Genomic DNA, 288358 nt, shown 5'->3' with positions numbered 1-288358 from the left:
CTGTGTCCTGCACTGCGCTGCGATCCCTACCCGCCTTGTGAGGAACACATGGTTCATACTGACTAACAATCATGATCTTCATAGTGATCCTACGTAGCCTTGTAGATAAAACTAGTAAGCGAAGGGTTGCAGGTTCAAAACCGGGTGTTCACACTATAAATAGGAAGTTTTCAATATTGTGATATTTTACGATCATATTCACTAATATCAATCTTCAAAACTTGTTCAAGTAAATAATTCAAAGTCAATGGCTATTCGTCAGGAAAGCCCTGGGCAGTCTGTAGAAAATCCCTGGGATTTCTTGGAGAATGCCTTCGTTAACTGGCAGTAGAGGTATTGATATAATGACCTCTATTTCTGATGCGTGTACATCCACAACAACACATCCACTCTATGTTGGACAGTGTTTCTTTTCTGATTTTGTCGATCAACTTAATTTGAATAGTCATTCATTTTCTTATTTCTGCTCCCCACCACTTTCTGTCTGTTGATGACTTACCACAGCAACTGGAAGACTATTTCACAAGGCAAGTGAACTGCTCAAACCACAACTAACAAAACAAGATACTATTTGGGTGAGGGTTTTATTGGTTCATGGTCAATATAAATTTGGCACCATGTGCTCATAAATTGGAAAATTAGCTTTCATAACATTGTTGGATAAAACATTGCAAAATGTAATCTCAGTGCGCTCTGAAATAATATACTTAAACAGCATGCAAACGCAATGCCATTTAGAAATGACTATAAAGAAATTATTAGATTTTATTCTCTGATTTTTTGTCATAAGGTTATGCTGTCATTAGAATGAAATTGAAAACATTTTAAACACTTCATTAAAATTTCTTTGCTCTGACTATAAATCAGTAAATACAGAAACATGTAATAGTAGCGCCATCTTGTTTCAGACTGAACAAAAACATCACCAGACATACTTGGTATGTAAATACAGTCATCCCTCACCATAACGCAGGTCTTGGCGTCCATGGACGACCAGATGTGTTGAGACACACGCAATTTTACATAGCACAGAATGTCAAGTAAAATTTCCATGGACATAGCAGAACTGCTATTTCATGTATTGTGCCCAGTCAAAACTATGTCGTATCATCGGAGGTGAAAAAACAAAGCCAGAAATAGCGATCAGCTGTGTACACATTTTGCTCCAATCTACCGGTGATTCAGTTAAAAATGATCCAAACATATAACATCAAAGTATTTCTATTCCATTATCAGAAGAATTTATATCTAAGCAGTTATTTTAACAGGGATAATATTTATTGCTATCGTATTAGTATTATGCAAGTTTTCTACATACATATTAAACATAATAATTAACTTAGACTCAGCACTCTGTATGAGAGTCTGACAAGACACCATTGACTTCCTGCGGTACATGCCACTTTGATCATAAAAACAAAATGTTGGCAATTAATTGTCAAACATGACTTCAATGAGTCAATAACGGGGGTCTAGGGGGCCATGGATGACGAGGCGGTAATCAGTTCGTTAATGCGAGGGATGACTGTACTTGCAAATATAACACATTCATTTTAACGCCCATCTAAATACTAGTAAGCATTTCTTGGTGCAGGCACTGGCACAATGCTAACCCAAAGTAACCGCACTAGTCCCACTGTAAATAGGAATAAGTAATATCAACAAGTTTGTTCAATGCTCAGCATCATTGTAAAGTGGGATATCTAAAGCACATGACTGCAATTCATTCATCAATCAAACATCTACTGGTTAAATCTTCAATGGCAGTACTACTTCAAGCTACACAGGTAAAGAATGGATCAAGGTACTTGATGCCACTTTAGTCTGTCACAGGTAATTTGTGCTGAAAATATTTTGATTAAATGTTAGAAGCTGGCTTATTATGCTCGTAAAAAATATAACCATTTGTAAATTTGAGTAATGCTTTTTCATACATACACCTGAAAAAAAAACAGGCAAAAAGTGACAGAAATGTGCTGGTTGTATCCACCCACAGGACTGCTTGACACTGCTATCTGTGTAACTTGGCCATTTTTGCCCAGGTACAACTGCCATATTAGTCAGGACTCCGATGATCCAAATGGCTTGACTTCTATATATACTAGCTGCAGTGGTACATGCTGTAAGTCTGGAAGTTCATTCATCGTGACAATTTCACCTGACACAGTAGTTCATATCAAGGTTTTACATTTTTACAGGTAAATTACCATGGGGAGGGGGAATATTTGTGTGCACTCAAACACAGCTATAAGCTACAAGCTACATTCACACTATACAGGCACCTCTGAACGGACAGTACCATGTTATTGACTATAGATGTTAAATCTAACGAGACATACCGGTATCAGATAGGCAGAGCACGCTGCATGATGTAATATAATAGACTTTTAATATTGCACTGAATGTCTTTACCCATGCCACTTACGACGTAAGACCTGGGCCCTTATTCTCGAAACGTTCGTAGACCTAAGAATTCTTAACTTTGATCATAGCCAATGTGTTAAGAATGGGCTTAAGAAGTTCGTAGGACTTAAGAAGTTTCGAGAATAGCTAGCCAGGATACTAGGTTCACAGCTCTAGATATCCATGCTGATGAAGCAACAGTCATTATCTAAGTAAAGAAAAATATTGTTCATAACAATATCCACACATGGCTATTTAAAGAGGTATCTGGATTGAGCCAACATATATAAATTCAGCAGTTAACCATTACACAGATTTTATTTGCAAGATGTATAGTTGGGCTTCATATCTGAGATAACCCCTTAAAACCTCCATGTGTTTCATTACAGATATGACTTCTATCGTCACTTAGAGCAACATGGAATCCAGTGACGATTGCCATTTTATGCGTAAAATTGATCAGAATCTGTATGCAGAGAAAAACAACAATAAAGATGTGAATGTGAATCTGACTGAAGGGTAAATAACACTGTTTGGAAACATGAGCACCATGTAATGTTCACACCCAAGATATCTAGTTGCATCCCAGATATATGCGGAGCCAACCTGTTATTGTGCATCTCCACACATCATGTCTAAATACAAAATGCAAAATACAGCTGACTTTTAATTCATATTTGACGGTGAAAACATGTCATTTACGTCCTTAAAAACAATTAATTTCACCGTCTAATAATGGGTCTGCAAATATTTTCTTTGGTATGGTTAAATTTCCTGTCCAGAACAATCTGCCACAACCTTCCATCAAAGAACAAAAATGCCCTAATCTAATCACACATTGATTATCTCCCTTTGGTTTATCCTAGTGAATACAACTGACCAAATATGATTGAAGGCAGTGTATGAAATAAGCCAAATTTCCAGCCAGACATCAGGGCTGGTAACTTTAAAAAGGTTACCAGCCCAAAATGGATTTAACCAGACCAAATATGGTGAATATACTCAGATGTAAGGAACATCTAAAAAATTTACCAGACCATCGGGCTGGCTTGCTGTAAATTTAGACTGTCCGTCAGAAATCTAGACCGTCTCGGTCGGTCGGACGGGCTTTATGTCATACACTGTTAAAGGCTATCTGTTAATTCTTACAAAAATGCATCAAATTGTGCACTTGTCAAATACATCAATTATAAATCCATGTGCATTAAAAGGAATTTTCTTTACTGGGTCCAGATATCAAATGTGAAAGTTTAAACTGCAAATGTTGAAGTGCTACCAGGAGTAATCTAGCATGAACAAAATGTTTATCTGTGAGTCTAACTTCACAAGAATACACAAGATCATTATTATTATAGCAACTTTGACATTATAATGAAAGAGCTCTTGGCAATGCTGTTACATCTCAGCTTTCTTTATGACTAGTTCTCGCCAATCTTCATCGTGTAAAGATAGAGAAGACTGTAAGTCTTAATTTCTCTCCATGCACCCACATCCTACTCATTATCCACTAAAAGACTTTTATAAAACCACATGCTTAACATTCCTCTTCAGAAGATTTCTTCATTACTGAAATCAGCTCGGTGGGAAGAATAAATACTGTTCTCACTTCAAAACAATAACAAAATAAGAGCATACAGCACACATTTAGCTAAAGAAAAACGGTCTCGCTCTTGGATGTTGATATTACTCAAAGTAAAGGTTTCTATTTTTGCATTCAGAGCAAAAAAATGTGGACAAGAAACTTCTGCAACATTCCCGCACTTTAAGACACTTTACAGGATCTGCATTCAAGCCTATATATTCAATATTCTATTTATCATTGGCCTTGTAAACGGATGAACAACAGTGCATCCAAAACAAATATACTTCATAAATAAATACAGTCTCTAGACACACTGGGTTGTCATGACACAGATGGCAAGCAGTCATAAGGTACCTGTACTTTTTCAGGTCAGTCTCATCAATTATGCAATAAGAAAAATGACAATAATGTAATCGAATATATGCATTCAACAACAACCACTTGAATTTCGATTGTTCACTGGTATAAAACAGATGTCGTTATTACACATTGGCACTTGTACAAACAAACCATCTGAGTAGTAGGAAAATAACAAAATGCAAATAAAAACATCAGTGACTGTGATATAAAAGTGCATAAAAAAGTCAAAAAGACATCTGAGTGTAATATCATAAGGGAAAAAACTGTAAAATAGAATTCTAATAATTTGTACTATATTGTAATGCACACAACCTTTAACAAAGAAAATAACAACCATTAGCTACTCATGCCCACCCGTGATCTGACGCTGCTAGCGATGGCCACCCTGAGTGACGTCTGCTGACTAGAGGTAGCACTTTGATTACATATTTCACTGGAATACCAAGAATGACCACAGCTAGTAGCAACAGTCACACATGCTCCTCAACACATTTATATACTGAAGTCACAAATGGTGCAACTAGAACTTATCTAAACCTAACCATGACCACTTTTGGCATTTGATGACAAATTATTCTTAACCATAACCTTGACCTTCTCTCATCGTTTTGATTCTAACCTTTTTCTAGCCTTGGTTAATATGAAATGGGACACACATAAGAGTGGTCTCCCCTTGTTGATTGTCCTGAGTTTTGTGTAACAAACAGAAATTAAAACACAGATTAACAAATCTAAATACTTGATAAAATGGTACATGTCCAACTATCTTCACATAACCTGGGATATATGTTTCAACAGATCCCCCTAGGATGTCATGTATATTGGTATATGAAATTACTGAAGTTGACATATACTGGGATATACCGTGAAAAGTTCCCCAACCATACAGGAAAAGCAGTGTAACCATGCTAACAACTCACAACTCAATTATGTGCAAACAAAATAAAATATAACCACCAATATGTTTGGAATGGTAGAACACAACATATTAGATTGGAGTTGGTGAGTAATGGTTGTATAGTTAATAGTTATTGCTGAAAACATGCACACTGTTGACAAGCTTTCATGTAGAATCTCTCTCTGTGGATGACAATGTCAACTCAGGGAAAACAATATTTTTAACTTAGTTAAGGCTTGACAGTTCTAAGACACAGCATCCTGCAAAGTCATAACTAAATGAATGCATAATTAAGAGCAGCTATTATGTCCAGCAGAATTATTGCAATGATTACACAATAATTATAACAGCAAATACATTAAACCAGCTTAATAATCACCATTAAAACATGAACTCTGAAATTATCTGTACCATTAATCTCATTGCATTGATGGGCTATTTTCATGAAAATATGAAAGTGCAGATGGGGATATTTACAATAAATTAACATACAGAATTGAATGATGAGTGTCTAATATCAATGATAACTGCACCAAGGCTCATGTCATTTCAAGGACAATGTGTAGTGTTCTCCCCAAACCACATCGACTTGTCCACATCATTGACTCGTGCAATACATGGACTCAAAATTGGCTGGTGTCGCAACATCCCATAATGTACCAATATTCCCTTACCTCTGTGTGTGCGTGTGCGCGAGAGAGTGTGGGTGAGATGTGTATGCATGATGTGTGTGTGTGACTCCATGCTCATGTGTGTGTCAGTGTGTGTCATATGCGTATGATATACAGCTGCATCTACCTGTATATACCACTGAGTGTACATAATACACATCCATTAATGTATATAATGAGAGATGTGTGAAATATACATATCATCTACCCACCAATTTCCATGTACATAGCAACGGGTGTATGTAATATACATTCATATACCCACCAATTTCCATGTACATAGCAACGGGTGTATGTAATATACATTCATACACCCACCAATTTCCATGCACATAGCAACGGCTGTATGTAATATACATTCATATACCCATGAATTTCCATGCACATAGCAACGGGTGTATGTAATATACATTCATATACCCACCAATTTCCATGCACATAGCAACGGCGTGTATGTAATATACATTCATATACCCACCAATTTCCATGTACATAGCAACGGGTGTATGTAATATACATTCATACACCCACCAATTTCCATGTACATAGCAACGGGTGTATGTAATATACATTCATACACCCACCATTTTCCATGCACATAGCAATGGCTGTATGTAATATACATTCATATACCCACCAATTTCCATGCACATAGTAACGGGTGTATGTAATATACATTCATATACCCACCAATTTCCATGTACATAGCAACGGGTGTATGTAATATACATTCATACACCCACCAATTTCCATGCACATAGCAACGGGTGTATGTAATTTACATATCATCTTCCATGGACATTTCACCAGGCTTGTGCAACAAACATATCACTACACCTTTCTCCTTGGACTAATGAATGACAGGCCACACGTATATTCCCTCTGCAGACTGTACTGGCATATTTCATTGGAAGGTGAGCAATGAACACAAGTGAAACCCTAAAAACTATCCCTGCAGTAGAATAATTCTACAATGTGAAGGCAGTGGATTCACTGATAACACTGGTATGCTGAAAGTATGTCTCAGTCTGTGTGAGATCCCTTGGCAGAGGAGGAAGTAATATTGAGCCATGACTGCATGTGACATAAGTACATTATGTGATATAGGTGAGCTTGGTAGGGGCCCTGATGACAAGTTTAGCAGCCCTGAACAGTGATGTACAATGAATGTTGTAAGCACTATCGGCAGGATGATTGTCAGTTGACATGAGTGTCAGTTAGTTATATCTGATATTCAGTTACACAAACATCACTAACAACTACTCTGGCCCTTCATCATTCAATCCGCTTCCGCAGACTGCCATTTGTCACTCCGCTTTGGACGGTGCCGTTAATGATGCCATTCTTTGCTTGGCCTTGGCGCTACCGTTCTCCAGAGAGGTGGGACGCTGGGACTTATTGATGTAGGTCTGGTAGTAGAAGTTGGAGAAGAGGACGATGTGTGAGATCATGTAGGTGAGGAAGCCGATGTTGTAGCCGAGGGGGTAGCCACAGTCGAGGTAAATGGAGTAGGTGGTGTGGCCGAGGATGGCCCAGAACTGCATCTGTGGGAAGAGGAAGAGGAGTGATAATTTGTCACGTCAAAGTGCATCAGGCACAGAAAATATTTCAGCAGTACTCAGCCGAATAACTCATTTTTCTTAGAACTCACTCAAATATTAAGTTGGGTTAGCAAAATCCTGACAATGTTTTTCCAGAACAGATAAAAGTGTTCAAAGAGATTCCAGCTCGTCAAGGAGGGTGTACATGGCCAGGGACTCCCACCAGCATGGACGTGAATGTGAGTACTCACCAGCTGCATTGTGGTCATGTACTTCTTCCACCACAGGTACTTCTTCATGCTGGGCCCCATGGCAGACAGGAGGTAGTACAGGTACATGATCACATGAATCAAACAGTTGATGCTGGCCGAGAAGTAACCTGCAACATTCACGGTCTCATTACACGCACCATAAAATCCAAACAAATAATGACATTGATGACAACTAGAGAACAGTGACTGCTAACAGACAACTTAGTTCAAGAGACTGACAAGCAGCTAGCTGTCACATGGGATGCTGGCACTGAGGCAGGGAGAGGCCCATTTGGGGTGAGCTATTTTTGACTGTTCATTAGGGAACAACAGGACAGAGGTTTCCACTGTACCTCGAAAGGAAAGGGAGATAAAGCAATAACGTATGAGTCAGGACAAAGACAACTTAAAACAACTGATTTTTTTAATGTTGTTGTTGTGGCATAACAGTTTGACACTGACCTTCACCTCCTGGGACGAACCTGGCCCCTGCCCACCAGAGAATGGGCATAGTAGAGTGATGGTACAGATGGAGGAATGAGATCTGGTTACCTTTCTTCCGTAGAACGAAAAACACCTGCAGAAAAGACAGTCAGTCAGGTGCTCCCACTTATATTACTAAACTGATAACACAATACTTGGACATGGTCACAGAAACCACACTCTCTTTCTCAACACAAGAAAGAAATTGATTAGAGTTTACAAATGTTTCACCTCAAACTAAAGTTATTTTAGTCAAACTAGCTGATGTCTTCTATTAGGGACCGTTCATAATTTATGGCTAGGGGGGTTGGGGGTGATGATGATTTCTATGGAGTAGCATGTACAATGTGAATGGCTCCCCTAAAATTTATGTGCAAAATAAGTGACCCCCTTGCATGTCATGTACAAAATCAATGACCCCCCCTCCCCTTCCCATAATTTCCAAGCATAATTTTAAACATATTTTTATGTACAAAATTGCTGACCCCCCTAGCTCCCCAGAACAAAACGGGTGACCCCCCCTTAAAATAATAATCATCATCACCCCTCTAGCCATAAATTATGAACGGTCCCTTAGATGATGATCCACTGTCAAAGTATTTTTCATAGTGTGTTGTGTGAAATGGAAATAACCATTTTGAATCTTGTGCCATAAGGGACCGTTCATAATTTATGGCTAGGGAGGGTGATGATGATTTTAATGGAGAAGCATGTACAATGTGAATGCCCCCCCCTAAAATTTATGTACAAAGTAAGTGACCCCCACATGTCATGTACAAAATCAATGCCCCCTCCCCTTCCCATATTTTTAAAGCATAACTTGAAAGTATTTTTATGTACAAAATTGCTGACCCCCTAGAACATGTGTACAAATTTGATAACCCCCTACCTCCCAAGAACAAAATGGATGACCCCCTTAAAATCATCATCACATCCCCCCACCCCTCATAAATTATGAACGGTCCCTAAGGCTCAAAAAACCTACTTAGTGATTGGCTAATGTAGATTCCCCCTGAAGTCATTTCATTGGTTTGTCAAAGTGTTAATGAAATCTATTTCTCTCATGTCCTCTGAAAGGATATCTGTGAACATTAGAGAAAGGCACAGATTAGCCATGAAAGGTTACCTTCCATACAAACCAGTGTCATCTAATGTTATTAGTCATAAACTAGGCATGTCTCCTAAATACCTACAGTAAGTACTTACGGTATCTAGCAGCTCTATAAGCTTGGAGAAGTAAAACCACCAACACACATGTGCCAGCTGAAACACAACACATACTCCAGTCAGTGATAAAACAGCAGAAATGCAGCATTCAGGGTACAAAGATGAATTAAATATCATCCCTCTATCTTGTTCCATAAGAAGAGTGTACAGTATAACAGTTTTACTGATAGCACCAGTTTGGGATGTTTTATGATACCATGGAAGGAAATACACAGGGAAGTCGAGCGTACCAATCACAAGGCTTTTACCATAACTCAATTCCACTTCCTTTATCTAACCAATTAAACTTTGCAACACAATCGTTGAGGTACCTGGAAAGTGGTAGAAGGAGTTCCTGCATATATTTTTTGAAGGTTTCAAACCTGTCAATTTGTCTGTATTATTTTTTCCCTAAAACTGAGTCCCACAGCGAACAAACCTTCGTGGCTGTGGCCGCAATCTTAGTTGACACTGGCAAGCTCAGTTATAACAACTTATCTGATTGGCTACAGTGAGAAGTTGGAGCCAGCAAAGGAAGGTAATCTAATTATCGGGCTGAGCCGTAGATGCATCCAGGGTACTAAGATGAGATTTATCGGAACATATACCCCGGAGATTATCGAGGATGTATCCCTTTCCAATTTCGACAATTGTTCCCCATCTGCAGAATAACTGTTGGCTACTCACCCGCACCGCCATAGGATCATTGGAGTAGTCTACAGGTTGACAGGTTAGACTGAACCCCGGCTGCAGCCAGGCAGAGATGACAAACTGAAGTGTAGAGGTGTACCAATAAGCACCACAGGGGGCAACGCAGTAACATTTGAGTCCAGAAACACATATGGCAGTCCAATAACTCTACATTCTCACATAATAACTCTACATTCTCACATAATAACCCTACATTCTCACATAATAACTCTACATCCTCACATAATAACTCTACATCCTCACATAATAACTCTACATTCTCACATAATAACCCATCATAAACATTGTTCAAGGTATCATGGAAATCAAAATGTTCTGCTCACATTTTAGATAAGAAATTGTTTTCTCTTAAAATCCTGATCACATTGAAGGAGTTTAGTATGTTAGCCCCGGCCTATTACTGAATGATACACAATTGTCACTGAAGATCGTTACCAAGCATACCCAAGATTGTGGTTTAGCAGAGAAACCTTTCCTTTGCTTGTTGCTGCCCCTCTACTGTGGAATTATCTTCCACATTCTCTCCCTTTGGCCATAGGATCAGCAGCTGACTTTACACTATTCAAGCACTTGCTGAAGACCCACCTGTTTTCCTCTCATTACAACTAACTATATTTCCCTCCCTGTACATTTGCATATAATTGTAACATGTCAGCGCTTTGAGCATATGCCTTGTATATGGAAAAGGCGCATTACAAATGCACATTTATTATGATTATAAACCTTGAACTGTGCTTGAACTGTTGACTAAGTATTGTGATCGTCACGGCACCAACGTCTTTGTGAAAAAGGTGCTGCCAAAGTTGAGAATATAAGAGTCGGGCTAACTGGTATCAGGGAGGCTGGAATTATTTTTGTTTACTCATAATGATGCTCTGAACGATTTGAATGTCAGTTAAATCACCACTTTAACCCATCAGCACCAGCTTAATCCCACCAACAATATAAGTGAATCTGCGATTCTGACACCGCTAATGGAGGCAACTCTGTGCCTGTCTAAAATGTGCCTCCTTAGATAACTTGGTGAACAAGATCCTGACACCGCTAATGGAGGCAACTCACTGCCTGTCTAAAATGTGCCTCCTTAGATAACTTGGTTAACAAGATCCTGACACCGCTAATGCAGGCAACTCTGTGCCTGTCTAAAATGTGCCTCCTTAGATGACTTGGTTAACAAGATCCTGACACCGCTAATGGAGGCAACTCTGTGCCTGTCTAAAATGTGCCTCCTTAGATAACTTGGTTAACAAGATCCTGACACCGCTAATGGAGGCAACTCACTGCCTGTCTAAAATGTGCCTCCTTAGATAACTTGGTTAACAAGATCCTGACACCGCTAATGGAGGCAACTCTGTGCCTGTCTAAAATGTGCCTCCTTAGATAACTTGGTTAACAAGATCCTGACACCGCTAATGGAGGCAACTCTGTGCCTGTCTAAAATGTGCCTCCTTAGATAACTTGGTTAACAAGATCCTGACACGCTAATGCAGGCAACTCTGTGCCTGTCTAAAATGTGCCTCCTTAGATGACTTGGTTAACAAGATCCTGACACGCTAATGGAGGCAACTCTGTGCCTGTCTAAAATGTGCCTCCTTAGATAACTTGGTTAACAAGATCCTGACACACGCTAATGGAGGCAACTCACTGCCTGTCTAAAATGTGCCTCCTTAGATAACTTGGTTAACAAGATCCTGACACCGCTAATGGAGGCAACTCTGTGCCTGTCTAAAATGTGCCTCCTTAGATGACTTGGTTAACAAGATCCTGACACACTTAATGCAGGCAACTCTGTGCCTGTCTAAAATGTGCCTCCTTAGATAACTTGGTTAACAAGATCCTGACACAGCTAATGGAGGCAACTCTGTGCCTGTCTAAAATGTGCCTCCTTAGATGACTTGGTTAACAAGATCCTGACACAGCTAATGGAGGCAACTCTGTGCCTGTCTAAAATGTGCCTCCTTAGATAACTTGGTTAACAAGATCCTGACACAGCTAATGGAGGCAACTCTGTGCCTGTCTAAAATGTGCCTCCTTAGATGACTTGGTTAACAAGATCCTGACACACGCTAATGGAGGCAACTCTGTGCCTGTCTAAAATGTGCCTCCTTAGATAACTTGGTTAACAAGATCCTGACACCGCTAATGGAGGCAACTCACTGCCTGTCTAAAATGTGCCTCCTTAGATAACTTGGTTAACAAGATCCTGACACACGCTAATGGAGGCAACTCTGTGCCTGTCTAAAATGTGCCTCCTTAGATGACTTGGTTAACAAGATCCTGACATCAGCTAATGCAGGCAACTCTGTGCCTGTCTAAAATGTGCCTCCTTAGATAACTTGGTTAACAAGATCCTGACACCGCTAATGGAGGCAACTCTGTGCCTGTCTAAAATGTGCCTCCTTAGATGACTTGGTTAACAAGATCCTGACACGCTAATGGAGGCAACTCTGTGCCTGTCTAAAATGTGCCTCCTTAGATAACTTGGTTAACAAGATCCTGACACGCTAATGGAGGCAACTCTGTGCCTGTCTAAAATGTGCCTCCTTAGATGACTTGGTTAACAAGATCCTGACACCGCTAATGGAGGCAACTCTGTGCCTGTCTAAAATGTGCCTCCTTAGATAACTTGGTTAACAAGATCCTGACACCGCTAATGGAGGCAACTCACTGCCTGTCTAAAATGTGCCTCCTTAGATAACTTGGTTAACAAGATCCTGACACAGCTAATGCAGGCAACTCTGTGCCTGTCTAAAATGTGCCTCCTTAGATGACTTGGTTAACAAGATCCTGACACCACTAATGGAGGCAACTCACTGCCTGTCTAAAATGTGCCTCCTTAGATAACTTGGTTAACAAGATCCTGACACGCTAATGCAGGCAACTCTGTGCCTGTCTAAAATGTGCCTCCTTAGATGACTTGGTTAACAAGATCCTGACACCGCTAATGGAGGCAACTCACTGCCTGTCTAAAATGTGCCTCCTTAGATAACTTGGTTAACAAGATCCTGACACCGCTAATGGAGGCAACTCTGTGCCTGTCTAAAATGTGCCTCCTTAGATGACTTGGTTAACAAGATCCTGACACCGCTAATGGAGGCAACTCTGTGCCTGTCTAAAATGTGCCTCCTTAGATGACTTGGTTAACAAGATCCTGACACCGCTAATGGAGGCAACTCTGTGCCTGTCTAAAATGTGCCTCCTTAGATGACTTGGTTAACAAGATCCTGACACCGCTAATGGAGGCAACTCTGTGCCTGTCTAAAATGTGCCTCCTTAGATGACTTGGTTAACAAGATCCTGACACCGCTAATGGAGGCAACTCACTGCCTGTCTAAAATGTGCCTCCTTAGATAACTTGGTTAACAAGATCCTGACACCGCTAATGGAGGCAACTCTGTGCCTGTCTAAAATGTGCCTCCTTAGATGACTTGGTTAACAAGATCCTGACACCGCTAATGGAGGCAACTCTGTGCCTGTCTAAAATGTGCCTCCTTAGATAACTTGGTTAACAAGATCCTGACACCGCTAATGGAGGCAACTCTGTGCCTGTCTAAAATGTGCCTCCTTAGATGACTTGGTTAACAAGATCCTGACACCGCTAATGGAGGCAACTCTGTGCCTGTCTAAAATGTGCCTCCTTAGATGACTTGGTTAACAAGATCCTGACACCGCTAGTGGAGGCAACTCACTGCCTGTCTAAAATGTGCCTCCTTAGATGACTTGGTTAACAAGATCCTGACACCGCTAATGGAGGCAACTCTGTGCCTGTCTAAAATGTGCCTCCTTAGATGACTTGGTTAACAAGATCCTGACACCGCTAATGGAGGCAACTCTGTGCCTGTCTAAAATGTGCCTCCTTAGATGACTTGGTTAACAAGATCCTGACACCGCTAATGGAGGCAACTCTCTGTCTAAACCAACTCTGTGCCTGTCTAAAATGTGCCTCCTTAGATGACTTGGTTACAAGGCTAACAAAACAAGTGGTGGATTACCTCAACAAACAGGTACATACACAGCAGCATGAGGAAGAAGTTGTACGTCACGAGGAGGTTGTTGACCTTGAAGGCTGGGCGATTGGACATCAGCCTGCTACCCCAGGCAACAACAACAAGATACACCAACACTGCAGCCACCGTCGGCCACACAGATTCCATCATAAACCATCCATCCGTCCGAGGGTCTACAAAAACACCGATATCAGATATCACAGTTACTTACAGTATATATGCTATGAACAGTTACCATGGTGATCTTCTACTGTCATGTAACATACATTTTATTGGCTAGTTATTTTGTTTTTAATCAAAGATATGCTTGCTAGTTCAGAAATTGTCACAGAACAATGTTTCAGTAGTAGCTCACTGTTAATTGGTTTTGCATAAACGTTTGCTTTAGGAAAATAGTATTTTAGGTAAGAGAGTGACGTGAGGTAGAAAGAAAAATGGCAGCGTTCTAAAGGAAAGAAGCTCACGTAACACTACTACAGCAGGAATATTAGTCACCTGATTAACATCTACAACAACACAGATACCATAAACAGTTACCACGGTTATTTTCTAAAACAGCATAGATATCAGTTACTATTGTGTTGTAATACAAAAACGTAAACATCACAAACAGTTACCATGGTTATTTACTACAGTTGAGATATTAGTTACCATCTCCATATCTCCACTACAAGAGATTCAGCATCACAGGTAACACAGATCAGAGGTTAACAATGTGTGTTAACAATAACTCTTCAATGAATAGACAATCCCATTTTAGGAAAGTGGTCAAATGTAACATATGATATATTTGGGATTACACTTTGTCAGTAAAGTACAGATTCTAGTACTTCTGTTGGAAGCATCGGTGGCTGAGCGGGTTAGATGGCTGACTTTGTGTGCTGGCGATTAGGTGCCTGACTCTGAGGGTGTGAGTTTGAATCCTGTATGGGACTTAACCTAACGAAAGTACTAGAATCTGTACTTTATTGAGAAAGTGTAATCCCTAATATAACATATGTAACTCTCCAGTGGACTCGTACTCAGTCTGTCAATCAGCTGTCAGTAAACACATTAACACGGTAAACAACTCAAGAATGTATTACTACATAAAAACAATATATTAAACAATTGCTGCTTTGTATATGTTACAGAGAGAATAAAAGAAGCAAAACACCCAGTCACATAATTTGAGACATCATTCATTTTCATCTTATTAATGAATTAAGAATGAAGAACACTGGTATATAGCTCTTGCTAGCATTATTATAACCATGGTTTAGTGTTAGGAGTGAATGCTTTTAGCACCAGGCTATCAACCACCTCATGTCATAAATCACATAAGGTTATCTACAAGTGGGTTTGCTAAACAATACTGAAACTCCTGCCTGAAGAACATTGAACATATTTTTTACACACCTTCAGATATCCTCTACATTTTTAAAACATGATGTCCTTACCTCTCAACTCGGTCATGACCCATGTATATTTGTCCATTAGCGCTGTAAGGGCTGCCATGGTTAGATCAAGGTCAAGGTCACCACTTTAGGACGGCTGTAAAATACAAACAAGAGTCATCAGAAGATGATAAATCCCCCCGGCCCCCACAAATTTGAAAGAACAAATCATCTGAGAGTTACTTAAAGTCCTTTAGACTAAGTCCAAATCGTTTCCATGGAAATCATGAAAGAAAAATATAAACGCAAAAAATCTGCAAATAGCAGAAGGCACCACTTCAAGATCTGTTTGATATATCTGCCAAGTCTTGTAGTTGTAGAAAGATACTGAACGGCTTTCAAGTTGTGCTCCAGAAACGAAGCCCATCCCTCCCTTTTGAGACTAAGTCTGATTCGTTTCAATGGAAAACAAGAAAAATAAAAATGCCAAAAATCCGCAAATAGCAAAAGGCACTACTTTGGGATCTGTCTCATATGTCTGCCAAGTTTTATTGATAGATATTGAGCAATTTTTGAGTTAGCTCAAAAGGCACCACTTCAGGTTCTGTTTGATACATATACAAATTTTTGTTCTTTTCAGTTACGCTCCGCGGAAATGAAATTATTTAGGACGGACGGACACACACTTCATAGGCGTTGACTATATCCCCACACATTATATGTCATGGTAAAGAATCAAATTACAAGTGGCTGATGTTGTTGAGGAACATACTAAAAAAGTAGTGAGTGAATGAGTTTGATTTTATGCCGCGTTTAGCAATATTCCAGCAATGTCACGGCAAGGGGACACCAGAAATGGGTTTCAAACATTGTACCCATGTCGGGAATCAAACCCAGGTCTTCCGTGTGATGAGCGAACCCTTTAATCACTAGGCTACCCCACCGCCCAGATTAATTAGTGCCCTTCTTGAAGAACGACTCTGTTTCCCTGACATGACCACACTGACCAGTACTTGACCAGTAGTGGCTGTAATGTGTACCCGGGACGGTCACCCCATTACAAGTGGGAACACCATGCAGCACAACGACCTTGTTCCAAGATGGAGGCATAACCAACATTTCTTTTCTCAATTATGAACTGGACAAAGGTATAGTATGGCTTGGGCCAGTAAACTGAAGGGACGTCCAATTGTGGCAAATGTAAGTGTACATATACTGTTTGACATACAATCATTGTATGATCCCTACAGAATACATTCTGTCAACAAGCAGTGACAAGATAACACTTTATCATCACCACGGAAACATGGGTTACATCAGCACAAGGAAATAAGGAGGTCACACATATAATATAGATTAAATGAGTCACCAACAAAAGGATGATCAACAATTTATGATCACAAAAACTTTGTACTAGCATTCATGAATACAACCCAGGCCCTGTTTGTTCTCAGCATCAGCAAATCAGTGAACAGATAACAGTGTTTTAAAAAACATGACATGAAGGTAGAGTCAATCTGAAAATGTCTTAAACAACATAGAAAACAACCACTTTTGAGTGAGTGAGTGAGTATGGTTTTACACCGCTGTTAGCAATGTTCCAGCAATATCATGGTGGGGACACCAGAAATAGGCTTCTTACATTGTACCCATATCAGGAATCGAACCGAGGTCTTCAGCGTGGTGGGCGGACCCGCTTTAACCATTAGGCTACCCCACTGCCTCAAACCTCTGTTGACCCTTACATACCTGTTTGCATCCCATGTGAGTTATGAGTCAATGATGCTGCCCAGATATTAACACTGGTCTGTTCTGCTATCATTATCAAAAATAACGGATTTAAACATGTAATATCTTTCCTAACATCTATGATATTTTTTTTTTTCGTGACATTTTCATACAAATAATTATCCTTTCTTACATCAAAATACAAAATTAGAAATTTCACTTCATTTCTCTAAAATAGTTCTGCAAAATCTGCACCATTATTTTTATACAGTAAAAGAATTAACAAAAGTGTTAACAGCTAACGTTAAAGAACCATGGTCTGTTAACATTTGGTAACATTTAGGTTAATGTTTTTTACAAGTAAGTGTGACTGTATTGAAAACATATTATAAACGGATAAGTCATAATAAGTGACAGGATTCACTGACAACCGTCCATCAGACAGTTTTAACAACCTTTGTTACCCTGTCACTTGTCAAAGTCAAGTCAACACAATGTCAAAGTGTCATTTTAAATACTGGGCTACAGAGACACAACCAGGAATTTACACAAAATCTGGCATTCCATACTCCCAGAAATAAAATATATAAAAAATATATGCAGATGCAAAAGAAATACAGAGTACCGGTATATCATTGCATCCAAAAGCTTCCTGCAGTTTCAGTTGGGTAATTCCATATCTTATTTTTAACTAATGGCCTCTTTGCATGCATAATAATACTTCACAATATTCACATATAACTATATTGCAGGATTATTTATTCATGTGCATCATTCCCTGTTCTTCAGGAAAAGATCTTTGAAAATGAAAATGAATCATTTTAATCAAAGCTGCAGTTGAACGAGTTCACCATGTTCACAACTGAACTGTTCATGAAAATTACGCAAAATTCTTTGTCATGCTATGCCTACTTCATGTATTCTTACACACAGCAACACTTAAAATCCTGATCCAATATGACGATAATAATAATAATCTGTTTTTGCATGAAATGCTCCATGTTCTATTGTCCCAGCTAACAAGAGGCTGTTGCCATAGGAGGTTATGTATAAGTCACATGGCCAGTTAATGCGGCCCTGATCTGACTGTCTAATCATGGTGACTTTATAATGCAGGCTGCCCAGGAATAAGACTGGGATATTAAGAATACTTTTGGAAAACTTATATGGAATTAAACTAATTCTATGCATGACTAGTCACATCACATGTATCTTCAGAGATATAGAATCATCATGCTCGGATAGTAACGGATGTACGGGTAAATCATGGCACCATATCTGATCCATTATACCTAATGTTAAGCATTTCCTCTGTCAGCCATCATGCCAATGTTTCCTGAATGGGGCTAGTGAATACTGTACTTCAATTCCCGACCAGTAAATTAATGATTATAAATAACCAATGACCATAAGGAATTATGGATAATCTGTCCGCAGTGAATTAAGTGAACGATCCAAGCCATCAACCGAAATAAAATGCACATACTTAGTATATCGAAAACTTATTATGCATGTTCTCTGTACCTAATAACTATTTATACATGTTATTAGGTGGGTTAATATATAACTCTTTATAATACAATGCTTTACAAATTTTAATGGCAGGATCGATATTCTAACAATGAATGTTTGTTTCATTAGTATTTTGTGATATTTCATCAGATCATAGAAAATTTATAAAGTATGATTTTGCATGGATAATCAGTTAACGTCAATTGTCTCTTCTCCCAAATTAATGATCCTTAATAATTACATTTTTGACTGCTCAACACACTCTGGGACTCCAGACGATGTTTTCAGCTCCTTTGGTTCCAGTCTGCTGGAGGCAGTAGGGTAGCCTAGTGGTTAAAGTGTTGGCTCGTCACACCGAAGATGCAGGTTTGATTCCCCACATGATACAATGTGTGAGGCCCTTTTGTGTTGTCCGCCCCAACTGTGATACTGCTGGTATATAGCTAAAAACGGTGTGAAACCATACTCACTCACTCCAGTCAGTTGTGTAGTTTGTAAGCCGACTGAGACCTGCTCAAAGCTATCTCCTATATAAATCTACAGTAAATACTGAAATGAATAATTCACCAGGGGAATCTCACCTATTCAAACTCAGACAGGTATTGCTTGTTAATGTTTTGTAACATGTGACATACATACATGATCAGATGCAAATTAAAAGTCACCTCACACATGCCAGACAGCTTTTTAAGCGGAATATTTTTAAGAAACGATTTCATCTGGTCTAAAAAGTATCAAATAGACTGGGCTTTAGGACAAATGAAGTTTCAAACATGTTGAATAACCAAAGAAACTATCACTACCAAATTTGGGTTTTTACTTAGTTGCCATCTATTAGCGACAAGTAGACAATAAACAAACACCTGGAAAGGCGTATGTGTGAAATGTAATTTGTTCTTTATTTTGGTTACACAGTTTTGCTGTTATTTTCTTTTTGAAACATTCCATGCATATATGTATACCAACAAACCAAAATTAATTCAGTTTGTGGTGTTTTTGGTTGCAGATTTGATAAAATACACAGGTTATCATGGAATCAAAGCAGGCATAAACAGTTAATCCTTGTTCCTGAGATAAGCATAAAAGCTTGTGTGACGAGACTGGTTGTCGTCAGAAGTGCTGTGGGGCACCTGATAACCCCTGCTGACACCTGCTGCATAAATTGTATGTAGCAGTATCTGGGCATGGTCAAAGTACTGATATTTTCCTCTGGTATAAATCATAAGTAATCAGAAGGAAGACAATCTATAGTCCTGACTTGTATTTTTAACAAGACCAGTTATATTCAACACTAATTTGCCTTGTTGCCATGGCTGACCAGAAAAGTGTTGAAACTTCTAACTACACTTGTCATGCTTAAGTTATACCACAGCATGTCAGTTTATTAAGGGTAAAAAGCCTGGTGTGAAATATACTGGAGCTATCCCATGATTACACTCATGCTCATGTATAGATATGGTGATGAAATAGCCAACAAAGTTGAGGTGAGTGCAGATCCTGGCTTGACTATGTAAAAGTTAGGATGTATTCTTTACGCCAAAGCATGAGTGAGTGAGTTTAGTTGTATGCCGCTTTAGGAGGATTCTAGCAATATCACAGCATGATACACCTGAAATGGTTTCACACATTGTACCCATGTGGGGAATAGAACCCGGGTTTTCGGTGTGACAAGCTAACGCTTTAACCACTAGGCTACCCCACCACCCCTTTATGCCATAGACTGACTGACTGAGTTTGGTTTTATGCCACTTTTAGCAATATTCCAGCAACATCACGGCGGGGGACACCAGAAATGCTTTATGCCATATAAGTACATGAATGCTGACAGAAACTTCATTAAATTGGGTATTATTCAGACTTTCCATGTTTAAATATTCAACACTAGATTGTGTGTGAGTGTGTAAACGACTTCATCAGGACAGTATTTCACTTATTAACAGTGATACAGGGTTTTCATGTTCACCAGATTGGTGAAAGTCATGAGCACAGACATGGCATCGACAAACTTATAAACATAATCAGGGAGCATCTCTGATTCAGATCGAGGATCATATGTTAATGAAACAACAACTTACAGTGTCTTTAGATGCCTCCGTTTATAATGTGCCAATGCCAATGTAAACTTGCTCTTGAATAGCTCTCATCTCCCCAGGCTTGAAGCTATGTGTTAAATGCTTTTAATTTGAGGTTGTCCTTAGCAGTTGTATACCCAGAATCACAAGATCATTTGAATATGTTGATATACGATATGCAGTAATCATGGAGCCGCATAACAGCAGACTAATATCCCAATAAATATACTTTTATATGGTTTATAACTAATAAGAATGTAATTGCATTTGTCTCTTTCTTATGCACATCATATCATTATGTATGAAATGTTACCAGCTGAGAGCTTTATTTCCAATAGTATATACTCACTTTTATTTTACAGTTTCATACATATTTATACTTTTAAGCAATGTAACAACTTTCCATATAATTTGCGATCTTTTTCAAATTATCTTCCCTTCGCTAACCCACTAGGTGCGCTGATCTGGACGGTCCAACCTAAACTGACAGCACACGTATGCGTGATGTGAGCTAAACTTGTTACTATTACACTTACAGACAGTTAAGAGTAGCCTTCACTTTTATTGGTAACGTTCACGCTGGTGTGAAAACAGGATATCTTTTCCCTTAAACAATGATATATCTAGTGTTGTGTCCTCAAACAGCAATCGAAATACCTGACTGCCCGACCGCCCTGGACGGGTTATTTTCAACACGGACTGCCAGATTCTTAAATTCACCTTCCCGTCGGTCAGGTTAAAATTTAGAAATGTATATGAAGATATTCATCATATTTCAGGATAATAAATCATTAATAATTCATTCGTAAAGTAAATGATGAATTCCAATAATGGATGATAAGCTAAATTGGATGTCAAACCTAAATTATTTGCAGGCAGGTAAGTTTTGGTCAGGGCTGGCAAGTTTTACATCTAAACAGCCCTGTGGTCTGGCTGAAATTTTTGGTAGTTTCATACCCTGCCTGAAATATTTGTTCTGTCATTTCATGAAACATCAGGGATGCCTATATTGCAATAATCACCACCTGATTCGTCCAAAGCGAAGTGGTAGAGCAGCTGATTGTTCATTTGAGAGTGTGTTTTGTCAGTTTGTTTTGAAATTGATAGTTGAAGTCTTACACCAGAGGTTTCATTATCAAAATGTTAACTTTGATGCATATTTTTATTGTACTTGCACTCAAATGTATTATCACTGATTAGGTTGTATGCATTCAATTCAGTAAGACAGGAAGCTGATACAGTATGCGAAATGGAATGTCTTGTATGCAAAGTGTGAATTTCATCATACCCATTTGGATTTGACAAACAATGTTCAAGAAATTGTAAACTAAACAGTTACGGACAAATCATCACCTACATATTATGACACAATGTTCAGATACAATTTGAAAATAGAGTGGAAATTAGTGAAATCTGTTTCAGTATCTGCAAGGGTTTATGGTGTATGGTGTATAAAATGATTGTATGGATGAATGGTGCATATTTGTTGCAAATTTCTACAATGATTGCATTTCAGTTACAAATTAAGGATATATATAATAATGGCATTTTTACTTTTTGCTTTAGACAAAAATTACATTTTTTTCAGACACAGAAGAGTCCATACTAGTTTAAATACACATTCAAGGGTACTTACAAACTACACCTTTTCAACATATAAATACAAATTAATATATTCATGCAAAATTTCAATCTCTATAATGACACTGTTAAGTGTTATAAACATAAAATGGTTGACATTTTGCTGACTTGCAGTGTCTACAGATAGTTTGCCCTCACAATGATCAGATGAGTATAATAGTTATGACAATGTTTATGCTGCATGTCAGTCAGGCTCTGCTTGTAAGCTGGTCACTCAACATTAATGTTGTCAAACAGGATATCTTTGTTTGAAATGTTTGTGTCAAGGTTTGGTTTGCATGTATGTTTGATAAACTCAAATTCAAAATACCAGTTCTGTTTAATATGTTTATAATTGAGTGAGTTTGGTTTTACACCACTTTTAGCAAGATTCCCTTTAACAACTAGGCTACCTCACCGCTACAATCTGTCTATAACCATGGCAAGTTGTCCATAACCATGGCAACATTAAAATCTAAGCTGTGTTGACCCTTATAGCTCATTAATTACTTATTGTCAAATCTGGGCTGGTGTGAACCTTAAATTCATCACCATAAACACTGGACCTAAACCATCGGTATCGGTATCGGTGTCTGTAAGCATGGTTCTGTCATTACTCAGAATGGAGGCTGTGGTGCAGACTTCATGTGACTGAAACCAGTCATTACAGTCATTTCATTGTAAATAATTCTCAGGTTTGGATACACTATGTATATGTACCTCCATCGCCTACGTATAAAGGGTGGAACTGCAGTGTAGTAAACACTAGTGTATAAGTCAAGCTATGAGACCCTGTTTTACTGGAAGTCAAATAAGACCCACACTGAGCTGGACTTTCTGCAATCCTAACTGTTCTGTGATACTAAGCAGTGTGGAGAGTGGCAGGGGTTGACTAACGCTCAGTCCCTGAATATATACAGTTCTGATTGCATCAAATAAACCCATTTAAATTGAAAAGGAACCCTAGGGAGACCAGAGATTTAGAACATGAGGAAATTAGATTGCTTCATTTAGGGCTTTAGCATTGCAGGGAGGGCTAGGCTGTAGGGAAAATAATATGTTTCTGGGACTGTGAGACAGACTAGCTTAGGGCTTGAGGTACTGTATACAAATCCTTGAAATATTGATGAGATTTATCCTGTCAGCATATATATACACTTTAGATCCTTTAAATACAGGCGGAAGTTTCTGTACTTCCAAGATGTATGCAAACATGTCACACATTGATTTGATCAAACCTGTAAATACTAAACAGATTTTCCTGTTTCCATCATTAAATGCTCTCTTGTGACATACTGTATAACTGAAACAGGGACAACAAAACAGCTCGTTAACTCAGGTAATTAACTGATGATCCAGGTGACATTAACAATACCCACACTAATCACTTCTATCTTGTACAATTGCCTAATTAGCATTGATTAGTTGCCATTGTTATTCTAATAAATCTAATTGTTTTGTTGGCATTTAAAGACAAATGTTTTCATAACTAGCTGTAAACCAACATAAGTCACTGACAATAACAAAAATTAGAAAGTTCTTCAAAAAGAATTAGGCATTGAATGAATACTTTTTGATGTCAGTTCAACACTGATGTCAATTATGTGCTGATATATTTTTCTGACATTATCAGACATAAAGAGAACCTGTTTTAACTGTTTGCATTGGCAAAAACACAGATTTTATGAAACCAGTGATAAACATTCCCAGTATCATAAGCTGATGACCAGGTTGAAATAATAATGGCATAAGAATTAGTGCTGCAAGAGTACTGATACTTAGAAACCTCAGTTTCAATCAAAATGCCCTGTTGTGGTGTTTATTATAAGAAACAAGTCATTACTCTATACTTATATACATTTTCTGGACAGATAAATGGAAAATACTGAACATGTGGACAGGCTTAAGAGTATTTTTTTTAAATATATGCATCAATGCTAACTGAAAACCATACAAAAACATATCCTCTGTGCTGAAACATAAAAAGACCCAAAACACTCTTACATTAAGACTGTATAAAGTACATATGCTATTTTTTTATAACTCAGTTACTATTTACTTACTCTTAATTTCACTCATCCCATACTTTACCATAGATGTTATAGATATTTGTTCATATGTACATAATGTCTATACCTGGATCAGTCAAAATGGGTAATGGAACAGAACGAAACTACAATAGAGGCAAACATGTAACAGATGACTGTATTGGGTATTAAAATAATATTTAAGATGTAACTTTCATTTCAAAAACACTATTAAGATATTTTAACAAAAAAGCTCAATCACTTGCAGATACTTCAACCACAATGCGCATAGTAAAGCAAACCTAAAATTCAAAGGTAGAACATGCCCTTACCAATATCACTTTTTCTTGATGATCACTTCACTTGAGTATTTCTTTACACTTAGGGTATTGGGGGTATTTAAATGAGGTGCCTGTCATCCGATCAAAGATTGCGATCACTCTGCAATTCGCCGAGAATGCACAACGCAAATATCAATTAAAGTTCACGTATAACAGCTATCATGCTCTGGACTTTAGACTCGTAGTCGTACCACGATCTTGGCCTAGTCGGGTGAGTGTGGTTTTCCCCTATATTGGCAGAGGGTTGATCCTTGTAGCGATCCTGATAACGTAGATCACTTGATCTGTTAAAGGACAGCGTGAAGTGGCGTATAGCATATGTTGAGAACTACATTGACACTACTGAAAAACAGTTATATAGTAATCGCCTAATCATTAGATTGTCCAATTAATAGGGTGGAACCGTAAATCGATCATCATGCATTAAAGTCATGTGCAAAATGACCTTTGCAGATACAGCGCCTGGAGTTTTCAATGAACAATTTTCGATAAAGTAAAAACCACATATGGCAATATTCGTGTTTGGAGACAATTATCATGCACAAAGAGTACTTACAGCAATGATGAACAGTCAGGGTTGATGCGGTGCCTGGATACTGAAATGTGTTGATTTACACGAGGTTAGGGGTCACTTCTCCAGACTGGGATTCACCGGACACTTCCTCCGGTAAGAGCCAATCACATTTAACTTAAGAAAATATCTCCAATGATGGATTCATTTACAGCGATGCTCATTGGCTAATGATAAATGGAATTCCTCCAAACGTGCTGTCCCAGCATGAGCCAATGAAAATGAACGTTAGATACACAAGCGGTGCGTTATCGTGTAACATCCATTGTCATTGGTTATTTGACCGGTGCCATAGTTGTTTGTAGGTGCGTGAAGTTTGTATTAGTTGTTGTTGGTAGCAACCTCAATGGCATTTGCCTTGTCTGTACACGCATTACGGCCAATTGAGATCAGCATCAGTTGGTAGAAAAGACCTAAGATACTTCAATTTCAACAGAACAGAAATTTCATTCGCTCCAGCAACAGAGGTGAGTCCCCACATACTCCGATCACCGATCTCGAGTACCTCGCGAACCAGCATGGACGCTTCGGTTCAGTTTGTTTATTTAGACCATGCACACTCTTAGATACGTCGCGATCTGCCATGCATATCAGTTAGCGCTTTCAGTCATAATGAAACATACGTTTATTATCCAATGTGATGCACTTGATTTCCGTTTCCAACCTATTTTATTCCTAAAAAACGCATTCCTGATTTGTGGGCGTGCCCCCATTCTGTGTTAGATTCAATTTCAACATATGTGTTTCACAATGGCATTACTTATGCGTGACACCATTCCATATCCTGATACACGTTGTGCAGAACTCTGGTGAATTATTAAATTAACCTAAGTTTTGGTATGTTGTATAGTTAAAGCAGACTTGTAGTCCATTTCAACCTTTTATTCATGTGTATATGCACACATTCATTAATGATAATATAAGCAGATTACATACTAATGACATACATTGGAAAATTTGCAAAATCAAATGAATACAACTTACAAGAAAATCATTTAGCTTGGTATATATACACATGTTTCTGACAGTTCAATCCATTGATGGTGATGATGAAAGACATTGAAGTTATATGTTTGAATAATCTACCAAGTGTAGAGATATTTTATGACAAAGTTAATATCATATTAGTAATTGTCCTAAATGTCATAGATGGCTGACCCATAAGTGTTAAACCATGTTAATAGTAACATGTAGATTACTACAATAAGAGATCTGGGAAGAGATCTATTGAGGAAGTAAAGTACCTGGCTGTACAGCATTAATCTGCACAGTAGTGAATGTGAATTTCACAATGTTTTCTGATAATCTTGATGAGTTATCTGTATGCTATTGAAACAAAATGAAGTGTTTTGAGTTTTTGTTGACCAACGACTCTTGTGTGTGAATTGTATCAAATAGGATAATTGTTATGGGCAAGCAGTTAACAACTGAAATGGAATGCAGAGTATCAGAAAAGATGATATTGAATATAACAAAACATGGTTGGATGATGTAACACATTTAAGTGAAGCAGTGAATATGCAGGTGAAAAGCAAGTAGGGCTGGGACGATACACTGTGTCACGATACCATACATATCGCGATATTTTACCTGCGATACGATACGTATCACGATACATACACTTTGAAAGAATGAAACGGTATCAAGATTTAAAATGATTTATTTCAAGGTATTTGTGTTTAACAATAACACTATTGTAATAATCAAACAAGTAACTCTATCATACTTGCATATGTTTCTCTAAATAAGTACTGTAACATGTTTAAGATAATACTGTTTTGAAAAAAAAACTTGTGTATCATTTTGTATCGATACACCAGTCGACGATACGATAGCTGTATCAAACTTAAATGTATCACGATGCATTGGTGAATCGTCCCAGCCCTATCTGAGAGTTACATTTTAATAATATCTGTGCCTTGTTTCTTGTACTGTTCTTGTTTAGAAGCTGTACCCATCAAAATGTCCATATAAACCCAGCCTTCAATACCACACAATCATTGTGTTTGGGCCATAGATTCAAAGCCTTTTGAGTAAAATAATAAATTTCCCATCATAGTTTGCAAGAACAATTAGAACCAGTATATGGCCCGCTATCAAAATAGGTTATAGTAATTGATAATTATGACCTAAATATTGATTGATGATTGATAAAGACGTATAAGAGAAAGCAAAAAGGTTCCAATTTACAAAATCAAAATATTTTACCTAGCTGGTGAATGGTGACACATATATGCATCGGTTCTGACAAAACAGCATTCTGTACACACTTTAGAAGTGGCATATGAATAAAGAGATATCTGTTAGTTTTGTTTGTGTAAATTGAAGTTTATTTCATAATGACACAATTTTCATGTAAATATTTGTTACTAATTCTTAATAATTACAATTATCAGTCATTTTAACCAGCCTCAAACCAGTATGATGCAAACTGTTTTTGTTCCTTACATGTCACTGCCACGATACATATGTTTTAATCACAAGAGTACAGATTCTTGCAGTCACAATCTGTTGGGGCTTCCCCTACTCTTCACCTGGGCCATGTGATTCTAGGACAGTTTAGTAGTGATATGAGAAATTGTACATAATACATTTGTTTGATTCAAAGCCGTAAGAGCAGAGGTATCTGGCATACATTATAAATTATTTAATTACCAGTGCTATAATAGGCCACTGGAATAAATATAGACAGTTCAATACCGAATATTGATGGATCACTGAATATTGATGGATCACTGTGTTCTGTTATGTCCAGGTGAGAACAGAATGCTTGTTGGTTTTACACATAGCCTGAAGAAGAGAAGGTTCTAAAACAATACTGTACTAGTGTATGTCCTGCTGTTGAGAGGAATTGAAGATTTAACTATGTATGTCATGTTTAACTATGCAGTGGTCATATTTCAGACATTCTATGTATTAAAGGACAAATAAGATATTATTTGCCAGTGTTGTCCTCTCTGTCAGAAAAATGGTCTTTATTGTTCTCTAACCTTAGGATATTTCTTAAAGGGACTCTGAATGTTTGGCAGTCAGAGTACGTTTGAGTCTTTCAAAGACTGCTTTGTCTGAAATGTTGTCATGTAAATCAATTTAGCAGTTAAAAATGGCAATGATTACATAATTACACAGAAACAAAGTGTCCCACACAGTATGTATAACAATGTCTGAAACTCAGCGGAGAAATGACATTGGAAAGATAGTATAGATATGTGTCACTCAATGGTATAAACCTATTTATGAAAGTATCAAATTCTGTTCTCATATCAGTAATCTTATAAGTTGCTTCTAATCACTCGTTTCTTTGTAAACAATTTAATATTAGGTGGCAAAGGTTTGAAGGGAGCAAGAGCTACTCAAATATTGATATATATGTAAACCACTCAATCAGTGTGTATTGTGTGGATGTTAGGGCAACAAGGAGAGAGTATTCGCTACCTTGTGTTATTGACCACTCAACCGTGCATTCCTTCTCTGATCTGTATGGTACCTAAAACCCTGTTGCCCCTGGCAACATGGCAGTCATTCATCCTCTGGTGTAAACATGCATGCCTGGCCATGCCATGTTTTCAAGCCCGAACAAGATCTGGAACCGTGACCTCTTTTCTTTGATGTCGAGTGTCATGCCTGTTGCTAAAATACTACCCCAAAACACAGCTTAAAACAGTTCAAAGGTTGAACGTGAGCAAGGACTTGGCAGGCCAGGACATGTGGTTTGGTAGTGAGGCACATGGTTTAAGAAAGGTGGTTTATTTGATCAATATTGTACGCTACGAGGGAGGGAATGCTGACATAAAACAGTTTTACATTGTCAAGTAGGGAATTTATTTACGAATGAATTACATTGTAATCTAATTCACATTTTAGGTTTATTCTTTTAAACAGCAGTTGGATTTATGTTATTTTTATTGATATGAGTTGCTGTGTGCTGCAAAAAATATGTGAGCTTCTTTCTATGATAATAACATTTATAAAAGATTTGTGGACTTTTGTTATGAATTATTATCTATGGAATGTGTGTGGAGTCTCATTAAATGTTTACTCATGGTGTTGTGTTTTGGTTACAGGTTGATCAAGATGGAGCTGATTACAGATAAAGTTGAACATTTTCAGAAGTTCTATGCATGGGCACTAACACGAACAGGTTGGTGTTGTGTGTCTGTAACACCATTATTGAGACATATTGTGTTCCCATTTCACAATGTGCACTTACTGAACATCCTGACAAGAAATAGCGTGTTTGTATACGGGCAGATTTATTCACTTGGGGACGATTCATAATTTATGGCTAGGGGATGAGAGTGATTTTAAGGGGTGGTTGGGGGAGGGTGGGGTGAGGAGAAGGAAGGGGATCACCCATTTTGTTCTGGGGAGGTGGGGGCTCAGCAATTCTGTACACATGTACTAGGGGGTCTGCAATTTTGTACATAATTATATTAATTATATTAAAAAATAATGCTTTAAAATTATGGGAAAGGGGCGAGGGGTAATTGATTTTGTACATGACATGAGGGAAGGGGGGAGGGCACTTACTTTGAAATTGAATCAATTTTCTGATCCATAAATAAAAGAAGTATTATTCCCCACTGTGTTTGGAGTACAGGTTTCTGGTGTTACTTCACGTTATCATAAACTAATGCTCATTGTACTAATTAATTTATTGACATGTGCCACTAACGGAACAAATCTTTTCAGGGTACATTTGTTATTTTCTCTTGGATAGATTAAAATCCTAATTATTGGCGTTTAATTGAATGGTTGTAGACTTTTTAATTGACGAGTCCATTTGTTTTAAAATTGTTTGGTTTATGTAAAAACGTAAGGGTCACATACCCTAAATTAGTGAAAAGAGTGTACAAAGGCTGCACATTTTTAAGCCTCCTTTGTTATTCAGTACATGGGCTGAAAAGTAGAAAGCTTTTGAGCCCATTGGATTGAAAAATTTATTGATCTCTTTAACTGGATGTTCTTCAAATACAGTTGACGCCTGCCTCTGTATGGCCACTGTACACCATTATTGCAGCTGAAATGCTGTTTGATCTTTCCACACTTATGAAACACACGTTATGTCTAACACACTAAAGCAGAATCCATTAGTAAGACATGGGCTTAAAAATGTGCATTGCTATCAAGTATTTTATTTGGGTTATCAGCGGTAATATTTATTGTGTGTGTGATGTGTGTTTTTCTGCTCTTTTCCAGATGACCGAGTCAAGGACTGGTTTTTAATGCAAAGCTACACACCCACACTAGCCATCACAGCATTGTACTTGTTTGCAGTATGGGTTGGGCCAAAAATAATGAAAGACAGAGAGCCGTTTAAATTCAAATGGACGTTATTTTTCTACAATTTTGGTTTAATTGTGATGAACTTTCATATATGCTCACAGGTAAGTTTGTGTCAATAATTTGTGGATTTTAGAGACTTGAAGAAGTCTGTCATTGCTCACACATAAAGCTAATATTACATGAGCAATGTAGTGGAAATATAGTCATTAAATCATCTCTTATTTCTATAGTAATGCATGTTTCAGTATTGGCATGTGTTAAGAAGACAACAGTCCTAGTCTTAGATCAGAACAACATTATAGTTTCACTTTGTACCAATGTGAAGAAAATTGTATGCACTGTTTATAGAAATGAAATTGTTTGTGCAGTAATGTTGAGATATTGTTTTTTTTATTATATTTATGACTGCAAAGTAATTTCTTTCCTGTTTCAGCTTCTATGGTATTCAACAAAGTTAAATTATAGTTATTCTTGTCAGCCGGTCAACTACACCAACGACCATGGTGAAATGAAGGTAAGACAGTAGTGGTAGTAGTAGTTGTAGTAGTAGTGGTGGTGGTAGTAGTAATAGTAGTAGTAGTAGTAGTAGTAGTAGTATTTAGTAGTAGTATTTAGTAGTAGTAGTAGTAGTATTTAGTAGTGGTAGTATTTAGTAGTAGTAGTATTTAGTAGTAGTATTTAGTAGTGGTGGTCAAAGTAGTAGTAGTTAGTAGTTTATGCATGTCAGTGTGTTACTTTTAGTTGGTTGAGCAGGTGAAATTTAAGGGTGCAGCTATATTGTCAATTATAAATTGTTAGAACTGGCACATGTCTACTATTGCCCTGTATTGTCTGCGAGTGTCTGTGTAGCATAGTGTCTGTTATCAGCCTGTATTGTCCAGGTGCAGCTGAGTGCCTGTGCGTGTCTGTTTTTGGCCTGTATTGCGTGTCTGTTATCAGCCTGTATTGTCTGTGAGTGCCTGTGTAACGTGTCTGTTATCAGCCTGTATTGTCTGCGAGTGCCTGTGTAACGTGTCTGTGAGTGCCTGTGTAACGTGTCTGTTATCAGCCTGTATTGTCTGTGAGTGCCTGTGTAACGTGTCTGTTATCAGCCTGTATTGTCTGTGAGTGCCTGTGTAACGTGTCTGTTATCAGCCTGTATTGTCTGCGAGTGCCTGTGTAACGTGTCTGTGAGTGCCTGTGTAACGTGTCTGTTATCAGCCTGTATTGTCTGTGAGTGCCTGTGTAACGTGTCTGTTATCAGCCTGTATTGTCTGCAGTGCCTGTGTAGCGTGTCTGTGAGTGCCTGTGTGTAATGTGTCTGTTATCAGCCTGTATTGTCTGCGAGTGCCTGCCTGTGTAGCGTGTCTGTTATCAGCCTGTATTGTCTGCGAGAGCCTGTGTAACGTGTCTGTGAGTGCCTGTGTAACGCGGTCTGTTATCAGCCTGTACTTGTCTGCGAGTGCCTGTGTAACGTGTCTGTTATCAGCCTGTATTGTCTGCGAGTGCCTGTGTAACGGGTCTGTGAGTGCCTGTGTAACGTGTCAGCGAGTGCCTGTGTAACGTGTGTCTGTTATCAGCCTGTGTAACGTGTCTGTTATCAGCCTGTACTGTCTGTCCTGTGTAACATGTCTGTTATCAGCCTGTATTGTCTGCGAAAGTGCCTGTGTAACGGGTCTGTGAGTGCCTGTGTAACGTGTCTCGAAAGTGCCTGTGTAACGTCTGTTATGCCTGTGTAACGTGTCTGTTATCAGCCTGTATTGTCTGCGAGTGCCTGTACAATGTGTCTGTTATCAGCCTGTATTGTCTGCGAGTGCCTGTACAATGTGTCTGTTATCAGCCTGTATTGTCTGTGAGTGCCTGTATAATGTGTCTGTTATCAGCCTGTATTGTCTGTGAGTGCCTGTGTAACGTGTCTGTGAGTGCCTGTGTAACGTGTCTGTTATCAGCCTGTATTGTCTGTGAGTGCCTGTGTAACGTGTCTGTTATCAGCCTGTATTGTCTGCGAGTGCATGTGTAACGTGTATTGTCTGTGAGTGCCTGTACAATGTGTCTGTTATCAGCCTGTATTGTCTGTGAGAGCCTGTGTAACGTGTCTGTGTTTGGCCTCCAGATAGCCAGTGCTCTGTGGTGGTTTTACTTCTCCAAGTGTGTGGAGATGTTGGACACTATATTCTTCATCATGCGGAAGAAGGACAACCAAGTGAGTTTCCTGCACGTGTACCACCACGCCTCCATGTTTCCCATCTGGTGGATCGGCATCAAGTGGGTGGCCGGCGGACAGTGTGAGTATACCAGAACATATTGAACCAACTCTATTCTTTTACTGAATACACACAGGGTACAAGATATTTTCGTTCAAGATCTTTTATTGGACTGATGTTTTTGTGTGTGGATGATTTCATTAAAAACAAAATTTTGAAATACATGCTCAATTTAGGGTCACGCATTCAAGTTTGAAAACAAGACGAGAACAAAGATATGTTTAAAAAAAAAGAATAATGATTTTGAGAGGGGCAACCTAAAATTAAGAAGTGGAGGATCTTTGTTTTTGTAATATTAGTTAACACCATGATAGAAATCTCAATCCTACACTAGTAATAAATGAACAAAATCTTAATGACAAAGAAGAGTGTATTTGAGGAGAAGGTCTTTTTAAGCCTATGGCTTATGCATTATAATCTTTGATAATTGTCCAATAAATTGATTTGACCTTCCTGTAAATGTTGACTTTCCAGCCTTCTTCGGTGCCATGATCAACTCATTCATCCATGTTGTGATGTACACATACTACGGCGTGTCGGCTCTTGGACCAGAGTACCAAAAATACCTTTGGTGGAAGCGCTACCTGACCAAACTCCAACTGGTGAGTCCTTGTTTGACTGTTACTGCATGCTGTTGACCGGTGTAGGGCTGAGATAGCTGACACATGAGTGGCAGGATTGTGCACCATCACACATCATTATTTGATGGAATAATGTATCAGATTTTCTGGCACCAACTGAAATTGGGTCACCCAATCCTGCTGGACATGCGAGTGTGGGCAGCTGTCTTGAGTGTACCACAAGGGCATGCATGTGTCAGCATTCTCAGTCCATTGGTTTCCCCATAACACAAAGTGCAGTGTGTTTCTCGCTCACTCCATACTGGAATGTAGATAAAGGTCAAGGCCACTTGTTATAGTTCAAGGACACCTTGCTATCAGCAGAAAGCACTGATTACAACTTCATGGCAGGGATAAGAGCCATTGGTTTTGATAATTTTACATATTACTATTCTAAAAAAGCCCAAGGGATCCTGAAGTTTGTGGGCAAGATGAGTGATACACCTGTATGTCCATGCATTCTGGGTAGACCACTGTCTGAAAAATGTTAGGTCCATTTCGTTGGAATTGACCCAGATGAACTTCTGCATTAACTTTGATAGTTATTAACTTGGTAGATAGTGTAGATTGTAAATGTGGTTAGAATTAATTCTTCCTACATTAGCTATTTGACCACTTATTTGGTGTTTAGTGCTGTTTGTTTTCAATAATTCATGATCAGATTTTGAAGCTCTTTCTTTTTGTGTCATCGCTACGTTTACCGTTTAGAGTATTCTGTTGTTAGTTGATGCCACATCTTTGCATAGTTTTGTTCATATGCAGGTTACACTGTTGAAGGGAAATTTCATATTAATCAGATCTTAGTTCTTGCTTCTGCAAAGCAATAAGTCTTAGGACATAACATTACATGTCACGTCAGAGACGTCTTCTGCAAACTTCAACCAGCCGAATGAAATAACTGACAGGAAGTCAACATTTGTATATCCAAAAGCAAATGCTTAAACTGCATTCTTAAATTTACCAGCACTAGTTTGAAAATGGGGGTGATTCAGAATATGAAATATGAAAAAAGGAAATTCTGGAATCGCCAATAAATGGCTAAAATTGTACTTAATTACATCCCATAGGCTCTGAAAATCTCTTCCTTTCAAATGTTTATCCCATTTAAGTGAGATGTAGACAATGTCCAGCATTTGGAATCGGTCAGAGTAAAGGTCATTCTGAAGTGACAGGTGATGGAATGTTTTAATTCTTTGTGTCGGGATAGTGACCACCCGATCCCGTTAGTTGCCTCTTACGATAAGCATGGGTTACTGAAGACCAATTCTAACCCGGATCTTGACGGACTTCCATGATCCATGATTCACAGTGACAAAGATGCTTCTAGTTGAGTTGCCATAGAGTGTTTTTGCCTGTAGAGCATATACTTGAATGTTTGGTTTGTTTTCTTTCTTTATTGTTTAATGCCACACTCAGCAATATTCCAGCTATATGGTGGTGGTCTAAAAATAATCGAATTTGGACCAGACAATAGAATTATCAACAGTATGAGCATGGATCTATGCAACTGGGAGTCAGTGAGCCTGACCACCCGATCCTGTTAGTTGCTTCTTACGACAAGCATGGGTTACTAATTCTAATCTTGATCGTACTTAGTGAGATATTTTGCAAATGATATAAATGTTTTGCTTGTTTTTCCCATCTCTTCCTTCCTGACCTATTTTGTAATATTTTCAATTCATAATTTAACCTTGTTTTAATCCATTTTATCCCATTTTGTAACATTTAGTTTTTATTCATTTACTTTTTAGTACACTTCATTTTCTTGTTTTGAGAAATAGTCCAGCCCATAGGCGGATCCTGGAATTTCGAGGGTGGGGGGGTTGGTGGGTTTTTTTTCGAACACCCTGAACCCCCCCCAAAAATCTTCAATGTGGTCTTAAGTCATTTTCGGGGGTGGGGGTGGGAACCTGAACCCCCCCTCTGGATCCACCAATGCAGCCTAGTTTTGTATTCTGATATATAACATTTGTTCATTAATCAGGGTGATGGTATGTCATGACAACAGGTTACCTCCACATTCTGTCAGTTATGAATCCTGTGTGGAGTGAAGATTAATCTGCATTTTCATATGTCACATTTGTGAAGATGATATACCATCACAGAGTGGTTTCTCCTTAGTTTCCTTGTAAGAATGGAGCTAGCAATGGATATTGAAGTACGCATGCAAACCTAGTGTTGTTAGCAGACAAGCTTGCCTAGCATCAAGTTTTACATAGAAACCATGTTTGTAGATACATCTTTACTGTGTTATTGGGTTTATTATCCCTCGTATATTGTTTACTTTCCCTAGTGACATATTATCCATTACTTTCCTCCATATATCCCTTAGTTTCCTTTTACGTGCATTTATCGTGTCGTGTATTTCCACCACCACCTTCTGTAGCCCATCCTTCGTCCTTCATGGTCCTGTTGCACAAAATGATCTTAGCACCAGGACTGTTGTAAGCCTATGCTACAGTATCCGAGTTATGTCCACCTTAGCTCTATGACAGCCTTGTGCTTTGGGTACCTGCTTCTGTAGCCCCATCCTGCACTAGACTCGTCCGGGCATCACTATCCACTTTGATCCACTTAGACAAGATGGATAGTGATTCTACCCTACCATGCACTACCCACTTGAGGTAAATATGGCCCAGTGGTGGTAGCTTTAATTCATTAAACAGAGTTGTCTCCCTTTGCTGTGCCAGGATCTAATGAAATTATCCCACATTTGCACTAATCATAATCCTTGGTTTGTTTGCACCATACCTGTGCTTATTGGCTACCTGAGAACACAAGCCACATCACAATGGCTATATATCCCACACTAGGTACCGTTGTACAAAGCAACATCAATGTTAAAACTGTTGTGAGTCTATGTTACTGACTGACTGAGTTTAGTTTTACGCCGCTTTTAGCAATATTCCAGCAATATCACGGCGGGGGACACAAGAAATGGGCTTAACACATTGTGCCCATGTGGGGAATCGAACCCGGGCCTTCGGCGTGACGAGTCAACGCTTTAACCACTAGGCTATCCCACCGCCGAGTCTATGTTAAGCCATAGGAGTTATGATCACCTTAATGCTAAGATCACTTTGTACAATGGCACCTGAGATAAGAAGCCATCATAGAACTAATTGTTCAGAGGCATTAAATGCGATTCAGGCACCCAGTCACCACTGTAAATGAGTGGTAGTCATTGTGACCAATGGCTGGTCTGTTTTCTTCTTGTGAATTTAACTGTGGTCTAGAGTTAGGTGCAATGTCTTAATAAACATTGACTGGTAGGTCATCAGGATATCAAGTGTTTAGCCCAAAGGTTGGCTAACCAAGCTGTGCTCTATGGTGACTGACAGACCATGCCCAGATCATGAGTAATATCCCTATGAGGTCTCATGAAAACATCAACAAGAATACGTCTATTTAGAAAATGTGAAACTAAAACAACTTTTAAAATCGAAATGAGAACTTGTGCATCATCATCAATTTGATGGATCAGGCTGTTTTGGGGCATCATTTACTGTTATGATTATCAGTTTAACCAGAAACAACATGGCCACGTAGGTTTCATGCAATGATATCCTCTCTTACCCTTGCTTTCTTCTTGCTTCTCTCCTCTTTCAATCAGCAATGGCTAGTGCTAGGCTGGTGCTTCTGCTTCTTATAAACTAATGCTTGATCTAACAGATCCTGAAGCTTGATGTAATGCACCTCATACTAATACATTTATGCGCTGTTCAACAAAAGTCAAATGCTTCTCAGAAAAATACCCTGACCTACCATCCTCGTTAAAACCAGAGAGTTTGAAAGTTGGTAAATTAAATGAAACAAAGTGTGTTTCAAAGTGTGCTCTCCTTTGAAATGTGTCTGTCTGAATGAGTTGAAATCTGTGTGGGAATGTTTTCTAAAATAGTTTCTTTTGAAAACTTTCCATGTTTTTGCACCCACACTTGTGCTCTGCTTGAAAACTTTGTGTGTCCAATAAATACATTCGCGAATTTTTATGGCTAGTTCAGAAGATATGTTAATATGGTAGCAACATCTGGTTTCATACTCCCTTCGATTATCTTGTGTAGGCATGCCAGGAATTCCATTTCCTATCTGTCACTTCCAGTCATACATTCCTGCGTCAACCTTATGATATGACAATGGCAGTTTACCGTATGTATAAGATACAAATTGTAATTACTGAAATCAAAATGAAGTCCAAAAATCAACACAAAATTATGTATTTTGAAAATGGAATTAAGAATGCTCCTCTTTCTCATGTACATACATTGTAAAAAGGTTATTTCCTTGTCCTTGTCATATCGCAATATCTTCCAACCTGACTTTCATTGGTTTACATGAAACTAACATAGTGTACAATATTGACAGGCATGGTTCAATGTTCACGTTCTTCCATGTAACAGTAAATAATGGTGAATGAATCCTCACTGATTGCTAGACCTAAAGCAAGCTTGGTGCTGCGGCACATCCTTTATGCATGCGTATTTCTCTTCTGCTTGTAGCTCCAATTCTTTATCGGAATGGTGTACGGAATCCAAGGATTGTTAATAGAGTGCGACTTTCCCAATTGGATGCAGTATGCGGGCCTAGTCTATGGAATAACAATTATCACCCTATTTATCAACTTTTACATCCAAGCATACCTCAAGAAAAAGCCCACGTCTAAATCAAAGGTAAATTTGTTTTTTACGCTTTTTGTTTTTTGTGCCATTTTAGATTCAGTTTGTGACCGGAATCGTGCATGCTGTTCAGTCGCTGGGTAAAGGTTGCGACTTCCCGGAAGCTCTACACTGGGCGTTGATATTTTACGCATTCACCATTCTTCTTCTGTTTCTCAACTTCTACTTCCACACCTACTTGAAATCTCGATCAGCCAAGACCAAGGTAAATCCATGACCCCAAACTTTGCTTCCTCTGAGGACAGCTTGGTGTCCTCACCACGGTTCAGTATTGATGGCAAAACATGATTTTCCATACTTAAAGAACAGTGACTCTGGGGATGGAGGTTGGTTACCTCATCAGGACAGTTATCTCATGGTTCTCATGATAGTGCTGGAAATGGTTGTGGGTTGGTTACTTACAGTTCAGAAATACTTGGATAGTAGTGTCTTTATTGCTGGGTCTTATGCATTTTTAAGGTGGGCATTAGGCTTGATAATGGTTGAGACATTAGGCTTTATTATGGGTGGGTATTATGCTTTATTATGCTTTATTATGGTTAGGTATTAGGCTTTAGTATGGGTGAGTATTATGCTGGATAATGGGTTGGTACTATGCTCCATTTGAGATGGGTAATATACTTCACAATGGGTGGTTATATGCTTTAGTTATGGGTAGGTATTATGTGATACAGTGGGTGAGAGTTATGCTATGTGGTACTATGCTGTGTTAAGGGTAGGTACGATATTAGGTTATACAATGGGTGAGGGTTATGCTATTGGTGGTACCATGCTGTATTATGGGCAGGTATTAGGTTATACAGTGGGTGAGGGTTATGCTATTGGTGGTACCATGCTGTATTATGGGCAGGTATTAGGTTATACAATGGGTGAGGGTTATGCTATTGGTGGTACCATGCTGTATTATGGGCAGGTATTAGGTTATACAGTGGGTGAGGGTTATGCTATTGGTGGTACCATGCTGTATTATGGGCAGGTATTAGGTTATACAATGGGTGAGGGTTATGCTATTGGTGGTACCATGCTGTATTATGGGTAGGTATTAGGTTATACAATGGGTGAGGGTTATGCTATTGGTGGTACTATGCTGTATTATGTGTAGGTATTAGGTTATACAGTGGGTGAGGGTTATGCTATTGGTGGTACCATGCTGTATTATGGGTAGGTATTAGGTTATACAATGGGTGAGGGTTATGCTATTGGTGGTACCATGCTGTATTATGGGTAGGTATTAGGTTATACAATGGGTGAGGGTTATGCTATCTGTGGTACCATGCTGTATTATGGGTAGGTATTAGGTTATACAATGGGTGAGGGTTATGCTATCTGTGGTACTATGCTGTATTATGGGTAGGTATTAGGTTATACAATGGGTGTGAGGGTTATGCTATTGGTGGTACTATGCTGTATTATGGGTAGGTATTAGGTTATACAATGGGTGAGGGTTATGCTATCTGTGGTACTATGCTGTATTATGGGTAGGTATTAGGTTATACAATGGGTGAGGGTTATGCTATCTGTGGTACTATGCTGTATTATGGGTAGGTATTAGGTTATACAATGGGTGAGGGTTATGCTATCTGTGGTACTATGCTGTATTATGGGTAGGTATTAGGTTATACAATGGGTGAGGGTTATGCTATCTGTGGTACTATGCTGTATTATGGGTAGGTATTAGGTTATACAATGGGTGAGGGTTATGCTATCTGTGGTACTATGCTGTATTATGGGTAGGTATTAGGTTATACAATGGGTGAGGGTTATGCTATCTGTGGTACTATGCTGTATTATGGGTAGGTATTAGGTTATACAATGGGTGAGGGTTATGCTATCTGTGGTACTATGCTGTATTATGGGTAGGTATTAGGTTATACAATGGGTGAGGGTTATGCTATCTGTGGTACTATGCTGTATTATGGGTAGGTATTAGTAGGTATTAGGTTATACAATGGGTGAGGGGTTATGCTATCTGTGGTACTATGCTGTATTATGGGTAGGTATTAGGTTATACAATGGGTGAGGGTTATGCTATCTGTGGTACTATGTTGTATTATGGGTAGGTATTAGGTTATACAATGGGTGAGGGCTATGCTATCTGTGGTACTATGCTGTATTATGGGTAGGTATTAGGTTATACAATGGGTGAGGGTTATGCTATCTGTGGTACTATGCTGTATTATGGGTAGGTATTAGGTTATACAATGGGTGAGGGTTACTATGCTGTATTATGGGTAGGTATTAGGTTATACAATGGGTAAGGGTTACTATGCTGTATTATGGGTAGGTGTATATAGGAGTCCAAAGATCATGTTTATAGCCATTCACAGTGGACCTGTCAGTAAGTACAAGGGATTGGGGAACTTGACCCATATAGTCACACAGTTTTCATGGGTGTAAAAACATCAAGCTCATTTTCAATTTAAACTTGTTGGAGCTTGAAGGATGAAAAGTATTTCTTCTTAAAACCTGCTTAAATTAATCAAGACAGTATGTCCTGATACAGCTTTTTCACAATAAAAATACAGCATTTCTTCAAAGATCATTTTTGTCTTAATCAGATCAAACCATTGCCTGCTAAACCATCTTATTACAAGTCGTGTCCATCAGTTACTGATTCACATGTCTACATCACAAATTGCTTGTGCTGCAGGGAGGAGAGTCAAAGGCCCAGGTCGCCAATGGAAAAGTTGCAAATGGTACTACACGGGGCCACAAGAGGAACGGTAGCGTCGTAACGGCTAATGGTGTTATTGAAGCCAAGAAGGACAAATAGACTAGTCATTGGTCAAGAATCTGCAGGTCACTTGTGTGGCTAGCCAGATCTCTCATAGAGTGCCACCCAACTCGGAACAACCATACACCACATTGTGCTATGAAAGAAAAGATTCCTCCAGCAAATTGTACATCTGAATTGGGTATTGATTCAACAACTTTCATGAATCATATATCTGCATTAGGTATCCATTCAACTTCTTCTCATAACCTCACTTGTCTTATGTGAGACACAATACAAACTTCAGTCTGCTGTAGTTTCAACTGTTCTTACTCACTGTGTCATCGCCGACAGAATGTCCGCACTTTCATGTTAACAGAAAGAATAGTTTGGAAGCATGCAGTTGGTAGTATCTTGAACAAATTAGTATCTATTTTTAATATATTTCTTGTCCATAGGGCATTATTTCAATACTGCATGCGATCGAGGCACAGTTGTGACCTCCATGGGGTCTCAGCCTAATCTAATTACATCTTCTGGATTAAAATAGTTCAAATTTCTTAACTTGAAAAAACCCACAAGTGTTACATACTGTTTTTTATACAGAGTGAACAAAATGTTTGATTCTGTAACTATTTTATTAGTGTCTTTTGAAGAAGCTGTAGCTGTTGCCAACTTATCTCCATGACAATGACTCTGGTTATGTGGTTCTGAAGCACTTGTGATGTTTGCTTACATTACATATACCTCGAAATCCATCGTCCCAAATCACATGATGCTCTTTTCCGGGGAAGTCATATCTGAGGAAACTGTGTACATGTATGGGATCAACCACATTTATCTCCGATACATTACCTTTCTCTGTGGAAATATGTTCGAGTCAGAGCAGTATAGAAGTGAAGTCAAATCATTCTAGAAAGCTGTCAAATATCTGATCTCAATGAAATTGTTTATGGGTTGGATTGAAATCAACTGTTGTGAATAAGTGATATCTGTATTATATCTGTCTCCAAGACCAAAGTTCACTGCTATATGGAGCAGACGCATGACAAGTCACATACTGTGATATCTCACTGTATAGTTACACAATAGTGAAAGTACCTTTCATCAACTAGCCTCAATGTGAATGCCTTCAGTTTACAGGACAAAGTTGCCAAAACATTCTACTCACATACTAAATCAGATCAAAATATTTGGATGGTTATTTTGTTTAATGTGTGCCATTATTTTATTATTGCACCTTCATTCTGATGTTTTAAAAGAACAAATGTATGTAGGTTTGCAAACTTAAGTGGAATATATATCCTAGCTCTCTGGCTGCAGCAGTGAGACTATCCAACATGGCTGTCTTGGTATGTTGTGTTCTCAAAGATCTCAGGGGCTTCGCCTACATCTTGGCTGTTGAGCAGCCATACAAAATATCATGCTGTTAGTGTCTTTGACAAATTAAAGTGTATCTTTATGACACAGCTTTTCATAATCGTATTAAAAGTGTTGTTTTAACACATATTTTCATCTCTAAACATACCTCATCTACTTTGGATGACTTTGAGTACATTTACACCTAGTGCCATCCTCACCTAGTTCTGTAGCTGGTACCCAGGTAGGTGGACCACACCTGGACCATCAGGTGGACCTGTTGTAAGACTCCAGCACATTTCCTCACACATGCAGGGCATGCCCTGGTAGACACATGTCACTGTATCCCACTTTCATAGATCAATCATTGGATTGTCTGGTCCAAACTTGGGGTTTATTTACAGCCTGCCACCATATAGCTGTAATATTGCTCAGTCCAGTGTTAAACAACAAACTTGGCTTGACTACCTGATGTTCATCACTGACATACTCTTATGAAAATCTCATGTTTAAATAAGGCACTACTTAACTCAAAGAATTTTCAAATATTGCATTTAACAGGCAGGAATTTCCTTTCATTCATGTTTGTTACCTGAAGAAGGTAATGTTCAGATAGCGAGAATTTTCCTTTTGATGTCATCCTGTGATATAGTCTCCTTGAACAGTTACTATGGAGATGACTGACTTAACGATCACCATGTTGTTATATTGCTCAACTTGGTTCTCAACTTAACCATTTGGATGACCATTACATGTTTGTATCGTCTCTACACAAGGTCGTTGTTTTACACTGTCAGATCCCCATCTCCATCTTTAGAGACTTTTACCCTTTATTTATTACCTTGTTGTTTTACTTCATGAAGTAGTAGTTTTGATCAACTCTTGTCTATGCATATCACAGCTGCGATGAAATAAAGCCAAAATGCAATAGAATGATCCGTTCTTGATCATGAACAAACAGTATTTGGTATCAAATTGATTACTGTTTATTTGATTGTATTAGATCCTCTGATAGACGTATCAGTCACCAGTGTGGATACATTATGTGTACTATCAGTATACTGTATGTACATATGTGTTGAAGATTTGAGGAAGTCAGTACCTGTCATTGTATATACCATATGCCTATTTAATCTCTCTTGTATGCATAACATAAACAAAATGTTCAAACAACTTTGAAGTGAACTTGTTTTTGTCAGTTATTTTATATAATAAATCTAGTAAATATCACACCCTTTAGTTTGTTATTACCTTTCAAAGTTTGTCGACACGAGTTTGTTACAATCAATTGAGCTTTAAAAGGTTTTACAGTAAGTTGACTACCCTAAACATATCTTCACTAGATTGTCTATACACACATAAATACATGAAAATTTACAATCTTAAATTCTCAATAATTTCTGGTTGTACTGTATATCTGCTATCTTTACCCAAAGGCTAATATGTATACAAATATTCAGATGTACTGTCAAATTGCGTTATATTTAAAGAACATCTAAATTGGTATAATTAGCAAAAAGTGTATGGAAGGAGGACCAGAAAGCATAGAATTTTGCTGGGTTTGCATTAGAGAATGCTGTATATTTGGTACCCACACTACTATTGATGACCCCCACCACTATTGTCGACACTCACCTCATCCATACATCAGTCTACCCTTGGTTTACCAACACTACTATTGATAAACACACAGAGTATAATCACTTCACAATATGTGTCTTTTAATCAGAACATAACTCACACACATCTTTACACTATATACTGTATAATGAGCTGTAGTGGAGAAACATCCCCACTGACCAGGTTACACTGACACGAGACATAGACTCACACACATCTTTACACTATATACTGTATAATGAGCTGTAGTGGAGAAACATCCACACTGACCAGGTTTCACTGACACGAGACATAGACTCACACACATCTTTACACTATATACTGTATAATGAGCTGTAGTGGAGAAACATCCACACTGACCAGGTTACACTGACACTGAGACATAGACTCACACACATCTTTACACTATATACTGTATAATGAGCTGTAGTGGAGAAACATCCACACTGACCAGGTTACACTGACACGAGACATAGACTCACACACATCTTTACACTATATACTGTATAATGAGCTGTAGTGGAGAAACATCCACACTGACCAGGTTACACTGACCGCGAGACATAGACTCACACACATCTTTACACTATATACTGTATAATGAGCTGTAGTGGAGAAACATCCACACTGACCAGGTTTCACTGACACGAGACATAGACTCACACACATCTTTACACTATATACTGTATAATGAGCTGTAGTGGAGAAACATCCACACTGACCAGGTTACACTGACACTAGACATAGACTCACACACATCTTTACACTATATACTGTATAATGAGCTGTAGTGGAGAAACATCCACACTGACCAGGTTACACTGACACGAGACATAGACTCACACACATCTTTACACTATATACTGTATAATGAGCTGTAGTGGAGAAACATCCACACTGACCAGGTTTCACTGACGACGAGACATAGACTCACACACATCTTTACACTATATACTGTATAATGAGCTGTAGTGGAGAAACATCCACACTGACCAGGTTTCACTGACACGGACATAGACTCACACACATCTTTACACTATATACTGTATAATGAGCTGTAGTGGAGAAACATCCACACTGACCAGGTTTCACTGACACGAGACATAGACTCACACACATCTTTACACTATATACTGTATAATGAGCTGTAGTTGAGAAACATCCCCACTGGCCAGGTTTCACTGACCACTGAGACATAGACTCACACACATTTTACACTATATACTGTATAATGAGCTGTAGTGGAGAAACATCCACACTGACCAGGTTTCACTGACACGAGACATAGACTCACACACATCTTTACACTATATACTGTATAATGAGCTGTAGTGGAGAAACATCCACACTGACCAGGTTACACTGACACGAGACATAGACTCACACATCTTTACACTATATACTGTATAATGAGCTGTAGTGGAGAAACATCCCCACTGACCAATTTACACTGACACGAGACATAGACTCACACACATCTTTACACTATATACTGTATAATGAGCTGTAGTGGAGAAACATCCACACTGACCAGGTTTCACTGACACGAGACATAGACTCACACACATCTTTACACTATATACTGTATAATGAGCTGTAGTGGAGAAACATCCACACTGACCAGGTTACACTGACACTAGACATAGACTCACACACATCTTTACACTATATACTGTATAATGAGCTGTAGTGGAGAAACATCCACACTGACCAGGTTACACTGACATGAGACATAGAGGCTGAATCCTCTTATGACCATGTTCACAAATGTTCAACAATGTTTCTAAACACATGTAAGTAACAAGACAAGTTTCATGTTTGTCAACAACAAACATACGCCACATGATCTAAAATGGAGAACAAACCATCAGGTTCACAAAGTGCACATGCAATGTGTTTATTTGTCCACTTCCCAAGTGTTGAGTGAAGATCATGTTCCTGTCTGTGTTGGCAAGCACCTGCTATGACTTTCCTGGCTGTGCTGGCAAGCACCTGCTTCAACTTGCTGGGAGTGAACATCATGTTCTGGTCTGTGTTGGCAAGCATCTGCTATGACTTGCTGGGAGTGAAGATCATGTTCTGGTCTGTGGGGAAGGCTCCTATAATGTGACCACTGGCCGGCACAAACACAGGTTTCAAACTGGTGCTGGTGGTGACCAGTCCTGAAACATAAGATGGTGTTTTGTCTTACTTCATTGGATTGTATTAAAGTTGCATTAAAGTCTTAAAAGTATGAAAAGATTAAACAGAATACCTCTGTACATTATGCCAGATAACCATGACAACGAAACCTCGGAACTATAGATGTTACACTGCAAAGAAAACAACAGAATGTGAGCCTCATAAACACCTGGGGAGCACATCCTTTACACTGCAATACATCTAGAACACCTGGGTAGAACATCCTTTACACTGCAATACATCTAGACCACCTGGGGAGCACATCCTTTACACTGCAATACATATAGAACACCTGGGGTGCACATCCTTTACACGGCAATACATCTAGAACACCTGGGTAGAACATCCTTTACACTGCAATACATCTAGAACACCTGGGTAGAACATCCTTTACACTGCAATACATATAGAACACCTGGGTAGCACATCCTTTACACTGCAATACATATATAACACCTGGGGTGCACATCCTTTACACTGCAATACATACACCTGCAATCCTTTACATACATATAGACCACCTGGGGTGCACATCCTTTACACTGCAATACATATAGACCACCTGGGGTGCACATCCTTTACACTGCAATACATCTATAACACCTGGGGTGCACATCCTTTACACTGCAATACATATATAACACCTGGGGAGCACATCCTTTACACTGCAATACATCTATAACACCTGGGGTACATCCTTTACACTGCAATACATCTATAACACCTGGGGTGCACATCCTTTACACTGCAATACATCTAGAACACCTGGGGAGCACATCCTTTACACTGCAATACATCTATAACACCTGGGGTGCACATCCTTTACACTGCAATACATCTATAACACCTGGGGAGCACATCCTTTACACTGCAATACATCTATAACACCTGGGGAGCACATCCTTTACACTGCAATACATCTATAACACCTGGGGAGCACATTCTTTACACGGCAATACATCTATAACACCTGGGGTGCACATCCTTTACACTGCAATACATATAGACCACCTGGGGTTCACATCCTTTACACTGCAATACATATAGACCACCTGGGGAGCACATCCTTTACACTGCAATACATCTATAACACCTGGGGAGCACATCCTTTACACTGCAATACATCTATAACACCTGGGAGCACATCCTTTACACTGCAATACATCTATAACACCTGGGGTGCACATCCTTTACACTGCAATACATCTATAACACCTGGGGGCACATTCTTTACACTGCAATACATCTATAACACCTGGGGTACATCCTTTACACTGCAATACATCTATATAACACCTGGGAGCACATCCTTTACACTGCAATTACATCTAATACCACCTGGGGTGCACATCCTTTACACTGCAATACATCTATAACACCTGGGGAGCACATCCTTTACACTGCAATACATCTATAACACCTGGCAGCACATCCTTTACACTGCAATACATATAGACCACCTGGGGAGCACATCCTTTACACTGCAATACATCTATAACACCTGGGGAGCACATCCTTTACACTGCAATACATCTATAACACCTGGCAGCACATCCTTTACACTGCAATACACCTGGCAGCACATCCTTTACACTGCAATACATATATAACACCTGGGAAGCACATCCTTTACACTGCAATACATCTATAACACCTGGCAGCACATCCTTTACACTGCAATACATCTATAACACCTGGGGAGCACATCCTTTACACTGCAATACATCTAGACCACCTGGGGAGCACATCCTTTACACTGCAATACATCTATAACACCTGGGGAGCACATCCTTTACACTGCAATACATCTATAACACCTGGGCAGCACATCCTTTACACTGCAATACATCTAGACCACCTGGTGAGCACATCCTTTACACTGCAATATATCTATAACACCTGGGCAGCACATCCTTTACACTGCAATACATCTATAACACCTGGCAGCACATCCTTTACACTGCAATACATATAGACCACCTGGGAGCACATCCTTTACACTGCAATACATCTATAACACCTGGTGAGCACATCCTTTACACTGCAATACATCTATAACACCTGGGGTGCACATCCTTTACACTGCAATACATCTATAACACCTGGGAGCACATTCTTTACACAGTCATCTATAACACCTGGGGTGCACACTGCAATACATCTATAACACCTGGGGAGCACATCCTTTACACTTCAATACATCTATAACACCTGGGGAGCACATCCTTTACACTGCAATATATCTATAACACCTGGGCAGCACATCCTTTACACTGCAATACATCTAGAACACCTGGCAGCACATCCTTTACACTGCAATACATCTAGACCACCTGGGGAGCACATCCTTTACACTGCAATACATCTATAACACCTGGTGAGCACATCCTTTACACTGCAATACATCTAGAACACCTGGGGAGCACATCCTTTACACTGCAATATATCTAGACCACCTGGGGTGCACATCCTTTACACGGCAATACATCTAGAACACCTGGGGTGCACATCCTTTACACTGCAATACATCTAGAACACCTGGGGAGCACATCCTTTACACCATATATCTAGACCACCTGGGGTACATCCTTTACACTGCAATACATCTAGAACCACCTGGGGTGCACATCCTTTACACTGCAATACATCTATAACACCTGGGGAGCACATCCTTTACACTGCAATACATCTAGACCACCTGGGGAGCACATCCTTTACACTGCAATACATCTATAACACCTGGGAGCACATCCTTTACACTGCAATACATCTATAACACCTGGGGTGCACATCCTTTACACTGCAATACATCTATAACACCTGGCAGCACATCCTTTACACTGCAATACACCTGGCAGCACATCCTTTACACTGCAATACATCTATAACACCTGGGGAGCACATCCTTTACACTGCAATACATCTATAACACCTGGGGAGCACATCCTTTACACTGCAATATATCTAGACCACCTGGGGTGCATATCCTTTACACGGAGAACACCTGGAGAGCACATCCTTTACACGCAATACATATATAACACCTGGGGGAGCAATTTACACTGCAATACATATAGAACACCTGGGGGAGCACATCCTTTACACTGCGGCAATACATCTAGAACACCTGGGGAGCACATCTTTACAGGGCAATACATCTATAACACCTGGGGCACATCCTTTACACTGCAATACATATATAACACCTGGGGTGCACATCCTTTACACAGTAATACATCTATAATCACCTGCAATACATCTATAACACCTGGGGAGCACATCCTTTACACTGCAATACATATATAACACCTGGGGTGCACATCCTTTACACAGTAATACATCTATAACACCTAGGGAGCACATCCTTTACACTGCAATACATATATAACACCTGGGGTGCACATCCTTTACACAGTAATACATCTATAACACCTAGGGAGCACATCCTTTACACAGTAATACATCTATAACACCTGGGGTGCACATCCTTTACACTGCAATATATCTATAACACCTAGGGAGCACATCCTTTACACTGCAATATTATACAAACAGCTACTCTGCAGAAGGTCAGTATGTGTAAACAAGGACCTGTGTACCTGAAACAGGAGGTGGTCAGATAGGATCAAGTTCACAGTCGACCTCACCAAGACTAATCATTTGTTCTCTCTAAAGTTTATGAAGCCTTCAAGTTGTTACAGTAACCTTGCTGTAAACAATGAGATATAATAGTACCAGACGCCATCTTGTTTTCCAGTACCAGATGCCATCTTGTTTTCTATCAGAGGAGTCAAAATACACCACGACACTTCAATGCTCATCATGCGATGGGTCATATTCAAATTCAGTGACTTAATTAAAGGTGTTTGCTGAAATGGTTTAGTTTGTACAGATGAACCATTGCAATTGCAAGATTACTAGATGTATAACAGATTTATTACAGGGTCTGAAAAACAAATCCCTTAAATGACAATACATTTATAATGAGATCTGGCAAGCATCTGTCCTAGTAGTCGTAAGCACAAAAAAATGAATTCAACCGTTTCTTTACACTCTAAGAAAACTGGGTAGCACATCTCTTGTACACATTGTGTACAAAAGATTCACTTTGTTTCCGAAAGAGCATCCTACATATATAAATGTTATGAATTTAACCATTCTCAAAGATTGCATATATGAATGAATGACTCCTACCGTTACAGTGTTGATGTATCCTCTCTGCCAGCGCGAGTCCGCTGACCGCTGCTCCCTGGATACAAGGGCTGACCAGCCAGTCCCCACAGACACCCACATTGTTGAAGCTGTCAAACACACACTCTTCATCTGTTGCCAGCACATTCATGGGCACAGCGGCCCCCCACAACTGTACCCGGGAATACACCACTTCCGGGAGCTGGCCCTTCCCTGTTGCCTGACTGAATGCAGCTAGAAGCTTGTTTGTTACACCTTGAGCCTTCCCCGGGAGGAATGTTTTCCTGGGGAACCTTGTTTGCTGTACCAAACTCTCTTGTACTAAATACAGTCCAACATTCAATTTTACTTGCGGGAAACTTCTGACCCAGCTTGGCAGTGTTGTTTGCAATCCATGATATATCTTGATGTTCAACATGAGCTCCCTGGAAGGAGAGTTTAAGTGGCTCCCTGAAGGCAACAAGTAGGACCCACAATGAACAGAGCTGCATCCGGTGATCCCGGACAACAAGCTCATCCCCAAACCTCACTCTCAGCAGTCGGTGAACGTCAGGTACTCCAGCGCTGGACATCAGCTTGTCGGCACACTTACCATTATGAGCCACAACCAAATAGTCAAAGAAGCCATACTTGTCTACCTGCCATTTCCTGGACACGCTGTCGAAGCTGACATTCCCAACCCAACATGGCCGCTGTACTTTACTGAGTGATGCCAGACACTCCACCACGGACCTCATCCCCTCACTGCCAATAAAAGCCTGTGTGATACCAGCATCTGTGGAGAATCTGCCCTTCTTCAGATGTCCAATCTTCCCTGGCCACACTTTCACTGCCCCTTTTGAATGCAGAAAACTCACAATTTTTGCAAACCGTTTGTCAGAGACCGTAAAGTACTGGGCGGAGTGATCAAATATGTATGTCTTCCCCTCAATCTGTACATGGCGGGTTGAACAGCGCCCTCCCACTGCGTTTTGACCTGCAGGGTGAAGCAATGAGAACATAAATATCTCTAATCTTGTAAAAGCAGGCACTGCTTTATGTACTTTATTCAAAAAGATTTCCTTGAATTATTACAACTAAGAACCACAATACCAATGGAGTGTTAGAATGTTGACCTTCACCTCTGGTTCCACCTGCCACGCCTCTGTGTATATCATATACAGTCTGCCAGTGGTTGATACTGCTTCAAATACTGTTCAAGCACAAAGTGTTTTCAGGTTAATTTACCATTGGTCTGGTTCAATGTTTTCAATATTTGTACCTCCTTCCTCAGGTCAGAAACATAGAAACAGGTGGTGGCAGCCATCATATGACCGGGAGTGCTACATTACCTGTATCAAACACGGTGACATCATGGATGTTCAGCTGCCCTAGTCTGGCAGCACACACCAGGCCAGAGATACCTCCACCTACAATGGCCAGTATGTTACTCTTTCAGATGAATATACCTGGGTCTCATGAGACCTGAGACCCAGGTACCTACAGGACGACCCTGACCCATGGGTACCAGGTACCCACAAGAAAACCCAGACCCATGGGTACCTGAGTGGAACCCAGGTACCCACAGGACGACCCTGACCCATGGGTACCTGAGTGAGACCCAGGTACCCACAGGACGGCCCTGACCCATGGGTACCTGAGTGAGACCCAGGTACCCACAGGACAGCCCTGACCCATGGGTACCTGAGTGAGACCCCGGTACCTACAGGACGACCCTGACCCATGGGTATCTGAGTGGAACCCAGGTACCCACAGGACGGCCCTGACCCATGGGTACCTGAGTGAGACCCAGGTACACACAGGACAACCCTCACCCAATGGGTACCTGAGTGAGACCCAGGTACCCACAGGACGGCCCTGACCCATGGGTACCTGAGTGAGACCCAGGTACCCACAGGACGACCCTGACCCATGGGTACCTGAGTGGGACCCAGGTACCCACAGGACGACCCTGACCCATGGGTAGTGATGTTATATGTGTTAATGAAATACCAACATAACTACTTGGTTTCACTACGAGCTGTCAATATTCACATTACTTTCTAACAATGCCGACATGCCTTCTGACATCCACACATTTTACTACAGACAAAACTCAGCTTCTTTGATAACCTTCAATGATTAGATCATTGTATCATATATCAAACAATAGAACTCTATGGCTGCACTATAAATAGCTGATTTACATAATCCCTCGGACATGAATATGTTTGAGAAAAATTAAAACTGCAATCAGTTTTGGTGCATGTGTGATTAGATTCTTTTTTACTATATGTTTCAGATATTTTTTTCAGCCACCGGACTCTTGTAAGACAATTTCCAATGAGACATTGTATACCCAACTCTTGAGACCTACAGTGGGTATCCAGGTAGATATTATGGGATCAAGTAACAAGGCCATAAATTAAGACTCATATCAGCCCTGGAATTTCTAAATAATTCCAATATTTGCACATTTGCATGTTAACAATCCTAAAGATGATTGGTCTCAGAAATATGAAGCACCACAGCATCACACAGCTGCATTGTTCAGAATGGTTATCATAATCTATAGATCATAGCCTCACAAATATATCAAATTACATCATCAGAGCATGCCCACAAGTTTGCTTCAGGTGAATTTCTTTGTTGCGTGACACTTCAAACAGGTTTGTCAAAAGTGTATTGCCATTGTTTTAAAAATGATAACTGGTGGCTTGTAATTTCACTTGTATATGTTTCAGTTGGGTAAAACATCTTGAGAGGTGATGAATCCACTTTGTAAATGTTAGCAACTATACCTAGTGAACAGCATTTCAAGCACGTTTGGAATATCTAGGTCTTATCATTAACTGGACAAAAACTGCCTGTACTCAACACAGCTTACATTTCTTGGTGAGTTATTAGACATGGTTTCTTATACCCTGTCCTCGACTGTTGGTGCTGTAGGACTATTCAGTGCCAGTAACCACAAACTCTCGATACTGGCAGGAAGCTCAGTTGGTTAAGCCAGGTGGCTAGAGGTGGTAGACGGTTCTTGAGATGAACACTATTGCTAAAGAACAGCTATGGTACATAGAAACCACCGAGTATGGCTGTCAATTGACTTTAAAGCCGACATACACCGCTGGATTGGTTCCCTTGATGTTCCCTGGTACTGAGAGGAGACAGGACAAGCACCCTATCACAAGTCTCCATCATGATGCTTGTTCAGATGGGTGTGGTGGGGTGTATGGAGATCACATAAGCCCTGAGTGTGACTTCCCTGGTTTACAGGCTTGGCATATTAACTATATTCAGCTTTCGCCATCAATTCAGCAGCTGTAAACAGAATCACTCATGAGCGAGTGTCTGTACTGATAATAGGACTGTACGAAGCTTGATAAAATGACTCAACTCACAGTAAAGACATGATAAATGTACATGCATAGTCTGCTCTGGATCAGCGATACCTATAACTTTACTCTCAGTGCCGTAATCCTCCCAGGCAAGGGATAACAAAGTAGCAGATACTAGATGAAGAGTTGGTTCATAGTTTTCCTTGTCAAATGTATATGCCATGATACTGAATCTGTGTCTTACTCCTTCCTCAGAGACTGAATTAGCATTCTTCTACACATGGAAACCTTCGAACATCTTGATTTGAGCTTCTGGACTACTTATGTAATGGCATTTTTGACTGGTTAAGAGAACTTAAGACCTAACAACATTCTTGTAACTACTGTTACTTGTAAGTACTGCAGTAGTTGTGTGTTAAAGGTAGATGTTACGAGAATAACAGGAGGGTACCTAACTACACAACAGTGCAGTTTGGATAGTGCGTTGTTGAGGTCTGCGCCGTTTTCTCTGGGACATTTGCGGAGTTCTGCAGAAATATTTGATGGCTACTGAGGATGCTGAGCCAGTGACGCCATTGTTTTCTGTTCCTGCAATCAGCATATGACTTATGCAGTTGTAACAGTGTGTAAATAAGTGTGCCATTTTAATGTGTTAAACTTCATTATTTTAAACTTAGACATAAACATTATCATTACCAAACTGGCCTGTGTTAACACTAACATGTGCACTGTTTAACTAACTCACTGGTAAGCTAGCTTGGGGTCTATTGTTACTTGGTTAAGTGATCTGTGTCAGGTTCAAACTCCACATTGGCCTGTTGTCAAGGTTCCTATTGTTTTATAGATTTCAGCTTCTTGTCATATTTAAAGCTTTCCACTGCCTTTCACTTGTAGCAGTCTACATTTTTCTCCTTAGCACTATCACAGCACAACACCAGCACATTATGGGGTAAGTTAAGTTAGATCTTTTAGTATTATATGTATAGTAGGGCTATTAGGATCTAGTGTGTTAGATTACATGGGTTTAAGGAATTGTGTTTTATCATATTTAGTGTATCGGTATGTTAGGTGTTTGTCAATAAATATATGCATACCTAGTAACCTAGTATTTTAGACAAATGTATGATGTATTGTATTCCAGTACATTAGTATGCTGGTATGAGTTTGTTTGTAGGGTATTTTATACCACCATGATACTGCAATTTGTGTCATGTGTACGTAGCATGTATATGTATTAGCTATTTTATGATTGACATGATACAGTAATGTGTACCATGCATGTTTATAATAAGGTTTAGTTTCTATATGCATATTTATGTGTATACTAGGGTCAGTCAGGTTACCATTTGCGTGTACGCTAATGCCGTTTATGATGTATATCTGTATATACTAGAAGTATACTTAGGCAATGTTTTGTTTATTTAGTTTCACTGAGAATGAGATGTTCATATTAGCTGTTGGACTATTCTGCCTGCATCCCTGAGACGAGGTGAGGTATTGTTTTCAGAATGTGATTGTAAATATTAGTAATAATAGTTGTCATATATGTGAGTGATAATTAGAGCACATGTCTTTGTTTAAATCTGGGTATTATAAATAGAACTATACTGAATGTATAACATGATATGTATTACATATATGAGAGACATGTATTAATTGATGTATATTTTATCATTCAGGGCGTTTTGTTAGTCCAGTTTTATGGACTGAGAGCCAACTGGGGATCTCCATATCCCACGTTACCAGTCTGGAATAGATCCCTGAAAACCTCCACAAGTATTCGATCCTCATTAAACTATCATCTAAGAATACCTCTGTTACACAGTATTCTTGACCTAACTTTGTGTTGAGCACAAGAAATTGGGAATCACTTTTGAAAAGAGTAATGCTAGATGGGTGTTCAAGTGTGGCCCAGCAATAAAGTTATCCAGAAACAAGATTCCTGGTCAGATGTTACTTTTGGCTGGAAAATATTATTTCTTCAGTCTGGATCCTTTGAAAAAGGTTTTGTTATCCCACAAACTTATTTTTACTGCAAATTAGGTCTAGGGGTGATACTGGGATATAACAACTCGTACTGCCTACCTCATATTCAGATTAACGTTCTGAAGCACAGATTCTTGGTTCTGATTCTTTGTTGGATTGTAAGTATAGGACATTCAGTAAATTGTGTGTTCGTGTAAAGAGAGACCACATTTATTGATTTAACGACACTCTATATGCCTGGTGGTAGTTCAGAACTTAAAGAAAGATATCTGATCGCATTTTCATGTGGTACATGTACTAGTAAACATCTGACCGTTCGTTTAGCAGACAGGCATGTGTAAGCGGAAAATGAGTATGTTATGCTGAAGTACAATGTTCGGGATCTTTATTGGCCTACTTGGCGCCGGCTTCACGTCAACAGGAGGGAAAACATCACTGAGTTTTTTAACATTCAAGCTTTCAATGTTCGTTCGCCTACTGATCAAAGTCCATGGATGTACGCTAGTTGGATTACAATGAGAAATATTAAAACAAACCTCAAGGGTACTATCCACGACGTGTGTTGTTGCAGCTGGTGACGGGCTTACATAAGCTGGCTGTGTGGTGCAAGGGAGGTAATTCGACAGAATTATCTCCCTTTGACCATGAGTCGTAGATGGAAACATTCCATTGATTTCACAACATGCACAAACATAATTCTTTAGGGTTTTCATAATTTATGCTTTATTTACAGATGACACACCATGTATCTGTACATGTTAGAGTTTTGAATTATTAAAGTTGATAAAGTTCAGATTCTGTTACAATATATTTCACATACATAATACTCTTTGTGCAGTATAAGGTACACTGGACCAAAACAATTCCACTCCGATTCAGATGATTTGTTCAAGGTTCAAATCTCAATTATTTTCTTATTTACTGAAAGTCACTTGAGACATATGTTTTGGTTTTGTAATTTTCTGGTTTCCCAAACAAGTGGAAATGTTTCACACAGCATGTGTTTTACACTGGTCAAATAGACTGAAAAAAACTACCATGTCCAAGTGATGTATTGTTTGTTTACTATGCACATACCAAATTTTATTAGATATTCATGTACTGGTACCTACTTTCCGTTTACCTCACGACAATGAGACACTTGTTCATAAGGATGTATCCCCAGGATTCCATTCTTGTCACCACTGTATCAGGACGTCACACTGAGGGACGTTGACTGATCATTACTTCTGGATTTTTACTCACACTATCAATCACTGTTTTGCTTGGCCAATACTTGATTATTTGCAGACCAGTAAGAAATATACTGAACAGCAAAAGAAACGCAAGTTTCGAAAAAATGAAATTTCATGAAGGTAAGCGTTCATGTTTATGGAACGTTCATGGTAAAGTGACGTCATGATCCCCGATGAGATGTCATGCAATTTGACGTCCATACGAAACACTGGCACAAACACACCAACAGTGAGTGCAACAAAACAATAATTTTAGCACGTGCATTGACAGTTCTGGATGGAAAACATGCATTTCACTCTGAGGTATCCTTTATAAAGGTTTGTGTCAAAAGAGTTCAGCATTGACGCTAGGAGGTGTACACGCCACACAAACGATGCCTAGACTAACGACTGAGCAGAGGGGAATGGCCATTGGAAAGTTGCACGGAGGTAGCTAGACAATTGGGCTGTCATTTTACCACCATTACACGACTTGCTCAACGTCATCAGCAAACAGGGGTTGCTGCTGATAGTCCCTGTACCGGACGGCAACGAGTAACAACTCATACGCAAGATCGGTTCATCCGGGTCACTCATCTAAGGAACCGAACTCAAGCAGCAACAGTAACAGCAGCCTTAGTTCTTGGGTCAAGGGGAGCAGTGTCCAGCGATACGATTAGGCGTCGTCTTCCGGCTGCTGGAATCCACTGCTGAAGGCCATATGTGGGGCCAATTTTGGCACGTCAACAACGCCAATGACGTTTGCAGCCCTCACACAGCAAGGGTGTCGATGGATTGTCTGGCTCAGAACAACATTAACATTTTGCTATGGCCATCTCGTTACCGGATATGGCTCCCATTGAACATTCTGGGACGAAATTGGACGGAGGATTGGGGCAGGTAGACAGCCACTCACACTTGCACATTTGGAATAGAGATTGGTGTTTGGGCGGAACCAATTGCCTCAGGCATCCTTTCAGACTCTAGTGAACTCAATGAGGCCACATTGCACGGCCTGTGTGCAAGCTCAAGGTGGCTATACGTGCTACTAAAGAGTCTGTCACTTTTCGCGTTCTCCATTTGACGGACTGTGATCAATTTGAACATTTTTCTATAGAATAAATGACTAGACATGATTTTGGTTGTCTTCTATTCAAAAACTTGACAAAAAGCCAGACTTGTGTTTCGTTTGCTGTTCAGTATAGTATGCTTTTTGCTGACTTTCACATACCATTCATTCTCACTGTAATTGATGAGACCAGAGACACAGAGAATGTCAACCAAAACAAACCAAATTCCTACACTTGACCATGTTGACAGTTATACTTACCAACAAAGCACAAAAAGCAACATAGCACAACATGTTTATTTCCTGTCCCAGACAATACGACAATCATAATAATTAGTCTTTCCTGATGTTGTCCGTTACCATGGCAACAGATGGCATCGCGAAACAAATGTCTATGTGTTGAACAGGGCCTCAGATTGTAATGTACAGTCTGCCTTCACAATTGAGAAACTACACTGCTTCTCAACTTTTCAATGATATATAACTTGAGAACTTCTGATGGTTAGTGTTTATGGCAATGGAAACCTTCACTTTATCTATTATGTGCATGGGATGTGAATATATATGCTTAATAAGTCATTACTGACAACAACCTTTGTTATGGTTAACTTATGGGCTATTTGATGTTTACACATTTCTAATGGCATTTCACTTCAAGAAACTGTCTATTTTTCATTACATGGCCACTGCAGCACTCTGAATGTGGTAACTTGTATCAATGTTGGTGAAACATGAATAGCGAAACAAATGACCAATGACACTTTATGATACATATACCGGTAATGCAATTGTGAAAGCTGTCAGTATCTGTACTTGGTAGAGTAGTCTTTTGGTGACACAACCAAACCTCGCCCTTTCCTCGGGCCCCGGTACACTGTCTCCACAATGTCAATAAACTCCTGAACATCCTCCATACACCAGTTGATCTTGTTGTTGTTGCCAGTACCCAAATCAATCATGATGTGCTTGTTTCTGTAGAAAAACATGGAGGTGCAGGGGTCATACAACTCGTACATTTTGTTGAAATCTGGAACTGCAGAAATGTCCACCAAGTATATCACAGCAAAGTTCTTCACTTTCTCGGCACACTTGTACAAAGTTTCATCCATGACCATGCAGCTGGGGTCCCAGTCGTGGCCGAAGCGGATGATGACCACCCGATCCTCCTCCGACAATATGGCCTGGTCCACCTGCCAGCCATTGTGGAGATGCTGCAACATGTACGACATCTTGGCTGATGAAGACCCCACTCAATACCTGTCTGAAAAGTAATGAACAGGTAACCAATACAACACAGGCAACTACAGGAACTTCATCACATTTACATTGACAAGATGGTTTTGTGAGCTGAAGAAGGTACCACTGTATTCTGAAACTTCAAGAGACCCATATAACTCTTTAGATGTATGAAAGTCAAAAGGTTTTAGCTGCTAAATGCCACACTCTGTTATTTCATCTGTGAGAAGGTTACCTGTAAATAGTTGATATTGGACTTGATAATCCTATGCTAGTAACCAATTTATATAGTCTGAGCACAGGATTCCTTTTTCAGTCAACCATCTCTTTCAACATGATTGACACACTAATAATATGTCAAGTACCTCAGTTTCTAGATTTTTTTTTCTAACAGTGTCTCATTCAAGATATTTGACAGTGACATTCTAGGCATTTGTTTGTGTCATATCAGGTTTGACCATATCATGCAGGATCTTGTAAATTACAATGCGGGATAAATGTGAGAAATGGCTAGTGACCACTCATTAGAGCCTGCGACACCATCATAACCATGGCTAATCGGATTTTAATAGCCCATTAGGCTACCACTTTTTCAGTTATGTAACCCTTCAGCAAGACTAGCTACATATTCATTGTTTAACAGTACAGAGTTTAGTCACCCTATCGAGCTAACAAACTCAAGGATTCTCACAAAAACTGATTGCTTGTCTTTATGAAATTTATATACCACAATGTAAATATTGTGTACTTTAATTTATGTATTTTAAACTTGAGTAGATAACAGCTCTCTCAACGAACCTAAACACACTGAACAAATAAATAGGAAAAGTAGTTTTGTTAGTTAGTATAGGGTTCCCTTTGTCTTCAGCTACCTCATCCAGCAATGACTTGGTCAGTGACTGTTACTTCTATTGTTTCTGTAGCATGTGAACAGATCATATTATATACTTCAACGTCTCTTCTCTTCACCAATGCATCTAAACTTTGCATGATTATTACAGCACCTAATGGGGTAAATTCAGCTAAATTTATTTGGTATTAATATTTACACTCGCGTAACCTTGATTCATGGATATAAGGGAAGTGTGGCGAAATTCATATTTTAAATGCATGATTATATTTTGTATCGCACTGATTATTTTATTCATTGTATCAGCAAATTGAAATAATATGAAAATGCCTAATATTCCTTGATTTGTGGATTATGTAGTCGGTTACTTTATACCACTATGTACAACATCCCAATTCAGAAGTACTGACACCAAGGAAAACAGACAACGAGAAGTGAGAAGGTTGGAGCTAGCAACCTTGACATTTTACTTGACATTTTGTAAAAATAAAATTTGGTAATGGTGGTATTAGTGATATGGGGCAATTTATCTCAATGCTGGACAATTATATTTAGTGTACTTGCGTGTAGTGCAGAAATTCAAAACTTTTTTGTCAGCGAGGCTTACGAGCTAGCATGATAATTTCCGCGATCCATGAATCAAGGTTATTCACGAATTTAGGTTACGGTTCTGTATCATGTGGGGTTTAGGATCTGGTATTTCAGTCAATAGTTAACTTGAAGGAGTTTCTCATTTTAGTTGCATATATCTATACAGAACATTTTGTAAAATCATCCACATGATATGCTATCTTGTACATTCATTGTGTACCTAACATTTATTAGCAGGTATTGAATAACTGTAATGGTAAAAATTCTTAAAACCAGTTAAACATAAATTAGTGTGTTATGTACATTTTATAGCTATATAAATCGATCGTATTGGATAATGAGTACTGATACACTTATACAAGATAAGAGACACATACAGATATTTGGCTTATCGGTGGTATCACTGTGGAGTGCCTTGAAAATTCAGTACCGACATGTGGGTAAATAAAGAAATGAACGAACGCCAAAGCCGTCGTTCTGAGCCACACAAACGTAAATCAAACGCTCCCACCACGAAATAATAAGCACATTAACTTGTTTGGGTGATCACAATCTTAACTCCCGTTAGAATGAATTATGATGTATCGAAATGTTAGAATGTTATATAATGGTGAAATAAAACACTTACCAAATTCTTTTCGATTTTCTTTTAAAAAATTGTTAAATGATCGTGGTTGGTGGCTGCAACTTGTGAAGACTGTGGTTTTCACAAACAAACTTTAAAACGGAGAATGAATTTTGAAAAAGGAAGGGAAGGCTGATGTCATACAAAAGTAACGGTTCATTATGTACATTTCAAATTAAAAACCGAATTAAATGTCAAGAATTTAATGAAATGCTGCACAAATTCGAATGTTCTTTTGATTTTCATCATTCCCATTCCGGTTTGGGCCGTACGTAAATATTTTGCATGTGTCCGTAATTTTGGTCCGATATCGCATGCATGTAATTTATATACGTGTATAATAAAGGTTTATTTATAAATTCGGATTCAATGTTTATTTGCTAATACGTATTGCGCTACACATTAAAATTCACTTCATATGAAATAAGATTCTCCCATAGTGCAATGTGAGTCGGCAATATGGCGGCGATTGCCACTGTTTCCAAAACTGTCGTCCAAGTTGGGCGTAAGTTTCCAAGCTTTTGCATTGTCAGTCGCAATTATTAATATCTGTCGAAATGCTCATAAGTATAACACCAATCACATTTACTCTTTATTTTGATAGCCATCTACACAGTAACAATAATAACCTGTACCGTCCCTTTGACCTCCAACATTGCAGTGCACCGGTTGAAACTTTATTTTTTTGTGAACAGTTATTGTTATGATGTTTTCTGATCATGGTGCTACTGTATTGTATCGGTAAACCTGCAATTTATGAATTTCCATCATTGCACTGGTTCTGAATTATTGGACTAGTTTCACTTCCTAAGACTGCTACAGTATGGAATTAACCGGAAGGTTTTGGCGTTATGACAGTTGTGTCAGATTGAAAGGGCCTACCAGGTTATTTATCGTGTCGTTAGGTAGCTCACATTACTGATCAGTTGGGTAGAAAGCAGTTTATCGTAGCCAACATTAACATCTATATATGTATGGAACAGTTACTCTACTAGATCATTGTACCTTAGCGCAGCAGAAGTTGGAATAAGCTTCACATTTTCTGTTACCTTGCCACTAGTAATGATCATGTATAGAACTAGAAGCATTGATATATTCTTTATGGTGTTGGTTGTTTTTAAATGTTATTTAGTCATTTTTTATTGCATTGTTTACTTTTGATATGTCTGTCAACATGTTGTTTGTGTAGGACATGGAAAGGCAACAGTACCTCGCTTGGTTAGTGCTGTTTATATCAGCAAGAGAGATGAAAGCACCAACCTTGCCGCCTACAAGAGGGGTCGTGGCGGAAGATCATCATTCAGTGGAATTGTAGCTACTGTGTTCGGTGCAACTGGGTTTGTTGGCCGCTATGTTGTAAACAGATTAGGTAATAATATTCAATTAAAACCACAGCAGTTTTGGAATATTTATTCAGCTAACAATCTTAAAATTTAGAATTAGAACAGAAATAACATAGATATAAAAAATAGCTAATTTGATTGACATTTTTATCATCTTTATTAATGATATCATCAGCTCAATGTATATGTGTAAGTAGATCAATATCAACACATCTATATTGTTAAATGACAACATCATTCACAGGGATGTGTAAGGAGTATCATCAAAATTATAATTGCATTTTTCAGGGAAAGTAGGGTCGCAGGTGATTATCCCCTACCGCAGCGAACCACTTGACATTCAGAGACTCAAGTTGTCTGGGGATTTGGGACAGATCTTGTTCTTTGTAAGTTCTGTTTTGTCGGGTCAGTGGTTTCATTTTAAGATTCATCATTCACATTATTAATAACTTTATAAATTTAAGAGTCAAGGATTTCTGTCCTGTTTTGTTTGAAAGTAGCCAATGTGCTATACGGATGCAGTGAGTGACTCTTGTGTTGTATTCCAGCCATACTCCATTCGGTGATGACGACTCTGTGAGGAAGGTTTTGCAGCACTCCAATGTTGTCATCAATCTGATTGGACGAGACTGGGAAACAAGGTAACACTATCTGCCCAAATATAAATAACTTATTGGATTTAATGTGTCCTAAGCATTAAACAAATCTGGAGCCAAAGGAGTCACTACAAGAATAACATCTTGGAGGGGGATGGCAATTAATCTATGTTACCATCTATAATGGTTTTTTTGGTTCCAAGAAAGAAGGTTTATGAAAGGAGGTCCAACTATACATAGAGTAGAATTGCTTACAATCTATTTCAGGTTCCACTGAATTTGAAGGCCAGTTCAGTTCTAATGTTTGTCAGTGCAACTTTGTATTTGTCCAAAATAGCAATTAACTAATATTTTGTTTTAATGGTTTCTGCAGGGATTTCCCATTATAAGTGTGGTTGCTTTATAGATGACAGTGTGCTGTACAGTGTAGGTATTATGTTGTTCCAATGCTTTCTTCACTCTTGAAAGCAATGGTGCTCAAGTGATTGATACAAGTAGCAGCCAGTATTTCAATCTGAATTATAGGAGTAGTAGGACTCTTATCCACCAGCCTCACTGATATGAAACAAATATTTACATGATTTGGGAAATTGAAAATATTGGACTGACCAGGTGAGGTGAAATTGGGTTTATCGTCATGCTTGAGAATATTTCGCTCATATGACGACGTGCATGCATTTTTATGTGTATGTGCGTCTGCTTGTACTAGCCAAGACTGAAGCTGGTTTTATAGTGCTAGCCCACTGAGATACCATGCCGCAGTGAAGCATGAACACCCCACTCAGACACATTATACTGACTCCGAGCTGACCAGTCCTTGTTGTACCCATTAATGCCGAGCGCCAGGCAGGGACCAACAAGTACCATATTTTAACGTCTTTTGGTATGACGCGGTCGGGGATCGAACCTGCGACCTTCCGCTCTCCGGGCGGACGCTCTAACCACTACACCATTGAGGCGGTTGGACTGACCAGGAGGTTGTGGGGTCGTTTAGGTTCGCAACCACTGTATTTGTTTTGAGGAACCCCTTATCAATCATAGCCATTAACCACTGGCATCCAGACAAGGAGCATTTAAGCTTTGTGATCTATTTCAAACAGTCTTGGTTGGGTTTGAATTGTGACTACCATGATTATGATAATCAAAACATTTCTTGTGTCCCCAAGCATGACATTGTAGGAATATTTCTAAAAGCTGTGTGAAACAATACTCAATTTGATGTAATTGAAAGATGATTGTAATTGGACAATGATACTCCTCCAGCGGCAGATGTTGGTCCTGAGCCCCACCTTGCTGCTTGCATCAGGCAGCTTATCAGGTGTCCAGGTTCTACTTCTCAGCTGATAACATGTTATTGTCAGTCATAAGTTTGACCCGGTTTGGGTACATCATTTAGGATGTCAGTTTGTTTTCTCATCTTGCTTGTGTTTACAGTTAACTTTTCTTCACAGTTTCATAATATTTTTTCAGAAACTTCAAATACAATGACGTACATGTTGAGACTGCCCGCCTGATTGCCAGACTGGCCCGTGAGAATGGTGTGGAGAGGCTCATTCATTTCTCGTCCCTCAATGCGAGTCCTAATCCACAACAGATTTACATCAAAGGAGGATCACGCTTCCTCAGAACTAAGGTAAAGGAAGCTTTCATTTCAGCTTCTGATTGGGTTCCATCCCTGGAGACATGAAATAGAGACAGTTTTCATTTGTTGTTGATTTCAAGCATATGAGAAGGAGATTAGAACATAGAGATGCCAGCTCCACTTTCTGTAACAAAACTGTGGAGGCAAATTGATATCAGGGATATATGATACTTGGATACATAAGATAACTGAGAAACGTGGACTCTTTTTTCTCAGGAATTTGTTCATGCTCTGAGAGAAAGAAAACTAGACCCTGCCAGTAGATCTGTTAATCAAACAGGGATACCGGTGCCCAGTTGTCCAAGGCACCTCAATTTGACGTGTGTAGGAATCCTATGATCATGTGTTTGAATGCAGGTTTTTATCAATTACGTTTCTAGATCTGTCAGCAACATTTTTGTTTTACCATTGTGGTAAATGTATAGGACATGCATCTCTTAGGATTTCGTACCACCAAACTGAAACACTGTGATATAGCAGAAGTACTTGTCAAACCAGCATAAATGCCCAACCACTCACTCACCCACCCACTGTAATCAAGTATTTAAAGAGTAACCACCTTATGTTGCCTCCCTTCAGTATGCTGGTGAAGAGGCTGTGAGGGAAGAGTTCCCTGATGCCACCATCTTCAGACCTGCTGACATTTTTGGGGCAGAGGACCGATTCATTAGATACTATGCCAGTGTCTGTAAGTTATCAGGATACAGGAGCCTAGACATTACATACTGAAAGTAATGCCTTCTTAAAGGGAGCATGAAGCATTTACTGAAGCAGACAATATTTTAGGCTTAACATCGTTTCATGAATTTGTCTTATGTAGTTTGGGGTTATCAAGCAGATAGTAGATCAAGAATTTGAAGAGTTTAAGATATTTTTCATGTATGAAGTATCTTACTACGTATCCTGAGTGAAAGATGCTTATATACTGATTTGTATTCAGACTGACGAACCAATGACTTTTTTGTAATGTAGTTTATGACTCGAGAGATTTGAATAAAAATACTGATTAGCAGAAAAAATTAACATTTTACAAAAGATGACGTGTGAAGGGTTGTTTGCCTTGGATTGAATATTTTGTTACTCTCTTGTAGACAGGAGAGCGCGTGGTACCATGCCATTGTGGCAGAAAGGAGATGCCACTATCAAGCAGCCAGTTTTCGTAAGTCATGAGTTCGAATCCGATTATTCATGTATTAGTCGACAGCAAAGAATGAGGGGCAGTGGGGTAGCCTAGTGGTGAAAGCGTTCGCTTGTCACACCGAAGACCTGGGTTCGATTCCACACATGGGGACAGTGTGTGAAGCCCAGAATTGCTGGAATATTGCTAAACACGGTGTAAAACCAAACTCACTCATTCTAGTAGAATGTCCAAGGCTGGCAACAAGGATTGAGCCTGCAGACTTCCATTGTTTGGGTGCTTGTTCTTGTTTCCCAGTAACCCATGACTTTCCTAAACTAGAAGTTAAGGACCATGGCAGATTAACCATAGTAATATGGAACACCTCCGTGGTGTAGTGGTTAGAGCATCTGCCTGGAGAGCAGAAGGTCGCGGGATTGCTCCCTGGCTGCATCATACCATACGATGTTAAAATATGGTACTTGTTGGTCCCTGCCTGGTGCTCGGCATTAATGGGTACAACAAGGACTGGTCGGCTCGGAGTCAGTATAATGTGTCTGAGTGGGGTATTCATGCTTAACTGCGGCATGGTATCTCAATGAGCTGGCACTAAAAAAACAGCTTACGTCGTCATTTGAGCAAATATTCTCGAGTATGATGTTAAACCCTATTTCACCTCACCTCATCACAGTAATTTGAAAGAATCGCCTAATGCTTAACTAGTTTTGAGTAGTAGAGATGCTGTTAATGACAGCTCTGGATAGTTTGGAACTCTCTGCATATTAAATGTCAGTTATGGTAGTACTTTTTTAATGTTCTCATCTTTGTGTACTCACAATGTAAAGTTTGTTTTGTAGGTATCGGATGTGGCTGAAGCAGTAATCCAGGCCATCAGAAACCCTGATTCAGTTGGACAAACATATGATGCTGTGGGGTCAGTGTGCTCTCATGTGCTCTAGTGTTTCACTTCTATTGAACATGTCCTTTAATTTGTCTACTCTTTGGAATAGATTTTGTTCGGGTATATATTTTTTATGCATATACAAGTACATCTGTTTGTGATTTGTGAAAGGTTGACATATATTCATACATATACAGGCCACATCGCTACTATCTGGCTGATTTAGTGGACTATTTCTACCGATGCATGAGGTTCCAGAACTTCAAGAGGTCATACCTTACTCCAGTTTTCAGGTATGTTTGATACACATATATCAAAAATGCCTTTTATGATAAAACTGAAAGTTAAGATAGATGTTCCATTCTCAACACATATTATTGCGTAGTATTTGGGTAAATTTCGAAAATTGAATATCCCTTTTCAATAATGGGAACACTTTGTAAAGGGTACAGTCAAGGACAGCACTGAGTTGCTTGTACCCTGTGATAATGTAATTGTCTGTTACTAGGCAAGGTTATGACAGGTACTCCTAAGTACTGATTCACACATTCAGTAAGTATTTCTGGGTTTTGTAAAATTTGGTACCGAAAAATATATCTGCTTTTCAGAATGAAAGCAATGGCTTTGTCCATGGCTCCAGCATCACCCGTCTATACCATGGAGAAAATCGAGAAGGTAGGAACAGTTAACATAAAGTGTGTTCTTGCATAGGAGATATAGTTATTATCCATGAACTGCTGAGATGGTGAAGACCTATAGCGATAATGAGAATCAAAGAACATTATCTCCAGTCTCTGTCGAAATCTTGTTCAATAATCCTTTTGTGTATTTAGGCATCATAATGGCATAGGAAAGGGTTGGGTAAATAGGATGACCAATATGAGTAGATGATCTAGACAGAATTCCAATTTACTTGTGGATGAAGTCACACAAAACAGAATGGATTCTCAGTATCTTGTTCCAAGTACCAGTAAAATGGGGAATTATGTGATCGCACTCATCACACAGGTTCATTGTTTTAGGCAGGTTTAATTACTTCTGTGCCTTCTGCTATTGACATTGGGACGGTGGGGTAGCCTAATGGTTAAAGCGTCCGCTCGTCACACTGAAGACCCGGGTTCGATTCCCCACATGGGTACAATGTTTCAAGCTCATTTCTGGTGTTCCCCCGTTGTGATATTGCTGGAATATTGCTAAAAGCGTCGTAAAAACATACTCACTCGCTGCAGTGCTATTGACATTAGGACATCCAACTTTCTTCACTTCCTGCATCTGGCGGACATGTTGTTGCAGGATCACATCACCGACATACTGACTGGAAACCCCACACTTGAAGATCTCGGCGTCAACTTGCTGAGGCTGGAGGATCGAGCTCCCTTTGAACTGAAGCCCTTCCGGATGAATGCCTACTATGACGAGGCACTTGGAGAGTTTGCAGACCCAGTTCCACCTCCTGTAGTGTCATGAAACTCACCAGCTTTAGGATGTTGAACTGTCTTTGATGTTAAGTCAGTTATTTGAAACAGAAGCTTTGCCAAATCAGGCCAGTTTTGGGAATCAGTTTCAAAATTGTCTTCTGCTCATGGGGTATTGTCAAATATCTCCATTTACAATAAACTGATACTGTGGACATCACTGAAGAGCGTGTGGTTACTGTATATATGAGTATTGTATGTGAAACTGGTGGACTGTTTTCTGGTCTGTGCAGAAAGCTGAACCTGCAGCCTAATGTAAACTCTCCTTCATTAGGTTGTTTGGTTGCAAAACTAGGATAATTAAATACAATTATTGAAACAAATCCTTCTGTTACTTTTCCTTGAATGAATGACTGTATGTTTTGGAATCTTCCATGAACATGAAGTGATAGTTTGTTTTGAAACCATACTGTGCAGTGACATCTCATGGATTTTTGTTGTTTTTACTCTGGACACAGTCACGTCAAGGTCATAGCTGAGGGAAGCAACAAACTCAAGAAATAAAATTGCTTCAGGTGAATGAAGCACCATGACAAGGAACGTTATGGCTGATTTTCGTTTTACAGATAGTGTGAAGATATTTCTTCCATAGTTATTTGATATCACATCATACAAAAGTATGGTGGAATTTGAACGTGATATTTACTGTTACAGTTAAATACTTGATAGACATCATTTGAGTGGGGCAATGAAGTGGTAAGGCTGTGAGTTGATGGTTGAACCTCACGGTTACTGATCATTCTGAAGGTAAATCTGCCATTATGTTAACTGAACAAACCCCTGTGGTAGTATATCATGTTTATTAATTCAGACCACATATTCAACAAGAACAAGTTGAGCTTGTGATTGGCTCAATTGAGTGAATGCATATAACATAATAAGTTGGACTTTGGTGTGTCGCTTCCTTCGAAGGCAAGAAGTGGAACCCTTTTAGGTACTAGCTTGTGTATTTTTGCAGACCACAGGTACATGTCATTCTATTCAAACTGGAAACATAATTACGAGTATGCTCATTATTACTTTAGATTTGAGGTTGTGTCAAGAATGTGTTTCACCAAACTGAAGGTTTATCACACTGCAAATGTGTGAGGATTTCTTTCCTCTTAGAAATGGTGGTCAGACAGCTTGTGTTTTGTATGTACTAAAAAACTCTTTTCTTGATTTAAGCAACTTGGTTCTACTTCTGGTAAGGGTTCTTTGATCTGAATACTTTACTCGTAGGACAGAATTACAATATTTATTGTGTTATTCATACAGCATTGCAGGATGAAGGGAAGTCTTTTTACAAAATATGGTTTTGTAATAAAGTTACCTAAATATTGACTTAGCTTGCACCTAACTAAACATGAAATCCTCTTCTGATCAACTAAATGTGAAATTCCCTTTTTATGTAAGAGAAATGTGAAATATACTAAGAAATGATTAAGTTTAAACTTACAATGAACAAGGTGTTTATCTAGTAAATGTTCAGGGTCAGTGGATAATTCTCTCAACTACTGTCTTATCTAAACTTCTGTAGTTTTTCTATCTGTCATTTGGATAGAGCTATCCATAAACAACCTGTGTCTCAACATTTTAAGTAAAACTGACCCTAATTTCTGTTGATTATGTGCAATTTACTCTAACTTAGCACAGAATTTTGTACTTTCCGCAAAGCTGTCATGGACCCTCCAGAACAAGCAAAACAACAAAGAATAGGTAGTTAATGATGTTATGCAAGTCATTATTTTATCTATACAGTGTGAAGTTATCCCTAATCCCATGAAGCAGCAGTATGTAGGATGAGAACAGTCACAGTTGTGCATCATTGGTTATTATGAGTTACTGTATTTTGTTGTTGATGTTAAAGAAGTTAAAACTGATGTTTCTACCACCAGTATTAGCAGACTGCAGCAACTGCAAGCCATGAACTGATGATGGTGGTGGTTTTATTATATGGTAATGTACATGGTATGTGAAATAGCGTCAGTGTGGGAGATGGAGCAACAGTTGTTGTTTGACCGTAGTATTTGGCAAAGTGCCCCATGATCAGCAGCTGAAGTATGATTTTCAAAGATGACTTTCTCTTTATCCAATGAGGGACATAGTTTGTTAGCACCAATGCCCATCTCAGCAATGTGTTTGTTGCTGATAGGTAAGGACACAATGGTTGGGGTATGTCTGGGGTAATCATCCTGTGTGGGAATTGGTTGAAAGGGTGTTTTTATGATTGTTTAATCTCACTGGCAGCTGAGAATATGAATCAATTCGATTTCAGATTCAAAAGTGGAAGAAAATGCATCAGTTTGATTTTGTTTATGAAGGTAGTGTTTAAGTGGGTGGAAAAATTAAATGGCAAATGGGACAATATTGTGTCTGTTGCTGTGTTTCTCTCTCATGATTATCAACACCTCATGGACTCGTGCAAGAAACTGTTTGGTGACCTCCCAAAAGTTAGACGCGTTAAAACAACAAAGGTTATGGTTGGTTGCACTGAGGTTCACTACACTGTTACCTTCGTTCATTAATGGACTACTCCAAACATACTAATCCAAACACAAAGAGAAGAGATTATGGAGAATGACAATGACTTTATTTGACATGAAACAAAACAATTTGATTGTAGTTTAATATGTTGCTTTACAACCAACCTATGTTTAACAACATAAATTATTAAGTGAATAATGATGAACATAATAAAAGGTTAAGAAATGAGTTAAAGTTAAGAGAACATATAGTGAACATCATTGAAACGCACCACCTGTATTAGTTTGGATTTCCAAGAGCATAAATGAGCAGTCGGTGTAAATATTACATACTTTTGTAGTCCAATCATTGGTAAAGAAAAGAAACAAGAACCAATCCAGCAAAACAGTGAAGTTTTAATTCAGCTGACCATGAAAGAAAGATGGAGTCAAATTGGAAAGTCAGTAACGTGTATGACCACCGTTAGCAGCAACACAAGCTGTGCAATGTCTCCTCATTGAACTAAGTCAGTCTGAATAATGTTTTGAGGCAATGCATTCCACTATTGTTGCAAGGCATTCTCAAGTTCCCCAAGGTTGCTGATCTGTGGGCGATGTGAGAGGCGTTGGCCGATGTAATCCCACAAGTGTTCAATGGGAGACAAATCTGGTGACAACACAGTCCTGATGGTAACGTTCTCCCCGTCGACGCCATACCGGTAGACGCCCGTCAGCATTTTGCAAGTGAAAACGCGACTCGTCGGAGAACACAACACCATGCGAACGTCGTAACAACCACAAACGATGCTGTTCAGCCCATCGTCGGCGTTCACGGCGATGTCTATCAGTCAGGATGGGTCCAACATAATCCTGCTGCATGGAGACGGTGTCAGAAGGTGGAAGCAGTGATCAAACCACGTCGGCCTTGGACAGTGTTAGCGGTTCTGGCAGCCGGCAATGTACGATCCCGAATATGGCGCTGAACAATGTCTCGATCTTGGCGAGGGGTGGTAACACGTGCCTGGCCAGACGTTGGCGGTCCCTGTTTGTTGGTACCTGTTGGCAAGTCTTATGATGGTGGAATGATGGCAACCAAATCGTCTGGCAATAATCCTGCTTGATGTGCCAACCTGCAACATGCCCAACGCCTGTTCTCATTCCTCTGGTGACAATCTTGGCATTGCAAAATAAACTTAACTTTCGGAGGTACAGCTAAAATGAGAACGCTTTTTTGTCGACGGTCATTTATACCCCTAATAAACATGTTTTACACATGCAATTTGTGCTTTTCGTGTGTGTTGTGCATGAATTTTGTTGTTGTCATGTGATGTCTTCCATGATGTGTTCGGGCAATCCGTTCTTTACTGTACAGCATTATTTATTGTCTTTTGTTATTAACAACATTTCCAACGTTCATTTTCACTCTCAAAACAATCCATAATCCTGTTATGATAAAATTGAACATTGTGAAAACACATTTGGAGAACCCAGTGACTGAGTAAGCCAGTCAACATTAGTATTCTGATTAAAGAATTTCTGTACAAACGTGAAAACCATCTCGTTAGTGGATGGGACAGGTTCATTATATGAGTGGGTAGGACTAGGTTGTAATCACAGTCACTGATTTGTCTGACTTTTGGGAGTAAACCAACTGTTTCAACGATCGATAATAGATGAGGATGGGCTAAGTTGATTGACAGAACAGTGTTACTAAGGATACATTAGACCATAGGGGGAGGTAATTTAAACATCAACATGACATAGCCCATTATGACATAATTTGAAGTGTTTACTTTGTGTTAGTGAGTGAATGTTACTTAATGCCAGATCAGCAGTTTTGCAGCTATTCACAAAATGTCTGCTTGTACATAAGACATTACACATGATAAAAGTGAAAATCATTAAAAACTAAGTCACATATCACATTCAAGGGTTTCATAAAGTTAAATCAAGCTCTAAAAATTTGATGAAACATCTGATAAGAGGAAAATGAACACGTTTAAACAAAATATGCTTTTTTATTATTATTATTGGATATTTATATAGCGCACATATCCACGCACTAGTGCATGCTCATGGCGCTGGTATTTTCCCCACGATCATTTGATGTCAGTTGCACATCTTATTATCAATCTCAGCTCCCTGGGGACCATACAACTCTTGCTGCCACAAGGCGCACCGAGTTATTGCGGCTTTCCCATCCTTACGAGGTACCCAATTCACAGCTGGGTGGACTGGGACACATAGTCACAGGACTTTGTCCAAGTTTACTGCACGTTGCTGTACCCGCAACTAGGTGTTTGCACGTATTCATGTGGCCACCATCTGGTCATATACCAACGGATTCGTGGGTTCTTTTAAGTACACCGGGTTGTGTACTGTACATTAGGGAAAGAATCTGCACACAAGGTTGACTCCAAGGATTTTACACCCGTCACAGGTGGGCTCGATCCCGGCACCTCATGCTCGCTGGATCACTAGCCTGGCGCCTTAGCCAGCTCGCCCACAGTTATTTGACAAGGGATGGAAAATGGTGCATCTTCACCTTTTATTAAAAATGAAAATGTTTCCACTACTGTTCGAAGGAAAAAGGGAGATAAGCATGTAACATGAGTCATGATAAGGAAAAAGGTGTATTTCAACTGTCCAATGTTGCTGCACAATTTGATCATGACAAAAAGAAATCAGAATAGGTGTGACCTCCAATCAATGGCTTGAGACGTATTCAAAACCTGTGTATACCAATGTTTTTTATGCTTATCTGGTTCAGTTTTTCTTGGCTTGATGTTCAGTAGACCTTATTGAAAACAGACAACGTAACTCAAGATAATGTCAACTTTATACAATAAAACATGTTATGTACACATAAATACTTTATGAAATGTATTTCTGTATTATTATGGAAGTGAAAAGTCACCCATGACTGATACATTCTTTTCAGTTTCAGCATGTGATAAACAAGTCCCACTGAACATATTAAAGAAACATACATGCATCAGATGGACAGGCCTTCATTGTGTGAAGCAACAAGTTCACACTGTTTGATGCATCAAAGAATATTTTGAGTTCTCTGACATGGACAGTGTTTAGAAGGTGGAGATTTTCATGCTGTGATCAATTTGGTTGTTAGCCTGAGTGTCCTGAGCACTGCTGTTTAAGAGTAGGTGAGTACTTTTGTTGCCTCCAGTAACTGTTGAACACAATCCACAAACTCATAGCTGGAGTTATAGATCCTGTCCTTGGCCTCCTCGGACCCTGTGTCCACAATCAGATGGTACAGATTGGACTTGAACTGAAAGTACACAAACCATGAGTGATGGATATGTTATTACTCACCTCAGTGTTACTTAAAAACATCTCTGCTATATAGGGGGCAGATAAGAGAAATGATTCACATTATTTGAGCACTGATGGGTCGGGGTTGATGGTGTGAAGGAATGTTACATCATGTGGGTGTTGTGTATCTGTAAATTCCGTATGTAAACAGTTTAAAATAGTGTCCTGTATTTACGCACTGTTTGTCCCAAATTCAAGGACTACTATTTTGTGTAGGAAAGTTCTCCTTACTGTCCCTGGATGTTTTGACTCCTCAGTGAACACCTCATCAAACTCTGTCATGGTGAGTTGCTTCACCTGTCTCTTGCCTGCCTGGAACAGGGTCCAGTCCTCCTGTAACAAATATATAAACATGTTGGATAGTTGGCCCTGTGTAGAGTGAGTGAGGATTTTAGGTGGCATCAGCAGTGTTTGAGCCAAAATCTGCTTAAGAAACACCTGTATACGATATAGATACCTCTCTACAAAGGACAGAAAAATATAGTGCACCCTGGTTATAATGCCACCTTGGTTATAATGCAACCCTGGATATATAGAGAATACTACACTCGGTCTCATTACATATGAATTATACGAAACGAGTGTCATGAGTTTCGTATAATTCATATGTAATGAGACCGAGTGTGGTATTTTATTTATTACCCACGTCTTACATGCATGTAATAAATAAATTGACAAACAGCGTATTTTTGTTATTGTTATGGTTTCAAACCGAAACCGGTTTCATAAAGAGGTTGTGGAATAATTTTGTTCTGTAGTTCACTTTTGCATGACGTCGAACTGTATTGACGTCACTACACCATACTCGTCTGCTCCCTTGGTAACCAACGTCATGATGCATGTCAGTTGTCATCGCCTCGTACAGCCTCCTACAGTAAACTACTCCGTAGCACCCCTTTTCTTGGTTTGCAGTTGCTTCACTCGGCTAACATCACTGGTGGAAACATTGCGTTTATGTTTTTCGACGGATACAATGTTTCAGTTCGATTCACAATTAAACAGCAATACGGCAACGTTCACAATGTTTACATTCCCACAATGCATATAAGTTGTAGAATGAATGAATTCATGTGTTTGTTATGAATGAACAAGTGGTTCCGTCACAACGGGACGTAATTGAGAGATTGGTTATCCAATCAAATTGTTAGAATCTCAGGTCAAGTCGTTACGACACAGGTCAACGCGATACGACACTCGTGTGACGTATGAGATTAGTATGCAACTACCCATACGTTGACCACGTGGGTAATAGAATGCCATCTATTTTCTCCTGGACTAATGGTGGCATTATAACTAGGGTATACTGTAACTATAGTCATCACAGATTTATACTTAAAACTAGCATATTGTCATAAACAGATATCGCCATCCATAATAAGGACTTTTAGAAATGGCAGATAAATCACCAGAAACCAAATATGCTAGGGTTACTGTGATGAACATGAAGAATTCACGCTGACTCTCACATGGAACTAATCTCAGTTCATCATCAGTAAATATGCCTTATTATCTATTGTTGTGTAGTCCACTTTTAAAAGGTGTCCAGTCGTACTCTCCTAATCCATTGATGTTTATTCTTAATGTATTATTCCACAATTATGATCTCAAGCTTCAGTTTTCCAATAGAGTGAAGAATATGTAGGGATCATGTGCACACCTCCAACAACCGCTCATCGCTGAGATGTTCCGAGCCTTGGAAGATGATCTGGTCTGTCTCCTTGTCCTGGTTCCACTTGGACCAGGAGTACGTCATGGCTGATGCAGTAAGAGCCATCTGTTCATATGTCCGTGACTCCAACACTTGATGCTGAAACAACATACACTCATCATCAGCATTTGAGCCAGAACTGGGATTTATTACCAAGCAATGCTGAAAACAATGCATGAATTGTCTCAGGAATTCAGGAATTTTGAAGTTGAACATGCACATAGTGAACTGGGTTGACATGGTTCTTCATACCTTGAGATCAACCACATTCAATTCAGACAAAGACATAAATATTTTTACACATCATTTATATTTCTTACTTCAAAATGATAGCATGATGTGTACTGGTGGTTCAGCAGCATCACCTCCTACCTTGTTCTGGATGCTGACATACTTGGAGGAGTCCTCAGACGGGAAGACATTCACACCAGCTTTCCTTAAACTCTGGAAACAAGGTAGGGAAACAATTAAACACCACAGTATAACTTCTTATGAATGCTTTGCCTGCTCTCACACATTCTCATTACAAATTTAACCAAATCTCTCCTAGAATGAATGCATGTTTATTGAACTATACTTCAGCCATAGTAGCAGATATCTGGCTCCACATATTTCACCCATGTTGGAAATGGAAATAGGGTTTTGGACAAGATGAACTACTGGCAACCAATGTGGTAACGTCTAGGCTATCTCGCCACTGAAAACAGGATGACTTGCCAGTTCTAAATGCCATGCCAACTATTTCAAAGTAACTATAATAATACCAGATCTATCTGCAGAAGCTAGAAAAGTGCCTTACTTGAATTAAGTCTGCTGGAGTCATCATCTGCCCCTTGAGATGCCTCAGCGCAGGATCTTCAAAAGAGGTGCTCAGACAACACATTGAATTCTGAAAGGTGAAAGAATGAAAACAATAATGAAGTTGCACAGCAGTCCATGTCAGGATTATCTGTAAAAGGATAAAGGACCTTTGATCTGTTGTCAAGGAAAGGTAAGGTTTATATAATATTTGAAACTTATGAATGCTCTAAAACAGTCATTCAGATAGCATGTCCAACATTATTTCGTGTTTGTTAGTAATTTCATGCCCCGCCCAGCAGCATTCCAGCTTTATGGGAGCAGCCATGAATAAACTGAAAACAATTGGGTCTGGACTTCACAATCCAGTGACTTGAAGTTGCCACTTACACCCAAGCTCAGGACAATTCTGACCTACACAAATTACACCTCACCTCTATCTCAATGTCCAGCTCCACAATGGCTGCAATGATGGACAGAACCGCCTTGTTGACCGCCCGGGGGCGGAGCTCCCAAGACTGGAATGGCATGTTGATGTGTGTCTCCTGTATCAGTGCCATGATGCCAAACTTGTACATCTTGAAACCAAATGTCCGGTTCTCTGCAACAGCAAATGAAAAACTGACATCTCGTTGACACATCGTGAATCTATATATTTTGTCTACGCTTGGAGGCATCAGCACTGGATTTATGCAACACAAAATGCTGAGAATCACTGGTACACTAAGTAAAGGTTTTTCAAAGTAAAGTATTCTGTTTTTACCGTCATTGTAGACAATGTCTGAGAATCCGTCCAGCCGCCAGTGTCTCTTGTCTTCATCCCACCGAACTACCTGGGGTTCCTCCTGGAACATCACATCAGATGGCAACCTGCAACAGGTTACACCTCTGTCATCTTGTACAGGTTACTGTCATATCAAGTACAGGTTACAGTCATATCAAGTACAGGTTACTGTCATATCAAGTACAGGTTACTGTCATATCAAGTACAGGTTACAATCATATCAAGTACAGGTTACTGTCATATCAAGTACAGGTTACTGTCATATCAAGTACAGGTTACAGTCATATCAAGTACAGGTTACAGTCATCTTGTACAGGTTACTGTCATATCAAGTACAGGTTACAGTCATATCAAGTACAGGTTACTGTCATATCAAGTACAGGTTACTGTCATATCAAGTACAGGTTACAGTCATATCAAGTACAGGTTACTGTCATATCAAGTACAGGTTACTGTCATATCAAGTACAGGTTACAGTCATATCAAGTACAGGTTACAGTCATCTTGTACAGGTTACTGTCATATCAAGTACAGGTTACAGTCATATCAAGTACAGGTTACTGTCATATCAAGTACAGGTTACTGTCATATCAAGTACAGGTTACAGTCATATCAAGTACAGGTTACTGTCATATCAAGTACAGGTTACTGTCATATCAAGTACAGGTTACAGTCATATCAAGTACAGGTTACAGTCATATCAAGTACAGGTTACAGTCATCTTGTACAGGTTACTGTCATATCAAGTACAGGTTACAGTCATCTTGTACAGGTTACTGTCATCTTGTACAGGTTACAGTCATATCAAGTACAGGTTACAGTCATATCACAGTCATATCAAGTACAGGTCACAGTCATATCAAGTACAGGTTACAGTCATCTTGTACAGGTTACTGTCATCTTGTACAGGTTACAGTCATATCAAGTACAGGTTACAGTCATATCACAGTCATATCAAGTACAGGTCACAGTCATATCAAGTACAGGTTACAGTCATCTTGTACAGGTTACTGTCATCTTGTACAGGTTACAGTCATATCAAGTACAGGTTACAGTCATCTTGTACGGGTTACAGTCATCTTGTACAGGTTACTGTCATCTTGTACAGGTTACTGTCATCTTGTACAGGTTACTGTCATCTTGTCAGGTTACAGTCATATCAAGTACAGGTTACAGTCATATCACAGTCATATCAAGTACAGGTCACAGTCATATCAAGTACAGGTTACAGTCATCTTGTACAGGTTACTGTCATCTTGTACAGGTTACAGTCATATCAAGTACAGGTTACAGTCATATCACAGTCATATCAAGTACAGGTCACAGTCATATCAAGTACAGGTTACAGTCATCTTGTACAGGTTACTGTCATCTTGTACAGGTTACAGTCATATCAAGTACAGGTTACAGTCATCTAGTACAGGTTACAGTCATCTTGTACAGGTTACTGTCATCTTGTACAGGTTACTGTCATCTAGTACAGGTTACTGTCATATCAAGTACAGGTTACAGTCATATCAAGTACAGGTTACAGTCATCTAGTACAGGTTACAGTCATCTAGTACAGGTTACAGTCATCTTGTACAGGTTACAGTCATCTAGTACAGGTTACAGTCATATCAAGTACAGGTTACAGTCATCTAGTACAGGTTACAGTCATCTAGTACAGGTTACAGTCATCTAGTACAGGTTACTGTCATCTTGTACAGGTTACTGTCATCTAGTACAGGTTACTGTCATCTAGTAGGTTACAGTCATCTAGTACAGGTTTACAGGTTACAGTCATCTAGTACAGGTTACAGTCATCTAGTACAGGTTACAGTCATCTAGTACAGGTTACTGTCATCTAGTACAGGTTACTGTCATCTAGTACAGGTTCCTGTCATATCAAGTACAGGTTACAGTCATCTAGTACAGGTTACAGTCATCTAGTACAGGTTACAGTCATCTAGTACAGGTTACAGTCATCTAGTACAGGTTACATCTTGTACAGGTTACTGTCATATCAAGTACAGGTTACAGTCATCTTGTACAGGTTACTGTCATCTAGTACAGGTTACAGTCATCAAGTACAGGTTACAGTCATCTTGTACAGGTTCCTGTCATATCAAGTACAGGTTACAGTCATCTAGTACAGGTTACTGTCATCTAGTACAGGTTACAGTCATCAAGTACAGGTTACAGTCATCTAGTACAGGTTCCACCTACTTGATAGTGACACCTATAGGAGGCTTCTCATCTCGCTTGTCCTTCTCCTGTGTCTGTGTGTCCTTCTGGTCCTTCGTCTGGGCACTGGCAGCAGCAGGTGCAGGCAGTTCAGCCACATAATCCATCAGCTCGATCTGTGGGGGGTTCACCACTGGAAGAGAGTTCAGGTTCATTCCTCTGTATAATCAAGTTTAGTTTGCTGGTTTTAGTGACACTGCAAGAAAGTACTAAAGGAATACAATTACCATGTTTCAGTTGGACATGAAGTGTCCAGTTTAGAAATCATGCCATGAGGAGAGTTTCTAGATAATATAAATGTATAGGCCTTTTACTTACATCTAGTTAAAGTCCACTGGTTGACGGGTTTGGGCTGTGGAGGAAGAGCCATGAGGTCAAACGTGAAAACTCCGCCTAGGACGTTGTAGGCCCTCAGGTCAACAACATCATCATCTTCCTCGAAGTCTTCCCACTCAGGGGGTTCTGAATACCAAGATAACATCAACACTATCAAGGATGTTAATTATCATGGATGGAAAGCAATGGATGGATTTACTAAATAAGAGTTTATGAACATGATCCATTTGATGTTTAAGTTGCCTTCACAGGGTTGGGCTGGAGGTATACAACTAGTCCACAAGTTATTTCAGATTTATATAAAATAACAATATTTGGGGAGACAAAATGGTTCCTCTTGATTTTCAGTACTGGACTATTGGCCTAGCCTTTATGATTATGCTGTTGTCACCTGGTGTTGGAGGATCTTCAAAGTCCTCTTCCTCTTCTTCAACCTCCTCCTTCTTCTCTGTATCTTCTTCCTCCTCCTCCTCCCCACCATCCATCTTCCTCAGCTGTGCCATAAGGTCCTGACAAAACAGAACTGCCATGTTATAAACGCAATACTTTCCACTGAGCAGGATCCATCGGCCTGGGTGCACAAAGTGATCTTAGCCCTATGACTGCCGCCACTAACTGCAACAATCACAGGGCCAACTAACACTGCCGAACGAGACCCTGAACTACCAACTTCCAGTGTTATTTCTTCATCAGTAAAGTGCTAACCAAAGTGAATAGTAACAAATACTTTGTGACCATGGGACATTTGTCCAATTTGAGAATTGAGTTACCTCTGTGTCTTCCCTGTCTGCTTCTGCCTCCTCCTCTGCCCCCTCTTCGCCTTCCTTCTTTTCCTCCTCTTCCTCGGGTTTTTCTTCCTTCTCCTCCACTGGTTCAGGAACAACTTCTGAAAGATTCCATAGTGCATTAGTAAGTGAGTTATAAGTTAAAGTTGCATTTGCGGTGCTTCCGTCATATACTATTCACACTTTGCTTAGGATCAAATCATTGATTCAACAGAAACCTATGATGTGGGGTCTAATTTGGTTTACATATCTCAGTTTATTGTAAGCATAGATCCCAGGTTTCAGTATGTCACTGCATCTTGTGGATCCCATACCTGCTATTGACAGGTGTTGTGTACTTGTCAATGACTTGTTCCATGATTTGCAAAATGGTTGATTGGTGCCATGAAAACCATTTTTTTGGTTACTCATATATCAAGTGCATAAGATTAGATGAAAGTGGATGTTTGCCTAAACAGGGGTTACGATATTATTATTTATCCAGTTTTAAATGGATACAATATCAAATTATAAATCTATGTTTAAGTAAAGTTATGAATTTTTGTGATCCTTAGCAAAGTGTGAGTAGTATATCATGACTATAAAAGGTTATGCATAATTAATACATCCATACTTGTCTACAAAGGATAGTAAAATAGCTAGAATTATAACAAATTTACGTTGAAAACTAGCATATTATAATAAAAAATACTGATGTACCGTACATAACAAGACATAAAAGTGGGCTATAGATCATCACAGCGCATCATTTTACATGTAGAACAATAAAAAGAACAGTCATCACTGTTACATTAATTCATTTCAGTTGCCTGTAATAAAACTATGATTCAGAATATCAGAATATTACCTTCTTTCTTCTTCAAGCGAGGACTGAAGGTCTTGCTGTACATGGAGAAATGGTCATACTTTGTCATGCGAACTTGGAACGAACAGTCTGACAGAGCTAGCACACGTGGGATGTCAAAGGTGAAACCAACATCTTGGAACTCGAAAGACTTCACCCTAGAAGAAATTCCGTAAAATAAGCCCTTTGCCAGGCAGGGAGGACACAGAGGTAACCACTTTGGTAAAACCCACAAACACAGTTATTGTACCGACAAAGCATGAAAATAATTATTAGATTTTAAGGCTGGGATGGGTCCAAATTTTCTACCTGGGTAACCCACCCCATATTACCCTGCCCTATCCTGATACCCGTTATGTTAATTCCTGACATCAAATTTGTAAAGAAATGACAATATATTCTTCCGCTCAGAGGCAATTTTTTTTGAGTTTTTCAATATCTAAGCATGTGTTACCGGTATATTAAAAACAGGTAACTGTAAATTATGTCTAAATCTTCAAAGATAATACAATCTCTTAATCATTGTGAATCATGAAAGATTAACATATTACATTGCTTAATCTATTATACAAAGGATCATAACGGGTCCAACTCATTACCCACCCATCCCAGGTATCCAGGTTACCTGTCCCAGCCCTATGATACATAAAGCTGGAGGATGATGTAATAAACAAGGTCACAAATTATGTCAAGTTTCATGTGATGGACAGAAAGTCCTGCAGCTGCAAACAGTTGCAGTCACAGACTTGATAGCCTTTACAATTATTGTCCACTATCTACTGTTTTCAAATGTAATGTTGTTAATGTGTCTGGTATTATGTAAACCTGTTCACATGGGAGGCAACAATAAAAAATCGAAAAATTTATTTACCTTGGATTTTTGCTGAGATTTCCCCAGATGCACAGCTGTATTTCTGGATTCTTTATAACAAACTGGAGATTATATGTCTCTGGGTCCTGCATGGTGCTGGCATCACACAGCACATGGAACACCGCTTTGTCCAGCTTCCCCCGGATCACATCCTGGATCTCCTCGATTGTCTATGCACAACAGTGAAACTGAGTGAGGTTCAAAGTAAACTAGGGGTGGAAGGGTAGCCTAGTGGGTAAAGTGTTCACTTGTCACGCCGAACACCTGGGTTCGATTCCCCACATGGGTACAATGTGTGAAGCCCATTTCTGGCGTCACCTGCTGTGATATTGCTGGAATATTGCTAAAAGTGTTGTAAAACCATACAGCACAGGAATCACAACACTGGACTCGAATGATGAATATTTATCTGTTAAAATGGGCTTAGATGGACAGTGTATGTGTTTACATGTGAGTATATGGCTTCTGTATGAAAGGATATAGCCCGTGTATGAATGTATATGTCCTGTGCATGTGTGTATATGGCTTGTGTATGTAAATATAAATATATGTCCAGCGTATGTGAATGCATGTACAGAACCTTCAAAGGCGAATTCAACATAGAATGGAACATTCTGGATGATATTTTAACGATATAAGGGGCAAGCACTTGCTTCTATCATCTCTCTTTTCATTAAGAAGTTGCTATTTTTACCCTAAATATCTAGTCAAGCTTTGGAAGCTTGACCATGGTTACTGCTACCTACCTCCTTGTATGCTGCTACCTGTCTGTCTGTCAGCTCCTCGGTCGGGGTGTCTGTCAGCATGTACTCTAACTCAGCTATCAGCTGGAACACAAACATGGCTGTGTCAAGGTGATCCATATTTTTATAATGTGTTCAATCACAACATTGTAACAAGTAGTATATGCTTCACAAGACCAACCACATCAAAGTGTATGAAACTACCATGTGACATACATTCACCAGAGTACCACTACAAATGCATATATTACAGCCCTTCAGTTCTTTAGCTCCCTTGTTTAAAACCATCATGTTACTTTGCATTTTACCCCATGGTCTAAAAACATCAATCAGCTATTGTGGGAACACAACAGATTTCACTCAATGAAAATACTAAATGAGGAATGTTTTCTTGCTAATTGATATTAAAAGATATAATTTTCCTTATCCTGACTCGTGTATTATTGCTTGTCTCCTTTCCTTCCCGAACGTTAGTGGAACACTTGTATCTCCTTTTTGAAGCTCCCTTCAATAAAGCAGAGGTAAAATCACTACTCACCATGAGTTGTCTTCCTCTCAGTTTTGGCTGGAAAACGACGCCACCCGTCTTCCCACGCTTCACTCTCTCCTTCTTCGCCCTAGTGGACGGTTGGGAGAGCGCCTGTATCTCCAATACGGCACTATATCCTTTGATTAATTAGTTATTGCCCTATAAGTTACCTTTATAAGGCTTTAGGGAGTATTCTTCTACAATATGGTTTGAAAATTATTCGTAATTTGACTGTTCATTCACGGTTTTTACGTGATTGTTCAGTTGTTTACATTTCATGGAAACCTTTTTTCGTTGTAGGTTATCTGCTGCAGACCCGCATTTACTGTGCAAAGTTGCACAACAATATGTACTTCCAGCTCTCGCTGTAACTTATGTCAGCAATTAACACAAATTCAATTTAATCATTATTATTTCTCTGTACTTAGGTGTGCTTAGGATAAATCCAGACGACTTTTGCAAGTCATGGATAAACCGGCTGAGTCCCTCAAGAGCTGTCTATCGTTGTCAGACGACATACTTCCATCCAGTGACCTGCCGGAGGCGTCTTCTGAGATGGGCGTGGGATGATGTCCGCCATTACACGGACAACTCCTCAACCCATACGAAGAAGAAGAGGCCATCTTCAACGCAGAAGAAGCCTTACACCCCTAAGACTTTAAACAGCTCAATGGGGAGTTCTTCGCAGATTGGGAGGACTTTTTTCGGCCGAAATCGTCCCGATGGAAGAGAGAGGCCTTATGATGAGCCACTGTTGATCATCCCAGAGATACAGCATAAGAAAAGGAAGCAGGCCTCAGCAACGGTAACGTCAGCAGCCCTATCTACGCAGTCCGAGTTACCTTCTACACTGACAGCAGAGATCCATGAAGCACAGCGATCCCTGGACCATATCGCTACCATCTCAGATACGACATCTCTACAATCATCGCAGACATTCAACCTCGGGGCCTTTATGCAGCAATTCTCTCAACAGATGATGGAGATGATGGAGAAGCGCTTCGCGCAGGAAAGAGCCTTGCATGATGGACAGCCAGACGGCTCTCATGCTCAAGTCATCAACCTCAGAGAAGATCCAGACCTGCACGAACGACCCCACACTGATGATACATCTGAGAGGCCCACCAGAGAATCTAGCTCTAGGACTAAGAGCAGATCTACGCTACATGACGTCAGCAAACCTGCGCGCAGGACGGCACTCTCTTCAGAACCAAATAGATCGTCATCAGATGATGAGGCTAATGAAGAACCTTCAGGCAGGCTACCCACTTAGCAGAGAAAGAAACCTACACCACCTAGAAGGTCGAGAGAGACGTCTCGGGACTCAGACCCTCAACAAAATCTCTCACCTGCGCGAAGGTCATCTGAATTATCTTCTACAGCGTCAACAACAAGATCGTCACGGCAGTCACCACTTAGGAATACATTGCCAAGTGACCTGCCGGAGGCGTCTTCAGAAGATGGGCGTGGGATGAGGTCCGCCATTACGTCGAAGAAAAGATCTTCTACGTCGGACAACTCCTCAACCCATACGAAGAAGGAGAGGCCATCTTCGTCGCAGAAGAAGCCTTACACCCCTAAGGCTTCAACGAGATCTACTGGAAGCTCTTCACAGACTACAAGGACCTTCTCTGCCGAGATCGTCCCGATGGAAGAAATAGGCTTGTATGCGTAGAACCGCCTATCCGTATCCCAGAGATACTGCATAAGAAGAAGACGCAGGCCTCAGCAACGGTAACGTCAGCAACATTATCGACGCGAGTCTGAGTTACCTTCTACACTGGCAGCAGGGATCCATGATGTACAGCGATCCCTGGACCATATCGCTATCCTCTCAGATGCGTCATCTCTACATTCGTCGCAGACATTCAACCCCGACCTTCATGCAGCAATTCTCCCAACAGATGATGGACCTGATGGAGAAGCGCCGCAGGACCTTGCATGATGGTCAGGCAGCCGCCTCTCATGCTCAACCAATGCTGCGCGAAGGACCCCGCAGGTGGCGCATCGGAGATATCTACAAGAGGTTCTAGCTCTAAGAGCAGACCTACCCTGCACGACGTCAACGAACTTGCGCGAAGGAAGGGACATTCATCCGACCAAAATAGATCGTCATCTGATGATAAAGCTAAATGAAGAGCCTTCGCGCAGGCTACCTACATCACAGAGAGGCTTACACCTCCAAGAAGATACTGAGAGCCGTCTCAGGACTGAGACCCTCAACAAATCTCTCACCTGCGCGAAGGTCGTCAGATAGATCATCAAGAATGTCACCACATAGGAATATATTGCCTTTGCAAAGGCAACCCCGGACACGTAGACGCTCACCTCCACGCAGGTCGCCATACACATCTCCTCTTAGAACTACACATAGTTCTACGTACTCATCTCCACACAGATTGCCACGCAGATCTCCATGCAGGGAGGATACTCAACGATCATATCCAACTGGACTGGATACAGAGGACGATGGCGGATGAAGCATTCACGTACCTAATGAAGGACGATGATGTACACACAATCACCTTACCTCCAATTGACCCAGTCTCGGGCGTACCTGAGGACTTTGACGCAGCCTTCAGGAAGGCAACAAACTTCCAGTCTCCAAATATACCACAGTTAAATGCAAAAAGCCGCAACACTCTCAGATGCGTCACTACATCTGCAGTCGTCGCAGACCTTCAACACGGGTATTTTTTATGCAGCAAATGATGGACCTAATGGACGGTTCGCGCAAGCCTAAGGACGAAGCTGCGGGAGGTAATCGGCATGAAGAAATGTGTGAAGGATCACGCACTTGACAGTCATGCTCTGCAGTTTCGACGATTAATATAGACGTCCTTGGCCATCCCACTTCACCCTCAGACCTTGATCTTCGTTGTGAGCCTATACGAAGGAACTCTTCAGCATGGAGGAAGAAATCTTCGCCTGCGTAAAGACAGAGGGACACGTGTTGAAGTTCAAGAGGGGTACTCTTGTCTGAATTCATCACCTGCGCAGATCTTCAGACTGAATCCAGGACGGGATTCACATCGTTGAGAAAATTAAGATAGATATATCTACATCAGAAGATAATAACGGGACTAACTGCACTCCTTGGTGCTAACAACCTACACCTTCTCAAAGGTTAGAGATGTATCTGAAGAATCCAGGAGGGAGTCATGTCCATATAGAGATCTTCACTTGCGTACAGATCTTCAGGTATTCACATTGGCGTGGTTCAGCACAGCCTTGCTAAGGCTATGAAGTTACAAAGTCAACTCTACAAGGACCTGTGTGTTTCAACACAAAGAGGGTATTTTACGACACTTCATTGAGATCGATGAATGCAGTCTACAGGTGGCAGCGCTGAGGAGGTGTGGACTGATCATCTGTATAAAAAGACGACTGCATTATCTTCAGGACTGAAGATCAGTCACAGCAGCCAGGAAACAGCCTACCTACATCGGTATTACGCGGCGAAATCTTTCGCGCGTTTACCATTCAACCCTCTATACACGTGGTCACTTGTGTAACTCCAGAAGGCTACGGACAAGACCGAGTGTTGATAACATATAAACGACTGCACAAGATTCTACAAGGACCTTTTTTCTGCTACACCGGTGACGTCACATCGCGGGAAGCTAAAGGAATCAAAATGCTTCATTTTGATTGGTCCATGAGAGACAACGCCCTGCGCAGAAGTCGGACGTAGTTCACATGTCAAGGAATTGTTTACAAGTGACAACAACCTTTCAACGTGGGAAGAAGGCCTCAATTACAGTCCAGTTAGACGGCAACTGCGTGATTCGACTGCCTTCACGGGGTTAGAGACCTTCCCTGTCAGCATTGAAGACGGTTCATCAGGCGAATTGCAGCAACATACGTTTGACGGACTTTTGGTTACGGCAGGCAGTCTACCTTACATAGACTTCACAACGATGGCAGTCACAGAGTCGGACATTGCTTCGTTGCCCTTACGGACATGGCAAGGGTTTCACGATCGTTGGATCTAGATACAAGTCATTGTATCTCAAGCACTACTCTCTCCGTTATTACTACAAAGTTGGCAGAGCCTACTCAGTCCTCAAGTCGGACAGATCCACGAACAGGGGCAACAGATGCTCTAAGCATCTCTTGGGAAGGACTTAACGCTTACGCGTTCCCGCCACCAGCTCTAATCCCGAAAGTGTTGCAGAAAATCATGCAGACGAGGAACCTGCAACTGATTTTGATCGTGCCTTACTGGCCAGCAAGAATGTGGTTCCCCATTCTCATACAAGAACTAGGACCGCCTCAACTGCAACTACCAGAGTGGACGAATCTGCTAGTACATCCGCACACAAAGCAAGCACACGGCAACCCACAGGTGTTTCGGCTACACGCGTGGAGCGTATCAAGGCGTGCTTGAATTAGAGAGGATATTCCGCCAGAGCAGCGAAAGCGGTCACACTAGCTTTACACAAGTCTACACGCAACATGTACGACAAGTGGCGAAGCTTCGAGACCTACGCTTTGGAAACAGGCTTCACAGCCATAAAAGCGACACACCCTCAAATGGCGGACTATCTTTGTCACCTAAGACAAACGCGAAGCAGTTAAAAGGGTCAACACTTTCAACATACCTAGCGGCATTGAGCTCAGTTATCACTATGAGGACGAGTGTAAAACTGACTAAGGTACCAGAGTTACTGGCCTTACTACGCTCTTTAAACTGGAGGACCAACAACAGTGATTTAAAGCTCGGACGGGGACCTCAACATAGTTCTCCACGGCATCTCACCAGTGACGCTTATGAACCATTAGATAGGACATCTTTTGAGTTCTTGATGCAGAAAACTCTATTCCTGATCGCCTTAGCAACAGCAGCAAGGATGTCGGAAATACATGCTCTAGACTTTGAGAGTACACGATTTGACGAAAATCGAAACATCGTGCATATGGGACTGAGATGGGACTTTATAGCAAAGAATCAACTGCCAGGTCAACCGGACAGACAATTCCACATCCCAGCACTATCATCAGTCCTTGGGCCACAGGATACACAGGACCTATCCTTATGCCCATTAAGAGCATTGAAAGTCTACCTACAAAGGTCTAGGACCAGGAGACGAAAATTCAAGTGTCTTTTCATCCCTATATCGACAGCGACACAGACGGAGATCTCTCGCACTACGATATCAATAAGGATGAGAACTGTCATACTACGGGCCTACAAAGCAGCAGGACTTGATCCTCCAAGAGCCTCCAATCCACATGAAATTAGAGCTCTGGCGTCAACACTCACTCTACATGGGAATTGCTCTATCACGACGATAATGGAGGGCTGCTTCTGGAAATAGGACATGGTGTTTGCCAACCACTACCTGAGAGACATCGCCACCGAGGACGTCTCTGGCATTCACCATTTCGGCCCACTTGTTGTAGCACAACAATCGACAGTTCCACAAAGGCGCTGAGACGGAGTCTCGCCCTTTTATCACATGACTTGCAAAAGCCTACACTCAGGAGAGTTACAGCTTTAGAGTCCATATGCACGTCTAAGACAGACTAAGCATAAGTGATAGACCCAGTACTTGTAAGGACGTACTCGTACATAAAAAGGGTCGCTTCTCCACTTGATGCTTGCATCAAGAGATGGAGTTGCAAAATCTACATAAAATGTTAACAGAAGCAAGGACCAAAAGTTAACAATTGTGGTCCCCCCATCAGAGAAAGCTGGAAGTAAAGGGTTACAGCAGCAGCAGAGCCTAGCAGTAAATTGAAGTGCTACCAGGAAGTTCCCATAGGGGGGGTATGCAAGACGTAAATCACTAATTGGAATCCAGAAGTGGCTTCCCACCACCAGTTCCGACGGATTCTACAAGCAATAATACATGAGTCAGGATAAGGAAAAATATGTAATTTTCTGAGTAAAATTGATATTTTATACTTATCCTAACTCATGAGGTAAGCCCTCCCAACCTCCCCGCTAGGCACTTTGGATTTCCCTGTAAATCGAAGTGTCGGGCTAGCTATTCGGAGAGAGTGAAGCGTGGGAGACGGGTGGCGCCGTTTTCCAGCCAAAACTGAGAGGAAGACAACTCATGGTGAGTAGTGATTTTACGTCTGCTTTATTGAAGGGAGCTTCAAAAAGGAGATACAAGTGTTCCACTAACGTTCGGGAAGGAAAGGAGACAAGCAATAATACATGAGTCAGGATAAGTATAAAATATCAATTTTACTCAGAAAATTACATTATGTTAAAAGTTGTGCACCTTAATAACATCACCAGCAGTCATGCAATGAAGGACAAGATGAACTCCCCTATGTACTTACTGAAAGGTCTAGTTCTATATCCTTCAGTACGAGTTTTGGGAGTGTGCGAGTTGTCTCCTCCAGCCTGAGATTGATGTAGGTGTTGATCTCCCCCGGGATGGTGGGGTCTGGCGATCCATCACATCTCATGTACCTCGCCCACTGGAACACACACAGGGGCATTAACACTTCTTGCAGGATGTTACCCATCATCCATCAAACTACATTCCTTCATGACAACTGAATACATATGATCACTTTGCTGTGGAGTAGCTTCTCTTCAAGATTCAAGTCAGTAACTTGATCAAGAAAGAGAGAAATGAGTGCTTAGATTACATTGTACAAAACAAGAAATACTTGTCATATTCTTGTCATAGTCTTGCTATGTCTCAGTTTAGTCTTGCTCTACATACTGCATCAATTTCAGGCAATAGTAGGGTCACACAATGTTAGGGCATAGAGTAAAGGTCAACTGCCTTTGAGTTTTCTTTGAGTCATTAGTTGACTAAAAACAGATGCATGTCCCTACTACACTACAGAGTGGTTGTATGTATTCATGGGTGATGGAAGAACACAGTGTGCACATAACCTGTCTAGTAAGTGATGAAGGATGCATGTCCCTACTACACTACAGAGTGGTTGTATGTATTCATGGGTGATGGAAGAACACAGTGTGCACATAACCTGTCTAGTAAGTGATGAAGGATGCATGTCCCTACTACACTACAGAGTGGTTGTATGTATTCATGGGTGATGGAAGAACACAGTGTGCACATAACCTGTCTAGTAAGTGATGAAGGATGCATGTCCCTACTACACTACAGAGTGGTTGTATGTATTCATGGGTGATGGAAGAACACAGTGTGCACATAACCTGTCTAGTAAGTGATGAAGGATGCATGTCCCTACTACACTACAGAGTGGTTGAGTGTATTCATGGGTGATGGAAGAACACAGTGTGCACATAACCTGTCTAGTAAGTGATGAAGGATGCATGTCCCTACTACACTACAGAGTGGTTGTATGTATTCATGGGTGATGGAAGAACACAGTGTGCACATAACCTGTCTAGTAAGTGATGAAGGATGCATGTCCCTACTACACTACAGAGTTGTTGTAAGTGAAGGATGTATGTACTATTCATGGGTGATGGAAGAACACAGTGTGCACATAACCTGTCTAGTAAGTGATGAAGGATGCATGTCCCTACTACACTACAGAGTGGTTGAGTGTATTCATGGGTGATGGAAGAACACAGTGTGCACATAACCTGTCTAGTAAGTGATGAAGGATGCATGTCCCTACTACACTACAGAGTGGTTGTATGTATTCATGGGTGATGGAAGAACACAGTGTGCACATAACCTGTCTAGTAAGTGATGAAGGATGCATGTCCCTACTACACTACAGAGTGGTTGTATGTATTCATGGGTGATGGAAGAACACAGTGTGCACATAACCTGTCTAGTAAGTGATGAAGGATGCATGTCCCTACTACACTACAGAGTGGTTGTATGTATTCATGGGTGATGGAAGAACACAGTGTGCACATAACCTGTCTAGTAAGTGATGAAGGATGCATGTCCCTACTACACTACAGAGTGGTTGAGTGTATTCATGGGTGATGGAAGAACACAGTGTGCACATAACCTGTCTAGTAAGTGATGAAGGATGCATGTCCCTACTACACTACAGAGTGGTTGTATGTATTCATGGGTGATGGAAGAACACAGTGTGCACATAACCTGTCTAGTAAGTGATGAAGGATGCATGTCCCTACTACACTACAGAGTGGTTGAGTGTATTCATGGGTGATGGAAGAACACAGTGTGCACATAACCTGTCTAGTAAGTGATGAAGGATGCATGTCCCTACTACACTGCAGAGTGGTTGTATGTATTCATGGGTGATGGAAGAACACAGTGTGCACATAACCTGTCTAGTAAGTGATGAAGGATGCATGTCCCTACTACACTACAGAGTGGTTGTATGTATTCATGGGTGATGGAAGAACACAGTGTGCACATAACCTGTCTAGTAAGTGATGAAGGATGCATGTCCCTACTACATGATGAAGGATGCATGTCCCTACTACACTACAGAGTGGTTGTATGTATTCATGGGTGATGGAAGAACACAGTGTGCACATAACCTGTCTAGTAAGTGATGAAGGATGCATGTCCCTACTACACTACAGAGTGGTTGTATGTATTCATGGGTGATGGAAGAACACAGTGTGCACATAACCTGTCTAGTAAGGGATGAAGGGTGCATGTTATCAACATGGTTTTCATTGTGGAACAAAGCATATGGTAACTGGCTGATATAAAAATACAAATTGTAAATGTATCAGACCCTTTTGAAATTAAAGTATGATCAGAGGGCTCTATTGGCTGACCTTGGCCTTCTTCCTGCGGTCATCATGCAGTCTCTGTAGATTGTTCCTGTTTCCCTGTAGAATCTCCTCCAGTTCTGCCATCTGGATCTTCCTAACTTTCTTCTCCTATACATAGACATTGGAGTTGAATGAGCCAGGACCATCAACCTCAGGGTGAATGAGTGTGTAAGGATTAAGCATTAAGGATTAACTTTATATCTGCAAGAGGACATTTAACTTAAAGTATCTATTTCTATTTAGTGCTTGTTCATTAATGTGTTCCAATAATTAAAATCAGTGAATTTCCAAACCTCATTTTCTAATTTCTTCCTCTCCGCTGCCTCAAGCTTCTCCTGCTGTTTCCTTTTCTTTTCTTCCTCTACAGCTTGAAGCCGTGCTTCCTCTGGAATAACAATGTTGCTCTCAATGTATTTCACATCATACACCAGCTATGTATTGTGTATGTGAAGGTGAGCGTGAGTGAGTGAGTGAGTTGGGTATAACACCACTTTGAACAATATTCCAGTTATATCATCATGTCAGCTTATTGTTTGAAGGATTAAGACCAACATGAAGAAGGTCTCAGACATTTATCACCTTGGAGAAACTGACCAGATAAAGGGAATATCAAGGGTGTTGCAATGTTAAGACGAGACTAATGTGCAAAATAGTATTTGACATAATCTGTCTTCCCACTAGTAACTCAGGTTTCCTTGTGTGCTTGATCAGGAAATCCAAGATTCACAAGAAACGAGTCTCATTGATATCAATTTCATTACTCCATTTGATAGCTCTCTTCATGACAATCTGACAACACCTCCATCTGAGGCTGTATTAGGTAATCTGTCTAAACAGCCAGGGCATCAGTATCTTAGCACGAGTTTGGACAGCATTCACAGCAGCGTATCTGTTTTCTGTACCATGAAAATGAACATGAATGGGTAGCTCCATATCTGTTACACTGCTGTGATTTTGAAGAGACATAACAAGTGTACACTTGTGTGTTGGGGCAGAAATGAAAATGAAAACAAATGCTTTCAGAAAGCAGACTTTTGATTGGTACAACAGTCAATGACCTGAGAGTGTCATCCTCACCCGACTTGACCTTCTATCGGGGCTGAGGGTTGGCCATATCTTAATGCAGAGAGCTAGCAGAGTGAGTGATTTGACATTAGGGAGAAAACAATATGTACCCACCTTCTTCCTGTGCCTTGCGGTCAGCTTCCTCCCTCTTTAACTTCTCCTTGTCAGCCTTGGTCAGCTTCTTCTTGCCATCTTTCTTTGGTGGCTTCAATGAGACCAGGCTACACTTATCCACTGACACTCTCAACAAGTACAACCTTCATACTCACCTGTACAACACCCATTCCACTCACACATACAATATCTGCTGCTTTACGCTCATGGAAAACTGTATGAAAACACAAACTATTAATTTCAATACCTGTTCTTGATTCAGTTAATGTGATGGAATTTGCTGGTGCTGATTGTAGCCAGCCTCTGCAACAATCTGGGAAAGGCATCCTCTACCATCCAATGTACCTCTGTTCTGTGATACATACTCAGGACCAATTCATCATGACAAAGTGATATCATCAGCTTCGTCTTTCTTATCACCAACTTGGCAAAGAATGTCATGAGGAAATGAGCTTGAAGTCATGAACGAATGTTTGACATGTATTAAGACAAATTTACACAATTCAGGTGACTATTAACATGATTCAATGAACTTAATGTTCAAAAGATATTTTCCCAAGTATTAAGACGGGACAAGGGGAAGGACGTCTGCAAGACTGTCCAAGTTGTATCACATGTCCAAGGTAAATTAAATACTGGTGATATCACTACTTGTCTCAATTATACAAAACCCAGTGTCATTTGACTATCTTCATATTTTTCATGAAAGATCATTTGACAAAGTTCAACCAGATTTTAAATGAGGCAATATTTGCACATGGATCAAAGATATTGATCAAATTACAATGTAGATTATACTGTATAACGAGAATGGGGAAAGGTCTGAAGGAGCCAGCTTTCAAATACTTCCAACAGGCCAACACTAATTGTTTGGTTGGCATTCTAGAAGTTGGAGAGTCAGAAATGAAGCAAAGAACTGTATTGATAACAACTTCTTGTTTATTGCATATATGGAACAGACAATATATGCAATAAACTAGAAGTCGTCATCCATAAAGTTGTATGTTTCATTTTTCGGGCTGACACTTACAGTAACCATACACTACCTCCTGTTGATCTGTTCCATCACAATAAACGATCATTTGTTATACATCCTACCTCAGTTCTGTAACCTAAACAGCAATTTACTTGCTACATGCTTGAAAACAGATTTATAGCATGTATTTCTGCTGTCGCTTAAATTCAACATCAACAGTTATAAATGATAAAATATGTGAATGAACATATGCAATTCATATTTCATTCTATTCAAGTTATTCTACAGCTGTAAATTAATATTTCATGTTTTACCAGTGGTACTTATGCTATTTTAACATATTTCAACTACATTTACAACAAGCCCAAGCACCTTCACATGTTCTTCTGCTCCATTATTTTACTACTTTTTTAATAAAACTCTTATTAGGACAATTTCTTAAATATCATTTACATAATATTCTACATACAAGTTATTTCTCCAAAGTAATATTTTTCCAAGTTGTCCATCAAGTTTGAAAAATGCTTATTGCAATCAATTACATATCTTAAAGCCCACAAAATATTGCCAACAGATGATGACATTTTGTTAATAGTAACATCCTTGGAAATTCCCAAACACATTTTCTGCTCATTTATATTACCAGCACATAAACATGGTAATATTACTTGTCATGCTATCTTGTAACCCAAGCAACAGCTATTAGAATGATCCTGCCACCACCAATTGTAAGTAGTAAATCTGTGCACCTGTATGTAATACAACACTCAAAGCAAACCAAACTGAAACTGGCAGCATGCAATGAACAAAACTAATGAGATGTCATTAATGTAGGTCACGCTGGATGAGGTTAGTCAGCACAGAGTGAAACTGTAGGCAACTCTTCAGTAAATCCTGACCTATATGTTTAACTCATACATTCCATCATCAATATTTATATCAATACTGATACCAATACTTCACCCACTCATAATAATTCATAGTTGCCTCAATGTCAATTGTACAAGTTGATATATTTAGTCGCTGGGTGAAATCTACCATCACATTTGTCATTCACAACTGTTATATAGGCTTGGTGCAATCTTGCTTGTGGCCACTGTATGAGTGGTTCATTCCGGGACTGCTGCTAAGACGTATGATGCTACTATGGTGCAATCCACTCCATCATGATGTAAGTTCTGTGACAAATAATACAATGTTGGACCTTGTCATGTGGAATTGGTTCCATGTTTCTATGTAATATACAGCAAAAAATTGATAAATATTTTCAATGGCAAAAACTATCATAGTACATCTGTATACGTAATAATACAACTTAAAGGTGGGTTGAATTTATAAATACAAATCCTAAAACAGTTGGTACTTTTGAGAAGAAATGTTAAACAGTTTAAGTAAAGTTCTAGAAATGGATTCAACTTTTAAATTGATTAAAAGCTTAAGTTATTTCAATGGAAATGACAAAACCCTCACCATTTTTCAAAATCAGCTCTCAAAAGTCACCACCTCACCACTGTGTTGAAATATGTGGCAAGATTGTAAAGAAATATTGGACCACCTTTCACTTTGTTTGGCCCATTCAATATGCAGTTTTGTCTATTGAAAGGGCTGCATATTTGAATTCACACATTAATAGGTTCATATGTATTTCTGTTTTTGCTTATATACCTGAAGTTATTAAAACTTAAAACTTACAAATAACAAATGTTGAGATTTGAGTTTCTTAGCTGATTATTTCTGACTACTGGATATGCTAACTAAGCATTTAAGTCTGTTTCTTGCATCTTTTACTTTAGTGAAGTGTTGTGACCTGTACATATTTCGAATCTACAAAAATCTATTTTGCATACAAATGTTTTCAAGACAAATAACATCTATTGACTACTGCTACAGTTTCACTACTATGCAATGTCAAACAATTCATCTGTCCCATTCCAAAACATCTATAGCACACACTTGTTACTGACCTCATCTGCCATTGTGATTGATTGGGTGAGACGCTTGGATTTTCACAAATGTCTCAAAAACTACTTTCCTGAATAGCATGCAATCAAATAAAAACACATTAGTGTATTGAAACAATATGGGATACAGTGTATGCACACTGAAATGAACCTCTTCAGTGCCCTGGAGTACAACATAAACATGTTAGAATTAGAATATCAAGTTTATGATTTTACCAATTTCAATGTATAACACATCAAACGAATATTGATTTGAAACTATCATGGAGTAATAATTAATAATGAATTTTTGCATGAATTATTACTCCATGGGTGTCGTAATAAAACAAAGAATAAGGCCAGAGCTGTAAGGAGAAAGGTTTGGGTTAATTATACATGAATATATATGTAATTATAAAATTCATCAAACATATCATTACGTATTTTTATATACACCATTGGTCCCTCAATCACCGATAAACACATACAGCCAATTTGTAGTGTAGTTAATTAGTGCTTAAGCTACTTGTAGTAATATTCAAGTAATATCATAGTGGAGAAACCATAAATGGACTTCCCACATTGTACCCATGTGGGGAATTAACCCAGGTCTTCAGCCTGACGATAGAAGTGACATGTTTATATTCATCAACTAATGAAACTGTGTATAACTCACTGAACACATCTGAACTAATCCAACTTGACATTGAAGGCTAGAGTAGATACTCACACTACACAATCCATTGGTGTGAGTACTCCCAGTGGTTTCTCTCTTACCAGAACAGGTCATTGAAAATTAGCCATATGTATTTTACAGATGGTTGTGAAACAAAGTGGATACAAACCCATAAAGAATTACATATGCAAGCACATTGTTCAAGATTACTCAACTCCTTCAAGATTCAAAAGCCAATATTAATGAAGGAATCAAACATTGCTGATAGATTTCCTGCATTTCTCGACTCGTTCAACTCTATAATTGCCACACCCTTAATACTGAAACACGTGTCAATCACAAGGAGGAAAGATATCATGCACAGCATTAGAATCAAGTTTACTTCCATAGAAAACAAATAAATAAAATGCTATCCCCAATAACACTCTGTCATTTGTGTTAAAAGTCACAAGAAACAGGAAATATACATATTTTGGGGGCTAGATAGCAGAACATCTGACACAATCCACCGTTTCAGTAAGGGTAACCTTACTAATGAAATCTTCGCCTTTTTTACCTGTCTTGCCAGGCTTGCCTCTAACATATAATGTAAAATGAATGTAATGAAAGTTTTCGTTTACAAGTAAATGTCACTTCCAGTTACTAAACTTTGGTAGAAATGTTTTGTTGAAAAGTGACCTTGAAGAATGTAACTGATGAGGTTGCCATAAATTATGCTATTCTGGAACTTGTATTTTTGCATAATTTTTCGATGTTGATTTCTCATTTCAACATTTACGAACTGCTTTGATGATAAATTAATTTAATCACATTAAACTATACATTGTCATGGAGGGCAATTGTTTCTGACAATTTCTTGCTTATCCCTCCATACTCAAATAGAAATGCAGTCACATACCCTGTATTTCCAGCATCAAACAAACATGGTCATCAGGCATTCGGTATAAGGCATGTATACATTTTTGTGCTGTTTTCTAACTTGACTTTACTGACAGTTACGTGATCAATATCCACAGACCAACTGCAAATGTTTGTTCATGAACATGAAACAATTTAAATGAGAAAATACAGCTGCAAAATAAAACATGTGCATAAGGAATAATATTACTCAGGATGCATAGACAACACTAAGTCTGAACTCAGCAACATTCACACTGAACCAATGTCAGTTAATTTGACATTTGGGGCCCATTTCATATAAATGCAGCTCTCTAGCGCCAGTATCGTATATTAATTCAACATTCGTCTGTTGATAACATTACGGTATCTGACCGGTCTAAATAATTCTTTAGATGGTCTTGAAATGGAAATAAATTGAACCGAGAAATGTTTGAGATACATCCAAGGTAAAAGATTATAGTTGGACTACCAAACCGAACAGAAATAATACTTGGTCATTACCATTTCCGAGAGTAGTGCGATAAGCAGTGCTCTGTGATCAAATTTCTAGTTTGTTGTTGGATAGCAACCGAGCTGCCGGAAACAAATAAGTTTCCGGCTGGAGAATGTCGTAATATTTGCCAAGTTATTTTTTTCTGTATAAAATAATATCAACACATACGAGAAATGGAGAAATATAACTATGCGTCATAGAATATGGGAATCAATAATTGTCTTCTTGTGAAGCTCCTTATTGTTTTTCCTCACAAAGGTCGTAAAACAAATGCTATATCCACTTATGGTACCATTCAAAAGTATGGACTTGCCTGGTATATGAAATTGTACACATATTAAATATATAACCCATCTGTTAGCGTCATTATCCAATTCCTAACAATATTCCAAAAGATTAAAAACATATTTGAATATTCATGACACACATAACTTGTTCGGTATTCTTTGTAGAAAGCCTGATTAAAAATCATATTCCGTCATTGAAGTATTTTAGTAACCAAACGTGCACTCAACCGTCTTTGAGGATTGCGGCTCACGGCAATGTTTCTATAGAGCATTCACTGCCAGTAAAAAGTAAGATGATACATCAATGACATTACTAAGTAATGTTCCCTTGTTCGATACTAGTATTCCTTTTGTAGGGACTGAGAGAAACTTACTGTCAAAACTTCTAGTTGACATACGATGTGTACACACATATTATATAGTCAAGATTACGTGACCTTTAGCACGTATCATTCTTGTTTATATAAATATTGATACACGAAGTATTACATATATCATTAGAAACACAAGACCTGTCATCTTATGTGAATGATTTTATGTTTGCATTTCACACCAAACTAGAAATGGTAAGAAGGCAAGTTTATCCTTGCTATAAGTAAACAAAGTGCCAACAGTTGTGTGTAGCATCTACTAGCAAACAGTTGATTGGGAACACCAAAATGTGGCAACAACTAGCACTCATAGGATATCTGTTTGATAAAACCTGAAAGTCAGGAAATCCAACAGTGATATAAAATTAGATAAACAAATACTGTTTAATCCAAATTGTTTTTCGTAAAGTGTTACACTTCTAAATGCAATTCAAAGACCATGTACAGTGTTCTTTTTGTAAAGTACAATGTTAGGTTAATCAGTATAAGGTTATTTTCCTGTCCACCAAGGGGCAGTGGGGTAGCCTCGTGGTTAAGGCATTCATTCATCACGCCGAAGACCCGGGTTCGATTGCCCACATGGGTACAATGTGTTAAGCCCATTTCTGGTGTCCCCCGGCGTGATATGGCTGGAATATTGCTAAAAGCGGCGTAAAACCAAACTCACTCACTCCTGTCCACCAACTGGGGTACATATACAGTATTTAATGTTTGAAATGTCTATGTACACATGATGTAGCCAAATTATATTACTACATGATCATTGTTTGTTAGTCGTGATTATATCAGTTATTCATCAATATCATGAATATCAGTTCTAACTTACCAGACATTGAACTATAACTGTTAGAACTATTTTGAATAAATATTGTATACATTGGTAATTTTCTGTGTACAGGTAAGCCATATGTACATTTGTATGGTATACATATACGATGATATCATGGAATATGTTATCATTGCTGTGTAGTGTATCAGAAGGCAAAATGAATATAGCAGGAATACTGCAACATGTTAATGAATTGTATCTTGCTACATATACTGAAAGAACATGTCAGTTCATTGGTCCAATATTAGGTGAGTCCTCAAAATGCTGAAGAACAATATTCAGAGAAAGCCTGTACTAACTCACTGGTTGATTTCTTCTTTAGGAAAATATATTCATCTTTACAGTATATGTTAACAATAATAGTAATATGAGTACTTACGTGTCACAGTTCCATTTGCAAGGATTTTGCCCTATGCACTACTAACATACATGTATATAGATCTAGCTTATAATGACTGCAATTCTAAAATACATTAGATACACTTTGAAATGGAGATGAAATTTCTCGTTAGTAAAATGTAATGAGTAGGAATATTTTTAGTTTGAGCTTTGGGTGTTTGAAATTTTTTTAAAAAAATCTTCAGTAGATAAGTTGTTTGTTGTCCGAGATTATGATAATGTTGAATGTTTAATACTTTGATATTTTGAATATTTTTCAGTTGATGAGTTGAACCATCTCAACCTTGTAAAATGGCCAGCTCAAGTCTACGTCCACAGGTCATACAGTTGTACAAGAATGTAAGTAATAGTAATCATGAGGAAAGCTGTAAAACAGAAACTGAAAGAAAATATTCTGGTGTGTAAACAAACGTTTTTACGAATGCCACTTTCATGTTGTTAGAAGAGTTGCAGAACAGGGATTTAAGAGCTGTGGATATCTTTTTGAGTTGATCTTGTTTGTGTTTTATCCTACCATCATACTGTGTTCAGTCATCACATTGAAGATGCTCTTTTGCTATAGCTAGTCATAGGACACAAGTTAGAGCTGTTAAGTCTGTTCACCTTTCAATCAACCATTTACTAACCCAGCCACTTCATCATAATGTCATTTTGTTTAGTAGAAGCTTTTTGCCCTGTTTATTACATTGTGTATGATTAAACAATCTCTTTGCTGTGGTATGTCTGGAAGCTGATGTTGTCATGTGGATGACAGTGTCTGTCTCTAACATGGGGTTGTAAACCTTATCATTCACCTGTTTCAGTTGCTGCACCTGGGACGAGATTATCCGAAAGGTTACGACTATTTTCGAGGGAAGCTGAAAAATGCCTTCTTGAAAAATAAAGATGTGACTGACCCGAAACAAATTGATATGTTATTGGCCAGAGGGAACTATGTAGTGAAAGAACTTGAGGCTCTATATATGCTGAGGAAGTACAGAACGCTCAAGAAGAGGTACTACAGTAACTGATAGCGAGAGGCTCTGTGTGTTACTTAGAGGACAACCTACCTCCTTCCCTGGAACCACATGGAATCCAGTGTCACCTGCTGGCGTACTCTACATCCCAGAGACCAGCTTTTCCAACAGCTTTACGATAGAATCAAATGGAGGATTAAATTCCAATTTAACTCTGAAATGCGGAATAATGTCTTCCTGACTAACTTCCTGTACAGATTTGCATTGTGTGTCATGGCGATGGGTGCTTGTCACATGTATATCCTTTCATGGATATTGTCTCGAAAGTGAGTTCATGTGTAGGTTTTTGATACTAAAGCTGTATATTTTGTGTACCAGTAAATGTAACTAATTACCAATCAAGGCATTAAGGAAAGGGACTTGTACAGGTGGAATTTACCACTTGGCATACTTGGTATTGAACTAGTCAACAATCTGTATATTATTTGCAAGTCCAGTAATGTTCATGACTGGTGGAGTTCTTTGTGCTAATCTGCTTGTAACTGCATCATCATAAGTGAGCAGATTAGATAATTATATCCATGCATTCATGACATGGTCATTGAACACGGATGGCATTATAATATATTTGTAAGTTTGATTTGTTGATTTCCTTGATATAACCATGTTAAATTCTTTCTGATATAAAACTTGAAGTATTTACATCGATAATGTTTTGTCTCATTTCCTCTTTAGTCAGCAAGGGTGGCATAAGAACCCATTTGTAGTGGTGTTTGAAACATAGACATCTCAAGCAAACCATGTTGTACTGACACTATTCTGGCTCTGCATCCATCAATGGAAAGAGGTTACTCTTGTTTCTCAGATCTCAATCACTAGCAAAGGTAACCACAGTCAATTTCTTGATCTCAACTTTCATGTTTGCTGAATATAATTGCTTACATGGCAGAGGTAATCTTGTCTTTTCTATACTTCTAAAAGTGAAAAATATTTTTCTTCAATTCTCCTAATATTGCAGGTATTACCATGGAGAAAAATGGCATCACTGGTTGTCAATGTTCAGGGAGGTCAATCATGCATGTATTACCAATAGCTATTGCCAGTAGATTTAGCTTGCTGGAGGTGTGGCACCTGAGCAAGTAACACATCATTTATGAATATGTTCCATGTGAACACATATCACCCAGACCTGTTAAACAGTGAAGTTGTCATGGGTCTGTTTATTTATGATTTTGATGGGTTCAAGAAATGACATGGGTATATTTAAAAAAAATTTAACATGCTTTTGTCACATGAGTTGTTCGAGTACCTTTGTACCTTTATGTTTTTTAATATACCAGTAAACAAGAAGAAAACTTATTTTTGGTTGATGCTTTTTGACATGACTGTACATTTCTGATCTATCAGTGGCACCAAGCTATTTTCAAGGGAAGCTGAAAAATGCTTCCTTGAAAAATATATATGTGACTGACTGGAAACCAAAAAAAGTGTCTTTTTACAAATTAATTCTGACAAATTGGAAGAATTTGTTTTAAGCTTCAACCGAAAGATAACAACTAATTGTTCTTTCAATCTTTACATGTTTTCGAAAAAATTCAAATTGTATCATGGATTAAAAATGAACATCTATCTTCTTAATTGTATGCAAAATATTATTTCTTTCACTCGAAGACATGATACATAACTTTTCTGTTCATGGGAACTCTAAAATTCTTTACATACCACAATATATGGAAAATGACCAAACAACATATGCCAAATAATTCCAACGATGAAATGACGATTCTCTGAAACTGCACAAAATAATTCTTTAAAGGTCGAATGCAACCAAATCAAACATAATTAAAACACAGTTATCACTTATTCATGACATATAATATACATTGCTGGTTATGAAAAAACATATAAACAAAATTATAAGCGTACAATCGCAAATCAAAAGTGCAATATTGTGAACTTGGGTTTACTTCCCAAGAAACGAAGCAGCCGGGATACCGAACCCAGTCAGAGCGGGTGGGTGTGCACTCAAGTGTAACGGCTGGTTCATTTGCATAGCCATCACGGCTCATTGTGTGTGTACATATAGAGATGTTAGGTTTTGTAAATACATGCTCATTTTTTGTGTCTAAAATTTTGCAATCAACAGACATCATAACATGTCATGTGTACAAGTATCACACCTGCCTGTCTGTAATTACATAATGTGACAGAGACCGAACTCGGGCCATAAATCAATGCATTTTGTTTATGGTGTATAGCCTGATTGGTGTTAAGTTCAAATTGCATGAGGTGAAATTGGGTTTTACGTCGTACTTGAGAAAATTTCGCTCATATGACGACGTGCATGCGTGTGTATATTGAATATGGTCATTAGCAGACAGGCAGACACATAGGTGTCAATAAAACAGACATTGAGTTTTGTCTGTGACAACGACATATCTATATCACAGTTAGAAGTTCTGTCAACGCTAAATAATGACATTGCTTTTAAATATCGAACTGAGAAAGTGACTCGGTAAGAAGAACGTGTGGTGAAATAGACAAATGAAATTATATAAACAGTTAATCTACTGTCATAACATATAAAAAGCTCGCACCTGTGAAATATCAACAAAACATTAGAAAAATAGCTCACACCAAAGCCTTCACCGAGTATTCACCAGACAACCCGCTTCCAAGCTGCGCGAACCTATTTCACTGCGCACGTGCTATGTACGCAGCCCAGCTGTTGAAACCACTTGAATTCCCCCCAAGCGCTGGGGGAAAATTAGTGAATCGTTTGAACTACGATTTCGCGCGGTTTTTTTCATCGCGTTATTTTTCAACTTTATAAGTTGAATTTGCATTTTTGATGATTTGTTTCGGTAAGTCCATACCGAAAGGTATCAGAATCTGCAAAGTTGTATTTTACGTTGCATGTGACCTTTAACATACTGAGATGGAAAAATGCCTACTCCGTGAACTTTTCTCCTTTCATGATATTGCTGGAATATTGCTAAAAACTGTGTAAACCTAAACTCACTCACTCACTCTTTCATGAATATGAACAATTATATAGGGTGTTCGTTTAGCCATGCGCCGTCACTATTTCGCTCGATGAAAAACGAGAAATGTCTCTTCTGTCAAACAGGAAATGCAAAATAATTCTTATGTCAGTAATGTAATTCTTCTTTGGCAGGTGAAATAAAAAGTCTTCTTTCAAAGTTTGTCCACAAAGTCTTCTTTCAAAAGTAAAAATGAAAACTGATATTCCAAAATTCATTAGAAATATATATATATATATAAGAAGAAGTTTCTGAAATAATCACACGACACGGATCTTCTCCAACATGTTTCACTTTTATCTTCAGACACGGATCTTCTCCAACATGTTTCCCTTTTATCTTCAGGGAGAAGTCTCTTCAGGGAGAAGTCTTCTCCCTGAAGATAAAAGTGAAACATGTTGGAGAAGATCCGTGTCGTGTGATTATTTCAGAAACTTCTTCTTATATATGTACTACTGTACGCTCGGTATTCTCATCACTTTCTTTATATATATATACATATATATATACCAAAATTAATTAGATATATATGTGTGTGTGTGTGTGTCTCTCTCTCTGTGTGTGTGTGTGTGTGTGTGTGTGTGTGTGTGTGTGTGTGAGACCGCATACGTTTCTTGTTTCACAAATATCCGAAAAATTGCTCTTCACATACTTGTTGAAATGAAAAATGACCATTCACTCAAACAGTAAAAGTAGCACAAATGTTAAAGTCCAACAAGATGCTTCTTTCAGACCGGTCAATCTAAATATATTTACCTTTCGTCAAACTGTTTACAATTGCTGTCTTTTTTCTCAGTTATAAACGATGAAGAATCCTTCTTCAAAACTACTTCTTTTCTCGACAGTGAAAAGGAATATGAACCTGTTGAACCATATCCAAAAGAATTCCTTTCACTGGATGAAAAGAAATATGACGGTTCAGGATCTTAAATTGAAACGAAAATGGCATTTCAAATTCAATCATACACAAATTAATGACCCTTAAAGCTTCTATCAAACAGGATTTCTCTTTCTTGCATGAAATTGAAACATCACCTTCTGTCAACTCCCAAGTGTAATTATTTAGTTTAAACCTTTGTCGAATTGTAAATGCGATGGAAAATTTCCGAAAAAAACCCGTTCTATCAATCCCGTTACTTCCCATGGAGTCCAAAAACATGTCTTCCTTTAGAACTTTGTGCATTCAAAGTCTTCTTTCATTGGTAAAAACGAAATAATCACATAATCTCAAATGGGTCTTCTTTCACGACCTAAAACAGAACAAGGAACATCTTTCAAACTGTACATGTGAAGTATAACAAGACTTCTTTCACAGGCCACACCGAAAAATTGCCTTTCCTGTCAATCAATGGATGCAAAATTATTCCTCTGTCACTTGTTGAAATGCTACTTCTGTACTTCTATCTGTGCAGAAAGATTTTTGTTTTACTATATACAACAAAAGTTACCCTTCTGTTTCACTGTACAAAAAATCATCCTTTCATCATCTTAAAACACTTTTAGCCTAGTGCCAGATGAGTATAGCTGAGGACTGTAGATTCAAGTGGTCATCGACAAAGAAAAATCCACAATGATTACATTTTAGATGTTGGCCTGTACATCACAACTTTAGGTTCAAAACGAAAGTGTATTACTCGCTGTTCTTCAAAATGAGCGTGAAACACACACTTGGATACCAAATGAACATCGGCAAAACACCTAGTTAAATACTGCACACAAGTTGTGAAAGAGCATCTACAAGACAAAAATGTCATTGGTCCATCACATGATGTAAGATACAACAACACAAAGTGTAAACGGAGGGGATATGTATGTAACACTGATGTGCTCATGTAGCACTTTCATCTGTGAGACGTAAAATAAGTAATATTTAAATAGTCATCTGTAAAACACTTTGTAACATGTAACTGGTCCTCCTTGTAATGCTTGAAGTTCAATCCAAATCACCACCTGTAGCACATGCTGGTAGTTATAGCATGTAACACTGATGCTTTGTGAGACTAAGTGTACAACTGTCATAATATCTGACACCTGTAAAACGCGCTGTATTGCTGGATGTTCAGTCACAACCATCGCCTGTATCATACACTGGTAACTCCTCAAAGTGAGCACTGTAATACACACTAATAACACCAATGTTTTGTCTGAAGATGGCGCACTGAAAGAAGATCCAAACATCGTCTTTATAGAGTGCACTGTCAACTCAGTATCAGTCATTGGAAGTTCCAAATCGCTGTATGACGCACACGTTAAGATAAAATTGATGTGCATGGCAAGTTTCACTTCCACAACTTTCTCTGTAAGCATAATATAGTTGTGATTAGCTCTTCCTGATTATTTCTCACAATTCTGTTACCTCAGAACTGTTTCTTCACATCTTCCTCCCAGATTCACCCTATTCACACATTCTCTTTCCCCAGATCATTCCTTTTCTTCACATCCTCTTAAGGCCTCCCATCCCAATTCACACTTTTCATGACCCCTAGTTCCCCAGACATTCTGCTTACTTTTCATAAGATCCTACCTTCTTCAAGGCCCTCCATCTCAATCACGCTCTTGCTTCATCCCCTAGTTCACTCTCTTCATCCCAGTAGTTCCTACCACCTTCACGACTCTCTGCTCTCCCAGTAGTTCCTCCTACCTTCACGACTCTCTGCTTTCCTCCCTCCTGTAGTTCCTTTTCCTCCCTCGTGACTCTCTGCTCTCCAAGTAGTTCCTCCCACCTTCATGGCTCTCTGCTCTCCCAGTAGTTCCTCCCACCTTCACGAATCTCTGCTATCCCAGTAGTTCCTCCCACCTTCATGACTCTCTGCTATCCTAGTAGTTCCTCCCACCTTCATGACTCTCTGCTATCACAGTAGTTCCTCCCACCTTCCATGACTCTCTGCTCTCTATCCTGACTAGTAGTTCATCCCACCTTCATGACTCCTCTGCTCTCCCTGTAGTTCCTCCTCCCACCTTCACGACTCTCTGTTATCCCAGTAGTTCCTTCCACCTTCACGACTCTCTGCTATCCTAGTAGTTCATCCCACCTTCATGACTCTCTGCTTTCCTTGTAGTTCCTTTGTCCCTCGTGACTCTCTGCTCTCCAAGTAGTTCCTCCCACCTTCACGGCTCTCTGCTCTCCCAGTAGTTCCTCCCACCTTCACGACTCTCTGTTATCCCACTAGCACCTGCCACCTTAATGACTCTCTGTTATCCCAGTAGTTCCTCCCACCTTCATGACTCTCTGCTCTCACAGTAGTTCCTCCCACCTTCACGACTCTCTGCTATCCTAGTAGTTCCTCCCACCTTCATGACTCTCTGCTCTCACAGTAGTTCCTCCCACCTTCACGACTCTCTGCTATCCTAGTAGTTCCTCCCACCTTAATGACTCTCTGTTATCCCAGTAGTTCCTCCCACCTTCATGACTCTCTGCTCTCACAGTAGTTCCTCCCACCTTCACGACTCTCTGCTATCCTAGTAGTTCCTCCCACCTTCATGACTCTCTGCTCTCACAGTAGTTCCTCCCACCTTCATGACTCTCTGTTATCCCAGTAGTTCCTCCCACCTTCACGACTCTCTGCTATCCTAGTAGTTCCTCCCACCTTCATGACTCTCTGCTCTCCCTGTAGTTCCTCCCACCTTCACGACTCTCTGTTATCCCAGTAGTTCCTCCCACCTTCACGACTCTCTGCTATCCTAGTAGTTCATCCCACCTTCACGACTCTCTGTTATCCCAGTAGTTCCTCCCACCTTCACGACTCTCTGCTATCCTAGTAGTTCCTCCCACCTTCATGACTCTCTGCTTTCCCAGTAGTTTCTTTGTCCCTCGTGACTCTCTGCTCTCCAAGTAGTTCCTCCCACCTTCACGGCTCTCTGCTCTCCCAGTAGTTCCTCCCACCTTCACGACTCTCTGTTATCCCACTAGCACCTGCCACCCTAATGACTCTCTGTTATCCCAGTAGTTCCTCCCACCTTCATGACTCTCTGCTCTCACAGTAGTTCCTCCCACCTTCACGACTCTCTGCTATCCTAGTAGTTCCTCCCACTTCATGACTCTCTGCTCTCACAGTAGTTCCTCCCACCTTCACGACTCTCTGCTATCCTAGTAGTTCATCCCACCTCCATGACTCTCTGCTCTCCCTGTAGTTCCTCCCACCTTCACGACTCTCTGCTATCCCAGTAGTTCCTCCCACCTTAATGACTCTCTGTTATCCCAGTAGTTCCTCCCACCTTCATGACTCTCTGCTCTCACAGTAGTTCCTCCCACCTTCACGACTCTCTGCTATCCTAGTAGTTCCTCCCACCTTCATGACTCTCTGCTCTCACAGTAGTTCCTCCCACCTTCATGACTCTCTGTTATCCCAGTAGTTCCTCCCACCTTCACGACTCTCTGCTATCCTAGTAGTTCCTCCCACCTTCACGACTCTCTGTTATCCCAGTAGTTCCTCCCACCTTCACGACACTCTGCTATCCTAGTAGTTCCTCCCACCTTCACGACTCTCTGTTATCCCAGTAGTTCCCCCACCTTCACGACTCTCTGCTATCCTAGTAGTTCCTACCACCTTCACGACTCTCTGTTATCCCAGTAGTTCCTCCCACCTTCACGACTCTCTGCTATCCTAGTAGTTCCTCCCACCTTCACGACTCTCTGTTATCCCAGTAGTTCCCCCCACCTTCACGACTCTCTGCTATCCTAGTAGTTCCTCCCACCTTCATGGCTCTCTGTTATCCCAATAGTTCCTCCCACCTTCACGACTCTCTGCTATCCCAGTAGTTCCTCCAACTTCACGACTCTCTGCTCTCCCAGTAGTTCCTCCCACCTTAATGACTCTCTGTTATCCCAGTAGTTCCTCCCACCTTCATGACTCTCTGCTCTCCCAGTAGTTCCTCCCACCTTCACGACTCTCCGCTCTCCCAGTAGTTCCTCCCACCTTTATGACTCTCTGCTCTCCCAGTAGTTCCTCCCACCTTCATGACTCTCTGTTATCCAAGTAGTTCCTCCCACCTTCATGACTCTCTGTTATCCCAGTAGTTCCTCCCACCTTCATGACTCTCTGTTATCCAAGTAGTTCCTCCCACCTTCATGACTCTCTGTTATCCAAGTAGTTCCTCCCACCTTCATGACTCTCTGTTATCCAAATAGTTCCTCCCAGCTTCATGACTCTTTGCTCTCCCAGTAGTTCCTCCCACCTTCACGACTCTCTGCTCTCCCAGTAGTTCCTCCCACCTTCACGACTCTCTGCTCTCCCAGTAGTTCCTCCCACCTTGATGACTCTCTGTTTTGCCAGTAGTTCCTCCCACCTTGATGACTCTCTGCTCTCCAAGTAGATCCTCCCACCTTCATGACTCTCTGCTCTCCCAGTAGTTCCTCCCACCTTCACGACTCTCTGCTTTCCCAGTAGTTCCTTCCACTTTCACGACTCTCTGCTCTCCCAGTAGTTCCTCCCACCTTGATGACTCTCTGCTCTCCCAGTATTCCTCCCACCTTGATGACTCTCTGCTCTCCAAGTATTCCTCCCACCTTCACGACTCTCTGTTATCCCAGTGGTTCCTCCCACCTTCACGACTCTCTGCTCTCCCAGTAGTTCCTCCCACCTTCAGGACTCTCTGCTCTCCCTGTAGTTCCTCCCACCTTCAGGACTCTCTGTTCTTCCAGTAGTTCCTCCCATCTTCATGACTCTCTGTTCTGCCAGTAGTTCCTCATTCCTTCACGACCCTCTGTTCTCCACATAGTTATTATTTCACACGAGACAAAAAATGTCTATCATGACTCTATGTTCTCCCAGTAGCGCCTCCCCGCTTCATGACTCTCTGCTTTCTTCCCACCTTAACGACTGTCTACTCTCCCAGTAGTTCCCCCCTCCTTCTTCACTCTCTGCTGTCCAAATAGTTCCTCCCTGCTTGCGACTCTCTGCTTTCCCACTTTTTCCTCCCTCCTTCTCGACTCTCTGCTCTCCCAGTAGTTCCTCCCTGCTTTACGACACTCTGTTCTCCACATAACAATTACTTCACATGAGACAGAAAATATCTTTCATGAATTAACTCAAAATTGACATTTAGTACGCAATTTTTAAACTTTGATTCAGAAAGATGAGAAGTAATTGCTCTTTCAAAGTTGATATTCAAGTTCTATTATGAATTAAAATTCGAAATTTAGCTTCTTAAAATATGTCTGTGAAGTATATTTCTTTCACCCCAGGACACAGCAAATTCATGTTCTGTTGATGGGTATGCAAAGAGCTCCTTTCATAACAAAATGTTTGGAAAATGGTATAAACTAAATAATTCATCGACAAATGATTTCGAAACATAACTGTTCTCTTAAAAGAGAAGAAGAATTCTTTCACTTTTTGAAACGTAACTTGTCATCTTTTCTTCTCTAACGAATATAAACGAAAAAATATCTTTCTTCTTCAGTTGTTCACAATCATTATTTTGCTGGTTTAAAAATAAAATGTATTTTCTGTCAATTAGGAAACGCAAAATAAGTCTTCCCTCACATTGTATGTGATGTGTTGCTTCCTCAACGAGTAAAAAGAAACAAGTCTTCTTTCAAATGTTGTCCACGAAGTATGACACATTCTTATTTCAAAAGGAAACATGACACTTGATCTTCAAAATGCATTCGAAATATTTCTCCTTTCACTATTTTGCTGGTTGAAAAACGAAAAATGTCTTCTGTCAAACAGGAAATGCAGAATAATTCTTCTGTCCAATTGTATGTTAAATTGTCCAATTGTATGTTAAATTCACACAACATGCTTCTGTGCAACAAACTATGTACATGAAATAATGTAAATGCTTTTACCTTTCGTGAAACTGTTTCCACAATTGCTGTCTTCTCACCCAGACTTCTTTTTTGCAGTTACAAACTATGGAGAATCATTCTTCAAAACTGTACATGAGAAAATGCCACAGCTTCATTCGACAATAAAAGGAATATGTACCTGTCAAACCGTATCTAAATGAATTCCTGTTCCGAGCTGAATCAAAATATGGCGGTTAAAAGTATCAAACTCAAATGAAAATGGCATTTCAAATTCAATCGTACACAAAAAATCAATGAACGGTCTGTCAAACAGGGTTTCTCTTCTGTCATGGGTAAAATCGAAACATCACTCTTCTTTCAACTCCTGATGAAATTATTTAGTGACATCGTTTTGTCGAACAGTAAATTTGACTTCATTCTTCTTCCATGGGAAAAAATAGTCCAAGAGATTAACATTCTGCCAATCTATGTATGCAAAATAATTGCCCATGAAGTCCAAGAACACGATTAAAATGGAATGAGGAACTTCTTTCAAACTGTACAAATGAAGTAGAACAGACTTCTTTCACAGGAAACACTGAAAAATTGCCTTTCCTGTCAATCGCCAAATTATTCCTCTGTCACTTGTTGAATCGCTACCTGGACTTCTATCTGTGCAAAAGGATTTTTGTTTTACTGAAAACAACAAAAGTTACCCATCTGTTTCACTGTACAAAAAATCATTCTTTGATCGTCTGTAAACACTTTTAGCCTATTGCCAGATGAATAAAGCTGAGGAATGTAGATTCAAGTGGTCATCGACAAAGAAAGACCCACAGTGATTACATTTTAGATGTTGGCCTGTACATCACAACTTTAGGTTCAAAGGAAAGTGTTTTACTGACTGTTCTTCAAAATGAGCGTGAAACACACTCTGGGTTACCAAATGAATGTTGGCAAAACACCTAGTTAAATACTGCAAACACTGTAAGTTGTGAAATACCATCTACAAGACAATAATATCATTGGTCTAATGCATGATGTAGGGTACAACAACACAAAGTGTAAACAGAAGGTAAGTGTATGTAACACTTTCCGAGATTTGACAACTCTCCCAGATCCTCCATCACGACTCTCCACTATCCCAGATCCTCCCTTCACCACGACTCTCCACTGTCCCAGATCATCCCTTCATCACAACTCTCCACTGTCCCAGATCCTCCCTTCATCACAACTCTCCACTGTCCCAGATCCTCCTTCATCACGACTCTCCACTGTCCCAGATCCTCCCTTCATCACGACTCTCCACTGTCCCAGATCCTCCCTTCATCACGACTCTCCACTGTCCCAGATCCTCCCTTCATCACGACTCTCCACTGTCCCAGATCCTCCCTTCATCACGACTCTCCACTGTCCCAGATCCTCCCTTCATCACGACTCTCCACTGTCCCAGATCCTTCCTCCATCACTCCTCCACTGTCCCAGATCCTCCCTTCATCCTGACTCTCCACTGTCCCAGATCCTCCCTTCATCCCACGACTCTCCACTGTCCCAGATCCTCCATCATCTGACTCTCCACTGTCCCAGATCCTCCTTCATCCTCTCCACTGTCCCAGATCCTCCCTTCATCCCACAGCTCTCCACTGTCCCAGATCTGTCCCTCCACTGTCCCAGATCCTCCATCATGTCCCACTCTCCCACTGTCCCAGATCCTCCATCATCACAACTCTCCACTGTCCCAGATCCTCCCTTCATCACAACTCTCCACTGTCCCAGATCCTCCCTTCATCACAACTCTCCACTGTCCCAGATCCTCCCTTCATCACAACTCTCCACTGTCCCAGATCCTCCCTTCCATCTGACTCTCCACTGTCCCAGATCCTCCTCTCATCCACAACTCTCCACTGTCCCCTGTCCCAGATCCTCCCTTCATCCACAACTCTCCACTGTCCCAGATCCTCCTTCATCACCACTGTCCACTCCCTCCCAGATCCTTCATCCTGTCAACTCTCCACTGTCCCAGATCCTCCCTTCACTGTCCCCGATCATCCCCTGTCTCTCCACTGTCCCAGATCCTCCAGTCCATCCACAACTCTCCACTGTCCCAGATCCTCCCTCCTTCTCTCCACTGTCCCAGATCCTCCCTTCACAACTCTCCACTGTCCCAGATCCTCCATCCTGTCTCCCACTGTCCCAGATCCTCCATCACCACTCTCCCACTGTCCCAGATCCTCCCTTCATCCATCCACTCTCTCACTGTCCCAGATCCTCCCTTCATCACAACTCTCCACTGTCCCAGATCCCTCCATCCACGACTCTCCACTGTCCCGGATCCTCCATCCACAACTCTCCACTGTCCCAGATCCTCCTTCATCCACAACTCTCCACTGTCTCCTTTAAGATCCTCCTTCATCCACAACTCTCCACTGTCCCAGGGTCATCTCCCACTGTCCCAGATCCTCCATCACGACTCTCCACTGTCCCAGATCCTTCATCACCACTCTCCACTGTCCCAGATCCTTCCTCCAACTCTCCTGTCCCTCCTCCCTTCATCACGATCCTCCACTGTCCCAGATCATCACGACTCTCCACTCCCAGATCCTCTCTCCACTGTCCCAGATCCTCCCATCCCAACTCTCCACTGTCCCAGATCCTCCCTCATCACGACTCCACTTGTCCCAGATCTCTCCATCACTGTCCCACTGTCCTCCAGATCTTCTTGATCCACGACTCTCCACTTTGTCCCAGATCTCCCTTCATGCCTGTCTTGTCCCAGATCCCCCTTCATCTCCACCACTGTCCCAGTCCTTCATCCTCCTCTCCACTGTCCCCTGTCCAGGATCCTCCATCACAGCTCTCCTGTCCCAGATCCTCCCTCCCTAACTCTCCACTGTCCCAGATCCACGGCTCTCTCCACTGTCCCAGATCCTCCTTCATCCGACTTTCCACTGTCCAGATCCTCCATCCACCACTCTCTCCACTGTCCCAGATCCATCCTTCCACCCCCAGCTCCTTCCTCCTGTCTGTCCCAGATCCTCCATTCCTTCATGCTCCCACTGTCCACAGATCCTCCACTGTCCGTGTTCATCCATGTCTCCACTGTCCCAGATCCTTCATCCTTCTCTCACTGTCCCAGATCCCTTCATCCCGACTCTCCACTGTCCCAGATCCTCCTTCCCCACGACTCTCCACTGTCCCAGATCCTCCACTCCTCCACAACTCTCCACTGTCCCCCAGATCCTCCACTTCATCCACAACTCTCCACTGTCCCAGATCCTCCACTTCATCCACATCTCTCCACTGTCCCCCAGATCCACTTGTCCTGTCCCGGTCCTTGCCATCCGCTCCCACTGTCCCAGATTCTTCCATCCATCCACTGTCCCTGTCCTCCACTTCATCCTTCCTCTCTCCACTGTCCCAGATCCTCCCTTCCTCCACTCGCTCCACTGTCCCTGTCCATTCTCCACTCCCTTCATCCACAACTCTCCACTGTCCCAGATCCTCCTTCATCCACTGTCTCTCCACTGTCCAGATCCTCCACTTCTCCACTCTCCCTGTCCCAGATCCTCCTTCATCCACTCTCCACTGTCCCTGATCACTCCTTCACTGTCCACATTTCCACTGTCCTGATCCTCCCTCCATCCCACTGTCCTCTCCACTGTCCCCCAGATCCTCCTCCTTCTTCATCCCGGGATCCTCCACTGTCCCAGATCCTCCCTTCATCCACAGCTCTCCACTGTCCCAGATCCTCCTTCCACTGTCCCGGGATCTCCTCCTTCCTCCACTGTCCCAGATCCTCCTTCATCCGACTCTCCACTGTCCCAGGATCCTCCTTCATCCTCTCCACTGTCCCAGATCCTCCCTTCATCCTTCACTGTCCCAGATCCTCCCTTCATCCACCTTTCCTGTCCAGATCCTCCCACAACTCCACTGTCCCTCCTTCCCATTCTCCTTCCACTCTCCCAGGTCCTCCATCCATCCTCCACTGTCCCCAGTCCTCCCTGTCATCCACGTTCCACTGTCCCCAGATCCTCCTTCATCCAGCTCTCCACTGGATCCTCCATTCTCCACTGTCCCGGATCCTCCTTCATCACAGCTCTCCACTGTCCCCAGATCCTCCCCTCTCCTGGCTCTCCACTGTCCTGGGATCCTCCCTTCATCCTTCGTCCTCCATGTCCCGGGTCCTCCATTCCGACTCTCCACTGTCCCAGATCCTCCTTCTCTCAACACTGTCTCCATGTCCATCCGTTCTCTGTCTGGGTCCCTTCGTCCGGCTCCTCCTGGATCGTCCTTCGTCCTGTCTCGGATCCTCTCTTCATCTCCCGGGATCCACCTCCACTGTCCTCCTCTCCTTTTTGACTCTCTGCTTTCCTCCCTCCTCCTTCTTGACTCTCTGCTCTCCCAGTCGTTCCTCCCTCCTTCTCGACTCTCTGCTCTCCCAGTCGTTCCTCCTCTCTCTCTGCTCTCCCAGTCGTTCCTCCCTCCTTCTCGACTCTCTGCTCTCCCAGTCGTTCCTCCCTCCTTCTCTGACTCTCTGCTCTCCCAGTAGTTCCTCCCTCCTTCTTGACTCTCTGCTCTCCCAGTAGTTCCTCCCTCCTTCTTGACTCTCTGCTCTCCCAGTAGTTCCTCCCTCCTTCTCGACTCTCTGCTCTCCCAGTAGTTCCTCCCTCCTTCTCGACTCTCTGCTCTCCCAGTAGTTCCTCCCTCCTTCTCGACTCTCTGCTCTCCCAGTAGTTCCTCCCTCCTTCTTGACTCTCTGCTCTCCCAGTAGTTCCTCCCTCCTTCTCTATCTCTCTGCTCTCCCAGTAGCTCCCTCTCCCTCGTTCTCTTCTCTGACTCTCTGCTCTCCCAGTAGTTCCTCCTCTCCTTCTCCCTCCTTCTCGACTCTCTGCTCTCCCAGTTGTTCCTCCCTCCTTCTCGACTCTCTGCTGTCCCAGTCGTTCCTCCCTCCTTCTCGACTCTCTGCTCTCCCAGTCTTTTACTGAGTTTTCCTTCCTCACAAGACATTGATGTATCGACAACGTGTATGGAATAATCCTCTGTGTAATGTTATCATTTGATTGATTACATTTAGGTGATAATGCATTCATTGGTTGTTAGATGAACATCAATTCCTTGTTTGGATCACATGCAGATATGTAATCCGCCGATAAACAGAAAGAGGTATTCACACACTATAACTTCTAAATCATGAAAAGGAAACAAATACATTGAAAAGGACTTTGTCATTTGCTCTTGATTCCAGTATTAGGAATGAATGCATGGAGACCTTTCGCCGTGTTGGAGATGGGTGTGCAAGGGCTCTTTACGCAGTTTCTATATCAACGAGTTTTAGGAGACTTGTCATCGACAAGTGGGCTTATTACAACTGCTTAAATTTAGTTCCCATAGTGAATGCAATGTACCACGTGTAATTGTTGCATGAGGCTCCGATGTGAGTACTCACGAGGGTCAATTAGGAAACTTCTTTTTCGAATTTTCCCCCAAACACACACATATATGAAGACGAAGAAATTAACAAAAGACCTGTTTTTTTTTCCGCTCGACGCGGAACTCACACAGGTGATGATAGTGACTTATGGAGAACCAATTAATGCTATACAGCTGAATTCCTTACTGGAAGGCTTCAGTTCCTCAAGACCTTACCTTGCTGCAGGTCGCAAAACGTGTTGTAGAGCCAGTGACACCATATGAGAATAAGCTGCTTGGCATTGTTGTGACGTCATATTATTGTGACGCAACAGTAAACAATATGTCGGCAGCTTCCGTTAGTTGCCTCGGTTACAGGATTCCTGTGTACAACATGATATTGGTGGAAGACTACTTTTAGTATTATTCACCTAACATGCACGGGAGACGTCACAAACGATGTAGGTCATGTTCTCAATCTAACTATGGACAAAACCTCATTCTATATAAGCATGTTATAAACATAAATAATAATATATATATTCTAAACATCATTAGTTATAATATTTACCCACACAGTGAATGCGTTTTTGTTTATTAAAAAAAATGTATACAGTATATCCATTGCATATGTATTTAGCAACTGACAAAAACACACCATATTTTGACAGCATCCGCTTTGAAAGTAGTTCTCGTTTTCCGTAATTGAGAGCGCGCGCCCGTGCGTGTGCGTGTGTCTGAGCGCGTGTTGTGCGTGCGTGCGTGTATGTGTGTAGTACACGCATAAATATAAACATACAATATATAAAATAATAATAATACACCCCGAGGATACAACTGTAGAAAAACTATTCATAATCATGTTGTCTCAATATTTCGTGAACCTTTCTTTATAGGTTTGTTACACTACACTATATCTCACCTCTTTATATGCTGTCTAGTTATCCATTCGCGTGTATTAAATGTTTTGTACAGAATATTGTTTTTATGTTGTCCTAAAACAATATTTCACATTACATCCCAGCAGGCCGGCGACGTATTTGCTACGTCGCTGTCAGGTCACATTGAGGTCGCCATGTCGCAGTCGCAGTGCGACGTTGTATGGACGTGGCAGACAAGTCGCTTTCTGGTTCGGTTTTCCATTCACATGGCCACGTCGCTGCAACGTAGCTGTACTACATCCAAAGGTCAACGACAAGTGATGCTTTGTTTTGAAACGTTATGAAAACGTTCCGAGTAACGTTATTAAAAGGTTATCAAAAAAGAAAATCAAAACTTCTACACACCAACCTTTTAGAAACGTTATTGAAACACTGGTGGAGGTTTTCCTAAAGTTTGATTGAAGCCTAATCACAATGTTCTACAATCATTATTGAAACATTTTGAGGTAAATTTTCCCTGATAAGTATGTTTCTGTTCACTGCAGGAATGTATATTAATTTGAAAAATAATTGTTATGCAAATACGCCTGAACATAAATATTTACGAGAAATTATAAGTTCTAGAAAACTTTTGTGAAAATTTGGTCAAGTTGAATAGTATGTCATGTGTTTCATTACAATGACTGATTTTGTACAATACTATTTACGATAAATGCAACATTTTATTGCAAATATAATCTCCCATTTACTGCTGTGCGTTTAAGTTCAGCCTTCCCTGTGTGGACAACTTGCTATCTCTTGTTTTGGTGTCAGCAGTCTCAGGAATGTTCCCAGATACTTTATAAGGTCAGAGCAGGAATTCCTGCATTCAAAATCGGACTCTGTAGCAGGCAGGCAGTTCCGCCACACTGAAGGATATAGAAGACTGTTCATTTTACTCTTGTGACAAGACTACAGTTTTCTAAGAGGAGGTATGTGTATTCACATTATTGTTCTCAAAACGTCAAATTGCACAGTTAACCTGATAAATCATCAATTAAGAATTTCAGTCAAATTCTGTATCGTGCCTTGTGAACGTTCAATCTTAGTTTGCAACACTACGAATTCCTATGACTATTTACTTAACTATAATTTTACCATTTATTAAATGACCAAAATGTAGGCATGTTTTCAAATATAGGAATTTTCCCTGTTTCCTCTGCCCTGTATCCAATCTGTCGACACAGATCTGGTCACAGAGGCACTCTTGCTTATCAGCGATGTACAGGAACTCAGGGAATAATATTACATTCAAGTCGGTGACTCCAGTTACAGATGTATTTTATAGCGTAAACAATGTGTCACTTTCCCAGCACCCAGACCATGATTCCTCACAACAAATGTCAGCCCCCTCACAAGTAAATATCGTATACAACTTTTAAACAAGAAATGAAGATGTGTCATAAAGCCATTAAAAGGCAACTAACCATTTCTAATTTTTGGGTCAACTTTTAGAAATACACAATTTTCAGTCTTGTAAATAGTATATATTGTTAGTAAAATATTTCTCTGTAAATGACGCCCGCATCTTTGGAAAGTATTATACAATTTAACCAGATGAAATCAGTTGCACAATTTGACAACTTGATTTTATTTGGTTGGTAATAAATTCCTGTTGTATTTCATTAATGGTTTAGGTTGATTGATCTGTATTTAATTTTTATGTTACGAAAATACTGGTGGCATGTACTCCTGGCATAAAATTTGTTAATGTATGTTGCCAAGTGACGGCATATAAATCTTAATATTATTTTGCAGCTTCAAGCACAGAAACGGGTTGGCGGCAAAGACATGCATCAGACCAACTGTTGAGTTTTAACCCTTGGCCATGGGTCAGTACAATTTAAAAGGAATTGGAAACAAAGCTTTTCTACAACAAGACTGTAGAAACTGATCAGAGGTGAAAAGTTTTCCTTCTAAAGTAATACACAACACTACTGTTATTAATATGATAGCACTTGGGACCACATAAACATGTCCAAGTGAAACAACTGGTTTAGTCAAAGGTCAGATTATTATTTTTGACCACAGGACATCACAATCATTTCTGCATTTGTTCTAAGCCCACTCAGATTTATCAAGTAAACCTGTTGCTGCTTCTTTATGGACCATGTTTTTGTTACTCGGTATGATTGAGATTCAGATGATGTTTTAATATGCTGCTTTGGTTATCTGATGCTAGTGTCTAACGTTTGGGTAGTAAAATAATCATAAAAATGTAAATACTCATTTTTATACAAACATTACAATTGCTTTAAAGCCATGTGTTGACAGCAAACATTCTGTTTCAGAGATGCTGCTTTGGCCAACTGTCCAACATCTACTGAAACAGATATAACAAGCTTCATAGGTTAATATTTGAAACAAACATGCTCCAAGAAAGCTCTTGAGGGAGCATGAGAGAGCGGAATGAGCAGCGAGGCAAGCCACAACAGCTGATAAATCGGATTAAACTGTATGGGGGAGTGTGTGTGAAGCGTGTGTGTGTGTGTTGTGTGGTTAATTTAGTCTGATTAAATATTACTAAAACCCTTTCCGTGTATTTTGTATGTTATTTGTTTGTATTATGCATTGAAACAGTTGAAAGATTACGCGAGGTTTCACTCTGTGTGACGTCAACCAATACTTTTGTAACTTCCTTACCTAGACAATATGTTTACAGTAACTTCCTTACTTGGACAATATGTTTACAGTAACTTCCCTACCTGGACAATATGTTTACAGACATTGCTCAGTGATGGCAACACCTGCGTTTTGAGTATATGTGCTTCTTATTTGTCTGGTCCTCTTGTACGCTTCATCTGGGAAGTAACCTAACAGTTAAATCAAACTTTGAACCCTTCAAAATGCCACACACACACACACACACACACACACACACACACACACACACACACACACACACACACACACACACACACACACACACACACACACACACACACACACACACACACACACACACACACACACACAGACAGACAAACAGGGATGTGGGGATATGGCTGAAACATTGCTGGATACCACTGAAGATAAGTTAACTCAACTCATGTAACCTCTACAATAGTGAACACTCAATATGCGACTTGCTGTAACGTCTTTGCGACGTCATTGCCATGTGGTTTGGCCACGTATTTGCGCCACGTTGCAGGACGTGGCATTGCCACGTCGCCGGCAAACCCTGAAATGGTGCAAATGCAACCTGAATGCAACCGAACGGCAACGTTGCCGTGCCACCTTCATACAACGTGGCTGCCACGTTGTCTGCCTGCTGGGATATTTCGCCATTTCGTCTGTTAGGGGACTGTAACATTTGCATCTTCGGTAGACAGGTGTTCGTATTCTGCTGTAGTCGCTATAACACCGGCGGGATGGTGGTGAGACTTGTGCCGGTACAGACGTATGGCTGCAGATGATGTACTTAAAAACTTGATGTGGTTCCAAGTGTACGTCATATAGATCTCTTTATATTATCTATTTTATCATATGTTTTAATTATTCTGAATTAGGCTTGTGTGGGGTGAAGGAAGAGTTTGAAAGTGTTTTTATACTAACCGCCTTTCACGCTGATAACTGCCTGGACCTAGAAATGTGTTTCATACATTTGACACATGTGGGGAATCGAACACGGGTTTCCGGTAGCCACCAGTTTTTGACTTCTTTCAACATCTGCAGATATTGGACTCAGTATATCATCAAGTACAGAAACAAGGACAATATGAGAAAAATAACCGATTTTCCACAAATAATGAACTGTGAGCAGGTGCGTAACACGGTTTGATTTTTTTACCAGTTGCCAGTACTCTGTTTTACTTTCTCCTCGGAAAATCAACTTTGGTATAAAGTTTGCTATGTTAAAACCATGCACCTACTGAAGACCGTGTTTTATCACACGGGGTATCGTCTTCACAACACACAAAGGTGTTGAAAAAAGAAGGCCTCATCATTCGGAGTAGGATCACATCGGAGAGGCGATTTTATGACGCGTCCATATTTCTTACATTCTATGCAGATCCATAGGCTTTAAAATGTATCACGCCTCATTCATTTAGATTGGGAAACTAATGAATTTGCGGGATTTTTAGCAATAATTTAGCTTCTTCGACTTTCAAAATAAACTCTTTATGCTGAATGAATATCCAAGATATTAGACCGCCTCCGTGGTGTAGTGGTTAGAGTGTCCACCCGGAGAGCGGAAGGTCGCGGGTTCGCTCCCCGACCGCGTCATACCAAAAGACGTTAAAATATGGTACTTGTTGGTCCCTGCCTGGCGCTCGGCATTAATGGGTACAACAAGGACTGATCGGCTCGGAGTCAGTATACTGTGTCTGAGTGAGGTATTCATGCTTCACTACGGCATGGTATCTCAGTGGTCTAGCACTATAAAACCAGCTTAAGTCTGGGCTTGTACAAGCAGCCGCACATACACATACACACGCATGCACGTCGTCATATAGGCGAAATATTCTCAAGCACGACGTTAAACCCAATTTCACCTCACCTCACCTCCAAGATATTAGTTCCCGAGCCAATGACTAAAGCACATCTTTCATCAGATGTATGTGATTACAATGTTGAGAGAAAATGGCTGACCCACGCCACAAGCAGCCAGATTGTATGTTTGCCCCTTGGCCCTCAATGGATCATTAAGTTACTCCTGCGTTAATTCAATTCACAGAACACAAAGTCAAGTGGGTGGCCTTAACGTATGTCAAGCATGCCCCCGGAACATATTCCAAACACGTCGATTACACATCTAAAGCATCTGTATTGTAAGGAAACGCATATACATATCTGATACAGTATTGAGGTTTGCGTTATATTTTGTATACGTACGTTGTGACCCACAACATACGTACGTTGTGTTCACCCAAGAATCTATTTAGCTAATACCATATCCCATGAAAAATGCACATTTATATCATTGTATCATTGTGACGACATGTAAAATATGTAAAATGTATACACAAATCTATGTAGGAATCGACCCCTGGGCCTCGAAGATGCGAACACCATGCATTCCCCATAATAGATTTCTGATAAAGATGTACGTATATTTCATTTGTTCAACCAAACGTGTTATTAAAAGGAAAAGTCAAGTTACATCAAGTTTCTTTTAACATGTTTTGTTTAAAGTATGGTTTCTTCCATGTTTTTCTAAGTTGTCGGAACATCCAACAACCACGGATGCCTTTTGCATCCATAAAACATATAGTGAAGAAAGAGTGCATTTTTACTTGTCATTTAATGTGTTTTCCCCAATTCGTTCCTCGCTATAATATGGCTAAAATATTGTGACGTAATTCTTAACTAACTCGATCAGTACGCTCCCGTCGCTGAAAGTATCCTATGTTTTCATTTTGAGATAAATTGCACATATAAATATATCGACGCAGTAATCATATTTCATTGATAGATCTTACCCCAGACGTAATTTCGTTCAAATTAATTTGCTTAGCACATACCCTGATGGTCTATATAATCTTCGTCAATCCTGTAACAAAATGCTTGCGATATATATATTCCGAAGAGACTAAATCAAGTCTATTTCCTCACGAATGAACCGTTTGTAACAGTTGCACAAGATTAATTTCATTGTGAAATGTATGGATAATCGAGAGCGAGGGGCAGATCCAAGGGGAGGTAATCACTGGAGCTGTCATAGACCGGCAAGATGGCGATGGGGAAAGGCTACCGAATATTTCACAAGGTTCCACCGGACCGTGAAACACCATATAGTGTTATAATGGAGAGCAAATCAAAGGATGAAAGCCTCATGTTCGAGTCCGATGCAGTGGTGGTCTTATGTAAGTTCAGAGATATCTTTGGCGCGGTGTTTTATCGACATGATCAATAGGAATAATTGAGGAATAGGCAATGACAGGTAGCCTTACTAAACAGAAAGGTCAACCAGGTGGTTGAACTATGTTATTTTTAGTTCCTTTGTCTCACGTGTTTACACCTATGTGTACTTATAGCATCTAAGGTTTACTTTAGCGTATATTACAATCCAGTATGTCGAAGTATTTCCTGATATGTGGAATTGAGCCGTGATTATTATGAAAAGGAGACCGACGTCCGATTATAAAAGCTATGCCTGTATAAGGGTGTTAGATATCCGATACGTTTCAGTGATGTACCTCCCACATCGTCTAGACATGTGCACCTGTAACAATATAACCTACACACACTCCCCAAACAGCCTGATATAGAAACAAAACAAAATATACTCGAGTTATTTCAGGGCATATAAATGGTAACTGACAAGTGGTTTTGGAATATTTAGTGTGCATGTATATATTAGAAACAGTGCTGATTAAGTCTTCTCTTGTCCGAGTGCTTCTGGAGAATATTTTCTGATAGGTGGACAGTACTCTTGGATTATAACAAGAATTTCATTGCTGTTAGTAATAAACATCATGATGTAATCATGTTAAGAACAGAATTGAAAATGATAACATTAACAAGTAGGTTTCTTCAGGGATGTATTCAAAGGGAGCCAGTGGATGGTGGAATTTAACATTAGCATGATTAGTCCAGACTGATTTAGTTTAATGTTTTATGGATCAAAACATCAAATATTTATTTTTCCTTTGGAAAAGAAATATTAGCAAGCATATCTAAAATCTGGGGATTTTTTTATGTAAACAAATACAGAATGTCTACATTTTTTAGTATAATCATGATTGTTAATAGTTATAAAGTTTGGCTATGGTGAAGTCACAATAAATCAGAAAGGCTGTATTCTAAGCTGAAGCATACATTAAACATGGTACAGATAAATGTGTTGCCTGTCATCAATGGATTGCAAAACTGTTCAGATCAGACAAAGTGGTTGTGATAGGAGCACCTAGGCTGTGGTTGCATAGAGACCATCATGGCTTGAGAATGTTATGTTGCTTTGCAATAAGTCACAGTTCTCATGTTAATTTATTATGCTGCAGTTGCATTAAATGCATACTGCTAATAGAAAGCCACATCACAATGTTTGTGATCCATCACAGGTAAGAGGGATGCACTACACAAACAGGGCCACAGATCATTGCCTTCCACACTAGTAGATGTTTGAGGGGCCACTGTTCTGAACTATGTTGAAGTGTAACAATTCAAAACTATCAATGCGTTGCAATTGTATTGCCTAGTTTGTACTATATTCAGTGTAATTAAATATGCCAAAAGTATTGTTGATATTATGTATGTATAACAATTTATAGTTCAAAAAGTGGCAATTATTTAGTTGTGAGTACAACATTAGTTACACACACACACACACACACACACACACACACACACATTAACACACTTCACACACACACACACACTACACACACACACAGGGGAAAACAGCACACACACACACACACACACACACACACACACATTGAGTCATATTATTTTTCTAACACACACTTACACTAATACACACTCATGTCAACACACACAACACACACACCTTAATTTTGTCACTTATCCATCTTCAATATTTATCAGCACTAATAAAATGATCAGTTGGTAAGGGATTATGACAACTTCATATTGGTTTACTACATGCTGATTTCCAACAGGGGAGCTGTGGCTAACTCTGACTTTATCTATACATTCATTTATAATTTTGATAGTAACATTTTCATATCTGAAAATGAATGTCAACAAACACAACTTCAGTCCTTCATTTTGTCACTTATCCATCTTCAATATTTATCAGATCTTCAATAACATGATCAGTTGGTATGGGAACCTAGTTATTAGTATTGGCACATCATGCTGAATGCCCAAGTGCAGCTGTGGCACTGTGAAGACCTGTCACTATGTTCAGGTATCCCCCTACTGTTGAATCATGATAGAGGCATTTACCCCACCCTTTGTCATTCATTCTTCAATGTTTTATATGGAACCTAAACATATCTAAACTGAGCAAAAACTCAATGTGAAACCTTAATTTAACCACAAAATCACAATTACTGTCAGGGCAAGTTGAGAGAGAGCTGTTAACTTTGCTCCCAAACTCTTAGCACCATGGGTAATGTAAGCTGTAGGATTTGTAGGGAATATGCTGTTAGGAATTGTCGCATCTTTCTAGAGATGGGGCTTTGCTGTTGCCATCTTTATGACAGTGTTACAAGGAATGAAACATTTTCTGAATTAATTTCTGTTGGATTGCTGTGGGTACAGGGTGTGTTTCTGAATTTAGGAATTGTAATTATGCCCCCGCCATATATGGCAGGGGCATATAGGGTTACCCTCGGTGTCCGTCCGTCCGTACGAAACAGGGAATGTATTCTATCCACTTCTCCACCATAACCGCTCTGTGGAATTAAATGAACTTATACATGGGCTTTCTTGGGACTCTAATGGTGTGTATCTCATATTTTGTTTTTTTTATTTTATTGGTTTATTTTGTAAGTTTAGAGACATTTGAACTTAGGTACATTTTGCTGAATTTCTCTATGATGATAGTGTAATAGGGGATGAAGTCTATCCACTTCTCCACAAAAACTGCTCAACAGAATTGAATAAACTTCTACATGTCTTTTGTAGGGACTCTAAAGGTGTGCATTTCATAATTTTTTTATGCAATTTCATAATTTTGTCACTTTTACAGATGTTTGAACTTAGTTGAATTTTGTTCTATTCAGCCAGTGTTCGTTCCATCCAACAGGGGGTGTACGTTATCCACTTCTCCTCAAAAACTACTTTATGGAATTCATTTAGATTACACATGTGCTTTATAGGGACTCTAAAGGCGTGCATCTCATATTTTGATTTTGTATTTTATTTATTTTTCCAATTTAAATGCCGTTTGAACCTAGATAAATTTTGTTGAATTTCTCTCTGAATATAGTGTTATAGGGGATGAAGTCTATCCACTTCTCCACAAAAGCTGCTCAACAGAATTGATTGAGCTTCTATGTGTGTTTCATTGGACCTTGTTCATCCAATTTCTTAATTTTGTCACTTCTACAGATGTCTGAACTTAGTTGAATTTGGTTCTATTCATCCTGTTCGTCCCATACAACAGGGGGTGTACTTTATCCACTTCTCCTCAAAAAACACTGCACAAAACTCATTTAGCTTACATATGTCTTTTATAGAGACTCTAAAGGTGTGCATCGCATATTTTGTTTTTGTATTTTATATTTTTTTGTATGTTTAGAGACATTTGAACTTAGATAAATTTTGTTGAATTTCTCTCTGATGATAGTGAAATAGGGGATTAGGTCTATCCACTTCTTCACAAAAACTGCTCAACAGAATTGATTAAGCTTATATGTGTGTTTCATTGGAACTCGAAAGGTGTGCATCTCATAGTTGCATAGATGTTTATTGAACTTGTTCGTGAATTTTGTTCAATTATTAATCTTTATATGATAATAGGTTGTGTTATCTAACCCCTCAACACATCGTTTTTAGTGTTTTCAAGTACTTCAGTGGGACCCTGAATGTGTGAACTCTTCCTACAGCAGCGGGGGCATCCGTGTCCCTGGACACAATTTTTTCTTGTTTTTATCTTGACTTGAAGTTTTGAATTGGTACTTAAGGTTCTTGTAAAGATCTAAAATGTCTTTTTCTCATTGGATTCTTTCTTTATTTTCACTGGTTTCTGTACTTTGAAGTATAGTCTTCATCTCTTAATTTTGACATTTCTGGTGTCCCCTGCCGTGATGTTGCTGGAATATTGCTAAAAGCGGCGTAAAACCAAACTCAGTCAGTCAGTCTTAATTTTGATTTTGTTTTCCCTCTTGGCACGCTCCGAAAGTACAGCTCTATGTGCCAAAGCCTTTGCTATAAATTCACCTCCCTATATGGGTGAAATGCTGGTAAGAATCTCATAAAACCATGCAGTAGAATCAAAGGCAAATTTTCTTGATGTGAAAGATGAGGCTTTCTATAGCATGTGTAACTTAGTCTGTAAGACTAAATTTGTAGCCTCTGCACCGAGCTGAATGAGCTCTAATACTACACTGTCTATGTGTGTTTCAGCCTCTGTACTGAACTAAATGAACTATAGTGATACATTTTTCATGTGTTTCAGTCTCAATAATTACGCTTTAGTCTTCTGCAACCCATGATTGTCATCAGAGGCATCTAATGAGACTGGTAGGCCTGGCTTGCTGACTTGGATGATCCATGCCTTTGCATCCCAGATCAATGCTCATTATGTCAATCCCTGGATTGTCTGGTGCAGACTTGATTATTATCCCCCCACTGCGCCTTTAGCGCGAAGCGGGGGATATAGTATTAGGCTCCGTCCGTATGTACGTACGAATTGGAATATCTTAAGAACTGTTGACTAGATTCTTTTCATATTTGGTACCTAGTTTCATCACAGTATAAGAAAGGTCCAACTCAGGTTTGGTGACCTTGACCTTCATTTCAAGGTCACAAGGGGACTTTAACATTTTACCTGCATCACAGTGCATGTTAAGCTATATCAACAACCGTTCACTGGATTTTCTTCATATTCAATACCAAGCTTTATCTAGGGAAGGCGCAGGGTCCAGTCGATTTTGGTGGCCTTCACTTAATTTTCAAGGTCATGGCGACACTTTGAAGATTTCAGCATGTAAACCTTCATGTTAAGCTATCTCAAGAACCGTTCACTGGATTTTCTTCATATTTAACACCAAGTTTTATCTAGGGAAGGCGCAGGGCCCAGTCAATTTTGGTGATCTTCACTTAATTTTCAAGGTCACAGAGACACTGTGAAGATTTCAGCATATTAACCTACATGTTATGCTTGTCAGCGAGATACTTCAAGAACCATTCACTGGATTTTCTTCATATTTGACACCAAGCTTCATCTAGGGAAGGCCCAGGGCCCAGTCAATTTGGTGACCTTCACATAATTTTTAGGGTCACGACGACACTTTGAAGATTTCAGCATGTTAACCTGAATTGTTAGCAAGATATTTTAAGAACGGTTCACTGGATTTTCTTTATAGACTTTTAAGACTTCTCTTGAATGTTTTTCAATAAGCAATTTCTTTAGTACTAGTTTTGCATATTTCATACACTATGACATTCATGTCAAGGTCAAAGTCAGTCTTGAAAATATGTGTGTGTTTGAACAACTGAAGAGCCAGATATCAAGAGAGGTTGATTAGTCATGTTTTTGTTGACATTTAACTTCATCTTAAACTTTCATTACTTTATAAGTTTGATTTGATAATTTGCGACGGGGGATTATGTCACCTTAGTGACAATGCTTGTTTACAGACTGCAATCATATAGCTGGAATATCACAAGCTTTGATGACAATGTGCTGAATGAACTGAAGTTACACAGGGCTACAGATAAGGGGCATACAGGCGTAATGTATGCCTCAAATCAATTAAGTACGACATAATATAAGATTTCAAGCGTATTGTGTACGCACATAAATACCTTTGTACGTCTTACATTTAATTTTCGTGTGTATCGTGCAAATGGAAATCTCTTTCGTATAATTACTTGTCAAGTTTCTTTTACGCGAAACCCGATTTGACACATGAGGAAACCCCGACACTAGGAATCCCTTGCGTTGTCATGCAACGATATGCGTCACTATTTTTCGATTGGCTAAAAACTACACTGTTCCTATTTATATCCAGTCGGACCTGACATTTTGTGCATCACGCGGTCGCTCAGTTATTTCTCACGGGTCTTCAAATACAAATACATGGTTGGAAATAGTGATCGATGAATCGTCCAGACAAACCACATCACCAACTCGCTCACACAAAAACATGCCAGTACTCCTTCAAAATTCTCAGTACACCTCCACTTGCAATATGATGTGTAAGTACACTCGCACCCCCAAAAGTTATCTGGAGCCCTGGTTACACATTGACTGTGTTTGTTTCAGCCTCAGCAGAGATGGACGCTATCAGGAAGCAGTATACCAAGGTGCTGGATGCGTACGGTTGTCTGGGAGTCCTAGGCGTTAACTTAGGTAAATACAGACATATGAACACCCAAGCACCTGTGCTATGTGCTGGGTATTGCCCCTCAATGTCATGTACAGGGAAATACATGTGTGTATTCAGTAGAACATGATATATACAGTTGTGTGGGTCTCTTTGAACACTGATTTCCATTTGTGCAAGATAATGTCATCTACATTTGTCATTAGGTTCACAGAATTGTTAGTATTTTAATTTGTTGCCAGATTATTTTTCTAAAGGATTAGAAATACATTGCTCTCTGAATGGTAGCAATCTTGTTCATAAAGTTTTTCGGGAATATGTCATGTGTTTCTTAAAAGCTTGGTGCTCTGTTCCACAAAATGATCTTGACTTGGCTGTTGTGACTGGATAGCTCCCGGTAGTATACATTAGTAAATAAGGCAGACCAGACATGGAGATCATATTGTTTGTAAGACAGTTTGCCATTCTGGTTCAACCTGGAACGGGGCGGTGGGGTAGCCTAGTGGTTAAAGCGTTCGCTCGTCACACTGAAGACCCGGGTTCGATTCCCCACATGGGCACAATGTGTGAAGCTCATTTCTGGTGTCCCCTGCCGTGATATTGCTGGAATATTGCTAAAAGCGCGTAAAACCATACTAACTCACTCACTCAACCTGTAACAGTCCTAGTTCCTTGACCATTGACAGGTCGAGAGAAGATCATGTACCTGGTGATGGTGTCGGGTTATCTCTCTGTGGGGAAGATTGCAGAATCAGAAGTGTTCAAGGTGACCAGTGTTCAGTTTGTGTCATTACGCAATGAGCCTACAGATGAAGAGAGGATTGTGGAGCTTCGCAAACTGCTGTCATCTGGAACCTTCTACTTCTCCTGGTCTCAGACAGGCGCCCCCTGGGACCTCAGTCTGTGTGCACAGCGAAAACACCAGCAGGACACAGAGACAGACAACAGATTCTTCTGGTGAGTAGAGGTGTAGCGCTTCGGGAAACATCATCCATTTTAATCTCCAAGGATGGAAGACAAATGGTTGACAAGTTCGAAGAATGTGTGCAGGAATAATCTTTCCAAAGCTTAGATTGCTGTTGATGAAGAGTTCAGTGGCAGCATATGTAGTCATCTTGACTCTGATAATACACCTAGAATGATGGGCAGCCTTAGGTAGTCTTACCATTGCTTGTCATGGAAAACTGAGAAGATCAATGGTCAGACTCGCTGACTTGGATGATTGTGTCCCAGATGCATAGACTGATTTCTTGATATCAATCCTTGTTTGTCTGGTCTAGACATGAGTATTTATAGACTGCCCTAATATTGCTGGAATATTTGTTGACTGGGTCATATAACAACAAACAGACTGACCTTTTTTTGTAGTATTGATGTTGTACAGGAGTTCTCCATTTACTGTCTACCGTAGTTTTGTTAATCTTTAAATGTACATGATTAAGTTGCAGAGCCAACAAAATGTATTTGATCCTATGGTGTTCCTAATAATGACGTTTGGTTATCCTCACACTGACATGACCCATTCTTCCTAAGCTGGATGTGTTGACATTATCAAGTCAGGATGTATTTTACTGTATATCCAAGTAGTTGTATGTTATTTTCTCAAATATTTTGCTCAAAACTTGTTAAGAACAGTCAACCAACAATGTCCTTTTTAGTGGGAGGATTGTTCTTAGCAACAGTATACCATATATGTACATAAATATTACTGTGTAAAGTTGCATATGGAAATACACAGCCTTCATCATGACGTGCTGCATGAGCCAAGTGGATAAAGCTATGCTTCCCATTTCAGTGAAGAAGTTTACTTACTACACTTAACTCAGCTGTGGTTATGTTCTAGGAACCGGATGCTGCATGTGCACCTGCAGAGATACAGCATAGACTGTGGTCAGTGGCTGCTGAAGATCATGTGTGGTGGGGTGGAGATCCGCACCATCTACGCAGCTCATCGCCAGGCCAAGGCGTGTCTCATCACTCGCCTCAGCTGTGAGAGGGCAGGCACTCGCTTCAATGTGCGGGGAACCAATGATGACGGACATGTGGCCAACTTCTGTGAAACTGAACAGGTACAGCAGTAGATAACGGAATGTTTGTGTCAACATGGTTGGTGGATGGCTAGTTGAGTTGATGGTTTGTTTGTCTGCTTTGTTTGGTCCAGATTCTGTATCTACAGGCCGCTTGGATGTTGGCCATAGTGGAGCTACTGTTGCAAACAGTAATATTTACTCTTTCTCTGTCTTTCCTTCAGGTGATATTTCTAGATGATCAAGTGAGCTCTTTCATCCAGACGAGAGGATCAGTGCCATTGTTCTGGGAACAAACAGGAATACAGGTGAGTACCAGGAACACTTTATTCCTCTCAGGACAGACATTTGGTAATATATCATTATCATGATTATATTCTGATGTTATATTTACTTTGTCATTTTTTTGTTTTCACAATACATAGACATACAATACCATTACTTGCAGGTTGGCTCTCACAAGATCCACATGTCACGTGGGTATGAGGCGTCTGCTCCATCCTACGACCGCCACCTGCAGATGATCAAGAAGCAGTATGGCGATCAGGTCCTTGTCAATCTCCTGGGATGCAAGGAAGGGGAGAAGATGCTCAGTCAAGCTTATCAGGTAGATGGGCAGGGAAGCTTATTGGCACAAAACACTATCCAATTTGTAAAATTGTTCTACTCACTAGAGGTTTATCTTTCATCATGAAACTAATCAACTTTTAGCTGATCCCAAATTTCCTTGACACAAAACACTAAACAACAGCTTAATCCCTCCCTTGATCTCATCTGTATACTCTATGCACTAATCCCTCCCTTGATCTCATCTGTATACTCTATGCACTAATCTCTCCTTGGGTCAGTCCATTATGCCAGACAGGTAAATGCTGTGTGTTGTTTTAACTAATTGTAGGGGTACTGGGGTGTAGGGGTAATGGCATGTAGGGGTTATGGGGTACAACCTCTGCAACACATTATACTGAGAAACTGTATATAATTTGGCATCATAGATGAATCTCATGAAAGGCAGACAAACCTAAATATTTGTTTTATAAACTACATAAGACTGACATGATGTATTAGCCTGAGATTTATCACAATGGTATTTGCAAACATTTGTTTGTGAGTAAACTAACAATGCTGTTGTCATGATTGATACAACCTCTGCAACACATTATACTGAGAAACTGTATATAATTTGGCATCATAGATGAATCTCATGAAAGGCAGACAAACCTAAATACATGTATTTATTTTATAAACTATATAAGACTGACATGATGTATTAGCCTGAGATTTATCACAATGGTATTTGCAAACATTTGTTTGTGAGTAAACATACCATGCTGTTGTCATAATTGATAGCTCTGTAATCAGTGGAGTATCTGTACTAAACACCTCATGTACCTGAATATGCTGCATGCTCTCAGTTGTAAGGTTGTTGCCTTGAGTTTGGTGTGTATGTGATTCAGTTTCAGTTATTACAAGCTAGGATTCTACTTGATATGTATCAGTTATTAGTAGGACAAATTCCACGACTGGTATTGGTAAGTTGAACATATTGTTAGATAGGTTTCAGTTTGTGGTAGATAAGCTGTACTCAGTGGTAGGTAGGCTTTAGCAATTGGTCCGGAATGGTTAATCCAGGATTATTAAGGCTTGTTTGTTCATCTCCCAGAACCACCACAAAGCCTCTGTGCACACAGTCAGGACACACCCTACTATGAGTTCGACTACCACTCGGAAGTCAGAGGCAATCTTAAAAACCTGGAAAAGCTCAAGAGCAAAATAATCAAACATGTTCACAACTTTGAGTTTTTCTACTTTGAGAAATCAGGAATCAAGAGGTATGTATCCTGACTGTTGTCTTCTTTACCTTGTCACACATTGTATATATATATTGTGATCTGAGTTGCCAGTGTTTCCTGATGTCCAGAGTAACATGTATGTGTTGTGTGTTCTGTAGACAGCAGACAGGGACCATCCGGACCAACTGTGTGGACTGCCTGGACCGGACAAACTCTGTACAGACCATGATTGGGATGGATGTAAGTCAAGCCATATCATTGGGCAGGGATGATCAGGCCCTAGATGGTTACATAGGTGGGGTGGCTGTTGTAATTACCAGTTTCTGGCTTAGTTGTGGTGTAACCGCGTGGTTAGAGCATATGCTTGTCATGTTAAAGGGTCTGGTTCAGTTCATCATATATGTACACTTTGTGATAATGCTATGATATTGACTATTGAATGGCAGCTCACTCAATAACTGTGTTGGTAATGTTTGAAGTTTTCCCTCAGATCCTTCCGAAGCAGATTGAGAATCTGGGACTCTCCAACAAACCACAGATGCTGTCAAGGTTTCAGGAGGTGTACAAGCAGATCTGGGGGCTCAACGGCGACCATGTTAGCAAGATCTATGCTGGAACAGGGGCACTTGGTGGTGGCAGATCTAAGGTATGGCATCAGCTTCCTCCCAGCTTGTTGTGATGTGAAGGTGTGTACAGTATCACTGCAGATGATGTTAAGAACCCAAGTCAGACACTATCCTTTCTCTAGGTAAGAGTGTCTAATGTGTATATTCATAGTACCATTCTTTCTGGATCTCTTTAGCCTATACCAGTCAAGTAATGGAAAATTATAAACAACAAATGTATCCAACTATGTAAAGACATTGGGGGAACATTATGATCCATTAATCCTGATTATATTTAACAAATGTCCAAGATGTGGGCCCACAGGTAAGGAGCAAATTCCAGAAAATTTGGCAGACAGGCCACAGTGATTGTGTCAAGAAGAATGTGAAGGTGCCATTGGAATGGATGATAAACTTAAGGGATGTTTTGGCTCAATACCAAATTTGGGTGTCATCTTTACTTGTATTCACTGATGAGGGAAAGATGGTGTCACAATCGGTCTTGCTTCCTTCACAGTACTCAGACGCAGCTAGATCGGCAACTCGGACCATACAGAACAACTTCCTTGATAACAGTAAACAGGAAGCCATTGATGTCCTGTTGCTAGGCAGCTCTTTATATGGAGAACTAGCAGACAAAGCCAGGTCACTGCTGAGTCCTCGATGTCTTCATGGTATGTATACAACTATCATCACAGCACTGTGGGTGCGCAATCTCTCTTCCTCTCAAACCCCCCACCCCCTTCTCCCCCCAAATTTTCCCAGAGGAGCATATATTTCCTCTCCTCTCTTTCCTCCACAATTTAGCTGTTCAGTTGATAGATTTGGAAGTTTTTCAGTACAGAGACTGTTCTTACTTTGATATGTGATTGCAAGGGTGAAGCTGTGAAGCTGTAGTGTGATGGTGTGTTACAGTTGCGCCAAGCATCCTGTACAGCATGGTGCAGAGATACAAAGAGTACACCAAGCCCACTCCACTCAGGGTCGGTGTGGGAACCTGGAACGTCAATGGAGGCAAGCATTTCCGCAGTGTCGCGTTTAAACACCAGTCTGTCAGTGACTGGCTGTTGGATGCACACAAGAAGGCAAAAGCAGGCAAGTTTTGATTGTGACACAGTTGGTTTAAAGAGTTTTAATATTAGCTTATGGATCATTATTTAGTGCCAAGATGATGTAACTAAAATGGTTTGTTGTTTACAGGTACCTTGGAAGATGAATCAGTTGACTATGAGAAGCCTGTGGACATTTATGCAATAGGGTTTGAGGAAATAGTAGACTTGAATGCAAGCAACATCATGAGTGCAAGGTAAGGAATTTGTAATCCGATAAATCACCTTTCCTACACTGTGATCCTTGCTTGTATTTCTGTTGGGCCACAAGCCTGTGAGGTGATTCATATTCACTTGAATTTCAAGTAAAATTTCACTTTGGTGACTGAAACATTGATAGCGTAAGTAGAATGATAGTAATGTGAAAATAATCAGATACCTTAACATGACTCTTTTGATAAAACTTGACAATAAGCCCAGCACATGAACAGGATTGGAGGAATCATCACATCCTAAATTATTTAAGCAGTCAGTCTTTAATGGTAGAAGCTTTTATTGATCTTGCAAAACAAAATCAGCATCGGTTTGATCCAAACTGATATGTTGCAAATGTAGAATTAAAAAGAAGAAACAGTTGTTGTATGACATAGTTATTACCTTAGAAAATATACACCATTATGAGCCATTTTACATTAGGAACTGGGATAAAATAGTGTCCCACGCCATACAGTGTATAGTGAGAAAATGTCGTGACATATGTAAGACTAGATTCCATTGGTGTATTTGTCCTGCTTACAAAAAGTTGATTCTTTTTCATATATTCCTCCTTGGGGTACTTATAAACATTTAAATGTCCATTTAAAATCCCTACGACAGTTGTAACAATATTTGAATAAAATAGGGGGTGAGACCACCCCTACAGGGCCCTACAGCCCCCTACAGCCAAGAGCAGGTAACTCTTGACTATAACCTCGTACCTCACTTTCCATGCTGTCGTTTCCCTGGCTAGACGTGGGTCCACTTCGACAAGTGGGTCCCTAAGCGACAATGAGGGTTTCTTTTTTCCCTGCATGGGCGATATGGAGACTTGTTCTGAATATTTTCATTCATCTTTTTGTTGTAACTTGGTATCTGTCGCTGTGTCGGCTTGCCAGGTGCGTGTCAAGATGGCGGACAGGTGCCTTCGCTATCCTTCCTTTGTGGTTTGCAATGTTCAGTGTGGTTATACTTTATAGTGTTTTATTTGTATGTTTTGACATGTGGGGCGTTTGTTTCCGCTGCTAGCATTTTCTATATTTACGCTATCAGTCGTAATTGTTAGTTATGTTGCAGTGTGTCTTACTTGTTATTATCAACTTAATGCTTACATTATCTGTCACGTATATGTGTTGGTTATATTGCATTAGTTGTGGTTGCCCATGCATGTTTTTTATCATATGTATGTATGGGTAGGTTACTGCACAGTTTTTATCACTTGTTGCAGTTTAAATCCTCTGCTTCGTGCCTCGCCTCTATACCCGTGAGGGACACTCACGAGGTGTGCTTGCGATGCCTTACGGAGGCCGATCATGAGGAGAAGGGCTGTGCAGCGTGTGCTATTTTTACCCCTAAGACTATTAAGTCGAGACGGGTTGATCCGCTGTTTTACAGCAATTTGCTTCAGGCGGGGGGTGATATCTGGGGCCAGGATCCCCCGTCCAAGCGCTCTCACGGTAAAAAGAAGGGGTCCTCGGGAGCCGCCTCCTATACGGAATCGGCTCCCAAACGGGCGAAGGTTACTAAGGAGGCTTCCACTGCCCCTGTCTCTCCTTCTGTATCTCCCCTGTATCTATATCCCCTGCACCTACTGTTGCTTCGGCACCCGTTGTTACGTTTGATGCATTAACCAATCTATTTCAGGAACAGATGTCGTCCGTGAAATCCCTGATTGACACGGCGCTGTCTGGGTTCCGCAAGGAGCTCAGCTCGCCTGTCATCAGGGGTGGATCGGACGCATCTGGGGGGGTTGGCTGCGGCCCGAGCTCTGGCTCGGGGAACGCGCCTCCTCCCAGGCAGCTTGATCCTGGCTTCGGCTCAGGTGATGTCGTGCCTTCGGCACCTTGTGGCGACCTAGCTTCGGGCTCAGGTTCGTCACAGGCGCCTGGCGCCGGCGATGCAGGTTTCATCCTGTCTTCGCCTGGTGCCCTGACTGGCGCCCTGACTGGCGCCAACCCGTCGCCCTCGGCGCCCGACTGGCTCGGGGACACCTCGGCGCCTGTAGGGGCAGGTTTCTCTCTGGCACCTCGGCCCCCTGGTCTGGGTTTCACCCGACAGGGCGACCCGACACTTCTGGCTCCTCTTGACCTTTTAAGCCCTTCGTGTTCGGCCTCTGTGGTACCCTCGGCGGTCTCTCTTGATTATGAGGGTACGGCAGCCGGGAATTGTGCCGAGGTTGACATGGAGGAGGATGAGGGGAGAGAGGAGTCGGAGGTTGGGGTCCCGTACTCCTTTGGGTCATCCCTGCAGCAGGTTCGCGATAGGATTGCTGAAGTACTGCCCAAGGTGGCTGTCCCCGTGCAGACGCCCGATCCCGTGGAGTTTCGGCTCCCGGGGGAGGCTTTCGCGCCCAGCCGGGTCACCGAGGTCCGCCTACGCATTTTTGCCGTCACTGGTGAGTGAGGTAGTTAATCCTCTCCTTACTGGTGCCCATACTCGGTTCGATTTACCGGACGTTGGCAAACGGTATCAGTTAGGAGAGGATGCGCTATTCGAGCCGCCAGTAGTTGACGAATGTGTTTTCGCCTCAGTTACCCTCATTAGCTTTGGCCAGGCAAGGCAGGTGGCTTCCCCCTTTTCAAACCAATGCGCCCACGCTGAAGTCTGCATGCCGGTCCTTTGAGGAGTGTTACCAGTGTGCAGCCCAGCAGTTAAAAGTGGCTGTCCACTCAGCTTACCTTACCGGGCGCTACAGGGTCAACAAGAACTTGTGGTGCCGACTAGCTCAGGATGCTCATTCTCATCTGGCTCTTTAGGTGCTGTGCCAGGATGATGGATGCCGCCACACTTTGGTTGTCAGGCGGGCAGTGCCATCTCATCCCTGTCGAGACAGGGTCCCTGTTTCCTGGGCACTGCACGGGAGGCTGTGTCCACCTTCGACTCTAAAAGACCCTCCATTCCTCCTCCTCTTATGTTCCTGCCCCGCACCCGTGGACTGTTCAAGCGGAGTACTAGAGGCTCAGGCCTCTCCTTCGCGACAGGGATGTGCTACCAGTTATTGCCCCTTGCAAGCGGAGACTGTCGCCTGTGGGGGTGCCCCAAACGTCCCTGTAGGCGCACTATTCTCCATGGGTCCTGCCAAGGGTGTTCACAGTAGAGGCAAACTTATGCTAATCCCCTCCATGCTCAGTTAGCCAGGTCTCAGGGCAGGTGTTGTTACCGTACCTGGGTGTTCACGAAACTTATGCTTCCCAGCTCAGTTAGCCTTAGGTCCTCAGTTAAGCAGAGCATCAACACTGCGTGTGATGGATATTCTGGTGTCACTGGGCTGGATTATCAACCTAAAAAAATCAGACCTCGTTTGGACGCAGGATCTGGTGTTCTTGGGGTCAAGGTTCAACACGGAGCAGGGGATTGTTTCCCTCGCTCCGGACCATATCGTCAAAGTCCAGAGGACTGTGTTACAGTTTCTCGAGTCGCCCCATGCGTCAGCTCGAACATGGCTTTGGTTGCTAGGCAACATGGTGGCGACAGTGGATGTGGTTTGGCGTGCGTGTCTGAGGATGAGACCCGTTCAGCAGGCGTTAGCGCAGCTGTGGTCCCACTCGCAGAGCTACGAGACTATTCTTGCGACGCCCGAGTGGTTGATTCCTCACTTGCGGTGGTGGACGGAAGTCGGGAATTTGTCCAAGGGGATCCCTTTAGACACCCCGACACCTTCCCTCTCAGTTCAGATGGACGCCTCCCTCACAAGATGTGTTCGTGTGTGTGTGTGGGGGTCCTGGGCGACCACTCAGTCTCGGGCATATGGTCGGAGCGGGAAGTCAGCCTGCACATCAATGTGTTAGAATTGAGAGCAGTCCGCCGGGTGTTCGAGAGCTTTCGGGAGTTTGTTCGGGGCCGTGTGGTTCGTCTAGAGATGGACAATCAGACGGCCATGACTTACATCCTCAAGCAAGGCGGCACAGTGTCTCCGTCACTCCTTCAGGAGGCGTGGCAGTTTCTACTATGGTGCGATCAGTTCAACATTCGGGTTTTGCCTGTTTATCTCCCGGGGGTAGACAACGTGCGTGCAGATGCTCTCTCATGGCGTATACTAGCCCCACATGAGTGGATGCTCGACCGGGGGATATTCGGGATTATCTCCCAGTTGTTCGGTCGATTCCAGGTGGATCTGTTTTGGCGTCTGGGGTTCCAGATTCCTGTGTTTTGCTCTTGGATTCCGGATCCCAGAGGGCGCTAGCCAACGATGCCTTTCAGCTAGATTGGACGGGCAGGGTACTGTGGGCGTTCCCACCGATACCACTGATCTCCAGGGTCCTGTCTCAGCTGACCGCGCAACCAGCTCGGCTACTTGTGCTTCTTGCACCCCTTTGGTCGGCTCAAAGTTGGTTTCCGGTAATCATCAGGTTTCTGGCTCAGCCTCCTGTTCTATTACCTTTTCGACCGGACCTCCTATCCCAGAACGGAGCGCCCCCACCCGAATCCCAGGATTCAGTGGGTGGCTTGGCCGCTGTCCGGGATCGCCTCCAAGCGAGCGGAATTCCTGCACCAGTTGCAGACACAATTCTGGCTTCGCGGAGGGATTCGACAGATGTTCAGTATGAGGATAGATGGGCCTGTTATGCGCGCTGGTGTGTCAACAGGGGGATTCTTGATCCCTTTTCTGCAGATTTAGTCTCTGTGTTGGAATTCCTCCAGTCTCGGTTGGATGCCGGTCTAGCGGCTTCAACTGTTCGAGGTTATTCTACGGCTATTTCGGTTTTCCATATTCCTGTTGACGGTGCACTCTTGGGGCAGCACCCTCTTGTGCAGCGTTTTTTAGCAGGCGTGGACAGAATCCGTCCGGTTGTCCGGCGGATTAGTCCCCCCGTGGGACTTGCCAATCGTTCTTGATTGGCTGTCCGGTCCACTATTTCACAATCTGTCGGCTCTTTCACTCCAGCTGTTAACGTTTTCTTAATGGCTGTAAGGCGCTTTTGTTGCTGGAATGGCGGTAACTTCAGGCAGGCGGGTAGGTAGGCGATATTCACGCAATGTCGGCCGATCCCCGCTAAACTGTTTTCACAAAGACAGAGTTAGCATACGGCTGCCTGATACTTACCGTCCTAAGAGAGATAGTGCCTTTCATGTGACGGCGCCTATTGAGCTCCCGGCTTTCACTCAGCCTCCCCTGCCCGGTACCTCTCTACGACGTGCTCACGCCTTAGATGTCCGTAAGACCCTTAAGGCTTATATCAAACGAACAAGGGGTATCCGTAAGGATAACCAATTGTTTTGTTGTTATGGCGGGGTCAAGGCTGGTCTTCAGGCGAACAAGCAAACCATATCTAGGTGGCTTGTCTCTGCCATACATATGAGCTATACTCACAAAGGTCGTATCCCACCTGAAGGTTTGAAAGCTCATTCGGTTAGGGCAGTTGCTACATCGAAAGCTTACGCTGCAGCCCTGCCCATTGAGGAGATCTGCTCCGCGGCTATTTGGAGCCGACCGAGTATGTTCATCCGTCATTACCAACTTGACAGACTCTCCAGTGAGCGTGCTCGGTTCGGTCAGTCAGTTCTCTCCAGTGGGCAAGGTTCCACCTCTCTAGCCGATTGAGCTTTCGAGGTTTTTATGCCATGAACCATTATCTGCCGATTTTAACTGGTGTTGTTTTTTTTAAACTTTTACCTATTCCCTATGTGACGGGTTTTATATGGTGATGGTTTTTATTCCCATGTCTTCTGTATTATTCCGTTCTGCTCTAGACCTATTGCCTTAGAAACCTTTGCTTAATAGAAGTATTACGGCATTTTGTTTCTTGGGGCTTATTGCTGGATTCCCTTATCTTCACTTCCGATTGATCACGGGAGGGAGGGGGTTTATCTCAGCTGTTTACATTAGCGAGGTTTCGCATTGTAATTGTAATGTGTTCGACCCTGACCCTGGCTCATGCCCCCACCTGATTGGCTATGGTGGACACGTGACCAGGTAAGTGAGCTTTTTTCTGCTATTTTTAGCTTGGGAAATTCCACTTCTTGTCGGGGTTGTTTTATGCGGACAGAATGCCACTCCTTAGATCCGTCTTTAGGAGTCTGTCTTATGCTTATAAGTACCCCAAGGAGGAATATATGAAAAAGAATCGAACTAACCTGTAGAGGTTTCAGATTCTTTGAATATATTCCTCCTTGGGGTACGCCCGCCCACCTCCCCACATTCTGTCTGATTTCGTTCAGCATGGAAAGTGAGGTACGAGGTTATAGTCTAGAGTTACCTGCTCTTGGCTGTAGGGGCCCGTAGGGCCCTGTAGGGGTGGTCTCACAAGACAAAAACGTAGTTTTTGTTTTGTAAATATTTTATTCAAATATTGTTACAATTGTCGTAGGGATTTTAAATGGACATTTAAATGCTTATAAGTACCCCAAGGAGGAATATATTCAAAGAATCTGAAACCTCTACAGGTTAGTTTGGTTCATGGCACGCCAGTGTGCTTTGTGTGTGCTCATCTAGCCAAGAGGCCAATCTCAGGTCAATGAACGGAACGCTGACTATGTGGAGATTACGCGCAAGATGATGTTCCCAATGGTAAGTGTTCTCCTTTGTCCTTTAATAAGGGGTGGGGTGGGGTTGGGTGGTGGGGAAGAGGACTGGGGATAATCTTGAAGTGCCTTGGATTTGGTTTTATGTGCCACTTATACTACTTATAACAGGGACTGTACATCTCGTGTATACTTTATCATGGAATTATGTTGCTTGTTAAAAAGTGTGATTGTTGCAAAACTCTGAGTGTGGGATAACTGAGAAAATCAAAGCAGGTTATTAGTTATAACCAACTAGAAGACTGAGAACCCAAGCTCCATGGCTGGAGTTTAAAGTTCTCTTCTTGACTTTTTAAAAGTATATGGTGTCTTGAGACATGTTAATCAGATATTTGTTTACATTGGATGATTAATACAGACATGCTTTTGTAAAAATTTCATTTTTTAATCCAAATGATAGCAATCCATAATAAATGGCCCAACAATCACTGACTGCCCCCATCAAGCTCTGTCTTCTCACAACAGGACAAGGCTTGAGGAACACGAGTTCTCTGTGGCTGCTGTGTTAGCTATGAAATCATCACATATCATTAGTGAGAGGTTGACAGATCTGATTACTCTGGCTAAGACTAATATATTGGATATACATTCCTAATATGAAGCATGTACACATTGAATATGATTACCAACCTTCAATTATTATACCAGTGTTTCACTGCGGTTTATTAAACTTATTAAAGGTTTAGCCATATATCTCCTGTACAATGATGGGATACCACTGTAGGCTGCATCTTCTATATTCTCTCTAATTATGGTATGTGTGTACATTTTTATATACACACAAATTCTGACAGTTATGACAATGTATTGATGTTTCTTGTGGCCTCAGGTTCAGAACTGTTGACCAAAGATAGCTATTTATGAAGAAATTTTAAGTTATCACTTCACCGGATCCCAGCACAGATGTTGTGTCTCATCACAATCAGTGTGAACTTATTGCATGAGTTTTGTCAGTCTGTCAGGCCCCTCAAAAGTACCCATCATCGACTCTAATCGGGAAAGTGTAACCCTAAACCATTTGTCTCCAGTTGCATCTTTGTTCTGATCACCGTCCCCGGTACGCCACTACTGTAAATGTGTTGTGCTTCAGGACCAATAAACCGGAGTTGGCCATGTTAAAATAGGTTTTTACTCATATACTACAAATTACCATCTGAAAGAAAATCTTTCACAGAATGGTAATAAAACAACCTACCGGTACCTGCCACATTTTGGTAGAGAATAAGCTTTCTATCACAATTCTCACAAATGACCATGTCTGCAGAACATGTTCTGTATATGTCCACTATTGAATTTAAAATACGCCCTCCACAGCAATATTAGTCTGAAAACAGATTTGATGCCAAAGTTGTTTTCTTTGTTCATTAGCCCCCAGCGGTGGGGTAGGGGTCGCCTAGTGGTTAAAGCGTTCGCTCGTCATCGAAAGCCTGGGTTCTATTCCCCACATGAGTACAATGCGTGAAGCCCATTTCTGGTGTCCCCCGCCATGATATTGCCTGAATATGTATTGCTAAAAGTGGCGTAAAACTAAACTCACTCATTCACTCATTAGAACCCCTTGATAAAATGGTACATGTACATTGTAATAAATTGAAAATGGCTTCTGTGGCATAGATCTGTAAAATGGATTGACTTTTATTGTAAAGTACACTTACTTAATACTTGAATCAAACCCTTCTTTATCAACTGAAATGTTAGTTGAAACGTATAAATATGTATTTAAAATGGTTTTCTTTGTCTTGAGTATGTACATTATCGCAATATCACAATGAATACGAAAATGGGATGAAAATAAAGAGACATAACATAAAACTAAGAGAACTATATAATACATGGTCCTAGAAAACACTGAAATCTGTAGTGGAGCCATTATCTCTATAAACATGTAACCATCAACCTTTGACCTCATCAGTTCCAGGTGTCAGATATCCCTAATCTACTTCCTGATCCACAGGGTTAGGTAATCAGTCAGTGTGTACATTTATGGAAATAAATTTTATTTTAATTCAAGTATTCTAACAATACAGATGTATTTAGAAAATTGTGTCTAAATACGTCTTCACTGACAGCACAGTGGAAGTTTACGAGACCCTAAATATTTCATAATAATGTATGTGCAGTGTCAGGGGAGTGTTCAAATGTTGTCGCATATTACACGTGTTAGATGGGGATGGGAAACAGTTTACCTGGATAGGCTGCTTTTCTGGAAAGTTTTCTATTTCAGTGAAGTTAATCTATTCTGCTACTGTTGACATGATTTGTGATATTTTGATAAAAGATATTGTAGCTATTGTACAAATATCCTACAGTTCTCAACATGTGTATGTATCGCAAAGAACATCTAAAGTGATCTTGGAAACTCAATTCCTGTTGTACTACAGGATAATGGACTGTGAAGGGTTAACAAGCAGACACAATTGCTTGGTAGCCCAAGTGATATCCCACCAACCCTATATAAACATGGCACACGGAGAACTGTCTGATGTAGATACATTGCCATTTTGCTAGATATGAGTTCTTACAAAAGTTACATATTGACATTTTAACATGAGATATGATGATATCCCAAGAAAACCTAAACATATAACAAGGAAACATACATAATATTTTTAAAAGTCTTGTGAGAAATATCTGTAGAGTGTCCTTAAAGGTTTCAAGGATGAAACAGACATCAATGGTTCAAAATACACAATTTGAAGTTGCTTTGTTTATAAGATTTGATTTCATGTTACCATTTCCTGATTCTCAAAAGTCATGCACAAACAATTAAGGGTACTTGACATTTTGTAAATTTAGTATTGCTGGAAATATTTTATAAATTATTTCACTCTCTGCAAAAATTGATTTTGAGTGGCCAAGCAACTGATTTATATTACAGAGGACACATGGGCATTTTTGCTTTTATCAGTGAATCTTGGTGTGACATATTTGTATCATCACACCTGGCAGATTCTAATGTGTGGGTGAAACTGGCATCACATAATATAAAAAGGTTTGTTGTTAAAAAGAAAAATCAACAATACCAGCAAATTAGTACTGGTATAAAGCAGTGAATTATATTTTCACATGGGGAAGTGGGGTGGGGGTATACACAATAAAATAACAGATTTAGGTCATGTAGAAAAATAGTTATTAGTTGTTCAGGAAACTCAAGGAAAGGGTATCACTTTCATGATTAGGAGTTTTGTGCAATCCAACCACTAAAGCAAAATAGAGGTGATTACTGTTAGCTGATAAGAATCTAAAAAATGATCAAAAGCCCTTACAAAAAACTATTTACAAACATGAGTGTTGATAACCAGGGACACAGGCACTAGTCAGTGAAAACCTAGAGGGACTAGATATCGGCCCCCTGTTGTTAAGTTACATCTGCTCTGTAATGAGTGGTGATGTAGATGAATATAGCTGATGGTGTCTGGCTCAGGTTGTACCTGCTGAGTGTATAAACATATTATGCCATGCCTCCAGCCACTGTGCCCAACTATATGTGTATGTTTCTCTCTACAGGATATGTGTATGGTATGTATATCCACAGCATGTGTAGAGTGCATGCATCTTATGTACATTGACCCTCCTAGCAGGCTAGTTCAGTCTTGTCTCGTACCATGTGTTCAGTAACCAGGCCTTGTAATGCTTTCACTGTGGAAGGTATGTTTGAGTGTGTAGACTGAGGAGTGTGTCACTGTGTTCAACCTGTATATCAGATGCTGGCTGTGGTTTTTGACTTAGCTGGAAGATGCTGTGTTGGCAGAGGCTGAAAAGTCAGTGAATGGTTCCGAAGTTGGTTATCTTTCTCTTGATTTTTCAGTGTAATATATACCTCCATTCTAAGTAGGTCATCTCCTGCTCCCATTTGTTGCCATGGTTTCGTTTGGGAGGAGATGATACCATCTGTAACTTTTCACATTTTCTTTGTCAGGTGGGTGTAATTTGAGTGTACAACTACTTTTTAGCTGTTATGATTATGAAATCATTCAGTGCAAACCTATGTCAGTCAATGCAGGGTATTGTCATAATAGAATGTACATATTTTACACTGGATGATAGAAGATTGTTAACTACATGTAATGCTAATGTATGGGCTGTGACTATGTACCGAGTGCACTACACATCAGCCTTGGTTATAGTTGTATTAGCCAGCCATGTACAACTGCCATACTAGGTGTTATATGTATACTTGTGGCGGTTGGTTTTTGAAACATGGTAATCACTGGAACATAGTTTAAACATCTTGGTGAAGTGTTTTACATGGTGACGTAGCATGTGATTGTGGTCAGGTTGGTTGTATGTGCTGGAGAGTGTCAGAAGTCTTGTGTTGTTGCTCCAACAATGTCACGACTAACATGCATGCTTCTAATCTCAATGTCCAAATCAAAATTCACAAATGGTGACTAATGCAAGCTCTAACCCGTTCCTTGTACAACGTTTACATCATTTCCTCACAGAGCAGCAAGCCCCTTGAGCTTGACACCAGGACATGTGTGCCTGGAGCCCCTCACATGTCTTGTATAATTAACTACAGCACCAGATGCTCATCAAGGTGATGCAGAGGTCAGATGACTGGCAGGAATGTCCAGTATCTAGGTCCACCATGCTTGCATTAATATAAAATGTTGTCTTCCTGATGATTTTAATGTTCTGTTAGGGTGTTGAATGATTTGCTTCTAGAAATCTGATCTTTTTTATTAGTTTCAAGTATTGTTTTCCAGTCTTTGCATGGATTTACTATTTCTACAGTTGTGATGTATGTTTTATCTCTTTGTAGGATATCTGTCCTATAAAAAGCCTGGACATTGTCAGATTATGTTAGACCTGCCCTACTGGCTGGAGAATGGAACAGTCACACAGTCCTTATGACAAAATATGTGTATTTGTGTCAGCAGAAAGCTGTTTTCTATCAGTTTTTCATGTCATGTTTTCATTCACTTTTGTACATGTATTTGTTAACAAATTAATTACACCATGGTTACATGACGGACACCATGGTTACGCCATGGACACCACATTGACTTGGTGGACATTATGGTTTCTTGACATACATCATGATGGGCACCACTGTTACACAACAGACACTACATCACAGACACTATGGTTACATGACAGGCATCATGGTTACATGTCGGGCATCATGGTTACACGACAGGCATCACGGTTACATGACAGGCATCATGGTTACACGACAGGCATCATGGTTACATGACAGGCATCATGGTTACATGACAAGCATCATGGTTACACGACAGGCATCATGGTTACATGTCGGGCATCATGGTTACATGACAGGCATCTTGGTTACATGACAGGCATCATGGTTACATGACAGGCATCATGGTTACACGATGGGCATCATGGATACATGACAGGCATCAAGGTTACATGACAGGCATCATGGTTACATGACAGACATCATGGTTACATGACAGGCATCATGGTTACATGACAGGCATCATGGTTACACGATGGGCATCATGGATACATGACAGGCATCATGGTTACATGACAGGCATCATGGTTACATGACAGGCATCATGGTTACATGACAGCCATTATGGTTACATGACAGGCATCATGGTTACATGACAGCCATCATGGTTACATGACAGCCATCATGGTTACATGACAGCCATCATGGTTACATGACAGACATCATGGTTACATGACAGACATCATGGTTACATGACAGGCATCATGGTTACATGACAGGCATCATGGTTACATGACAGACATCATGGTTACATGACAGCCATCATGGTTACATGACAGCCATTATGGTTACATGACAGACATCATGGTTACATGACAGACATCATGGTTACATGACGGTTATGACGTTACATCATGGACGTTTCATCATGGTTACATGACAGACATCATGGTTACATGACAGACATCATGGTTACACGATGGGCATTATGGTAACATGACAGGCATCATGGTTACATGACAGGCATCATGGTTACATGACAGACATCATGGTTACATGACAGACATCATGGTTACATGACAGACATCATGGTTACACGATGGGCATTATGGTAACATGACAGGCATCATGGTTACATGACAGACATCATGGTTACACGATGGGCATTATGGTAACATGACAGCCATCATGGTTACATGACAGGCATCATGGTTACATGACAGACATCATGGTTACATGACAGGCATCAAGGTTACATGACAGGCATCATGGTTAGATGACAGCCATCATGGTTACATGACAGGCAGCATGGTTACATGACAGGTAATATGGTTACATGACAGCCATCATGGTTACACGACAGGCATCATCGTTCCACGACAGGCATCATGGTTACATGACAGGCATCACAGATACATGACAGGCAGTATGGTTACACGACAGACAGACATCATGGTTACACGACAGGCATCATGGTTACATGACAGGCATCACAGATACATGACAGGCAGTATGGTTACACGACAGACAAACATCATGGTTACACGACAGGCATCATGGTTACATGACAGGCATCATGGTTACGTGACAGGCAGTATGGTTACACGACAGACAGACATCACGGTTACATGACAGGCATTGTGTTTCATGACAGACACCATGTCTAAAGGTTGGGGATTATGGTTACACAACAGACGTTGTGGATAGATGTTGGATGATGTGGTTGCATGATGGAAGTAATGCATATTGCATCCTTCTGTATATATGTTGTAAGTTGATAGAAAACTTACTGTTAATGTATCAGATGACCTCTTTTGGCCATACACTCTGTATCTAGGGGGTATGAAAACACAGGCCTCAGAGGTGAAGGTGACCAGTATTTGACAAACTATAGATGCCTTCATGTGAGTAAAATATTAGAATTCATTGCAAGAACAAGCTTAACAACTACTTCAGGAAAAGGTTAAAATTTAATGGCTTGGTGAGTTTGATAACCTGAGTTGGTGTATTTCTTGCTCCCTTCTGTGTATGTTTTACTGATGGAAAACCAAAATCTGTACCAAATATTAAACCACATGGAAAAACTTGAATGTTTTGAGATAATAGTAACAGTAGTTATTGAATCATTTAGAGGCTGTGTTCTGACAACTGCCATTCACGGCAACAACATTATTATATAGTTACAGCTTATCACTCTCCTTCCATACCTACTTTATTGAAACAAGTCTGTATTGCAGACCAGATTACACGTGTGTTAGGTTCAGGATCACTGTGTATGGAAGGGCTCGACTATATATGTCTGGTGTAAGACTAGTGTGTTTTGCGAATGGTGTAAGATTAGTGTGTATTGCAGGGCCGGACTATCTCTAGTCACGACTACGTGTTCTGGTGCGGAGACTTCAACTACCGCATCGACATGGACATAGAGCAGGTGAAGGACCTCGTCCGCAGTGAGAACTGGGCAGCCCTGCAGCACTATGACCAACTTAATGTACAACGGGCGGAGGGCAAGGTAAGTTTTCAGTGAGTTCAGGGGCAGTATGGTAGAATAGTGTTTAAAGTGTCTGCTCATCCCCAAGATGAGCACAGTTTGAGAAGCCTGTTCCTGATGTCCCCAGCAATGATATTATAAGAATATTGCTAAAATGGTGTAAAACCCACTAAAGTCAAACAACAAAAGGTTTTTATACATGCCTTGGAAAGAAAATTCATTTGAAACAAGTCTAATGTGTACCTATCATGAATTAAATTCTTTTGCTTGTAGTTTCATGGGTCGGTGGGGTAGCCTAGTGGTTAAAGCGTTGGCTCGTCACGCCGAGGACCCGGGTTCGAATCCCCACATGGGTACAATGTGTGAAGCCCATATCTGGTGTCCCCCTCCGTGATGTTGCTGGAATATTGCTAAAAGCGGCATAAAACCAAAACTCAGTCAGTCAGTTGTAGTTTCATGGAAACACTTGCATTCCAATTGCTCTCATTGGAATTGCCAGGACTGATGTTTAGATTGGTCAAGAATGATGTGTCTGTATGTGTACTTGTTGTGTAGGGGTTTGCTGGATTCAGTGAGGGGAAGACCAATTTCGCACCTACCTACAAGTATGATCTGTTCAGTGATGACTACGACACCAGTGAGAAGTCTCGCACACCAGCATGGACAGACCGGGTGCTCTGGAGGCGTAAACACCTCCTACCAAGAGAGCGTGAGTGTAGATGTACAGCTTCAGATGTCTTAGTGTAGATGTACAGCTTCAGATGTCTTCGTGTAGATGTACAACTTCAGATGTCTTAGTGTAGATGTACAGCTTAAAATGTCTTAGTGTAGATGTACAGCTTCAGATGTCTTAGTGTAGATGTTCAACTTCTGATATCTTAGTGTAGATGTACAGCTTCAGATGTCTTAGTGTAGATGTACAGCTTCAGATGTCTTAGTGTAGATGTACAGCTTCAGATGTCTTAGTGTAGAGATTCAGCTTCAGATGTCTTAGTGTAGATGTACAGCTTCTGATATCTTAGTGTAGATGTTCAGCTTCTGATATCTTAGTGTAGATGTACAGCTTCAGATGTCTTAGTGTAGATGTACAGCTCCAGTTGTCTTAGTGTAGATGTACAGCTTCAGATGTCTTAGTGTAGATGTACAGCTTCAGATGTCTTAGTGTAGATGTACAGCTTCAGATGTCTTAATGTAGATGTACAGCTTCAGATGTCTTCGTGTAGATGTACAGCTTCAGATGTCTTAGTGTAGATGTACAGCTTCAGATGTCTTAGTGTAGATGTTCAGCTTCAGATGTCTTACGTGTAGATGTACAGCTTCAGATGTCTTCGTGTAGATGTACAGCTTCAGATGTCTTAGTGTAGATGTACAGCTTCAGATGTCTTAGTGTAGATGTACAGCTTCAGATGTCTCAGTGTAGTTGTGTAGCTTCAGATGTCTTAGTGTAGATGTACAGCTTCAGATGTCTTAGTGTAGATGTACAGCTTCAGATGTCTTAGTGTAGATGTTCAGCTTCAGATGTCTTAGTGTAGATGTACAGCTTCAGATGTCTTAGTGTAGATGTACAGCTTCAGATGTCTTAGTGTAGATGTACAGCTTCAGATGTCTTAGTGTAGAGATTCAGCTTCAGATGTCTTAGTGTAGATGTACAGCTTCAGATGTCTTAGTGTAGATGTACAGCTTCAGATGTCTTCGTGTAGATGTACAGCTTCAGATGTCTCAGTGTAGATGTACAGCTTCAGATGTCTCAGTGTAGTTGTGTAGCTTCAGATGTCTTAGTGTAGATGTACAGCTTCAGATGTCTTAGTGTAGATGTACAGCTTCAGATGTCTTAGTGTAGATGTTCAGCTTCAGATGTCTTAGTGTAGATGTACAGCTTCAGATGTCTTAGTGTAGATGTACAGCTTCAGATGTCTTAGTGTAGATGTACAGCTTCAGATGTCTTAGTGTAGAGATTCAGCTTCAGATGTCTTAGTGTAGATGTACAGCTTCAGATGTCTTAGTGTAGATGTACAGCTTCAGATGTCTTAGCGTAGATGTACAGCTTCAGATGTCTTAGTGTAGATGTACAGCTTCAGATGTCTTAGTGAAGATGTACAGCTTCAGATGTCTTAGTGTAGATGTTCAGCCATCTAAGAGAGTAGACATATAGCTGGAGATGTCACTGTGTGGATGGTAAAACTGCAGGGGTGTGTGAGGGTGTACGTGGTAAAACTGCAGGTGTGTGTGAGGGTGTACATGGTAAAACTGCAGGTGTGTGTGTGTGAGGGTGTACATGGTAAAACTGCAGGTGTGTGTGAGGGTATACATGCTAAAATTGCAGATGTGTGTGAGGGTGTAGATGGTAAAACTGCAGGTGTGTGTGTGTGTGAGGGTGTACATGGTAAAACTGCATGTATGTGTGTGAGGGTGTACATGGTGAAACTGCAGGGGTGTGTGAGGGTGTAGTTGGTAAAACTGCAGGTATGTGTGAGGTTGTACATGGTAAAACTGCATGTATGTGTGTGAGTGTGTACATGGTAGAACTGCAGGTGTGTGAGGGTGTAGTTGGTAAAACTGCATGTATGTGTGTGAGGGTGTACATGGTAAAACTGCATGTATGTGTGTGAAGGTGTACATGGTAAAACTGCATGTATGTGTATGAGGGTGTACATGGAAAAACTGCAGGTGTGTGTGAGGGTGTACATGGTAAAACTGCAGGTGTGTGTGAGAATCTACATGCTAAAATTGCAGGTGTGTGTGAGGGTGTAGATGGTAAAACTGCAGGTGGGTGTGAGAGTCTACATGCTAAAACTGCAGGTGTGTGTGAGGGTGTAGATACTGAAACTGGAGGTGTGTGTGAAGGTGTACATGGTAAAACTGCAGGTGTGTGAGAGTCTCAATGCTAAAACTGCAGGTGTGTGTGAGGGTGTAGATGGTAAAACTGCAGGTGTGTGTGAGAGTGTAGGTGGTAAAACTGCAGGTGTGTGTGAAGTTGTACATGGTAAAACCTCAAGGTGTGTGTGAGGGTGTACATTGTAAAGCTGCAGGTGTGTGTGAGGGTGTACATGGTGATATTGCAGGTGTGTGATTGTGAATGGTAAAACTGCAGGTGTGTGTGAGGGTGTACATGGTAAAACTGCAGGTGTGTGTGAGGGTGCACATGGTAAAACTGCAGGTGTGTGTGAGGGTGTACATGGTGATATTGCAGGTGTGCATGTGTGGATGGTAAAACTATAGGTGTGTGTGAGGGTGTACATCATAAAGCTGCAGGTGTGTGAGGGTGTACATGGTGATATTGCAGGTGTGTTTGTGAATGGTAAAACTGCAGGTGTGTGTGAGGGTGTACATGGTAAAACTGCAGGTGTGTGTGAGGGTGCACATGGTGATATTGCAGGTGTGTGTGTGTGTGTGTGTGGATGGTAAAACTGCAGGTATGTGAGGGTGTACATGGTAAAACTGCAGGTGTGTGAGTGTGTAGATGCTTAAACTAAAATTATTGACATGCACATGTGACTAAGTGTTACAAGCTTTACAGAAAACAATAATAGAAAAAATAACACATGGTGAATTATCCTATCTGCTTACATCAATCCAATATTATTAAGCCTAATATTTTGGTTCCAAATAATCTATTTTATTTGAACACCATAAGGTTATAACATGGTTTTCTGCTACAGAGGAGGAAGATGACCCGAGCTGGAGTGAGGGGAAGTTGATATTGTATGATCGGGCGGAGTTGAAGACATCAGATCACAGGTAACAGCTACACATTGATTGTCTCAGACCCAGAACCACACTTGTTTCTCTTCCACCGGCCCTTTCTGTAATGCACAAACCCAAAATGAAACAAGTCTACATTTGACTCATGTTTAGGGTTATCACAAGGGCACATTTTTAATTTACATGGAGATGTTTTCAGAGGCTAAGCATTTCTTCAGCAATCATTGTTTCCTTTATGTGGACAGCTTACTGGGCTGAAGGTTTTCTTCATGTCTATTTGTTTTATTAAAGTTGACACCAACTACCATATATTGCTTCCCTCTTTAAACCCCTCTTAATTTTAGGTACAAAAAACTAACTTGCCATATATGGGATGATATACAGGAGCTGAAATGAAACAAACCGTAGTGATGATACTACTCTCTGGTGCTGTTTTAGTGCTATTTTTAGCTTCTTGAATGACATTTCTGAGTTATCCATGGACTACACACAAGTATTACCCAATGTCCATAGAGACAGGTGCTATCTCTGCTCTCTGATTCAGGCCTGTGCTGGCCCTCCTGGACATTGACGTGCTGGCAGTTGACGAGGCTTGCAAGGAGAAGGTGATGCACGAAGTTGTTGCTCAACAGGGACCACCAGATGGCACTGTCATCGTGTCTCTGGCATCGGGGGCAGAGTTTGATGATGAGATTATAGACCAAGTGGTCAGCACCTTCACTGAGATTGGAGACGTCACAGTCGTCAGGTGGGTTTGTGAAACAACATCAATATTGCTGAGTGTGGACTCACTCACTCACTCATGAACAAGACTCATCACTCATGCAGACATTGTTTACAATATTCTTTCTTGAACAGTAATCCAGCCACCAGCAGATTGTGGTCAATGTTGAACTAAGATGAACTAAAATGAAAAAAATGTATCATATCGTTAGGTGTCATTTTGTACTTTTCCTTGTATAAGTTTACAATGTACAATACGTCAGCAGAATGGATGTATCTCATTACCAGTTGTGTAACAGGAATATTTGGTGTCCATTCACACAGGTTTGTGGGCAGTGACATGTGGATCATCTACAAGAGTGGGGACGCTGCCCTTGAGGCCCAGGCTCTGGACCAGCACCAGGTCAATGGAGAGACCATTCGAGTGAGATTGTGCACTCCGGACTGGCGTGATGTCATTGAAAAGGAGCTGAAGATGTGTGCACTCAACACGACAGCTCTCTACAATCAGTTCTCCAACAGTCTGCTGGGAGATGATTTCAGCATGCCTGCCATGGACTATGTCATGGATGATGGTGGGTACCAAGTCAACCCTCATAGCTGATTCAAAATATGTCTAAGCCTCTAGGATGAAGAATGTTGTTGTAGTCTTTCTTACTTTGAAAGGGTGTCCATGAAATGCTTGATTAGCTTGAACCTGGAGCTGATGCCATTTCCTTTAATGGCAGCAACCATGGCTTTGTATGAGGGAGTTATCCTCCTACTGTTAACTGATGTGATGAAATGACAATGTTTAGTTCGACTGATTATTGAGGAAGAGTTTATCAAGTGTGTCATTCTTTCTGTAGTCCAGCGGATAATGGCATGATTTGTATGCAATTGTGCATTTTCATGTTACAAGTGAAATTTTAGTTAAAATACTAAGAAAATAATATTCTAACATGTTTCAGATAGGGAGGCACTCAAAAATATGTTTTAATATTTTTGTATTAAGCTCCAAACAAATCTTGTGAAATATTGAGCCACTGTTATTTGTTGTGTGGAAAGTACTAGAAATGAGGTGAAATGAGAGTGATCTCCCCTTTGTTGTGACTTTGATATTATGTCATCAATCAAGGTTACAATGATGTAATTGGTCAATTAGAGGGAGTTATCCTCCTACTGTTAACTGTTAGTATGTCTGTTGAAATATATGTGATGAAATGACAATGTTTAGTTCGACTGATTATTGAGGACGAGTATACCAAGTATATCAAACATCAATTATGAAGTGATATGTTTTCAGTTTATTTCACTATGAGTTGACTTTCCGTTTCTCATGTACCAGACGAGGGTGACTTGCTCACTGGAGATGATGCCACTTTGCCCACTCCCCTTGCGCACGGTCCAGGAATAGCAGTCCGTCATCTTCAGGTCAGTACTTAGGTCTTTCTGCAGCTGTGTTACAACATGCTCCAATAGACAGTGTTAGAGCCGAATTTTAGGCATTTGCTGTACATGCAAAATATTATATTTGTAACTTTGTTAGGGTTTGTGTGTGAGAGGCTGCATGTGCTTAGTATATAGATATTAGTCGAGACATAAGAATCTGCCAGCCCCTGCTGCCAGCAAATGTCCGAGGCTACATTCACAGGACTGGTGGCAGCTGTGATTTACCACTGCAACTAAGACTTATAGACTAATTGTCTTCTTGGGGTCCTATGGGTTCTGACCTGATCAACCACGATAAGTGGCCGACCAAGAATTTAAGCGACACATGTGGAATGAAAGAGTGTGAGAAAGGGACAGAGAGCTTTAAGATACTGAAGCAGTAAGACATGTTTTTAAGTTTCTAAGAGAGTGTTATAGAATTGTGTGTTGTGGGCTTAGAGGACATACGGTTTTTCAACCTGTCCAGCCACTGTCCAGCTATTGTCCAGCCACTGTGCATTAATTGCCTAGACATTGTCTAGTCACTGTTAAATTAACGTTTAGGTACTGTTATTCTGTCATTGTGTGGATTGGATTGTGAAGAAGTGTAGTAAGAAAGCTCGGAACTTGAGATTAAAGGACATTTTGAAATCACTGGACTGAGTTGAAACTTTTACATCCTCTACCCCCAACAGCGAGATAATTTAAGAACTCACATTCAAAGTTGAAAAACCCGTGAAAACCCGGATGTGAACCTAAGACTTGGACAAAGAATTTTGTGCGGAAGAATTGTGCAATCATCAAAATGGATTAACGCAAACTGGATTGAGGACTCAAAGCTGAAGTAAGTTATTCATTTAGTTTTTCTTAAAGAAGATTGAGCTTGTCAAGCAAATGGAACTGATATGTGTTCAAGGATGTGCTAACAGGATTTAAGAAGACCACATGTTCAAGTATTTATTCAGAAACAGGAGGGATTATATTTCATTGGAACTGTGTGTTCATTTAGGATTAAGGAATTCAAGAACTGTAAGTTATTTCAAGATTATTCGAACTGTTCGACTAATTTTTCACCATGGCAAGCAGAACATTGAGCGATACTGTTCACAGTGATAAAGGACTGACTCATGAGCTTAGGAGAAATGCTAAATCTGTGATAACAGAATCACGAATAAGAAAACCAACGGAAAAGGGCCAAAGCTATAATTTGAATACAGCATTGGAAAAAAGAAAATTCCTGTATAAACAAGTGTGTTCAAAGGTAAACTACATTGAATACTTGATGAGCTCTGACGCTCTGGATGATGTAAAAATTGAGTTTCAAGAATGGAAAGAGCTATTTTTGAAATTTAAAGAATCGGCTGAAACTTATCACAATAAACTTGAAAGTCAATCAGCGAAAGAGGAAGACGAAGCCTGGTTCCAGTCACAGTTAGGTGCCTTAGTACAGTTTGAGACAAATGTTGCTTCGTTTATTAAACCCTGTGATACAGAAAATGAAATAAGGCCTGAAGATAGCGTTTCGCAAGTCGGGACACGTAAGGGTTCAGTCATATCATCTGCCTCCTCTGCTAAAATGGAAATCTTGGCAAAAAGGGCCGAACTTGTTGCTAGACAGAAAGGATTAGAGCAAAAGCATCAACTGGAAGAAGAAGAGAACAGGTTAAAACAAAGGAGAGAAAGATTAGAACTTGAGACAGAAGTGGAAATCGCAAATGCTCAGTATGCAATTTTTGACCAATATGACCAAGAATCTAACGGTTCGCAAAAGAAAGATCATCCCCAAAAGTCCTTCAACCCATCAAATAGCCGAAATGAAGTGTTGAATCCACTTGCAAGAGAATTCACCCTGAACCAGAACACAAGCTCACCAGCTGGAGTCAGCAATACACACTTCGATGAAGTGTGTAAACAACAGAATGAAATAATGCAGCTTGTGGTAGAACACCAGAAGCTAGCCAGTCTACCCTTTAGGAAAATACCTACGTTTAGTGGCGACCCATTACAATTTAAGCCTTTCATAAGAGCTTTTGAACATGCTATAGAAGACAAGACCATTAATCCCAAGGATAGACTCTATTACTTGGACCAGTACACCAGCGGTGAACCAAATGACTTGGTAAGAAGCTGTATTCACATGAATCCGGAAAGTGGTTATGAACAAGCCAGGTCATTGTTGGATAAGAAATTTGGGAACAAATACAAGCTTGCAGCAGCTTACATGGACAAAGCCTTGAAATGGCCAGCTATAAAGTCAGAAGACAGTGATGCACTGACCAGCTTTTCTATATTCCTGACAAGTTGTGGAAATACCATGGCAGATATAGAGTACATGAGAGAATTAGAACATCCCAAAAACCTCAGGGAACTGATTCAAAAGTTGCCATACAAATTAAGAGAAAGATGGAGGGCAGTTTCATTTGATATCTTGGAAAGAAGAAATGTCACCTTTGCAGACCTTGCTCGTTTCGTGGATAGACAAGCACAGATACTGTCGAGTCCACTGTTTGGCACAATTGCCGACGACAGACAAGCTCAACCAAAGCCTAACCCGAAAGAAGCACCTAAGAGATTTAAGAGCTTTGCCACTGATACATCGAAATCTGAATCGCGAATTCATGAGACACAAAGTAAGCCATTCACAGCACGAGAGAGAGCTTTGAGGGCATTCGCCAAGCCATGCTGGTTCTGCGACGAGGATCACTGTATGGAAATGTGCATAAGACTTCAGTGTAAGACACTGGATGAAAAAATTGACTTTCTAAGACCAAAGGGATTGTGTTTTGGCTGTCTACAGTTCGGACACACAAGTCGCCAGTGCCCCAGCAGATTGACCTGTCATATCTGCAAAATGAGACATGCAACGTGTTTCCATGACAACAATAAAGATAAACTAAAGAAGGAAAAGGATCAGACGGGCCAAAAGGTTGTAACAAACAACAGTTTGGCTACACGTCACAGTGAAGATCTCAAAGACTTGAGCTATATGCCTGTAGTTCCTGTTAGAATCAAAGTCGGCACTGGGGACAGATATGTAAAGACATATGCCTTCCTTGACAACGGCAGTTCAGCAACCTTCTGCACAAGCAGGTTGGCTGACGAGCTTCATGTCACAGGGAAGATGACAAATATAGTTGTCAGCACCATGACTCAAAAGAAGTCTGTGAATACCTCCATTCTAACAAACCTAGAAGTAGGTGACATCCATGGAAGGAACTGGATCAAATTACCTACAGTATTCACACAGGATGAAATGCCTATTTCCACAAGCACTATTCCCAAAGAAGAGTTCATTCATCAATGGCCGCATCTATGGGACGTCACACTACCACCTATAGATGCAGAGATAGGGCTGCTAATAGGCAACAATGTACCTATGGCATTGGAACCCCTGGAAATAGTCAACAGTCATGGTAACGGACCCTATGCTGTAAGAACGATTCTTAGCTGGATGGTAAATGGGCTTGTCCAGGAATCTGAATCTCCCAGCAAGATCTCAGTCAACAGAACTGATGTTCTAGCAGATGAGTCCCTTGATCATCAGTTGAGAGGATACTTCCACAGAGAATTTAACGAGGGCCTCAGCAATGATAAAGAAGAACTGTCAAGAAATGATCAGCATTTCTTGGATATAATGAACTCATCCAAGAGATTAACAGGAGGACACTACCAGATGTCTCTGCCATTCAAAGATTCCAAAATCAAATTACAAACAATAAAATACAGGCCAAAGAAAGAGCCATTTCGCTTAAGAAGAAGTTTCTGAAGAATGATGATTTCTACAGAGATTACAAAGGCTTTATGAAGGATCTCCTAGACAAAGATTATGCCCAAAGGGTTCCCGAGAGTAAGAAAGATCGTCAGGATGGGAAGGTGTGGTACATACCACATCATGGTGTATACCATCCAAAGAAACCAGATAAGATAAGAGTAGTATTTGACTGTGCAGCAGAATACAGAGGAAAATCACTAAATGACCACCTGCTACAGGGGCCGGATCTCACCAATGCCTTAATTGGAGTGTTCCTGAGATTTCGCCAAGAACCAATAGCTCTAATGGCGGACATTGAAGCCATGTTTTACCAGGTCAGAGTTGAACCAGATGATTATGATGTTCTAAGATTCCTTTGGTGGCCCAATGGAAATCTCGATGAAGAATTACAGGAATATCAGATGAAAGTGCACTTGTTTGGCGCTGTCTCTTCACCAACTTGTGCCAACTTTGCACTGAAAGAAACAGCAAAAGACAACAAGGACATGTTTAGCAACAATGTGACCCATGCCCTTGAAAAGAGTTTCTATGTGGATGACTGTCTCATGTCAGTCGCGTCTGACGAAATAGCGATTGAGATGTCACAGAAACTGAGAGAAATCTGCAGTAAAGGTGGATTCCGTTTGACAAAATGGATAAGTAACAGCAGAGCTGCAATAAACTCAATCCCAGAAGAGGATCGAGCCAAAGAAGTTAAAGACTTAGACATAGATGATGCCTTGCCAGTGGAGAGGGCATTAGGTGTACAATGGTGTGTCGAATCAGACACATTTAAGTTCAGGATAGCAGTCAAAGACAAACCAGTAACGAGAAGAGGTATTCTGTCAACTGTCAGCTCCATATATGATCCACTGGGATTTGCAGGTCCTTTTGTTCTCAAAGCAAAGGGCATTCTACAAGACCTTTCCAGACTTAAGATAGGATGGGACGACGTCATTCCTATTCCGTCCCAGAAAGACTGGACCAAATGGTTGTCAGAACTACAAAGGCTTGAGGAAATGAAGATAAGAAGGTGCATTCAACCCAAGGATAGTGATCAGAATGCAATATCCCAAATACACCACTTCTCAGATGCCAGTCAAAAGGGTTATGGAACTGTTTCCTATTTAAGACAAGTCAGTACCACTGGACAAGTTAATTGCTCATTTCTTATTAGCAAGTCTAGAGTTGCTCCACTTAAGACCATCACAATCCCAAGAATGGAGCTATCAGCTGCGACTTTAGCAATACGAGTGGACAGCATGCTCAAACGTGAGCTGGAGATTTCAGTTGATCAAACCTACTTCTGGACAGACAGCATGTCAGTTTTAAGATACATCGCCAATGATTCAAAGCGATTCCACACCTTTGTAGCAAATAGGCTATCAGTGATTCATGAAGGGTCAGTCCCATCACAATGGAAATATGTGGATACTCAAAACAATCCCACAGACGAAAGCATCTCGAGGACTGTCAATAGATGCATTTCTGAAAGATACCAGATGGATTTCTGGAACAGAGTTCTTATGGGAAAATGAAGAAATGTGGCCCCAACAGACACACATTTCAACTGACATTCCATCGAAAGATGTGGAACTAAGGAAGGTTGCCCAGGTCAACCAGATAGACTACAGAAAGCCATGCAAAGAAGTAGATAGCCTTATCAGTCACTATTCGGACTGGTTTGCTCTGAAGAAGGCTATTGCATGGGTACTCAGGATACGGGAAGTACTCCTAGATCGGAGTAAAATGAAGAAGGCAGGTTTAACACCACAGAAAAGGAAGCCTGTCGTGTTGACAGTAAAAGAATTGGAAGAATCAGAGAAAGCCATTATTCGGTATGTTCAACAGCAGAACTTTTCAAGTGAGCTTGAAAGACTAACCTCAAACAATGGACTTAATCTGAGCAAAGGCAGTCCAATCTCCAAGCTTGACCCATTTGTAGAAGATGGTATATTAGAGTGGGTGGACGTTTAAGTAGGGCCAACATGCCAGAGAGCGCGATGCACCCAGTGATTCTACCAAAGAAATCTCATGTGTCAGAACTGATAATTCGCCACATCCATCATGAGTGTGGACATTCAGGCAGATATTTTGTACTTTCAAAATTGTTTGAGAAATATTGGATTATCAAAGCCAATGCAGCAGTGAGACAAGAACTACACAGATGCGTGACTTGCTGGCGTACCCATGCTGAAGCAGGTAATCAAAAGATGGCTGACTTGCCTGCTCACCGTGTGACTCCCGATGAACCTCCGTTCACCTTTGTTGGAGTGGATTACTTTGGTCCATTCGACGTAAAATGCAGAAGAAAGCACGAAAAAAGATTTGGAGTTTTGTTCACGTGCCTTACAACACGTGCAGTGCACATAGAAGTGGCACATAGTTTAGACACTGACTCTTGTATAAATGCACTGCGCTCGTTTCATCGCTAGAAGAGGTCAAGTGAAAGTCATCAGATCAGATAATGGCACCAACCGTTTGGAAGTGAGCGTGAGTTAAGGGAAGAAATTGAGAAATGGAACAAATGTCAGATTCAACAAGAGATGCTACAAAGAAGTATTGAATGGACATTCAATCCTCCGACAGGTTCCCACCATGGTGGCGTGTGGGAGGCGACAAATCAGAACTGTGAGGAAGGTATTAAGATCACTCGTAAGAGAACAAACTTTGGACGATGAAACCTTACGAACAGTGCTGTGTGAGATAGAGGCTATTGTTAACAATAGACCTATATCCAAAGCATCAAGTGACCCAAATGATTTGGAAGCACTCACTCCAAATCACTTGCTGCTCATGAAGAGAAAACCGAATTTGCCGCCGGGTATGTCTGACTTGGGTGGTTCATATCCAAGGCGTCGGTGGCCAAGTGCAGTATATGGCGGATTTGTTCTGGAAGAGATGGTTAAGAGAGTATCTGCCATTACTACAAGAACGACAGAAGTGGGTGAAGATAAGAAGAAATTTGAAGATTGGTGACATCGTGCTCATAGTGGACAATACAGCACCTAGAAATTCCTGGGCAATGGGCAAAGTTGTGAAGCTTATGCCAGATAGAAAGGGTGTTGTTAGACGTGTCGAAGTGAAAACCCAGACAAAGGTTTTGGACAGACCAATCAGCAAGCTGTGCTTGCTTCTTGAGAGTGACACTTAAACTGTGTTTTGAGACTGTAACTTGTAACGAATCTGAAGTTAAGACGAAGAGCATCGACTAATATGTTCGATTAGTTCTTGCATACTGTAATATACTAAGATTATAACTCAGAGAGAATGTCCACTGTTATAACGTCTAGTTGTTAAGTCAACTAATGTAGCTTAGGATGACATTGTTTAAAGTAAAAAATTCGCTCTATATAATTTCATGGTAATTGTTACATTCAGATATAAGTAACAATTAGGGGCTGGAATGTTAGAGCCGAATTTTAGGCATTTGCTGTACATGCAAAATATTATATTTGTAACTTTGTTAGGGTTTGTGTGTGAGAGGCTGCATGTGCTTAGTATATAGATATTAGTCGAGACATAAGAATCTGCCAGCCCCTGCTGCCAGCAAATGTCCCGAGGCTACATTCACAGGACTGGTGGCAGCTGTGATTTACCACTGCAACTAAGACTTATAGACTAATTGTCTTCTTGGGGTCCTATGGGTTCTGACCTGATCAACCACGATAAGTGGCCGACCAAGAATTTAAGCGACACATGTGGAATGAAAGAGTGTGAGAAAGGGACAGAGAGCTTTAAGATACTGAAGCAGTAAGACATGTTTTTAAGTTTCTAAGAGAGTGTTATAGAATTGTGTGTTGTGGGCTTAGAGGACATACGGTTTTTCAACCTGTCCAGCCACTGTGCATTAATTGCCTAGACATTGTCTAGTCACTGTTAAATTAACGTTTAGGTACTGTTATTCTGTCATTGTGTGGATTGGATTGTGAAGAAGTGTAGTAAGAAAGCTCGGAACTTGAGATTAAAGGACATTTTGAAATCACTGGACTGAGTTGAAACTTTTACATCCTCTACCCCCAACAGCGAGATAATTTAAGAACTCACAGACAGTGTTATGCACTTTGTATGTTGGGTGCTGATTTGACCCATTTGATATGTTAACGGTTAAGGCTGTAGGGTTTGCCAAGTTTCGTGTATCATAGGACAATTTTGCGTTCACTGGTCTTGAGGGGGACATGGGCTGATGTACCCTTGATGTTTGTTTATGTTCCCTGAGAAACATTGAGGGTAGATCAACACATGGGCCCCGAGGGACCAGTGAACAACATATTCATCTTACCGAACATCTCAATGATAATTTTGAACTGTTTGAAGCACGGGTATTGGATCATAGTATTGAGTACCAGACAACAAGATGACAAGAAATACAAATTTAGAGTTATCTCCCTTCCATCAATTTGCATTTGCAAAACATCGGTAATTTAGGTACATCATACGTGATTCAATGTTATTCGAGATAAAGACTTACTACTACGAAGTACCTAATGAGTTCAGCATTCCCAGCGGGGTACATAGAAAATGTTACTCGCTTGTACGCAGGGTACATTGAAAATAATAGAAGAACGCTCAGCCAATCAGAAAACGACATAATATTTCCTTATCCGTACTCATACTTAATTGCTTGTCTCCTTCTTCTTGCGAATGATAGAGAAACACTTGAATCCCCTTTTGAAGCTCCCTTAAAAAAAGCGGACGTAAAATCACTCACCCAGTGTTACCTCCCTTAGGTATTTTGTTGGCAAAATCTGTCACATGACCAAACACGCTCTTCACTCTCTCCTTCTTCGCCCTAGAGGACGGTTGTGAGAGCGCCTCGGTCCCCTATACGGCACTATATCCTTTTATTTTTAGGCCTTTACCACTAAATTAGCTGTATACAGCATTTAAGAAGATATACCAGCGATATGGTTTGAAATATTTGTCTAAATTATCTGTTTATCCACGTTGTTGACATGATATTTCATCTTGTTTACATTTGATGAAAACTTGCAGTCATTGCAGATACCGGTTGTCGGTTGCTGATCCGCATTTATTATGTCCTAATTGTACTTCTACATGTTCTTCCAGCTTACGCTGTCAACTTTGTCAGCATTTATCTGAAATTGAATTTAATAATTATTTATATTCCATTCTTAGATGTGCCAAGGACAGGTCTAGACGGCTTTTACAAGTCATGTCTAAATCGAGTGATTGCGCTGATAACCGTTTATTGCTGTCCTACGGAGCATGTTGCTGTGGCAGATGGAAGCTCCGGCTCCAGGAAGAGGTCATCAATGTCAGTAGTAGCCTCATCGCAGTCTAAGAAGACCAGGGCATCGTCTTCTCAGAAAAAGAAGTTGTCTGCAGATAAGACTTCGGCGAAGTCTTCCCATGGGGCAGCGCAGAAGACGAGGTCCTTCGCTGCAGAGATCATCCCTTCAGACGAAGTAGACGTATATGACGAGCCAACCATCCTCATTCCTGACGTAGCAGTTAAGAAAAAGACGAGATCTTCTTCTACAGTGACGTCAGCAGTCATCTCAATGCAGTCAGACGTTCTATCAACGCAGACATCAGATACCAGAGGCGGCAGTTCTTCACAAGCACAGCGTTCCTTGGAAGAAGCCTCAGCACTTTCAGATGCGTCGTCATCTTTGCAGCAGCAGCAGCTGTCGTCGCAGAATTTCAACCCGGGTATCTTCATGCAGCAGCTTACTCAGCAGATGTTGGACCTGATGGAACGGAGGTTCGCGCAGGAGAAGGCTGCGGCGAAGGCCCTATCTACGTCGAGCCTGCACGAAGGACAAGCAGCCTGCAGATCGCATCCTGTTGAAGATGGTAGCCTGTGTGAAGGAGGGAACCTATGTGAAGGGTCATGCACTCGACGATTGTCCACGGCAACTTCCCGAGAACCTGCCAGCCCTGACAACGATGAATCTGCAGTAGATGTTCCAGAGGAGCCTTCGGGCAGGAGCAGAACCAGATGTTCACCGGAGCATCGCAGAAGCAGATCATCCTCGACCTCAGATACGGACAGCCATCAGGAGCCTGCATGCATGTACCCCGCATCCCGTAGAAGAGAATCTACACCTTCACGAAGGCACAGAGATAAGACTCCAGGGAGGATCCTTATCTGAACCGGTCACCTGCACGCAGGTCTTCAAGAAGGTCTTCAGGAAGGTCTTCAGGCACATCTTCACCCAGGTCTCCACACAGGTTTCCACGCAGGTCTCCATGCAGATCTCCACGCAGGAAGGAGGCACAACGGCGACGATCTTCAGAAACAGAGGCCTCTAGATCTGAAGATGATGACGGAATCATATTCTCCGATACAGCGATCAAATCTTGGATGGCTAATGGATTGGAACTTGCATCACCTTCTAAAGAGGATAATGAAGCATTCACATATATGATGTCGAACGACGACTTTGAAACACTTACCCTTCCACCCATCGATCCTGTCTCGGATGTACCGGAGAACCTCAGCACAGCCTTCAGGAAGGCAACAAAGTTCCAGAGCCAAAGCTTCCCGCCATTCAGCGCCTCACTTCACCACATGGAACCATATCATGAAGGCCCCAGAGATAGATGAGAACTACAAAATCATCAACGACTCCCGACCAAGGACTTATAAAATAGAGGATAAGAAGCTGGCACAACTAGACAAAACTACCAGACCTACCTTCTTTGGTCTAGCCAGGTCAAGAGCCATCAATGAAACCCTCATCACGAAGTTCAGGAACTCGACCTCTGAAGAAGATAGAATGATTTACTCTGCATTGCTGTCCCAAAGAAAGATCATCAGTTTATGTCCAAACATCTGTCATCCACATCAGTGGGCCTGATTGCTGTCTTCCTGCAGTTGGAGTGAGCGCTTCACCAAGACACTGTACAGAGCTCCGTGGTCAGCATCATCTATCTTCGCAGGGGAAATTGAGGACATGGCCAAAGAAGTTACGAAAGAGTCAAGGGAGGTAATGATGATCAAGTCCATCGATACACTGGCCAGTGTTATCCGTCAGACATGGCAACGCTACTCCGGTAAGTCGAAGTTTACGGGGATACAGAGAGCCAGGGAAAAGAAATACGGCAACTCCAGAGGAGAGCACCCAGAGGTGCCAGGAACTTTAGACGCTGAAGGATGGGTTTGGAACGACTGGAGTCTTCCACCTCCAGCCGTTCCCATACAAACTTCATCAAAAGTGGGTGGACGTCTGCAACACTACTGGGATGAATTGGGGAATTCTTCAGGACGACTGACGTATCCCAGATCCTATGCAGAGGATACAAGATACAACTACAAGCAGTACCACTGTTGACAAGCAACTCTCTGGCCCACAACTATGCTGCCGACCAGAGGGAGAACCTACTTGATGCCATCACAACTCTACTCGAGAAGGAGGCAGTCGAAGAGATAAAACAGGAGCTCGTCACGCCCGGTTTTTACTCCCCAATCTTCCTGGTACCAAAGAAAAATTCCAGGGAAAAGTTCCGACTCATCTACAACATGAGGAAATTCAACCAAGATTATCTAGGCAGACCCACAAAATTCAGGATGATACACCTTCCTCAATTGCGACAACTCGTTTGTCCGTTAGACTACCTCGCCAGCATAGATCTACAGGACTCTAGGAGATACCTACGATTCCTCTTCAACGGACGTCATTTCCAATTGAAGGTGCTACCATTTGGAATATCATCGGCCCCCTGTTTGTTAACTCGAGTGACAAAGCCCATCATCACATATCTACATCATCAAGGTCTACGCAGTGCGTTTACCTGGACGACGGGATTCAAGCTCATAAAGATCCCAGTCAACTCAGACTGCAATTAGACTTCCCCATCAGGCTGCTCACTCAACTAGGATGGCTAGTAACTCTCCTTAAGTCGGAACTAGAACCCACACAGGATCTTCAATTCCTAGGAATACGGCTCATCACATCGGCGAATCGCATAGTCGTCCCAGAGGAGCGTTGGGTCAAGATACAACACATGATATCTCAAGCACTACTCTCTCCGTTACCACTATGAAGTTGGCCAGAGCCTACTTGGTCTTCTCACATCAGCACAAGACATGACACGCAGAGGAAGAGTACAACTGCACCCACTACAAGTGTTTGTGAACGCTCATCTAGACACTGAAACCATATCTTCTATGGTGGACTCGGAAGTCGAATGTTTGCGGAGGAACCTACTTATCAGAGCCGGAGTGCAACACTCACCTCTACGTAGATGCATCACTTCAAGGATGGGGAGTCCACCTCGACAACGAAGTGGCAGCAGGGAAATGGTCGAGTCAGGAGCAGAGTCTGCACATCAACATGCTCGAGATGAAAGCAGTAATAAACGCCTTATTACACTGGTCCAGCATACTAAGGAACGCACAACTGATGATCCATATGGACAACTCCACAGTGGCGTTCTACATCAACAAACAAGGATCAACAAGGTCAAGGAATCTTCTAGACCTCAGCTTTCATCTGTTCAGCATAATAGACAACCTGAACATCAACATTAAAGCATGCCACATTCCCGGAGCCAAGAATGTGATAGCAGACGCCCTATCTCTTCCAACACAACCATCCCTGACGGAACCGATGTTACATCCAGAAGCCTTCAGATGCATGATACAGAGGATAGGATCTCCGCTGATAGACCTGTTTGCTACAAAGTTCAACAAACAACTACCAACATTCGTCTCTCTGGTCACGGATCCACAAGCATGGACAACAGATGCTCTAAGCATCTCCTGGGAAGGACTGAACGCTTACGCGTTTGCATCTCCAGCTCTAATACCGCAGGTGTTGCAGAAAATCAAGAAGACGAAGAAGCTGCAACTGATTTTGGTTGTGCCCTACTGGCCAGCGAGGGTGTGGTTTCCCATCCTCATACAAGAACTCGGAAGTCCAACCCTGCAACTCCCAGAGTGGCCGAACCTACTAATTCATCCGCACACCAAGCAAGTACACGGAAATCCAACAGTATTCCAGCTACACGCATGGAGCGTATCAAGACTTGCTTGAAGAAAAGAGGATATTCCGCCAGAGCAGCGAAAGCAGTCACACTAGCTCTATGTAGATCAACCCGCAACTTGTACGATGACAAGTGGCAGAGTTTTGAGAAATATGCATTGAAGAAGGGCTTCATGGCGATGAAGAGCAACACATCCTCAAGTGGCGGAATACCTTTGTCATCTAAGACAAACGAGGCGGTTAAAAGGTTAAAATTTCTCTACATACCTAGCGGCCCTCAGCGCGGTTATCACCATGAAGACGGGTGTTAAGCTGACCAAAGTACCAGAGATACTGGCTCTACTACGCTCCTTTAAGTTGGAAGACCAACAAAAGAAATTTAAAGCGCCTGCTTGGGATCTCAACGTAGTCTTGCAGCATCTCACCAGTGACACTTACGAACCACTAGAAAGGACATCCTATGACTTTTCAACACACAAAACTCTGTTCTTGATCGCCTTGGCAACAGCAACTCGGATGTCGGAAATACATGCTCTGGACTTTGAACGAATACGATTTGATGCACATCGTAACATCGTACATCTGGGATTGAGATGGGACTTCATAGCAAAGAACAACTGGCCGGTCAACCAGACAGACAGTTCCACATCCCAGCACTCTCGACAGTCTTTGGGCCACAGGATACTCTGGACCTATCCTTATGCCCAGTCAGAGCATTGAAAGTCTACCTACAAAAGGTCTAAGACGAGGAGACGAAAATTCAAGCGCCTTTTCATCCCTCTATCAACGGAGACAGCTACAGAGGTCTCACGTACGACAATATCGATATGGATGAGAGCTGTCATCCTAAGAGCCTACAAAGCAGCAGGACTTGAGCCTCAACGAGCCTCCAACCCTCATGCAGTCAGAGCGCTGGCATTGACACTCGCTCTGTTTGGAAACTGCTCCATCTCGACAATAATGGAGGGCTGCTTTTGGAAGTCGGAGACGGTGTTTGCCAACCACTACCTCAGAGACATTGCTACCGAGGACGTCTCCGGCATTCACCAGTTTGGGCCTCTTGTTGTAGCACAACAATTGACGGTTCCTCAAAGGCGCTGAGATGAATATCACCCTTTTATCACGTGACTTGTAAAAGCCAACGCTCTGAAGAGCTAGAGCTTTAGAGTCCATGCGCCCGTCTAGGACAGGCCAGCATGAGTGACGGACCCTGTACTTGTAAAGGACTTACTCGTACATGAAGAAGGGTCGCTTCTCCACTTGATGCGAGCATCAAGACATGGAGTTGCATAAAATGTACTTTTTTTTATTGAAATTGATATTTTATACTTATCCTGACTCATGAGGTCAGACCTCCCAACCTCCCCTCATGGCATTCTGGATTCCCTGTAATCCGGGTGTCGGGCTCATATTTGGAGAGAGTGAAGAGTGTGTTTGGTCATGTGACAGATTTTGCCGCCAAAATACCTAAGGGAGGTAACACTGGGTGAGTGATTTTATGTCCGATTTTTTGAAGGGAGCTTCAAAAGGGGATTCAAGTGTTCCACTATCATTTGCAAGAAAAAGAAGACAAGCAATTAAGCATGAGTCAGGATAAGTATAAAATATCAATTTTAATCCAAAAATTGCATTATGTGTGAGGCAAGATAATTTCTCATGGACCCTGGGACCAGTCCTTCTCCCATAATTATGTAATGCTGGGAAACTTACTGATTTCACTGTACTTACATCGTCAGCTTTCTACATTCTGAATACATTGACTTCCTCCATCACTTGTTTTGTACAAAATTATCACATGGTGTTGTCATGTCCCCATTGCTATTGATAATCATAACTTCTGTCATTGTGTCTTGCATGTATTGCAGTCAGTGAACTGTATTGGTTACGAATTGACAGCGATTCAAACATCACTCACTTAAACCACTCACTGAAATATCCACCCACCCAGCCACTCACTCAAACCACTCACTGAAATATCCACCCACCCAGCCACTTACTGAAATATCCACCCACCCAGCCACTCAAACCACTCACTGAAATATTCACCCACCCAGCCACTCACCGAAATATCCACCCACCCAGCCACTCACTGAAATATCCACCCACCCAGCCACTCACTCAAACCACTCACTGAAATATCCACCCACCCAGCCACTCACTGAAATATCCACCCACTCAGACATCCATTGTTTGTCACAGGCCGCAACAGCCCCGCTGTACAGGAGGAAATACCAACTGACATCCCTGGAGGACCCCCTAGTGGACCTCCTGCAGGTCCGCCGAGTCGACCCCCAACAGCTCCCTCTCGCCCTGACAAGCCCCCACCCCGCCCCGCAGCTGGTCCCGGTGCTGGTGGGGCAGCTCCAGGTGGGGCGGCGCCAGGTGGGGCAGAAGCTCTCATTGTTCCAGAGCCTGGGGCAAGACTTCGGAGTTCACCATCGCCAGAGGTAGTTTAACTGTGAACATGTTTCAAATGTTCACCTTCTAAAGTGTCTTCATCTGCTTGTAAGCAAATTATTGGGTTCAAATGGACATATGATTGTCAACTTCCAGGTTGTCATCTTACTATGTGTCTATATTTTCTATAACTGAGGATGGACCAGTAACAACTCTGCTTTTGATATGCCAAGTCATTTTCAAAGGAGCTTTCAGTGCTGTTCTGTAGAACCTCACTTAACCCTTTACTTACAAAACCAAGCCCATGGAGGCATGTTCTGTCCTTCACTTAAAACATTGGTTTATTCTTGAGTTGTTGGGATTCAAATTTACAGTTTGTTTTTGTTGATGATGTTGATGATTTCTATAATGGTAAGCTGTAAAGACCCTATTTCATTCATATCATTTGAAATTTACAAGTTTACTTAGAGACTTTTGCAGAATTAACTGCATACAAACTGATGCACATGCAAACCATGATGATGATGACTGTTATACTGGGGCCCACTTGATTTGATGTTTCTCCACTGTTGTACACATGCTTTACTCAGTATGTGTTTTGTATTGGTTACAGATGCCTCGCAAACAGCCTCCACAGAGGCCCGGAGCCCCACCTGCGAAGCCTCCACCTCCACAGCGCCCCCTTGGAGGGCCACCTAAAGGGGCACCTGCTAATCAAGCACCTCCAGGTGAGATGACACAATGTGAAAACTCTAGTCTAGTGTCATCAGACATCTGTGACACATCCTCCTTTGGATGGCTGTCATACAGTTTTTGGTAACTCACTTGAACTTGAAAATTACTAATACAGTTTTTCTTATTTATGTTGTTTGTAACATGACAAGATTATTGGTCCAGTGTGACCTTAAACCTTCGATGACATATGCTTTCTGAAATACCTTTAGTTCCTTCACCTTTAGTTATACACTTCAGCTGTCGAGTCATGCACATGGCTCTCCACTAGGTGTTGACATAGTTGTAATGAATGAAAGCATGCTGGAATCTTTTTTTAAAAATATTTTAAGTGGCATGTAAACTTCAATACAATGACATACATCCACCAAGTCAGCGAGTCTTACCATCTCATCCTGTTAGTCACCACTGACAACACGTATGATCATCTCTGATGACAAGCATGGGTTGCTGAAGACAAATTCTAACCGCATCTTCATTCGTCTATTTAAAGTCACTTTGAAATCTAGTGTGACAGGAGTATTGATGTCTGTTCCTGGCAGGTTCCCCAGGGAGACATGTGGGGAAAGAGGCCCCCAAGATCCGCCAGCCCCTCCGCCCCCCACCCTCAGCCAAGCTGAAGGCCAAGAAGGGAGGTCCCCGTGCGGTAAGCTGGTCTTCTCTGTCTGTTGTTTCTTAGATCTGACTACATTTTGAATTGCACTTCTCAATTTGTGTGGCTAGAAACAAAGAATGCTGTGTGATTTATGTTTCTGTTCATCCATGTTGTCACCATCTTAACAAACCATTTCAAACAGTTTCATGGAGAGAGTCAGATGTTGACGTTAACCAAACCATAAAACAGTTCCTGAGTGCAGCTGTGTGATTTCTACCTTTAGTAGCCCCCCACTAGTGTTTACAGTTTCAGAAACTCAACTTTGGGGCATGGCAATAAAGTATTTGAATTCTGATCTTGATCTGTTGATCAATAACCCAGTGTGTGTTCTATTAACCTCGCATGGCCTCCCTCCTTTTGTAGATCTCCTCTATTGGTCTTCCCACCAACGTAACACATCACACACATGCCAGCAGTATGGAAGAGGCACAGAAATTGATAAGTAACCTGATGGGAGGTAACCAAGGAAACGCGAATGCTAATTTACCAGCGCCCATGATGCCAAGCACCACTCCTGCACCTGTTGGAGGTATGTATAATACTAATGTTTCTCTGTCACACCAAGTACATGGCTCAAAACAACTTGATTAGGTTATTCAAAATCTAAATTTTTCCTTATCCTGACTCATGATCTGAAGCATATAGCATGAGTCAGGATAAGTATAAAATATCAATTTTATCATAAAAATTACATTTTTCAACATCAAATCGTTTAGTTATTAGTAAACAGCAATGAATCATTATTTGCTGAGAACAGAAGCCATTTGTGAGGGAAGTATTTATCCACAAGAAATAGAATAACACTGATTGTACAGTTTCACCAGGTTTTCTAGCTGCTATTACTTTTGTTCTTTTTCAGACATGTCTTCCTCCGCTTCAGCTTTGGCTGCACCTACCCCAATCCCTAGAAGTCGGACTGCCCAGGACATGGCAGGTACCGACACCTCCTCCAGTAGTTCCAGCAGCCAGGCACCTCCCAAGCCAATGCCAAGGTTCCGCAGTATGGAGAACTTGTTGTCGGACAAATCCGGCGGTGAGGTCACTACAGCCCCTGTTGCCCGACCCAGGCCAACTCCCAGAAAAGATGTTCAGAGTGCCGTCATTTCTCCAGCCTCAGACCCAGATGATCCCTTCATAGTGAAACCACCGCAGCGACCACTGAGTGCAGTAGGGAGGCCACTGCCTCCTGTACCTAATGGTCCACCACCAACATTTGGATCTCAGTCAGAAGAAACATCTAGTCATAGCAGTGGTCCACCAGTGCAAAGTCATAACATATTAGATGCTCCTTTGTTAGGTGACACCAGCAGTGAGCCTGACCCCTTTGATACAAGTGCAATACCCAAGTTTCTCACTCATGACCCACCTCCTATCCCTGTCCGACCTCCAGATGCATCAACAAGACCCTCAACGGCTGATCCTCCGTGTCCAGACGTCAGTCCACCACCAACTCCTCCAGCCCTCGACACATGTCCGTCTTACCCTGTTGGAGGCCCAGAGAGAAGTAAACCCTTCCAGTCCTCCTCCCCAACACCCCAGGGAGACTGTCCCCAGGAATCCCCACCAGCTCCACCCAGCTGCCCTATGGAACCACCCCCACCTCCACCCAGACTGGATTCATTTCCACCAGATGTTGCCCCCCAGGATTTAGATATGTCCGAAAGCTCAAATATGCCCCCTTCTATACCTCCACCCAATCTTCCCCCTCCCCCTATCCCTGTCCGCCCTGGCCCCCAGATGTTGCCCCACCCCTATGACTGGTCCTCCCCCTGTACCCAGTCGTCCAGCTACAGTACCCCCAGTCCCACCCAGACAGTAGGTGACAGCTGGGTGGGTGAACAAGCAGACTACACACTGGACATGAAGGACCCACTTAAAGTAGATTTTGGCATGCCAGATGCTAGTCACAGATCACTCATGTATAGTATAAGAAGATAGGGTATTTATTTCATCAATAAGACCTGTATTTGTGAATCTAAAGTCAACAGTGTAAGAATTTAGAATGTTCTAAAACCATTCATTGTAAATAGCATGTGGTATTTATTTAACACATTAAATGGATGGTGATGATTTTCTGTTTAGTGCAAATGGATGTTTGAGTAGATGCATCGCTGGTCTTGCCTGTGTGATAATTCCCCTTCCCCCAGCATAATACCACATGTGTAATAGAAGCTGTTACAAGTTGATAGTGCCAGATTTATTATAGAAACTTTGTAGATATTTTTATGTACAGTCTTTTTATACAGCCATTATTGGTTTATATTGTTAATGTGGCATTTTAATGTATGTACTTGTTTTTTACATATATGCAAGTCTGAGTTATCTTGTGAGGAAATCAACATGACATAACAGTTATACAAAGGACAAAGTAGGGTAAGGACTCTTATTGGTCCCCTGGATAGCTTCAAATATTAGTATGAATGTGGCTGACAGCAAACTGTTATTCTTCTTTTAACTCTTGAATTTGAGACTAGATCAGGTATGGCTAATATGGGCCCCAACTATTTGAACAAGAGAATTATGAACAAGTCTGTGACCAAGATGATCCGATGTATCTGACATTGCATCCTCTTCATCTAGACCTGAAGGGGCAGTGGGGTAGCCTAGTGGTTAAAGCGTTCACTTGTCATGCCTGAAGACCCAGGTTCACTTCCCCACATGGGTACAATGTGTGAAGCCCATTTCTGGTGTCCTCCACCTTGATATTGCTGGAATATTGCTAAAAGCGGCGTAAAACCTAACTCACTCACTCTAGACCTGAGAAAAGCAACCAGGGTCAAAGAATTGCTGATGTTCAAATATACAAGGGTAGTAATTCAGCACCAAGCACTGTTTTTTTTTATAATATGCGCTCTCTGAGCATTCCAACATCTACTGTTCCTGTTGTCAAGGTCAATTCCCTCTAGCTCTCACTTAGCAGCTGGGTTAATCTCAAAGGTTTTGGAATCCTATTTTGAATTTTCTGAATTGCATTTTGAATCAGGTGGTGCTAAATTAATGCTTATGTGTATATTTGAAATACACCCCTTGAAACCTTGAGATAGGACATTTAATTCATGTTAGCCTAAATGTTACATTTTCTGTAGTCCACAGGAAACAGACTATAGTCCAATTCTCATTCACATAACACACATGGTTACTTTCAAATAATTTCTTAAAGTTTTGCTTCTATCTCAACTAATGTCAGTTCTGTTGTCCAAAGAAGGTCTTATGATACGTCCACAGGTAGATGAAATCATACAATCACATTATCTGTGCTGAGTGTGCTGTGATGCTTAGTATTTAATAGCTCCTACTCATTGCTAATGCACGGTCTCCTCTCTTGCCAGTACTATCAGCTTTGTCACCAGGACACACATATGGCACAGTAAACGAACATGGTTACGGACGACAGCTAAATTAATTCCTGATAAAGTTTACCAGAACACACATTTACATGGCTGGTACGGGCCTGCTTATTTAACTATGTTCTACAGTGTTCAGTGCTATTCTGTGTGCAGCTTCTCACAGTTGACAATCTGTGATATTCTTGTTTGTTTTCTGGAGTTATTTGGTCCATGTGAATCTCATCTGTGTGTAATTAGAACCCCATCCACACAATACTGAAGGTTGTATTGTGTTTGGATGCATTAGGAACAGCCATGTCCATCTCACATTCCACAGAGTAATGGACCACTTGCCCATTACACGGCTAGCTAGTCTTCATTTCAAACAAGTACTGGTATGTGAATTAATTAAGCAATTAAAGTGTTGATGCAAAGAAAAAGCTTTAATTCCCACCATGTTCCTTTTTAATGTAGAGTTGTTTCCCTTTTGTATGCCAGAATCCTACAATATTGAATGTGGTGAACATATATGACCTGCTTTAATTTTGCTTATAATAACTCAGTCATTGGAAATGAACCTGTGATGAAGTATTCAGTCGTGTTAAAGCCCAATTCACTCCCTCAAATCAGACCTTTCCAACTCACTCTCATAATGACAATGTTCCTTGTGTTGTGACCAACTGGGGCTAACCCAATCAACTTTGGTGCTTTTCATGTTTGGATCTCCACCTAAAATATCATGGAATGGATGTCCATATGGAGTTCTCCTGTGCCCCATTATCAAGTCTGGATCTTTTTAGAGATTTGTGGAGCCCCCAATCAAGACTGGATCTCTATATATAGTCACCCCCTACTCTTCATTGTCCATCTGAAGCTTTACTGGAGGTGTCGACTGCAAGCATAATCAGTGGGGATCAATAACACTGGCATACTCTCCCTCCAAACAGTTTTTATGAATGTAATTCGCTTACTTTCTTGATTTTCTGACCGAAGTATTCCCACTCTAATATGCTTATGTAAGTTTTCACACAGACCTATTCAAACATGTGTGTTATTCCCAAACACACAACACATGTAATTGATGCCACAATTTAGCATCTGTCGATGTTGATTTAGAGCAACATGTTGTCCGTTTAGTGTAGCAGCCATCTTGATTGGTGTGTAATAGTTACACTGGCCTGTTGACATTTTACCAGTTCAGGGGTGGAAATAACTTTAAAATTGCTAGTGTACTCAGGTACAGTGGCACATGTAAAATCACTTGCCCTGATAATTCTTCCACTATACCGGCTGATTTTCTTGTTGATTTTTTAAATAAACAACATAATTAACATTGGAAAGTCAACTGGACACCGGTACAGTGTGACATACAAATTTGCTAGCCCGACAGAAAAAACCCACTGGACTGGGGCATCGGGCAATGGGTTATTTCCACCCCTGCAGTAGTTTTAGAACTATCACTGAGAGTATTGGAGCAAGCACACCTGGAAACTACTTGACAAGCAAGTGGGACATCACAGGCATGTAGTATATACCACAGTTCTACCATACAGGCCGATATACAACTGGTTCTCTTGACATGCAAGAAACTGATGGCGTCCTTTTGGTTTCATGTTGAATAATGATGGAAAATGAGTGCTTCTAGGGTTATGAATTTGGCTGCGGCCGAGGGTATGAAAACCTTGGTGTTTGTTGGTGTGGAGAAGCCAACATCTGTGGTTTTGTTGGCATTATCTAGTCTTTCATGTTCTGTGGAGAAAACATTCCATGCCTCCTGACAGTATTGTTGTTTGTTGACTGTGTTGATGTACATAGCCTTCTAGGAAGCACATGGTAGCCACATAATAAACCAAGTCAAACATTCACCTGGCTTCATTCATCTGTCACTGAAGGCTTCACATTAGTAAATGCATGGAAAGAGGGGAAATAAGCATTCCATTTTGTTGACATGTGATCGCCCAGCTACAATAAATATGACATTTAGTGAAACAAATTATATATACGTATCCATTTTCTGTCAACTACATCATTTCGAGGCGTGAGTAGATGTAATATGATTTCTGTGAAAAATGTGGATCGAAGTTATAATTATCTGTAACTGCCAGTTGTCTTGTGGTCTGTCATGATTAGGACCCCATCACAGGGATCGCCTTAAGTACGAAACATACCATTTTGATACTGATTTTAAGGGTAAAGTTACGGGGTTAGCCTATCTCTGAGATCGACTTATCTACGGTAATATACAGTATGCCACTCAAGGTTGAGAACCATCTAATTCTTTGATGTTACTTTTGTTAATCATGGTTAGAACCTGTGACACTTCTCTAAACACAGGAGGTTTCAGTCAAAATAATGCCTTCCTGTCATCTTTCACTTCTGAAAGAAAGAGAAAGCTTGGCTTGAGATACTACCATGTGAACTGAAGTGTATTTCCAAAATATCTTCTAAAAAAAACCAACCAATTTATAACATAACCAAACACAGAAATATGGAGAAAGTCACTAAATGACAAAATATGACCCAGAGCAGGTGAACATAACTCCCATACAGTGACATTGTGACTCTACATCGCGAATATCAAGCTGTAGATTGTAACTAGAATGGTGTTTGTATTGCATTCCAAAACACAAGTCCTCATCCCCCACCATTTCTGAATGCCCCATTTCTTCCCATCAGAAAAGAGTATCCTGGACTACCTTGACTTCACATCAGGTGCCCAATATGCATGTTCAGTGCCCCGGTTTTACAGTACCAGCAAACTGATGATGATGCAGACTTGTTTTCTGACATCATGCTGTAGTTTATAATGGATGACACTTGGCACACGGCTCACCAAGTGTCCTCTTTGTTTTATAATATGATATGACCAGGGACTCGAACCACCAACCTTCCACTAGGTCAAGATGGTCCCTACAACAAGATACTGTGGCTGGTAGACATGTGCGTTCTTTGTTCACAAAGACAAACAAGAGTCAAATCTCCCCACCATTCCCCTTTGAGACTAAGTCCGAATCGTTTCCATGGAAACCTGGGAAAATAAATATGCCAAAAATCTGCAAATAGCAAGAGGCTTGACTTAAGGTTCTGTTTGATATATCTACCAAGTTCTGTTGAAAACTATTGAACGGTTCTTGAATTATGCTCCGGAAACAAAATGATCACGGACGGACGAGGCGTCGACTATATGCCCCCGGATTACATGCCGGGGGATAAAAAAGGCTATGGCTCACTACTTAAGTCAGGTAATCAGGACCACACCACTCTTAACCATAGGCCTCCTCAGTCCTTAATCATCATGTAGTGGTAGGCATTGGCTTAACCAGGCACAATACACCAAGAGTGTAGAGTCTAATACAGATGCCACTGATAGCTAAATTAATCAGAGATGCACCCTTCATAAACAATTGAAAGTATTAGTTCAGGGATGAATATCCACAAAATGATTGAAGAGAGTGTTTAAATTTCAGGAGCACAATCATGAGATTTCACTTGCATGCTGGTGCCACCACTTCATGTTCAGGATGTATTCCATGGACAACAGAGATACAGGACTTTCATGTAAATTCATTTTAATCAACAATCCATCAACAGTGAAGTCTTTCTGACACATATTTTGTTTTAATAGTTATTTCTATTTTACCTACAGTATCCAGTCTTTATTTCTTGCTGTAATGTCGGCCATAGGCCCATAATTACAACAATGGTTACAGGCTTTCCCTTGGTTGATGTACAGCAAATAACCACAGATGAGATGTACAATGAGGAAGGTGCGGAACGTTTTACATCTGCATAGTAAATATACATAGCATTATTTCTAATAACTTCAATATTTGCTGATGACATTAACATATTAAATTAGTGTAAAGATGGATACCTGCAAAACTTTTCTGCAATATATCTAATCTTTAAGTCATTATAATAATCACACACTAACAAAAATGGTATTCATTTTCAATACATTGTCTGTTACAATATTTACAAATACAGTATCAGAGAGAAACAATTTTGTCTTCTCGTGGAGATGCTGTCGTTTTCAGATTGTGGCCTCAATAGTTCATCACACCCTTATTGCACAGTTTCCTTGACAGCACTTCAGTATGTTCTGCCAAACACTAATGGTCCATCAGTAATACCACCAACAACCCCGTCTCCTGTCATGGCATTATGGAACGTGTCTTTAATGCCCCTGTTTTGCAGCGCTAACATTGGTCAAGGCCATGCTGCATTCGAAGTTGTTTATCTTGTTTCTTTGCCTTCAACTGCCACAATACCATGTTATGTTTACTTTCAATTCTCTTCATCAACTCTGAAGCTGGGAGTGATGATTTATTATATCCATCAATAGAGGCCACATTGGCACCTTTGAAGGAGTCACAAGTACTCTGGATGAGGGGAGGAAGCTTCTGTGGCCGCAGCCCAGCTCTTCTTGGTTTTGATGCCTTGCTTCCATTCTTCCCCCCGTTTTCTCCAAGCTCACTGCTCTCTACACTGCAGACAAATAACATTTCACTCAGTTCCATTTTGGAATGAACAATATTGGCCAAATAACATGTGATTATAGGCATTATGAAAGCTTGTCGGTGTGTTAAAATTAGAGACTGCAGGGTGATAGTCTCAATGTGACAAAGCTGATTTTCCCCTGCTCTTTATGATGTTTGCTTTTTTTTTTTACACTGCAGTTTTACTTCTGCTATATCACAATTACCTCTAGATAAAGTCAGTCACTGAAAGAATCAGCAATGTCCTGCATGACATTACGTCACACAATCTGTCAAGCAACAGTTTGACCACCTGAACCTGTTAAGTCACTTGTGCAACTAACAATGGGGGAATGGGCTTTGACTGATGCCTAGATGATGGGGGTACTGAACACTAGATTTTTTTGGGGGAAAGAGAGAGAGAGGGAGGGAGAAAGAGGAGAAGAGGGGGGAAAGAGGGATGGGACTGAACACTAGATGATGGGGGACTGAACACTAGATGATGGGGGACTAAACACTAGATGATGGGGACTGAACACTAGATGATGGGGGGGACTGAACACTAGATGAGGGGGACTGAACACTAGATGATGGGGGGACTGAACACTAGATGATGGGGGACAGAACACTAGATGATGGGGACTGAACACTAGATGATGGGGACTGAACACTAGATGATGGGGACTAAACACTAGATGATGGGGGACTGAACACTAGATGATGGGGGACTGAACACTAGATGATGGGGGACTGAACACTAGATGGGGGACTGAACACTAGATGATGGGGGACTAAACACTAGATGATGGGGGGACTGAACACTAGATGATGGGGGACTGAACACTAGATGATGGGGGACTAAACACTAGATGATTGGGGACTGAACACTAGATGGGGACTGAACACTAGATGATGGGGGACTAAACACTAGATGATGGGGGACTGAACACTAGATGATGGGGACTGAACACTAGATGATGGGGGACTGAACACTAGATGATGGGGGACTGAACACTAGATGATGGGGACTGAACACTAGATGATGGGGGGACTGAACACTAGATGATAGGGCTAAACACTAGATGATGGGGGACTGAACACTAGATGATGGGGGACTGAACACTAGATGATGGGGGACTGAACACTAGATGATGGGGGACTGAACACTAGATGATGGGGGGACTGAACACTAGATGATGGGGGGACTGAACACTAGATGGCGGACACTGAACACTGGATGGCAGGGGACTAAACACAAGCGACATGTTTGATTCACTGTTGCCAATGCAATACCACTAGTTACAAATTTCACCTTCAACTTGCCTAGCTGCTGACTTCTTTTTTTTCTTCTTCTTCTTCTTGGTTTTCTCTGTAGCCTTTTCCTGTATTTCCTTCTCAGTCTCTTTTTCCTCCCTCTTCCTCTTCTTGTCCTTCTTCTTCTCCGTTTGCTCCTCCTCCTCACCTACTGTCTTGTCCACTACATCATCCACATCACCAGGTGAGTCGGCTGTCTCGGAGTGCTTCCTTCTACACTTTTTGCTTTTCTTTTTCTTAGGCTCAACATCACAACTGCCTAAATTACTATGTTCTATATGCATATCTGAATTATTATTCTCAGTTTCTTCTATATCTAAGTCCTTAGTTTTTCGTTTGGACTTCTTATTTTTCTTCCGACAGTGAGAGTCAGCTGCTGACTCTGCTGGCTGTTCTATAGTATCTGATTCTAGTCCACATTTATCTTCCCTTGATGGTGATGACGTCTGACCCTTCATGGCAGCCATCTTTTTGGCAAAATATTCTTGCATTGTAGAGGTGCTGTTTATGGTATTGAACCCATGTGACATGTCAGCCTTCGATTCTTCAGACCCTGAGGATTCCTACAAAAAATAAATAATATACGCTTACTGTAAGAGTCTTTGTCATGTTCATTTATAAATGCATTCCCAAATAAAACTGAGAGTAAATGACTTCACAAATTAAAGTCACTGAGAAGTCCATGCTTAACTTGTGACTTTATGAAATATTTTATGCATTCATCTCAATGTTAATGAGACATTACTGCTTCGTACAAAATATTCTTCAGAAAAATCTTACACATTATCCTCTTACAATTTCTTCTGATTTGTTTCTATGGAAATATAGTAAATCTTATCAAATCTAAGTTCAATAATGTAAATGAAAATGTGAAACATCCCAAGCTCTAAAAGGTGTCACTTCACATTAATACATTCACAAAGATTCCAGAGGAAATGTTGGATTTTTCAGTAATACTCAAAACACTAGCCTGTAAAATGGCTTACAGAGTGTGTTTGCATACTACATGTAAAATGTGAAATGTGTCCCTTTCACTGGTAGTAACTCACACTTGATTCAAGTGCTGGAGAGTTCTTTCCAGAGGTAGGTTTGGCTGCACGTTTACCAAATATACATTTGAGATCTTCATGTGATCTTGATGACAGATCTTTGCCCTTCGTGAACTTGCTGTAACTGCAAAGTAAATTTATGACCTTTGTAAATGAATAGCCCACTGCAACCCCACACCTAACATCACAATCATGAGTAACACCACTTACTTTGTTACCCTTTTAAAATAAAGAAAATATTCAAGGGAAGAGAAGGTTGGTTGCTTTGTTGTTTAACGCCACACTCAGAAATATTCTAGCTATATGGTGGCGGTCTGTAAATAATCAAATCTGGACCAGACAGTCCAGTGATCAACAGCATGAGTATCAATCTACACAATTGGGATATGACATATGTTAACCAAGTCTGAGTCTGACCACCCGACCCCGTTAGTCGCCTCTTACGACAAGGGTTGCTGAAGACCAATTCTAAACCGGATCTTCAGGGGTCGGAAGAGGAGGAGAGAGGGAATGTTCATACAAGAAAAAAAAAGGGAGAGAAATAAGCTTAGAAAAACACCATTTTTGTTGTTGGGAATTTTATGGTTGTATGAACTTTGATGAAATTAATTCAATCCATGAGACATTCCTTCACATAAGTTGGGAGTGAGTCTGAAGTACAACACTGCTAGGCAGCATCTCAGTATTCCCCTAAAGAAACACCTGAATACATACATCTATGAAGACTGCCGCAGTTACTCAGATTACATACTGTACTCTGCTTCGCGATGACTGGGACTTCTTCTCGAGACTGGCCACCTGGTGAGCGACAGGGGAATCCACCTCCCCTCCTCCATGACCCTCATTCAGTGTCTCTAGCAAGCTGTTGAAGTCATCCTGGTGAGCTATCCAGTTGTCTGCTTGGTTCTTGTTAGACCCAACTCCTGCAACACAAACACTGTGACATTTTAGGATGTATTCCAACACGTTAGCCCCAACTCCTACAACACGCACACAGAGACAACCTGACAGATGCAGTCCAGTTATTTGCAGAAATTCACCAATCACTGAATCAATACCAAGTCAGACAAGTTATAATGAGTATGTTGTTTCAGGAAATTTAAAACAAACAGGGTATGTACACACAAATGTATGGTAGCTTTTGACTATATCACCGGAAATACATGCGTGAATCAAAGGTGTATTAAAAATGTCTACTATATTTTAATTAAAAATCTGACTAATAACTGCTAATGCAATGTCGACATTCAGTTTTACGCTGTTTTCAGAAATGTTCCAGCATATCTTGTTGACTGGAATGGGGAACACCAAAAAAGGATTCACACCCATTTTATGAAAACAATTCTTCATGATTATAATTACTTTCTCATATCTTTCAGTCACTTATCGCCATTACTTTCACATACCCTTCTGGTCATTTTTAAAGCTTATTTTCACATGTTCAACTTGGCCATTTTCTTTAGCTCCCAGGCCTTTGCCCTTAGACCAACCCATTCTCTCCAACATTTTCTGGCCAAATTTGCTGTCATCTGCAAAAGAAAATAAATATTAAATATGCTGCTTCATGCATAAAGATCATACTTTATGTTTGTCCTAGTATGACATTAATCTAGCAGATACCCTATGGTTTCTTCAACATCAGACGTACGCTAACTGTACTATTTGTGTTGACAGGTTGGGTCCTTATGGCAGTCACTGAGCAGTGTGTCCATGAAAGCTGTGGGCAGTGCAGTGTCCTCCTGGTGGCAGTCCATCACACCCCTCATCACCTTCTCCCAGCCCTTAGCCAGTGCTGAAGAAACTCCTATCACCTTCACACTCCCTGTGTCTAAGGAGGACCAAGCCTGCAGCCAGACCCTCATCACAGAGGACATTCTTTGCAGCTACTCGGGAAAACCATGTCAGAGTGTTATGACATACACGCAGCCACTGGAGAGACATGGAAAGTCTCCATCATACACAAGGCCATCTACTGATGATGTTGTCGAGACCTACAGTGACCCTCTAGAATATCCCATCAATAACATCACTGACATCTCACCACTCCCTGAAGTTGATACACACTGCTCGTCAACTGGAGAACACTTTACAACCTGTGTTCAGCCTTTGCCCAGTTCTGAGATTCAGACATCCACTTCACATTCCCTCTGGGCTAAGGATGATGATGTTCACTTTCAAGGAACCTTGAATGGTTCTAGTGATGACACTCAAATGCCATGTAGGGCCAAGCAATACACCAGCAGCAACACTGACCAAGCTCCACAAATAGTACCAATAAATGAAACCAGACCATGCATCCAGATCTCTCACAAAACTACAAGCTCCTTCGAAACCGAGGTCCAACAAAGTGCATCTCCAACAGAAAGTACCAATAGTCCACAGGTTCTACTGAGATGTAATACTGGGATCAAATGTTGTTGCTCCACAGCATGTTCCAAGCAAAGCCAGCATACTGTTTGCCTTGATGGTCACTTCCAGCACACCATTGCCAAACACGAAGGAAAAGTCTTGGTTCTGCCTCAACACCTACCAGACTCGACTACCATTATGCAACTGTCCCACAGCACACAGGCCATGCTCAAAGCTGGGCCTCCCTGTCCAAACTGGGCCCCAGGCCAACAGGTCCTCACACCCCCAGGAGCAGCGTCTCCATACACTCAACCATCAACTCACCCATATCAATCCCTTGCTGCCATAATGCCTGGTATATGTGATCCATGTACTTCATTATCACTTACTGGGGGTAGATTCACCAACTGTATTCAGATCAAATATTCACATACAAAACATTCAAAAGTCATGCCATGTCCTCAACTGCTGCAGAAGAAAGCTGGTGTGTTGATGACTGACATTCAAGCAATACTAGAAGCTCAAACTTTATATCATCTGGATGAAGCCACTTTCAAAGTTATCGAAGGCCTTGTTCCCTTCACACCCTGGATTGAACAGCTGCTAAACCCAACAACACAGCAAACAAGAGCTGTCACACCTTTTATACAACTTCAGCCATATGCTGAAAGGAAACTCAAAACATTCAAGAGCACCAAATTATCTTTTGGAGCTGAATGGTCAGTAGAAAGCATGAAAGTAATGGACAGTGGTAGGAAAAGTTTCAATCTGTCAACTTTGATCCATGCTGCTTCCAGTCAATGGACACAGCCGGAGGAATCATCAGAGAAGACACAAGGACACTTTGTGTTAGGCAAGGTAAGGTCAAGCGTTAAGTGAATGGTATTTTAAGTCTCCATAATTATTTCAGTTGTGTGAGTGTGTGTGTGTGTGTGTGTGTGTGTGTGTGTGTGTGTGTGTGTGGTGTGGGCTTTGATGACTGCATGTGAGGGAAAATACACAAACAAAACAAAATATCTTTGGATATTTTCTCAATGAAAGATAAACATATCACAACATATAATTAATCTAAATGTGTGGACTTGTCCGAAATGAAATACTAGTAGATATAAAACATATGAATGGACTGCATAAGATGTGACGATGTGACAGGGATTATAGACTGGCCATATCAAACTCTGTCCAGGATTTTTGGCTTCATATCACCAAGGCATACTTACATTGTAAACTTGGGTTTGCTAAACACTTGCCACTAACATAATAAAGCATACAATAAGTATTTTAGAACTTGTCTGCAAGAAATAGGTTTTTACTTCACTCTGCCTCTGCAGTGTCGGCTTCATTTTGCAGAGTTGTACATGTATTTAGTTGGAGAATTTAATCTGGCATTAACTGAAAGTGTGATGTCGCACTCCAAAATAATTCATGAATGATATAAAGCAAACCGAACCATCTATGTAGTGTCCCTTTAACTTGAAATAACTATCGTTTTCATCTTGTATTGTACAGGTAATATGAACAATAGATTATGTTTTACACTGTCAACTCAAATCGAAATATGACCCAAACAGCCTATTTATTCAGATAAGAGGAAATAGTTTGTAATATTGCTTTAGTTACATTTCACTCTCATGTGCAGGCGACATTTTACTGTTTATAAGTTACACACAAACTGCACATTGAACAGATGCTGACAGATGCAGTTTTTTCACAGCAAGGCACTATCTGATTAGGAAATTTTAAAACCTGGAAAGTGAATTTCTTTCTTTAAACGTCCGTGATCACATGTTTCCCTCAGATATTTTGAAAGTCTATTGATCCTAGAATACATTAAAAATCAATTCTTCACTGATACATTGTGTGATTTATTCATCGCTTTTAGCAATATTCCAGCAATATCACGGCGGGGGACACCAGAAATGGGCTTCACTCATTGTACCCATGTGGGGACTCGAACCCGGGTCTTCGGCGTGACGAGCCAACGCTTTAACCACTAGACTACCCCACCGCCCGAACTCTTTACTGGAAGTACTCGTAGTTTCACACCCTAGCTTTACGAGCACAACTTCGGTTAAATGAAAACAAACAAAATTAGTGTTTGTCACTGTTTTCATCATTCTTTGACCATATTTAGGTTGTAACAGCAAAATATAAGCTACAATCTTTTGTTTTGAGATGTACATATAAAGTTAATAGCAACAAATAACTGGAGCATAGAAGAAGCAAAGGGAGGTAACTTGATTGACATTTCATCTGCTCACAGAAAACTGACACTAAGCCTAAACTCTTTAGAACTATTACTTCTTCAAGATGACACTGTTATCGGACTATTTCTTTTGTTTATGATACTATCCAAGATGACACTGTTTAAATATTTATAACAACTATTGGACTATTTATTTTAATTTATTTTATATTATCTGTGTAATTACAGAGGACAAGTTTGACATGCTTATGGCCACATTGGGACTATTGTCTTGATATATATCTGATGGTAACCCAATGTATATTAATACAATGTATATTGAATTCTGAACATTTTTAAAGTTAAAATATTTTTCCCTTGATGCTTTCATGCCATAGATGAGAAACCATATCCAAGTGATAAATTTATCCCCAATGGCAAAATACTCTTCATGATTATGTCTCACGAGTTATGATTATGTCAAATGGTGACATATATAGAAAGGTGTGTATATATAGAAAAGTGGAAGGAGAGTATTGAAAGGTTTTGAAAGTTCAAAGCACTACCACAATTTCAGGCTAAGTGAAACTTGTTGCCATGGAAACGCTAAAATATTTTATTCAGAATTCCAAAACAACCAAAAGGCACCAGTACACCACCAGATCTATCTATGTGCCAAGTTTGGTGAAGAAATATTAAACGGTTTTAGAGTTCTTCTCCTGAAAGAATTTCAGTCAAAGTCGAACTCGTTGCCATGGAAACGCCAAAAATATTTTATTCAGAATTCCAAAACTACCAAAAGGCACCAGTACACCACCAGATCTATCTATGTGCCAAGTTTGGTGATGAAATAGTGAACGGTTTTAGAGTTCTGCTCCGAAAAGAGCACTACCACCAATTTCAGTCAAAGTCGACCTTTTGCCATGGAAATGCCAAAATATTTAATTCAGAATTCCAAAACTACCAAAAGGCACCAGTACACCACCAGATCCATGTATGTGCCAAGTTTGGGGAAGAAATATTGAACGGTTTTAGAGTTCTGTCAAACGCGTTGCGGGGGATAAAAAGAACAGACTAAATTATTCAAACATGTGTAGGAAAATTAATCTGAAACTGAATTTAGATTTAAACTATTAAATAGATCATGTTTTCGATATTTAATGTGTTTTGTTTGTTTCCAGTTTGTAATGTTACTTGATTTATAAATTTTAAAAAATGGTAAAGCTCTTTTCCTCATTTCACTGGTTCCGTCTATTTGCATTATTCTTCAGAAAAGTATGAAATATAAATTCAGAAGGTGCTTTCCAACGTTCAAATAGTTTGCCCTAATGTTCCTGAAGTTTGGAACATATTTATGGTGAAGGGTTTTGATGGAAAATCTCAACAGTAACCTTACAGGAGCTGGGGTCACTTTTTGAGAAATAAGAAAATTGGCCTCATTTGCATACATAAAATCAACTACTTTGTCTCTTAATTACAACAAACCTAGGTGAGATTAAATGACAAATTCATTGGTTTTTCATTATTAATATGCAGGGGAAGCAATATACATTGAAAAAAATATTTAGAAATTTTTGCTTGCTCTAAGCTACTGAAAGGATTGCAACAGTAAGATGAGCCTGGCAAACCTAACTCTTGCCTTTTATATACGTATCAATAAACAAACAAAAACACTTTGTACTTTGCTTAACATTAAGGCTGAATGGGTCGTTGTCGGCATATATACAGATATGTACCCTGGCCATAATGAGAATACAGAAACGTAACCTAGGACGATTCCATTCCCATTGTGTCGTATTCTTGATCGGAACTGTCATGCTGTTGTATTAGATACATTTGATTGCTTTATGTAAGTAATGAGAATACACAGTAACGGATATTTCGCGATAGTGAATACCACTCGCAATCAGTTGAACGGGAACAACTACATGCGGTGTCGGTTTTGGATTGCGGAATATGGACTCGTCCGCCTTTTAGGGTACCGGGTACGTTTCTGTATTTTGACTTTGTTTAGGGTTCATATCTGTATACAGAAACGTACCTGGGGTACGTATCTGTAGTACCTGTGCCGACAACGACCCCCCACCTTCAGCAATATTAAACCATTGCCCATGTTTGACCACGTGGTCATATGCCTGTGGTAGTTTTCTCGACCAGTGTTTACTGGTTGTCGCATCATTCATGAAAAAAGCAAAACTCCTCAAACAGAGTATTTGATCAAAATTACACACCATTACTCCAATTTGTCCCTTGAGGATTTATCGATATTTTTTGTTTACGTCGAGGTTCAGCCAACATCGCCATTTTGAACGGAAGTAGTTTTCCGTACCTTCAGAGTAACGATTGAAAGGATTGGTGTACTTCTTGGTTGTTGTCCAATCAAATCACGTGTAACAATTACAAAGGTCAAAGTTGAGGTCAAAGTTGAATACATGCATGCTCATGTCTTTTCCAATGGCGGGTATCACAGCCAATCAAAACCATTTTCTTAAGAATCAACCAATCAGCTTTGACGCACTCACAACAACTGAGAACAGGCAAATTTGAAATGACGACAACCAGAGAGTGGCAAGGGATAGATTGAGTATTTCGAATTGTTGAGAGGTAGAAATTAATTGAAGAGCGAAAAGGTTGTTGCCCTAAGTCCAGAATGAGTAGTGCAGCAAGAAAAGACGATGGACGCTCTAAAGACGTAGTACCAGAAATTTTAGTAGACCCAAGTGGAAAGCGGTACATGAAGGGAAGGTTTCTAGGCAAGGTATGAACCTGTTCAGACACGTTTCTGTGCTAATGTTATTGCTCAGTCGACTGATAATGTGTTCAATAATAAGCGTTGCAAGTACGATCACTTTGAATGTGTGTTACCATCTTCGACGAAATATATCGTTATGTAGTCCAATGACATAGCAAGTGATTTAAATTCAACAATCGTTAGCCTTTACCACAGACACCATTTTATGTTTCAAAGGCTTTTAAAAACAATATATTTTCTAGCTCTTGCAATCTTTGGAAACTTACTCAGTTATTGTAAATATTAATGTCACTTCTTGCAATTATGGAAACAATGTAAATATGAAATGTTGTGGATCACTGAACATTGCCTTATGATTCAAATATAATCGGTGAATATTTTATGATCCATGGGCATATTAAAATACCTACTGTATCCTATTAATGTGAGCAACATATAAATTGTTTTACAATGTAAACTGCTGTTCTATCCAAATTTGGATTTTGTAGATCATCTATGATCTATCATCACACATCACCTCACACACTCCCAAAAATATAGATTGTTACTTACGTGATCAAGTGTTGGTTTGTGTAGCAAAGACTTGAACATCATGTACTATGTTTTCTTGTTGCCTTAAGTAAAGCTCCGATATTTTGTTCCAGTAGCAAAACAACATTCATAAACATTGTCCCTGATCTCATCAAACACATGCTCTTTGTTCAAATCACATATTTTGAATCAAGACTTGAATACTGTCACCTTACACTAATATATAGTCTTGTGAACATAAAAACTTTTCTGGATTTCATCTTTTTATTCTTTGATACAACAGGGCCTGTTCCAAACCCGAAATGTATAAAAGAATAAAAAGATGAAATCCAGAAAATTCTTTGTTTATCAAATTGCATCTTCTAAAATGCCTATCAAGCCTCTTATATAGACTTTCTAGATAATATGAACCGTTACATACAATGTACATTAGTCAAGTGCATTTGGGTACAATGTTCATGGTATGACAGTTTATGTAAACATCCTATATTAGTTTCTATTTTTGTTATATAATATAGCGTGAATTTAGTTGAAAGAAGATTCATGAAGTTTTGTGTTTTAGGGAGGCTTTGCAAAATGTTACGAATTAACAGACTTGGACTCGAAGGAGGTGTTCGCTGGGAAGATTGTGTCCAAATCTCTCCTGGTGAAACAACATCAAAAAGACAAGGTTTGTTGATTTTCATACACGTTTCAAACAATGCTAACTTAAAAGCACATTAGCATACTAAGGTAAACCTGAAAACAAGTTAACATACTAAATTCACAAACTATTATAGTGATTTGACTATACCTGTTTAGATGGTGACATTTGGCAATAAATCTGCAGGATATTCTGACATTTAGAATTAAACATTTCCCAGTTCATGTTATGTTCATGACGTATATCATCATGGGCTTGTAGACGGGTCTTGTATTTTGCTGATTTCGCTGGAGTCAGTCTTTAAAGCTCAGTTTAACATTATTAAATTGAATGCAATGGTACTTGGAAAAATTAAAACTTTAAATTTTTTTACAGTATTGAATTAACTAACAATATTTGCCTGTCAAGGGAGCTTAGTTTGGAATCCCAGATAAACCCCTCTGCTGAAGAAAACAAATGCCAAAATAAATTACAGGCCAACAATCCCGACTAATGTGGTCACTGACTTTCTCATTCAGTCATCATCGTCTTATGTCATGTAGATAGGGTTGTTTCATAAATAGCTGTTAAAGTTTCTTTTATCCGACTTCACATTCAGCTGTTGACCATGTTGATCATCATTATTTTCCAGATGGCACAGGAGATAGCAATCCACAGAGAACTTAACCATCGTCATGTTGTACAGTTTCGATCATTCTTTGAGGATTCTGATAATGTCTACATAGTACTGGAACTGTGTCGAAGAAGGGTAAGTTTCTAAATAAGAATTGATAAGGAGATATATGTGCATTGTTTTTTTACTAAATACAACTATCATGCAGAACGTGAATCTATGGGCTGAGCGTATTGTTTTGTTTCTGCAGTCACTGATGGAACTGCACAAGAGGAGGAAAGCCATCACAGAGCCTGAGGCTCGGTACTTTGTGAAGCAGGTGGTCACAGCTTGTCAGTACCTCCACCATAATAAGGTTATACACAGGGATCTCAAGCTAGGCAACCTCTTCATCAATGACGAGATGGAGATCAAGATTGGTGACTTTGGTCTGGCCACCAAAGTAGGCTATGATGGAGAGAGAAAAAGGTGAGTTAAATTGAGACATGATGTTTGGTATGTAAACATGTTGGTCATGTCGTAATGGATTAAATCTTCATTTAGGTGTAAAGATCATTTATCCTTGTTAATGATGTAACACTATTGCCTTCATCAATAACAGTTGAATGACTGGAAGACACTTGCCAGTCAGTATAAAGTGAAAGTGTGACATACACATCAGTCAAGAAATATAGATCCTCAGCAGTCCCCAACATAAAGCATGAAAGTTGAGGGGTTCTTGTTATAAGCCTAATGCTAACACTAGAGGATTAATGATGTTTATGTCTATTAGATATCTTCTGCTTTGTTACTAACTTTAAAACTCAGTGGGACCTTTTGAATAATAAAGGAGTCAGGGACCTAAAAATTGAACATTGTGAATCCCTGGCAACAAACATCACTTAAAAAACAAATTATTAGCTACGAGAAATTACAATTATTACAGATTGTGTAAATATGGAAATCATTAGCCTTGAGGCGTTTCTCACACTTGCCTATGAATGACAAATTACCCTTGATTCCAGCTTGAAAATATGTTGGTTTTTGTACATGTTTTATACACTTTTGTTTTCAAACAAGTGTAGAACAATTCAACATGCTAACATGAAGACATCAGTTCAGAACAATGAAGCAACAGGTGCATAGAAAGTCAAACAATAACTTGAATGAATGCCCATGCTCATACTGATGCATGCAGACTTTACATAAAATACCAGAGCTAAACACCCCTAGTAACCTGGGCCCTGTTTCAAACATCTATCGTAGCGCTATGACTGTCGTAAGTCTGTTACAGTATAGGATGTATGACAGTCTGTCTAAATGATCTTGACTAATACGACATGTATTTCAGAACACTGTGTGGCACACCTAACTACATTGCACCTGAGGTTCTGTGTAAGAAAGGCCACAGTTTTGAGGTGGACATCTGGTCACTAGGATGTATTCTGTGAGTACATCAACATAATCATTTTTGAGAAATGTGCAATTTTTTGTCATTGGTTGTTCATAGTTTAATACCATTTACAATTCCCTTTTGCACACCCTCAGTTCAAGCTTTTAATTTAGAGGGCTAAAGCTTTAGAATACTTTTCTGTTGCAAGTTGAATTACTCTATGGGTTGTTATACCCAATAGAAAAACCTGTACTTGACAGTTTATGTTGAGTCAAATACATTTTCATTCAATCTTATCCTACCAACAAAATTTGTCAGAGATCTGTGTTTGGTGTTTCTCTAAAATATGCACCCTCAACTTTATGAAATTATATTTGAATGTCTGTACATTTTGATCCTAGGTACACATTGCTGGTAGGCAAGCCCCCATTTGAGACCTCATGTCTAAGAGATACATACATGAAAATCAAGAAGAATGAGTACAACATCCCATCCCGTGTGAGTCTCCCAGCAAGGAACCTGATCGCAAAGATGCTGAAGGCCGACCCTACAGACAGACCCTCCATTGACCAGATTATGGAGGAAGAGTTCTTCTCATCAGGTATGTCTTCCAGCATTATCAGGTTGGGATCTTCCTGCAACTTCACTGTAATATGTAATAAAACTAATTCAGTAAGTGGTTGCTCTTGGTAAAGAAATCACCAAAAAATCCTAAAGGCTGTACAAGCTATGAATGCTGCTGTTTTCCAGGCTACCTCCCCAGCAATCTGCCCACCAGCTGCCTCACTATGGCTCCTCGGTTTGACACGCTGTACAAGTCAGAAGGTCTTCATCGCAAACCTCTCTTGGAGATTAATGGTAAGATGGTTTTCCTTAATTATTTGCCAATATGATGTGAATTTGCCATCTAATGCTATGTTCAATGTTGACTATGATGAATGTGACATCTGCACCTATAGGGTATAGCCCTAGTGATCCAAGGACATTGTGGATAAAGGGATATTGAAAACGGAGTAGGTATTGACAGGATTAAAAGTTTTGTTCATTGCTTTAGGTGGACATCAAACACTCCACTGGAATGCTGTTCATGGATTATACAGTGTGTTCACTATTAGACAGTGTTTATGGATGTTCACCATGACATTCAACAGACAAAACCCCTTTGTTATTTTGGTCCATTTGTGTTTCCAGATATGCGTCCTCAGACTGCAGACCCAACCAAGAGAGAAATGGAGAAGAAAGAGAGTGAGAGGGCACAAATGAAAGGTACGCACAGCTGGTCTTGATGTCACATGAAGTACTACCCATTCCTATTTATTTACTACAATACTGCCATACAAGTGATTCCCAATCACCACTAGTCTCTTCTTCGTGTTGACGTATTTACTGTGTTACAGGTAGCGAGTCTCAGGACAACTGGTTGACTGACTTGTGTGGACAATTGTCTGCTGTTGTGGCAGCTAAGCCAGGCGAGAAGATCTGTATACAGGATGGTAAGCCAACATCAGCTTGTGTTTAGATTTAAACAAATCATGTCGGTTAATATGTTGATGCAACTTTTCTAGTTCAGGATGTATTGCAGTTGTAGTGCATCATAAGTCACTGGATCATTTCTGATTCTGTGATATATTTCTTATTCATCGAAACATTTGTGAAGTAAAATGTGTACTGTGTAAAGTTAATCATCTTAATATCACTGAAATTTGTACAAGAGTATGTTTGAAATGATGGTTTGATTTCCCTTTAGATGATGCCATTGATCCTGCATGTGTCCCTATCTACTGGGTCAGCAAGTGGGTGGACTACTCGGACAAGTACGGCCTCGGCTACCAGCTATGTGATAACAGTGTTGGAGTTCTCTTCAATGACTCAACACGACTGATACTACTGGCTAATGGAGAGTGAGTACTACATGCTTTCTGTCAAGCTACTATAAATTAAATGAGTACACTTCTTGAAAGATTGATGTTTCTGTACACAAAAAATGATTTGATACGTAATTGATTCAGAAAGAACCTGCCCATTTCTGGTGTCCCCTGCCATGATGTTGCTGGAATATTGCTAAAAGCGACCTAAATCTACACTCACTCACTCACTCTCACTAGAAAGAACCTTTTGAAAGAAGCTAATTAACATGTCTCTGTATTTGCATTTGAAGGAATACACAGTACATTGAGAGAGATGGCACAGAACACTACCACACGCTGAGGGCATTCCCAGAGAATCTCACCAAGAAGGTGACATTGCTCAAGTACTTCAGGAACTACATGAATGAACATCTACTCAAAGCTGGAGCCAACATGACCCCACGAGAGTCAGACCAGATTGCTCGCCTTCCATTCTTAAGAACATGGTTCAGGACGAGGAGTGCCATGGTTTTGCAGCTGAGCAATGGAACTGTACAGGTATGGCTGTGGGTTTTCTTGTATTATATCACTAGTACCTGTTTCTTGTTATACAAGTCGCATGTGGGCTGGGTGGTTACTAAACAAGAAATGGCTGATTGTACACGTTCATGCCCTGAAGCCATTGATCCTTGTGTGTGTTCATACCTTGATGACATTGATCTTTGTGTTCATACCTCGATGTCATGCATCATAGCTCATGCTGCCAGGTAAAGGTGCGTTCTCATATTACAACTTGTAGCAGAACACCCTTATTGAAACAATTTTTCATTGCATACAACAAGTTGAAGTTATAGATACATTAACACTAGCTTCTCTTCTTCACTTGATGAATCCATGTTGTATTCATGCATGAGAATATTGCAAGAAACAAGGTGTATGCAACTTAAAAACAACCCAAAAGCCAATGTCGTCATCAAATTGCACTAGGGGTGGTTGGGTAGTCTAGTGGTTAAGGCAATCGTTCGTCACGCCGGATTCGATTCAACACATGGGTACAATGTGTGAAGCCCATTTCAGGAGTTGCCCGCTGTGATATTGCTGGAATGTTGCTAAAACAGGCCTACCAAAGAAAACTTTCCCAACATGCAGAAAAAAACTGAAAAGTTCACATTAATCGTAGAAATAGCAACAAACATATCTCGCTACTGAAACAGTAAAAACGGCAGCTTTAAATTGCTAAAACTGGATAAAGAAACGCAGAGCCTGCAACTTCGATTTTGCGCATGCGCACAGGGAAGAGGAAGTCGCGACCGCACGTTGACATTTTCCAGCTTGGACAAAAGCTACATTCCCTTTTTTAAATATTTCAGAGGTCCAGATAAGCTGCGTATCCGGGTAAAATATGCATAGAAAATCTCAAATTACGCATTGAAAAATAATTGTTGCGTACCAATTACGCATTTAAAATGTTAGATACGCAAAAAGTTTAAAACAAATGCGTACAAAATATATTTATAAAAAAAACATCGATTGCTATTGTACTGTCAGTATAGGATGAGTGATTTTTATATGAAATCATTTCCATTGTATTTAAGTTGGTTTTGATTAGGTATGACATAAGGCAGAACATACCTGCTTAGTAAACTTTCTCAATGACATATACATAGGTGAGTAAAATGACTGAAATACGCACATATTTGAAAGCAGTGGGTAACGGAAAATGAAATACCCACTCAACATTCAAAATACCCACTCCAAAAAGTGACAGTGGGTACAGTACCCACATGAGCTAAATCTTATCTGGAGCTCTGGTATTTGTTATTTGGCTCTTGTCATCATGATACTTGTGTCCACACTTCTTTAGTTTACTTTCAATTCGTATGAAATGAGGACAGCAATTATTTCGACATATTCAGTACGTTTTCTACGCGAGGCGATTCACAGTTGCTCAAATATTTTAAAGAAGTGAGGATAGTAATGCGCATGCACAGTAGAGGTCAAAGTTCGCTGATATAAAATTTTTGCTGTTTCATAGTTTTTCGTTGCCGTTTTTACTGTTTCAGTAGCGAGGTAATATGTTTATGTTGTTATTTCCACGATTAATATGTAGGCTTTTCTGCGTTTTTCTGCAGTGGGAAAGTTTTCTTTGGTAGGCCTGTAAAAGCAGCGTAGAACTAAACTCACTCATTTAAATAGTGAATTCACCTTAATGGGTTACTTTGTTCAGATAGTTCAAATACAACACACATGTATTGTCAGATTTTAGGTATAGCTTCATAAAATTAATATTCTTTTTGTTCTTTTGTAGATCAACTTTTTCTCGGACCACACCAAGATAATTCTGTGCCCACTGATGGCAGCTGTGACATATATTGATGAAAAGAGAGACACCACCACATACAGACTAAATCTTATTGAGAAATTTGGATGTTCAAAAGAACTAAGTGGGCGTCTGCGTTATGCTCGATCTATGGTGGAAAGGCTACTCACAACCAAATCAGGCTCAGTTCGAGGCAGATCAGCAGCTTCATAGACATGAGTTTCTGTGTTCAGTCCTTGACTGAGTGACTCGCTATTATCATGACCAAGCTCTCCAGCCCCGCCAAGCAGCATTCCTGCAGCAGTCGGCACATTGATCTGGTTGCTCTGCCTGGGTACCTGGAGACACTGCACTACACCAGGAGATCAACCATGCTTGCTTATCACATAGGAGTCTCAATGTGGATCTGGGTTGCTATTATTGCAGAGTAATGTCATTTGTCAGTTTAAGTGCTTTAGTCACGTGCAGAACAGAGCATGCAGAAAGTGCTGGGATATTGGGTGATTTGTACACAACAGCTTACAGATTCTTAATCAACATGTGAGAAAAGAGAAAAAATATTTTTGAGGTTTTTTGTTTTGGTATGTGTTCTTTTACATAGGTTTTGTGTTATACTTTGTACTTTCTAATAGGAACCTGTTTCTTTCACAGATTTGTATGTAAGAGAGTAACTGGTCTATACATTTGCACATTGTCTTCCATGAACAAAGGGTATTTTTTCTTAGTATGACCCAGTCAATATTTGTGTCCAAATATTACATATTCTGTGCCATGCATCCATTCAATTGCATACAAACATGACATACATTGGCCCCTTGCAGTCCAGGTTTATAGAACACATCTGGGTAGACCTTTTAGCCATGTAAGTGCAGAGGCATCTCTAACATGTCTTTTTGTCTTCTTTATTGCATGGGACTGTGATAAGCCAATAGGATTTGTGATGCCCTACTCAATCAATCAACCACTTCTCAACATGCCACTTTTGGTAATCTTTTGTAAATAATCTTCCAGACACCTGTGCGAGTGATATCTAGCTGCCTTGTGTCACCAGTCTGTACAAACCATTTATCATCATGATAACTTATCAAGTAAATTGCCTCATTGGTGAAGTGTTTTGTGTTCTTTGACTGTCATGTGTTCTCAGGATTCAGCCAGCGCCTGTGGTAGCCATGGGGATGGTCTTTGAGAACATGTTAATTGTAAAATGAATTTTCACTTCATGTCAGGAAAACTTGTATTGGATTGTAACATAGTTCAGATTTTCATCACTGTGGTGTTACAGTGTGTGGTTGTGCTATTCCTGAAGAAACTAAATCATTGCACATGACCCCATGTCCAGAATAAATCTGTTATAATGTTCAACTTTTGTTGTTGTTTCAAACATGTTAATATTGTGATCAATTTATTGGTTCTCAACTATCAATTTTGAACTGTTGTTTGCTTCTGCTCATGGTGTAATAATACTTGTCATAGTTTTCAGAAGGGCTGGTATTGGCAAAAAAGCAGATGAAATTCAATCTGGTTTCTGGGAAGATTAAGAATGGGGAGGGCAATTTGGTTTTGAAAACATCAGACCAACACCTCACCCAAAAGCATGTGAATATTGGAATTCTGTTTTCCCAGGTGACTCTACAATTGACTATAAATGAATGGTAGTGTTTAACCCATCCAGTTAAAAAGATGTAATTGTCATGAAAGCTGGGCTTCTGTTCATGGTCTGCAACTCTGGTATGGAGATTATTTCGAGCCTCACTTTCAGTGATATGGACATTATAGTACTATTGAGGTGTGAGATCCCAGTTCTAGAGCCCCAAAAGACCTTGTGTATTGGGATTGTTTCCACTGTGTGAAATAGTTTACAAATGTTTCTACCCAGTCGGGCTAGCTATGCCTGAAAGTTATTAGCCAACAAGATAATTCATTAGACCGAAATTTCAATGTAGAAACTAAGCAAAAGATTATAGAAATATATGAGAATAAGATAGTGTCAGCATGACATGGGTTTCATCATTAAACTGCTAATATGATGAACCTCTTAATCAGGCCATAATCTTGCGTGACTTAAAAGTGTATTATAACTTAACAAGTCGGAGAGAGGGATATATTTACAATGGAAACCAATGGTATCTGAAAGCTTATTTTAATCATACCGCTTCAAAAAGATAAGGCCAGTTGGGTAATCGGAACCACATTTTTCCTTTTTTGGCCCAAGCAATTGTGGCACCAATCAAGCTGGGAGAAATTGGATATCTGCTGTTGTCTGAGGACAAATCACTGGCACTGATTCAAACTCCGCTGTACAGCGGAAGAGCGTGTCATGGTGGACAAACTGCTGGACGTCAAGCCGACACTAGCAGTCTTCGACCTCTTTCTGTTGTACAGATCCATTAAGATGAGAAACATGTTTGATACCTCTCCTTCTTGTTGTAGAGCAATATGCAACCATTAAAGGTTGGGGTTCAAACCAATACACAGATGGGGTGTGGCCTCCTTGCCTTGTCAAAGCTGTCCTTTGATGCAAAGCAATGTAGTATAGTATTCAAGTACATTCCATGAAATATCACAAAACTGACTCATCGGTTCAGGCTGACATTATGTCATAGTATAAAGAAGTATGTTGTTAAGACAAAAAGTATGGATGCAGAGAGTCTACAAAACATACATTTTGAAAATATATTTCTCATTTCTAAATCCAGATTTGAATTTCCCACTGTGTCAGTCAGGTGCGTTTCCATAGAAACAAGCCTTGGAGTGGGGAAATGTTTCATTCAGGGTTTCATATTTCAGGCAGGCTGGGAAAATGTCCCCCTCACCCACTCCCCTGACACCATACTGTGCAGGGCTAGGGTTGTACACTTATCCGAGTTTTAGAGGTTTGCGCCCCGGCCTTTAAAGTTGTTTGGTACCTCTGCCACAGTCTCCCAATAACACTGACAAATGCAGCCATTCATTTGGAGCTTCCTGAATTGTGTCTAAGAAGAAAAATCTGGTTAAACTTCTGAATAGTATAACAGTCAGCTGGCACTATGAAACCATAAGTCTGGACAAGTACATACAGCCACATACATGCACAAGGCTATAGGGGGCACGGTGTGCAACCCCATTTCACCTCAACTCAAGATGGGCAACGTCCAATCAGCTAGAAAATTGAGACCATGAAGGTCTCCAAACATGTTTAGAAGCTTTTGAGAGGCAAGGGGTGTGAGATCTGAACTGCAAAATTGAATAGTGGGCAATGTGTTGAGCAGAGAGATGTCTGTTAGCTGAAACGAGCAGGATCCTTGATTTGTCAAGACCATATCCATGCTTGGGGATTTCACTAACTAGTAAACGTCTATTACCAAAGCCAGCTTAGTATAATCCTTCTGTATCAAACTTGTGATATGAATGCTGGTGTAGGCAGTCTAAGGGCTAAACTGTTCGCTTGTGTGGAAGACAGAAGAGTCCAATTCCCCATATCGAATCACAACTGACATAACCTACTGGCAAACAAGGATAAGTTGGACCGGTGCAGAGAACGTGTTTATGAGAAGTAGGCGATGCACGGGAATGAGCAAACCCATTTGGTTTGTGAAAGTGAGTGAGTTTTACCGCCGCACTCAGCAATATTCCAGCTATATGGCGGGGTTTGTGAAAGGTAGAGCAGATGTAGGCTAGTGCAAATGCAGTGCATGACGATGAAATTGATTCCCCGTGTAGCTGCACACGCCTTGCTCATACGACTCTCACGTGGTCAGTGTACCACTACACTTGATCGTGGACAACCTAGGGCCCCTTTGCTCGCAATGGCAAGCGCCAGAGGGCTGCACTCATACATGCTAATTGTCAGGTCGGTGCTCAACTTATCCTTGTTTGCCAGTAAAGACTTCTGTCAACACAGCGTCAACTTATGAAATCTCTGCTTTAATGAGAACAAACCCATCAACTATATATTCATGGAACTATTTATTTGTATTGTATAAATAATATTGATGGTACCAGCTAATGATTCATAGCATTTTAAAAAGACTGCATATCAGCCCTAACTGATGTTTAAGATAGTGATATAAAATGGCTACATGACCTGATAACAAACATAAGCAGTATTACACAACTACCCATCTAGTAACTGATTACTAATGTGACCATTAACAGCTAAAGTGTAGCAGATACACAAACATGAAAAATACACAAAATTAAGAAAAATAAATCTCAAAATTAAAATACATGAAACATTCTAGTATTTTAATTTCTTTCAGCCAACATTTTGTCTGAAATCTTATTTCTTCAGGAAATCTCTCCACAGTACAACTTGTCTGACAATCACAATTGCCAGCGTGAGACATAGTGAGGTAGTGTGTGGGTGATACTCTGTCTCAAATACCGTGATCACACACTTACAGAACAGTGCTTTTATTCATTGTTACACAGCTTGTCATGCATGTATATTCACCAGTGAGAAAATGTCATGTTCACAGCTGAATAAATATAATACCCCTGTTCATTGAAAACATAGTCCTAAAAATATTATTTATGCATGAATATTACACATAGTCTTTCTAATATCTTGACCCTCAATGTGAGAGGATATGTGTATCACTTATCCCTTACATATTCTTTGGACAATGACTACCTTGAAGTATTATTACCTGCTTGCCAACATAAGACATGAAAAAACATTAATATTTTTTAAAATTCTGAACTTTGGCCAAACATTCCAAGATGTTGCCTTGTCAAAACAGCAAACTGATTCCCTGATCACATCAGCAAGACATACTTAACACATGGACACATGAGGAACATGACACAATGAACATCTATAAATGAAACAATCATGATATTAGCTGCCTTTAGAATAATGGTCATGTAAGTCATAAACAAATGTCAAAATGCCAGAACACTGAATATCACCAGGTATTACTGGTAAAATGTAGGCATTACATCCATACCTGCAATGAACACCCAATTTATGTGCAGAGTTTCAGCAAGTGGTGCCTCACAGTACAAAATATACTCTTGATATTAAAAAGCACCATTTCAAAATTCTTAACATCGATTCTTTGACTTTCACATTACAACTGGAGAAATTACTCATCTGGCTTCTGTCCCCATCTGACCATTTCATCCTTACAACTTGGAACAGGTCCTTAAATAACCTATGATGATACTGAATCAGAATTGTGAAAACTACCAGTATTTCCGTTAGGGACTGTTGATAATTTATGGCAAGGGTTGGGGGGATGATTGTTATGCATATCATGTACAATGACACCCCCCCCCCCTTATTTTTAAGCATACATTTAATATTTTTATGTGCAAAATTGCACACACTGCACGTGTACACAATAATTGCTGCCCCGACCTCCCCAGAACAAAATGGGTGACCCATTATCACACAAACACTCACACACACCCCAAGCCATAAATTATGAATGGTCCCTTAGGGAGGTTTTTGTATGGAGATGTTATATCTAGTACCTGGGGCTGCAGCATACTTGTACATTTGACCAATATATGGTCAATATCTCAAAATCACAACCAAAGCTAGAGCAAACTAAGACAACATATAACACTCTGTAGCAGCAGTAGAGATTATTGTTAGTGATGTCAGGTTATCATGGCAGTGAAGTAATAGTATTATTCTATAATACATTAACTGTGTAATTATGTCCATGGGAGGAAGTTGGCAAAAGCTGCTGTCCCTACTACAAAGTAACACATGAAGTAGACCAGCACGAGTTTGGTGTTGGTGCTCTGTTTCCAGAAGTCTGAGATCTGGTCAATGAGCAGGTTCCCCTTCTGGGCCTGCTGCAGGTTGGCCCCCGTCTCAATGCGCTGGACTCTTTGTGGTGAGAAAATGTTGTACTTGTTGGAGGAGTTCTGATAGTAGGTCTTGTCCGTGATGAGCTGAGCAGCAAACCAGTAGATCACAGGGGAGGTGGACGCAAGGAGTCGGGTCATTACCTGGGATAGAAATATTCTCAAAATATATGTCCAAAGATTGACTGAAAAATAATAACAAATAAATGAAAGTAGGTTAATAATAAATTCTTAGACCCCACTGTTAATATCCTTGCAGTGATGGGCAATGTCAGGGATGTATCTAGGCATTCTCAGTGGTACACTGAGGCTTATATTCAGCCTTAGTCTGCCATGCGGACAGTCAGATATATTTTATAATAAATAAATATAGATTTAATATGTATGATACATAAATTTGCACATCAAGTTTGATACAAGTTCTGAGTCTATGATTGACTGCCATTAGGGGTGACTACTGAGGGGAAACAACTATTGCAATAGCGATAGTTTATTGCAACATAATACTGCAATAGTGATAGTCTATCGCAACATAATACTGCAATAGCGATAGTCTATTGCAACATAATACTGCAATAGCGATAGTCTATTGCGACATAATACTGCAATAGCAATAGTCTATTGCGACATAATACTGCAATAGCGATAGTCTATTGCAACATAATACTGCAATAGCGATAGTCTATTGTAACATAATACTGCAATATCGATAGTTTTTTGCAACATAATACTGCAATAGCGATAGTCTATTGCAACATAATACTGCAATAGCGATAGTCTATTGCAACATAATACTGCAATAGCGATAGTCTATTGCGACATAATACTGCAATAGCGATAGTCTATTGCAACATAATACTGCAATAGCGATAGTCTATTGCAACATAATACTGCAATAGCGATAGTCTATTGCAACATAATACTGCAATAGCGATAGTCTATTGCAACATAATACTGCAATAGCGATAGTCTATTGCAACATATCTGCAATAGCGATAGTCTATTGCAACATAATACTGCAATAGCGATAGTCTATTGCAACATAATACTGCAATATAATACTGCAATAATATGATAGTCTATTGCAACATAATACTGCAATAGCGATAGTCTATTGCAACATAATACTGCAATAGCGATAGTCTATTGCAACATAATACTGCAATAGCGATAGTCTATTGCAACATAATACTGCAATAGCGATAGTCTATTGCAACATAATACTGCAATAGCGATAGTCTATTGCAACATAATACTGCAATAGCGATAGTCTATTGCAACATAATACTGCAATAGCGATAGTCTATTGCGACATAATACTGCAATAGCGATAGTCTATTGCGACATAATACTGCAATAGCGATAGTTTATTGCAACATAATACTGCAATAGCGATAGTCTATTGCAACATAATACTGCAATAGCGATAGTCTATTGCAACATAATACTGCAATAGCGATAGTCTATTGCAACATAATACTGCAATAGCGATAGTCTATTGCAACATAATACTGCAATAGCGATAGTCTATTGCAACATAATACTGCAATAGCGATAGTCTATTGCAACATAATACTGCAATAGCGATAGTCTATTGCAACATAATACTGCAATAGCGATAGTCTATTGCAACATATACTGCAATAGCGATAGTCTATTGCAACATAATACTGCAATAGCTTATAGTCTATTGCAACATAATACTGCAATAGCGATAGTCTATTGCAACATAATACTGCAATAGCGATAGTCTATTGCAACATAATACTGCAATAGCGATAGTCTATTGCAACATAATACTGCGATAGCCATAGTCTATTGCAACATAATACTGTGATAGCGATAGTCTATTGCAACATAATACTGCAATAGCGATAGTCTATTGCAACATAATACTGCAATAGCGATAGTCTATTGCAACATAATACTGCAATAGCTTATAGTTTATTGCAACATAATACTGCAATAGCGATAGTCTATTGCAACATAATACTGCAATAGCGATAGTCTATTGCAACATAATACTGCAATAGCGATAGTCTATTGCAACATAATACTGCAATAGCGATAGTCTATTGCAACATAATACAATACCGATAGTTTATTGCAACATAATACTGCAATAGCGATAGTCTATTGCAACATAATACTGCAATAGCGATAGTCTATTGCAACATAATACTGCAATAGCGATAGTCTATTGCAACATAATACTGCAATAGCGATAGTCTATTGCAACATAATACTGCAATAGCGATAGTCTATTAACATAATACTGCAATAGCGATAGTCTATTGCAACATAATACTGCAATAGCGATAGTTTATTGCAACATAATACTGCAATAGCGATAGTCTATTGCAACATAATACTGCAATAGCGATAGTCTATTGCAACATAATACTGCAATAGCGATAGTCTATTGCAACATAATACTGCAATAGCGATAGTCTATTGCAACATAATACTGCAATAGCGATAGTCTATTGCAACATAATACTGCAATAGCGATAGTCTATTGCAACATAATACTGCAATAGCGATAGTCTATTGCGACCAACTATAATACCAACTAATACTATTGCAATAGGTTTTTTTCTTCTCCTTGAATCGTCTCATTTGAAGTCATTTCTCAAATGAATGTATAGTTTACATGAAATAAAAAAACAGTTGAAGTAGTTTCAGTCTCTTTAAAAAACTGACAAGAAACTTGAAACCAAATTCGAGTAAACACTTAAAACATAACTCAATTAAGCAGGGGCAGATAACTCTAAATCAAAGTGAGCGAATCTGGTACTTTTGCGCTGCACATTTATCAACGGAAGTGTTCATGAGAGAACATGACGAATTGTTGTGACAGTAATAAATCACACCTACTATCGATGCATCGATAGTTTTTCGTTTCTACCATTGATTAATTGGTATCAGAGACTCAATAATTGCAATCCATCGATAGTTCAATGCATCATTAGAGCCCTAGCTGCTATGACAGAGATGGTTTCTAACTGTTTTTCAACATGAGCCCCTCCATGGTCCACACACTTCTGCCGGCAATGATGGAGTGCATGCATCCCACTGATTTAAGGTTCTCTCCTGGTGTTGTGAAAGGTCCTCATCAGTCAGAACTGTTACTACTCACCCTGTATTATTGCAATTTATGTAATGTCAGAAAATTCCAATAACAGAACATGAAGCTGATAAAAAATTCCCAGTTGGGTTAAAAACAAACATTTTCCCAATTTGCTGTTTTTGGCTGCTACTTTGAAATCCTATATCATTCCTTGAAGTGGTGATATGTTTATGCTTCATGCTAACAGCAACTTGTAGATGTAACCATGGTAACGAACATATATCAATAGTTTCACATAGATAATAATCCATGGACACTGTTTCATGCTGTATTTCGATGAGGATGATAATATTTCTTGATGCAAAGAACTGTCTATCTATACTATACCAGAATCATTAACTAACAGATTCTTACCTGAATGTGCACAAAGAAAATCCCAAAGACAGTGGTGAATAGCAGGTGCCCTACATAGATGAAAAGTCTGGTGTTCTTGAAGCCAAAGTTTCCTTTCTGTAGATCCGTCTTCTTGTCTGTCTGCCCCTCCTGCACCATGCCGAGTCTGTGGCAGCAGGATGTGTTGAGTCTGTAGTAGTATATGCAGGCACACACACTCAGCACCAGCATGGGGGTGGCCAGCAAGAAGTTGGGGGCCTGCTTCAGCTCGTAGTACTGGAGAAAACCCACACCCCAGTGCTGCTTCTGGATGTAGTTGTAGGACAAGGGAAGTAACTGTGAACACCATGGTGATGGAGCATCACCAACTAAATGGTACTTCTGGGAGCGACCATAGCGAATTAGGTGCTGTGGTAAATCTGCATCATTTGACAAACAGAATATTCTGTAAATGTAATATTGATACAAACAGAATGGGCCAGCACACAGCACAATCGCAACAATGACTGGAGCCAGGTATAGATTTGTCATTGACACCATCATCATCCCCTTTTCAGTCACAGTCTCAAATCTAGCTTTTGTCACTTGTTGCATACTGGACATAAATCCCTTAACTCTCCTGAACAAGATGAACCCAATTGCTAATAGGCCATTTGATCTTGTACATGTACTTAGTCCAAACCAAAATGCTGCCTTCATTGTGTCACCACTGGCAAAAGCCAGCAGCCCGGAGAAGAAGAGGTAGCTAAAAACACATTCTGAGTAGGGAGCTGTCATGAAGATGCTGGCTGGGGTGATGCAGAACAACAGGGCTGCCTTGTATGCTAATTTCTCATCTTTGAGAACCTGGACTCCCAAGTGGAACAGTGTAGAGGCTGCCTTGGTGAAGAGGTAGACATTCAGTGCCACTCCGATGATTAAGCAGAGGTTTAATTTGGACATGATTTGACCTGCAAATGAGAAGCAGTAACAAACATCGGCAATTTTCCCCACAATGACTGGGTACAGGGGGAAGAAAGCTACAGCGTTCTCATAGATGTAACCATGTTCTGCAACATGGATGAAGTACACTGCATCCCATCTTCTCAATCCACCCACCCCGATGTCCATGATGCTGTCCACTGCTGTCTGGTTGTGGGTTGGGGATGCTGGAGGGTTGAAAACGTCAGCATCATGGTCGGGAATAACAGCATTGAAGATCACCTGGAAGATAGAATACATTCCTGCAAAGTATAGGCTGCAATTTTGTGATTGTATCTTCTTTGATGGGCATATTAGAAGTTGAGTTGATGAAGAATGATGACAATTTTTTATGGATACTAACTTCACAGTCGCTCTTTACAGAATAAAAGAAGTTGTATGTCCATAAATTTTTTTTGTCATCTTTCTTGTGATTGAACCCCAAACATGGATTATAAAATCATCATCATACACTTTGATTAATACACTTACTGATTAATTGACACATACATCATAGGCGCCCGGCTCTGATATATTTATAAGTATGACCTATATATATATATAATAATTATGACCTATATATATAAGATATAAGATCTTATATATATAGGTCATACTTATAAATATATCAGAGCCGGGCGCCTATGACATACATGTTTGTAATTGATATACCGTAGTACAGTCATCCATAACGCGGGTCTTGGGTCCATGGATGACCCCCCGTGTTATTAGACACCCGCGTTATAGTAACTATAGTTGTTGTAGTACTGTTTTGACATTTAAGAAGTGTGGAAGTGCAACAAGTGGTGGTTTAACCATTCTTTCAAATGATAACGGCCTGCGTTGTGCAAGCATGGCAAGGCCGATTCGGATTTGGGCTCTGTCGCCGGTCAAAACAAGCACCTGTTCTCCATCATAACGCAAGCAAATATGGATCAAATCTTTTTGACAAGCGTATACGGATGATAAAAATTTACTTACCTGAAAAAATAAGGTGATCAGGCGTGTTTGAAATGCAAAAGTTTCTACTTTTTGCTCCAACTTCACAAAATAACCCATTGTTGGTGTTTTCTTTGCGTCCACAACGCTGATTGGTGGAATAACTATAGAAGCTTTACTGTCATTGGTTGTTGTGTGCTCAAAATGGCCGCCAGTCCACCTGCAGCTTTGTTCGTGATATGCAACTGTACATGAGAATGTCTGCAGCTATTATACCTAATGATGCTGCTCCTTAAGCAGAAACCGACGCTATAGATATACTCCTATTCATAAACAAATCAGTATATTTGCATGGTACATACATCCTATACGCAATGGAGAAACTGTAAAGTCAACAGTGACACTCCGGTAAGTGATGTCGCTGAGCCAAATGATGAGCACTAATACAGTGATAAGAAGTGGACAGCTGCCTATCGCTTTTAACACGGAATTACACCTTTGATTTCATTAAACCCTTATACAGTAGGCATATGATACTCACAGAGTTAGTTATTAACACGACAAGTTTGTTAATGTTGTGGCTTGCAAGCACAATATTATAGTGACAGTGACTAAACTCGACATAAGCCATGATAAGGAGAAAATACATGTGAAGACAATAAACTATATATCATCAAACTATTTGTGTTTGGACAGCAGTTGTTGCCCGATCTGTATTGAGGTATATTGCGTTACACAAATATTGTAAATACTTGGATGATGGTTTGTTTTTGAAGATATACATATTTTATCAAGGATAAGTTAACGAAATGCTGTTCATGTGTTCTGAGAGAAAACAACAAGTCCATAATATAAGGATGATATGAGCATACATATATGCAGTGCTATTAGTAAATGATTCATGTAAATAAATTATAAAACAAAGGAACGGTTTGTTTGTTGTGCACAATCAACTGTAGTACTGGGGGATCTTACCATAACAATGCATTCTGTAGCATTTGTAATAATTTGCATACTGGTAGTGTAATTGGTGTTCTATTAAAAGAGGGGCTATGCTCTGATTGATAATGTGTTCACATTTCAGTGTTTCAATAGCATATAATGAAAGGTAAAGGAAAAGGCATGCAGGAATCAAAGGGAGATTGCTGTCCTCTTCAATTCCCAGACCTTCAGCCTGTTGACCATACTAAAGACTGTCCAAAGCTTACTAATGGTACAGTATTGATTGTGAGAAACTGCATGATTAAAACAGTGTTAAGGGGTGGTCAATCAACCAGGACCATTAAAGCATTGACTGTAGTCATTCAAAGGACTTTACAACTTCTGGAAGATGAGAGTATGTGTGTCAGTGTCACATTCATGAGAAAACATTCCAAACTGAACTCTCACCTGCAATAGTATTAGCACATACTCATCAAATATTCTATTAATCCCCCTCAATTTTTAGGAGGTATGGGAACACCTCACAAAGCACTGTTTATATCCCTTTACAGTTCTAGAAAGGAGTGAGGAGGATGGGGTGAATATTGATGAGATAAGCAGTATCCAGACTGACCTGGAAACGCTGCTGGCAGCTGCAGGCAAGAGGCTGAAGTTGTTGGAGAGTGAGATTCAGATCCTGGTCAATTGGCAGGATAAGAAAGACAAGAAGCCAACGCCAGGCAAACAGGTAATGGTGAAAGTTTCTGTCACAGGCAAAATCTTGGGATTTATGTCATTATAACACCAACACTGTCGTACCGTTTTTGTAATTCAGATGATGTTTCTCCATAAAATTCACAGACCTGTACAGTAAATCGCTGTAACCTGAATCAAATGTTTATAGATTGTAAATGTGTTGGGACCAAGCAACTTTGATATTGTTCTCAAGAGACTGGTGCTTATAAGAATGACAAATATGTGGCACTTGTTACAATTTTCAAAATGTTTGTTACCTTTGGAAGATGCGATTTGTTTTGTGGGCACATTATTCTCTCAGTACAGCTCGTACCAAACTTTGCTGTATCCCCAAATGAGGCTTAGATTATCGCTCTAGTCATGAACTGGTTCAGTATGATCTCTTTGGCTGTAGCCTTTGTGTAATAAATCGCAACATATGTGGGTTCATATTCAAGTTACATTCAATGCAGTGTAGATGTTTCAAAACCGGTGTTGTGTGCTATAAGGGAATTTCATCTCAATTGATTACTCCCAACCATAACATATAAAGATCCCTTTCTTCAAGTAAAAGCACATAAAGATGTCTTTCTACAAGTGTTGCAATCATATTTGTATATATAATAGCACATGCTTTAAAATGATAACAATGACTGACAATGGTGACTGGTTCCAAAGTAGATGTATATCCTCTCCCTCCAGCAACCAGAGACCCCCCACATCCGGCAAGAGAGGGAAGGGAGGAGGCGAGGACAAGCCCAGCAAGAAGTTCAAAGACAGTAATGGGAAGAGTTCTAGTGTTACCCCACCCCCACCGAGCAGACCTAAGAGTAAAGTCACACAGGTGGGAGGCAGCAAACTGGTTAGAAGTGTTTCATTATGATTGTAGTTAGGCATACTGATAGTAATAATTTTTTTGTATGTATTTTGCATGCGATATCACCACTCAGTGCTGTCATTTAATTCGAGTGATAAAGTTTGTGCTTTTTAACTCTCATTTTGTTATACATGTGATATTGTATGCCTCGATACATGGTTGTACTGACTAGCAGTGTAAAGAGTTATGCTAAAAGACACCAGTGTATTGTGGTGTACTGCACTTATATCAAAGTATAAGCATTATTTAAATCTTTAATGGAGATCATTATGGTTATGGCATTGGTTTATTTGAAATATTGCGTAGTTTGTTTCAGACAATAGCAGTTATACTTCTCAAAACAACAAATTTCAAAATTCAAGAAATCTGTTGATGAAAAGATTGTGTGTTTTTAGATGTGGTTAAGCATGAACTCCTATTAAATGTGCTGTCATTGTATTATTGCAAGAATATAATGTCAGTGTGATTCAATGTACCTTTGATGCTGTTTCAGTCCAAGAATCAGGAATTTGATTTTGTGGACTCTCCAGTGGATTTGCCCAAATTGCCAAAGAACGATGCTGTGAACCGCTTCTGGGTGTCAGTTGAGCCTTATTGTGGGGAGATCTCAAATGAGGATTTGAAATTACTGGAGGAAATACTAAAGTCACATGAGGACGAGTCTGAGTACTACAAGATCCCTGCCCTGGGGAAACACTACACTGAGAAGTGGGCAGAGGAGGACCTCAAGGAGGAGCAGAGAGATGGTGAGCTGAGTGGGGGCCTGGGGATTGGGTGCTAGGGGATACAAGATCCCCACCCTGGGGAAACACTACACTGAGAAGTGGGCGGAGGAGGACCTCAAGGAGGATCAGAGAGATGCCGAATGAGTGAGTGAGTTTAGTTTTACGTCGCACTCAGCAATATTCCAGCATGAGCATCGATCTGCGCAATTGGAACCGATGACATGTGTCAACCAAGTCAGCGAGCCTGACCACCCGATCCTGTTAGTCGCCTCTTACGATAAGCATGGGTTACTGAAGATCAATATTCTAACCCAGACCTTCATGGGTAGAGATGGTGAGCAGAGTGGGGGCCTGGGGAGGGGATACAAGATCCCCACTCTGGGGAAAAACTACACTGAGTAGTGGGCGGAGGAGGCCTTCAAGGAGGAGCAGAGAGATGGTGAGCAGTGGGGGCTGGGGATGGGGTGGGAGGGGATACAAGATCACCACCCTGGGGAAACACTACACTGAGAAGTGGGCGGAGGAGGACCTCAAAGAGGAGCAGAGAGATGGTGAGCAGAGGGGGCCTGGGGATGGGGTGGGAGGGATACAAGATCACCACCCTGGGGAAACACTACACTGAGAGGTGGGCTGGAGGAGGCCTTCAAGGAGGAGCAGAGAGATGGTGAGCAGTGGGGGCTGGGGATGGGGTGGGAGGGATACAAGATCACCACCCTGGGGAAACACTACACTGAGAAGTGGGCGGAGGAGGACCTCAAAGAGGAGCAGAGAGATGGTGAGCAGAGTGGGGGCCTGGGGATGGGGTGGGAGGGGATACAAGATCCCCGCCCTGGGGAAACACTACACTGAGAGGTGGGCGGAGGAGGCCTTCAAGGAGGAGCAGAGAGATGGTGAGCAGAGTGGGAGAGGGGGGTGGGAGGTGATACATATAGGGTACTCTGTGTTAATGGGTATTTATTTGTTTAACATAGAAATTTTACAATAATTACAGATGTAAAATAACTGACAATATAATGCTAAAGTGTGTTGATATCTATACTTTTGACAGTCATTGGATATTCACACTATCATCATCTACATGTTTGTATGTTCCAGGTGCCAAGATCAATGACAAGAAGCGAAATTCCAACTCCAATCACAACAACTCTGTCATGAGTCCCACTGAAACAGCTACATTGCTCAAGAAGGCTGAAGCAAAGTAAGACACTTGTGAGCAAATAAATCTTTGGGGAACCATCAGCTTTATGTTTGAGAAATGAATGATTGCCATTGCATTCAAAACTGATTTGATAAGTTGTAATGTGTGCTTGTAATTGTTGACCAGTAACCTTGATGAGTCCCCATTCGGACACCTGACCCAGCGCCTGGTGGCTGCGCTGATCGAGGAGAACATCATGACCCCTATAGATGACTCCCTAGCGGACATTGCTGGGGGCAAAGGTCAGTACCGCCCTTTTTCTATGTTTTTGTCAGTTGAATTTGGTTACTCTTTTATGTGAATCAACTGTTGTGTCAGAAATTAAACATGGATTGTTTGCGACTTGTCTCTTTAGAATCTGCTGAGGAAGCACCTGCCATCTCCCCACGCATGCTGGCCAAACAGCTGAACATTGTTAACCCAGCCCACTTAGAGAGAAGGATTAAACGAGAGCTTGAAGAACAAGGTCAGTCAACTGCTGGAACAGGAACATTGTTGATCATTTGGTGAAATAATATTCACTCACTCATCTTTGTGTTAGACAGCTAGAGTATCATACCACACCTGTCAGTATGATGACAATGAATCAGATAACGGTATGGTGACCAGTAGTGATGTTTCATTCTAGGTTTGATAGAGATAGATGATAAGGTGGAAGACAACCCAGACGATGAGATACTTGCAGAGCTGCGACGCAAGCAGCAAGAACTGAAGGCACTGAGCCAGCGAAATGTAACAATCACTAAAACACTGTACAAGCTTGCCAAGGAGGAGATGGCGAGACAGGAGATGAGGAAGAAGTTGGCAGCAGCTGATGCAGAGGTCAGTACATGGGGTCTTTCTCCACCTTAGGTCCCAAGTACTACATGTCGAGTGCAGAGACATCTTAAAAGAGTCAAGCTGGCCACTACAGATGAAGAGTGACTATCTCTCAGCTGTTATTTCAAAATAAAAGTTTCCTATGTGCAAAACCTGAGAATATTATGGAATTTGAGTCTCTTAGGATGTAGCACTTTAAATCTTTATATACGATATCTGTATTGTCAGGGTTAAGTATGAATGAAAGAAAAGCATGCATGGACAATCATCAAATTTCATTCAGTCAAAGAAATAACAATTTAAGATTAGTATATTATGGTATATTATACCTGGCCATGTTTATTTTTTACATGCCTGGGTATCAGATGGCTCAGGCCATGTATGACACGAATGTATCTTCAGACTCTGTCCAAACCTATTTTTTAAAGGCCGCTTTTATGTAGGTGGAATATTGCATACTTGAGCATATAACTACATTCACTGTCCCACTGCCTGTGTTTGTGTGTACCTAAAACCATGCTAGTAGAACTGATCTGATCTTCGATTCTGTTTATCTAGGTGATGGAAGCCTATCGAAAGATTCAGGCAGCTAAACAGAAGAAGAAAACACCAACAAAGAAGGAAAAAGATGGAGCACAGAAAGCTTTGAAGGAGAGGGATGCAATACTGAAAGCCCTTGAAGTGTGAACATGGACACAATTTGACTCCTGTTATTCAATTTTGCAGGAAGTATGAAGAATGATTCTGCTGATTTCTGATTTCATCATCACTGATTCGTTTGACTGCCATGAATGAATTTTACATGAGGCATGAATGGGCTGCATCAGGACTTGATTGAGTCGGTGCCAAGTTGTTCGACAAGGAAGTATTCTGGGGGTAAATTACTCTCAGAGGACATGTATTGAGTCACAGTGAAAGCTGAGAACAGGAAACAATCCTATGTTAGTGTTGATGTGTATTAATGTGTCGGTAACATACTTTACAGCAGTACGTCCAGGTACAGCTTGTGATGTGGTTGGTGGATTAGTCATTTTCATTACTTACCAGTCTATCTTGGCTCATGAACATGTTTGTGTGTGTACAATGTCTTGTATTAATCATGCTAGGTTCTACCACAAGGGGTGGATGTTTATATGGGATTATTTGTGTTTGTATGATTGTATGACTGGAATATGTACATAAATGGTGTATCATACACATGTTGTGTTTCCTCAACATTATTTGAAAGAAAGTCACAAGCTGTGGTTTTGTGGGGGGCAGAAACTCGAGTGATCACAGTCAGTATCTCTTCTTTCTTTTGTCCTGAAATGTGTTGAAACATCACTGCAAAAAGATTCAGAAGGCATGTTGCAAGCCATATTTTATTACAGAAATGCTATGTGTAAAATATATAAACAAGATCCATGTAGAAATGGTAGGAACAAAATGCATTTTTAGAAGCGGTGATTCTAAATATATAGATATTTATATGTTAATTGTATTGCAAATTCAGTATATATAAAATTCATATGTTATAAGAAATGCTCTTGAAAGAATATAGAGCATATAAATGGTCAGAATTATCAATGACTACTGAAAACAATACTGTTAAATACTGTTAGTAGGAACTGATTTGTTACAGCATCAAATCACATCAATGTTAATACTGATTATGTAGACTTCAGTCTAAATAAGAATAATCATGCAAATATCAAACATACATTTATGAAAAATATATCACATGCAATGGCTAGAGTAATCCAATACTGGCTTTCTTTTAATAATACTGTGAAACAGATACTGGAAAACTGTAATACTGGCTAGCATTTAATTTGGTGAAGTAGCCCATGTTATGTAATGTTTAATGGAGATGAACGTTAAAGTTCACTTGTAACAAACTCAAAATAGTAACACTTCAAAACATACTGAAATCACCTAGTCATGATAACTAACAGGAGACGATAACCATGATCAACACTGAATCATAAAAGGAAATAACCCAATTAATCACTGCATTAAATGCACAACCACGGAAGATAATACTGGACATTGTTTTCAGTGATTCTGAAAAATATTTTTGTTGATTTTTAAGACTCTTTTGATTTTGTAAAGAGAAATCCCCCAACTGGCTGTCAGTAAAAATGCACAAATCATAGTAAGATCTGACAGTTATATTAACTAAATTGAAGAGTACCAAGATCTTGAATATTATAGCTGAGTTGTCTCGATTCAATCATTGTAAATTGAAATTGCAACTGTTGAATGTTACATTCAGTTGGACTTTTGGAAGAGACACCAAAACTGTGTGACAGAAAACTGCTGGTAGTATTGCAAGTGAGTGAAGGTATACACTGCAGCAATGTAGCAGTATTGCTATTCTGTATCTCACATCATGACCTTATTTCATCGATACACATGTGTGATGATCTCTGGAGAGTCAAACATCTCTTCAGCTGTCCTTCGAGCTTTAATGCGGGGAACCTTTGACCAGTCAAAGCTTGTGTAAACTGCAATGGACTTGTTTAGGCGGCGTGCATTTACTGCCTCTTCTGGGTCTTCATTAGGAACGCTGCCAATATAAGATAAAACATATTTTTGTTAATTCAGCAAGAAATCTGTATATATTCTTATTATTTCTTTCTAAAGGAAAAACGCTAACTTAGGTAATTAAACTCTGCAAACTTAAGTCCCATGTGTCAGATATCAGTTAGAATGTAGGTTTGTGAGAATCTTATTTACATGTCCTAAAGGGCCTGTAAGTCTCGTGAGGTGCTACTCCCTTTGTGTGCGCCAGCTTGTGATATGCAAGACGGAACCCAGCATACTTCTGGTACCATATTTCTGGTGAAAAGCGTATATTCAAGAACCAGTTCTGGTTCTAAATTGCGCGTACCCGAGAAGGTCCGGGTTAGAATATTGATCTTCAGTAATGCATGCTTGTCGTAAGAGGCGACTAACGGGATCGGGTGTTCAGGCTTGCTGACTTGGTCGACACATGTCATTGGTTCCCAATTGAGCAAATCGATGCTCATGCTGTTGATCACTGGATTGTCTGGCCCAGATTCGATTATTTACAGACCGCCGTCATATAGCTGGAATATTGCTGAGTGCGGCGTAAAACTGAACTCACTCACTCACTCCAAATTGCACGACCACCAAATATGACTTTACTAGACCGGACCAAGTGTACGTTGTTTGTCACAGGAGTAATAAGGTCTAGCGAAGTGCCTTGACCTACTTACGGGGACCTATCAACAAGACTTACCAATCTCTCAAGTAGCTGTTACCAATATCTCCAGGATCTGCAAGGTAGAAACAAAGTCATCATGATGTCAGTGTTTCATTCCTTCAAAAACAGAACGTACATGGGCTTATTTTTTTATTGTCACACTCAGCTATCTTGTGATTGCCAGCAGTCTCTCAATGCGCTGGTCAATGTGTGGGTCAAGCATATGATCTCTAAGACAGTACCTGTGTCCATTCTGATAGCTAGATTATTTAACAAGTACTACTATTTTCTAGGCACATCAACGCATCCAGTGATTATGGTGTTTCTTATTCATTTAATTACATCTTAGTTGAAAATGGGTGTGGGTGTGTGATCAGATGCTGAATAATACTCTCTATCTGTCGTTGTATGTTTTCCAGAGCAGGACTCTCAAACCTTACCAAAATATTTCTTGATGGAAGCTGCAGTACATATCAGTCTAGTGGCGAAGTGGTGCCTTTTGATGATATGGGATATTGAAAGATCCAAACAGCATTATATTTTTCTTCACTAGACTATTTGTATCCAATGGCAATGAACCAAAACTGGGCTATAAGTCGCCAAACTCCACTTGCAATTTGTATCCGACTGGGGGATACGTTTTTTGACAGATGACTCTAGTTTAACCTTGATTCCACACACTATCTTCCAACATAAAACTGTTGTAACTGGTCGATGTGACAGCCCAGTGATCATGTTACCAATCTCATAATGTATGAACATGATAAAAATGATACATACTGTCCATCAAAATCTTATGTTAAAATGAAAAGCCTGTTAGTAGATGAAAAAGTTCTGAGTATTCAGGAGACCAGCTCTTTTGTGCCAGGTGCCTGTAAAAATCTTGTGATAGTGCTAAGACTCACCTGCTCTGACTGGGATGTGGATGTCAAGAGGATTATAGATCGGCAATGGAGGACCATCTGATCTACGACCAAAGGCAATGGTGTCGCGCGGATCTTCTCTTGTTCTTGATTATATATCTTCCTAGCCTTATCACGTTCCAACTTTAAGACCTCTGTGAAAATTAGTTTCTAACATAATAACTTAGCTTGGTTCATACCAACGAAACTCAAACTCTGCTACATTCATCTGGCACATTCATCACAGAACATAAAGAACAGCTTGAATTCATAAATTTATGTCAGGATAATCAAAATTACCAGACCTACAAAAATCAGAAAGGAGATATAGATTTTTTTAAAAATGCATTGACCATTTTAAACCCTGTTGACTCACAATGAGTGCTAGAACAACCAGAACTGAATTTTAATGCTGACAAATGCAGCATATTAACAAGATTCATGATACTTGTTTACAGCAGGGACAAAGAGACACTTATTACCTTTTCTATCCAAGAGCTCCACAGATGGAACAGAGTAAACCACAAACAGCCGGTATCCACTCTCTTGAGCCACTGGATTGTTGAATAAATCTGAGTAACACATGACCAGAAGGTGAAAGAACATTGTAACATATCAACAATACAAACATTGAGTGTTTACTGAGTAAAGATAATGCACTATATAGACCACAAATGGTGAGGTGAAGCCAGGACCTGCTATTCTTACAACAGTTCCAGATCCGGGGTTAGAATTGGTCTTCAGTAAGCGATGCTTGTTGTAGGAAGCGACTAACAGGATCGGGTGGTCAGGTTCGCTGACTTGGTTGACACATATCATCATATCCCAATTGTGTAGATCGATGCTGATGCAGTTGATCACTGGATTGTCTGGTCCAGACTCGATTATTTCCAGACTGCCGCCATATAGCTGGAATATTGCTGAGTGCGGCATAAAACAAAAGTCACTCACTCATTACAACAGTTCCTTTTAATTCTAATGAAGTAATGTTACAAGTCCTTGATGGTTCTTAGAGTGTCCTATAGTACCTCCAAGAATGGGAAAGCCACATTAGCTTAGTGTTCCTAGTGGCCGTAACAGTTGTATGATCCCCAGGGAGTTGAGCTTTATAATACAATGTGCCATTTGTGATCGAGGTAAAATCAAAGAACCTTTGTGCAGCTGATCTGGATATTGGCGCGCTATACAAATATGAGCATAATAATAACAAAAATAATAGCATAATAATGGTGAAAAATTAATGAAAACTGTGCTTCCCCTCGAGGCCCACAAAGCCACATCAAGAGATATAGTCCGTTTGACTTCATTTTAGACCGATGAATTGCTCACTAACACAAACTCTAATAACTGCAATAAAACCAACTTTTGCACAGTCACATGAAATCGACAGGCCAACTCTGATGATTTGTCTCATAATTTTGGACAACCGAATAACAAAGTTGTTTAACAAACAATCATTATTTTGTTGTCACTTTTCACTATTTCTTACGAGGTGGGAGCACTTGCTGGTAAAGCAGCCAGGTAATCAACAAGCATGTACAGTAAAATTTCAATTTCACATGTACAACTCGTACACCTGGCTGTTCTACCAGCAAGTGGTGCCCCTTCGTAAGAAATAGTGAAAAGTGACAACAAAATAATGATTGTTTGTTAACCAACCTTTATATTCTGGTGTCCAAAATTATGAGACAAATCATCAGAGTTGGCCTGTCGATTTCATGTGACTGTGCAAAAGTTGGTTTTATTGCAGTTATTAGAGTTTGTGCTAGTGAGCAATTCATCGGTCTAAAATGAAGTCAAATGGACTATAAATGAGACTCATGCAGCACTATTGTTTAAACTGCTGGGAGTACAGTATTGGAATGTTACTGTACTGTGACACAGATGATAACTGCCCTTATAACTTTAGCACTCACTAAGTGTCTTCAAGCTCTGCATCTTGTTAATCTCAGTGAGGATCCGATCAAGCTTTGTGAGCTGGTTGTTATGCAGCATGAGGACCTGCAGACATGTCAAGTGGCGGAGAGCCCCGGTGATATCAACCAGCTCATTGTTGTGAAGGTATAGCTCGGACAGCTGGTAGTTCTCACTCAGACAATTGAGTTGCCGTAGCTGTCAAAGGAATCTTCAGAAAATGATTGGTGACGTAATATATGTACATATAAATAAAAACATTGAAACATTATTTAATTCATCTATCAAAATCTTATGTACCATGCATACAAATATACACTTCATGTAGACTGGAGTTAAATAAGGAAATCACTCTCAGCATTTCTGTGGACAAGTATCTAAATTACCGTTAAATGTGTTTTCTACAAGATATGAAACCTTACAATTTTAGAAACAATTCCACACAATGTGCCATTTACATTTACGTAAGAAGTAAGCAGCTTGTCATTAGACTATAATCACTTTACCTTTAAATTTCCATCAAGACTTGAAAATGATGACTTTACTTCAAGTCTCTGATACTTGATTGTACTGTTTCATACAGGCATTGAGCGGTGGGGTAGCCTAGTGGTTAAAGCGTTCGATCGTCATGTCGAAGACCCGGATTTAATTCTCCACATAGGTACAATTTGAGAGGCCCATTTCTAAAAATAAATACTAAAAATGGGGATTTTTTTTTTTACTATGAAACCTGAATACTTGTAGACTAGATATGCCAGCAAATCCATTGCCATTTACATGATTTAAGCTTTGACACACTGTATGACAACATTCAAATCTAGGTCTGACACTTTCGGGGAATAAAGACAGGAAATGAACCATGTCATCAAGTCTGAGTACTTTTACAACAGGGATGAGAATGGGTATGAGTGAAAAACGAGGACAATGCTCCGGGGATCTTGGGGGACGATATACAAGAATGACCCCAGCACGATCAAATCTGTGGAATTCCACATACCTGTGGAAAATTCTCATCCCGGTTGATAACACGCATAGTTATGCTGGGGACTTCTAACCCAGAATGAGGGAGAGATGGTGTATGTATTTACACCACTTTTCATCACTGGGCTACCACATCACACCACCCTGTTCCTATTGCTGTAGTATCATAGAGGGGCACACCAGAAATAGGCTTCACACATAGTACCCAAGAGAAGAATTAAATCTGCATTTTTTGTGTGACAAGTGAACACTTTAACCACTAGGCAATCCAAAACTCGCAGTCTTTACAGAACATATCTGTCATGGTGGTCAAGGGCTTACCTTATTACCATTGAGCCATAAACATCTTAAATAATGAAAACGCTGCAGATCACATACTTCTGTTAGACTTCTGAAACAAACATCATAAAAAGTTTTATCTCAGAATCTCCTTTATGAAACATTTCCATGTACACCATATTTATGAAACACATTTCCATGGACAGTATCTTTATGAAACACATTTCCAGTTAACATGGTTACTGCATAAACAGTACATATCTGGACTAAATATGAGAAATAATCCCTATCTATTTTGTTATATACATGTACATCAGTTTCTTTAGCCAATTGCACTGGCTTAAGGATGACTTAACAGAGATTTACAACAACAAAATATATAATATTTCAGATCAACATTACTTTCATATACATTAATAAAAAACAAAATCAATTACATCACATTTTTAATGATATATTTTGCTGTTGTTATTTATCAATATCAGTCCTGCATAAAACTCCTAAAGGGTGCAGCTAGACCATGGTGTCAGCAGTATACTTGTCAAGCAAAGATGTGTATTGTGTCTTAGAGTTTTCGAGCCTCTTTATGTCTTTATACCAAACAATGAAAAAAACTGGGGTCCGCGAGAAAATACATGCTTTGTGCATGTACCATTTTGTAAAACAAACAAACAAACAAACATAATCTCACTTGTCAGAAAGGTAAAGCTCTTCTACATCTTTATCTTTCCTTATTCTTCTATTGCTTAAGAGCTGTTTCAAAACCTGCAAAAATTTTGAAAAATGTATATTATCTAGTTGGCAACATATATTTTGCAACAATCAATAAACAAACATTTATTGAATGCAGGGATAATGAGATCACATTGTTTCAATTATCTAGACTAGTAGGATAACTACAGTAGGACAGATGAAACGCACACATTTGTATAAGCCAGGTAAAATATGCTGGCACATTTGACTCTTTACAAAACCCACTTAGGTGTGACTTTGTTTCATAACTATTTCATTCGTTTCTATCTATTTTAGTATTTATTATTTATGGATGATAATAATAGACTCACTTATTGCTGACATATTTGATAACTACAGTAGGACAGAAGAAACGCACACATTTGTATAAGCCAGGTAAAATATGCTGGCACATTTGACTCTTTACAAAACCCACTTAGGTGTGATTTTGTTTCATAACTATTTCATTCGTTTCTATCTATTTTAGTATTTATTATTTATGGATGATAATAATAGACTCACTTATTGCTGACATATTTGGGTATGATACAAAAAACTTGCAATAAATCGCCCATAAGTGAAATGTCAAAATGTAATTGTTTCCAGCTAAATATCGGTATTTAACACGTTATGCACAACTCTCACCTTCTCACTGTCGGCCATGTTTTTGGTTGCTAAAATAACAGAGGTAAAGCTATTTTGAAATCTTTTCGCATTCATACAAAGTTATCGAAAACTATAAATTGTTTGACCTTTTTATGAAACAAACAATCTAGTGACACTCGTAAAAAGTTATTATAATGAAAACTCGGATCTTTTCATCCATAACTTTACAAACTGTTCTCGTGTTAGAAACAGTCCGATTATTCGAAAATATAGCTCTAATGTCAGTATTTTTCAAGGGAGGTAACCATTTGTGTAAGTATTTTTAAACGTTTTTGGAATCAAACATAGTGTGATACTAAAGAAGTATCTTGTAGATAACCTACAGTCATGACAAATGCACCTAATAATTTTAATCGACTGTGTTTCATCGTTCGAAGTGTACACAGCTAAATACACTAAGTCAGATTCGTCCTTCGCGGGCCTTTGCAGACAGTATCGAGGCACTCCGCAACAGCTAAAATAGTCATACGTTTTATGCAATAAATTATACAGTATAATGATATAAATAATGCTTATGCCGTGCATGTTGGTCCTTATGTCATGACGAAGTAACATCAAAGATTTATAAGACTTTAACCCATGGAGAGTTCGTATGGGTGGGCCTGACACGGTCACGTGATCAGTTGATTTTATCGCGACGCTGTCTTCCGAGGGGAATCCCCTTTTCAAGTTTCCGATTGTGTTTTTCGTGTTGTCAGAAATAACATAACTTGCACACAAGTCGCGTAGTGACTATTATCACCTGAACAAACACCAAGCATATAATATTGCTTGACACGTACGACGAGAGAAAGAAAGTTGGTATTCCCAGTGATGCTAAAATTAGAAATGTAATTTCCTGGAAATTGCCGTGTGCTTCACAAAGCGAATATATTTTGTGTGGGATATATTCATTCTACCAAAGGACTGTATACCCAAGGGATAATACTATCTATCAGGATTTACACTTGAGACAGTACTCAACTGGAATAATAATTCAGCTGTCTGTACCTAGGAGATATGAACAGCCAACAGCGTGTTCCACTTTACTGTGACATCTGTAAGAAGCAATTTACTGGTGCTTTACCAGCTCAACAACATTTTATCAGTGAAGCTCACTTGAGAAAGGAAGACCAGATTAAAAATTCTGTGTTTAATGGAAACACAAGGACATACTGGTGTGACCCATGCAGTGTCCAGTGTAATGCAGCTGAACAGTTTCAACAACACATTGTCAGCCCAAGACACGTTGAGACTGTAAGGAGAAGTTTAGGTTTCACATACCAAGCTGCAACAGCAGTTCAAAGCCCTCTCCTTCCTGGGAACATACAACAAGCAGGTAACGATCTCCCACAAGGGCTCAACCAGACATTGCCTTTCAACCTGTCCAATGAAACAGGGAGAAAGGAATATGACTTTAATGGTTCTAAAGGCTACTGCCATCTCTGTGACATTGACTTGACATCTCTACAACATGCTCGGCAACATCTCAGTGGATCCAAACATCAGAAGAAACTGAAACAGATGGAAGCGGGAGAGGATACCAGCGATGTATTGAAGTGTCAGATTTGCAATGTACCATTTTCTAGTATTGGCAATGCTCAGGAACATCTTGCAAGTGCCAAGCACTTAAAGAAGAAGAGAGAATTAGAGGGACAGGGAAATGTCTCCAACAATAGTTCTCCCCAGTATGGCTTGACAAACATGTCACAGCCTAATAGTGGCACTACAAGATTAGACGTGCCCTCTTCAGACCAAGTTACTGGACTGTTTGCTGATGTTCCAGTCTACAGGAACAGTAGTTCCATGCCTGAAACTAGACCACGTCAAAACATGCCACCATTATTGACACCTAGTTCTACTCCAGTTGGAAACATTTCTGTATCTGATACAAAGAACAATACTACTGGTGATGGTAATGACCAGCTTAATGGAGACAAAGTCCCTTATACTTTTGATGGAAAGCAGGGTTACTGCAATGTCTGTAATGTGGATTTTACATCTCCACAAAATGCCCAGCAACATCTTGATGGATCGCGACATAAGAAAGCAGAGAACCTATGGAAATCAGGACAACCTTCCACTGAGGTGCTGAAATGTGACTTGTGTAATGTTGTATTCTCTGGCCCTGAGAGTGCCCATCAGCACTTTGAGAGTGATCGACACAAGAAGAGGTCACAGCTGCCCACAACGAATTTCACTCTTCAAGAGCAGGAGAAACCACAGCTTTCCCAGAAAATGACCTTGGTAAATAGCCCCCCTGCAACTCCAGGTGTTACCACTCAGACTTCCCTGCCAATGAATATCCTGTCAGAACCGAAAGGGAGTCAGTTTCAAAAAGCTCAAAGTTTAGCACAAATTATGCTTCCAAATGCAAACAAACTCACAGATTCAGCTGGACCAACAAGCAATTTGCCGCAGACTGCAGGTTATCAAACTGAACATAATCTGTGCTTATCCGTTCATGGAGGAACTTTGTCAGATGTTCCAATTCTCGGTAGCTATACACATCTACACAACCTTAACATTCCCAGCCAGCATGTCCTCAACACTAATGACAGTCAGTATTCCTCAAGTGTCTCACAGAATGCACAAATGCAAAGAACTCCTTTAATTCAAGAAGACAGAACAGAAGAACAGGAATATACTTTTCATGGAAGCACTGGACGATGTAACATCTGCCAAATTGAATTAACATCTTGAACATGCGAACCAACACCTCAGTGGTAAGAAGCATGCAAAAGCAAAAGGATTACATTCAGCAGATACTGGTAATGTTTTTGTCAACAATGGCCCAGATGTCAGTGAGAGAACAGCTGGTGCCAAACTGTCCACCTGTCCTAGTCAGCCATATCGGTTTGATGGGAACAGAGGATGGTGTAATGTCTGCAGCATTGAGCTAACATCCTCCCAGCATGCACGGCAGCATCTCAGTGGCAAGAACCACACTAAAGCTTTAGGACGATGGCAAGTGTCAAACATCAAGGAGGAATCAAAAGAGTCAGCAGAACAGAGGATATATGAGTTCAATGGAATGAGAGGCTTCTGTAATGTATGCAAGATAGAACTTACCTCTCAGGCACATGCCAGTCAACACTTGGCAGGGAAACCACATGAAAAGGCTGTACAGAGATTGAACTTGGTTGATGCAGTTGATGCACATTCTGGAGCATCAGCCCAGCCTGGAGATGGGGAGGTGGAGCCAGCATATGTGTTTACAGGTGGAAGGGGGCGATGCTTTGTTTGTAACATAGAACTCACATCTTCACAGCATGCTTCCCAGCACCTTCAGGGTCGGAATCACGCAAGGGCTGAGGAAAAGAGGAAGATGGTCAACCAGAATGGAATGTTGGCACTAGAGTGTAAGGTGTGTCTCAAGTCATTCAGTGGACAAGAAAGTGCTGCGCAGCATTATGCTTCTGCCAAACATAAAAACAAGGCAGGGTTGGCCAGCAGTTCCTTGGACCAGGTCAGGACAGAAGTTCTGGGGCGAGATTCACCAGGCAATCAGAACTTGGCAGGCCTGTCCCCACTAAACATGTATGTGTGTGAGGTATGCCAGTGCCAACTGAACTCTTTCGAACAGTTGTCAATCCATAAGAAAAGTCCCAAGCATCTTAAGACTGTGGAAAAGATGCAGCGTTATGTCGATGTGGCTGAATCTGCTAATACTGACAACAGTAGCCAAGATTGTAAGGTTGAAGATAGTCCAAGGGACATGACAGAACCCAAGCATGGTGGTTACAAGGATGTATGGGAAGCTCTTCGTACAGGAGAAGTCACTAAAGTCAAATGCGTAACTCCAAATACTGAAGTGAAGGAAACAGTCACTTCAAGTTTCAAGCCTGTTCCTATCACTCCAGCATCAAATATGTGTTCAGATACTTTAGGAAACAGGGACCATCTTGAATCTGATGGTTTACAGTCCGGCAGAAAGAGTGGAACTGACACAGGGGTGAGGATGTCATCAACTACAAACAGTGCCAGCAATATGCTTAGCATGGGACGAGAACAAAGTCCAGGAATGTCTGCTGCAGCAAAGGAAGAGGTTTCCAAGGATTACAGAAGTAACACAGAAATAATTCCTTCAACATATGTTGTTTCCAAAAGCACTACATTGGCTAAACTTGGCATGGGCAGAGGTTCCCCACTTGTCAACCCTGCCATTACCACAACAGATGTGATGCCTTTGAGGATGAAAACAGCAGCGATCACTCAGCCAAAACATACTGCTGCTGGAGACACTGATGACTTCCAAGATAACGTCAAGGGATCAGTTGGAAGTAGGCGGACCAATACCTACAACCCTCTAAAAAACCAGACCACTGTTCGACACAGGGGAAATAAAGTTACCCTGGAGGCATTTGAGAACCTGGATTCAGAAGAAGATGAATCTGATCGAAGCAAGACATTAGATGTTGACATTCCTGGTGGTGAGGCTGAAAGTTTCATCAGTTACAACTCACATGCTAGCAGTGTTCTCAATGATGGACCACATGCTTCTGTGGGCTCCACTACGACTGATCACAATCATTCAGCTGCTCCTAAACAAGAAAGAAACATGTCTCTACAAACAGATGCGAGAGTCAAGTATCTTTCCATCCTCTAATTTTGAACTGCTGAGTGGCCATCTTGGTATAGGTGCAATACCAAAGGTGCCACCGAAGAACCCTTTCAGTGGCTATTTCAAATATTACTGTGACACATGTAATCGGCCGATGAACACAGAAAAAGACTACCAAGCTCACCTAGAGAGTAGAGCTCATAGGCAGAGGGCAGCAGAGGTGACTGCTCCCCAGCTCAACCTGGGACAGATAAAGCGGGTACTCGGTATAGACGATGCGGAGGCAGAGGCCTATCAATTGACTAAGACCATACCTCGAAGCTACCAGGTGGATCTGTTTTGCAAAACTATGGACAGTGACAGGGTCATCTTCTTGCCAACAGGTGAGTCTACGTGTTTCTCAATCAACTCTTTTCTTTCTTTGTTAGTTCTGAAAAAGCATGTTCAATTTCAGTTATCCAGTTTCTTGTCAGAAAAATTGTACTCATTTCTGTAGAGTTAAAGCTACGACATACACAACCGTGCAGCTTGATATCCACCATAGATTCTTAAGTGAGGGACTATGCCATCTATATCCCTTTATCTTTAATAGTACAGTATTTGTAACTTTCCCATATACTAGCAGTGATTTTCTTTCATTCAACATGGTCAATTTGTGTTAATGAGCTCTCACTATATTTGAGATAAAATTAGTTTACTTATCAAAAGAGAATTCTGGCTTAGAAAGATGTTTATCTGAACATTAACAGACATAGGGGGCAAATTTTCCAAGTGTATTGGGCAATTCAAGTACAGTCAAATCCTGATGAGTCGAATGCCGGTGTCTCGAATATTATGCATAACTCGAAGTACCGGTCGGTCCCGACCATTCCCTGTTATAGCTGTCATCATTTTATTTCCGGTTACATGAAGTCGTCTCATAAATACACACGATGACTCGAGAAGGAAATTTGGTCCCATGAGATTCAAACAACAGCAATCTTGTATACATAAGCCGAAGTCAGTCAATGAGAAGTTAATTGGTGTAGCTAACTGATCCAATTAACAAACCAGCGCGGCTCACACCTTTCCACCATTGACGGGTGAGTTCAAAAGGCAGATTAGTGATTTTACGGAAATCAATGTCTGTGCTAATCAGACTGGAACTGATAAGGTGCCCCTATTAGTGATAGGGAAATCTGCTAAGCCACGTTGTTTTAAGAACGTCAAATCTCTGCTGACTTCATACTGTCACAACAAGTCAGCCTGGATGACGTCTGATTTATTTGTGGATTGGGTAAAATCATTAGATAAACAAATGCTTAGGCGGAGGAATTAGGACTGGATCATCTTTTTTTTCTACCCTCATAGACATACCTATGTCTCGAATACATCGATAAGTCGAATATATTACTTGGTCCCCAGTGATTCGGCTCATCGTGGATTTGATTGTATTGGTGATATTGCAACTTGTTTCAGTTTGGTGATAACTGTGTCATTTTTAGTGTAATGCCTAGTGAAATAGCTTCAAACTAAAGGTTGGTGGCAACTTGGTCCAGGATATTTATGGTAACTCAGATCTGTGTGACTGGATACTGATGGATGTGATGCAGCAATGTGACATGTTTGCTGCTGCTGCAGGTACTGGGAAGACGCTGGTGTCGGTGATGACGCTAAGTTGTATGCTGAATCAGAACCCTCTGCGCCCAGTCTTGTTCCTGGTGGACAAGGTGTTGTTGGTGCTGCAGCAGTCAAAGTACATCTTCAATGAGCTTGGGGATCGGATGTACAAGCGGTAGGTAGTTTTCTGTCCATGACTGTGTATTGTCACAAAAGTCACCTGTGTCCTGACACTTAGCTCCGCTTCAGATAAGCCAGTTTTTCATTACAGCCTCAGTATTTACTGTCAACTTTCAGGTCTGCAAGATTGCTGGTTTACCTATCACTGTGGTGTGAGACAAGACACACTACCCATACAAAATGGCCTCCATTATGTAGTAGACACAAGGAGGTTCAGCTAGAGAGGCCGCAACCTGTCTGCACTTGGCTGTTGTGTCAGTAACCACATGATAGTTGGGGAATGTTGACTTTGCATACTTATTGAACTGGCACCATGATACACTTGACAATAAATTTGTCTTTAAGGCAAGACCATTTTTTATTTCTTCTTTTACGGATTTTTGTCGTCAGAAAACATAAAGGCAGGAGGAAATTTTAAAAAAATGAAAAAAATCACCAGTCAAAGTAATATTCCTTTGAAGTACCAGAAATATTTTACTTTTGGCAATTTATGAAGTGCATATGGGCCAAAAAACAAAACAATTTTTTTTATGTGAGTTTACATTTTTGATCAATAAAAACATTTGAATTATATTTTTTGAGCAGGCAAAATTCATTTTTAATTTTTTTTCTTATTTTTGAAAAATTACGACAGGCAGATTCGTAAAACAAGAAATAAAATTGGTCTGGCCTAATATGAATTTACTTTCTAATAGTAAAATTTAGCTACGATGTGTAAATGTTTTATGTTACTGTCTACCTTGAATACCATGTTTCTCAGTGGAATGTTGTACATTAGTATGTGTACTCACTGCTTGGTCAAGTTGTTGATACATATTGTAGACCTGAAGTTTAGGATGTATGTAACTGTTGTAACTGCTGATCACGACCTGAGTGTAAATATAGTTCAATTCAGTTCCATCACCATTTATTTGACATGAGTGTTTACAGTAGCCAGTTTGTCCTTTAGCTTGTCCATGGTCATATGATCATGAGAATTGCCATGTAAGCACATCTGTTACTGATTACTTCCCCAGAAACAGAAACAGAGGTGATATATGCCTATAAGTGCTAAAGTCATGATAAGGGTCAGAAAGTACCCTGAAACGTTAAATAAACCCAAACTGTGGTAGTCTACCAGCAATTCAATGCCAGAGACTTTGTTAGCATATATCAGTGTTTGTTATGTACCACTAGTCCAAAGCCACAGCTCTGTGAAACATCTTTAGGCCCTGTTATCTCAGCTGCTCATTGTCTGTATTTGAACTTTAAAATCTACAGAAAATGATGTTGCAAAAGAAGGCAGTAATCAATATTACAGAATACTAAACTAAATACATAATTATTGATGCCTGTTAGTTTGCTAGTAACTATGGCTGCTTAAAAATACAGTCTTGTTCTTCTCGACATAAAATTAGATCAGAAAATGTTATTAAAACTTTAAATATTCATTAAAATTACATTAAAAGTATCTACAGAATGAATTTGATTTTTGAGGAAACTTGGATAATTATAAAAGCCTTTAAACAAATAATGGTGCTTTATGTGCCTAAACATGATTATTTTACACATATTGTATCATTTTACAAAACACATCCGTAAATAGAAGACATAGAAAGTGTGTAGCACACCTACTTTGTAAGCCGTCATGAAGTGAGCAACCATAGAGAACAGTAATCAAGCGATGCAAGGTTGTTTCTCTGCTGCGTATCACCATTATAAAGTCACACCTCTCATCGTGATACAGAAAGAATGATAGCTTGAGAAAAGGTCCAAAGCTCTCACAGTCTGATGTCCCTCAAACTTGAACTACAAACTCTTAATTGATCTCTGCCATGTTCTCTTCACAAAATGTATTGCCATATACCATGTATGTTATCTACAGTTGTCCATATAGTGGTTTAGAACTGCCCCCCCCTGACAATCACTGAGAAATGATGTACTTTTCTACTAGTGGTCAGCACATCAGTTATGTCAATCAGAGGCGGTTGTTGTCATTTGAAACCTCTGACTGACCAATCAGAATGGAGTATGTCCATAATTCATTGTAGAATACTATGTTACTTCCAGCCTGACAGTTGATGGAGAGGTGCAGGAACGCCAGCTGAAGATAGCCACGCTGTGTGGGAACATACTGCCTACAGACAACACACCTCTCTACAAGCATGACATCATCGTCAGCACAGCAGGTACTTGCAGAAGTGGAGACACTTAAAGTACTTACGGAAATGCAAGAAAAATGCTTTTTGACTTATATTTAAAATTCAGAGATATTACAGTTACTTAAATAACAAATATCACTTTAAGAAACATCTACCTAATGTAGACCGAGGGAATAAATTTTGAGACATGCCCTAAAATGTGTTTTTACTGATGAAAATATCAAAAAACTTAGAAAAATAAGGGGTAGTGGGACGTTATTTGATACAAACATTAACTGCCTGTGTTACATCATCAGCATGCACGGTATCGACAGGTGAAATTGACAGCTGAGCACACGCTCGGGCGAGGGGTCATCTCAATAGATGTTTTGTTCAAAATGTTGAATATGTGTACGTATAGTATAAGTATTGGTTATGTAAGGGATCATTTGTGTATGTGTGTTTGTTTTGAAATAAACATACGAATTACTGTACATTGGAAAGAATCCTATCACTTGTGTTATCTTATCGATTGATTGTAGAAATGTGCAATGTTTTAATAAATGTTTTGCATGTCAACAGTATATTTCATTGCAAAAATATGGATGTAATTCGGTCAGTTTAATCTAGTTGTGAACATTGGCCAAAGATTTAACGAAGTCACTGGTGTAGCTTCTTTAGAATATATATATTCTTCTTCTCATAAAGTTTGTAGACCGCCCGTCTAAGTACTCCCTTGTCAAAGTTGTCAAGGATGGTTTTACGTCCCGGTTATGCTTTATATTAACATTTCTTCAATAAAGAAACGATAATTAAGTAAAGTAACACCAACATTCAACATTTATTTGTTAATCCATATTTTTACACCACCTGTATTATTAGCATAAATGTAAAGACTATTTCAGATTTCTGTTGTTGAACTCTGAAAATATCTTGAGTTGTTGTTTTGGTACCAAATTCTCTCCAGTAAACTGCCCTTTAAATGCATGGGAATGTTAAATCAATTGAAATAAAAATTAGGTACACTATAGGTGAGTTGATATATTGACAACATAGTACATTTATCACCTTTCTAAAGATATTAAGGCTAAAAAGCATTTTTCTAGCATTTCCGACAGTACTTTAGTTATAAATCTTTAATGTGTGGAGTGTTAGAAATCAATTTTTCCAAAATAAACTGTTTCCCAGTTGCAAAATACCAAATAGTATAGTAGTAGTGGAAGGAAATACAACCCACTGGTCATTCCTGAAGTTTAGGAATCTACTTTTTGTTTATTAAAAAAATCCTATTCCTTCATACATATCAACCTATGCTAATTGTGATATAACTAACTATGTCATTGTTGTAGCTTAACTCTGAAAAATGTCTATGTTCTAGCATGACAGTATTATATCTGTGTTATAGCCTAACTGTGACATATCTGTGTTATAGCCTAACTGTGGCATATCTGTGTTATAGCCTAACTGTGACATATCTGCATTGTAGCCTGTGATATATCTATATTGTAGCCTAACTGTGACATATCAGTGTTGTAGCCTGTGACATATCTGTGTTGTAGCCTGTGACATATCTGTGTTGTAGCCTGTGACATATCTGTGTTGTAGCCTGTGACATATCTGTGTTGTAGCCTAACTGTGACATATCAGTGTTGTAGCCTGTGACATATCTGTGTTGTAGCCTAACTGTGACATATCTGTGTTGTAGCCTAAATGTGACATATATGTGTTGTAGCCTAACTGTGACATATCTGTGTTGTAGCCTAACTGTGACATATCTGTGTTGTAGCCTGTGACATATCTGTGTTGTAGCCTAACTGTGACATATCTGTGTTGTAGCCTAAATGTGACATATCTGTGTTGTAGCCTAAATGTGACATATATGTGTTGTAGCCTAACTGTGACATATCTGTGTTGTAGCCTGTGACATATCTGTGTTGTAGCCTGTGACATATCTGTGTTGTAGCCTGTGACATATCTGTGTTGTAGCCTAACTGTGACATATCTGCATTGTAGCCTGTGACATATCTGTGTTGTAGCCTAACTGTGACATATCTGTGTTGTAGCCTAACTGTGACATATCTGTGTTGTAGCCTAACTGTGACATATCTGTGTTGTAGCCTAACTGTGACATATCTGTGTAGTAGCCTAACTGTGACATATCTGCATTGCAGCCTGTGATATATCTGTATTGTAGCCTAACTGTGACATATCTGTGTTGTAGCCTGTGACATATCTGTGTTGTAGCCTAACTGTGACATATCTGTGTTGTAGCCTGTGACATATCTGTGTTGTAGCCTAACTGTGACATATCTGTGTTGTAGCCTAACTGTGACATATCTGTGTTGTAGCCTAACTGTGACATATCTGTGTTGTAACCTAACTGTGATTTATTTGCATTGTAGCCTATGCTGACAATCTACTGCAGAAGCAGCAGCTCCGCTGGGAACACTTTTCGCTGGTTGTGTTTGATGAAGCTCATCACTGTGTCAAGAATCACCCCTTCAATCGTCTCCTAGAGGGGTATCACCGTCCATGCCCGCCTGAACTCAGACCCAAAGTGCTCGGTCTGACTGCCTCTCCTGCGGGGCGGGATAGTGTTGAGAACACAGTCAGCATGCTGCAGGAGTTATTCCACAATCTAGGCGGAGCCAGCATTGCCATCGTCCAAGGAGATTGTGTGAGAGAACTCAAACGCTATCAATCCCATGCCAAACTGAAGATCAACTATGAGCCATTTTCTGATGAAGAAAAAGCTTTCCGGAAGACACTTTTGATGTACATTTGCCAGTGTTACTTGAAGCTGTCAGAGTTGTGCAATATTGATGATGTCTGTCAGTGGGGAGTGCAGAGGATGCAGAGAGACTTGGCTGAGTATGTAGAGCACCTGGACAATGTTGCTACTGGAAAGTTTGTCCAAGCTCTTGGGAACTGCCAAGCAAATTCAGAGGAGCCACAAGTCAAAATGAATATGGAGTTTGTTGTCAATCATTCCTCGGTAGTTTTGATTGCATTGTCTGATTTGGATGGTTCTGGGATACCAACAGCTGTAGCTGACCTGCAGACTCTCAACCAGAATCAGGCACGAAGTGGCTTCCATCATGCTCAGGGGATCGGTATTGAGTGTAAAGAGCTGCAAGATGCTATGAAAAGAGCTGCTCACTCAGCTCATGTTCAGCAGGAGTTTGATGACAACCCACTTCACATCTCACTTTACACACAGTTACTCAGTACTCTCACCAATGATGAATATATCAACTGGAAAACTGGGAGAAATGCAATGGCCTTGATTCTTGTCCGGGAGAGAGCACATGCACACAGACTGAGCAACTTCCTGAAGCAGACAACATTTGCATCAGCAAACAGTCTGAAGATCACATCAGTGGTTGGCCATGGGTCTGGTCCAACTGATGGTGGGATGAAGGTGAAACATCAGAAACGTGTGCTTGATGGAGTGAAGAGCAAAAAGTATCACATCATTGTAGCCACATCTGTAGCAGAGGAAGGCGTGGATATCCCTGAATGTGAGCTGGTCATCTGCATGAACCCACCAAATACAGTCACCACCCTGGTACAGATGAGGGGTCGGGCCAGGAAGAAAGACAGCCACTTTGTTATCCTGTGTAAGAGCAGTGATGAGGAAAACAGGATCCAGAATATTCTTCGGCGGGAACGGTTCATGATGGAAGCTGCTCAGCGTTGTGTGGAGTTGTGATGCAGGATTAAATTTTGAGCTGATGTGCTATTTAACATAACATTCATGGAATGGGTTGACACTAATGTTTATATCCACATACTAGTAGCTCATGGCTCATCTTGCACATATGAGTAACATTAAGTAACTGGCTTATATTCTTGGAATAATGGACGAGTATCTGTCCCCCTGGGATAGATATACTGATCCTTCTAACAGAGGCATTTTGTTAGAGTCAGGTCTCTGGGGTCTCTGCTTAAGTCAGAAACAGATGTTTTCATTGCAATTGGTATTTACATGACTGGTGTTTGTCATGAGAGCATTTAAAGTGACTTATTTGTTGATGGCATTATTCGTTTTTGCACTTGGCACGGAAAGGTCAAGGTCACAAAATAAAGGTTTAATGTATGTGAATATGCTTTATCAAAACTGAGTGTATATTGCTTCTCTTGGATTGGTCCCTGCATCTAAAATGTTCTGGTACACAGAAGGCTTTGGTCAAAGTAAGTATTAAATGTCCGAACATGAAACTTTGTATAAATTTGCTTAGATCTTAACAAATTCTTCAACGTCAAGGGCTGATAGGCATGAGTGTCAAAGGTGATTTTTGCAGTTGATTTAGCCAGTAATTTAACCATTCATTAGTCTTTACTGTTGCACCTTTACTTATGCAGTTCTACAGACTTATGCTTGCATCATATCAGTCTGTGATGATTGCAGGGATGATCTGGAAGTAATGGTTCAGGACTGGAAGTGAAGGGAGTAGAACAGGAGGTATAGTACAATGTGTGGGAATAAGAGGCTGCATCTGTCTGGGGCATTCATGTTGATGGTGTGTAGTCCTGTGCATAGAGCTCAGGTCACAAATCAGTTGAAGTTAAGTATCGTTGAGTGTGGAGAGTCCTTGAATGGATGACCGTTTTGGGCAGCTTGACTCGTGACTCCAGTCCTGCCCCTCAACGAAGCACATGTGATACATGTGGTCTCACCTTAGGCACGTGAGTTTGTCCAAACTTGCCTCTGTTCACCCAGCAGAAAATGGGTACCCGGTGAGATAAGTCATGTGAACAGTAACCTCACTGGCAGCTTAATGGTTAATAATAATCAGTTAGTGATTACAGTGTCCAGTTAGCAACTAGTCAGATAGATACTAGGTGCCATATAAATGAATTATTATTTGTATTATTTTGTTGAACACTTATATATAACCCATATTTATCGTACATTTGTTTTTGTATCAGTGTGTTGGATATGCCAAGTGTTGTCATCACAGGACCGCTAACTAGATTAGCATGACAACTGAGTGCTTCATACAATCTGTCAGCAGCTTGTCTGGTGAAGATTTACATCAGATGCAAGGTCATGGCTGTGATGTGTGATTTTGTCATGTATATTATTCTGAAGAATAATGACAATTATTCTTCATCAACTCAACTTCTAAAATGCCCATCAAAGAAGTATATGATTCTGTTTGAATAACTACTGCAGTGGGTTTTATGTTCCCAACCAAATGTTACTTTTCTTGTTTGTTATCTCTGTATATTATGTTATTGTGTTATGAATATATATTTGTTTGCTTTTGGTCTGGAAAAAATGTATGAAATCTACAATCAGCAGTTTGGTAAATTATCTTTGTTTGAAGTTGCTTCTCCTGTTATAAAGTGATTTTGGAAATATCTGTGTTGTGTTTTGCAGATGGTTCTACTTTTAACATTAAAGATTATTATGGTGTATTTATCTAACAATCTCTCTATCATGGTCAACAGATCAGTGTCTATTCTCATCACAGTATCCACATGGAATATTCACAGAATACTGTGTTTGTTTGTGTTCGTGATGACGTCAGCACGCTCATTTTGAATTAGAATGACATTGTACAGAGAGGAGTCTTGTACCTGTTGTAGCAGACGTCTACTCAGCCATAGACTGTCAGGCTGCATGAAGGGATGTTGCACTTAGTGGAGGCTCTATATACAGAGGCCATCACCATGTAACTGTTGCAGAAGACGTCTACTCAGCCATAGACTGTCAGGCTGCATGAAGGGATGTTGTACATGGTGGAGGCTCTATATACAGAGGCCATCACCACATAACTGTTGTAGCAGACGTCTACTCAGTCATAGACTGTCAGGCTAAATGAAGGGATGTTGTACATGGTGGAGGCTCTATCTACAGAGACCATCACCACGTAACTGTTGTAGCAGACGTCTACTTAGCCATAGACTGTCAGGCTATATGAAGGGATGTTGTACATGGTGGAGGCTCTATATACAGAGGCCATCACCACATAACTGTTGTAGCAGACGTCTACTCAGTCATAGACTGTCAGGCTATATGAAGGGATGTTGTACATGGTGGAGGCTCTATATACAGAGACCATCACCAAGTAACTGTTGTAGCAGACGTCTACTCAGTTATAGACTGTCAGGCTGCATGAAGGGATGTTGTACATGGTGGAGGCTCTATATACAGAGGCCATCACCACGTAACTGTTGTAGCAGACGCCTACTCAGTCATAGACTGTCAGGCTATATGAAGGGATGTTGTACATGGTGGAGGCTCTATATACAGAGACCATCATGAAAACTAAGTTTACCACATAATGGTTGATATAATAACTTGATACCATGATCCAATAAATAAGTATAACCTCTTATAAATAACTTGACCAGGCATGATACTGCCAGAATATAGAAAAACAATGCGTGTTACTCACTCACCCACTGTCTCACCCCAATTCACTCACCCTTCCACCCACTCTCACGCACGCACTCACACACACACACACACCAGTTTCCTTATCTGTGTTACCTGTTCTCTGCCTGCAGGCAGACATGGCCTCTGCCACACCAGAGAGTGAAGATGCTGCTGAGTGCGGTCTGGAGGAGCTTGATGACATCATCACTCAACCTGCTGGTGGAATGACCATGCTGCCCAACACAGCGTATGACGAGGTGTATGACAATCTCCTTGTTGGGGATGAGTAAGTACACTCTTCAAGACATTCTTTTATTCAAATACAACTGAAACATTGAAGTAGCCTCTCAATGTTCGTCATTTCAAGAATGCCATAGTTTTGTGAAAAATGTATGAAGACTGAAATGTTCATTGATTTGGTTGGGAAACCTACATTTTGCTGCCATGTCACTTGGCTCTTGTCCAGAGGAAAGCAATATATCATGTAAATATATACATTGTATAAAAAATACTTGTGTTCTGTGATACTTCTATTTCACTTTTGTGGTATGTTGGAGGCGGTGGGGTAGACTAATGGTTAAAGTGTTCGCTCATCACATTGAAGACCCGTGTTTGATTCCCCACATGGATACAATATGAAACCATATGTGTAACTCTTATTGCTGTTTAATAATTTATGCAGTATTTTATTTTCTTGAAAATGGATTGGCCGACAGGTGAAATGCCTACTTACAAAAAAACCTCTCCAAAATGTGTTATAGTCACCAAAATCATCTACTTCTTTTTCAATTTCAATCATTTGTTTGAAATTCTTAATATATTTAACAAAGATATTCAGGCCACTCTTGTGGCATTAACTGCTGTACCGGGTCAGTTAATTTCGAGTCTCCAATGTGTCCTTAGTGGTTGTATACCACGTATACATTCCAGAAATTACTAGAATCAGAGGATGTCCAAATGGATTTCTTCCACAGTGTCCTGTAAAATTGTTTTGTCAAAGGTCAGATTTACATATCCATCTTAAACAGTGAGGTTCACTATTTGCAAAAATGAAATATTAAAAGAAATATTTTTAATCACAATTTTACTTACAGGATCCATTGTTGCAATTTTTTTTATCATATGATGTTTTGATGGGTAAAGTCGCCATCTCAACAAGAGTCACAGTCAAGAATAGATCAAATGTTCAGATAGGATATTACCATACCAGTATAGCTAGCAGGACACTTTATGTGTCACTTAAACCAACATTAAACCAAGTCTTATTGACCTCCATGTGAATGAACATTTACCCTTTGTTGAAGGTCGATTGCTCGTGATCTGATGCAGCTCCGACGGCTTGGGTCACTCACATCCTCAATGCTGCCCACGGTGTCGATATCCATCATGTAAACACCAATGAGGACATGTATAGGAAGCTCAAGGTCACTTTCAAGGGCATTGAAGCCATTGATCACATGAGTTTTAACCTTTACCCTTTCTTCCAAGAGTCAGCTGACTTCATTGAGAAAGCATTGGACAATGGGGGTAAGTTGTGCACCCCATGGAGAAGTGCATGAAGTACACCGTACCATTCTACAATAACACAGTAAGTTTGGTGTCTAGCAGTTCAGAAGGACTTGTGACAGGTGACTGCAGAGGAATGGAAGTTTGTCACTGATTGCTTCCTTTACTCATGCTATCGCCCACTGGTTTGCCTATAGCCCTGGATCCATTGTTAACAGGTTGCATCTCAAGTTTTTGTTTCTCATCTTTGTCCTAAATTACTGACCACACCGACCTCCAAGCTTTTGTTCAGTATCTGTCCATTTGCCTGTGTGATCATATATCATTCTCTTTGGTAAAATTCCTTTAACTCTTTTCCCATCTCATATATCCGCCATAATTTTATCCTCTTGAGCCATGAGTCTATTACAACAGACAAGTGATGTGATGAGTTGATGACATGTAGTTGGGAAATGTTGTGCTTCTTTTAAATACCTAGCAGACATTTTAACAATATATTAAGGGACTGTTCATAATTTATGGCTAGGGGGAAAGTGATGATGAGTTTTATGGAGAAGCATGTACAATGTGAATGACCCCCCTAAAATGTATGTACAAAGTAAGTGCAGGTGGGCATGTCATGTACAAAATCAATGACCCCCCTAGTAAATGTGTAGAAAATTTATTAACCCCACCACCACCACCACCCACCTCTCCCCAGAACATAATTGATGGCCCTCCCTTAATATCACCATCACCCCCCTAGCCATAAATTATGAACGGTCCCTAATATCAACAAAAGATTTTGCTCTCTTTTGATTTCATAATTTTTTTCACAATGGATGGCCCTGTACACCTTGCGGATAATGTTTGCCTGCAAATCTGGTTATGGACACATCCGTTGTAAGGGAGACATTGTGTCTGCATGTGTCCTGTACATCCCTTGTACTGAATTCCCCTTTATAATGGAGGTCACCTTACCTAAATTGGGTCAAATTACTGTTACTCATGAAATATATGTAAGAATGAAGTTCAGGCTATCATCAGAATTTTGTTCAAAGACATACAATTGACTTGCAGGAAAAGTTCTGGTCCACTGTATACAGGGAGTAAGTCGATCTGCCACTTTAGCTGTGGCATTCCTGATGCTCAAACGTCACATGACAGTCAAAGATGCTCTCCGATTGGTCAGGAGCCATCGAGAGGTGTGCCCGAATACAGGTTTCCAACAACAGCTAATTAAACTGGACTCACAGCTTAGACTGCAACGACATGATAAACTACAAACAGAGTGATGAAGGGCCAAGTTTAAACAACTTAATTCTGCATCAAAACAATCATGGATGGGTTTGTTCTCAGTACTGCTCAGATTCAACAGTTCAAATGTGAATAAATGTAATAGTCAAGACAGCGTTACGAGTTGAGTCCTTTGTCATGTTACCAGGCAAATCCAAGTCATCAGGGTTGTAGACAGGTGCTTGCTGCAGTTCACCTTCTTAAGGATGTACATGTTTAGGTGCTCCCCTTGTGGGGACCTTGGTTAGCAATAGAGGAGATTAAATTGTTGTGTGTCACTGTAGTGGTGATATTTAATGGTTGTCACACTATCAACCATTGGTCGGTGTGGCTGCAGGGCACTAATGGGGTAGTGGAGATCTGGTGGTTTTGTGTCCTTGTTCAGTATGACATCATGACTTGACCGATACTTGTGCCGTCATCCACTGGTGTGCCTGGCCAAGGCTGTATTATCTGTTGGTGTTTGTACACTTAGAACTCTGCTAATTTCTTTGAAACCATGAATCACTAAGCCTGGAGAGTAAGATCTATACATGATCACACATGTCCTTCATTAAACACTGACAAACGTCTACATGTATAAGATAACATGGTTTATTTCTCAAAACAAAAAATGATCACTCCTTTAGACAAACAGGACAAAGAGAAAGTAAGCATCTGCTAGGTTCAGATGGATTTCTTCAAAGTGGTGATGATTTGGTACAAAACATAGGCATATGAGCTCACCAACAGTATTGCCGATAGGTACAGTCCATATCACACTCTCTGGTTAGATAGTGTAGGCACAGTCCATAACCACACTGTCTGGTTAGATAGTGTAGGCACAGTCCATAACCACACTGTCTGGTTAGATAGTGTAGGCACAGTCTATAACCACACTGTCTGGTTAGATAGTGTAGGCACAGTCCATAACCACACTGTCTGGTTAGATAGTGTAGGCACAGTCCATAACCACACTGTCTGGTTAGATAGTGTAGGCACAGTCCATAACCACACTGTCTGGTTAGATAGTGTAGGCACAGTCCATAACCACACTGTCTGGTTAGATAGTGTAGGCACAGTCCATACCACACTGTCTGGTTAGATAGTGTAGGCACAGTCCATGACCATACTGTCTGGTTAGATAGTGTAGGCACAGTCCATACCACACTGTCTGGTTAGATAGTGTAGGCACAGTCCATACCACACTCTCTGGTTAGATAGTGTAGGCACAGTCCATAACCACACTCTCTGGTTAGATAGTGTAGGCACAGTCCATAACCACACTGTCTGGTTAGATAGTGTGGCACAGTCCATAACCACACTGTCTGGTTAGATAGTAGGCATAGTCAGTAACCATCTGGTTAGATAGTGTAGGCACACAACCACACTGTCTGGTTAGATAGTGTAGGCACAGTCCATAACCACACTGTCTGGTTAGATAGTGTAGGCACAGTCCATAACCACACTGTCTGGTTAGATAGTGTAGGCACAGTCCATAACCACACTGTCTGGTTAGATAGTGTAGGCACAGCCCATACCACACTGTCTGGTTAGATAGTGTAGGCACAGTCCATACCACTCTCTCTGGTTAGATAGTGTAGGCACAGTCCATAACCACACTGTCTGGTTAGATAGTGTAGGCACAGTCCATACCACACTGTCTGGTTAGATAGTGTAGGCACAGTCTGTTAGATAGTGATACCACTGTCTCTGGTTAGAGATAGTGTAGGCACAGTCCATAACCACACTGGTTAGATGGTGTAGATAACCACACTGTCTGGTTAGATAGTGTAGGCACAGTCCATAACCACACTGTCTGGTTAGATAGTGTAGGCACAGTCCATACCACACTCTCTGGTTAGATAGTGTAGGCACAGTCCATAACCACACTGTCTGGTTAGATAGTGTAGGCACAGTCCATAACCACACTGTCTGGTTAGATAGTGTAGGCACAGTCCATAACCACACTGTCTGGTTAGATAGTGTAGGCACAGTCCATAACCACACTGTCTGGTTAGATAGTGTAGGCACACAGGTTATCCATAACCACACTCTCTGGTTAGATAGTGTAGGCACAGTCTATAACCACACTGTCTGGTTAGATAGTGTAGGCACAGTCCATAACCACACTGTCTGGTTAGATAGTGTAGGCACAGTCCATAACCACACCCTCTGGTTAGATAGTGTAGACACAGATCCATACCACACTCTCTGGTTAGATAGTGTAGGCACAGTCCATAACCACACTGTCTGGTTAGATAGTGTAGGCACAGTCCATGACCATACTGTCTGGTTAGATAGTGTAGGCACAGCCCATACCACACTGTCTGGTTAGATAGGCACAGTGGTAGATAGCACAGTCCATACCACACTGTCTGGTTAGATAGTGTAGGCACAGTCCATAACCACACTGTCTGGTTAGATAGTGTAGGCACAGTCCATACCACACCCTCTGGTTAGATAGTGTAGGCATAGTCCATAACCACACTGTCTGGTTAGATAGTGTAGGCACAGTCCATAACCACACTGTCTGGTTAGATAGTGTAGGCACAGTCCATAACCATACACTGTCTGGTTAGATAGTGTAGGCATAGTCCGTAACCACACTCTCTGGTTAGATAGTGTAGGCACAGTCCATAACCACACTGTCTGGTTAGATAGTGTAGGCACAGTCCATAACCATACTGTCTGGTTAGATAGTGTAGGCATAGTCCGTAACCACACTTTCTGGTTAGATAGTGTAGGCATAGTCCGTAACCACACTCTCTGGTTAGATAGTGTAGGCACAGTCCATAACCATACTGTCTGGTTAGATAGTGTAGGCATAGTCCGTAACCACACTGTCTGGTTAGATAGTGTAGGCACAGTCCATAAGCACACTGTCTGGTTAGATAGTGTAGGCTTAGTCCATAACCACACTCTAACATTACTGCAACACTTACATTGTTTCACAAAATACATCAGACTATAACTTACTTCGTGAATGATTTAAAATATTTACATCCATAATGAAATAATTAAGTTAAAGGTATATGTGTTCATGATCAAGGTAGAGGTTCATTTCCAAGCCACATACCAGACAGGGCTTCATGTCATGGCCTCATCAGCTCCTGGTGTTACCATAGCAGGACAAACACAGGCCAGATCAAACATACACTACCCATACAACTTACAGAACATTAAACACAGAAATTGATAATGGACTAACAAAGAATAAATTTTAATAGTTTTCATTAACCTCATTATATTTGTTAGGACATGCAACAATAGATCCCAGAACCCTTTCATCGGCAACAGCTTGTGGGTTTTTGCATACATGATAAAACAATTTCAGGAACATAATACTTCTGATTCCTTGTTCCACACCAGTTCAAGCTATCTTAGTCATCTTTTAAAACAGTGAAGCATAAAATCTGATGATGTAAAACGTAAAAAATTCATGTGAATTGTAGAGACATTATAATTGATAACGTGAGAAAGTAAGAAAGGGATGATGACATGGAAGTGAGTGAGTGAGTGAGTTTAGTTCGATGCCACAGTCAGTAATATTACAGCTATATGGCGGCGGTCTGTAAATAATTGAGTCTGGACCAGACAATCCAGTGATCAACAGAATGAGCATCGATCTAGGCAACTGGGGTACGATGACATGTGTCAACCAGGTCAGCGAGCCTGACCACCCGATCCCGTTAGTCGCCTCTTACGACAAGCATGGGTTACTGAAGATCAATTTTAACCCGGATCTTCATGGGTGATGACATGGGAGCCCAAGGGTGGTTATCTCTATGTATCAGTGTTTAACAATAATGACCAAGGGTGAGTGTTAGAACATTTGGGGTAATATAGACTGAAAGAAAAGGAGAAAAAATTACATAAAAACAATATCTGTGGCACTAAAATGAAATACCCATGATGGTGTCTTGAACAAACTTCCCATCTAATTATAGCCAGTATTACTAAAAGACTGTTGCAGCTGTCTATGCCTTGTGGCTTTTGAGGATATTATTTTTTAACTTTCTGTCACCAGGTACACTGGTGAGTCATGCAACACATATGAAGGTAATTCATGTTTTGTCATGGAATGGCTGAATACTTGGATTGATACATTCACATGGTTTGGACCTATGTACATAATCTGAATATAAATTGAATAATAATTTTTCTGCCTATCTGCATGAAAAAGGTCAAGGTCAAGGGCATGATGGCACATGAGGACATCACTCAAAACACACACTGTTTTGCTGTCGCCAAGATTTGAGCAGAACACAACCATCCATTCACCAAAACATCAACAGAGTACATGGAAATTGCACTTGTGTGAAAAATTTTTTTAAACATGTTCCATTATTCATAATGCTCAGTCTTAATTCTGTTTTCAAAAACCCGAGAAAATAAAGCAAATCCTGTTACAGCAGTGAGACTGTCCAGAAGCAGTCGAGCTTGGTTCCAGAAGTGGACACCGCGACGTGTCCAGTAGTCAAAGTCAAGGTCCATCACTACGGTAACAAGGATCAACATGACCACTGCACAGACGCTCATGTCACGGATGAAGTAACCGGAGAGGAAGCACAATGCACATGCAACAATTGCCAGGGTGATGAAGTATCTCAGCCAATCGCTGTCCAGGAAGTGGTGCAGGAAGCCACGCTTGTACTCGCTGCTGCTGTTCAGTATGTAGGCGTACGCGAACAGATAGATGCCAAGGATGATCTCACCAACACGGCGAAGTGGCTCTGATCGATTCTCCTTCTTTGGTGTGGATGAAGGCCACAAGGACGTAAATGCCCACACAGCCAACTTGCCGCACTGCCATCTGAAGCTAAAACCCAGACACACTGACTCACAATCAGACTGTACTGGTAGGTGTACTAGTAACTACTAGTCATCATGGACATCCCAGCTACCAGGTGTCTACCATGAGAAATACCCCCTCACTACTGCAGTAGTACTACACTACACTACTACCTCAAAATTTGGCTTATCTACAGTAATATACGGTACCTCACCATACCCCAGGAGTTATTAGATAGCTGTCTTAGATCATTTTGAATTTGGCTCACAATTATACTATGGTAGTGAATGTAGGAAATGATAAAAGGATATCCCTGAGTATTATCAACATTGTGACAGCTGCACTAGAAATGTTTACTCATGATAAATTTGGAGCATATCATTAATCTAAGGCCATGTATAAAAATATTCTTGTTTCTCGTTACTGCCCGGACCCAAAGATTTATTTTATGTTTTACACTAAAGAAAAGAGATCTTTGACTCTCAAAATATGCATGAATTTTTCACACTTCTAAGTTTTAATTTTCTATCGAAAAAAAGGTGTACATTACCACAGAAATCAAGGTTTTTTTTACATAAAATAAAAATAAATTGTAAAAATAAAATCTGCTCCCACATAGCCGAACTTACAATAAGTGTGACATCTTCCCAGCCACTATGCCCACACCATCATAAATTTCTGCAATAAACAACAATAAAGGTGGGTAACTCTGTCAGCTGCTCACCCAAATCCCTATAAGCTAACCCACTGTGTCTTACAATTTTGTAAATTTACCCCCAAAATTTACCCCCAAATCATGAACCATTAGCTCTTTACCCAGTCAAGAGTCAGGTGATAGTTGGCCTCACCAATATTTATCCTTATATGTTCAGGAATATAAATTAGGACAATATGCTGATGATACTGAATTATTTTTGGACGGTTCAGATGAAAGTTTGTATGCTGCTATTGATATCATTAATACTTTTTACAATATGTCAGGGTTAAGAATAAATATCGATAAGACTAAAGCAATCTGGATAGGCTCAAATGCAGGTAGCAGAGATATGATTTGTGAAGATTTGAATATAGAATGGCAAAGAAAGGAATTTGAAGTTTTGGGTATTGAATTCACACCTGATTTGAATGACTTATGGGTAATCAACACAAAAAAAAGACTTGAAGAAATTAATAGATTATTGGCAACATGGAGAAAAAGACATCTCACACTGATTGGCAAAATCACTAATTAAAACATTGGCTCTTTCAAAACTGGTTCACATTTTCAATTCTTTACCTAATCCACCTGATGAATTTATCACTTCCTTGAGAGACTATTTTTCAGATTCATTTGGAACGACAAAAATGATAAAATTAAACGGAGCACTTTGAAAAAGGATTATACAGAAGGGGGTTTACACATGATAGATATTAAAACCTTTGTTAATGCCATGAAATTATCCACACTCAGACTCTATTTGAGAAAAACAAATATGAGTAATCCATGCAAGTTTCCATTAAATGATATACTAAAATATGGAGCAAATTTTCAGAATATTGTTGAAATTGATAATCCTTTTTGGAAAGATGTTTTATTGGCATGGAAATTATACTGTAATAAGAATACCATAGAAGCAGACAACATTAAAGGAATTTTAGCACAACCTTTATGGCTGAATAATAATTTCAAAAAACCCAAATCACTTTATCAGGCATTGGGCTAAAAATGGAATTTTAACAATTAAGGACCTTTGTAATGAAGATGGTTTTATGCCTCTTGAAGATCTGAAGTTCAAATTTGATATTAGAGGTACATATATGGATCTTCGATATGTTTTCTATATCATACCTGAATCATGGAAATTGACCATAAAACAATACAGAAATATACATTACAATGATCTGGATGATAACTTTCTTTATAAAGATTTTATGGATTTGAAAAAAGGTTCAAGATTATTTTATGATAAACTCTTATCTGACAATATTAAACCTCATATTTGCCTAAAATGGGAAAACTTATTTTACGATATTGATTTTGATTGGCGTATGATTTTTAATATTTGCAGAAGGAATGTGAAAGATGTAAACTTTTAGACTTTCAATTTGAATTTTGCACAGAATTATTTATACAAAAAAAGAACTTATGAAAATGAAACTGGTTGACAATGCAGTATGTAGCCTTTGTAATGTTGATAGTGAAACCTTATGTCATGTATATTGGGAATGTGTTGTAACCCAAACCTTCTGGAAGGAACCTTGAAAACTGGATAATCCAAAATATACAGAAATTTGAAATAACAAAGACCTTGGTTTGGTTTGGAATTTTGGGTAATAAGCCATTACTAAAATCATATAATCTTATCTGCTAAAAATATATATATACTTGCACTTTGAAGAAAATAATTCCAAAAGTTAATAATTGTTTAAATTTTTTTAAAGACATTTATACAGTTGAAAATTTCATATCCAGAAGGAACAATAAATTAGATCAATTTTCAGACAAATAATTTCCTTTATTCTCAATATTTAATTTCTGACGTAATCTTTAATGAAAGGGGAATAATTGTTACTGGAGTATATTCTCTCTATGCTATCAGTTGACCAGACATTTGTGTTGAACCCAATGAACTTTGATCATGTATTTATGCATTTATTGCTTTACTTTATATGCTTGTACTCAATTATGGGAACAAATAAAAAGATTTTAAAAAAATAAATAAATAAAAATATTTATCCTTATTCAGATTTCGACAGTGGTCTTCACCAACACTTGTCACCCACATGAAGAAACTGCTGCTGTGAGCACTGATCTACACAGTTAGGATATGCTGACCACCCGATCCTCTTAGTTGCTTCGTATGACAAGCATGGGTAGCTGGAGACCAAATCTGACACACTGTATATTATATACACGGTTTGCAGTCACACAATATGTATGCAATTTGAAAAGTTAATACACTGATTGTCCATATATCAAAGAAATAAAGTTTGCTTTATATAATTCAAACTATTATGGTTATTAGTGTTGGTTGTTTCAGCTACTGGTGTTGACAGAGCAATAGTTTAGCTACTGGTGTTGACAGAGCAAGGGTTAAGCTACTGGTGTTGACAGAGCAAGAGTTTAGCTACTGGTGTTGACAGAGCAAGGGTTAAGCTACTGGTGTTGACAGAGCAAGAGTTAAGCTACTGGTGTTGACAGAGCAAGGGTTAAGCTACTGGTGTTGACAGAGCAAGAGTTAAGCTACTGGTGTTGACAGAGCAAGAGTTTAGCTACTGGTGTTGACAGAGCAAGAGTTTAGCTACTGGTGTTGACAGAGCAAGGGTTAAGCTTACTAATGCTGTGTTGACAGAGCAAGGGTTAAGCTACTGCTGTTGACAGAGCAAGAGTTAAGCTACTGCTGTTGACAGAGCAAGAGTTTAGCTGGTGTTGACAGAGCAAGAGTTGCTACTGGTGCTAGAGCAAGATGTTTAGCTACTGCTGTTGACAGAGCAAGATGTTTAGCTACTGGTGTTGACAGAGCAAGGGTTAAGCTACTGGTGTTGACAGAGCAAGATGTTTAGCTACTGGTGTTGACAGAGCAAGAGTTTAGCAACTGGTGTTGACAGAGCAAGGGTTAAGCTACTGGTGTTGACAGAGCAAGATGTTTAGCTACTGGTGTTGACAGAGCAAGATGTTTAGCTACTGGTGTTGACAGAGCAAGAGTTTAGCAACTGGTGTTGACAGAGCAAGAGTTAAGCTACTGGTGTTGACAGAGCAAGAGTTAAGCTACTGGTGTTGACAGAGCAAGGGTTAAGCTACTGGTGTTGACAGAGCAAGAGTTTAGCTACTGGTGTTGACAGAGCAAGAGTTTAGCTACTGGTGTTGACAGAGCAAGAGTTAAGCTACTGGTGTTGACAGAGCAAGGGTTAAGCTACTGGTGTTGACAGAGCAAGAGTTAAGCTACTGGTGTTGACAGAGCAAGAGTTAAGCTACTGGTGTTGACAGAGCAAGAGTTTAGCTACTGGTGTTGACAGAGCAAGGGTTAAGCTACTGGTGTTGACAGAGCAAGAGTTAAGCTACTGGTGTTGACAGAGCAAGAGTTTAGCTACTGCTGTTGACAGAGCAAGAGTTTAGCTACTGGTGTTGACAGAGCAAGAGTTAAGCTTCTGGTGTTGACAGAGCAAGATGTTTAGCTAATGGTGTTGACAGAGCAAGAGTTGAGCTACTGCTGTTGACAAAGCAAGAGTTTAGCTACTGGTGTTGACAGAGCAAGAGTTAAGCTACTGGTGTTGACAGAGCAAGAGTTTAGCTACTGGTGTTGACAGAGCAAGATGTTTAGCTACTGCTGTTGACAGAGCAAGATGTTTAGCTACTGCTGTTGACAGCAAGAGTTTAGCTACTGCTGTTGACAGAGCAAGGGTTAAGCTACTGGTGTTGACAGAGCAAGATGTTTAGCTACTGGTGTTGACAGAGCAAGAGTTTAGCAACTGGTGTTGACAGAGCAAGGGTTAAGCTACTGGTGTTGACAGAGCAAGATGTTTAGCTACTGGTGTTGACAGAGCAAGAGTTTAGCTACTGGTGTTGACAGAGCAAGGGTTAAGCTACTGGTGTTGACAGAGCAAGAGTTAAGCTACTGGTGTTGACAGAGCAAGAGTTTAGCTTCTGCTGTTGACAAAGTGTTGACAGAGCAAGAGTTTAGCTACTGGTGTTGACAGAGCAAGGGTTAAGCTACTGGTGTTGACAGAGCAAGAGTTAAGCTACTGGTGTTGACAGAGCAAGAGTTTAGCTACTGGTGTTGACAGAACAAGATGTTAAGCTACTGGTGTTGACAGAGCAAGGGTTAAGCTACTGGTGTTGACAGAGCAAGAGTTAAGCTACTGGTGTTGACAGAGCAAAAGTTTAGCTACTGGTGTTGACAGAGCAAGAGTTTAGCTACTGGTGTTGACAGAGCAAGAGTAAAGCTACTGGTGTTGACAGAGCAAGGCTTAAGCTACTGGTGTTGACAGAGCAAGAGTTAAGCTACTGGTGTTGACAGAGCAAGAGTTTAGCTACTGGTGTTGACAGAGCAAGAGTTTAGCTACTGGTGTTGACAGAGCAAGAGTTAAGCTACTGGTGTTGACAGAGCAAGTTGACAGAGAGTTAAGCTACTGGTGTTGACAGAGCAAGAGTTTAGCTACTGGTGTTGACAGAGCAAGAGTTTAGCTACTGGTGTTGACAGAGCAAGAGTTAAGCTACTGGTGTTGACAGAGCAAGAGTTTAGTTACTGGTGCTGACAGAGCAAGAGTTAAGCTACTGGTGTTGACAGAGCAAGGGTTAAGCTACTGGTGTTGAAAGAGCAAGAGTTTAGCTACTGCTGTTGACAGAGCAAGGGTTAAGCTACTGGTGTTGACAGAGCAAGAGTTAAGCTACTGCTGTTGACAGAGCAAGAGTTTAGCTACTGCTGTTGACAGAGCAAGAGTTTAGCTACTGGTGTTGACAGAGCAAGAGTTAAGCTACTGCTGTTGACAGAGCAAGGGTTAAGCTACTGGTGTTGACAGAGCAAGGGTTAAGCTACTGGTGTTGACAGAGCAAGAGTTTAGCTACTGCTGTTGACAGAGCAAGGGTTAAGCTACTGCTGTTGACAGGGCAAGAGTTTAGCTACTGGTGTTGACAGAGCAAGGGTTAAGCTACTGGTGTTGACAGAGCAAGAGTTTAGCTACTGCTGTTGACAGAGCAAGAGTTAAGCTACTGGTGTTGACAGAGCAAGAGTTAAGCTACTGGTGTTGACAGAGCAAGAGTTAAGGTACTGCTGTTGACAGGGCAAGAGTTTAGCTACTGGTGTTGACAGAGCAAGGGTTAAGCTACTGGTGTTGACAGAGCAAGAGTTTAGCTACTGCTGTTGACAGAGCAAGGGTTAAGCTACTGGTGTTGACAGAGCAAGGGTTAGGCTAGTGGTGTTGACAGATCAAGGGTAAGCTACTGGTGTTGACAGATCAAGGGTTAAGCTACTGGTGTTGACAGAGCAAGGGTTAAGCTACTGGTGTTGACAGAGCAAGAGTTAAGCTACTGGTGTTGTCCCTGTGTGTTTACATTGACAGAGCTAGAGTTCTGCACTAGTATTGTTTTATATAAACTTCAGTACTGATTGCCAAGTCGATGATGTTCTGGTTAGAGCGATATAGATTTTTATGGAAAATAACTCTTAACAATGTCTGCAACAAGGAACCAAGAAGTCTTACTCTCTGCCACTGGCCGTAGTTGAGCTTCTTGTTGGTGTAGAAGTTGTAGGAAAAGAATATGAGCTGGCCTGCATACACCAACGATGCCTCCTTCTTCGCCATGTGGGCGGACATGAGGAAACCACAGATGAGGAACACTCCCATATGAGCGTAGATCAGCTGAGGGGGTAACGGGGGCACACTGAAACAAGAGGAGAAAGTTTTTCAAAATTTAATTTTATCTGATCTCTTTTTCTAACTATAAACATCCTTAGCTATTCACCACCATAGATTTGTCTCATCTCCTCCATCACTAACTTTTCACAAAATGTTGTTTGGTTGGTTGGTGGGTTGGTTTATTGTTTAACGCCACACTCAGCAATATTCCAGCTATATGGTGGCAGTCTTGGGCCAGACAATTAAGTGGGGAAGCACTGAGAGTACACATCCTGATACACAATTGGTACAATACACTCTGTAATCATGGATGTTTAGAACAGGTAGGAAACTAACAATATTATAGACTTATTTGATACGGCAGTCAGCATGGAAATACTAAAAGACAAGATAAAGTTCAGGTGAGTTTGTGTAACCAAACATGGATGGCATCAGGATGAGAGAGGTGATTATTTGATTGATGAAATATACAAGTTTGCATTTTCTCTCACAATTCACAACAGGTGCTCTAGATTGGATCATATATGGTCTCAGCTTCACATATCTTTCTAAGAAATATTTCAAATAATACCCCTTGCCAAACATTTCACTGTCATCAAATGCAGAAAGCTCACATAGACATATTTATGGAGTACTGAGTGATGAAATGCTTTATTTAAGTTGAGTTAGAAACATATTTAGTTTCTCCCACAATGCTCAATGAGATATAATTATCACAATAATTTTAAGAATTCATAAATAATATTGTGGAAAAGTTTCATAACAAAGTGTCAGATCATTATATTAAAGAAATATTTACACATATGCAGATTAGGTAGCAAATATATAAATGACATGATTTCATGTCACTATTTGCACTCCCAAGATTGTAAACACTGTGCATATTCTTTCTGGACACTGTGTAAGCTTTATATTTACCAAATGTGTCAAAACGTAATATTAAAAAACCCTCATCCATCCTACACACCCACATGATGCAATTTTAACACCCCTGTTGGTGAATACTGTGGCATTTTCGGCCTCCATTGAATCAGACTATATTGACAGTGTATGAAATAAGGCCCGTCCGACCGCCCGAGACAGTCTAGATTTCTGACGGATGGTCTAAATTTACAGCTAACCAGCCCGATTGTCTGGTAAAAGTTTTAGATGTTCCATACATATGAGTAAATCACCATATTTGGTCTGGTTAAATCCATTTTGGGCTGGTAATATTTTGAAGTTACCAGCCCTGAGGTCTGGCTGCGGTTTTGGCGTATTTCATACACTGATATTGATATACAGTAGTTTGCCATAAGTGAGTCATCATTAGTGAAATTCCCATAGACTTGCAATTAATTTGTTAATTAACTCTTGCAAGAATAGTTTTCATAAATTTAGTTTCGGTCAAATTGGTTTCAATACTTATCTACCAGCTGGGAAATCATCTCTGCTACATACACATAATTTCCATTCAATTTTCTGATGGTTATTAAGAAAACTGCAACTATTTAAACAAGACATATCAGACATACCAATCAGGTTTAACATGACTGTCTATGGGATAGATTAAAAGTTAAAATACTTGGTCCTTAACCAGATGTCATTCGATAACTAATCAACAGAAAGATGACAGAAAATTATGTATACGTAGCTGAAGATGATTTCCAAGATGTTTGCAAAATATTATAACAAAATGACTTCGACTCATTTTATGAAAATTATGCTTGCAACAGTTGATTAACATGTAAGTCTATGGAAATTTCACTAATGATGACTCACGTATGACCAATACGGTACTGATAAAATTAAAAAAATATACATGTTTATTTTCATTCTTTCTGGGATAAGAGATTTTATCTAAAGGGGAATCCAATATTAAAACCTCAACGGAGTGTTTTTGATCTAGAGTGATGAATGATTTGATCCTATGATAAATGGCGTGTAATTTCCCTAATGCAGTACATTACTACAGAGTACCGGTATGTCTGTGTTGACGTAGTACAGAGCAATAATCACAGTTGCATTATGCATGTGACACAATAGTTAACATTGGTAATACCTTTCACTTTTTTGCTCTTTCAGCAAGAAGCATAAGAAATGAAAGAGCATTAATGAAGGGGACTTTCCCCAACAAAAAATCAGCCACCCTCGGTACCCAAGTGTTGACAGTGGCCATGTTGGATGTTCAGCAATGCGAGTTATCCGCCCCTGAACTTTGCACAGGGTTGTAACAGAAGTTGTAAACAGTAGGCTACGTGGGATTGGTCTTTGGACTGTATTGATCAAATATTCACCTGATGACCTGACGATCCCGCCCCCGCGAATTGGAAATGAAATAAAAGGAAAATAAATACTATATGCCCATATTCTCCTGTTTGTGTAGATGTAATTTGACTAATTTTGCATCGTTATTACCAGAATACTAGCCATATCTTCAAATGTAATGAAATTGCTGAAAATAATACAACATTTTAGTTGACGCCATTGCTTGTTTTATGCATTTTGCGACGTCGGAAAAAGACGACATTGGTATGCTGATTAGTATATATCTCACCTAATTTCCATTAATTGTTTAAAAGGTCTCGGCTTCTACGTCAGAATTTAACACTCTTTAGACAAAACATAAAATGACTGATTTTTCCATTTAAATAGTGTCCTGAATATATCAACAATTAGACAGTTTGACAGCGTATCTTATTTTGAACAACACGCGCACCTGTTTGGCATCACTTTAACGTAAATAAAAATAATATTTCACAACACCCGAATATTTTATTTGGGATAAGAATTTTGTTTGTTTATGATTATGTAGCTATTTCTCTTCATACGTATGCAATGAAAGATGCAAAAAGATAGCTTTTTATATGTGGAACTATATATTAGAATATGGATGTAAGATTTGTCCGAATTAACACATGAGATGGTATATATATTTTTCAACAATTTTCCTATGAATGTAGTTAGAGTTTGATATCCTGTCATCACAATATTATTTAGTCGAATATGAATTGATTATATTATCGAAAACAATGATAGAGAATCATAAAACGTTTCCAACAAACGCGCACCTGACCGATCAGTATGCATCATTCTTTTGTCTATAAAACGACACAAATTATGCAGTGAACAAGACAATTCCTTTAAATATGTGTGCATATACATTTCATACCATATATAAATCATTTTCATTAATATTATCAGTTTTACATATAAGGTTGAATTAAATCACCGTTCATTTACCTGTTCATATGAAATTGCAATATTAGTCCAAATAAATTGAATATTGTACATCATAGGAACTACATGTAAAGTAGTTGCAGTTATGGCTACGTTTGATCTTCTTACACTTGTGTAAAGGTTTAGAATATGGTGTATTGCACTAACTGTGTCAATTTCTTATGTAAATATGATTCAAACAATCAAAAACTTTCAAAGAATAAAACACTGTAAACCCTATATGCACGTATGATATGATATTGAACAAGGCTAAATGTAGATACTGAAGTCAGTTTCATGAAAAAGTATCTGAACTATACGCAAAATATACACTGTAATACTGACAGTGTAATCGGAAGGATTGGGTGATTGTGTTTACCCTTGTTCAACCGACCTTCACCTCAAATAAATTGCATAATATGTTGAACAATGTTGACGTATGACATCACTACCGCTGACCGATTTCTCACAAAATGGCGGCTTTGCTGACAAGCGTACACAGGAAATGCAGATAATTACCGTTGTCGTTCTGCGTGATTTTGCGTCAGTCATGACGTCACGCTGCACGGAAACTTTGACAATTTCTTATGAATTATCAAATCATTGCATTGTATCTATTTATAATTTCCTATTTCTTGCTACGATACTCTTTCCATGAACTGTTTGAAATGTAAACAAAAAAAATCCGATTTTACACTACGTACTAGCATTTTCTGAAATTTTCCGACATCCAGCCGTCTATTCATTGCTTGCAATGGCTCAATATCTTTAGAATATGCCTAGAAAGAGTATCGTACGTAGCAAGAAATGGGAAACAGATACAATGCAATGATTTGATATTTCATAAGAGAGTGTCAAAGTTTCCGTGCAGCGTGACGTCATGACTGACGCAAATTCACGCAGAACGACAAAGGTAATTATCAGCATTTCTGGTTTCTTCTCTTACTTACAATGAAAACGATAAAACATACAACAATACACAGATAGTCAAAATCATTCTGATTACTTACATCTCATATTTATGTACAAACGATCCCAGAATCAAGGGAAGGGTCCTCGCAAAATCCTGTGTATCCTTGTCAGCAAGGCCGCCATTTTGTAAGAAATCGGTCGGCAGTACTGATGTCATACGTCAACATTGTTGTACATATTATGCCATTTCTTTGAGGTGAAGTCCGATTGAACAAGAGTAAACACAATCGCCCTATCCTTCCGATTACACTGTCAGTATTATGATGTATATTTTGCGTATCGTTCAGATAATTTTTCATCAAACTAATTTCAGAAAATACATTAGCCATGTTCAATACCATATTATACGTGGATATAGGGTAGGCGTTTTTTATTCTTTGAAAGTTTTTGATTGTTTGAATAATATTTACATAAGAAATATGTACCTCGTTAGCATGAGTAAGCCACAATAACTTGGTGCGCCTAGTGGCTGCAAGAGTTGTATACTCCACAGGGAGTTGAGATTGATAATAAGATGTGCCGTTGAGATTGACATCCAATGATCGAGGGAAAAAAATACCAGCGCCTTGAGCAAGCACTAGTTGCGTGGATATGTGCGCTATATAAATATCCTATAATAATAATAATGAAAAAATAAGAAATTGACACATTTAGTGTAGTACACCATATTTTAAACCTTTGCACAAGTATTCAGTCAAACCGTCTAATTGTTGATATATTCGGGACACTATTTAATTGGTAAAATCATTCATTTTATGTTTTCTCTAAAGAGTGTTAAATTCTGACATAGAAGCCGAGACCTTTTATACAATAAATAGAAATTAGGTGAGATATATACTAATCAGCAAACCAATGTCGTCTTTTTCCGAAGTCGCAAAATGCATAAAATAAGCCATGACGTCAACTAAAATGTTGTATTATTATCAGTAATTTCATTACATTTGAAGATATGGCTAGTACTGCGTTAATAGTGATGCAAAATTAGTCAAATTACATCTACACAAACAGGAGAACATGGGAATCTAAGAACTAACTTACATATCGGATAGGGTCATCCAAATCGCTATTACCTGCTTTCTCAAGTAGTACATTGCCATCTTTTCTTATAAATTGTAAAACTACCAAAACGTATCCGCTCACATTGTTGAACTTTGAATTGGAATAGTTTGGTTCACCTTGAAGTGATCTGAGTTACACTGACCTAGTGTTAAGCATAGCAGAGTTATGCCCCGGTATATTTATACGTGTATGACCTCTCTGTCGTCGGTTGACGCCACAGAAGTAAATCCATTATTGGCACTTATCGCGAGTCATTTTTAATGTTGAGCGTGTAACGTTAAGCATTAGCACATAAACCCATTTCAGATACACTTATGTCGTTCAGATATCAGGCTGTATTTTCTTCCCTCACACTTTCTGTAAAGATGCCACATTAAAAGATTCGTAGCACAGTGCACTTATCGGTGCGCGATAAAAAGCGGAGAAATTGACAGTTTTTTTAAAGCGTAACAAATTTTGGACAACATTTAGCAGTGTCTATTTCTCAAGCCGCACTTATATTTATACCAACAGATAGGTAATTAAATATTCTACACTTTTGTGTAATTTTATAGCCATACGCAGATCCAGGACCACAACAGTGCAATTCTCGCACAACGTTCACTTTTCAAACCTTTTGAAAATGTGCGCCTGAAAAAAACTTCGGCATCCAGTGCCGCCATTACAGGGCTACGCCTGGCTTACGCCTGCTGGGTAGGTGGCGTAAATATAGAGCGCTACGACTGGCGTAACCTTAACTACGTCTAATATGTGCATACCGGTTTACCGTTACGTCCGGGCGCACATTTTACTTACGCCCGGACTAGAATTTACGCCTGACATATGCATACGGCCACAGCAGAATAATCATAAATAATTACTCTACAGGGGTGCAACCCACGGCAAACGGGTTGCCCAATTCGGTCTTACGACCAGCAATGAGGTGCTGTGGACCAAATATTCCCCCGGGTCCTCACGGGGGGTTGAAGAGCTCTTAGCGTTACCCAGCACCCACTACGAGGAGGTGGCTCTTCACGGGTGCCACGGACGGATGAATGAATATGATTTCCAAAATTGGCCTTAATACAGACAGCAACATCATATTTATGAAACGTTTCAGTGATGTCCATGTCTTGAGGATTGTTTCTTATTTTTAATTTTTACTTTTATTATTCATTCGTAGCATTTGACTAGTATTGCGTACAGCTGGTTCTGGTGAGATAGATTCAAACTAGTGCATGCATTTTACCACGAGCCCGCCCATTGAAATGCTTTGGTCAAGTAGCTCTCGAAACATTTTCTTATATTTCATTCACATTTCAGTTATTACACAGACTCGGACATAGGTATATAAAACTTTTGCACAAGCTGATCAAGTAAAGAGAAATTTGGATAATCAAGGACGCCCGTAATCGGGATCGGTATCATTCGTAATTCCCCCAAGGATGCTCGTGATCGGAATCGGTATACTTGGTAAGTAACTGAAGGATGCTGGTGATAGGGATTGGTTTACTTAGTAATTCATCATAGGATGACGGCGATTGGGATTGGTTTACTTCATAATTCATCGTCAGATGCCTGCGATCGGGATTGGTTTATTTCGTAATTCATCGTAAGATGCCGGTGATCGGGATTGGTTTATTTCGTAATTCATCGTAAGATGTCTGCGATCGGGATCGGTTTACTTCGTAATTCTTCTTCGCAATTCATCGTACGTTGCCGGTGAAAGGGACCGATTGACATACCGTTTGACATTCTGACCAACCCAAACCCCAACTTTGTGACAGTGTTAACTCCCTGGATCGATCGAGAAGTGTCTTAAGTAATTGATGGGTTTATGGGTGGGGAAAGAGTGAGTGAGTAAACTGTTCCAGTTATATCACTGTGTCGGCTGAATATGGGAGAAAAGTGATGTAGGTCTCTGAGACGTTTACCACTTTGGAGATCCCACGAGCTCGGGTATAGTGCTGGCAACATTTGTAGAAAGACTATCGTGGCGAATAGGCATTCGAATCCACAATCATTGCATTCGTACCTATATTCGTGTCATTCCGGCAAGCCGGATGGTCTTCTTGAAAGTCACGGAAATAGGCGAGTAGTTACGAATGCAATCATTGGTTTCTGGCATGCCCAAGGGACGCAACTCTACAGCTGAGGTGACCGGTCCGACCAGTGCCAGCCAGCCCCCAACCCAACTTCCCACTTTTAACCGTCCTAAGATATCCATACGATATCGCCACAAAGAGAGAGCCCTTCGTACCCTCAAACTGAAACAGTGATAACACACAGCGACAAGGCGATAACCCCATTGAAAGGACTTGAACACGACAAACACTGACCATTTGTCCATCTCGATACCACCACGGACACGCGAAGAAAGATTAGCGCCATCGGAAACATGGCCGTGAGATGTAGGTCGATAAGGTGATGGCACTAATCAGCCACCACATATATGTTTCCTACACTAACATTATGGTCTCTGATGTGTCATGCCGATATAATGGACCACATGACGGTCGTGATTTCAGTGTCAGTGACCACCAGATATAGATCTCTGACACGGACTGGATACAAATCTTGTTGTCAATGAATAACTACTAGACTAACATCTAGTCTCTGAAATGAACATATGTTACAGAAAAAACTGTTCATAAAAATAATTATAAAATATACTGAGAGAAACAAATAAAGGAACACAGGAAAATTCAACTGCTCCTTTAATATTTTCCAGTTTTCATCACCAACTTTCAATAGCGCCGTGGGAGGAAATCTAAGAAGAAATAAAGGAACACTGCCATGAAGTACTGTTCCCTTATTTGTTTACCTCAGTATATAATGAAAAGGAGTCCTGCGACTTTTCTCATTTTCCCGAAACTGTGGAAATCTACGCTTGCCACATATTCTAGACTTGCATGGGATTTTTTATATACATATGTATTTGTTTTAGGGTCAGTATGACTGATTAACTACCTGTATCCCCATCTTGAAGTTATTGATGTAGCGGTTTTAGTCGTTCTCCTCTTACCCCGGAAATTTGGATAATCAAGGACGCCTGTGGTCGGGATCGGTATCATTCGTAATTGCTCAAAGGATGCTCGTGATCGGAATGGGTATACTTCGTAATTCATCGTAGGATGCCGGTGATCGGGATCAGTATATTTCGTAATTCATCGTAGGATGCCGGTGATCCATTCTCGACAAGTAACCTCTGTGGGAAGAGAATGCCGGTGATCGGGATCAGTATACTTCGTAATTCATCGTAGGATGCCGGTGATCGGGATCAGTATACTTCGTAATTCATCGTAGGATGCCGGTGATCGGGATCAGTGTACTTCGTAATTCATCGTAGGATGCCGGTGATCGGGATCAGTATACTTCGTAATTCATCGTAGGATGCCGGTGATCGAGATCAGTATACTTCGAACAGAAATACGAACAAATAATAAAATAAAAAATAACAGCATATCTCTTTAGACATAGTTCATATGAATATATTGTGTGGTTCGTTCCTTTGCAAGTCAAAACATTGATTATACAACAGTCTCGTTTCCTGTTGACTGGGTTACGTCCTATTGCGCAACACTTAGTACAATAACCAGTCCAGAATTTTGAGACCAATTCTGGACTGGTTATTGTACTAAGTGCAAATAAGCTGCGCGACCGATCCTTCTACCCAACCCATACTTATCACCTGTCCCACGACTGAGGCAACCTTTCTAAATGATACAAACCCGATACCTTTAAAAAACAGGATTATGCTTTGATGTAGTTTATCCACCTTTCTTCGAGGAATTGATAATTTCATTATTACACCTTGTGTCAGTTATCAAACCTAGCCATTCCATAAGCTCAATTGGAATCCACAACGATTTTTCGCTTTTTGGTACAAAACTTTGGATTTTGTCAGTTCTTGCTTGATATCGTTTCCTTAAATGGTAGTTTTAAGCAAAGAATCACCGGACAAAATGCCATCGTCGAGAAAAGAAACAATTTTATATCCTTTGTATCGTCAAAACTTTACTAACTGCCGTGTTACCTTGGTGAAAACATAAGGCGTTGATTTAAGTCCGAATGGATAAACAAGAAACTTATAATATTTCTTTTCTTGACATGAACCCCAAGAGAACCCTAAATACTACAACCGACTGTGCTATTTCGGCTTTAGATCTCTCTAAACGATGTAGGATGTCGTCTAACTTCTCAGATATCGTCAGACCCGAGTACACCGCAATAGACCGATCCAGTCTGTCAATCAAAACTGGCGCATGCGTCAATTTTGGCCAATCAGCAGGCCGGGCGCGTTGTGTGGATTTGTCAGACTTATTTCCGGGGTCAAACGATGCATCCGAAGCGATGTGCTTCAAATTATGCCATTTACACTCGCTGTATTTATTACATATTGCTGCGATTTGATGTGTACCTTAACAAAACCATTACGGTCAAGACAACAAAAATGGAGGCGGATCAAGAAACGCGATAGGCCTGACGATCAGTTAAATGTCTGCACCATCGTTCAGGAAACCTACGTCTGCCTGCTGATGAGAATTTGCACGAATTTGCACACTTTTGCACATGTGCAAAATCATTACCAATTGATGACAACAAATAGCAGTTTAAGACTTTGCAAGTGTTATAAACACGGACAATTCTTGTAACTACAAAATTGTTTTTTGCTTCACGTTTTTAGTCACTACTAGGCATTGAGTTGGTACGCCACAAAGCTCAAGAGAGACAGGCGAGAAAGCCGTGACACAATGTAAACAAATTTTCATTTCGGTTAGGTTATGAGAGAACAATGTGGCGGATATTGTCCCCTTCGCTCTTAGATATTCTTCAATTTGTCACACATTTTAGGATGTTTTAAGTTTCATAAGCACAATCTAAAGGCCTACAGTATCTTGTTAACAGAGCAAAATATTCGATGAGTAATATTTTTTATTCAAACGGAAATATTGTCAGTGTCAGCAGTTGCCTATCATGCAATATCCAAGTATCAAAATTAGTTCATATAAGTGCCTATAAAATCATGCTTTAAATATTTCAGATTTTTTATAAAGAATTGCATGGGACTTTGACCTGAATTACCATCCTCCAGGTTGATCGAATACGAAAACTATGTGAGAAGAATAGTGACTTTCTGGAGTATTGGACAGAGTGAAATAAAGTGTATATCTTAATTATGAGAACATTATTTGAAGTTTTGTTACCACATAAATTATTCACATATAATGGTACATTTTAGGAGTAATATTACAACTGTAATTTTGATTAATTCACTGGAAATGATATCAAGGTACATGTTTTCAGAATCTTGCTTTTTTTAGTAAACGTGGAAGGGAAATAAAATTAATAATAATCTAATCAATAATAAATAATTATTTAATTGATTGACATATCAGATTTTTAGATTTTAAGGCAGAACTATGCAAACAAACACCATACATATCAAGGCAGGACAATCACTTGGTATTAACTTAGTTTCTTGGCTCCTGCTTTTAGATGTTTTTTTTAAATACTACATTTACTAATAAGATAATTCTGAAAGTGATTGCTAGTATCATAACTCATTAAAGTTATTTCAACATCCAGAATATTTGAAAAGCAAAGGCTACATTTTGGTCATACCCTGGACAGGCATTATCTAGTCCTGGAACAGAATAACTTTCAAAAATCTCAGGTGACTTTTCATGTAATGGAATAAAGATTGAAACATATATTAAACCCATATTTGATGTAATTCTTCTGATTAATCATAAGTTTTTTAGGAGGTTACTACTATTTGAAGACTGAGCCAAAGCTAGTGTTTATTAAGATGGTGGATTTGGACAAATTGTTCAAGGTTTGTTGATGGTTATTTGCAAAATGAGCTTCATATTAAATTGCACACAGGTTTGTAGGAGGTGAAGGCTTCAGGACATTTTCATGTCTGTTTTCCTAAACCTTTGTTATGACTTTTAACAAATTTTGAATCAACTTTACTATAATTTTTATTACACCAGTAAGTATCTCAGAAAAGGAAATAGATCAAAATCAGTGTTATGTCCTCTAGGGATATGGTCTCAGATCTAATAAAACAAAGATTATCATTGTTTAATTAAGAAGCAATAATTGTATTGACAGAAGGCTTTGAACATAGGATATATTCTTTGCACCTTATTTACACTAGTAGTTAGCAGTTAAACATCTCTGATGAAAAAACAATAGATCTACATTTGTATTTTGTGTAACATTCTATTTCAATGCTAGTTAATTGTTCGAATAACTGTGGATTCTCTGTTCCCAAATTTTGCATCACATGTTTCCTATTTCTGGAAGATGGGTCAGCTAGTGTACAGGTGCAGACTGTATCTTGGATCTTCTTTGTGTTCTGGTGCTGTGACATACCTGTACATAAACGCTGGCAGTTCATGAAGTCCAGTATTGTGGAAGTTTGTATGTAAATTAGAATTCCACAACAAAGTACATATAGAAAAATTAATTGGAAATGATGATTAAAAAAATGATTTCCTTATATTCAGTGTCATTTTATCATGGTGTACAGAGAGAAACTCTACTGAGAGTTGCTGCAGATCAGCTGTTGAATATTTGCTTCTGGGTATGTCCAGATACGTCCATGGAAACATATTGTTTACAAGCCCAATTACCTTTTCCAGATTTCCAAATAAGATCAAATAGGTTATGCTGTGATTGATTTGTTAACATTAATTGTACAGACAAATAAGGTGCATGAAGTAGTAGACGGGAAATATTTTCTGCTTTTTATTTACCATTCTCTTAATTCATTAAAAGATAGAAACCCATGTTTTCAGATTATTGAACTAAATTTGAACAACGCAAACGGATAAGTAAAGGCGCCACGCGCAGTGTTGATAATCTATTTATAGATACCGAAACGATGTGCAACATGACCATGTGGTGTTCACGAGTTTTAAAAAAATTATAAACCCAAACAACAAAATTCAGTTATCCTTTCCCTGCTAATATCTGTGACGGAGGTGAATTGCCAGATAGATTAATTGAGTCGAAAGAAATTACGCTTCCTACAGTCTCAGCAGCTAGTCGAGACGCTTTTTCAGCGGGCATGTAACTCATTTTCACTCGCCAGTTGTAATCTGCCAGCTAAAATATATTAAAAATCACATACGTATAACTTGCCTCTTTAAATAACATTCACAAACGACGGATACCAAAGTATCACAAGCAGAATTCATCAACAACGTTCGCAATCACGTAACGTTTCGCCGGCGGTGACGCCATTGTGATTTGCCAGTGGTTGTCCCCCCTAACGTCAAAAACGAAGTGGGCGGGGCTTATCGGCCGAAACTGGATCGGTCTATTGATAATGAAGTTTCAACTTCGCGCCTTTACTTCGGCATACGAAACCCCGGACTTTACCTCCCTTTGCTGTACCGTCCGACGTTGGGAGAAAATAATTTGTTTCTAAATCGTTCTTCACCCGAAAGAAATTCTATATATTGAGTTCGAATTCCTTCAAGAATACGCGAGTTGTACTTGGGTCCAGTTAGGTTCTTGGCAGTTGGAAACTCTTGACGTCAAACATTGTTTATCCGTCTTGACGCTACAGATGTCGATCTTTGATAGAGAGGTGTAAGAAATTGACCGAGCTCATATCATGCTGAGTTTATTATCTTATCAAATATTAAGAATGTCAAATCATAAACAAATCAAAATATACCGACGTTTTAGGTGTCATTGTCGGCAACTATATAACATGGATGACTGACTGACTGAGTTTGGTTTTACGCCGCTTTCAGCAATATTCCAGTAATATCACGGCGGGGGACACCAGAAATGGGCTTCACTCACTGTACTGATGTGGGGATTCGAACCCGGGTCTTCGGCGTGACGAGCCAACGCTTTAACCACTAGACTACCCCACCGCCCTATATAACATGGAGTGTAATGTTTCAGAACTATTTATTATACTTACAGGGAATGTACATCCTCAAAATAGGCATATACTTCTTGTTTGAATGCATCTTTAGAAACAATACTTTACATACAAATGACATTTACTTTTCTGTAATAAAATGGTCATGTGATCAAGTGAAGCAAAACTGAACCATTGAATAGTTAGTGCTTGTTCAATCTTCACGTGGACTCGGACAGTTGCTCTTTAATTTACAGAAACATACACCTTTCAGGGAATCTAAAACTATTCCCTTTTTTTTTTTTCTTCCACAATATTTATTTAATTGTGGTTAGTAGATTTGGTATACTTATGGATTGGTAGATGTCTTCAGGAACAGAACCAAAGAAAGAACATTCAGAAATATGTCAGGCAGCAAGTTAAATTTATTCTTATGTCATTTTGAACAGAAGTTTTTCAAAATATTTCAACCGATCCAAATCCTTCCTTTGATTGCTCTACAGAGTATGGGGATATTTGAGGGGAGCATTTTTTAATGTATCGGACTTCATATTTTCCCCTTCAACCCTCAATTTCAAGTCCAATAAAAATCAAAATATCCCACGCACACAAATACATAGTCTGTCTCACAGTCCCTGAACCACATTAATTTCCCTACTGCCATGCCTTCTCTGCAGTGGTAAAGCCCTAAATAAAGCAAGTCTAGATTTCCTCAGGTTCTGAATCTCTGGTCTCCCTAGGGCTCCTTTCAATATAAATGGGCTTGTTTGTTACTATCAAAATTATATATATTCAGAGACTAAGCCTTAGTCTAACAAATACACTTCACAGTTCCGAATTCTGCGGGAAATTCTTGATACCATCCGCTATTATTTTAGACAAAGCTCAAGTGATGAAAAGGACCTTTCAAAATAGGCTCATCGAAAATGTCGCCATTTTTGACACAGTACGAAATCGCGATTTTGAAATGTGAAAATCGGATAATTACTGGGAGTATTGAATTTCAAAAATAACACATTCAAGATCACTGATATCAGTTTTACATGAAATCGCTAATTATAATTCTGAAACGTTGCTGATGAATCTAGAATCGGTTGGGATGTTTTCGTAAATGCACTTACACGAACGCCGTAGAGCGCTTTCCGCCATATTGGATAGTGTTTACAAAATCACGTTTCGCGAAGGCCGGTATTGAGACGCCTATTACATCACGTGTATTTCATATTCAGCTTCGAAAATGCATCACTGAATTCTCCATACATTTTAGAATCAAATTGCAACTGGTCTGTGTCACCAATACCAACTGTCTAGATAAAATGAGACGAAACATATTGGGTGTGAAAACGAACGCTGTGCTTGAAAGAATGCGCTTGTCTGAAATGTAAACAAAGACAAATTCCGATTTTACACTGCGTAGCATTTTCTGAAAATTTTCAACATTCATCCGTCTATTCATTGCTTGCAATGGATCAATACCTTTGGAATATGCATGGAAAGAGTATCGTAGCCAGAAGTAGGAAATTATAAATAGATACAATGCAATGATTTCATAATTCATATGTCGTTCAGATATCAGGCTGTATTTTCTTCGCTCACACTTTCCGTAAAGATGCCACATTAAAAAATTCGTAGCACAGTGCACTTATCGGTGCGCGATAAAAAGCGGATAAATTTACTGTTTTTTAACGCATAACAAACTTTGGACAACATTTAGCAGTGTCTATTTCTCAAACCGCCGAGGTAGTTGCACTTATATTTATACCAACGGAAAGGAAATTTAATATTCTACATTTCTGTGTAATTTTATAGCCGTACGTAGATCCAGGACCACGTGAGCGCAATTCTCGCACAACGTTCACTTTTCAAACCTTTTGAAAATGTGCACCTGAAAAAACCCTCGGCATCCAGGGGGTTAAGGGCATAATTTCTTTATGCGTTTCACGTAGCCTGTTACGACGTAAATTGTAATAAAAACGCAAGTTGTAATACTTGCAGCAAATTGTAATAAACTTGACGTAAATTGTAATAAAAATTGACGTAAATTGTAATACGCAAATTGTAATAAAAATTGACGTAAATTGTAATAATTTTCGTTGCGGTAAAATGTAATAAATATTTACGTAAATTGTAATAACAGTTTTAATCACTCGTAAATACGCGGGTGTTTGTTTTTCGTTGCATTTCATACATCAAATAAGCTTGTTAGGGCGATAACTCAAGAAAGAAATGATGGATTTTGTTCAAATTTGGTACCAAGGTATATTGGCGAGATTCACCGACACAAGTGAAATGGAGTGACCTTGAGATAATTTTCAAGGTCACAGCAAAATCTGAGGGTTTTGCCAATATAAAGATTGTTAGCGCGATAACCCAAGAATGAACTGACAAATCTTAGCCAAATGACGAAAATGATATTCGTCCTGATATATAATCGATATAAAATCTCTTACTGTCCTCTGTATCATGTCTTTTCGCAAATATCTTGTAAGGTTTTGATATGTATAAATATAAAGTGGGGTGGGGTGGGGGTGGGTTTCTAACGGGTATATCAAATCAAATCAAATCAAATTAGACATTTGTATAGCGCTACATATCCAGAGTCCTGCTCATGTGCGCTTAGTCGAATGCTCGTTTGAAGAGGATGGTTTTGCAACAAGATCGGAAAATGTTGATATTTTCCGTTTTCTGACATTTTCAGGTAATCAATTCCAGAGTACAGCACCCGGTCTGCTAAATGATCTGTCTCCGTATGTTGTGGTTCGGACAAATGGAATAGCCTAGCTGACTAGCAATGAAATGCATCACATATTAAACTTCAGGAAACAAAATATGCAAAAAAACATTTTTGTATGTTTGAGATTGGTAGAGGTCGGCTAGAATCAAACATAGATATTAAACTTCACAAACAGGCATTTTGAAACTACAATCGCAATTTCAAATGACTCCCCCTCCGGTTTACTGAAAGAACTCGAGAAAGAAATGATGGATTTTGTTCAAATTTGGTACCAAGGTTTATTGACGAGATTTACCGACACCACTTGAATTTAGTTTTAAAGGTCACAGCGAAGGTGTAACAGTTTTGCACATGCCAAGCTTGGTAGCCGCGAACTCAGGAAAGTATTAATAGATTTTGATCCAATTTTATATCAAGGTGTATTGGCGGGAATCCCCCTACACCAATTGAAACAAAATATGCAAAAAACATGTTATATGTTGGTAAAAGTCAAACATAGATATTAAACTGCACAAAAAGGCAATTTTAAACTATAATCGCTTGTTCAAGTGACTCCCCCTTCATGTTTACTGAAAGGGCTTGTTTTGGAGACAGTACCCACCCCGTTTCAGTTGACGTCATCATAAGGATATAACTCATCCTAAAGTTTTCACTTATTCATACATGGTGTCAAGGGTTCAAACTAAATACTGAATGGTCACACAAGTGTCAGCTCTCAATATGTTGTATATCTGGACACAATGTTTTTGAAAAATTAAAATGAGGGTGTCCTAAAAAAAACAGTCCCCGTCTAAATGTAAATCAAGCAATCCAAATATTTGAATGTTGATGATGACGGGAAGTCATCCAGTACTATGCTGAACATATTTTATATGATACTATCTGAGGGTATACCATTATCCAAGAGATAGCGCAATAGTGCAGTTGTAAGGCGTCTGCCTATCACGCTGAAGGCCCGGTTTCGAGGAGGCACCGAGGTTCGGTTCCCGAGATTGGCACATTTGCGTAGTATCCTTGGACATGATACTTAGATCTACACTGTCTCAGTTCATCCAGCTGTAAAATGGGTACCCGTTAGTATGTGCTGGCAATGTGAGTGTTTAGTTCATTGCGCCTAACATGCAGCATGGCTGTACAGTCCCCAGGGAGTTGAAATAGTATCGGAAACTACGATAGTGTCCTATGATCGGGGATAGTAATGTACGTAGCGCCTTGAGCAGGCAATGTGCCTGGATGTGAGCGCCATATAAGCGGACTATTACTATTACTAGATACCAAATTGGAGATCGTTTTCCATTTTCTGCAAATTTGCAAGAAACTTAATACCCCAATGTTGTGATGACTAATATCTCGTTAACCACATTACCCACATGAAATTTTGGATATGACTTTGCTAATGATTCCTTCAAAATAAAATGGAAGCTTCTTTTCAAACATTGGACATCGAGAATATAGTTAGTTTGACTACTTTTTCAACGCCCCTCGTAACATACTTAAAAGAAATGAGAATGTCTAAGGAAAAAAGCATTTCGAATCATCTCTGAATACTTCTGAGCTATTTAAATACAAAAAGCAAAGGAATAAAGTAAATAATCTAAAAAGAATAGCCAAGGGAAACTTTTGTTCCAAGGTGACTATTTATCACCTCAGTCTACTCAATCAGGTGGTTAGTACTTCATCGGGGCCCACTCCCCTTCTTGTCACTGATGATTCTGGGATACCTTCAGTTTTTACAGATTTGGATAAAGCTCAAACATTAAATGAATATTTTGTATCTGTTTCAAATGTTACTGATGGCGGCAAGACTTTGCCACCTGTTAGCCATCGCTGTGTTAACAGTATAACAAATGTCATTAACACGTCACAATTTAATTCTGGACTCCAGTCCAGAAACTCTCCGCACTGTGGGTACTTTCTGACAAGTGATTTGACCAAATTAAACCAGTTGTTATGAATATATGCCAAGGATGAAAAAAATTATTATTTTTTTGGCGAAAACTTTAGATTTAAACTCGCTCGCCCATGAGAATGTTTAAGTTTGCTCAGAATTCATGTTCTGGAGGTTGTAAATGAATGAGTGTATGTTTGTAAGCATCATGAGACAAAATTCAACTCATTTTGACCTAATTCGACTAACTTTGGGTGATATTAAAAATCTCGCCCATGGGCGAAAAATATGTTGGCCCATGGGCGAGAATGTTTAATTTCGCTCAGAATTCATGTTTTGGAGGTTGTAAATGAATGAGTGTATGACACAAATTTCAGCTCATATTGACTTAATTCGACTAAGTTAGAACGATATTAAAAACTCTCGCCCATCAAATTATATATTCTGTGAGACATAAAATGAAAAATAGTGAAAAACATTTTTTTTTCGTAATGTTGCATTGCTGTACCTTTACCCGTCGGAGAAGTCCTTCTCAAAAGATATATATTCCGTTGTTTGGAGCAGGCCTATATGACTATTACGCCCCAGTGCTGCTAAACAACTCGTAGACCTTTAGTCTGACGTAGACGCAGACCTTGCATGTTCAAGTTCACATCTGATAGGGGCCGAAAAAATTGAATCCGACATGAATGCAATATCTCATTTGGTTATTGTTTTCCTAAGTAAGTGGAGTGTCTTCTACACCATTGGAGACAAGTGTATCGCTGTCCTTCTGATATTCCCCCGAAAGGAATCTCTACCCATTTTAGGTACAATGTGCATGTTACAGAATAGTAGGGAATAGTCTTAGGACGTTTCAACTTTGACCAGGATTCTCCGAACTTGTAACAGTCGTTTGAGAGATCAAAAGAGAAAGGGGTAGTGCGCGATGTATCTGACGGACGTATGTGGAGAACGTTTGAAGAATGTTACTGTATAAATACAATAATTGAAATACCAGTTATGTTTAAAGAGTACCCTCAATCTGATAGCCAGAGAGATTATTGTGAAAGATCGCAGTATTTATCTTCATAAACGGGCCAAGATAAAAGTACATGCCATTCATCCCCATATTATATCCCTTCTATATACAAGGGACATCGTTGTTACAGGTAGGGCAAACACTTTCTTCTATAGGTATCCGCCGGTTTCACGCTACATACATGTATTCAGATTATTGAGAAAACTAGCGACGCAAGATCTCCTCCATCACACATATAATTGTATACACATACCCAGTGATTAGTGATAGCGTTGAAGCAACTTATTAAAATTTACGACAGACACTATCAGCTGCAGTAGTACTGCCATACCTAGCATCGTATTTATTACTCTCTTACATAAGTGAAATATCACAGGGTTGATTGTCTTACTCTTTAATCAGCGATTAGAATTTAAATCAGTTTTGAGGTCAGCATGTTAAGAGAAAAGAAGTTGTAAAACGAAAAGTATTGTGATCGAATCTATTGGCCTTTGTAAAAGCAAGTTTCAAGCCACCTACATAAGGACCTGTTTTCATGATAAATATCTGCTAATCCGTGGCATGATTCCGACCATATCATGAGCATGTGTTTGTGAATCATAATCAAATAGTGATGTTACAAGGTATCCATGCCGCGTCAACAATACATGCAAACGCACGAGAATTGCAATACGAGCCCCTACACCAATGATTCTCCGTGACCTGGAGACACTTGTGATTGAGCGTATGTAGGGACGTAGTCTGTCATACAGACCCTGAAGCAAATATATCCAAGTCCACGCAAGTCTAGAAAATGTGGCAAGTCTAGATTTCCACAGCTTCAGGAGAATGTCTCAGGGCTCCTTTTTATTATATTTCTCTTTTTTACTATGAACTTTTTTTCTGTAAAATATGTTCATTTCAGAGACCAGTTGTTCGTCTAGTAGGGACGGGTAGAAGACAAAAGACAAAATGGATACTCGTGTTGTCATACTTTTGAATTATATGTAAACATTCGTTCTTGTCTCGGGTTAAATGTATATTTTCCAGTTTCAACTAAATGTACATTCGAGGATATCGAAATCTAGGTTAAGCTATTTGAATCATATTTACAATTAAAAGACCCAAACAATGGTCTGTTGTCCAAATTGTTGGTTGTCCATACCTTGTCCAAGTCTGTATCACAGTCACAGACCGATATTGTTTGCCCTTCTGTCCAGCCCTTACTGTAATATGCATACTGCAATACTGTATATGTTGCACATATACTACACAACGTATTATGCATGTAGTCAATGCTATGCTAAGCAATGTCCACTCGTATTCAAGATTACACCTGGTTAGAGATGCACACAAATGTGTATTCGTATGTGCATTTTAATGAAATGAGGAACCAAGCAAGCAAAATCGTAGTATGCATAAAAATCAAGTTGGTACACTGGGATTCGTTATCATCGGAGGAAGCTCACCGTTTACTTGTATGGACGATCTATTATAAGTACGTGTTGTCTGTCTGTAGTAGACAGAACCGTTACATAGCATGTAGAGCACGGATACACTGCTCGTGCATCCCACACACTCACGTGCACGTGCTTCACAACATTCGCAGCGCGTTCACCGTTAACATCTGGCGGTGCGTGTCAGTGACTGAAGACGTGAAGGGAGGCATTGACAACTTCATGAGCACATATTATCATATTTATCTAAATCATATAAATTGTTGATTTACATCACATGTGAATCTCTGCAAAAGCGCAATGTTACTGTAAACGACACAGTTTTATGCACAGTTATACTGATGTTAACATATGTAAAGCATGGAGTCATGATGACTATCGACAGTAACTGTTCATGAGATCGTGCAAGGGCATTATGGGTATTTCAAACAAGTTATCTCATGACTGTAATAGTATTCATTTGTCTTGTCTCAGACTAATCACCACCTTGAGTTTAGTAGACTTGCACACTTCATCGAAGTGCTGTTGGCCACCTTTCTCGCCGGCTCGTCCCCAATCTTAATGAGGATGCATGACCCCGCTGGTCACCCATGACACCTCAACTTTCTTATACAAGACCAGTTGGCGGGCCCTTCGACCTTGCCCTGCTCGGGTCCGGTAAGATCTTCATTGATGATAAATCGTGTCAACTGACAAGTTATGCGTTCTCCTAAGGTCCTCATATAGCTTCCCGTCTCCATTAAGATTTGTGAATCTTAAATCTGAATCCTATATGTGTTATTCAGAATGGTTGCATTGTATTCTGTCTTCAGAAACAGTTTTAAAAATGAAGTAATAAAACTATGTTTTTCAATGGCAATGCTAGAAAATAAATTTTTATATATACACATACTTCACTTTCCGAATGAAAGCATATATGAAATTATCTGCTGTGTCCATATATGAAAACAACCATAGGAATGTGCTTGATGTTTAACAAATTATGTTCTGGTCACGTGTCCTCGTTGATCATGGAGGGTCGGTTTGCTTGGCTAGTGGTTAAAGCGTTCGCTCGTGGATCCAGGTTCCATTCCCATATTTGCATAATGTGTGAGGCCACCCCCGAGATATTGCTGGAATATTACAAAAAGCGGCGCAAACCACACTCACTCGCTCACTCGTTGATTACAGAGTAACAGCATGCTACGAGATTCCTTCTTATCGTTTATTTGCATATCTCCTTAAAGGCATTGTAACTCTTTAATCTTGCATGAAAACGCATTGAGATGATATCAGCTTTTACTGACATTATTGTAACATGCAATTTGTATGTGTCTCTGCATGGTTCATACACGGACATGGGCGACGGCAAAATAGTCGGGGCTGCATGAAATACATGGACAGTGTCGGTTATAATGAAGTGAGTGGGTGAGTTTAGTTTTACCCGCTTTTAGCAATATTCCGGCAATATCACGGCGGGGGACACCTAAAATGGGCTTCACACATAGTAACCATTTGGGGAATCGAACCCGGGTCTTCGGCGTGACGAGTGAACGCTTTAACCACTTGGCTACCCCACAGCCCTAATAATGGCTGAACGTTTGTCAAGTTATATTTATCAATAATACCATTTGCAAGGCATTACATGTACCTGACTTCATACTCATAGGCATATATGGAGAGATTATTCATATTGGTCAACCAATTTCGATCGTTATTAAAAAGTCATTACTGCAAAATTTACACTAGTCTTTCATGTTAAATACCTGTCTTTGAAACACAGCTTCTTTTCCGAGCTGATTTGCTTTTCAGTCACTTCCCGTCCCACGCCTAGCGATGACATTGGCATTACGTGATCTGACAACGGAAAACAAATGGAAGTTCTTGTGCTTATTTACTCTTTAAAGTGTAGCGTTTCTACAACTTAACACATGTTAAATGATACATAATAGTGGATGAAAAGAAACCTTGCTTTTTTAATTTAGTTTGTAAACTACTGACTGTTTTTTTTGCTATTGAACACTCACTGAGTACATGTTGTGACAACAACCATCTGTCGTCGTATATCTCATAAAGCGAGAGCGTGTAGTGAACGCCTGTGTTTGTTCTTGCTGTTCTTTCCTTTGGGAACATGAATCTAATCAATGCCCTGTATGGTGTTTATGCATAACTCCATGTTGAGTCACTCACTCAACAACGCTGGGAGTTTTAAAAACTCTTGTTACCTTTGATCGCGCAGTGAATATCGAAGATATTCAGTCGCAGATGATATTGTGAAGCTAATTCATAACGCCATTCGTGTTGAACATGTAACGGATATTACTTCATACGTTTACACGCGCACCACCTCCTGTACAAACTTGACAGAGAACGGTTCTCTATGAACGGTTCTATGTTCATGATAACTGTCTTTTACAATAATATGTAGAGTTTCAAGTTAGGGTTTAGTACTACGGAAGCGTAGTAGGGCCACGGTGAAAAAAATGTTTGGTCTCACTATCTCCAACGTAGGACTTAATATCTCCTACGTAAGGTATATTTTCTCCAGCTGAAGTTTGGGGCACCAGTTATTGTAAACTCATAGAGTCTGTACAAATTAAATTTTGTAAGTATTTCTTAAAAGTAGGTAAATCAACTTGTAATAATGCGGTATTTGGAGAATGTGGTAGACTCCCTTTACAAATTGTATATATGACTAAGGTTATCAAATGTTGGTGTCATTTATTGTACTTACCCCCAAACAGACTCCCAAAACACTGTTACAAAATGCTGAAATCATCAGATGACGTTGGACGTGTAACTTGGGTAACTAATGTTAAACATATTTTATTTACTTATGGTTTTGGCAATGCATGGGTCAGTCAGGATATTGGTAATGTAAAGTATTTTATGTTTCTTTTTAAACAAAGACTGACCGATAATTTAAAGCAATCCTGGTATTCTTCCATTGGAAATTCACATAAAACTGTTTATTATTGTCAGTATAAGACTCTGTTAGATGTAGAAAAATACTTAAATTGTAATATTTATTTAAATTTGAGATCTGCCCTTTCAAAATTTAGATGCGGAAACTTTAATCTAGCAATAGAGACTGGGAGAAATGAAAATATTGCTTCTAATGAAAGATTTTGTTTATTTTGTAAATCCAAAGGTATTAATGTTGTTGAAGATGAGTGGCATATTTTGTATATTTGTGAATGTTTCTCTGATATTCGAGGGAAATATATTGGGAAATATTTAAGTAAGCCGCCGACGATAAACAACTTTATCCATATTATGCAATCTGCAAATGTCGATATGATTAAGAACGTTTCTTTATTCTTATATAATGTACAAATTAGAATGAAGAGCAGAACATTTTTATAAATCATTGTGTTCCATTCATGTGATGTGTGATCACGCATTTGACTGTATTATGGGCCAGTGGCCTTCTGTCTGTCTGTCTGTATATTTTCTCCTACGTAGGACAAATTATCCCTTACGTAGTACTTAATATCTCGTATATACGTAGGAGATGAGCGATATATTAATAGACATTAATTTGATATGGTCTACTCAGATCCGCAGACATATATATATATATAGTTTTATATATATTTTTATATATATATATATAGATAGATATAGATATATAGTTACATATATATATACTGAGTCACAAAATGTAATTTGAAAAATAATGAATAATTTTTCTCTGATGATACATCTATGTATCCGAAATGGGATCCCTATCTTTCGACTCTAGAAAAACGTTAGCAAAACCCACTCAAACCCATCCATTCGTCGTGCAAATGACGTTAGTGCCAAATCAGGTTTTGCACGTGCAGTCGATCACGTGATCTTCGCATCGAAGTTTTCTTCATATGCACGTGTTTGCATTGGCCTCAAGAATTGAAAAAAACACTTTTAAACAACAGTTCTAACGGTACTTGAAATGCAACGATTGTCAAATGTGCAACGTGAACGTGCCGTGCCGTTGGCATGTTGCAAGTGGGAAGATCGGTTATTGACGTCGCAAGAGCAATGGGATGCAGCCGTCGTACTGTGTATGACTTGCGAGGTCGTCTACAACAAACTGGCACCACTTCTGATCGCCCAAGGTCGGGTCGTCCACGTGTGACGTCACGAGCAGAAGACCGTCAAATCGTCCTACGTCACCTACGTGACAGATTTCTGCCGGCTACACGAACCAGGGCTGAGATGTTTAGAGGTCGACTGTCCTCACAGACCATTCGAAATCGGTTGCGGGCTGCCAATCTCCATTCTCGACGTCCATATCGTGGGCCAATATTGACGCCGTTTCATCAACGTCAACGTCTGCTGTGGGCCCAACGTCACCTCCGATGGACCCAGAGAGAGACTGGAATCGAGTCGTCTTTAGCGATGAATCCAGGTTTACCCTCAGATTCGCGGACGGCAGGCATAGAGTCTGGAGACGACGTCGTGAACGGTATGCCCAATGTTGTGTACAGGAAGTCGACAGATTCGGGGGCGGAAGTTGCATGGTGTGGGGTGCTTTCTGTGGGAACAACCGTTCCCGACTTCTGGTCATCCGTGGAAACCTCACAGCTGCTGCTTACCGCGACCAGGTGCTCACCCCTGAACTCGTTCCTTTCATGGCGGCTCATGGCCCAGGTCTAACATGATAATGCTCAGCCGCATACCGCGATGTTGACACGAAATTTCCTTCAAAACGCCGGAATCAACGTCATGGACCTGTCATCGAGGTCCCCTGACCTTAATCCAATAGAGCACGTTTGGGATGCACTTGGGAGAAGGCTTCGTGGTCTTAGGAACCAACCTCAGAATTTGCAGGAACTTGGCGCTGCCTTGCAAGAGCAATGACGCAGAATCCCCAACCACTTGTTCACAAGCATCAGGCAGTCGATGAGGAGACGGTGTTTGGCTGTGGTGAATGCGCGGGGCGGCCATACACGATATTGAACTGAGAAATTTCGCATTTTTATTCTTGTGACTTGACATTCTGTATACCCAAGTTTTGGAACGGCGGTGTAGCTTAGTGAAACTGATTATGGCACTGTCAGTGTATCGAGTACATCACACAGATCTCAGAAATGAAATAATAACAATTTAACCATCTTACCATCTCTTGTTCTTTTATAGTGCCCTGATGAAAGAATGTGAAGTTTCTTTTTTGACTCAGTATATATATAGTTATATAGTTATATGATTTTTCTACTGGAGTATATCATCTGAGTATTCAATGTGCTGCACGTCCACGTGAACTCATTATTCTTATCACCAAAAGAGCCTGACAAAGAAAGCAGTATTAGGCAAGCTAACACTCCTTATTAAGCTGCACTCGCTCTTGCTACCAGTATCAGTTACGTCTTGTCTGCGGTGTTGGCAAGTAGTATATAGAATGGGGATTCTGTGACAGGCCGATTAAGAGCGTCATTATATATCAATTCCGCTTCCAGCCCCCAGTATAAATTTACGATTTCGAGCAGAGACACCATTCGATGCACATCCCAGACCCCTATAGGAGCCTTAAAATCTGTAGGGTACCATGAGTTTCGGCAACCCCGGGCGGGAACGAGGACGAATACACAGCCTGCAATACGCCCCCATAGACTACAAACCGCAGACGGTGCCGGATGCTAAGCAGCCACCAGTTCTCCGGTCATAGAATGGGGATTCTGTGACAGGCCGACTAAGAGCGTCATTATATTCCAATTCCGCTTCGAGCAGAGACACCATTCGATGCACAGCCCAGGCCAACTAAGAGCACTAATTTCACCACTGGTGGACCTCAGTGGTTTATGAGCGTGTGCCTGTACGCGTAAGTTGTGACGCCGTCGTCGGTGATCCACCGTTTGGTGTCCATGGGCGACAGCGACGTCTTGTTGAGGGTGATGCCGTAGATGTTGTGTTTGTCGCTTCTCAACACATTCATTCGGTGTTTGAACGTCTTATTCTTGAACAGAGCTTGTTTGAAGAGGACGTGCTTGATGTGTTGTTTCACCACGTATTTCTTGACCCCTTTTGCCTTTCGGATCTCACCCTTGTCAGCTTTCAAGATGGAGTACATCTTAGGCCTCAAGCCGACGTATTCGGCGATGGGTGTGCCCGCGCATTCGTCCTTCATCTTGACAAGGACCTTTTTGTTGATCGTGTTGTGTAGGGCATGGTTCTTGGGGTAATCGCTGGTGTCGTACAGGTGTATGTGTTTTGCCATGTCCTCGTACACGTCCTCGGTGTGTATATCTAGCAACAAGGAATCTGTGTCCGTGTACAGCAGCCCACATCGATCACCGTATTGCTTCTTGAGCGGTTGTAGTAGAAATCATACATGAGATGTTTGGACAGGTCGAGAATGCTCTTCCCCCACGTAGACGGGTCGGTTGAGCTTGATGTGACTTTTGTTCATGTGCAGCGCCAAGTCGATTATCGAATAGCTTGCTTCGGTTGAAGGCGGGCTAGCGATCAGTTTCCTGAGTTTTTCCTCCTGGTGTGATCGCACAAGTTTGACCGTCCACCCGTTTTCTCAGGTTCTCCATCGTCTTACCAAACACCGAGTTGTTCATGAGCTTATACAAGTTCTTCTCGAAGTCACTGGTGGCCAGCTTTCGCATGTCCGTGTTCATTCTGATGTAGGGCTCCATCCAAGGACTTTGGTCAAACTTCAGCACCCTATGAATTTTGGTCAGTTTCATACCCAGCGATAGGTACAGCTGCAGGTTGCGATAGTGCACGACGTGCTTGGTCTTGTTCATCAAGTTCGGGACGAGTTTTCCACCCGAGCCAGGGTGTTCTCACCCAACAAGTCCTGCTGATAGTCCGGACATCGAGTCTCGGCAGACCATCAACCGTTCGGGGCCAGCGGGTAGCTGTTGTGAGCAGCATGCAATGCCGGGATACTCCAGATCCACTTCGAGGATGTAACCCTTCCCGAATCCGTAGCGATGCTCGTGATATCGATCTCATCGTCCAACCACTCAAACCCACCCGTAGGCAGAGACTGACTCATAGCCCAGCCGTACAGGTTGTTGGCGTCGAGGTAGAGGAGATGATTGGTGGGCTTGCTAGAGTCGTAGCCTTCCAATGTACTTATTGTTGGCTCTTGCGTGCCGCTTGGCGCCATGGAAATCCCACCTCGTAAGCCTTTCGATGAACAGGTGCATGTCGTAATCCGTGGAGCAATTCCAGCTTAACTCCGGTTTTTTCAGCAGCGCATCCCACGATAGACCGGGGCTGGTGTAGTACCATGCAGGGTCGAGTTGATACTGATTCAAACACGTCCTCCTAAACGTCTCGAACACATCGGCTAGCAGGAGCACATCCGTTCTCAAGTACAGGTCGTGGTAGTCACCAAGATTCTTACATCCAAGTTTCTCCCACACATTCTGCGCGTGGTCGTAATCGTCTTGGGAGATATGGGATTCGGTCAGGCTGCTGTAAAATCGACCGATGGGAGGTAATCGGGTCTCGTTGAACTTAGACCAATCATCCATGTACTCGTATGGGTACACACCCTTCCTCATCCTCAGGGGCCGAGTCTCAGCGTTGGTGTATCGATCGGTGATGGGGAAGGTGTCATTGGCTTTGACAGGAGGAATGACAGGAGGAACTGAGCGCTGTCAATGAATCTCAGACCGTTGAGCGAGAACGAGATGTATTTTTCCATGTTGTTGGGGATGCACTTGATATCACCATCGACCTTCGAGATGGCCTGCATGATCAGGTGGGCATCGTACCCTCTCAGATTGTGGAAGACCACGGGGATGTTGATTGTTTTAGGGTTGATTCTAAGCTGGAGATTGCATGCGTTATGGGCGGCACCTCGGTACCGGCCGGTGATGTGGCAGTGATCTCTCACAACATCCCCATTCAGCAGCCCCTGACATATGTGGCAATTCTCAGCACGCTTGTGGGCGACTTGGTCCTTTGGCGTCATGCGCATGGGGGCAGCGGTGTACAGCCTTTTCCTAATGATTTTCTCTTCCTGTTGCAAACACATCAGAAATCGTTCGGCTGCGCTAGGACTTCGGTAGATGACTCGAGCGTTCGTCTGTCCATCGCATCGGACGACCGCGTACCCGAACCCGCAGGCTTGGTGTTCTTGGGTCTTGCACGTAAAACTTTGCTCAGTGTTGGGCACGTCGTGGTCGACCCGTTTGATGAGGGCTTCGAAGTCTGCATAGATCATGTAAGGCACAGGCATCTGATGTTTGTGGTTGGTGAATTTCAAGATGTTGTCGCCTTCCTTAGGCATGTCAATTCGGATCGTCGTCTCTCCTACACCTAGGCAATCCCCCTGGTGCGCTTGCAGCAGGTCGGCTAGCGTAAAACCGTGCAGACATCGTTCGCAGAAGTGTTTCTTTTCTCTGTGCATCGATTGATCGTGCAACAGCCGGCTCAGATTTTTTATTGCCGTGTAGTGATACTGGCCGTCTTTTTCGATGAGGAATATATTGGTTCTACGCACGGTTTTATCACCCACAGGGCTTATCCTATGCACGATGGTTTTGTCGCCTTCGTGGCCGAACACGTTGACGGCCACCTTGTTTTGCTTATCCAGCCCCGGAGATACTTGCCCACGCCGTGCTCCGTCTGCACGAATCTCAACTCGACTAGCCTGGTGTCTTCCAGCAAGGTGATCAGCTCGGCTTTTCTCATGCGGGAATAACCCTTCAATCCGCGTTCTTTAGCTCGGAGTTTGAGGTCTCGCACAGTAGGGGGCTTGGTATATTTCATATCGAGCAAGGTGAGCAGTTGGGGTTTCCTCATGCGGGAATAGCCCCTCAGTCCACGACTTTTGGCGAGAGCTTTGAGTTCACTGACGGTAGTCATGGTGTATACCTTATGCGGAGCCAAATGTTTAATAGGGTGTTTTCAATGTGCAGATAAACCTGTCAGCCTTAAAAAAATGAAGCGCCCCTTAAACTTTCGTCCTGAGCAGCCGGTTACGTTCGTTGAGGGAGTCTTTCTTCTTATCATAAATAAGTTGGTTTCGAACTACGTCCCTCCCATGGTCTTTGCACAGCCCACAATGTCCTTTGACCCCTAACCGCATACTTTGCATACGTAATTGACATGACCCTTTCTCACACAGTGGGCATGCGAGTGGCAATATTCAGTCATACAGCGTTTGCCGCAGGTTGCTGGCTTGCCGAGCAATACCCATTTGCAATAATGAGTTCCCACGGGCCACATGTTGTATACCTTATGCGAAATCAAATGTCTAAATGAATGTTACTACATGTGAAAGGGGTCCGGGGTTTGAGGTTTGGGTGTTGCTGGCTTGTCGGCCGGTGTGTAAAAGGGGGAAACTGGTTTGCTATGCTTCCAGGTCTTGTGGATGACCTTCCAGAGTAATACGGCAGCTATCGAAACATAGGTTAACCTTTGGGCTGATTCTACCATCTCCCGCACCTTCTGGATACCCAGACGGGTGTCTTCTTGTTCCTCTTCTATTTCTTCCAGGACTTCGTCATTGTCATCATCCTTGTCCAACCTCGACAGGATGTCAACCAACAAATTCGTGGTAGTCGACGATGTATTCGCGGTTTGCTCCACACGAGTCTCGAAACTCCCCAGGCGATAGTAGAAGTCCTGGATGGTTGGTAACGTACTACCAGGTATTGTTACTTTCAATCTATCCCGAGTCACCTTTTGTGGTTCGTCGACCGGCAACGATACTTGTGGGTCGTCGACTGGCAACGATACTTCTGGTTCTTCGATTGGTGGTATGGTTTCCTCGATCCGATCTCTCCATATGTCATAGAGTCTTGTGGACCCAATATCGAAGCGCTTTTTAACCTCGTTTGCTGGGAGCACCCCTCGAAGGGAGCGTGTTTCTTGGATCTTATCCGAAGGTAAATCTCTTTTTGGTGGCATGGTTGTTTTTTCCTAGGCATATATATACCCATACTTCCTATATGCCTATATGGGAATCCCAATCCTCTCCCAGGAATCCCAATCCTCTCCCAGTAATCCCAATCCTCCCAAGGAATCCCAACCTTTCCCAGGAAACTCCTAGCAATGCTTAGTAATGCTTAGCTTATGCTTAGCAATACTTAGCAATGCTTAGCAAATGTTTAGCAAATGCTTAGCAAACCTCTAGGTTCTGTCTAGTGTGCCCAGTTTGTCTAGTCTGCTTCTAGTGTGCCCTAGTTTCCCATATAGACAATATTTTGCGAATGTAGATATATTACGCAACCAAATGCCTCCAAAAAGACAACTATCGCAAGACCAAGTGGAGGAGATTCGCAAGAAAAAAAGCCCCAGCACAAGAAACGAGACAACGATTCGGCATCGGTTCCAATCGACTATGCAAAATATGGAATACAGCCATGGAACCGCCCGGAGAGAAAGCGTTGACCCCCAACACAGACGCATTGCCTGCTGTCACTATCGAGGCGTCTGCCGGCAGCGTATTGCCCGCTGCAGAGCCGACTGTGCCCACTGTCCAGGACTTCTACGACCGCTTGGGGAGGCTTGTGTGGAGAAAACTGCGGTGATGTCGGCTCGTGTGGTGTACATCGAACGATGTCTCTGCTCGAAATCGTAGAGGTGCATGTCAGGGGTCTGGGATGTGCATCGAATGGTGTCTCTGCTCGAAATCGTAAATTTATACTGGGGGCTGGAAGCGGAATTGATATATAATGACGCTCTTAATCGGCCTGTCACAGAATCCCCATTCTATATACTACTTGGCAGATCTTGTGAGGTGCTTGTTTCGAGGGATTAAACGGTTCAGTGGTGAACAAAGGGCGATGAGGTGCCTCTTTGTCTTCTCAAGTGTCCCTAGTTGTCCCAATAGAATAGCACTTTATCTCTCTTACATCCTCGATAATCTCCAGGGTATACGTTACGATCACTCTCCACTATACCCTGGATGCATCCGGGGCTTAGGGCGATGATTTTATTACCTCAATTGGCTGGCTTTTTATCCAATCAGGTGCCTACGCTGGGAAGTTGAGCGTACCAATCACAACTCACTTTCGCTTCTTAAATTATCTAACAGTTAAGACTTGGCAACACAATTGATGCAGAGGTCCTCTGAAAGAAGTAGAAGGAGTTCTGTCATATATTTTTTAAAGTTTCAGATCTGTCAATTAGTCTTTATTATTTCCCAAAAAATCTGAGTGGCACTGCGAAAAAACCTTCGCAACTGCGACCGCTTTCCTTGTTGACACTGGCAAGCTCGGTTGTAACGGCGGCTTAGCTGATTGGCTACTGTGAGAATGCGGAGCCAGCCAAGGGAGGTAATAAAATCATCGCCCTAAGCCGTGTATGCATCCAGGGTATAGTGGAGAGTGATCGTAACGTATACCCTGGAGATTATCGAGGATGTCTCTCTTAGAGCATAGCCAAATATGCCACACGTACCAACTCGTAATTCTTAAGTCTATTCAGCTCACTACGGTAAAATAGCTTTTGGCAGTACATAATTGGAATATTATTGCGCTGCATGTGACCTTTCTTAATAGTCTCACAGTGCCGAAATCATGTTATTTCTCCTTCCGCTCAGCATTTGCTGTAATAACGCCTTACCTTACCAGCAAACAAATCTAGTGGACCTGATGGCATTAACATGAGAGGGGTAAAACGAATTTGTACATCTATAGCTGAACCTCTTTGTTTGTTGTATAATATATCACTGAGTGACTGTATTTCCTACATTGTGGAAAACGGGAAATGTTACTCCTATTTTGAAAGAAGGAAATGCATCCCTCCCAACTAATTACAGACCTATTAGTTTAATACCTATCCTTTGGAAAATCCTTGAAAGAATAATGGTAAAGCATGTGCACGACCATTTCCATGAACATAACATTTTAAGTAAATTCCAGTCAGGTTTTACTGCTAGTCATTCTACTACATCTCAACATAGACATTTATCATAATATATGCTCAGTCCTAGATAATCACCACCTTTACTGTATGCTGTTTTGTGATATTTCAAAAGCTTTTTACAGGGCAGGGCATAAAGGTTTATTGCACAAATTAGAAAATGACGGTGTTCGTGGAAACGTACTTAGTTGGTTAACTAACTAGACGACAGTGTGTCTCTGTTAATGGAACTTTATGAAAAACTAAATGTTACTGCAGGGGTTCCTCAAGGATCTGCCCTTGGTTAATTTGTGTTCCTTGTATATATCAATGATTTACCTGGAAATTTACAAAATATCACAATAATGTTGGCCGATGACACATCAATCGGTGTTGCGGGAAAATATGAAAAATCCAAAGAAGCAACTCTCAACTATGATTTAGCCCAATTGAATCAATGGGCAGAAAAGTGGTGTGGTGTGTTCTAACGGTTATATCTAGCATACTTTAAGACATAGAGGGGGTGGTGGTGGTTCTAACGGTTATATCTCAAATACATGTAGAGGCGAGAGGCTTAACTGGTATGAACAACAATAAAAACTTTCATGCATTTATGACCCACATTTTCGAACCTTTTATCAGTCTCTAAAAGGGAGCTGGCAATAGATTTTAATGAGCTTCGTCCTTCAAGCCTGAAAACCTTTTAATATGGTTGATTAATCCTTTGTCATTTATCAAAAACAGTAGTGAGGTTGTGCTTTATTGTTATAGATTTCTAAAATATATGGACACTATTGGGACGTTGGTAACTGTCATCAGACATTATTTGACGACATTTCTCATGGTTTGAATATATAGAAGATAAATATCAGTTTACAACACAACTGCCTAAATCTTGGTATTTTCGGAACCAGAGAAGGAATATGCCGATATTTAGGTCGTTAACCTAGCATATTATGGTCACGAATATAGTTTTCTATTTATTACCGAAGTCTTTAATTGCGGAAATTACGCGATAATCTAATTTCCAACAAAGGCAGGCTCCCCGTCATCGTTGTATTTAGAAGGCGGCTTCTTAGAAGCAACGTGGCGTCATAACATTGTTCATGATGTCATGTCACCATGACAAAGTGATATTTCACCCGGTGCATATCGCATGAAAACAAATTATCCCCGATATGTTTGCCCTCGTATGTTATAAGCATTGTTATGATCATTCTTTGAGGTTAATGCCACCCGTTGAATTCTTTGTTGTATTTTGAGCGGTGAAACTAAATAAATGATTTCTTTGGTCTACCCATAACAATTAAGGTGTCAACTTCCACTGTATACCTTACAGAAAGAAGTTTTGACTTTACTTTGATAACGAGCACATCTGATCGATTCCTTGAAGCAAATGATGCAATTCAATATCATTTCTACATTTTATTTTATATGCATCAATCAAATACAACAAATGTGTAGACAGATTGACTGCTATGTGACAAGGAATAACCAGGCGCAAGCGATTTATGATATCCTTAGCAATGTAACTTAAAATTCCCTCTCATAAAAATACAATGATATGTAGTAATATGATGAAGAAAATAATACGAACCAGGTTAAACTATGACAACGCAATATATGAATGTATGATCGAAACATAAATCATAATAAATCACATATGATTAAAACATTAAATTAACTTCAAATATGTCATTGCGTCAACATTGAAAATAATTCGAAAATGAGGAAAAAGAAACGTACATTTCAAAGCGTAAACAAACAATATCCTGTTATTTTTGGGATAAGCTATGAAGAACTTCAAAATGTAATAGAAACAACATTACATTATTGAAAGCTATTGCTCGTAAAATATGTCCTTGCGTCAACATCGAAAATAACTCCATAATGAAAAACAATTAACTTTAAACATACACAAATAATCTCTGGCTTTTTTAAGACGTGTCACGAATAATTTCACAGCTGGTAGAATTAACATGAAATTATAGAAACCATATGCTAACAAAAATTTGAAAATTAGTAATGACAAAGCGTTTGTCACAAATATAGCTATTACCCCCGCCACATGTCGATATCTGAATGTCGCAATTATCCTCTGTCTGACCCTGAAAATTATGTAAACGTTACCGAAACTGTCATCTGATGCCTTGATACAAATTGCGAACAAATTCCACCCATTAGGTTTGGAGATATCGCAAGAATACTCGCTGTGACCTTGAAAATAATCCGAAGGTCACTGAATTGGACTGGCGTTAGACGATACTCCCAACGCATCTTGGTACTACCTTTAAGCAAAACATAATAATTCTGTCTTGTATTTTCGCACTAAAAAGTTAGACATGTGCAAAACACTTTTCACTGTGAACTTAAAATGAGCACAAGTTTCCCAATCAATTGGTGTTGGGGGAATCCCGCCAATACACCTTGATATAAAACTGGATCAAAATCTATTAATACTTTCCTGAGTTCGCGGCTACCAAGCTTGGCATGTGCAAAACTGTTACACCTTCGCTGTGACCTTTAACATGACCTCAAGGTCACTAAATTCAAGTGGTGTCGGTAAATCTCCAATCTCCAGTCAATAAACCTTGGTACCAAATGTGAACAAAATCCATCATTTCTTTCTCGAGTTCTTTCAGTAAACAGAATGGGGAGTCATTTGAACAAGCGATTGTAGTTTTGAAATTGCGTTTTTGTGAAGTTTAATATCTATGTTTGATTCTAGCCGACTTCTACCAATCTCAAACATAGCATATTTTGTTTCCTGAAGTTTGTGATGCATTTTATTGCAGATTTTACCTTTTTGGGGGAGTACCAAGCCAAGATACAAAGTCTCACAAAATGGGGATCGTGAGGCTGCAACATAGCAAAACCAATTTGCTAGAGGCTGACAGATAATATGTAGAAAAATAAATCATAAAAACAGCTGCATTTGTATCATATTCTAGGTAAGGCTGACTACTATTTGAATGTCCCTCGTAGTTATACCCGAACACCCACCCACCTCTCCGACTCTACATGCATGCATGTGTGTTAGATATACCCGTTAGAAACAAACCCCTACCCCACCCCCACTTTATATGTATACATATCAAAACCTCAAAAGATATTTGCGAAAAGACATGATACAGAGGACAGTTTATATCGATTATATATCAGGACGAATATAATTTTCGTCATTTAGCTAAGATTTGTCAATTCATTCTTGGGTTATCGCGCTAACAATCTTTATATTGGCAAAACCCTCAGATCTTTGCTGTGACCTTGAAAATTATCTCAAGGTCACTCCATTTCACTTGTGTTGGTGCATCTCGCAAATATACCTTGGTACCAAATTTGAACAAAAATCCATCATTTCTTTCTTGAGTTATCGCCCTAACAAGCTTATTGGATGTATGACATGCAACGAAAAATAAACACCCGCGTATTTACGAGTGATTAAAACTGTTATTACAATTTACGTAAATATTTTTTACATTTTACCGCAACGAAAATTATTACAATTTACGTCAATTTTTATTACAATTTGCGTATTACAATTTACGTGAATTTTTATTACAATTTACGTTTTTATTACGATTTACGTCAAGTTTATTACAATTTGCTGCAAGTATTACAATTTGCGTTTTTATTACACATAGCCGGTGGAGTCTACTAATGCCTACAGTGAATAATGCCTACAGTGTTAAATAAACAACTTTACGCACCAGTGCTGCTGATTGCACCTGCCTTCAACCTTTCAATAAAGTGGCATGGTCCTATTTCAAAGTGCACTAATGCCTACAGTATATAGAAAACAGTAACCTTCTATGCTGAGAGACATTTTATTTGGTCATTCATATACATATGTACATTCATATACATATCTTTCACATTGTTGTCATATTTTTCTTAATTTTCTTAAACTTTATTCATATCTTTCACATAGTAGTTTGTTTTGAGATAAATAAATTTACATAAATAAACATAATCATTTATTTGGATTAAAATGTAATTAAAACTTAATTTGATTCATGATTATATATACATATATACATCTTTCACACAGTCAACTACCACATTCATTAATAAAGTCATTGTGGTAACCAAAAGTAATTTACATGTATACACACAGTTTCACACATTCATCAACATAGTCATTTGGTTTTCAAGCTAGCTTGATCAAATATCCTGCAGCAGTCAGGAATTCCAGGGGTGTCTTGATACCAGATGTCAGCTGGGCCTTCAGACGAGTGGAGTCTCTGGTCAATTTCTGTGTACGTCCTCTTGCGGGGTGGGGGACGGGCGCCATGAGCCATCTGCACCAGCTTATTTCTCTCCGCTTTCTCCAGCTTCTGCAGAACCTTCACAAGAGCGAAAATGTTCGGGTGGGCTCTCTGGACGGTCTTGTTGAGATGCGAATGCCAACCCTCGAGATGATTGTTCGTCCTTGGGCCGCTGGTGTCGTGGTGATTCCATAGTCCGGCTCGGAACCGTGCATGGTCGTCTACCCAGGTGCTGGTGATGTAGTCCTGGAACTCATCCTTCTGTCCAATGGCAGGGGCGTCGTCCATGACCTCTATCCAGGCATTTTGTACCATGGCCACTGGGAGGAGGGGGAGTGCTGCTGCTCGTCGGACCCATCTGTGGACCTCAGGATCCTGCTGGTAGGCTTCGCTGAAGCCGAGGTTCTGTACTTTCCTCCAGAGAGCCTGGCTGTAGTGGAAATAGCATCCACGGACGTCGCAGTTGGGGAAGACGGTCTCAACAGCGTTGATGGCAGCGATTTCGAAATCCGTCTGGATGACATCAGGCTGAAGGGCCGATCCCGTTGTCTGCTGGATCTTGTCGTTCAGGAGACGTAGCAGGCGTTCATAGGTGCGGCGTTGACGATTCGGCAGTAGACAGAAGACCAACTGGGTCATCTTCCCTCCGACTAGGCCATGGATGACGTACAGCTGATCCCAGAGAGGAGGACAGGAGTAGAAGGTGCCGTCCATGTAGAGGGTGGTCTTCTTGTGGGTGGTTGTGTGGGGTCTGATTCCGAACAAACTGTCCGACTGTCGTACACTTGCCAAAGCAGCCACCTTGAACACACTTCCAGTGTACACACGTCTGTCGCCTGTTGTTGAGTCTGTAGCGGTATCCCTCCAAGAGTACCTGCTGTCCTCCTTTCTGTGATGTGAAGTATTCGACTTTCTTGGGATTTGCCATGATTTGCAATGAAGATTTGTATCACAAGCATTTTAAAGCAATACATTTCCTTCTCCCTTTAATAATCTCTCTATTAATTACTTTACTCTTCAATTTCCTTCTCGTGTGAGAACTAAATGCGTATGGAATTATCAAAACATAAGCTAGCTAACGATTTAATACTCTTGATCTTACTCTTTACTCTCCTTGCTGGCCTCCCCTAATCCCTTTGTAGACAATAGTGCACACTAAGTGGAACAATCTACTTGTGTGCAGGTAAGCGTATCGCTGTCATTGCAAACGTTGTAGCTATTATTCCCTGTAGGCATTATTCACTGTAGGCATTAGTAGACCTAACCACATAGCCACCAAATTCTGTACATGGGTCGGTCGGTCGGGAAAAAACAAACAAAAACAAAACCTTAATAAAGGCAAAATTATCTGAATAGTGTTCTTGTTTCTCATTTATTGTAATTCTTATAACAGTTTCTCGCGTTCTCTGGACTTGTGGCAGCGACTGATTAAGAGATAAACATTTTACACGACGAGGCGGTACGTTTTAGGTTCGCGTCGGCGGTGTTGGAATGAAACAAAAAAGTTGATTTTGGGGGGTTGTTTTGTTGTTGTTGTTTTTTGGGAGGAGGGGATCAGCAATAGAATTGATAAAATGAGAAGGGTTGGTAGGGCGATGAGAAACAGGGAAAATAAAAATGCCGCCCTAATAGAGTTATGGGAGACATGAAAACATGAAAAATATGCATAAAACATCTGGTGCAAAAAAAATAAAAACATACTGAAATATAAACAATATACCACTAAAAGTGGATGTAAAATACAGATTTATAGTGAAGTACAGTAAAAGATAAATACACAGCCTTAAGAAGCATTAAACAGGAAGGATTTTCGACGTTTTTAAATATCACGTCTGGTTTTAGGCAACAGGGGCACATTTCACAGGGTTTGCTAAAATATAACTCAAGACGTCGATATCCTGACGTTCTGGGAAGTTTTCCATCATATTATCACAGACAGACAAAATATCGCTTCGTGGGTTTTACTATGTGTGTTTCTCAAATGCAAGTCATGTGTAATTTGTCTGCTGTGAAATATCGACTTGATTACATTGTTAGCCGTGCCGACATATGGGCCCACAGCAACACGATAGTAGCACGAAGCCGACACCACGACTTACGAAGGAGACACGGCGATCTCGAGTTCGCAAGTGGCAACCAGTCCGCGGAGGAACACAATAAACGGTTGTCTTTCATGTTAGGCAGTTGATTTACCATACATGCATTGTATCTATACTCCGACATTG

At 40.3% G+C, this 288358-nt stretch overlaps 15 protein-coding genes and 1 long non-coding RNA gene across 21 annotated transcripts; 8 read left to right on the top strand and 8 right to left on the bottom strand.

The window, feature by feature from the left end:
- Positions 1–6395: 6395 nt before the first annotated feature.
- LOC124284854 (elongation of very long chain fatty acids protein 4-like) lies at positions 6396–25446 on the bottom strand. Its single transcript, XM_046720972.1, has 8 exons — positions 25346–25446; positions 15553–15646; positions 14099–14286; positions 10083–10166; positions 9396–9452; positions 8169–8283; positions 7707–7834; positions 6396–7458 (listed from the first exon to the last, which is right to left on the bottom strand). Exons 2-8 carry the CDS (start codon positions 15608–15610, stop codon positions 7222–7224), a joined length of 867 nt encoding a protein of 288 aa, XP_046576928.1. The 5' UTR covers positions 15611–15646; positions 25346–25446; the 3' UTR covers positions 6396–7221.
- Positions 25447–25655: 209 nt separating this feature from the next.
- LOC124284873 (elongation of very long chain fatty acids protein 4-like) lies at positions 25656–41207 on the top strand. Of its 2 annotated transcripts, none has more exons than XM_046720993.1 (8): positions 25656–25827; positions 29425–29501; positions 30560–30747; positions 31080–31160; positions 32739–32910; positions 33364–33491; positions 38220–38387; positions 40833–41207. In XM_046720993.1, the coding sequence occupies exons 2-8, from the start codon at positions 29435–29437 to the stop codon at positions 40953–40955; spliced, it is 927 nt and encodes a 308-aa protein (XP_046576949.1). In that variant the 5' UTR covers positions 25656–25827; positions 29425–29434; the 3' UTR covers positions 40956–41207. The 2 variants fall into 2 exon arrangements, with proteins under 2 accessions (XP_046576949.1, XP_046576948.1); XM_046720992.1 differs by lacking the exon at positions 38220–38387 and adding an exon at positions 38006–38176.
- Positions 41208–45749: 4542 nt separating this feature from the next.
- Positions 45750–51970, bottom strand: LOC124284895 (renalase-like). The gene is given in 5 exon segments (XM_046721025.1): positions 45750–46036; positions 50250–50517; positions 50519–51222; positions 51578–51677; positions 51953–51970. Coding segments are annotated over 5 exon segments (1203 nt in total). The 3' UTR covers positions 45750–45923.
- A 6145-nt stretch (positions 51971–58115) lies between these two features.
- Positions 58116–61256, bottom strand: LOC124284871 (thioredoxin-like protein 4A). 2 transcript variants are annotated; one of them, XM_046720990.1, is made up of 2 exons: positions 61138–61256; positions 58116–59093 (listed from the first exon to the last, which is right to left on the bottom strand). In XM_046720990.1, exon 2 carries the CDS (start codon positions 59059–59061, stop codon positions 58633–58635), a length of 429 nt encoding a protein of 142 aa, XP_046576946.1. In that variant the 5' UTR covers positions 59062–59093; positions 61138–61256; the 3' UTR covers positions 58116–58632. The 2 variants fall into 2 exon arrangements, with proteins under 2 accessions (XP_046576946.1, XP_046576947.1); XM_046720991.1 differs by lacking the exon at positions 61138–61256 and adding an exon at positions 60887–60910.
- A 246-nt stretch (positions 61257–61502) lies between these two features.
- On the top strand, positions 61503–68531 carry LOC124284870 (NADH dehydrogenase [ubiquinone] 1 alpha subcomplex subunit 9, mitochondrial-like). The gene is given in 12 exon segments (XM_046720989.1): positions 61503–61639; positions 62324–62503; positions 62766–62863; positions 63026–63040; positions 63042–63118; positions 64544–64706; positions 65295–65403; positions 65807–65874; positions 66690–66766; positions 66931–67026; positions 67342–67408; positions 68027–68531. Coding segments are annotated over 12 exon segments (1170 nt in total). The 5' UTR covers positions 61503–61593; the 3' UTR covers positions 68201–68531.
- Positions 68532–73473: 4942 nt separating this feature from the next.
- LOC124284868 (dynein axonemal intermediate chain 7 homolog) lies at positions 73474–116781 on the bottom strand. Of its 3 annotated transcripts, XM_046720987.1 has the most exons (20): positions 98456–98992; positions 96403–96470; positions 93463–93553; positions 92577–92668; positions 92287–92391; positions 89910–90050; positions 83087–83167; positions 82341–82510; positions 81473–81627; positions 80611–80726; positions 80232–80349; positions 79823–79966; positions 79487–79637; positions 77258–77364; positions 76929–77095; positions 76496–76585; positions 76069–76140; positions 75646–75795; positions 74220–74321; positions 73474–73944 (listed from the first exon to the last, which is right to left on the bottom strand). In XM_046720987.1, the coding sequence occupies exons 2-20, from the start codon at positions 96412–96414 to the stop codon at positions 73807–73809; spliced, it is 2202 nt and encodes a 733-aa protein (XP_046576943.1). In that variant the 5' UTR covers positions 96415–96470; positions 98456–98992; the 3' UTR covers positions 73474–73806. The 3 variants fall into 3 exon arrangements, with proteins under 3 accessions (XP_046576943.1, XP_046576942.1, XP_046576944.1); XM_046720986.1 differs by lacking the exons at positions 96403–96470; positions 98456–98992 and adding an exon at positions 116713–116781; XM_046720988.1 differs by lacking the exon at positions 96403–96470 and having other exon boundaries at positions 98456–98991.
- A 1476-nt stretch (positions 116782–118257) lies between these two features.
- On the top strand, positions 118258–119238 carry LOC124284893. The gene is made up of 2 exons (XR_006900668.1): positions 118258–118327; positions 119154–119238. It is a non-coding gene; the product is annotated as an uncharacterized LOC124284893 (long non-coding RNA).
- Positions 119239–123059: 3821 nt separating this feature from the next.
- LOC124284894 (synaptojanin-1-like) lies at positions 123060–154772 on the top strand (the record flags this gene model as incomplete). Its single annotated transcript, XM_046721024.1, is given in 25 exon segments — positions 123060–123202; positions 129241–129327; positions 129988–130258; positions 131145–131370; positions 131553–131636; positions 131777–131935; positions 132992–133009; positions 133012–133160; positions 133280–133361; positions 133612–133767; positions 134244–134400; positions 134642–134821; positions 134927–135032; positions 136426–136549; positions 136675–136852; positions 137189–137425; positions 138342–138937; positions 141464–141538; positions 145060–145071; positions 148830–148988; positions 149523–149676; positions 152627–152705; positions 153214–153417; positions 153717–153967; positions 154720–154772. Coding segments are annotated over 25 exon segments (3930 nt in total), but the record flags the coding sequence as incomplete, so codon positions are not given.
- A 6-nt stretch (positions 154773–154778) lies between these two features.
- LOC124284867 (vegetative cell wall protein gp1-like) lies at positions 154779–175643 on the top strand. Its single transcript, XM_046720985.1, has 6 exons — positions 154779–154805; positions 169707–169954; positions 170518–170632; positions 171179–171282; positions 171655–171820; positions 172151–175643. The coding sequence occupies exons 3-6, from the start codon at positions 170518–170520 to the stop codon at positions 173227–173229; spliced, it is 1464 nt and encodes a 487-aa protein (XP_046576941.1). The 5' UTR covers positions 154779–154805; positions 169707–169954; the 3' UTR covers positions 173230–175643.
- A 2526-nt stretch (positions 175644–178169) lies between these two features.
- LOC124284866 (PIN2/TERF1-interacting telomerase inhibitor 1-like) lies at positions 178170–188312 on the bottom strand. Of its 2 annotated transcripts, none has more exons than XM_046720984.1 (6): positions 188224–188312; positions 182865–182987; positions 182210–182381; positions 181459–181582; positions 180408–180972; positions 178170–179105 (listed from the first exon to the last, which is right to left on the bottom strand). In XM_046720984.1, exons 1-6 carry the CDS (start codon positions 188294–188296, stop codon positions 179101–179103), a joined length of 1062 nt encoding a protein of 353 aa, XP_046576940.1. In that variant the 5' UTR covers positions 188297–188312; the 3' UTR covers positions 178170–179100. The 2 variants fall into 2 exon arrangements, with proteins under 2 accessions (XP_046576940.1, XP_046576939.1); XM_046720983.1 differs by having other exon boundaries at positions 180419–180972.
- Positions 188313–188497: 185 nt separating this feature from the next.
- Positions 188498–197432, top strand: LOC124284865 (serine/threonine-protein kinase PLK1-like). Its single transcript, XM_046720982.1, has 12 exons — positions 188498–188750; positions 189838–189945; positions 190550–190666; positions 190782–190999; positions 191862–191957; positions 192305–192504; positions 192654–192761; positions 193095–193169; positions 193301–193396; positions 193651–193804; positions 194062–194308; positions 196059–197432. Exons 1-12 carry the CDS (start codon positions 188643–188645, stop codon positions 196281–196283), a joined length of 1752 nt encoding a protein of 583 aa, XP_046576938.1. The 5' UTR covers positions 188498–188642; the 3' UTR covers positions 196284–197432.
- A 3950-nt stretch (positions 197433–201382) lies between these two features.
- LOC124284862 (GPI mannosyltransferase 2-like) lies at positions 201383–207390 on the bottom strand. Its single transcript, XM_046720979.1, has 3 exons — positions 207274–207390; positions 205354–206535; positions 201383–202013 (listed from the first exon to the last, which is right to left on the bottom strand). Exons 1-3 carry the CDS (start codon positions 207349–207351, stop codon positions 201714–201716), a joined length of 1560 nt encoding a protein of 519 aa, XP_046576935.1. The 5' UTR covers positions 207352–207390; the 3' UTR covers positions 201383–201713.
- A 55-nt stretch (positions 207391–207445) lies between these two features.
- LOC124284864 (transcriptional adapter 3-B-like) lies at positions 207446–213703 on the top strand. The gene is made up of 10 exons (XM_046720981.1): positions 207446–207639; positions 208316–208444; positions 208725–208887; positions 209599–209731; positions 210258–210510; positions 211585–211687; positions 211814–211929; positions 212043–212153; positions 212316–212509; positions 213065–213703. Exons 2-10 carry the CDS (start codon positions 208333–208335, stop codon positions 213191–213193), a joined length of 1314 nt encoding a protein of 437 aa, XP_046576937.1. The 5' UTR covers positions 207446–207639; positions 208316–208332; the 3' UTR covers positions 213194–213703.
- Positions 213704–213792: 89 nt separating this feature from the next.
- Positions 213793–221395, bottom strand: LOC124284863 (leucine-rich repeat-containing protein 72-like). Its single transcript, XM_046720980.1, is given in 9 exon segments — positions 213793–215054; positions 215751–215787; positions 216620–216707; positions 216710–216771; positions 217099–217188; positions 218533–218728; positions 219833–219902; positions 220482–220555; positions 221168–221395. Coding segments are annotated over 9 exon segments (858 nt in total). The 5' UTR covers positions 221243–221395; the 3' UTR covers positions 213793–214888.
- Positions 221396–225756: 4361 nt separating this feature from the next.
- Positions 225757–234995, top strand: LOC124284861 (dicer-like protein 1). The gene is made up of 4 exons (XM_046720977.1): positions 225757–226114; positions 227352–227505; positions 229560–229678; positions 232033–234995. The coding sequence occupies exons 1-4, from the start codon at positions 225886–225888 to the stop codon at positions 233340–233342; spliced, it is 1812 nt and encodes a 603-aa protein (XP_046576933.1). The 5' UTR covers positions 225757–225885; the 3' UTR covers positions 233343–234995.
- A 7427-nt stretch (positions 234996–242422) lies between these two features.
- Positions 242423–252067, bottom strand: LOC124284860 (transmembrane protein 101-like). The gene is given in 5 exon segments (XM_046720976.1): positions 242423–243536; positions 243538–243600; positions 249754–249934; positions 250493–250498; positions 251958–252067. Coding segments are annotated over 5 exon segments (771 nt in total). The 3' UTR covers positions 242423–243125.
- Positions 252068–288358: the final 36291 nt, after the last annotated feature.

The sequence above is a fragment of the Haliotis rubra genome, unplaced genomic scaffold (genome assembly GCF_003918875.1).
Source record: "Haliotis rubra isolate DU_JTF1 unplaced genomic scaffold, ASM391887v1 Scf347, whole genome shotgun sequence".
NCBI classification, from domain to species: domain Eukaryota; kingdom Metazoa; phylum Mollusca; class Gastropoda; order Lepetellida; family Haliotidae; genus Haliotis; species Haliotis rubra.
The sequence above is the reverse complement of the archived record's forward strand: the minus strand, read 5'-3'. Positions and strand labels throughout refer to the sequence as shown.

Excerpts from the sequence above, each read along its gene's own strand:
- LOC124284873 (XM_046720992.1), top strand. The coding sequence starts at position 29,435 with ATGGAGCTGATTACAGATAAAGTTGAACATTTTCAGAAGTTCTATGCA. Across the intron at positions 31,161-32,738 it reads ACGACCATGGTGAAATGAAG|ATAGCCAGTGCTCTGTGGTG; the intron begins GTAAGACAGTAG and ends TTTGGCCTCCAG. Across the intron at positions 32,911-33,363 it reads GTGGGTGGCCGGCGGACAGT|CCTTCTTCGGTGCCATGATC; the intron begins GTGAGTATACCA and ends TTGACTTTCCAG.
- LOC124284867 (XM_046720985.1), top strand. The coding sequence starts at position 170,518 with ATGCCTCGCAAACAGCCTCCACAGAGGCCCGGAGCCCCACCTGCGAAG. Across the intron at positions 170,633-171,178 it reads TGCTAATCAAGCACCTCCAG|GTTCCCCAGGGAGACATGTG; the intron begins GTGAGATGACAC and ends TGTTCCTGGCAG. Across the intron at positions 171,821-172,150 it reads CACTCCTGCACCTGTTGGAG|ACATGTCTTCCTCCGCTTCA; the intron begins GTATGTATAATA and ends GTTCTTTTTCAG.
- LOC124284862 (XM_046720979.1), bottom strand. The coding sequence starts at position 207,351 with ATGGGTTATTTTGTGAAGTTGGAGCAAAAAGTAGAAACTTTTGCATTT. Across the intron at positions 206,536-207,273 it reads TGATCACCTTATTTTTTCAG|GTGATCTTCAATGCTGTTAT; the intron begins GTAAGTAAATTT and ends TCTATCTTCCAG. Across the intron at positions 202,014-205,353 it reads TTTTCTTTGTGCACATTCAG|GTAATGACCCGACTCCTTGC; the intron begins GTAAGAATCTGT and ends TTTCTATCCCAG.
- LOC124284865 (XM_046720982.1), top strand. The coding sequence starts at position 188,643 with ATGAGTAGTGCAGCAAGAAAAGACGATGGACGCTCTAAAGACGTAGTA. Across the intron at positions 190,667-190,781 it reads TGGAACTGTGTCGAAGAAGG|TCACTGATGGAACTGCACAA; the intron begins GTAAGTTTCTAA and ends TTGTTTCTGCAG. Across the intron at positions 192,762-193,094 it reads ACCTCTCTTGGAGATTAATG|ATATGCGTCCTCAGACTGCA; the intron begins GTAAGATGGTTT and ends TTGTGTTTCCAG.
- LOC124284871 (XM_046720990.1), bottom strand. The coding sequence starts at position 59,061 with ATGTCGTACATGTTGCAGCATCTCCACAATGGCTGGCAGGTGGACCAG.
- LOC124284864 (XM_046720981.1), top strand. The coding sequence starts at position 208,333 with ATGAAAGGTAAAGGAAAAGGCATGCAGGAATCAAAGGGAGATTGCTGT. Across the intron at positions 208,445-208,724 it reads CTGTCCAAAGCTTACTAATG|TTCTAGAAAGGAGTGAGGAG; the intron begins GTACAGTATTGA and ends ATCCCTTTACAG. Across the intron at positions 210,511-211,584 it reads CAAGGAGGAGCAGAGAGATG|GTGCCAAGATCAATGACAAG; the intron begins GTGAGCTGAGTG and ends TGTATGTTCCAG.
- LOC124284866 (XM_046720983.1), bottom strand. The coding sequence starts at position 188,296 with ATGGCGATGTTGGCTGAACCTCGACGTAAACAAAAAATATCGATAAAT. Across the intron at positions 182,382-182,864 it reads CTTTAAAAATGACCAGAAGG|GAGTTGGGTCTAACAAGAAC; the intron begins GTATGTGAAAGT and ends TTTGTGTTGCAG. Across the intron at positions 181,583-182,209 it reads TCATCGCGAAGCAGAGTACA|TTACAGCAAGTTCACGAAGG; the intron begins GTATGTAATCTG and ends TTTACTTTGCAG.
- LOC124284868 (XM_046720986.1), bottom strand. The coding sequence starts at position 116,778 with ATGCCAAGCAGCTTATTCTCATATGGTGTCACTGGCTCTACAACACGT. Across the intron at positions 80,727-81,472 it reads TCGCTTGAAGAAGAAAGAAG|AAGTTGTTCCTGAACCAGTG; the intron begins GTAATATTCTGA and ends GGAATCTTTCAG. Across the intron at positions 76,141-76,495 it reads CTCCAGCAGACTTAATTCAA|AGTTTAAGGAAAGCTGGTGT; the intron begins GTAAGGCACTTT and ends CCTTGTTTCCAG.
- LOC124284854 (XM_046720972.1), bottom strand. The coding sequence starts at position 15,610 with ATGGCAGCCCTTACAGCGCTAATGGACAAATATACATGGGTCATGACC. Across the intron at positions 7,835-8,168 it reads GTTCGTCCCAGGAGGTGAAG|GTTACTTCTCGGCCAGCATC; the intron begins GTCAGTGTCAAA and ends TGAATGTTGCAG. Across the intron at positions 7,459-7,706 it reads ACATGACCACAATGCAGCTG|ATGCAGTTCTGGGCCATCCT; the intron begins GTGAGTACTCAC and ends CTCTTCCCACAG.
- LOC124284861 (XM_046720977.1), top strand. The coding sequence starts at position 225,886 with ATGAACACAGAAAAAGACTACCAAGCTCACCTAGAGAGTAGAGCTCAT. Across the intron at positions 226,115-227,351 it reads GGTCATCTTCTTGCCAACAG|GTACTGGGAAGACGCTGGTG; the intron begins GTGAGTCTACGT and ends CTGCTGCTGCAG. Across the intron at positions 227,506-229,559 it reads GGGGATCGGATGTACAAGCG|CCTGACAGTTGATGGAGAGG; the intron begins GTAGGTAGTTTT and ends TGTTACTTCCAG.